At 29.5% G+C, this 288,358-nt stretch overlaps 7 protein-coding genes across 12 annotated transcripts; 3 read left to right on the top strand and 4 right to left on the bottom strand.

Moving 5' to 3' along the window:
• Nucleotides 1-49,011: 49,011 nt before the first annotated feature.
• LOC113552057 lies at nucleotides 49,012-59,530 on the top strand. The gene is made up of 2 exons (XM_026954726.1): nucleotides 49,012-49,118; nucleotides 57,138-59,530. The coding sequence occupies exons 1-2, from the start codon at nucleotides 49,037-49,039 to the stop codon at nucleotides 59,528-59,530; spliced, it is 2,475 nt and encodes an 824-aa protein (XP_026810527.1). The 5' UTR covers nucleotides 49,012-49,036.
• On the bottom strand, nucleotides 55,125-80,549 carry LOC113552047 (dynein heavy chain 7, axonemal-like). The gene is made up of 47 exons (XM_026954715.1): nucleotides 80,513-80,549; nucleotides 80,289-80,454; nucleotides 80,123-80,227; nucleotides 79,965-79,979; nucleotides 79,489-79,894; nucleotides 79,308-79,427; nucleotides 78,803-78,936; nucleotides 78,558-78,723; nucleotides 75,540-75,694; nucleotides 74,191-74,298; nucleotides 73,848-74,112; nucleotides 73,612-73,787; nucleotides 73,304-73,532; nucleotides 73,014-73,220; nucleotides 72,783-72,952; nucleotides 72,434-72,713; nucleotides 72,111-72,350; nucleotides 71,884-72,049; nucleotides 71,595-71,818; nucleotides 71,240-71,538; nucleotides 70,963-71,149; nucleotides 70,673-70,902; nucleotides 70,226-70,612; nucleotides 69,628-70,168; nucleotides 69,366-69,571; nucleotides 69,155-69,305; nucleotides 68,906-69,084; nucleotides 68,472-68,826; nucleotides 68,093-68,406; nucleotides 67,624-68,030; nucleotides 67,111-67,271; nucleotides 66,582-67,029; nucleotides 66,368-66,503; nucleotides 65,903-66,300; nucleotides 64,846-65,038; nucleotides 64,611-64,767; nucleotides 64,332-64,537; nucleotides 64,027-64,167; nucleotides 63,811-63,962; nucleotides 63,361-63,734; nucleotides 63,114-63,293; nucleotides 62,770-63,048; nucleotides 62,479-62,715; nucleotides 61,908-62,405; nucleotides 60,097-60,326; nucleotides 59,669-59,949; nucleotides 55,125-55,154 (listed from the first exon to the last, which is right to left on the bottom strand). Exons 1-46 carry the CDS (start codon nucleotides 80,547-80,549, stop codon nucleotides 59,691-59,693), a joined length of 10,674 nt encoding a protein of 3,557 aa, XP_026810516.1. The 3' UTR covers nucleotides 55,125-55,154; nucleotides 59,669-59,690.
• An 11,439-nt stretch (nucleotides 80,550-91,988) lies between these two features.
• On the bottom strand, nucleotides 91,989-97,848 carry LOC113547797 (coiled-coil domain-containing protein R3HCC1L). 2 transcript variants are annotated; one of them, XM_026948298.1, is made up of 7 exons: nucleotides 97,388-97,848; nucleotides 97,175-97,327; nucleotides 94,634-94,780; nucleotides 93,551-94,559; nucleotides 92,539-92,776; nucleotides 92,245-92,472; nucleotides 91,989-92,182 (listed from the first exon to the last, which is right to left on the bottom strand). In XM_026948298.1, coding segments are annotated over exons 2-7 (1,680 nt in total). In that variant the 5' UTR covers nucleotides 97,177-97,327; nucleotides 97,388-97,848; the 3' UTR covers nucleotides 91,989-92,126. The 2 variants fall into 2 exon arrangements, with proteins under 2 accessions (XP_026804099.1, XP_026804098.1); XM_026948297.1 differs by having other exon boundaries at nucleotides 97,430-97,848.
• A 2,410-nt stretch (nucleotides 97,849-100,258) lies between these two features.
• LOC113548833 (protein kish-A) lies at nucleotides 100,259-102,662 on the bottom strand. Its single transcript, XM_026949916.1, has 3 exons — nucleotides 102,505-102,662; nucleotides 102,308-102,417; nucleotides 100,259-100,437 (listed from the first exon to the last, which is right to left on the bottom strand). Exons 1-3 carry the CDS (start codon nucleotides 102,505-102,507, stop codon nucleotides 100,332-100,334), a joined length of 219 nt encoding a protein of 72 aa, XP_026805717.1. The 5' UTR covers nucleotides 102,508-102,662; the 3' UTR covers nucleotides 100,259-100,331.
• A 191-nt stretch (nucleotides 102,663-102,853) lies between these two features.
• On the top strand, nucleotides 102,854-115,230 carry LOC113548515 (synaptic vesicle glycoprotein 2B-like). 3 transcript variants are annotated; one of them, XM_026949439.1, is made up of 11 exons: nucleotides 102,854-102,993; nucleotides 108,223-108,294; nucleotides 110,184-110,345; nucleotides 110,408-110,570; nucleotides 110,643-110,761; nucleotides 111,037-111,272; nucleotides 111,373-111,521; nucleotides 111,625-111,887; nucleotides 112,852-113,011; nucleotides 113,086-113,213; nucleotides 114,988-115,230. In XM_026949439.1, the coding sequence occupies exons 1-11, from the start codon at nucleotides 102,981-102,983 to the stop codon at nucleotides 115,056-115,058; spliced, it is 1,536 nt and encodes a 511-aa protein (XP_026805240.1). In that variant the 5' UTR covers nucleotides 102,854-102,980; the 3' UTR covers nucleotides 115,059-115,230. The 3 variants fall into 3 exon arrangements, with proteins under 3 accessions (XP_026805240.1, XP_026805239.1, XP_026805241.1); XM_026949438.1 differs by lacking the exon at nucleotides 102,854-102,993 and adding an exon at nucleotides 108,098-108,119 and having other exon boundaries at nucleotides 114,988-115,229; XM_026949440.1 differs by lacking the exons at nucleotides 102,854-102,993; nucleotides 108,223-108,294 and adding an exon at nucleotides 109,352-109,489 and having other exon boundaries at nucleotides 114,988-115,229.
• Nucleotides 115,231-136,934: 21,704 nt separating this feature from the next.
• LOC113550512 (protein piccolo-like) lies at nucleotides 136,935-271,197 on the top strand. Of its 3 annotated transcripts, none has more exons than XM_026952390.1 (12): nucleotides 136,935-137,450; nucleotides 151,347-151,406; nucleotides 173,417-173,497; nucleotides 207,528-207,655; nucleotides 246,630-247,482; nucleotides 247,596-248,442; nucleotides 258,283-259,290; nucleotides 260,322-260,494; nucleotides 260,703-262,785; nucleotides 267,375-267,541; nucleotides 267,907-268,121; nucleotides 270,030-271,197. In XM_026952390.1, exons 5-12 carry the CDS (start codon nucleotides 246,647-246,649, stop codon nucleotides 270,674-270,676), a joined length of 5,976 nt encoding a protein of 1,991 aa, XP_026808191.1. In that variant the 5' UTR covers nucleotides 136,935-137,450; nucleotides 151,347-151,406; nucleotides 173,417-173,497; nucleotides 207,528-207,655; nucleotides 246,630-246,646; the 3' UTR covers nucleotides 270,677-271,197. The 3 variants fall into 3 exon arrangements, with proteins under 3 accessions (XP_026808191.1, XP_026808189.1, XP_026808190.1); XM_026952388.1 differs by having other exon boundaries at nucleotides 247,593-248,442; XM_026952389.1 differs by lacking the exons at nucleotides 136,935-137,450; nucleotides 151,347-151,406; nucleotides 173,417-173,497; nucleotides 207,528-207,655 and adding an exon at nucleotides 235,708-236,117 and having other exon boundaries at nucleotides 247,593-248,442.
• Nucleotides 271,198-273,851: 2,654 nt separating this feature from the next.
• LOC113551949 (remodeling and spacing factor 1) lies at nucleotides 273,852-284,331 on the bottom strand. Its single transcript, XM_026954556.1, has 18 exons — nucleotides 284,054-284,331; nucleotides 282,734-282,918; nucleotides 282,465-282,661; nucleotides 279,747-282,400; nucleotides 279,428-279,547; nucleotides 279,234-279,347; nucleotides 278,691-278,813; nucleotides 278,491-278,592; nucleotides 278,190-278,389; nucleotides 277,979-278,121; nucleotides 277,722-277,900; nucleotides 277,458-277,627; nucleotides 277,082-277,396; nucleotides 276,787-277,019; nucleotides 276,600-276,721; nucleotides 276,278-276,504; nucleotides 276,093-276,194; nucleotides 273,852-276,012 (listed from the first exon to the last, which is right to left on the bottom strand). Exons 1-18 carry the CDS (start codon nucleotides 284,208-284,210, stop codon nucleotides 274,927-274,929), a joined length of 6,429 nt encoding a protein of 2,142 aa, XP_026810357.1. The 5' UTR covers nucleotides 284,211-284,331; the 3' UTR covers nucleotides 273,852-274,926.
• Between the last annotated feature and the right edge of the window lie 4,027 nt (nucleotides 284,332-288,358).

The following is a 288,358-nucleotide window of genomic DNA, read 5'->3' as shown; positions in this document are numbered from 1 at the left end:
TCGCATGACAAAATCAGAGCAAGTTCCCGTTACATACGAATTATCGTCCCAGTAAAATTATCAACAATTAATTTGTAGGCCCACGTGTCATAACAGTAATTTTATTTAATACATCAATGCATGATATGTCCGATATAGAGTTTTTACATACATTTGAATAAGTCTACATCTATATTTTTAATCGACAATTTTTCTAATCATGCTTCAACACTACCACAGTAAAGGAAAGGATTTTCGCGTTATCTAACTCATTACAGTGAAACTCCTAAATAGGAGACCCTTTTAGTCACCAAATTGTTTTCCACCATTCGAAGATGTCTGTTGATCAGAAGAGTAAATTTTTTAAATTCATAAAAGGTAAATCTGTAAAATAAAAAATATGTGCTAGTTTAAATGAAATTATAATATAATTATTTTTATGTTTTAATAAAATTAATATTTTTAATATTTTAACAATATAAAAAATAAATGTTTACTTATTAATATAGATAAAGTATATAAAATATATAATTCAATTTAGTGTGAAAAATCGATTTTTGAACGAGTTTGTTGCTGCTATACTAGTGTAAACGCGTTTTTCTATCGTATTTTTGTCATTATTTTTAATATTAAAGATTAGTATACGACTTCGATCTTCGGATAGTTTGTTATTCAGAGGTTTTCCCATTGAAAATAGTGAAAATGTGCCAGTTTCCAAAAACACGTCTGTTATTAGGAGGTGTCCGTTAGTGAAAGTTTCACTGGAATAGTATTTAACTACACGTAATATTGCAGTTCAGTGAGTCTGGCTATTTTATCGAATTTCGTCGAATTTCAATAAAACATCACGGAGAGATTACAATTGTGGAGTTTAATAAGTATATTGATTATTGAAGACGTTCTTTAGAAACCACGAGTAGAAATTTAAAAGTAAAGATTAATTATTTTTTCTATACTCCTCATTCTTCATTTTCAAAAATTGTAATATCCTCTTTTATTGAGACTTAAAACCATAAAATTTTAGAATAAAATATGGTTATTTTACTTTTTGTTTTTATTAACTCTGTTGATATCAAAATTCTATTGACTAATTTGTAATTATTATTTTAACACTACAAATTCTCGACTTTTATGTAATTTTATTATTATTGTTATTATAATTTTGATAAATTTTGATAAAAATTATAGACACAGTATTAATTTCACAAATGATTAATATTGAGAATAATAATATCGTATATAAATACATAAACAATTATCTATTTACGTATAATATTGACACTTACATTGTACAATGCTATGAAGTTAACAGTCGTGTATTTTTATTTTATTTAATAAGAACAATATTAACAAACATTAGCAGTTTTTTATGTCCCATATTCTAAAATCTAAAGAATTAATACGGTAAAAAAATAAATCAATCCAATTTTATCAGAAATGATTTGCAGTTGTAAGAAATATAACAGACTGTGTACAGAAAAATATCTTTACTGTAGTGTGTTTCTGATAAATTATCCAGTTTAACTGCATGCCAACGTAAAATTTAATAGAATTACACATTATTAAAAGCTTAACAATATATTTTTGATCAACTACCAATATTACACATATAATTCAAATGAAAAATAATTAATTACTCGTTTCGTAAAATTTAACCTACAACAACGGTGTCTGTTCGAGTAGTCGATATATAAATAATACGTTTGTACCGTTCAGCAGTTCAGATATCACTAAATGATATTATTAATATTATCAAATAATATAATATCATAAAATGATTACATTGCGTGTACAGAATTTTTTAGATTTAAAAAATTTGATGATATTATTTGCGTTGATCTCAATACATTCACACGATTGACAATAAATAGGAAAATAAGGTTGATAAAATATTGTTGTCTTACAATTATTTTGCAATATTATAAGGAATTTAGAACTAGCATTCGTTTGATGGTTCATATCAATAAACCATAAAATTAATTTAGTGTCAAGATATAAAGTATAAAAATGTCATCATTGAGAATTTTAAAACTTGCATAATTCAATGATATTATTGATGTACAAATGTATGCTATATTTAAGAATTATGTTTACAACATAAGTAATAATTTATTAATATAATATATGAATACCGATGTATTTTAAATAAATATAAAAGAAAAACTTTAAAAGAGATTATATTACTTTTTAAAAAGAAATGATATTATAATTGTATTACAATTGATGTTATACCTATAATTCTACTCTATTTTTTTTTTTAAGATGTCAATACTTAATTCTCTTTCCGAGCATTTTAATAAATACTATTTTGAATAAATACTTACGTTATTTGTTTCATTTTCCAATTTCTAATAATTGTTTATTGATATTTTATTTATAGGACCAATTGTGGGTATAAAAAAATAAATTTCAAATAAAACACGTTGTTATACACTAGTATAGTCGGATTGCAATGCTTTTCTTTATACATTTTCATTATTAATTCAATCACTATTTTTTTCGCTCAGCATGCTCTTGTATTTTCAAAAATAAAAAAATACCATAAATCGGTATTGAACACTAATAATGGTTTCTTGTAACGAAGTTTCCATTTAAACTTAACTCGAAAAATGCAATATGAAAACTAGCTTTGTTTACATTTTGATCTCCGTTTGATTAGGCGGGGGCAGTCGCCACGCCAAACGGTCGTATATAAATTAAATATGTGACGTTATTAAACTATACATTAACGATGTAATGTATGTGTGACGGAAATGAAAACGAATTTCGATTAAAAAAAATAATAATAGTAACCGGTGTTTTAGAAATCTCGCAACGTGGATCAAGTTTTGTAAATATACTTTAGGGCACTTAGCTAAACAAATAAACTTTTACATGTTTGTCATATACTACGGTAAAAGTACACGACGTAGGTGCCGGTGATTATGCTCAAAGGTAATTTTGTTTGAATGTGGGACACAAGGTACGACGTTAACGACTTTTCTACGTGCTTTAGACGCACGCCGGAAATGGATAGGTACATTATATAATATATCGTCAGCCGAGCACCGAATAGTTGCGTTTCTCTTACGCTATTCTCAAACTCAAATGCACAATACAATATGATGTACAACTGTACAATGTTCACCGAAATGAGACAAAATATGGCGGAACAATATTTTATATAATACGACTCTAATGATACAGACTTGATGCTTTCGGCGGCGCGATTTATTTTTTATCTTTTTTTCCCGTGAACGGGGACATTGCACATACGACGGGATTCAATAATAGCTACAGAGCTAACGGGTAGGACACGTTTAAATGTGAGCACATTAACGTCTAATGTATATTAAACTTTTGTGCGCGTATATACAACTATAAACCTGTACATATTAAAAAAAAAAAAAAAACAAGAATAAATAATTAATGGATGTACCTTGGTTGGTCGCTTAGACATAAAAGTTCATAAAAAGAAAATGTGCGACGCGATGAAAAATATGAACTCAAATTATACAGAGTGTTTGGAGGTTTTCGAGTGGGGGACAAGAGAACCCCGTTACCGATCCCATCTACCACGAAAACACCCTCCCCCTCCACACTACTACCGTTGCAATCCCGCGGTCGCTGCGACGCGAAAAAAAATACTCATAATAATAATACTGGAAATATACACGATAATGCATTAAAGATCAATCCGCAGTATAGAATAATTGATAATAATATATAATATTATACAGTCCACTGCCCGCGCTCGCGAAACACTGGACTGTACAATAAATATTATGAGTATACAAACTAAACATATCTTAGAGCCTCAAACATTTATAAATATTTATCATATAACCGAACTATAAAATACCCGACACGAATATAATGTAATAGCTTCGCAACAGAGCCGCAATAGTCGTGCTACAGCGCAAGTCGCGTACATTGAAAAACGCGGAAGTTATGAAAAATAATCTGCACCAACGATGCGCATATCACCGATGCCTATAGGTTTGTATTTCAAATAGAAATCGTAACGAACCAAAAACGAGGTTAGGTTAGGTTAGGATGAATACAACCGTTTGGTTGAAGATAATTATAATACATACATATATATAGATATATATTATGCGTACGTATCCTTAGCGACATTCGCTCGTGCTGTTGCAGTGGACTCTTTATTTGACTTTTTTCGGTCTCGTCGTAGCAGCAATAAATGTGGCTCGTATTTACATCAAACGCGACGCGCGCATCGATCCGAATAAAAAGTGTCAACGCAAAGTACGATGTTGGAACTGGAACCTTCATATTTCGTGGACGTGTGAATGTCAATCACCGATATCAAATAGAACGTGAACGAAATTGATATTTCGAGTATATCAGTGCGATATTTGTTTTCTCTTTCAGACGCGCGCCACGTGGATAAAATGCATTCGTTTAAAATAGTTTTCTACGATTTTCGCGTAACCTTGGAGTAAATGTACACATTGCAAACATTTTAGAAGATAATTTACTCCAGAGTTTGACGTATCGTTTTCATAATATTTTATTTATATTTTTGACTTTACCTATAATAGATTTAAAAAAATAAAAATAAATATTAGTAAATTGATGTAAGACAATAATTAGATACACGTGAATGTAACACTCTTGACGATTTTATTCTTTGATTTTGTAATTATGACTCCAAAATATTAAAAAAAAAATTTGATTTTGCGTAAATTTGTTTTGACTATGTTGCACATGGACCATAAAAAAATAAACAGACATCAAACTTTTTTTAAGTTTATGAACGGTTTTAAATTCTGCAAATTTAATTCCTTTTTAAGATTATTTTTAAATTCTTATGTTCACTGGAAAATGCTCTTTTTTACAAGATTAAAATAAGTATTTCAACATATCTAACAATTACACAAAAAAATTCATAATATATTTACAATTCATAATAGTTATGTAGATTTATAACCGCTGAAAGACAAACAATTTCAATTTAAAACTATATACCTAACTTGTTAAATTTTGCATTATGGTATTATTTTATATGAATTAATTACTACATTCTCACAAAAAAAAAAAAATAATTTTTCTTAAAAACGTATTTAAATTTTACTCGACGTTTTGTTTATAGTTTTATAAAATTATGTCGTTTTAATCTTTATATCAGAAATATAAATAAAATAAAATAATTATTTAAGTAATGGTTAGTCATAATCAAATCAATTAAATTACATTATGAATAACAATATCTATTCATTACAATAATATCTCTTATTATTATTATTATTATTATTATTATTATCATATGCTCACCGTCGATATTTAAAATTTAGTTATGCAATCATACTTTTATTATTTAAATGAAAATTTTGGATTTTTACACGGACGCATTATGGTATAAATATATTATTATACTGGTTTTTCTCATACATCTATTTACGGATATCGCTAATGTATGAATTATTGGAATTTTTGTAAAATACAAACGGGAAAGTTGATTTATTTTTTTAAATATAATATCTGCAAGAGACAAACTTTTTGCGGATAAAGTGGATGCTTCCCATGTGTGATAATAAATTTAAAAAAAAACTTTTTTGATTTTAAACCTAAAAACACTTTTTTAATTGTAAAGCAACACGCCGATTATAGGATTACAACAACGAAGCTTATTTCAAGGTGCATATACACTCCGCGTCAAATGGCCAAGACTCGCCGGCAAGGAATAGTAAGACAAAATTAAACAATAAAAGTAATACATGTGAATGGTTGTCAAGAGCGCGTGGCTCAAGTCGCGTCGGTATCGAAGTCACGGCTACAGTGACAGCCGTAGAGTATATAAACATCGAACATTATACAGACGTCGGATTGCTTTGCGTCATTGTTTATATATAATATTATTATTTACACAAGCGGTTCAGATTAAACGGCAATATTTTGTGTTCTACTGGGGGGGGGGGGGGGAAAGAAAACGCTCAAAAGACGTTTTCGCCTAACCGTCTCGTTTCGGTAATACCGGTGAGTACTACCGTGAGGTATACATGTATCGTGAACCCGCGCACGCGGATATTATCATAACATCGTGTGTGCGTTTCGCGGCAGGTACAATGTCAACCTAACCTAACCCTATCACAACCTATCACATTGATTTCCGGCGACGATTGATTTCGAAACGGATACCAGAATGGTATATATATATATATATATATACACACACACAATATAACTATACGTACCGCGCGTACACATCTAATTCACAATACATTTAACACCGTCGACGAGAAACTTTCCGTCGTCTGCACCTCGGGACCAGCTTTGAATTTTGCTCTGCTCGGAAATTTAATAAATAACTTAAAATACACCGCCGCGGCGGTGTCGGTCGATAGCCGCAAATTGGATTCGCGAACGGATTGCGCGCCACACACACACACACACACACACACATATATACACCTTTATTTGCGTTAAACTTTAAAGGACCCTCCGCACACCGCACGTCATCCGCGCGTGTAGGCGGTGGGCAACTGCTATACGACTATACCACTCGACGACGACGACGTAATCGTTCTCCGGAGGACCATGGTCGCGTGCCCGTCCGTTTTACAATTGACCACAATGGTTTTCCGCGGCGGAAAACGTCGCTTTTTGTCGTCGTCGAGACGGGTCCGCCCGCGCGCGGCTCCGAGTCGCCGTAAGTCCTCGCAGGATTTTCCTTCCAGCCGCCGCCGTCGCCTCCTCGGACTATACGCGGGACAAGTCGTCGCGGGTAGAAGGTATATGTATATCATTGTATTGTATTGTACGGGTATTATTATTATTATTATTATTATGTGTACGTACACGGGTAATATAAATAATTATCATAAATCGCGAAGCGGACGGACTCGCGGTGTCGCCGGTGCCTGGTAATAATTAATTAATTGGCCGCGGGCCGCGAAACCGCCGAGCTCGGGACTGTACATCAAAGGACAGTCGGGGATTTAGCCGCGGCGGGGAAACGAGACGACGGCGGACGAGCGGCGGTCCTTTGTGCGTCGCGTCGTGAATTGGCACCTCCAAAAGTCGCCCCTACGGCCGACACTCCTCTGCAGGTGGCGGGTAAGTCGACCGCCGCGGAAAACGATTGTTACCGCTCGAGGAATGACCACTTACGACTGCTAAAACGTACGTAGTATAAAATAGGCGCGCTGCAGAAGACACCGCGCCGTGTGAATTAATTTGTTAATTACAGAGTAGCCCGAAGCCTCATCGGTCCGCGGCTTCGGGTCGGTTAATTTTTGACGTTTAAATCGTGCAAATAATCAAACGGATACGACGCATCAAGACGATAGGGCGTTTTTATGACACCGTTCAGCTGTCACGGTCGCGCAGTCGGTGTTTACAAAGTTATAAACCCGGTTCAACGCACATAATTGTTTTTTAATATCATTCTCAAACAATGCGTTGTGCAAAAAAGTGAATTCAGGTCGTACGAAATGATAAAAGAGGGATGACTAGGTGCGATCAGAAAAAGGAAGTATTAAAAGCGAATAAATTGTATTCTCTAAAACAGCATTGAAGAATTTCATTAAAAATTCGTATGTATGATAATTTAATATGATTCGCATTAAAAAATATCGCTATCTAGTTTCTTCTATGAAAAGCAAGTATTCTATCCGAGTAAAATTCCATCAAAAATGTCTCTTAATCTCATCATCTTAGTACGTTTATCAAACTAAATAAAGTACCTGGTATATCGTTATAAATATATTATGTTATATATAATTTAGAAACATAAGTAATGGACAAACTGCAATACAAAGTAATATAATTAATACGTTTTTAACATCATACCTACGTACTTCTTATTGCAATGTAATAGAACTTTGGATGAAAATTGATAATTTAATTTGTTAAGAAGACATATTAAGTTATTTCTGCAGTCATTCTCATCGATTTTATCACCCGATCAATCGGAAAACTAATAATGCTCATTTAATTTTTTGTTTTTCGTGTGTTTTATTATTGTATTTATTTATTTAATTTTCAGTAATTTAATTCAACGACATAATAAATGGTGCACGACGGAGTATAAAACCAATAGTGTGACAATATCCAAATCATGAAAAAAATATTATAATATCACTTCAAATACTAGTGATATACGTATCATAATATCATTCATATCTAATCATTTATAAATATGATACTATTTTCAGACCGAATACTCGCCGCCAAAAATGAATAGCTATTATACGTATAATACACGATACATGTTTGTTGTTTAGTATCCATAAAACCTGCATGGCGAAATTTGATTGTGTGGGGATTTGTAGCTATATTTTTACGTTGAGTTTTTGACTGACGGTGGTAGCTGATATCCACTACACCCTCACTAGCGTCTCCCGTCTACTCTGACACGACCGATCCACGCTCGAATTGTTGATTCGAATCTCAGCCCGAAATTCCTATCCGGGTGCCCGTCCTAAAGTTCGACGATATTCATCATTTTATTATTCCGTACCGATGGCGATGGCTCTTTATTCATTTTTTACATTATTCACTGTCCGAAGACGAGCAGCCACTACATCCGTAGGCGCCAAGGGAATTTCGTATACAACTACGTAAACGAACTCATTCCTCTCTTTCTCTCCTCATCGATCTCACGCCTGCCTACCGATGACAGCGGCTAGCCAGTGGGGGACGGTGTGTTTATCAAGGAATCGTTGATTTCTGCTTTCGCTACTATATATCATAATATAATTTCATATATAGTAAGACCAGGACGTGGATAATATTCACATTTTTCTATCATTGATAACACAAAGTAATTCTATGATCCAGTCACGGACTTGGGGGCTTCTCCTGTAAGTACACTATATAATACTATATAGCACACTGTACATTGGTGAATGATTCGACGGGATTTCGCAAATTAAATTCACTTTTGGTATTTCGAACCGCCTGCCCATCAAAATTAGCAGAACTCGTCCACCGAGAAAAAGTTTTACTGAACACGCACGCACACGCATGTATACTTACAATACCTTCCGTGCTGCCTGAGTCGAAAACAATTCAGTTTACAAGTCCATACTACTGATGCACATAATTTTTTCAACGGAAATAAGAGGATGAACCGACCGCCACAGATGTAATATGTATATAATTTACTAAAAATGCTCACCCCCGTTTTTCCCTTTAATAATGAATTAATTTAAATTTTTAAATTATTTCAAACGAGAACCAACTTGTTTTGTTGTACATTTTTAACCTACCTTTTTTTTTTTTAATGTTTATGTATCTAAATCAAAATTTAAACGACTTAAACAGTTAAACTTGAGTTATTAAAATTTATATACTTAGTATAATTAGTCTTTAAAACGGTTTTATAAAAACAAAAAATTAATTTAATTTAGGGACAAAGATTTATTGTATTTGGACATTATATTTACAAACTACAACATTTTGATAAATAATAATTACTATATTTTAAAATTTATATCTTCTTTATTTTCTAAACACATTATTGTATAGTGTATACCTATTTATTTTCATTATTGTTTCACATAGTTAAATAACTCAAAAGCTACTTTGAATTTATTTAAAAAGTTATTTGGTTAAAAATTTACAGGAATAAAAGTGATTTTCATTCGTAAAAAATAAATAATATGGTCCTTTATTTAACATGCAAATTAAAATTTAATTAATTTAATGATTAAAAAGAAAATCGAAGTGAAAAATTTTAATAGATCATCCTGTATAATTTATCAGGACACGTGTTTAAGTGAAATTCATTTCACAATCTAGCTTTGTATGTGTACTGAAATGTTTACATATTGTAAATTATAATATTGTTGAAACTACATTGAATTTCAAAAGACAGACTGACTAACCGTATATTATTTGTAAGCACAAAGTTCTCAAATGCGAGATTTGACTTGATCATAACAACATTTAATTCATATATTTTCAAGTCACGTTCTATGAAAATATTTACCACCATTTTTTTAATGAAGATTAATATCAGTGAAATTACAGGATTATAAACTAAACAAAACATCTGATTTTTAAGCTATCAATTATTTTTAAGTACATGCAAACCTTTTTGGAAAAAGTTTCAGAAGTTTTTAACAGCTTTTTGCTTTTAAATTGTATAGATGATTTTCTATTAACTGTTCAGTACAACTTTTTTTCCATTATAATAATATTTGAAAAAACTGTTTGTTAGATCGTTTAAGAGTTGAACGTTCTTGGAGTAAAAATTTATATTTTAAGGTACATATTATATTAACAAAATTGTCCTAAACCAAAAAATAAAAATATTTTCTGTATAAAATGTCATCTAAAGATAGATATTTTTTTTTATCCACCAATTAAAAATATACTGTAGATAAAAATTAATGTATTATTGTATTTGGTATTAACGAGTTAAATCCTATGTGTAATTAATTTTATTAGGGGTTTAGTAATACACCGAAACGATGTTCAGCATTATAAATTTTGAGATTTGTATACTGTTATTGGTTAAATTTAAACCATAAGGATTTAATTTGCGCAAACAAATAACAAATATTTTGGGGATAACTTGTAAAAATACTAAAAAATATAATGTAATATAATATATTTGTTCCGTTATATAAATGAATTACATATACTATGGTATTTATTATTGTTTATAAACTGATATAATATTATGTTGTATAAAATAAAGTTATGATAAATTGTATACTTCAGCAATGTACATTATAAGTCTTAAGCCACTAATTAATTGTAAAAAAAGAAAAATGTTGATTTTTGATTTAACACAATATTCCTAGGTAATACATTTGATCAATAAGTTAAAATATTTCTTTAATAATTTCACTAACTGTATTTATACATGATATATAAACTTACCAATTATAACTATTGGATATACACAAGGACAATTACCGCTTTTATTATTCAGGACAAACAATTTTAAAACATACAAAGGTTATATCTGCGTATTTTTATAACTTTAAAATCAATGCCTAAAAAATTTAGTAACCTTCAATGACGTAAAATTTGAATCCATCTGAAACAAAAGGCATTTTTGCTACACAGTAATTTGCACTTGAATTTTCGGTCTAATTGCGTATCACTAAACAAAAAAGTTAGGAAAATCTCTCTGCTATATAGTATAATATGTCGAGCGTACTTCCTTCTTGATGAGATCACTATAATGGATATGTTAAATTTAAAGTCAATGAAATGTAAAATAATTCTAAGTTTAGACGGTCTACCAACCTATTTCACAAACTATATTTACTATTAAATTTAAATTGCAATATTAAATTTATTTTTCTATTAATAATACAAGAGGTTAAACTAATTTTTGTCACAAATAAATCAAATATAATATCTCATGGTAATAACTATAATATCATTTCATAATATAACATTACTCTAGCCGTTATTCAATAATATACCTAACTAAATACATACGTACCTACTGAAGAATTTTGTGAGTAAATTCGTGGTACTGGGGTGCTGCAACTTGGTGACTTCCTCGCCCACGTATCCTGATTCTTCCCTCCTATCACATTAATTTTCTTAGTGTGTGTATTATATTAATTTTTTAAAAATTGTAATTTATCATATTTTAAATTTGAAAAAAAATGTTTAATATTATGTAAAGTAAATAAAAATATAGTGAATAGTGGAATAAATATGCGTTAAGTTTTAAATTTTATAATACATATTTTTAAATGCAGCCAAATTACTAATTTAAGTAATATTGAAATATTACGAGTTTTAGCGATGAATATTTTTTGGGTTACAACTAAATATCAAAAATCTTTTAAAGATAAACCGTTATTTTACGTACACAACGGTCAACCATGATCTAATACCATCAATATTTTAAATTCAATCACTTACAAAGATGTTCGTAACACTAAACATTTTTTTTAATTCTAATAAAACAAATTGAATCTTATATTCAACTTTCAAACCTTAGGTGTAAAAATTCAAAATGTTATAGACTTTTAGTTTTACAAAATAATTTACATATTTATTGTTATCTTGAAAATATTTGTAAAAAATTGAACTTTAAATGCCCATCTATATTTTAAAAATCTAAAATTCTGAAAGAAACGAACACACACTATTTATATTATTTATTTTATGTACATTTTTTTATATATGATTATTTATTATTTTTGCTTTATCTACTAAAATCTAAAATGACGCTAAACTGATTTTAAACTATTATAAATTAATTTATTAAAACTATTGATAATTATCAAACTAATATTCTCTTCACATGACTACAATCATTGTGTTTTTAAATAAAACATTTATAAAATGCTCCATTTATCCGTTGTTATTATCACTATTACTTATTTGATAAATTATAACCTTTTGTTTTTTCATCAATCAACTTAATAATGTTTTATTTAGTTGTCGAACGATATATTGTTTACCGAATATTCGAAATGTATATTTAAATAAATATTACTAATAATAATATTATTATTATTATTTTTATCGCCTATAATAACATTATTACATACCTATTCTTAATACAATTCATTAAATATATTATAATTTTTAACTAATTATTCTATAACTATAAAATTGTACTATTTATATTTAAATTGTATAAAATTACAATTAACGTCAAGCCCATTATGATGTTATTCGTTTTAAAATCAAATAGCTAAAAAAAAATATAAAATAACATAAACTGTTGTAAATTATTGCTATTAATTGAAATATGATTTTTATTTAATTTAATAATAAATAAAAATGTTCTTTGTTTTTTATATTATCAAAAATATAGAAAAGTATTAATGTTTCTAATTAAATAACTTTAATTGCATGAGTATCGTAAAATATATAAATATAACGATGTAGAAAACATATTATAATTTAAACAACTTGTATTACATTCAAAAGTTACTAAAACTCTTTTGAAAATATGACGGTAAACATTAATTTAACTGTCTAAAGTTTTAAAATTTTAAATATACATTTTTAATTAAAAAAAAAAACTGATTTATTTATAGCTAATATATTTTTTCTCATATTTGCATTATTTGTTTCTATATTATTATTTTTTTATCCCTAACACTAGGACTTTTACCCCTTTGGCTGTGTCTTTCGATCCTTAAATATCCCTGACCCTACCCTACTCAACAAGCTGGAATTTCATCTGTCTGTACTGAATTTCTTCACAAAGGCAAATTACATTGTCCTTGTAATCCTCTTTTTGATAAAGTTCACTGGCTATATTGTTTAATACAACATTTTATTAGATTATTATATTATTATACGCGTACTAGGTTTTTTATACATAAAAAAATCGTTTAAAATTCTGTTTATCATGTATACTATCAACTACTTTGAAATTTATTTCAGTTTATATCTTATCATTATTCGGTTCAGTTATCATTTATATTTTAATCTGTAAACAATAAAAACTGTTGTTGTTGATATGATTGAACAATATTATAAATATCACTTAACAGATAAAAAAAAACTATTGATTTTAAATCAATGTATATTTTTTTCAGTACCATTACTATTTACCATAATTAATTCTTTGAAAACGAAATAGTCATTCTATACATGGAACATTTTATCAATATTGGTCCTTTTAAAAAATCATTTTTTTTTTTTTTTAATTTTCACTTGAACACGTTTGATAATAATTATATTAGATATTCATAAATCATATATAAATAGCTCGACTATGATCGTTGAAGAAAATTTAAAATACAATATATAAAAAAGATATGTTAATAATTATTTTTTATGTGTGATATAATTTATAATTAAATTAAGACATTATATAGTCATATATAATTAAATATTTAACTCTATATTGCAATTGAATTATAACTCGACTCTTTGATGATTTTTTTATACCAACGTACTTAGATTACCGTTGGTACGGTATCTCATAAAATTTATTTATTGTTTTTTTGTTTTTTATACATTGCAATAGGTGTATTACCTCTGCACCCCAAGGTCAAAATGTTGACATTAAATTTGTTTGATATTATGTAACGATTTTTAACGACAACGAAAACTTGTGTTACCACTCTAGGGCCCTGAAAAATAGGTTTATATAAATTCATGTTTATGTAACTCCAACATCGCTTGAAACTAAAAGTTATAAAAATGTTTATTTTTTTATTATAACTTCTAACCTAATCCTCAAGAATGACAGTTGATAGGGGTCAAGCAACCGTTTTCAGTGAATCCATCTAAAAAAACAGCAATAGTGAAATCAAATATTTATCGAAAAATTAAACAGAATATAATATAACACATAATATTATGATCACATAACACTCTGAATAGTACAACATTTTCCTTTACCAGTTTTGAGACCGAACTAATCATCGCGCATGACTAATTTTGTTAAATCCACCATATAGTCGATATGGCGGCGAAAAAGTGCTGTTTACCAAGACTGAAGAACACTCGTTAAACAAGTTGCGCCGGAGCTATTAAATAATTATAAATTTAAAATGCACGACTAATTACGCCAAGGTGAACGAAATGGTACAAGTTCCCAACAACGATAAAATTGTGTCTGTATCATGTCCGGCTTAGTTTTTTTTTTTTTTTTTTAGTTATAATGGTTACAAAAAATTACGTGCCACTCGGTCGGTCCGCTGATTTTAGTAAACAGAAAATTGTATTTACTCATTTACTACCTAAATGTCCTAAATAAAAATTTTTTCAAACATTTTACCACATATATTATTAAAATTAAAAATTTGAAATTGTAATTATAATAAAGATACTAAACTTTTCTAATTAAATATAAAATCGTTCAGCAAAGAAGTGTGTACGCGCTCTTCGATACGTCAAATTTGTCACCGATCTTCAGCCGGTTGTTCGTCATCGCGCTCGGCCATCGTACCTCAATTTTGGAAATGCAGACACGTTCGTCATTGCGGTACAGGTAACGACATCGCCGCCACCTAAAAGTGTTCGACATCCGTTTTTTTTCTGCTACTCCGACGCTGTTTTCGATCGCCATTGATGCCATTTGTTTTGGCGCCTTTGGCCGGGCTCTCTTTCGTGCCCACGAAAGAAGTTCTGTTACAGTTAAATTCCATTCATCCGAGCTCAATACTCTACGCACCAGATAGTCCCGTTCAGCGTTGTACAACTCGTATACGCCAGCGATCGCCATCACTCACGCACGCGGTTCGCAGTTCCGAATTCCAGCACTGGAAGTTAAAAGCTTGGCCCAAACGTCGTATAATTATCACGGTTGCTCACCAGAGCGGTGTTTCCCTTTTAATTGTTACCTATTGCTACCTATATATATATTTTTATACTTATTATTTGATTGTTCTTTTTTTAATATAAATTTAAACCAAACTATATTATAGTAACTATTTGTTAGTCCTACCCATGAATATCCCGAAAACCGTTCGTTTGGCGGAAAACATTCTTACAAGACTATTGGTGAAATAAAGTTTAGTATGAAATTTGTATAATAATATAGGTACCTACCTAATTTATAATATTACAACTGCCTGGCGTAAGTAATTATTTGTGTAATAATGTTTTTTGATATTAAAATTGGTTTCATAATGATCACGCTTAATTTTCCAAAAGTTTAAAAAAAAGTTTGATTGTTTTTTATGAATTAAGTTTTTCTTTGAATTTGGTTATAGTTTCTACTCCGCATCATATTACCCACCAGTATCACATAAACGCTTGGTAATATAAAAACAAGCAAGCTGCGTTTATGATTAGAGTTTTGGAAGCATTTGGATAAGTTAATTTTAATTATTACGTACTTGAAAAATATGACGAAGGTTTCCGATTACTGCAAAAAATAATAAATAAATATATTTTAGATATTTGTTGAGAATTTCTTAGTAGCCTCTGAACTTAAATTCATCAAATCTTAATGCTTACTATTATATGTACTCGTATTATTTTATTACAGATATTGATAATAAACTATTATTTACATCTTATCTTACTACTATTACTTACATTTATATTTCCTATTCTCAACGTATACGCTATTAAACATATGGCTGAAATTATATTTGATTCGCAGTGCGTATTCAAGTATTAATATTACATAAATACTATGGGTGTGTAAAAGTTAATAAAATTAGAGTTTACAAATCATTGATAAAATTTATTATGAATAGTAGACTTCACTGATTTAGCATCAATATTAAACATTAAATTATAAAGAAAAGAAAATTACGTAAAAAGTACATATATTCAAACACATTTTAACACATATTTTAACATTAATTACTATACGAAAAATATATTTTTTTTTATAAACTCGAATCTTACCAAGTACCCATGAAATGTACCCATGAGTGTATTTTTGAATGTATTCTTCATTTCTTATTTGTACTAAACTAATTATATTTCATGAACAACTTAACTGGTATATTTACCAAATTATGAATTCATAAAGTAGATAGGAAGTGTAAATAGTGTATTACGTTAAATTTAATATTCATCGGTTAACGAACACTAGTTTATCGATGATAATAATAATAAATATTTCGACTCGTGTACATTTGGGATTGACTATTGACTTTGTTTATGTATTAACATACAGTACACATTTAAATAACAGTTTCTTCATAGATTGTGTTGTTTAATACATTTTTCGGAAAATAATTGATGTTCATGTGTGTTTATATTTTTATTTTCGTGATAAAATTATTTAAAAAAACGTAAAACTTAGTCTTATAATATATAACTTAAATATGCATAACCTACAAAATGTCTCGAAACGAATTAACTCATGTTGCTTTAATATAATATATTACCTGTTTTAATTACTTGATCACAACAATTTACGAGTATCTATTAATCAACTCCTAGGTACAGATTATACAATTAATAGAAATCAATTCAAATATACTAGTCGAGACGTTAGGACTAATCCTCTTTGTCTGCTTCATTTAGTATTTCTTAGAAATTTGACCAACCAGGATTTTCCTTTATGTGAAACAGTAAACAATTAACTCCCTGTAGGAGATGTGCTATGAATTATTTCCAGACAAGGACTATAAGCTCTACATAATCACAAGGCAAAATCCACTATCAAAATAAAATAATAATAGTTTGCTACTTGAATGAAAATATATCTAAATATGCGTGACTAATAAATGTATTACAAGTTGACCTGTATTTAATATTACTAGATCAGAAAATTATCCAAACATATTATATTTTAGTAAAAATTAATATTTAGATACATTCAACCAAATTAGATTACTTCATTCAAATATAAATGCAAATTTTGAATGTTACAATATTTGTTATAATGTTTAAGTATAACAATTGTTTATTATTTCATGAAAATGTATTTCTTCGTAAAAAAAAAGGTATTTATATTTCTATAAATAAAAGCAATAAAATATTTTACGTAAAAATGTATAACAATAATTCTAATATAAGGTACCATTTATTTTAATAATAATCTGGTTTATATGGCTAACCATAAATAACCATAAATATAATGGACTATGAAATTCAATCTGATATACGTATAACGATTGTGGCCATGACTCTGTTTACTTCTAAACCATAGTAGCTACTATGAAAAAAAAAAAAAATTAAAATATGCTTCTAGATATTTAATGAATAATAACATTTTATTTCGGTTTTTATCGAACCTATTTATAGTCTACAGATATATATAATAAGCTATTCAATTGCCATTTAGTTTTCACAATATTATATACATGCATATAACAACTAACCAAATGGTAACAGAAAAAACTTATAAAATATTAATATCACATCAAGACCTCGTCTTGATTATCATTCTGGTAAAAAGTGTATGTTAATGAGTTTTCAAGCTCAATGTACACAGCTTAGACATCTAAATGATAAATACAATAATGTCGCGAGAATCTATTAAAAATCTTATTATTTGTTGCGGTAATAAACTGTGATAAAAAAAATGAATTTTAAGTCAACGTGGAAATAATATAAACGGAAAAAAAATTAAAACCACAATAAACCTTTTAAATTTTAAATTTCCATATAATAAACATAAATCATTTATTGGCGGAATTCTTCAATCAACTCGCTTCAAACAAAAATATAAAAAAATTACGCAGCACGAGCTAATATTATGCTTTTGGGCTTAGTCTTAATTTATATAAATTTATAAAATTTATTGAAATAATATTATGTAGCTTCGTCATCAGATTTATACGTATTCTTTAATCTAAAAAAAAAAAAATATTATTCACCTCCAAACGGATTGTTCATTCGCCAAAATAATGTATCCTGCCAATATAGTTACCATACACTTGCCCAACCACATCACTGTAAATTCCATTAATTATTTCGTTTAAATTTACTTAAACCGACGTTGGTCTGACTACACGTAGTTGAACAAACATTTTCTTTGCACCACTTGACGGTACACGCGTGGATTACACGAACCCCTGTTGCTTTCAAAAACTTCCACTACAACCACCCACAGTCTTTTCTATTTCCTACGAGCACTTCTATAAAGTAAATCTTTTAACCACCAAATTCAAGAATGCCGTGCTTTACTTTTATATAACTATTTTTTTCCATTTCCGTGTTTGAATTTAGAGCAGAATATACGGACATTATTAAAGAAAAACAATTATTCGAGTATAATAAAAATAAAATTAACACAACGTGTACCAAAAATAAAATTTATTGTCCGAATATTACAAAAACAAAATTGTAGATTATTCGGATTTGCTGATTGGTTTATCAACTATGGTTGAATTTATTGCCGGATAGCGTAGTGAGATAAGTATATTTTCATTTCTATTTTCACAGACTTAGAACTGTTGAATTGGAGTAAAGTAAGTATGGTTAAAAATATACGTTACCTACTGTGTGTTTATTCTAAACTTTGAGTCAAACCCAACTATTTAAATATTATGAAACACTTAAACTAAATTTAAATAAATTCAAGGAAGTGTCTGCTATAAAGGTAGGTAAAACATGATATACAAGTAAGAATAACATAGAATAGTAAGTATTCACCGATGTTGTAGAATGTGTAGGTCTCAACAATAAAATAAATATTAGTATTCGTGTTACAGGTAATTTACCTTTTAGATTTATATGTAATAGCTTATGACAACAAATAACTATCACCACTGTTTATCTTGTAGTTTTCTCATACAAATCGACGTGTCACGTCACTTTATTTTTAGTCGGCTATTCGAGCGAAAAAAACGTGCGACAAGCGCAAAAACGATGTGACTTCTTGATTCGTATGAGAATTTTTCAAAACAATATTTATTCTTAAATTTAAGACAATACAATAAATATAATTTAAAACATAATTTGAATAAACCCAGATTTTGAAAAAAAAAAATCTCCATTGATTGGACAATCACAGCGAATACACGTATACTATAGTGACACTCATTCGTTTTAGAAACACCGTGTATATATTATATAGTGTATACTCATTGAATGTCAAAAATAGTGTTATAGAGTTTATTCTACGTAACTGAATATAACCATATAAGTACTCAGAATTTTAATAATATATGTTTTATATAGACATAATATATATCTTTATTTAATTTAATTTTTAAGGCATCAACTGCATAGTTAGTAACCGGCATTTTATTATTTACATTAGAAATGGGTTGAATTTTTATGATATATATACATATAATATATTATATAATTACACTGATCAATGATCAAAAACGAGGTATTTTTTATAATGTATTTTTATTTGACAATTTGATTTATGCTCGTTATTATTTTTAGTCTTTAATAACTAATTATTCATTATTGTATATTATATTCAAATTGTTCGGTATATCACTTGTATTAAATCGATAGATCGTCGACGAAAAGTCGATCACCTGCTACACGAACGCCTAATAATATGCGCGTTTCCTTTCTTGAATCTAAGTATTCGGTTTCTATGGGTTTTGAAATTTAATACAATTTTCGGGTGGATTTGGGTACAAAGCCTTGACCGTCGAAAAACCTTACTACTGTGACGTATTTAATGGCTCGACGTACGGATTATAAAGTCTAAAAATCTAACCGTCGAATGTGTGTAATAGTAATACATATACGCAATTCATAAATACGTAAAAATAGTATTAAGACGCAAAACGGTATTACGAGAGGTTAAGTCAGATATCTATAGATATATACATCGTGTACTGCATGGTTCGGATACGCATAGAATTAAAGACCGGGCCCAACCCATGTAATACAGGAGGGGCCCACGCTAACCACTGCATCACCTTTTCCGTATTAAACTTATACTTTACCGTTCACCAAACTCTGTGAATATTATATTACAATTCGACGTCGCAGAGTGGTGCACGTCAAAAGGCAAAATCTAATAATTCGTCACTTTACCTCTTCCCGGGCACGAAGCCGTTGATCGTACGCCACCGCGGTTCATGTTAAGCCGTCAGATGTGTTAAATATATACCTACGCATAATATAATATTATTATATGTTAGGTACGTGTGTTGCGCTGCCGCCGTGTATACCTGCACAGGTTTCCGGCTCTTGTCGGTGTTCGTTCCATATCACAAGACCGCCCGTAATCGAGGTCTGACCTAATTACTGAGAGTAGGTAATTATTATCGTAAAGCGCACGCCTATAGGACTTTAAGGCGGATTAATGGTGGCGGCCGACATGAATAAACACAAACCCGTGTACGGAGACGGCAACGATTACTATATTATTATAATTAAACACCGGATTTTTGAACGGCAATCGCCTGAAAAAAAAAAAACGTGCATAATTAAATTGTTAGTGAATTATGAATTACAAATAACAATCCTATTGGTGTGTAGGTAGATAGGTATTTTAAAATACATTTTCATTACTATTTATTATTTCATATTATAATATGAATATATTGTGATAATAATTGTATGAAGTTTGATAAACGAATAATTATCAAGCATATATTATAAGATGTAAGTATATTCTAATTTACATTAAATCGTGTACCAAAAAATTTACTATAATTTTACTAATAGTCCAATAATACTACATTTTTGAGTAGTGTTTCGTCCTTCGGTGTATAGATAGTTTTTTTTTTGCACCACGATTTATAAGTCACGTGATTGTCACATCTCGGCTATTATTTTATTGTTCCATATTACATCGATTTCCAAGTCTAACACGGCAATTATAGATTACCTATTACAAACCGCAAATGATATCAATAACACGTGTAGTAATACGAAAACATATATTTTGACGAAATAAAATTGAAAATGACGTCCATCCTGTTGTAAAAATCCTGAAACGTGTAGTTTTGTACAAAATGAAACTTTGATTAAATTAATCAATTTCGCTCGAGTTAGATTTATAACTTGTTTTTATAGGTTTTGGAACACGCGATAAAAAGTTGCGATCGCACGAGAATCATGTCTTTAATGGTTTAATTATTATTACACTGCATAAGGGTACGCGGTTTCGGTGCATATCGACCTTATAATATGAGTTGTGTAGGTGTATATGTTCGCGGAAAATCAGTTTTATGATGCCGCTGCGGTGCTAAAACAAATATTGCGATACGATTATTATAGCAGCGGGAAAAAGAGAAAAATCTGCAAATGATTACGCGTTGGCGGCAAAAACAGAAATAATACGTGCGATTTGCAGCTGCGTGTAGGAGAAACGAAATTCACATAAATGAGCGGCCGCCGAGCAGAGATGACGAAATTAATAACAAGTGCGGTAAAACGGATTGCGGGCAATAATTCGTCGACGGAATTGGCGATGACGTACAGCTAATGCCGCCGACAATGGAACGTTCGATCTTCGCAATAACAATTAATAGTGACGTACAGCACTCCGGATATCGGAACAAGTGAAGTACGCTGCTCGGTGACGGACCTATAAATATTTTTATATTGTCCTATGTTGGGCGGCGCCAAGTTAGTGGTGATGGTCCTATTTTTATTTTATACAAAAGTCATAAACTTTTACCTATAAAAATCACGTATTTCAAATTATTTTTATAAAATATTATATGTATTGAAAAAATACAATAAACCCGAACCTCCTAAATCCTCCTCCGTCTTCGTGCATAGTAATATTTTTAAGTGACGATTTGCAGTCGTTCAACGAATTTTCGGTCAAAGCGATGTCCGACTCGTATAAAATACGCGGTCAAAATATTTTGATCTCAAGCCTGGACAGGTTAGGTTTTTTTAATTCCTTCGAGTTAAAAGTGAAGTTTCTTATCTGGTTTTTAACTTTAGGTTGCGAGTCAAACTAGAAATGAACCGACTTTCTATTCCATCGTTAATCTATAGTAAACATTAAACTATATTCATACATTATCCAAACAAAATGTATTCGCTGTAAACGCCACCTCGTCGGGCGACGGACTCCTCCTTGAATTATGTGTACAACGTACATACAGTAGGTAACAATAATCGGCACAAAAATACTCTTAATTCCGATGGCTCGGTATGACCGCGCTCAAACGGCGTGCAAGTGACGGTAACAACGACTGCGAAATAATGATAACAATCGTTATCGCCGGAACGTATGATGTACGGCTCATGGCCGCGTCGAACGAAAGAATATACGCAGAGGCGGTCGCCGCTGCGTCCGTATCTCGTAAATCATCGTTTAGAGGCCTCCGACCGAGAAATTCATAGCAATAATAATAAAATAAATAGTACATAAGATTGGAGAAGCAGACGACGGCGACGGGAAAGATAATGTAATTACGTTGATGGATATTACCCGCGCTCGAGTGCCAGCGAAAAAGAAAAAAAAAAACACCCACCGGAGTCGTCGTTCGCCGGCGAGGAACAATGCCAAACAAAAATCGCGTTGGAAATTTTTTTTCCCGCTTTTGTTTTGTCTTTGACCATTAGCGCAATGATAAAACACACGGGCGAACACACGCTTATGCGCTTATTATTATCATCACTGACGCGACGGCGACATTCTTCCCGAACGGCGAACACAGTACATTATATGACTACGCCGTGCCACTACTACAACTATACGGGACGATATCATTATTGTTATTATTATTATTATAAACGCGTAGGGTAGTGGTGGATGATCATCATACACATATGAAAGTGTATACACGCACAAGAAGCTTTTTGAAATTTTCGAACCAGAAACAATATTCACACGTGCCCTACATATGAAAATAGGTGAACGTACCCCGCGGACGTGTAAGAACATCGCTCCGACAATAATGTACACGTGCTGTATGATAATAATAATTTCTAGAAAATAAAAAAAAAATAAATGAACATTGCGATCTATTTTACGGGGAGAAAAAAAAACAATGTAATAACTCGTCACGATGACTACGGACTTTTATAGGTAGGTATGAGAAAGTTAAAAAAAAAACCCACTCGACAGACATCCGGGTCCATCATCTGCGCATGCGCCGATAGCAAAATTAATCGACTCTGAAGCTGTTGAGACGGTTTTCAAGATGTCTGTTTCGTAATACGATGTTTCAACATCCCGATGCTAATAGACGCACACACGTCGCACACGTGTATATTATTATATAATTTGCAAACAAATATTTTTTGAAATTACTTGAACGTCAAAAAAATTGTGCGAAAAGCATAAAATCATGAGATAAAAATCTCATTTATTTCAATCGTATATATCAACACACACTATTATTGTTTTGGAACGCATATTTTATTTTAACATATACCTCATCGACAAACGCATTGTATTTCTCGAAAATCACTTGGAATTTAGTAATTCATATTGAAATGTTTTATAATATTTATATGAAAATTTCATACTTGTATATTATTATTAATATTGGTCTACTAACGCCGCAATCTACAGTTTAAATGTGATTAAACAATATGTATAACACGAGTATAAAATAAACACAAAAGGAGAATAACTTTACTAAAACAATGCAATATAATATAATTAAAAAGGTAAGATAAATTAATATAAAAGGAAACAAGTAAACTATAAATGAGTTATAATTAATTAAGATAAATTAAAATAACGGTAAAAAAATGTGATCCCAATATTTAAAAATGATTTTCCGCTCTAAGCATGCGATGTTATACGGTATTGCTATGAACATATAATTATTATTTCGTCATATGTAGTTACCTCGACATGGATTGAGACTATTTTCTAGGAAAATGTATACTCTATAACAGTGATGCCCAACCTTTTTGATCGGCCTGCCACTTTGGTAAAAAAATCATCTCCAAGCGGGTCACCTAATATAAAAGTACAAATAATCCCAATCTTAATCTAATAATATAATTTTGTTATAAATAATAAGTGTACAATATATATATATGACGTATATCATATATTTTATATTGACTATTGAAAAGATCGCGGATTGAGGTACTTGTATATTGTAGGTACATACAAATATCAGTATATCAAAAAATGAAAAATAAATGATTTATAAATTTGTGACGGGCCACACAGAATACCTTCGTGGGCCATATGTTGGGCACCACTGCTCTATAAAGGTAACTACTTAGATAGTCAGATCATCATTATTACTCATAGTAAACCACGAACAATTATTAGCTATTACATAGCATTGCCAACGTGTTGATTAAAAACTGTCGGTTAGTCTATGTAAAAGGTTTAAAATCGTTTTATTTCTACTAGACCGATATTTTTAAAAAAATTTAAAAACGACTGTTCATTTTACTTGAATACAACAAATCATAGCTATTTACATTATAATTAGAATATTGCATCTTACGATAAAAAATTTAAAAAATATTTACTCGATTATTATTACTTATTAGTTATTATTTATCGACCTTTACCTCGAAAAAATTGTCTTTCCAAAGCATCTAAAGTATAAGTAAAAACTATTATCACTTATACTATTTTTACGATACAAATTAATTAAAAATTTTCAAAAAAACCAACTGTAATTAGATGCATCAAAATGTATAGTGTATATATTTGTTTCGTTTAAATGTATATCTATTAAGAAAACTTGAGATTATAAACAAAAAATATATCACAATTTATATTTTCATTTGATAACTCAATGTAATTTATTTACTTTAATAATTGATAAAATATGACGCAAGTTATTTTCTTCCAATTCATTAAATTATGTTTAAACATCTCGTGTCCATAATTTTATATGTATATAAACTTCAAAAAAAAAAATAATAATAATAATAAACTTTTCAGCGCCTCATATTATAATATTGTTTTATTCATTTTACATTCCGTAAAATAAAGGTAAACATAATATATTTTTATAACTTTGCCATTCGTCATAGCTATAAGCCATAATTTGAGTAATAAAATGCATAGCAACTAAACAAAATATAATAATGATAAAAACGTATGTACATTTTACTAGTATTTGAAAATTGATTTTATTATTAACTTACATTATTTAAAAAATAAAAGTACGAATTACCTCATACAATAACCAACTCAAATGAGAGTTAAAACGAAAATAATTAAAGAAAAACTGTAAATTCAAAATATTATAAAATTGAGTGACCCATTGAATATGTTATTTAGTAATAATAGTAATTTCATAGGTATATTAAAAAAATATCAATTAAACGATGTTGAACCAACATGTGTGATTTCGATTTTAACAACATGTAACATATGCATATCATATGAAGGTACTTAACGTTCAAAAGAAACCATTTTAATTAATCATTTTTACTACCCTGTCCATGATTTCATCATGGAGAACCAAGAGAAAATATTATTTCGAATACTATATTTATACATTAAATCAAATAAATTAAAAAACAATTTACATTTATCTATGTGTTCTTATTTGTTTTTTTTTTTTTTTATTGATAACGCGATTTCGTCATTATAAAGCATATTAGTATAAAAAACTTATTATATCATTATGATGTTCTCTATATTATACATCAAATCTGTTTATAACGTTGTCAAGTGTAGGACTTGAATAGTTTTTGTTCTTTTAAATTATGACAAATGAGCACTAATAAAGAAGATAACCTTCTTTGAGAATAACTGTCACCCGATCAATGACCATAGCATTAAAAAAAAAATCGTTGAACTAAATCAAGTCGTTTGAATTTAGTACCTTACGCTTAAACTTTCTAAATTACTTTTAGAATATTTTTACCACGAAAGTATTTGCTTAATCAAATTTCTTTGCTTTTATTTCCAAGCAAATAAAATATTTATTGTGCTGGTACAAAAGTTGTACTATACTGCGAAATTATATTGGCAATATCGTAAATTATCTTACATCAATAGTATACATAACCGCAAAAATAATTAAAATTATTTAAAAGTAACTTCACTTGTATATAAGTAAATATAATAAGAAAGTATTTGAAGTTGTAAATTTATTCAAAAGAATTAGTTTTTAACGTTTAAGGTTGTTAATAAAAAAAAGGCAGGCAAGGGTGTACCGTTCTTCCGTACATTAGGTGTCAAGTAAATCATTATTATGGGTATGTTGAATTTGAATTCAATAATATAAAATCGTATACGAAAAACGATTCTGAGTAGACCGTCTCAACGTAAACCTACATATAACTAAGTGTATTTCGTAATCGTAATATTTGTTTTTAATATAAAGCTATTTAAGTAATTTATTTTACTTTTACTGTAGGTTGATATAATTTTTTTCTGAAAATATTTAATTTAATATAAATAAATAATAATATTATTTTTACCACGTTATATAAATTCATATAATTTAAAATGTTATAACATCTTTCTGTAAATAACGTAAAATAGTAAAAATAAACATTATTTTAAAATAAATCAATAATATCATTGCGTATGATGTATACTAAAATTCATAATAAAATAATATAGGAACATCTAATAATTTTAAGTTCCTATATATAATATTTTTAAATTATAATAAGATAATTAAAATCAATATTTATCGCTTTAATAAGTTATTTCATCTAAATATGAACTTAAAGTGACTAAAAAAAAATAATTACTTATATTTTTTTAGATTTTACTGTTTCAGTACAAATTACTTATAAGAAATCTTATATTCAATTTTCAAGAATTTTGACCAACCGAATAAGTTTTAATCGACTTAAAAAAAAATGAAAATTGCGTGTCTATAGATAACTCAAAATTAGTCAAACCATCATTGTAAAATTAATACATTAGATTCAAGACATAAAAATTATAAACAAAACATTAATACCAGGTTCCTACTAACTAACACTTGTACCTATAGACATAACATACTCGTAACTACATAACTATACATAATTCGAAAAAAAAATAATAATTATAAAACCAAACATAATACTGACCCTAACGTTTAATTATTCATCTAAGAATAGGCGTGAGATAATTATATAATATTTATGACAATTTACAATATATAATTTATAATATTATTAATTATTACTGGTCTAGATGTACAATGTTTCTTAATGCTGCGACGATGTGATCAAGTTGGATTTATAATGATCAGACGTTGATCATACTTGTAAAGACAAATTTAGTACTATCCAAACTATTGTGTTATAATGTTAATAGTTTACTATTGAAATGTATACGAGAATATTAAAATATAATAATGTAAGCCATTCAATGGCAATGTGCGACAGTGATGTAGCTAAATTATCTATCCAAAACGCCGTGTTACAATAAAAATATACATAATAGTTATTGAAGTTAACAGAACATAATATTATATAAATAACTGATAAAATAATAATTATTTATAAAACCTTTCTATCTATTTTCTTAAAGGATAATTTTAAAATATGGGAACATATTTGATTCTAATATCGGTGCGAAATAGGGCATAGTCGTATTGAAACTAGAAATCGCCCAACGAGTATATACGTATCAGGATGATCAATTAATTATTTATTTTAATTTCTCACGAAATAACGTTTAAATCTGCTCCACGAATCATAGAATTTATTTTTAGTTCATGAACAATTTAAATTCTGTCCGCATAAAAAAAGTCAAGCAAATTAACAATGTTATCTAAAAAAATATATAAATAAATCTATGAACACATTTCAATGTACATGATTAAATTTCCATCTGGGTCAGTTGTTTAATCTACACAATAAATACGTGATATTTTTTTTTTTGCGTAATTATAATCGTACACTGCATTCACGCACATACGTCCTATACATAAAAAAAAAAAAATTCAACCAATCGAATAATATTCACTCGTTTAAAAATAAAAGCTATCCGCAAGTTTTGTTTAAAATTGTTAATAAGTAATTAGCTCATAATTGTATACAAACGTAAACAAAATATTCGCACGTGTTTTATTTACACGGGTAAATATCAACCGTACACGGATAGACCACAAGTTATAAACAATAGAGAAAACGACTAATTTATCACACTTAGTGATACATTAAGTACAATTAATGGAATACAAAATTAATAATATGTTTCTAGTGATAAAGTAACCACCAAGACTACACGAAACAACTACGGTGAACTTAAAAACACATAAGTATAGTTTAAGTGCTAGTCCGTACAAACGAATTATTTATAACGGTCGAGGAAAAAAACGATTTACGTAAATAACTCATGTAAAATTATTCATTAGAAATCCAGTAACGCTTATATGTAACTACTTACAAAAAAAAAAATCATACAAAACACAGTGTACAGCCATCATGCGCGGAAAATAATTTTATAAATGATGAATATAACATATGATTATTGTGGTTCGGGGGGACTTCAATTTACAATTTAAATTTAAAAAAAATATATATCACAAGACAGGAAAAAAACAGACGACATTAACAACAGAATTGAAAGAATATTAAACAGACTGAAAATTTAATACGCGAAGTCAACTCAGAGATACGCGTATATATAGTATGACGTATAGTGCCGTATATATATATTATACATGTATTATAATATTAAAAAAAAAAAAATGTACACGAGAATTCCTTTGCACGATAATACCGCTTTTGCGTAGTGTTAATCACTTTAAATTCATACAATGCAGAATATACGAAGAAAGTCGAAATACACATTATTATATTGCCCCACATTCACAATAGTTTTCAACCAAAAAATGAAATCGTACAAAAACCTTATTATTTGTAACCTACATGAAATTATTTTATTTTTTAAATAAAAAGATGCTTTTATAGTTATTTTGTTGAACATAATTTTATTGAAATATATATTATATAATATGGTCCGTGTAAATATATTTAGAGCATTGCGACCATTATGTATAATTACGATAATATTTTATGTATACAGCCAACTACTGATTAATGAAAAAAACAAATTAAATTCTTAACTAAAATACTTGTTTTAAGTAGTCGTTAAGTGCTCACTGAATGGGCTCCAGCGATGTCAAGTTTATAATCGCACAGTTTTCAAAAAAACAATTCCAAATTAAATTATATTTTTTAGACAAAAAAAAAAAATCTTACGTTTTAATTTAAAACATGAATTAAATATTATTTCATTCAAAATAATCAATCGCATAATTCAATAAAATAATTATTTGATAAAAAATTTAATATGAGTAGAAATCGAAAATAGTCAAGTGTTGTGCATAATTAATTAAGCTAAGCACATAAAAAAAAAATGTAATACAAATATTTTCCTTGGACTAAACGTGTATAACTAATTTTATGTAAATATATAGGTACTTAGTACTTCCCTACATACAAATAATTTTGTGTATTATGTATTTGTTATTAATTTTTTTATTTATTGAAGTTTGATTGTATTTTAAATTGGCAGGAGCAATTTAACATGATATGGATAAAGCTTAAGTTAAACACACTTTTATCATTGTTTCAACTTGAATTGATATTACTAAATACATTCATTGGATATTGGAGCATGTGTGACCAGTACGAGTATACAATTGGTTTTTGTACGTTTTATGAAAGTTTTCTAGACCATCTGTTGTTCTATTCCTATACTTACTATTTTTTTCACAATCTATAAAAACCTTTATATAGGTATAATAATAAATACATTTATTATAATGAAATAGTTTTTAAATTAAAAAAAAATAAAATTTACTCATATAAATAATATGAAAAAAAAATACAATTTCTAAGTGATGTATACAACTTAAAGGTCTCTAGATAATTAGTGATTTTCGCTAATCTAGTAGTAAAATAAATAATTAGCTTAAAATTTAAATTATTATTTGATTACTCTCATTTCAAAAATAACACTAAAAACTGGTAACTCTTAAACAATAATGCTATACCTATAAAAAAAACTCGCTTTAAAGGATAAAATATTAAAGTACTCGTAATTTCTTAAAATTTAATGCATTAAAAAACAAATATAAATTTTTTTTAAAGTTTACCTTGGAATATTATAAAGTATTTATTATTCTATTTTAATGTATGAGTTGAGTTTTTTTAATTACTTTGGAAGAAAAATATTTTTTTTAAACAAGTTTTATTCTTCTTTTTGTAAATATCAAATTTTGTAGGGCATTTGTGATGATAATCCTTAGAAATATCATCTTATTGACATTTAAATGTAATTTAGTCAATTGTATTTTGACCTAAACTGTTTATGTAGTTGTGTAGTATTTTATATCTTGATTTTTTTAGATTGCTGTTTAATTATGTAACACTTAATATATTTAAAAATAATAAAAAAATAAAATATTTATTCAATCAATCAATAAATTAAATTCTACTCATTTTTTTCAGAATCGTGTTGTACGTGTCGGAGTATGTCTCGCGAAATAATAATTATACCATGGAAGATAAAGCCAATGGTTTTAATTAAAATTATTAATTCATTTAATATATTTTAGACGTTTTAGTTAATAATTCTACTCATAAACCGAAGGATGATTAGATAAACTATAATTTAAACGGAAAAACACAACCATTATTAATTTTCTAAAAATATAAAAACGGTATTTTATATTTTTATAAAACACTTGATTTTTGCATACATGATACAGCAGTAAACAACTTTAAAATTTAACTGAGCCTTTTATCAAAATTAATAATCATTATACACAATATTTCTTCTTTCTTTTTTAACCCCGTATAAAAGCATTCCATAATCCCTCGTATATTGTTATTAAATACGATAATTTATTCGTATTAATACTATAACGTTAAATACTAACAAATATGATATTATTATAAGGTTTATTTATTTTAATTAATTGTATTCACTATAGATAAAACGACAGTTGAAATCTGCTTGGGTTAAATTTTTTTCTTTGTTTTTTTTTTTCATTAACAAAATGTGTAGAAATCAAAAAATATCAGTAGGTAAATATTTGATAAAAATATCCCAGACAACATTGATTTTTTCCTCTACAATACGCTATTTTTAGCCGTACGCTGTTCAATATAAAATAATGCGTCACTCAGTAATCTTTAAAAAAAGAATAACGTTTATAATATTATATATATATATTCATTTTCGAAGAATCCACTCTGGATACAAATTTACATTTTTATATTGTTTCAATATTTGTAAGCGATAAAGTAACAATATTAAAAAAACTATTTAAATGTTTTATTGAATTTGCGGGATTTGCGTAATAATGTTTTAGATTCTTTTAACAGTTTCCCCGGTTAAGATTCTTAATCTGATAAAAGCATATAGATACCATAAAAATCAAAAATGGAAAAAATCTGTTTTTTTATATTTTGCGCGTCTCGCGTTACCCTCTATTCGACAGGATCGTCTTATCCATTACAACGCTTGTTGCATCTGTCGTTTTATAAGTATACATCAGTTTGTTAGGCGCATTCAGCTAATGGTTTTCAAACTGATGACATTGTAAGCGATTTGTTTTTATTCTAGAAACAAATCACTTACAGGTTATTAATTATTATAATAAAGAACATTTTCAGTATCGCTTTATACGTACACTTATAAAAAAAAAAATGTAATATATCATCCCTTTTGTTGAACGCGAAATAGTGTAGTGTTATGTTTCGCATTATGATTACCATAATGAAGTGTATTTGTATATAAAGTATTACCTAGTAAATCGTTGTAAATTAAAGGTTAATATAGAATTTTCTATAATTTATTATAATGAAAGTATACACGCCTTTGAGTTGTTTTCAGCCAAATGTGGAAAAAACACTACAGCGAACCTGTATAATATATTATATCGACTATCGTGTTGTGCACGACTGTAATAATATATTGACCATATGCTATGCATAGAAACAAACGTTGTAAAACATTAGAAGTATATTAGTTTATAATAATATTGTTTTGGACTAAAGGTATGTTGTTTATCAAGTATTATTTACTTTTAGGGAAATCTACTTGCTAAATGTATCTACGTCAATAAATCACGCGACAACAGGTACGGTGTTACTGGGTAGTCTTGACGAGAGAAATCATTCTTTAAACGCCCAAAACCGAATTTATTCATAATGAGTAAAGCAGTTGTCCGATGGAACCTTTGTTGTTTTTACCGACACGTTCAATTAGGTAATAGACTCTTATTGGGCACACCAAATATTGTGTTTATAATATGCGATAATTAAATAAATTAATCGATTCATTAGAAATATGAAACTATATTATAATAATAGGTACTACTGGTACTAGCTGTTTTACTTATACAGTAAATTCCCGTTACAACGAAAAATCCCGTTACGACGAAAGTTATAGAAGTCCCCTCCCGGAAAGCAAGGCTTATAAAGATCTTATTCAAATTTTCGTTACAACGGAATTTCCGTTATAACGAAAAAAAATTCGGTCCCCCGGAGTTCGTTGTAACTGTATATACTGACAGCATTCGCGCCGTAATCGTCACCATAGGCCATTTTAATTTATTGGAGACTGCAAGACCGATATTATGATATTATTTTTCAACTATAAGGAATGACAGTTTCAATTTCGATTTATAGTGAACCTAAATTATCAATATAGAACTAACGTTCGGATTATAAAAGAGTCGTTGATAAATATAATTATTCTGTCGATAAACATAACCAACGAATTAAATTCCTACCTGATCCGAAACATGTCTTCATTATGGAAAACTACCGCGAATTGGATTCGATTATATTTTTATTAGACTGAGCTCGTATTGAACACAAGCTAATTGATAATAATACGGTATACACGCAATGATAGTTGTACACAAACATACAGTTTTTATTATCGTGGACATTAAACACTGCAATAATTAGTGGTTTTGGGTTAAATTTAAATTAACGTCACGAAACAACAACATTTAAGATATCGGAATAAACACGTTTTGTAATTAAAATCGAAAAATTGTATGTAATAACATAATTATTTTGCATAACCTCTTTTAATTAAATTTAACTGGTATGCGTTCCTAAATTTAATTTCGATTTTTGTTTCCTCGCCAATTTGGGCACGAGTGTAGTTGAATGTTCCCGATATTAATAATAAATAAATAAAAATGTATACAAACAAAAACTACAATAATTGACATTTATGACGTAACAAACCCTGTATTATATGTTACGTTCACCACTACGCACACATAATAATACTGTATAAAAGTGTACTTTATTTTTATGGAACAATATAGTATTCTAAATCAGGTTTGTTAGATTAGTTTATATCTACTTTATTGTACTCCAAACACTCAGAAAATCATATTATTTTTGTTCAACATACAATAATAAATATATATATATATATATGTATGTGTGTATATATAACTATCGGTTTGATATAAAGCTCCGAATTGAGAACAAATTTGATTCATAATGTTTTGAAAACACGGTAAAAAATAATAAAACTTAAGGATTTATTTTGTTCAAAAAATGTCCATATATATATTATTTCTAATAACTATCTATCTTGTAGTTTTGAAAATAAAAATGCTCGATATTTTTAATGGTTGTATTTTATTTTAGTATTTTTGAAAAGCGTCCAGTCTTAACATTCATAGTATTTTAACTTACTTTAAGGCTTACACACATTTTTTTTGTTTTAGATTATATTTTCATAGTTTTTAAAATAATTTTGGTTTCGAATACTCCCCCAAGGTTTGAATACAATAACCATATATCTTACAAAACTTATATCTAAACAATATTAACTAACAATTTCGATAATAATTGTTGTATGAAATATAAAACGAGATCTGTATTACACTAAAACAAGCTGTAAGGTTAACTATGGTCGTAACGAAAAATGTATTGGATACTTTAAACTATTTCTATTATTGAAAACAAATATGTATCTCAATATTGTTTACTTGATTTTGTTTATAAAAATGTGAGAAAAAAAATTCAAAAATCGATTTTCTTATTTGTATTTTAATAAGTTGCAATTAAAAAAAACAAACCTATAACAAATAATAATTATCATCTACCAATTTGACCATATAAAATATAGATGGCTATGTTGTACAATTATGTGTACTTATCCATAAATAGATTATTGTTTTTAAAAATTATAACAATAAAATAAAATGATAACTTCTTTAGAGTAGTCATTTCAGAATATCTACTGGGCTTAACACAGATCTATGTCTGAGTTCTATAGTTCTGTGTAGTGACTAAATGACTAGTGACGTATATTGACGTCTTGGTTTCCGTGCCATCTAAGTCATAATTTATCAACATTTGAATGTTTTTTTTTTTTTCGTAACCATCATGATCAACAAATAACCGAAACAATTTATTTGATGTAGAACACTTATCAAACGTTTTGTATTCAAAATTGATTCGCGTTTTCAGCATATTTTACATTTCTTTTATTTCTTAGATATTTTTAAAAATATAAATGCTCTAAAAGTTTCATGCTATTGGATTTTCAATAAATTAAAAATTAAATAAATATGTTGCTTTTGAGGAACAAAATATTTTAAAGTGTCACGTCTAATCATTTCCAATTACGTTGTTTTGAAAAATTGGAAAAATAACTTATGATGTTTTTGGTAAATTATCAGAAACTACTATTTTACTTCGGTCTTATTAAAACCATTATTTAAATTGTATAAATGTCATTGTCAAATCAAAAATAACATTCAGTAAAAGTACTCTACCGTGCATTATGGCGAGCGTAAAAGTCCTCAATGCAGGAATCAATGTTTCAACCGTAGTTTGTACTTACTATCCTTTTTATTAGTTTAGTCCTGCGAAGCAAAGAATGTATTTTTATTTATTTACTAGTATTATTATTATTATTATTATTTTTTTTTTGAAAAAATTGTTATAAATATTTTCCTGTAACATAAATCTTACGGCTCATAAATACCTACACAAAATTGAACGCTAAACCTCCTTCGTTTATATTCCCTCGTTTTCACTAACACTCGTGTAGGATCCGACCCCATTAATCCTTAACATCCATATCGACCACTCTATCGCGTCTTCACTTCATGCTCCACACGACTAATATATTTTTCGTTAACCTTAAAGCAAACTACGTACTATTCCAAGATTTCTCATTCCGTTGAACTCGTTAAATGCTCTTATGGTTGGTAGATTAATAATACATTGCAGTCATACGAATAACCACTTTGATATTAAGATTTTCTAGTCTAAGGTTTGAATAATACACTTAACATACTTAACACACACGAGTTGTGTTATGAACATATATTCATATAATTATTCTAATATACTCCAATATTTCTATTATAAATACATATATTAAGTTTAATAACTAAACTCGCATATATATTATTTGATAGTTATACATTGTCTTATAATTTTATATTGTTTACATACAATTTTTCACAAAAAATATGTATTTATCATTTCATTAAACCCACCAGTATTTATCTCATGATTTAAAATTGTAGTAATATACCTAATCATATTTTTAATTTTATTAAGTGATGTAATAAAATTAGTTGTTATTAATTGCATCGTTTTATTTTAGGCTTACAAAACATGAGAAATAAATAAACTAAAAATGTAATAATATTAAACGTAAGTCGTAACGACTTCAGTTCGTATTTCTATACATATTTGTATAGAAAAATGTATTATATATGTAACGTATGGTAAAACTGATATGCAAATAATCAAATAAATTATTTGTGTTTTAAAAATAAATAAAAACCGGGTGATTAAACTTCAAAGAAAAAGTTTTTTGTTCGCCTTAAATAAAACGGTTTAAATAATTGACATATTACCAATACTAATTTATTAGTCATATTTCAAGTTAGTTTTGAAATAATAATATATGCTGTGTAGTGAAATGCAATTGAAACCCTAAATATAAATAAATTAAACAATTTTTATAGATTAAACGATTAAAAAACCACAATTGTAACCATAGATACTATTTGTACTGCTATAACTTATATACGTATATGCATTATATTAGTATAATAGTAGTCAGCTACGAGTACAATGGATGACAATCGAATGTAATCCTCTAAAAACCCACAATTATTACCATAGAAGCATTGTTGAATGACAGTTGAATTGTATTTACAGAAAAAAAAATGTAATCCCACGATACAGATAAAAAAAAAATTATATTATTGTTATTCAAAAGCTTGACTTTCGGCTTTATAATAGTTCCATATAATAGTTTTCAGTAGATATTATTTTTTTTTGCGATGTTAACCAAATTAGGTCATCAAAACAAAAACGACCAAACGAATATCCGTCGTCTTAAACAAATAACAATAATAATAATAACTCAAAGCGGAAAAAATCGGACAACACGAAAACGCTTAATCGTATTATTAATTATATACGTATAAATGTATGATACGATACCAATACCTTAACTATTAAATAAAATTGGAATTTGCGCGTTCACCTGTACATGAATCTGTCTCGCACGACACATATCGTAAAATATAATGTCATTATAAGAATACGACTCATCACGTTATTATTCGCCTTGGGGTCCAAGCGCATTATATTTTTTCCTCGCGCAAACGGCGGCCGATAGTATTGCTTTATAATTCGCCGTGGCCGGGCAAAGGGGTCGGCTAATTTGCCGATGAAGTCGTTACGTGCAGCAGCGTATTATATTATACGATAACTCGTTAAAATGGCATTTCGTGTGTCGAGGAGTCGGACAAAACGACTGTGCGATAACACGTAGTTTTTGTGCGTTACGTTATTGGGCGAGGGCGTAAGAGGGAAAAAAAACGCCTTTGATCGGCGGTAAACGCGCGTATACGTAACATTTCCCCTTTCTGTCGTCGGTACGCACGTTGTCCCGGCGTGCCATTGCCACTACAAGGGCACTGTAATAATAATAATAATAATAATAATAATAATAATAATAATAATTTACAAAGTCGTGTCGTTTTTCAATCAAGTACAGTCGCGGATTTACAATGACCGTAACACTATATTACTATATAGTCGTCGTCTCCGCGCTGTGAATAAAAAAAAAAAGTATAAAAATAGAAGTAATAAAAAACTATACAGAGATATTATATAATGTGCGTGTTATACTCGCGCGTTCGACCGAACCCCAAAGTAGACGATTCGCCCCCCCCCCCCAAAAAAAAAAAAAAGTATTACGTGTAAAATAAAATGTCCGTCCAATCAAACACTTCATCCTCGTCGTATGGCTTTCGCCCGCCTTCGCGTTCGCATATAATATTATCATACCTATATGGGGGGTACACACTTTTATCCTGCGCCACCGCTCGTGTTATGAAATTTCGACTTACATTTTTGGCAACACGACCCGCGATTCCTACGAGTCGTATTCGTTTGTATACACATAAACTGTGGTGTTTCGCAGTTGAACAAAATATACACCATATTATTATAAAACTCTTGACAGAATATCTGTACGTGCAATAATATATGTGCACGCGTGAAATCGACTCACGTAGGCAAATATTTATCGACTCGATTGTGAATGTGCATCGCGGAACTAACAGCACCCTTGAATGTCATTCGAATGGCATAATATTATTGTTATTACTATCGATACTATTACTCTTACTGTTATTACTATCGGATATACAATATTATTATTATCGTCGTTATATTTAGTCTTATTCGGACTAATTATGTACATAACTATAAATAATCGTCATGCTAACTTATTTTATTTCAGTCGAGTCGTGTACTAGTGTTACAACAGTCACTGTTTTATTTTTTAAACTAGGTAAATTGGTATTTTTTTTTCTAATTGCAAAGTTTTTGCTAAATCATGACATGAAATTAAATAAAAATAAAACCACAATCTTCAGAGTTGAAATGTGAACGTTTTTTTAACGATTTTACAAGAATTTCATTTTTCAGTGGTATTCACACTATTTGCACACATCTTGTTTATTTAAAAATAAAACTTATAGATAATACGAATTATCTATGTTAGTATTGTCGTACTATAACTCAAGGCAACGTATGTAATTTAAAATTTATTGATTCCTTATTTTATTTAAAAAAAAAATAAATACGCTCATTAACTATAGTATAAAAATAGCATTATAGCCATACCTAATAGTTTATAATTTCTTATCATCATAGCAATTATAATAATATCATATAATTTGCATTATTTTGCATTTTTTGTACATAAAAAATTGCACACTCTGAATTCGTGATAATAAATTAATAACTATACACTTTGTAAAATATGAACATGTACGGAAGTCAAGTCTCGAAGTCTCAATGCTAAAATATAAGTTAAATACTAAAATAATAATAATAATTTATTCAAATGAACAAAACCGGCAATTGCCCAATAATAGCACAGGCGATTAGATTGTATGATAAACAAATAGACGGTAAAAAACATTAAATTAATCGATATAAAATATATACCAAATAAAATTTATATATCAGATATTACGTCATAGTAGTATTTAAATATATTGTATGAATCATGCTCAAAGGAGAAAAGATGAAATCGGCATCTGTAGCAAGTTTGTTACACAGGGATATGACTCTTGGAATTGGAGAATTTTTTTGATAATTTATGCTTTGTGATGGTAAGTAGTACATGAAGTTGAACGATTATTATATAATCTGGAACGTTGAACGGGACGCATTTCAATAAATAAGGAGAGTCAGTTTTGCTGTTGATTAATTTATATATACAAGAAATATCTGATGGTTCACGTCTATAAGTCAGAGTGAGGAGGTTAAGAAGGGACCTTACTGGTGTAAAGTCATGCTAATCTATAATTATATTGAATTTAAAAACTATACACTCTAAAAATCGGTTTTGAACTCTTTCGATACAATCAATATTAGATTTAGTATTAGCTTCAAATAGTTGATCCATATTCCGGGATTGATTTAATTAACGCGCCATAGAGTAATTTAAAATATTTTTAAAATTGGCGTTTTACAAAGCCTAATACTCGCAAATTGTTTTTACCACACATTCAATATGTTCCTGGAAATTAAGATTATGGGTTATGATTATACCTAGGTCTCATATGAATAACTCCGAATTGAATTTATTATTGTTTTATGCAATAAGTAAATTGTATAATATGCTCATGGGACCTATGGAAACATATCGAATAGCACTTATTAGTATTTAAACTCGTGCCCCCCAGCCTGGCACCAATTAGATAAGATATTTAATTCTTCTTTAAAAGTTAAACAGTGGTTGATTGAAAAAATACAAGAGTAAACATTTAAATCGTCTGCAAAAGATAAAAAGCAACATTTTTTTAGAATAGATGATATACCGCTAATAAATAAGATAAATAGGAAAGGGGATAAATGTCCACCTTGAGGGGAGCTTGATGAAACTTGTATACACGTTGATGCGTAACCGAGAACTTTAATAAATTGATACCTGCTTATAAGGTATGAATTTGAAGTGCGGAATGACAGGGGTCAATGGAAACTAATGGATCTGTATAAAGAACAGTGTTGGTGAAATGGAGATTTGAGAGAATTAGATCTAAAATATTGCCAGACGAATTAACAATGTTATTAAACCAGGATACATTTAGTAGAGAAAAGCATTGAATAAAGGAGCTCCCTGAAGAGGATAAAAGGACATTGACACGTGAAACCGGTCTTATCACGTACCCATCTTAATGAAAATAAAATATTCTTTAAATAAACTGCAGTGTTTATTTATTATCCATTTCTAGTTTTTAATTTAAATAATCGTTTATTTTTATTTACAAATTCATAATTTTTACCCTACTCTAATTTTAGCATCACGATTGATTTCATTTTCTCTATCAGGAACTAGTAATATTCTATAAATACCTATTACCTATTGCTGTGTATTTTAAAAATGAGTAAAAAAAAAAATCTATTTCTCTAATATCCGAAGTGCCCTCGCTGGTTGGTTCTTCCCTCAAGATATTCAAGCTCGTAAACTAAATTAAATATAACCATCACTTATGCTTATTGTACTTTTTTTTTTTTGTACAGATTGTGTAATTTTCTAGATTAAAAATAAAAAAAAAAAAAAAATTTCTCTAATATCGATATCCCAATTCAAAGTATATAGTTAATATACTTAATGCAATAAATTAAGTTGAGTATTGTATGTTTTGTATGTGCTTGATGATTATTGATTATGTGTAGTATATTAAATTAAATTTAATATTAATTTAATTATTATGTATATTAAAATGTAATAAACACGTAGTACAATAGTAAAATACGAACATCGTATAATTCTAGTACGTATCAAATTTAATATTATGTTTATTAATATAACAATATTTATCGAAATACGATAAGTTTTTAAATGCACTGATTGTTAATAATTTTTAATTCTTCGATACCAATATTATTACCATTGTTTTGGGTAAGCCATCGTTAACTGTACCTATGGGTAATATGCTGCTATATGTAATGTATAAACATAAACAAGTATTTGAACACACACTCGTATAATATATACGATACTCCCAAACCATAATGAGTGTGCACACAACAATAATGTATTGCGTTTATACACATTATACATTGTGTGCATATATATATATTTTAAATGGAACAATTCTAATAATGGCAATAACTTAAATTCTGTTGCGTAACTTAGTACACTTTTTTTTAAATGATAACAGTATAAAGAATAATATTTCAGATTCAGAGTGAAGTGATGTATGTAATAGTTTTACAGTGAGTTTATTCGTGTCAAAAGACATTTTTTAGTCTAGAAAATAATGCTTCAATTTTACTATTGAGAATGGTTTTTGATAATATGATCACTAGATCATAAATTCTAACTATAGTGCTTTGGACGGTCAAAAATATACCTAAAACTTCCCAAAAGTTATTTATTTATTTTTTTTTAATTATCGGAGAAAAAATACAGAAAACGGTATGTGTACGCAAAACCAGTCGTCGACAAATATAACATACCTATATTATACTTTATACTTTGTGTGAAATCAATATTAGGGAACGTTATTCTCGTACAAAAATGTAAGCTTAATATCCTAATACCTACATTGATATAATAATGATGATTAATGATTATGGTAAAAATATGGTAACCAGTTGCCAGTCGATTGAATGATTCGATGGACATTGAAGAGATTTGCAAACGTGTAATACAAAGTATCCAAAATAAAAACTCGCGTTTGACTGCAAGAGAAAAAAATGACTGACGTTGAAAAATGCGACTCCGTCAACACATTAAACATGGGCTCGGGAAAAAAAAACGAGATCGTTGCAAAACGGACGATCGGGTTTTCCGTGTATATATACTCGTACAGTATACACGTACACCTACGTACTATACGCAACAAAACACGCCTCGCCACGTAATCAAAATAATATCGTTGTTCTCGTAATATTGTGTTACAGGCTGTCGGTTTATGTGTATAATAATCGCTAAAAAATGATTCAAAAGTCGAATCCGTCGAACACTCAAACGTATACGGTTTTGTAAATTCGTAGAGCTTAGTCAAGTGTACGGACAAAGACCGCGAAGAACGCAAGCTTGAACGCAGTGTTACAAGACACACGATCTGTAAACATAAACTAAGTCTTGGCCGCCGCCCTAAACTACGGTTAAAGATACTTGGTACCGTGTCTGCGATCGACTGAAATGTAGATTGTCGACGCCGTTCGTAAGCATTTCAAACAGGCGCTCGATTATACGTTTCACGTCAAGTGTAAATGTGTTACTGCGTCGAACGTGTACGCCCTACGAAATAAAGTACGCGCTATTGATGTGAGTTGCTCTCCTCGTGTATAGTTTGTCGGTTGTTTTACGCACAAACACAAAATAACACAAAGTTTTGGCTGTTGTTTGTTATGTAGTTAACTGTTTTAACAACGTGTAGCCCAGTGCACGAAGTCAATACGGATAACTCAAAACCCTGCAAGATAAATAACACAAAACATGCAGGTATATGCTAATAAATAATAAATATAAACAAGTATTTTATAAAGTCACACTCCGCGAACGATACGAACCGTGTCATATTTAAGGGCGGGGGGAGGGGGGGCGCGCCACTATATGAGCATCGGTCGACCGAGGGAACACATTTTTAAGGTCAGCGTCAGTAAGATATTCACATAACGTCAACTGCAACGTTATTTCTCATTGTGAGTAATACACTAATTATAGGTAATAATACTGGTACCTGCAGCGGCGCGTGAGTTGCAGGACTATATAATTATGGGGCGTTACCGAAGTCCTCGAAAGTTAACAGACCCGTAAGGGTATTCGATCTCATATCTCGCGACCACGCAAATAATATTTATACGTAAATTACATGCCGTTTTAAATAATTGAATACAATTTATAAATATAAAATTTTAAAGACGAATAGACGCTTACTAAACTTACTTGTTTAAAGGTATAAACCCGTATAACGCTCACGACTCCATACCGCAAAACTTTGATTTTTCAAGCACCGTGATAATTGTACATAATCTGTTGAACTCGATCTGAAGTGTCCTATTGTATTTTTTGACCGCCAAAGCGTCGAATAGCTTCTTTCACAAGATGCAAACCCCCTGTATTAGTTGTTATAATGAGGAATAATTAGAATTCACTTGCCCCATAAAATAACTTCATATTTCGATTACGGAAATAATTGACGTGGGTCCACGTCACCTGACTTATTGCTCCCGTAAACGCCGTTACCTACGTATTATTTCAATCGGTTATTTATTTTTAACGTAAATAGTTCGAATGGTATTAATTTAAATATAACTTTGACGGCCTCCGTGTACCCATAATAAATAGATCTGAAATCAACTACCCCCCCCCATACCGTATATTAATTATAATTTTTGGGTAATTCATATTTTCGCCTGTCCCGGTAAACACCCATTGACTTAAAATAACACAGGTACATGGTGTACATGATAATATAATACATATTATTAATTTATAAATACATAATGTAACAACATAATAAATGGTGAAAGTGTTTGTTTTCACGCAGAGTTTGAATTTAGCGTAATTTGCGAATGTTGATACGTGTATAAATTTTTATACACTAAATTACCATAAAATGACACTTAAACCATAAAACGTTACTTGATATTTTTTTTAAAGTGATGTATTTGTTACATTTTTTATGTTATGCAAATTTTGATTTTTTTTTTTCAAACTAATTTTTCCTGCGAATTGCAAACAAGTAAGATAAACTAAGTTTTACAAATATCAAAATATATTGGTCAGTGCACAACAATAAAAGCTTAAGTCAGCAATTTTTATCAACCTACAGCCAGGTAGAATAAGAAATCATATAAATTATCAGTAAACCGGGACATTTTTTTGTATTTTACGAGAACTTTTGATAAGATAGATAAAATAATCGAACCATATATTTTTAAACGGAACTGTGTAATTATTGGTCACCAAGCACGTCTCTTGGAATGAATTTTAAAGCTATAAATTCGGTAGGTAGATACACAATCGTGTTTACGATGGTAATTTCGTACAACAATAATATAACTTACACCGGATGCCCATTAATATTATTGTCCATCGCCTACTGAAACCGGTCGGAAAACAAAAAGTAATAATATAACCAACTTTTATTATTCGAAATGATAAATATGATAATTTATGTTTAATTATTATGCAGCGTAGAGAAAATTATGTCATTTTTATATTAATCGTTCAATGTAGAACGCTGTATTACAATCTCGTTTTAATAATAAAAAAAAATTATTATAACCCAACAGACTAATATTATTTCACCTTTTTTCGCAGAGGAAAGTTGTGTGTGTAGAACAAGTGGGTCGAGATGTAAAGGCGAAGATAATAAATTAATTTTTCGTTTCGTCTAACCCTCCCCCCCCCACACACACACACAGACTCTAAACAAATAATGGTTTTTAAATCCTCTCGCGAAATTGAATTAACGAACACTAAATTGCTTATAAAAATTGAGTTCACTATAAAATATGCCTCGCGAGAACACAGGTACGTTAAGGATTTGAATTGTGACAGCATCCGTGAAAAATACCAATGGTCAATAAAATATAAAATATAAGTAAGCGTATATTGTTACTCTATTGTGTAACAAACAGTAATAACTACGGTTTCCGACATTATTAATTTAAAAATAATAATAATAATATTAATAATTAGGTCGATATTGTATTTTTTGTTTAAAGAAAATAATATTCAAAATTAAATGTCGATCAAATGAAATAAAACGTACGAGTATTTTCATCATGTATAAAATAAAAAAAAAATTAAAACGACGTTTCAGTATTAATTTTTATTTCTCTCGGGACACACGCAAAGAATGTAATCAACTACACGTAATATGGAAAGAACAAACTCTAACGACGAAAATCGTATACTTGTAAAATATGCGTAACATATTAAATTACAAGGATAAACGAGATGAAAATTTAATTTAAACGCAATAACGATTCACAGTAGTCTGTTACACCGACAATCTAAAAAATATACATGTCTGAATATTTAATTTGTGTTAACGCGTGTAGTTGAAAACCAATGGACTGCCCTGTGATGGTGCTTAAAATTGGTTTGAATAAATTTCAAAAAACGGAGAACTTGAATTAAAAATAATCGCTATTGTATAGCCAGTATAGCATAATACTATACGTGTGCAAATTCCTCAACAGACGAGAAAATTGTATGTACACGGTCGCGCAAAGTTCGGTCGGCCCCGGGGTACCTATAATAATTTTGATAAAAACGTTACGTCCTCAAATCGAATTGATCAGCCTGATGACGCCATGACGGTACGTCTTCTCGAACGATAATTAAATTGGGAATTTACAACACTGTAGGAAGGGTGTCGTCTCGTAGTTCAATTGTCTTGACTTTATCTCGTGTACAACCAAACGGGTTCGTTAAATCGGTATCCACACTTCCCAGCAGGCGTAAGTATGCCTGCTACTACGCTATACATATTTATACGAAACAAATTAATGTAATCCAACGTTAAAATATTATATAATACAACGGTCTTGTATTCAAAACATATCAACGATCCTTAAACATTTTATGTCGTACCCACGTCAACCCGAGACTTGAGAACGACTTAAATGCGGCTAGTTTCTAGTGGGCTTGCTGAGAAAACAAAAAATTTGCGTGTAATATATATATATATATATATGTGTGTGTGTGTATATTTATTATTTATTATAATTGTTAATTAAACATACAGTTATAGTTCCACGTGACTAGTATATTATTATAATATATGTTTATGCGCTATTGCAATTATTATAATTAAGCAAACGGTAATTAATAGCGACCTCCATCGTCGTGCGACTAAACGGCAGCATACCTGCGCAGTACTACGCAGTGCGCGCATGCCGCGCGTGTCCTGCAGGATACTTGGCCCCTAAATATCATGTCGAATAACCAATATAGATTTAACTCGATTTGTTCATCTTATGCTTGCTCGACTTTACGCAAGACTCGTTCCTCCCACATATTTTAGGTTATACGATCCCTGTGCGGCTATAGAATTACTATGTAGTAATAATCTGCACGATATACCTATAAACGTATTATACGTGATTATTATTACGTACAGCACGAAAAACGATCGTTAACGAATCGGTGCCGTTCCGTTATTATATTATAATACAGCAGGTAGGTACTGTAGTGGATTAGTGGAGGTTTAGGACATCGTCACCGGCTACACCACGCGACACGAAATCGCTCTAAACGCACCGAAATCGTCTTTATAATAAGGTTAGGTAATGATACGATATCGTCCACGCCATGTGCGTGCGAGAGTGTAAATATATTTATTATAATAATAATAGGTGTACCTATTCGCCTTCTTCTCTATCCTACGCCTTCTTCGCCGTACCATCTCCGCCCAAATCCCCCGTATTATACATCCACGTGCTTACGATAAAGATATTGTACGCATTATATATCGATAATATTATCATCAAATTTTACTTAAATAATCACCGACACAGTTCGATTACGCAGATGGTGCGGGTCATCATCGTTTTCACCACAAAAATAAATATTAAATACGAAATCGCAATAGCAGCGTGTTTAGACATACTTTTCTCTGTTGCGTAACAAGTACACAGTGCACAAAAATTGTAATTTTGACACCGATCGCACAGAAACTAAACACATAATAGCTATCATAATTATTTTAGCTTCGTATTTCGTAACGAGCACGCGTTTCTGGCAAGAAATGTGTGAGACCACATATTGATTCATTAATAATAATAACACACAACTTGAATATTCCATTGTTTCCACTTGTAGTTTGTATTAACAGGTTAATAGTATTATAAACACACAAAACATACATATCAAATATTTAATGTCCGAGAAACGTTTCCGACAGCACACGAAACCACAATATTATAGAATCGAGTTCTCACGCGTTGACGGTTCATCGGTGGCGAGGAGAAAAAATGCCATATATGTTTCGAACGATTTGTAGATTTCAATTTCACGCAGTCATCGGCGCGCGATAGGAAACTCGATCGCGATGAATAAATGAATAACATTTTCTCGATAATCGCATGTTGGATAAGTCCCGTGGTTGCCGACATTCTGTATAAGATATTATGATATTATAAATTAGTTAATTCTAGAGCTATTATCATTATTTATTACGAGCTGAGTAGACTAATACAATTAGTGAATACGAAGGACATCGATAAAGTTTTCTTCAATTCTGATAGAGCGCGTTATAAAATGCATTAATTATTATTATTTAGTATTCAGCTATTCGATCATCTCCTTTCGTATTCCTAACGCATCGTAAACCGTATTATACAATATCGCCCATCTTACTTCACTTCCCACCACATTCGTTCACTTGAATGCAATTTTAAAAAAAACCATCAACCATCAAATTACAACGTTATAATAACATTACAAACAAATTTACATTTTAAAAACTCGATGGCTTTTTTATCGGAATATTATTAGATTTTGTAGAAATCAATAGCGTTTCGAAACCGTGATCAGTTTTCGTCGGTTGACGTTTAATCGATTTAATTGAAAACGGAAAAAATATCTACCAGTGGAAATATGAATAGATACTTGTAAATTGTTTTAATACCAAATATATTATACTACATATACGAATATACGAGACCGATAGGAAGTTGTCGAGTGTTCACCTCCATCCATGCGTTAAGCTGGCATAAATCCGACTATACGTAATATTCTATTAAGAGGACGTGATATCTGCGATGTCTGTATGGTAAAGGTGATTAAGTTAATGAACATATTGAACTTAGTTAAGTCGACGTTGAGATAAACCGCAGTTATAAATTCATAGTTAACAAACAATACATTAAACTCTAAACATATTTATTTAATACGAAGAAATCTTTGAAACTAAATTCGTACGAATTTTGGTTCTAGTTACATAGTTTGAATAAGTACAAAATATTTACAAAAAAAATTGTGAAAATACAACGAGGAGATGCTATTGAAACGTACGTATTTATGATACTGTTTCGTAATATTCACAGTAACTATAATAGATGTAATAATTTAGGTAATTAAACGTTTATGTCAGTTGATTTATTAAATAATACTTATTTTTTTATTTATATTTAAAATAATTGTACATGGGAATCGTGATCAAACAAAAAAAGCGTAATTAACCAAAGTTAAATATATATATTTATTATTTATATATTATTTAAACTCGATGTATTATTTAACTACTTTTCAAATTAACTAAACTTAGAAAATTAAAAAAAAAATTTCTAACTAGTTGATCTAACATTTTTTTTTTTTTTTAAATTAACTTTGTGGATAGACGGTTAATGTTCACTTTTTGGTTTATTATGGCACACCATATGTAGGTCACTGGGAAATGTAGCGAAATTCAACTGTTCAAAATCAAAATTGTGACATCTAGGCCAATATTTGAGTTTAATATTTGTTTTAAGCAACAATTATAATATGTTCTACTTAAATAATAACAGATTTTAACAGGAAAACGATTCAGACGCGCTCCTCAGTGCGGTATTTACCAACTAAACAGACCGAGAACCCATTCGGACATTTCGAAACCACACCGCTAATATTATACACAGTCGTCATAGTCGTTGTATGTATACACAAATATACGAACGATAAACGACAAAACGCGGCGAACGTAAGTGGAGCACACTCGGCGGTAATGACTATTGTTTTCCGCGATGGCAAAAACAAAAAAAAAAAAACAAAAAAACGGTAAACGTCCGTCGCCGCTCATCGTGCTGGCAATAAACGTTCATAGGTAATAGCAGTCCTGCAGTGTTGCGCGGTGGTGAGATTTAAAAATAAACAATTATTATTATTATTATTATATAAACGAAACCTAATGAATAGAGAAAAATAATGTTAACGAAAACAATAATATGCGTTCACGTGCACATACAATACGTCGTCGAATTAATCGCGTGCGAATTGCAAATGCGTCCAAATTTCATACCGTCCCCGCGGTCACGCGAACGCGAGTGCGTACGACATTCGATCGACCGATTGCGCGCGCGGGTGTGTGTGTAAAATAAAAAATAATAATAATAATGAAAACCCGACAGCAAAACAAAAAACTGCAAACGGAACGCAATTCCATATGAGAGAGAAAAAAAAAACGCTGACGTATACGTATACACGCGAGTTGCTTTCGCCGCGCCGCGTGCAAACGAGACGGCAGTTGCGACGCTCGTCCGGACAATTTTACTATCACCATAGTGTGCATACATTGCGTTATATTTTATTAATCGGCCGACACGCGGACGCGGTCCACACCACGATAATAATAACGATATCAATCGCGAGGTCCGGACGTTGCACTGTCGACCTTCCCGGATGATACCGACGACAATATGGCTGCTGTCGGCCGCCGCGATGATGCTGTCGTCGGAGACAGTCAACGCGGAACGACAACGGGAACATACGAACGAGGACGGCGGTGGCGACAACTCTTACGGTGAGTGCTCCGCGAACGGTTTCGATGGTGTTGTTGATCTTGACGTTCTCGTCTTGCCGGTATTTTTTGACAGCCGGTTTTTAATCAAAATATACTTGTTCCGGTATTGAAAACGAATTTTAGTGCAACAAGTATTCGGGTATAGGTACATGCATTCTGAATAATTTTTTACTGTCTGCATTCAATAGTTTTCCCGTAATATGTATTTTTTTTTTTTTATGACTAGATTTCCAGAATAATCTCAATAATCCACGCCTCGCCTCGAACACGGTTTATATTATCTTGATTTATATTCTGCAATGTTAATTCATTATTAGTGCATACGAATTATAATAAAGTGCTATAGATACAGAGCCTACATACTACGTCCAATTTAGTTGTTTTGTCTTAATAGTTATACTCGACTTTCACCTTCAATTCTTAGAAAATAGATAAATGAGAATACAATCTAAATAATTCATATATTATTATTTATTTTGATGAAGAAATGTGTGTTTGCAAATGAATATCATAATGTCACCAGTACATTTAGGTCGTGTAGGTATTTACTGTGTGTTTGGTTTCTTCTAGTATCTTATATTATTAATAAGTATTGAAAAAAACCATGGTTAGATATGTAGAAAGAATAAAAACACAAGTTCTTTTGTACAAGAGAACTCTTATTTGAGTTCGATTATAAGAAATCACAACAAAATGTATTAAATTATCAATGATTTTTTAATATTTTCTCTAAACTATAGGTAACCTTATAAGCATTAATTCACTAAGCATATTGAATTTAATAATACTTATTGAAAAAAATTATCGATATAACTGATCCCGCAGACTATACAGTGTAATACATACTATACATGTATAACATAAATACGAGTATAGGCATCAGTTATTCGCTGTTCAGTGTTCATGCTATCTAGAAATATATAACTGCTAAGTATATGAATATCTAGTTAAGAACTTCAAAATTAAATTTATGGATCGTTCATACTTTGTGATTCCGTTTCACAGGAAACATTAGTGAAAATATTCAAGACGTAATAACACAATTTTATAATCAATATTTTGTATTCTAGGAACAATTATATAGGGATAAAAACTGTTTAAATATTATTTTCTCGTTACGTTACTAGATTTTGAGTCTCTGTAAAGAGTACTTTTCTAAACTAACCTGAAAAATTAAAATTAAGTCTATATTTTAAGATATATGTACAACGCCACTATTATTCGATCGCAACACTTTTTCATTCACTTCGAATAATCAAAAATAATAGAAAGTACCTACCTGAAAATATTTTCCTATGTGTCATACATATTAAGTGGCTGTCACACACTCACACATAATGACGTCTATGCCTTGAAAATAACAACACGCAAAATGTTCATTCCAAAGTTCTAGTTCTAACTTTGCATTGTTAGCTTTAATAAGAACGCTATCTGAGTTCTTCTTTAATTGAGCTTATACAATATATTAATATTCAAAGCGAGTGTTCAGCATTTTTAAATGTTAATATTTCATGTAGGTAATTCACTTAAAAATTAAAATATTGTTAAATCCCTCAAAATGAATACAGATAAGTGATCATTTTCTTAAATATTAAATAATAATCAAACTTTTTAAAAACTTTTTTTTTTTTGTAACTGCAACGCGCGTAATATTATTAGGTACAAGGTATATGCTCCAAATGTCGCATTGCATTTCTCTGGCTGATAAAATCAATATAATACGGCGAATGAAATTGACAAAACAGTCAGAATAAGAAAAATATCAAAATTAACGAGTAAAAATCAAATTTGGTTTTAATTAAACACTTGAAATTTTCGGTGGTTTCAATAAACATATTTTTTGGTAGTCCCTGATTTAAAGGTACCTTTTACCTAATATTTAAATTAAAAAGCATACCTTCAATTGAAATGTTTCGCTATCTCTGAGCATATAAATTCGTATAGTTTAGTCATAACTTTGAATTGCATAAACATTTTTTCAATAATTTAAGTACCCAACTTAGTGTGATATTTCACGGCAAAAATAATAACCTAGTATAATAACAATTTATTTAAATTTTTCTAGAAATCTCGAGAGCAAAAAGGGAGTGTCAGCGGATGACTGATTGAGGTTCAGTGAGAAATTGCATAAATGTATTATAGGCGCCCAACGCGTTTATAATCCTGACTGAATGTTTAAGGTGGCTAATGGAGGATATAAACGATGAGATTGAATGTAAAATAGAAGATCGTACGCGAGCCGCGTTATGTCAGCGTGTGAATGGATTATGATACAGATGTTAGGTATGGTATGGGAAGTGGTAGTTTGTTTTTTGGGGTAAAGACTTAGAGTCTTTCCAACCTTCATATGTCATATAAAATAACAGCCTCAAGTGATAATCACGTACGCGATATATTGTACTATCGAATGAAAAAATATTAGAAATTGAAAATTTTAGTTCCGTGACCATTGCTGATAGTGTTTTTGTGTGCATCGAACTTTAGAAAAAAATGTATCAATTGCCTATAAATAGTTCAAATAGAACTAAAATATCAGTTATACTGTTCTAAGTATTTTTACTGCTGTATAAAGTTATCCTTAGGTAATCCAAAATCAATTGCTAAAAAAAAATTAAAACATTTAAGTATGTTTATTTTAATTCAATTTAATTAATAAACTATAATATTTACTATTTAATATTCAAAGAGGAAAGTGTCTTAGTTTTTATTATATTTTATAAATCGATTTTAAATAGTGTATGAAATATGAATACTATAAACTAATTACACTTTATACTATGGTAGAATTTTTCATCCAACATCTTAAAGTCTATTATAGTAATCTAATCTTAATGCATGACTTGCAATCTATAAATTAAGTTTTAACCTTAGAAAGTTATAAAATCATAAAAATGTATTGTTAATACACTATTATATTATTATTTATCAAACATAATTAATTCGACTGAAACTAAAAAAAAAATTCATATGATTCGAGCATTTAGAACATTCAACAAAATATAGTTATAAATGTTTTATATTAAACGCAAATTCTAAAATCCAATGGATTTTTTTTAGAAGTGATCTAAACAGGCATTAAATCAAAATTATAATTTCAGAGAAGTTCTTGATTTTAAACATGATTAATAAAAAATGTTTTTATTTATTTTTGAATAAATCAATAAAATGTTAGTGATCAATAATTAAAAATTATTTATTATAACAACTAATTGAACCCTGACATTTCCAATAAGTTAAAATTTGTTTTAATTCAAGGTACAAACTCGTCGCTTCGTTACACGATTAGTTTTACAAGTACAAAATTAAAATCATTATCCTCCTGTAAGTAAATTTAATGAACTCGCTATTCAAACTTAAGTTTTAATAGTATATCTCCAGTCAAACAACACTAACACATTGGTCTAAGTCCAAGTGATATTTTTATTTCAAAATATGAAATAATATTAAAATACACCGATTAATATGAACACTATATACTGTGTTTTATTTTAATATAGTTGAGTAAAAATCTTAAACCAATAATAATAATTTATATAGAAAATTAATACGAGAACTCTACTAATCTATTTATTTGAGAATTGTTTAATATGCATAAATTTATTTCGTCAAATTTTGGAGCCATTAATTTCATGATCATTTAAATTACAACACCAATTTAATGATCTTTCGTTTGTTAGTTCGTAACACCCATCCAGTTATCAGCGTTAATAATGTGTAAAATTAAAAACAAACACGCGCACTCCGTATTAACTAAATTACCTGCTTAAACATCATATAACTAATTAAAATTATAAATTTACAGGTAAAATCATTTTTAAAACAATTATTTAAAAACAAAATGTGTGACTCAATAGTATAACTGTTATGCACTGAAGGGCTTAAAATTAAACAAACCAATAAATTATTTCTCATCATTAAATCTGAATTAAGAGGAGTACAATTCAATTAAACCAACCCTTAAACTCGCTATAAATATAATCGATTTTATAATTGTTCGATGGCTAAAAATACGAGTACCGAAAATAATTTTGTATTTTAATTTCACAGAGGTCAATTATTTAATGTGAAGGAATAATTAGATACTAACGTTTATCTATTAGATTTGTATTCTTAATTAGACTATTAGACCGTATAATATTCATCAATTGAAACCATTTTGTAGATTTTCATATAATCGTTTCAATAAAAAAAAATAAAAATTTAACCTACAATATTTTAATTCTGTGTTTGTTAAAAGACCTTGTTAAATTTTATCTGATTATACAATTAAATATTTCGTACAAATAATATTAAGGAAAATAGTTTAAACAGGTCTATATTTTAACAAATCGAATTAAAATTGATAGACAATTTTATCAAAATTGATTAATTACACGTCATGTTGTTGATTTTCTTTGTTAATAACTTATTGTTTCTTTTATGAATTATGAATAGCGTAAACGTTAAACTATATTAATATTCCAAAACAAATATGATTATAATATACCCAACTTTCCTAAGACATCCATGATACAGTGTGGAACGAATGTTAGTCTGGATAATAATAACAGCACAAAGCACAATATTATAGCATTTTAAAATCATTATTAAACTATCAACTTTCGACCAATTTTCTAACATAAGTAATCCAAAACCACCTTACATGAGTAGGTACATCTTATAATCATGCCATGAATATATTATCAATAGTTTTAAGCTTATATATTCATAACATATTAATTATTAATAATGGACTATTCACAACATATTCTGAATCTATCTAATAATCATAAAATAATAATATAATACTATACCTACATAAAATATTCAAAAAAATTAACGATGAATAATCTACTCTATGTACTCCCATAAAATAATACAGGATTTTGTAAGTATTTCAAAATACTTATAATATTCTTGAACTATTAAAATCTAAGCATAAAAAAAATTTTATCATGCAAAAATCAAAATTAAAGCCTCAAATGAAACGTTAGTATTTTTAAATTTTATTTTTACCCATGTTATTTAATTGTATATTTAGAAACTAAATATCACAATATACATATTTTTCTTAAATAAATATAAATAATAAATAATAATAACTATTATAATTAAAATTATTTTACAATAACACAATAATAACTACGAACTTAATTAGAAAGTTATCAATGAAGTTAAACACTGAAATACATAACACGAAGTAATATTAAAGTGTATAATGATTTAATAATAATAAAATTATTTAAATGTGATTTATCGATATTAATAAAATCAATTTTTATTTAATATACTTACACCTTTTAATTTAATAGAATATTGATATTAATGACGTAAGTATGTCATTAAAAATGTAATCATTTTGTATTAATGAGATTTAACATAAATAATGATAAATTTGTATATCAAATAAATATAAACACAGCAGGTTTTTGTCAAGTGAATATATTAATATGTTGAGTGTTGACATTTCTTTATATTACGTTCGAAGAATGTTTGTATGACTAAAAAATGTTATAATGAAATAAGATTTAATAAAAAAAAATTGTAATAAGAGTTCATCTATTCATTTCAGCAATGTTTGCTTCCTCCACTTTGATACCTAATCAAAAAATATCAGATTTTTATTTCAAATGAAATAATTTTAATATCACAAAAAACATACTAAATCGAATTTAAAAATAAAAAATTATTTGCAATAAAAAAACGTCACTCAGTATTTCGTTAACTATTTATGTAAATATGGTATAAAAATAGTATTCTTTCTTTCTAGTATTTTATCTCTTTTTAATTTTTTTTTTCGACCTAAAAAAACATCGACACCAAAGTCCTCCTTTTTATTATGTGCATAAAAATGATAGTAAATAATATTACACTTACTCTAAATAGTCTAAATTATATGATTTATCCCACAAACTATTTAAAATATGATTTTTATATTTGTAAGATATGAAATACTGAATATTGCTGTGTATTAAACAATATCTGATGACTAGAATATTTTTAAAATATAATTTTTTTGCTTTGTATTTTATCTGTTTTTTCTTGTGAGAGAAAATTCTGCAAAAATAACAAAAATTCAAATTTAGTGTAATAAACTTAACCTGAAATATTATCATCTCGAGAAAGGACTATAATAGTATATTACACTCTTATTAGATATTTCATTAAAAAGAAAAAGAAATAGATGTTTGAAAAATCCATCTTGTAGGTATTATTCTGTTGAGAATAAGCTTTCGTTTTAATTTAAGACTTAAACCTGAATATTAATTCGTTTTAAATTAGTTTTTTTGGTAGCTAAAAAGCATCTAATTATTTTGTATAATAAATTATGTAGAGATACCTACTAGCAAGTGTTAACAACACTAAAATCATCAGACATTTTCCAATCATTTAACCAATACTTATCTACCTACCTTAAAGTATTATAAGTGTTTAACCGAAAATGTCCAGAAAAATAATTTTAATTTTTTTTAAATGTCAATTAATAAAAATTTAAAAAAATATATTATAATTTTTAAATGTACAACTACAAACTATTCAATTATAAAATATAAATTTTTCTTATATATTGACATACTGCTTTCAAAATATTTTTTACTTTTTAACTGAAGTAAATAGAAGCAAGAACATTTTTTAATGATTCTCATTCAAAAAACTGTTTAATACACAAAATTATATTAAAATAACAATATACCCCTATTTGTATGTCATGACTCATGGTTGCCTAATCGAAAAACAAAAAACTAAACTCCTTATTAAAATAAATTTATTTACTAAATTTTAACAAAGAATATTATGAATAACTTTTATTTCATATTGCTATTCATATAAACAATAATAGATTTTGTTTATTCTTTCCTAAAATTAAACAAAATATAGATTTTATTTTTCCAGAATTTATTTTATTTTTTAATGTTCTCATTTGATACATAATTTATTAATATACAAATACATGTGTTTGAATACTGTTGTCTTTAAAAATTCTGATTATATCCATATTTAAAAAAATAAAAATTTAACAATTCGCCAATGTCAAAGCTGAAACTTTATTCCCCATGGGAAATTTAAATGGAAACAGTTATGTCGTTAACTTGAGGCAAGCCCAGGTTCGATTAAGAGTAATGCACAACGAAGTTGATAATAAAAAAAACTTCTTGAATACATCATTTTATGGAGACTACGATCAACTTTATTAATAGGGTTAAAAATATGCTTAATTATATTTAATAATAATGAGTAGTTGAGCAAGGATCTTTACACCTGTCATCTGTAGGTACTTAGCCATAGACAATTTCATTAAAATGTAATTGTATACATCTTATATAAAATTACGTATGCAAAAAAAATAATAATAATTTATCACCTTTTGTCATTTTGTACCAAAAAAAAGTAAAACTTATTTAATTTACATTTTTTAATTGACGTGCATATAATAAAAAAAGAAGATAATTCTAATATCTTTAATGTTAGTGGAACATTTTTTATAAATATTTGAGTTTTTCTAATAACTTTTCATAGCAGTGTATATCAATAAAAACGAATGTAAATTAAGTTTTACAAAACCAATCATTTTTTTCAAAACATTATTGATTAAATAACGATATTGTTACATTTAGCACTCCAATTAATCAATCCATTCTTTAAAGTAAATTCAACCCGTGTATGGCGATTGTATAATTTCGAGTTTTTAAATTTCCGAATTTATGTTAAATTTTCATTAAATAAAAACCAACGCTAAAATATATATTTTTCATTATATTTTACAGTTGTAAATTATTTGAAAAAATTTTCGCAGAATTTAAACTGTGCAATAAAATGTTTATTGCATATTATTATTTTTTTCAAGTAAATTTTGATCAAAATTTCAATTTACCTTAGATATTAAATGAAAATACTTTAAGAAGTCTATATATGTATGCCATTGATATAATATCCGTTAACTGCCATATTATTAATATTGATAAAGTTATTCACGTTTATAGAAGTTTCAATAATAGTTATCAAAAATATTACTTAAATAAATTTAAATTTATTTTTCAGAATTTGAAGAAAAGATACTCCGGGCTTGGTTAGAAAAATATATTGAAAAATACAACAAAAATATTCAGCCATCCACTGGGTCAACAAACATACAGCGCATTGCAAAAAAGAGTCGGACGAGCACTTTTAAAATGCCTATGCTAGACCATGAACATATCACGGCCCTATCAATGTATCCGTTCCTCATCAACCCACTTTATCAACCATCCATTTACTCGAGTTATATTCCATTACTCTATGATGCAACAACTCATCTAATTCCCATTGGACAAGTACCATATCAAAAAGAAGAATACCACCATCGTTTTTTTGGACCTTTACATACCCAATTCCCAATCGGGTATACAAACGTACAAGGAATTATGAGCTCGACGCTAATAAATAATGACCATGAAGTTAAAGAAACGGTAAATGTGCTAAATTCCATTCCCCCGGGCAACCAAGAAGTGATCAAAAAATATGACAACGAATCACATACACAGGAACAAATATTAAACCAAAGTCAAGATTATATTGATCACACATCACCGCAAGGACTTAACCCAGAAGAACTGATAAAAAATTATCAAAAAAAAGTTGACAAAAACGAACAACAAAATTCAAAAAGCGATCGAAAACTACTTGACCAGACTATTGTAGATGATCTTCTAAGCACAGTAACTGCAGATCAGAATCAAATGAGTGAATCTTACGAAATTCAAGACCTACAACCGATGACTACTACTATTGAGTCTAATAACACATCCATGACATTAAATACAATTAACTTAACAGAAATATATCAAACTTCTACTATTTCATCGTTGAATATATCGAACAAAACAAGTAAATCAAAAATATATAGCAAGTCGGCCTCACAGCTTTCATTGAGTTCCGATCAACTAGTAAAGCATATTAATTTACCAAATCATTCCACAACACAAGAGTCGACATTATTGTCGAATACAAAACAACTAGAAACTACGGTTAAAACATTTTCATCAACTACTGATGACGAAAATCAGGAGATTACACTAACCTCTGAAGAAAGGAGCCGACAAAATAAACCACAAAAAGCTCATCATTATTCGAACCACCAACTCACGGCTGATATTTTAAAAGGGCCAACAATTAACATCGAAGAAATATCAACAGAAATGGCCATAACAAGACAAGACTCTAAACTTGTAAATAAATTTCCTACGCCTCCGTTGATAACTACGACTACTCTATTCTCAACTCCATTATGTGAAAATAACGATTGCAAAATAACTTCACCTACACATTATCACTCAATTCCCTTTAATGATAAAGAAAAAAATAATGCATCATCTGATCAGGAATTAAAAAAATATATTAATGGACAGGATAACATTATGAATTTAAATAGTTCGCCAAGACGTCCGTCAGCAATATCCATTTTTACTTCAAAAACTTCCACATTGTCATACCCAAAAACATATCCTGCTATCATATTAACATCATCACAGCCGCATCCCAAGTATTTTTCTTCGACTCAATCGCCATATGCAGAATATATTACTGATAAAAATAATAAAATTCAACCAACAAGTTTACGCTACACTTCATTATTACCCACAATCTTTCAACCACTAAATATTAATAATATTATCACAACTTCAGTATTAGAAGAAACTAAAACAGAACAAACCCCATCGATCACAATGAATTCCAATAAGTGTACAAATAGTATTACACAGAACTCAAATGCCCTTAGACACCATGACGATTCAACTAGACCTACTTCAACATCGAAAATTATTATTGCACCACGTGATTTTTTTAACACCGAGTCACTCATGAAGACTATCCAAAATAATTTAACGTCTGATATAAATATGTATTCAAATAGTTACCAAAGCCCAAAAATCCCAACCGCAACTAAAAAATCAAATACACACAAAGACGATAATATTAATAATTACTTATCGATCACAACAGAAGAAACAAAAAGAAGCTCATTTAAACCAACAGTGATGCCAATAAAACAATATAACTCTGCTCAAAAAAAAGTACCACTTATTACTGATTCCGATGATTCGAAGTTTAGAAAATCAACGTACAATCAAGAAACATTAAACTCTCCACGATCTACCGAAGATTCTGAACTCTGGTACAATCACATGTATCCCCAAAATCCACTTAAAAAAGAGCCTAATGAAGAACAAATTCATTTTCTATTAAAAAAAATTATAAAATTACTCAAACCTGAAATCGAAAAACAGACTCTGACTAAAGAAAGTGTAGCGAGACTTGTACCACCAAGACTTGGAGACCCAGAAAAGTTTGTATACATTATATATCCGTGGGTTATTGACGCGGCTAAAAATATGGAAAATGAAGAACGAACAAGAATTAATGCAAATTTAAATACAACTTCTGACAAGCTATAATGACAATTTTTTTGTAAAAATTATTTATTTTATATTTAAAAAAAAATATTATAATTATAAGTACTGTATTTTTAAGGCTGAAATTACAAATATTAAATTAATAAAATATGTAACAGAAATACAATGAATATTCATTACTTTTATTGCAAGAATGCCAATTTTAATCATTCAGTTGACATAGTAGTGCTACTCCACGGTATATCCAATGAGAGGGTTTTCGATTTGTATCAAGAAATATCGGTAAAACATAATTAGAAGAATGCCCCGTCGTGGACAAAATTCCCCTTCTTTCCGATGTCTTATACACCGGGCATGTATATCTATTTCCTTTGATCAACTCATCTTTCCTTGTAGGTATGAACCATACTAACGGTAACATATCCGTTAATACTTTTGGCAATTGTTCTTCCAGTACCATCCTACAAATTTCATTTAAATATTATCATACTGTATTATAATTTTAATGATATAATAATTAATAATATCTAAAACTACTTAATCTATCAATACGAATGTAATTCGATTGTCCTGCATCACGTAGCATATTTGATTTGATAAAAACGTACTTAGACATATCCCAACGAGCTCCATCTATAAAAAGACCGTAACAATACGCCCCGTCCGTTCTAAGTTCGTTGACTGTATCAGAGTGTTGTACTTGGAAATCAAAGGACAATTGATCTATAGGTATAGAATAACGTCGAGAAAAATTTTGCATCACCCCGGTAAGAAATGCTTGAGTAAAAAATAGTCCACTGAACCAGACTTTATCGGGTTTACCTTGGTCATACCAAATCTAAAATACATATATATAATTTTTTTTTTTTAGTGTTATCGACATAACAAAAAACAAATGTTTTATACTTCAATGTATCAAAGTATTGATAAATACATAATATATTTCGACAGCGTAGTAAAATGAATGATACGTAGCTTACATTTATTGTTTATTACAATATATATAAATATATTTTTATCTGTATAATGTATATATATAGATATATATATATAAATTTAATTCACGTATGAAAAACCTGTTTTTTGTTTCAAGCATACGAGAGGAACATAATGGGTAATAAAAGTATCCGGCAATACTATTTAACAAATAAAAGAAAATACTAAACTCTCATTGCCTACTTACGTGGCTACGTTTAACTTTAATCTAAAAACATTTTACTTATCCGTCAGTTACAATTTATATATTAGGTATATATTTATTTTAGAACAATACGCTAATCTGGAAAAGTTAATATCTTGTAAACGTCTAAGAGTTTGCCTTTTGTCTTTTCTTCTGTCATCAATGTTTATTTCAAAAGAATGTTTTCATTAAATTATTTAAAACACCAATAATTGTAATAATACTCATATTAATATAATAAAACTGCCAACAAGAAAATTGTATTAAAATGATTATTTTTATCTATTTTTAATTTTGTTATTTGTAGATATTATATTTAATATAGAGTCAAATAAATATAAATATTTATTAATCAAAACATGAGTTGTGTAAATTATAAAAAATGTGCACAAAATATTTATCTATTTTAATAAAAGGCAATGTTTGTTTGTGTTTTTAAATTTTGTATTACAAAGAGAAAAAAATCATGTTGGTTCACGAAAAACGAATATTGTTGGTTGCCATTGTTGATTAGATAAAATAAATTAGTTATTATAATTGTATATAATTTTAAACTTGTATTTTATTTTATAAAATCATCCAAATGAAAATGTTAAAAATTGATTTGGTAATTTACATACTTTTAACAGAATATAAGACGGGATAAATCCACTGAGATTATTTTAATTTGCATGTGCAATACCATGCAGAATCAACTAGTATACGTAATAATAACATACTTATTATTATGTATTTTATAATATTTGTTTATTTTATTATTTATATTTATTTTTGCACAGATGATTACAGTGAACTGTGTTTGTACATATTATTATAGAAATAATTTTTCTTTTCATTTTTAGTAATTAACAATTTGTTTTATTATCGGAGTTGTTACGTACTATATATTTGTATTTCACTAAAATAAAATATTTAATACGTAGTAAATTGATATTCAAACAAACAATATTTTAAGTAAGTTATTTAAAATTAATATTAATAAATATTATGAATATTTTAAATTAACATTTATCAAAACTAAAACACTTTTTTAATGTACTTTAAAATAATCCACGTGGACAGGAAACAAATGCTTGATATTAAAATAAAAGTAACTAAATTTTTATATTACCTATTTAGTGTTTTTTAGGAATAATCGAGGAAATTAATAACTATAATTTTAAAGTGATTATAATTTGTTTTAAACTATAATTATAATATTGTTATAATCAATTAGGATACACATATAACAAGGCTTACTTGTAAGAAATTAAGTCGTTCAATAAAATCAGTTATATATCCTCCCAAAGACTTAAGACTTGGATAAGAAAACTTCAACCAAAATACTGGGAATTTGCCCGCGGATAACGATAAGGCTATAGTTTCCAGTTCGGGCGTCATAACAATAGCGCCTTTGATAGCTTTTATCAGGTCTTGTAAGCTTTTACGAATCACAGACAATAGTACGTTAAAACGTTCCATTTCTTGAATAAGGACCACGTTCATAGATTCTGCGTACATAACAGGGTATTTTGTTGTTGCTGCTTCTACGTCAAAATTATTCGGGAGCTTTGTAAGTATATCGGATACGGTTGCTTCCAGTGCCTTTTCCGTTGTATCTGAATCATCTGTTCCACCGCTAGTCTCCATTATTGCTATGAATGATTTAAACAGTAGTGCTGTGGCCTGTAGATCACGGATGATTCCAGAGTTAATGTGCAACCCAAACACTTCTGGACTATGGTCAACTGATATTTCCTTTAGAAGAAATATTGAGTTTTTTTTTAATTATGACTCATATTTATCATCAAAAACGTTTTTATATGCATACTTCAATTTGTTTGATAAAATCATGGTAGTTGGAACGAAACGGGATGCCATACTTCTGATCAATATCACAAAATAAATAATATGGGTTTTCGACTACTTGCGAACAGCAAAATGTGTTCAAAATCGTATTCATTGTACGCCTGTCCCAATCGTCAGTTATTCTACCGCCGTAATTGCATTCTCCCGTTAAATATGTTATAGCATCAAATGGTATTTCGTCGAATTCATTAATATATATCTAAAAATAATTTAATTAGTAACTCGTAAGCTATATTTTTAAACAAGTATGTACTTGAAGTTGTTGTATGGAAATATGATAATCAGATTCATTAAATTCATAAGGTATATTCCATCCAATAGGACCAAATTTTTTTCGTTCTTGAACGATGGCATGGAAAAACGTAATTCCATACAATAGTTTAGTAAATATTCGTTCCTTACCAGGACATCCTTCAAAAAAGTTTTTATCTTTTACAGGGTACGACTGATAGCTCCGAAGCATATTAGCTTGTATTCCCGTGGGAGGCTCGTTAGTCATTTTAACACCATTTTGTAACACAGAAACAGGGAACTAAAATTAATTATTCTTAAAATATTATAATATAGGTACCATAAGCAATATTATTATTCAATTACGTTAACTGAAGGATAGCTAGTCAGCCACAATCTAAAGTCACTATTCACGTTCGAAATATCAAATGAATCGCAAATCACTTCCAACCGCCCCATCCATGAAGTAGCTAAATGACAGTTTTGTAAACATACCCAACCTCCAGTTTTTTGTGCGTTTCTTATCAGCGATTCTGCTATAGGACCCTTTAATTAATGTTAAAATATTTACAATAAATTTATTATATCATCAGTGTATTTATATTGTATTCACTTGTCCCTGGCCTAACGAAACGCTTTGTAGGCTTTCCATCTGACCCATTTTGTTAGCAAACTGCAACAAGCTCGCCATAGGATCTACTCCGGGTGATAAAATAAATATAAGTGGACTCAGACAAATTGAATCACCATATGATTTATTTATGTCAAATGGTGGTGGATAAATGAACTTTTGTCCTAATTCTACTTCAATAACTTTGGTTATAACAGGTATGACTTTATCAGGTCTAATTGCACGTACGACAAGAATTCGTTGAAAATCGGTTAATTTATCATACCAGGGATTAGGAAATTTTAAAATTCTCTGATCAGTTGAATCGTAGTATATTTTCCACTCGTCCACTTTGTTTATAAAATCATTTTTTATACCTGAAATAATTTGATATATAAAACACATTACTATATTAAATCAAAACCTTGTATTAAAATCTATGTTACGATGTACCGTGGTACGCATTTAGTTCATCCAAACGACATATTTCATTCCAACTTCTATCATTAAGCCAATTCGACGCAGGATTAGAAATATTGTTTTTGAAATCAATACCATCAGCCAGAAGAAACATAAGTTCTTGCTTGTCAATTCTTTTTTCGGCGCTATAACAATGGACATATAACGGTCATTAAAAATTACAAAAAACACAATACAATTATCACTCACAGCATTACGGTAGTACACATGATGAAAGAAAACAACATCTTATCCTTTTCAAATAACGACCGACATACATTAGTATATAAATTATAAGTAAACGTTTCTTTCAAAGCTTCTAGGCGTATCCGAATAATTTTTGATTTATTTCTAAATAAAAAATTTATAATTTATTCTTCAAAAATATTAATGAATCTTAAGGCTTAATCTTTGTATATATATTTAAGGTACATATATCTATGAAATTAATGTAATGTGTATGTGTGTGTACCTATTTAATATTATATAATATACTAAAATGTAAATTAACTCACGCTGTTTCAATTGTCATAATAAAAATATTTATAAACCAAGATAATGAATATTGATACATAGGATCAATATTTGGCAAATCGGTAATACAATAATAAAGTATAGAACAGTGTTCAGCAATTGGTTTATACTGTAAACGAAATTGATCAAGAACTGCAACAGTTTCCACTGAAGCCGCTTGTTTTCGGGTTATTTCTTTGGCTAATATCTAGATAATGTAATGCAAAACTATTATCATTACACCTAACAAATAATATAACTTTCATTTTATTAATGTTTACCTTGGAATTATCTAAAACGTCAACTGCGTTTTCATCTTCTAATATATTTCCAGGTGCCGAAAGAATTTGCAGAATATTGTTTTCGACATCCAACAAGGCTTTAATGTTTTCAGCACCCTCAACAATTAGTTGTTGTCTTTTCGACTCCAGATCCGGTCTAAAAATATATTTAACACAAGTTTTTACATTTTTAAATAAACATTTATTATACTATATTATTGTCGAGTATATTTACCGTTCTTTAGCGACAACGATTCCCAATAATTGGGCTTCAAGACCTTCTACAGTCAATGCAAAATTTATAACAGTAACTTTGTTAAATATTTCTGGTAAATAATGTGGATTTCTAAGCTTCGATGTGATATACAATCGGAATTTCGGATTGAACTCTATGACATTTTTTCCAAGTGCTATGTACATCGACTTGTCTGAAATATGAAAAATATTTAAATTATATGTAAATACATATCTGATTGATTGTCGACACGACCTCCATACTATGTTAAATATATTATTAACAATTCTAGAATTATTTAACATTTTATTCAAAATTATGATCCTTATTTTACGATCAAATATTAAAATTTCCTAAATACATCACATTATTATCTATCTCGTATTAATATTTGTTTGAATAAATCCGTTGCATATTGTTTACCATAATAGCCTATCCAAAACATTGCATGATATATATAAAAAATAATCAACTATTCTTAAAGATATCACATCAGTTCTGTGCATCACGACTGACGTCAGTGGAAACACGAGACCCGATTTTTCCCTTCCACCGATCGCTTTACACGAAGCAGTCACGATAATGATCATTTCCAAACTTGTAAGACTTGCATACACCGAATTATAGTCATCGTCGCTGATTTGTGGCTGTATTATGTATAGTATTATAAATACTACTATTTCGAATTTTCGAACACGCGTGTTTTATTGTTGGATCGAGTCACCTGGCATCAGACAGTTCATTAGTGGTTCATATAAAAATCTTTAATAACTGTTATTACCGATGTTACTAAAATAATGTATTAATGTCTAGCAACATTTAATAGCAACTAGAAAAACTATTTTTTATTTATTATCTATAAACTACAACTTTCTCTAGTCATATCTAATTTTGTAGTTTATATCCACGTGTTCCTTTGGAAAATACGTTATAACGTCGGAACTGTCTGATACAAGTTTCAACACCCAGTGATAAATAAGTAAGTTTTTGTTTGCAATTATTATTATAGTTTTTTTTTTTTTTTCGCAAAATATTATAAACTATTTTATATAATTACCTTGCTTATATGCCATCTTCAATAATATCGGGTCTAGAGGTAAATCTAAATCTTCTAGTACATTTTCGATTAATACTGGTTTCCCAACTTCAATACCAACCTCGATACTTTTCATATAATTTGGATCAGTTAACTTAATTATAATAAGGTCGTTATTTTTTTCCAACGTTTTAATCCATTTATGTGCCTGTCCTTGAGGGTCTATCAGTAACGACCATCTTTGTGAACCGTCCATAATAATGGCATTATCGATCGAAAATGAATCTAATGGTAAGCCATTAATAGTCCAATTTTGGATTTTAGTCGGTACGCCTAAGACTTCAATTAAACTATAACTATCTGAACTTGGAATTTTCAAATCGTTGCACAGTATTTTCCATTCATTGATTATTAAAGATCTATAAAAGAAAAAAGAAATAACTAGTTAATTAGACATTATAACTAGGTATTACTAATTAAAAAAACCTGAAATATGATGTAAATGGAGCCAAATAAGCGATTATTCCACAAGATATAAGAATATCTCCAGGTATGCAATCATAATTGGTCTGAAGTTCTTCCGCTCGTAAAGCCCAACGATGTTTCTCACCACCTAGACTTCCTAAACAATTTTTTATTAAGCTTATTAATATATAAATACACGTTTAATTGTAAACAATTTTTTGAGTTGCACACTGACCTATAAGTTTCTCTGCTTTAATTAACTTGCTTTCACATAAAGCAACTTCCGCTAGTAATTTCTCTTTATTCAACACAGTCTCTTGCAATCTATCTTTAAGAGAATCTAATCTTTCTTGCAACTGTTTCACTTCATTTCGTTTTTCTTCCAAAATCGCCATAGTTGCTTCATATTCAGCATTAGCTATTTCAAGTTTTTCTTTTTTCGGTGCAACAACTTTGATCACTTTATCATACATATCCAATGCGATAATCCATTTACACAAACCTTCTGCAGCACTAGACGCTTTAGCAACAATTGGTGGTTTAAAATTAGGATCCGGAAGATATGTTTTTCGTATAATAGCCATAATTTGAGAAGGTATATTATCTTTATCGTATTCCTTTAATCTTTGCAGAAAATTGATGTCACCCAAAATGCGTTTACTAGGACCCCAATAATCAAGTATCTGACAAACACATTTTTCTAAATTAACTAAAAGTATGTGTATATTTATGGTAAATGACAGAGAAATATAATTAAATATTACCTTTTGACCTGGTTTATTTGGATCGGGAATTTTATCTGGTGAAACGCCTTTCATCACACATACTGCTGCCATTACAGTCTTCACCATTTCAGGTGGATTTTTCATAGACTTAACTAATGTTATGTCAGTTGGTTTTAAAGTATTTAAAGCATCAATTGCATCTATAAACCATCATAAAATTCAAACATTTCAAACTAAATAAATGTTCAACTGTTGAAAATCAATTAATTTCAAAACGTAAAATCTTATTCTATATACATAGTTAGTTTCATTATTAAATTCAAACTTGAACAAATTTGAATTTAATAAATGATAGTAAAAATATAATACTAAAAATTGACTTTCATTAAAAGGTTGAGCGTGGTACCCAGTCTTTATACTATGAGCATACTTTTTATAATTTAAAATAAAATTAATATATATTTATTTATAATATTTATATTTTATTTATTTTAATCACTTACTCCATTTTATCACACTTATATTACAATTTAGTATTAAAACATAATATACCTTCTAAAACCGGTATAGCTAATGCAAGATCAGCTTCACATTCTGTTTTTAATTCATTAGCCGCTTCGGCTTGAACATTTGCTACTTTTTCGTCTTCTTGAACTCTAGTGGTTGCTTTTTCAACTTCAACTGTCTCCCGAGAAATCATAACCATCATTTCTTCTGTATCTTTTTGAGCTTGTTGAAGCTGAGGTTGAAGTTTAAACAAATCTTCTTTCATCTGGCTAACTTGCAAAGTGGCATATTCAAGTTCCTGTAAACCACCAACATATCGCATTTTTGCTTCCATAATTTCTTTTTGCTTACGATTAGTACAGTCCGTATACGCTTTGATTAAATCCAAATACGATGCTGATGTAACATAAGTACGACGCCGTGTTGCAGAATAGAACTCCAAAGACAATCTTCTGTAAAATAGTAATAAGTACCTTTTTAATTACAATAGTGGATAAAATGTACACATTTTTACCTAGCATCGACGTGAAAACGTTGACAAACGGTAACAGCAGAATTTTTAATTTTTTCAGCAAGATTCACATCTATTAAATACTTATATGCAACCATTTGTAATGCATCATCTGGCCAGTCATTGAACCAATCAATTGTACAACAACTAACCAAAGACGGATAAAGTCTGAGATAATTTCTCAAACTTGAGCCGATTGGACTAAAGCACAAGCATATATGCAAATTTTGTTTACAGCGGTTTATAAAATAATTAAAAACAACCAATGGTGCAATATCCAAATTTCTATTTCCTCCTTGAGCAGCTAATCTAACCATCTACAGCAAATTGTATAAATTAAAATTGAAAATTTTATTATGTCTCGGCGCAGTAATAGTTATACCTCTAATATACTTTGTTGTTCATCCAAAGTAAATAAATTTGGTAATTCTCCAGAATTTAATAAAACATCAATATCTTGCAAAAAATATTCTTCTTTAATTTGCCTTTCAGCAAACAAGAACACAGTTGGACGATTTTCACCACCAGATTCAATTAATATCGTTTTCAAATTATCCCTCCATTCAGTTAAACCATAGCTCTTAGTAATATCGGGTTGAAAAACATTAAAATTGCACATAGCTGCAGCTAAACGGGTCAAAGATTGTCGACCAGATCCACCTACTCCAACTAATAATGCACATCCACCGGGTATCGTTAAGATTCTACAAATCCTTGAAAGATGTTCACATGCGTATCTATGCAATTTATAAAAATAAAACATGTAGATATTTAATACAAGTATTTATAAAAAAAAATCAAATCAAATCAACTTACTTAAACAAAACTATATTCAATTTTGAATCGTGTGTCTTATCATATTCATCCATCACAATTTGAGCTTTTTCTTCAAAATTTGATAATGAAAAAGGTTCTTCATATTTTTTGTTTTCCGATACTTCAAAATCCATAATATTGGTAAATAAGAGATTCGACATATCTTGGCAAACAATTGGCTAATAATAAAAATTAAAATGAGTACCATTATTTTCGCAAGATACTTAATTTATATTTTCAATGACGTACAGATGAATCTGATAAATTATTAAATACTACATCAAACATTTCTTGGAAATTTGTATTAACACAAACACGAATTTTATTGAATAACCAACATCTATCATTATCGTCTATAAGGCGATCGTAGAATACTCTCATTACTTCATGAACCCACAGTCTATAAAAAAAAATTATAATTTATAATTTTTCTAAATATTTACATTTCAATAAAATTTACCTCACGAAAACTTTTCGATTACTAAAGCTTTCTTTGCGGAACAGAAGTATTCCATTTGTCACTTTTGAAATATCTCTTATATTAAATAAATAATGTGATTTAGCAGGAGTTGGAGCTAAATTATTAATAGCTGATCTGTATACATTAATTGTTGATTTTATTATACTATCGATAATCGGTACTACTTCTAATGTAAAACCTTTTTTCTAAAATAAAATGGAGATTTAATTTAAAAATAAATAAACTTTAATTAATAATTTACTTTTAATCCAATTTGAAGTAAAGTAGAGTATATATTTGTAATACTTTCATCGTCAAATGAATTAATAGCGAACAACCCGAAATGACGTAAAAACCTCATATTATACTCATCTTGTTTACTTCCACTAGTTGGCCCAATAGCAGACAACAAGAGAATATCTTTCAAATAAACTTTAGTAGTATCTTGTAAGTCATGCCAATACCCATGGTCAAAAAATTGTCTCAACAATTCAATAGGAGGTTGTGCTCCATATTTTTCTTTTACTGGCATATTCATATCATCAACAAATATAACACAAACCTTTCCGGATGGTGGTCCATATACACCACGTTTACGCTTTATGAGCTTAGATAATATAATTTCTTGTGTAAAATTAGCTGATGTCTGAGTTGTAAATGTAACAAAAGATGGAACGTATTTGTCCAACGATAATTTATTCATCATATAATTTTTTATGTAAAAACTTTTGCCAGTTCCCGAGGGACCAAAAAGTAATAATGGTTTACGATGAGAGATAAACATGTCAACTAAATGCATAAACCTAAAAATAGAAAAATATTTTAAATATAATATGAAGTATTTTTATTAAAAACATTACCTAGCAGTGTCCATTGTATGAACTAAAGTTTGTTCGATAATACTAATTTCTTCAATTTTATTATTTTTCACAACTTCTGACAAATTCTTCCAAAATCCTCGAGATGTGCAACTATATACATAGTCATATAACATTCCATCGTAGGGTATCGTAATATCTAATGAACTTAAAGCTTCTGGTGGTTCCAAACCAGGAATATCGCCCTTCCATAGTTCTTTAAAATAACGATCAAAAGCTGATCGTGAATTTGAATCTAGTGTTCCACCGAAACCCCAAATAGAAGCATAAACAAAAGATCCTTGTAAATAATTTGTAAAATGTTCGTTGAAACCTGGATTATCGGTATGTGAACTTTTTAACTGCATCTCCAATATATTTAAAACGTTTCTAAAAAGATACCGAGAAATAAGTAGATATCAAAACAAATTTAATTGAACATTAACTTACAAAACAATATTTATTTCTCCAGCATTAGTCAGTTGAACACAACTATGCCGTACAAAGCATAAACAAGGGGGAGTTATCCAGTCAAATAAACACATTATATCTATTCCATTTTGATTCAAGGACCAAAATTCTGGACAAGTTTTTATCCAACTTTCTATTAACGGTCTCCACCCCAAATCTATGGGGTCTAAATAAATCATGCCACAACGAGACACAGTAGCAGGAGAAGCCTTGAAATACGCATTTAATTTTACAAATATCATGAATAAGTGGACTCAAGTGAGCCTTACCTGAGTAAGGTCCATAACTTCAAATATCATAGACATATTATTTGGCATACAAATTACTTCACCAGAACTTAAACACAGTTTTTTGTTGTCATCTAGTACAGTGTTCAGATTTTCTACCCAAACAGCATCAATCGGACCATCAAATATCAACCATTTCCTGTCTGAAGTCTCCGACATTGAATATTTTCTATAAATCAAATATATATATATTATATGTTTGAACTTTGAACACCTAAAACATAAAAGTATACATACAAATTTAAAAACAAATACATACCTAAACTTGTTAGCTACAACGCCGTTAGACCATTCATGTAAAACATCATCAAAATATCCGTAAAGTTGATTAATAGTCAATGCTTTAGGATTTACTGTTTCGTATTCAACCTTTTCTTCTCCTTGGTCCAGTTTATTTTGTAAATTTAAAGTTTCTGCGAGTAAATTAAGTAATGAAGTCTTTCCTCCGAAGGGTTTACCTACCAACATAAAGCCGTGCCTAACAACCATCATTTCATAGGTTTGAATGAGTTTTTCCATAAAAGTGTCAATTGGTTGTAAATTCATTTTCTCACATACCTAAACAAATCATAACATACAATACTGCAATGACCCTAGTCTTAATATTTACATACTATTTTGGCAGTAGAAATCAAATTTTCATGATAAGTATTTGGTAATTTGACATCAGAAAATAAATCAGAAATTATACCATTGAATAAAGGTACGTCTTTTTCTAAAAATTTTGGCAAATTCACTTCCAAAATAGATTTAAGCAAAAGTTCTGAATCGTTATTTTCCGGATACTTCATCTTTAAATTTCCTACTGCAATAAGTACAGCTTTAATAGCTCGCATACCTAAAAATTATTAAGCACAATATGTAATTTACATTTCGTACAATATGATTTTTCTAAATCTATACCATAATCATAATGTGGCTGAAGTGATAGTTGTTCTGAGCACAATTTATATGTAGTAACAATTTTAATAGATAACTCTCTTGCATTCACAAATCCGTAGGAATATAATGAAATTTCTCCAATCATTGCGTAATCCGGTACCATCATAGCTACAGTTCTAAATAAAACCTGTAAATAAATAATACTAATTTTAATTTCTTATTTTGCTTACGTTTTCTTATTTACAAACCTTCAAATTGTCGGGAAGATCAAATCTCCCAGCATATCCTGGGTTCATAGTAATACAAACATAACACCTTGAGTTCAATTTGAGTTCAGTACCTTCAAAAAAAAATGTTTCAACGTTTGTTCTCACTGCTTGAACTATACCTAAAATCTGTTGCGCAACTACTGACAATACTTCAATGTCAATACGATTGAATTCTTCAAAACAAACCCAAGCTCCACATGAAGCTAACCCTTTGAAAAACTAAAAAATCAAGTTGCTACATAAATAAATTTGATTATTGTTAAGGAATGTAAAAAAACTTTCAAATATAACTATAGAAATACTTTTCTCATTGCCAGGTAATTTAAGCTCTCGGAGCAATTAAATACAACACATTTGAAAGCCAAAGCCCTTGCTAAATCTTTTGTGGTTTCTGTTTTACCAGTACCAGCTGGCCCCTCAGGAGCACCAAACAGGTGTAAATGATAAGCACTGATCAGGGTACGATAACACCTTTCTGTCAAAGGAGTAATAACAAGTCTAGACTTATTTCCTAAATATTCATATGCATAATTTATAGTTGCATTGGTAATGCGTGCCAAGGCATCAGCTTCCCAATAATATCTAAACAAAGTTATTGTTAAAACCATACAAATTTATAGACCTAAATAAAAGAAAATGATTAAATATCACCTTAACTGGCTAAGCCATTTAAAATCCATATTGTGACGGACGTTATTGTTGGCCAACTCATCGACAACATCTCTACAATGAACATCTAATGTTATTAAGGTACTTAAAGTTATTCTTCTTTGTTTGTTCGTTTTACCACGTACTAAATTTACAATATCATTTAATTGTTTCTATAACAATATTTAATGAAAATAAAATATCCTTTGATAAATACAAATTTCAAAAAATTACATTCAAAAATGTATGGTAATTTCGCATTTGCCCAAGTTTTTGTGCAATAAATATTTCGTGTACTTCAGCTGTCCAAAACATTTGACTGACACATACAACACATTGGCCTGGCCATTTTTGTACCCATGTTGTTCGTTCTATAGTCGGATATTCATTATAAGCGTTTTCAATTAAATTTCTTAGAGATATTACCATTTGTTTTTCTAACTATATTAAATAATAACAACAAATTAAATACCAAATATTGACCAATAAAGAAAATATTATATTTATGTTTAATAAAAAAATACCTGAAATAACCATTTTTCTACACTTCCCCTGGCTTCAACAGTTGAAATATATTGACTAAGTGCAATTTCTTCACCCTCGCTACTTAAAAATTTCAAAATATCTAAATTATCATTAAACTCAAGCTTAGAAATTCCTTCGAAACATTTTTTTAGATGAGGTTGAACTCTTTTGGGATCTCTTGTTTCTGATAAAACTTCTAACATTTCATTATTTGAAAGGAAGAAAAATCTGAATTCCAATTGAATATTATAATTATTAATTGAATAAACATAAAACATAATATTTTATAAATAAATTTTTGTTTTACCTGGGAAAAAATAAACGTTTCTTCTCCAAATAATTATTAACTCCTAAATTAATAAATTCAGCCATTTTGGTACATTTAATCAACGATTCTAGAACACCTTCTTGACCAACACAAGTAATAGCTAATGGATAAGAACTGATCATACTTAGTAATCCGTTTATAATCACATTAATCTCCTAAAAATTAAGTTTATATAAACTTAAATAGTGAACTCGATCACTAAATAAAAATATTACATTAAACAAAGATCCTTCTTCAGGCATTTGATCAACTATGTCCTTGGAACTAAATATTGGCATGAGGTATAACCACCGCATCTGTACTCTTGCCCACTCTTCAAGTGTCATATTCATTCGGTTAATCTTATCAAACCACTCTTTCACCTCACTTTCGATAGGCTTTACAAATGCCGAACCGCGAATCGATATGGTCCTAATGAAATGCTCATCGAGTAATGCTTGTATACTATCTAACCCAGACACTATATTTATTTTTGTATCCCTTTTAAAATAAAAAAAAAATCAATTGCTAAAATTATTTTAAAAATCCTTAGTGTTTTCTGATTTTAAGAAAACATACTTGTACGGACTGGTACATAATTCAATAGATTTCCAATCTTCTTGCATTTTTTCTAACGATCTTCTTAATTGCTCTTCTTTAGTAGCGCCAATACTAATGACTTCAAACCTATAGAAATTATTTAGAAACTACATGTACTAATAACTTATATAATATACTAAAATTCAGATTTATTATAATATTAACGTATTTGACAAATTGAATACTGACAACAAAGTATATTAAATTGTTGACGAAGTCCAGTTGTAAATTTTTTTTTACAAGTTTTCAAACTATCTTTGTTTTATTAGCTCTTTTAATTTTATTAGGTTTTTAAGATAAAACAAATACAGTTAATATACAACTCAAACAGGATCAACACAAAAGTCTATCGAATCCTTTGAATGGCAAACAATAACACAACTCTTAACGAGTTTTCGCATTGTTTGATGTTCACGAAGCGTTCAGAAAAATGATTTAATTATAGTATTTAATATATTTTTATATACGTGTAATTTAATTATTAATAAAGAATGAACAACTGAATAATTTTAATAACACTTATGTAAACTTCATAATATAAATTATAACAATAATTAACTTAACAGTACTTTACGAAAAATACTATTAAAATTGGTAGAGATATTTCATTTAAAATAACGATATGTACTTTGATTAAACTTATGCTATATAATAATGAACAGAAAACTTGATTGTATAGAATTTTTCAGTAAATATTAATCCTCGATTCAAAAGTAAAATTTAGTTAAATTCAAACATTTAACATCAGTAAAAGAAAAATTAAATTATTAGTAAATTATTTAGAAATTTGAAGAAAATTATTCGCCTCTTTTCTGAATGCTGAACCAAAGTCAGACTCGTCAAATCGACAAAGTTTACCATTCACCCATCTCAAATTATTCCATTAGTTATAAACACATCTGTCATTTTAATACACAGTTACGAGTAAAATATTTTAAGAAAAAAGAAAATATACACATATATAATATTCAAATATATATCAAACATAGTGAGCAGTTTATCTATCCTCGGAAAAAAAATTGAACAAACCGATTAAAAACATTTTTATTAGTTCATATAACTAGACAATAATATTATATAGAGTCTATATTATAGACTATTCAATTCAATGTATGTCTTAGAGCCGTATAAGAGGACAACATAACAATTATTGTTGTGCGTTAACCGTTTAAGTGCTGGGTTAATGGTTATGTTAATGTTTTTAACCAACTGGTTATCAAAAGAATATAACTTTCACACCACTAAATATTGTGTATAATAATAATATCTAATAACTGTTTGTATTTTTATAAATTAAACTTGATAATTAAATATTAATGTGTACTCACTGAGGTAGTAGTTGTTCTAAATTCAAATCAATGATTTTTGACAGTGTCGTGCCTGCATTTGGAGTCAAGTTAAATCCCGATATCTCAGACATTTCTATCCAATGTCTTTCAGTTAAAGCGGGATTGCACATAATTCCAATGATTGGCATATAATTCTAGAATAAATAAACACGCAAATGAGCAACATTTAAACAACAATTTATTTATTAACATCTATTTGTTATTTTCCGTGAAATATTAATAAATATAATACAAAAATCATTAAATACTATAATTCGATTTTTCCGTATACTCGACTTCAATATGAAACAAATAATGAACTGAATTTAAAGGTCCATCAATTTAATTAAGTTGTTTGCATCTCAAAAAAAAAAAATTGACTAAGAAGACATTAAGTTCGAATAATTCAATAGATAAACCTCCTGTTAATCGAATTTTACTATAGAATAAAATAAGTAAAATACAGACCATCAATATCTATTATTTCTATGAATACATACAGTAAACACACGTTTTAAGGAACAATACAAACGATACGTTTGTAAATTACGATTATTAAGAAACGACAAACATATTATTATGTTATGTATTTTTATTTTTATAACGGACTGTGGCAACAGTAAAATCTTAAATCGTAATTAATTTAATTAAATGTATTCAATAATATAAATTGCTTATTTTAATCTGCTTAATATTTAAACAATTTTTACTTCCTATACATTTTTTTAACGTAACTACATAAATACAGAAACAAATTGTATGCTTGCAAAGTAAAAATTTATTTTTATAGTTTCAACGAGTGAAATAATTATATTTATCCCCCAAAAGTGTATTTAAATAAATATCCCTTGTTAGTTGTTATGTACGATATTTTAGTTAGATCTCTAAATTAATACAATACCAAACGTAATTAAAGGAACTTTTACAAAATGAAATATTTTATTTTTTATTTTCAACAAATTCATTAGAGAAGTGCACACAAATGAGATAATTATCACAAAGTTATCAGTTTTTTCTTTTCCGATTTTGTTAAACTATGACTTCATAAGTAAGCAAAATCACGGTTTCTTTGATTTAGGTATACAAAAAACTTTTTTTCTTGAATTTCATTACTATCGTTTAATAAATAACAAAATATTAATTGAGAGTAATGTTTTCATGATGATTTTCTTTAAATAACAGGTAATTTGTTTTAAAATACATTGTTTGATATTATTTTTAATGTACTTACTACTTACATAAAATAAAAATACTTTTTTTAAACTTTCAAAAAAATAATTGACACAAATATGAACAATTCTCAGTTATTCAATAGAATAATCTAAAAATTATAAAAACAATAGTACGTAAACATAAATATATTTATATCATTTGAGTATTGCTTGTAGGGCTTTATTAATATTCGTTATTTTTTTTTTGTGGGGGAAACCTAAACCCACCGTCAAATACTTTTTTACTATTGTTCATTTAATATGAAAAATATTAGAATAAATTATTTACATATATAAACATCTATGATTTAAATTATTTATTCAAAACAAATTTATCATTAATATTATTATTTTTTAAACATTTTCATATTTATACACAACCAATTAATTATTAATAAATATTTTTTCCTATATTTTGATGTTATACCCTTATATATATATATATATACGTATACTTATTTTTTTTATTCATTTTACGTAAAGCTTAGATAGTCTAGAAATCTTTGACCAAATAAAATGTTAGCATAGATAACAAAAGCATTATATGCCCTTCCCTTTTTTTTTAGATTCTAATATATTGAATTAAACATATTTTTACAACCCATATCAAATTTTTTATAAAGTAAATTAACTAGTAAAATTCTTAATTCATTATAATTGACTAAATTAAACTCAACTAAGCTATTTTTACTAAAACAAATTATAATTATTTTACTTTATTTTGTTATAGCCGAAGTAGTTTAAAAGCATTTTCAGTTATGCCTCTCCGAATCCTATAACACTAATAATACCATATTAGAACATTACCCGATAAAAAAACATATAGGTATAAAATTATTTGTGAAATATTTTAGCAGAACTGATTATAATTTATAAAATTGTTCTACCGATATGCATAGGCGCTTTATTAAATAGGTAACATATACATCCCATCTCAAATGTTTATCAAAAATACTCTATAAAATAAAATTTTATATATCTTAAATTATTTATATATGTCACATGTGAATTAAATAATTGAATTCATTAATTCATTTAAAATAATATCCATGCTGTTTATAGTAAAAATCATTTAAAAAGTTTTATTAATATTAAGTGGTAATTTCTTAAAGGTATGACAGTAAACGTACAACTTTTTTTAATTCATTCAGAGCTTTAATATGAACGAATTCCCATGTTTTGTCGTGTATTAACCACACATGTGACGAATTTGATTGTCTATTTAAGTACTAACAAAATTTTTCCTATTCAATATGAAAAAATTGTTCCAATTACACTTCCCTTTGGTACACATCACTACACAATAAGAAAATACTTTTTTTTCACCTTTAATATACCATTAATATTAAGCAATTGTATTATATTCTCAATGTAACTACTAACTGGTAAACCACAGCAAACTTTTGTTAGTTATTCCAAAAGCTGGTAAAATTTTTATTAGACTAGCGTAGGTTACATTAGGTTTTATTACTTATGAACTTAGTTGCGTTATATGCCCGTCTTTTGAACTAAAACCTGATCTAAAACCAAATTGATTTTCTGAAAGTAAATTGATTCCCTCGGGAAGTCCTATATTAGTCTATTTTTAATAATTTTTTCTTACGGTTTTGCAAAATAACCCATCATCGATATTGGTCTATTGTTATTTATTTAGACTTTTATATTTGAGCCACGGATAGTATAACATTCAATTAAATGAAACCGATTATTTAATATCGTTTATACTCTTTGACCTATTGACCATTACATACATAAATACAAATCAAAACAGTAATATTCCAGATATGCTAATACACAGTATACGAACCCTAAACTCCACCATGCTATTTATTGTTTGTTCAGCTATCTTTAAAGGTGCTGGCCAAAGGTTCATGTCAGCATCATCAATTATACCTTCATACCTTTTACTGTAATTTTGTGATAACATTTCTTTACATTTAACTCTCAATAATTCTTGCATTTTAGATGCTTCACTAAAATTTTAGAAACAAGTCACTAATAAAAAATAATAAATATTGCATTCAGTGTATTTAATATTCTTAATTTGGTTACTTGTAAAATTCATTGACTGTTTTTTCTATTTCCGATAAACTGAGAGTATCAAAATCACCACGCATCCATACATTTTTCTTTAAAAACCAACGATAGGAAAATGTAATTAGATCAACAAATGGCCTCGTGAAATCCTAGAAAAAAAATATATTTTTTAAACACACAATATTGTGTCTTCAATAAACACAAATGACAAACAAAAAAATAAACATTGAATTACTAATCGACGAATTTATTAATTTTCGAATTTTAATACTTATAAAAATAAAATAATGTAAATTTAAAGAAAAATCATAATATCTGCTGGATATCAAAACATTACATTTCAAAAGTATTAATAATATTATTTCTATAGATTATATATATAATTACAATGTGAATATATTTACATTATTAATTAATTAATAGTAAATAATTGAAAGTAGTCATCTGACAAAAACAAATCATATATTTAACACTTAAATACTATATAATATTATAATTATATTTATATTTATTAGCATACCTTTATTTCATCAAGTTCCGGAAATGTGCTAATTGGTTTGTTAAATAACTCTTCTTCTCTGTTAATCCAAGCCACCGTATCGTCAAATTTTTCGATTTTTCTTCGCAACGTATTAACGAACTATAAAAATGTATATTAACAACAACACTTTTACCGTTGAAAAGAATGTGTTGGATATTACCAATTTATATTCATAGAGTTTGTTGACGTCATCGATACGATCCAAAAACGTAAGGCTTGGTGCAAACGCGTCCAAATCATAATTTAACACACTGATCACTTTAGCTAGAGTCTCTTCTGCATTAGATTTCCCAGCCTCGTATATAGTAGAATATTTAAAAAACACGGGTGATATATTTTGTATCCATTTTATAGCGGATGCGTGCGTTTCCCAAAATTCTTTAGGCAGCACCGCGTACTGAGATATGTTGCACGCAACTACCGTTAAATCTTTCACTGTATCGATCATCTCTTTCATAAACGTAGTACTAGCATAAAGCATGTAATCACCAAGTGCTAAAAACTCTTCAGAATTTTTCGGTTTAGATACGGTACGTGAAACCATTTCATGGAATTTATAGCATACCCTGAGGAAATTATTATTTATTATTACAGCTAAAAGTTTTGCAATAAACAGTAATCAAATCATAAACTTACCAAGCTAATGAAGGCCTAATACATGTATATATATATATATATATGTGTGTGTGTGTGTAAGTGTGTATTCACGTGTGATATGCAAGAGAACAAAACATTTATAGTTATTAACTAGTTATATCATGATAAATAAGAATAAATGAAAAAATAAACCTTACTTTTCGTCATTGCTAAGTTGCTTCATAACAGTGTGATCGATAATCTGATCCATATAGCTTTTGGCCAGATCGCATATGTGTTTCTTCATATCAATCTGATCAATACTATAACAATTAAAGATGATTAATTATTTCAAATAAATGATAATGGTGATGTTCCCTATACTTTCCGAGTTCAAAGTTCCAATCGTCTACTAATTCTGTAGCCCTATTCCTATAACTCTGAAACAAATCCAACTTTTCTAACAATTCGTCATACGAATGATACTCCTGTAGATATATAAATAGATTTTCGGGCTGTTTCTCATTAACAACGTCACGGAAATCATTATCTGTAAACGATGTTCCATATGAAAATAGATTGAATTTCGCTATCCGTCAAATTCCTACCCATTTTTTTTAAGTATGCCGTCAATTCTTTATACATAATATTGAGCTTGTCTGCCAAATAAGCTTTGCATTGTCCAAATATTGTTTTCCACGCCTAATAGAAATAAATTGAGAGGATACTGGTACACCAAACCGATACTCCAGAGATGGCAATTCACTGACTGCGGTATTTATCTAAATTAAATGCAATTATAATAATTAACCAACTCAATAACAAAAATATTTAATAAAATAAATATTATATACTCGTGTAAGTAGGTACACAAGTTTTTTTTTAAATTTAATAAGTTTATTATAAAATATGTTCTACATATTAACAAAATGAACTATCATGAACATTTTTTTTCATATTAAAGAGGTTAAAATTACTTTTGAATTATGGTAAAAATTAATTTGTTAAGTTAATATGTGAATACATATCAAAAGTATTAAATTTAGTTAAAATGTATAAAACAATTACTTCGAACCTACACTCGGTTTTTAATATAATTTAATATCACTTATAAATTATAATATACAGCCTTGTGTTATCTATCAAATTAAATTTTAAAACTATTATATTTGAATTGAAACCCATTGTGAGTGAAGTTATTTTATCAGTTTTTTTTTTTCAATCTCAAACAAGAAAACTATATTTTTTTTAATTATTTGATATACCTATATAATATACTAAAATTTATTGTTATAATTTTATAAATATTAAAATAAAATGCCAATAATAGTTTTATAAACAATAAACATTTTTATTAGTTAAAAAGATAGAAATCAAGTAAAAATCAAACTAATATTAATACAAATAATAATAACACTGCGTATTTACAGTATCTTTAGCTATTGCACATTGAAACTAAAACTTTATCGATTTTCAATCAAATAACAAGATAAAATACTTATATACTCGTACAAGCCCCAATCACTAAAGCTCCCTCCATGTATTCAATTATGCCTTACATAAAGACTTTAATATCCCTCTCATCTCTGACGTAGAAATAAACCTACACAACAGATGACGGAACTCCACACTCAAATCCAAGTAGTTAAAAGAATAATAACTGATTGTATTACCCCGTAGCCACTGTAGTGACGTCAATGTCAAAATCTCAAAATAAGTAGCAAAAGCTACATGTTTTGCAGTATGTGTGATTTCCCACCTGCTCGCTATCATATCTTCTATAATAACTATTACTTATTATTTTACTTATTGTTAATAAATCACAGCTTATAAAAGTTCAATATATATATATATATATATATATATATACAGTGAAACTTCCATTTTACAATATTTTCTGTTTAACGAAATATTTTTAAAAACTATGACCTTCATTGTTAATGAATACGTAATTCTATTTAATAAATTCCTCCATATCACGAATTTTTTTGTTGCTTATTCGACTTCGTTATATGGAAGTTTCACTGTATATATATATACGAATACGGAATAACTATATAGTTTACACTATAGAACATACAAATTATGCGCATGCTTAATTTTATTAAAGTAAAATTTTGAATTTTGAATACTTACTAAATTCAAAACCGAGCAATATTGATCACATATATCGCTAACACTTGGTGTGCTGATACATTTAGAACCAACAAAATGTAACTTAAAATTTAGTTTAGGCGCCGTTGACACATTTCCAAATACTTTTACTATGTGATCAATAGACTTTAAAATCATACGTTCCATCTATAAGTAAAATAAAATATAGTTAATTATTATTAGGAGTAACTGACAAAGTTTAATTTCAAAATAATCTTAATAATATGTTTCACAATAGAGACGATCATAATATTTTTTATCATTATAGTGCTTAACTTTCCTTGCTTTTCCTTTGTGGAAAAATTAACTCAACTATCAATATAAAAAATTAATCTTACGGTAAAGCATTTATTATTATTTATATAATAATTCTGACTTCTAAAAAAGAAGTAAAATCCGGCCATGTGAAAAACACTTATATGAATTTAAGAATTTAATTTCGTTTTTTGTAAGTTTTGAAATAGTCCCCTCCCCTAAAAAAACAACTCATTTATCCCCCAAGTTTTCTATAACAAATAAAATCGTATATACTGTATAATAATTTTTAACATGATTTTTTATTTTTATTTGTCAACCACTAAAATCCAACTAACTGCATGGACAGCTACTATTAACTAAACGTATTGAAGTTATCTGACCAATACGCAACACAATAGTTTTGTGTTCAGATTTTAAGCCAATCTCATGATGTTAGCTTTAATTTTAATGAAATGTTCTATTATCAAATTTAATTTAAAATATATGTATTTAAATGTTACGTTTTTACTATATAACCATTTTTATGTAAAATATAATATTGTACATGCAAATACTACAATAATAAGCTGTATTAATAATTATAAAAATATAATAAAAGAAAATAATTATTTGTATTTTCTAATTCACATAATATTATTTATAATATATATTATATTATAACGTGTACGGATTAATTTAATAATTACAATACTTAATTGCATAGCATACTTCTAAACTAATTATAGTCGTCACGCCCTTAAGAAACTGAGGAAGTGCTTTCAATGCCACGTCATCTATTGCTCCTCTTTTTGTCAAAATTAATATAACCTTTTTATACCAATCTTTAGCCAGGTACGTGTCTTGCTTTCGAAAGTCGTGTTCTAAAGTGGCCATTAGATCATCAAGGTCTCGAGAAAATTCGTCAAATCTGAAAATTATGTCAAAATTCGCAATATTTTCGTTATAGTGCGGAGTAATATTAATTACAATGGTACGAGTCAATTATTACTTATACAATTCTGCGTTAATCATCGTCTTAGGAACTTGGCGTTTCGACAAATACAGTATGCTGATCGTAGTCGGATGAGTGGTATGTAAACGTTTTATCAAAAGTTTTTTTCTTTTCAAAAATAACGGATAATTTTTAGTTTTACCTCCTAATCTGTAAAAGTAAAACATAATTTAAAATGTTATGTTAACGTTGAATTAATAAAATAAACTTACGCTGTAGTTAACGGCTTTTCCAACTTTTTTTCGGGTAACGGGGCATTAGAACTCGGAATAGGCTTCACGATTCCATCAACTTGCAACTTTTTCAGCACTTTAATGTATTCAGCCTTGACTTCGTCTATCAGTGATGCCGACACTTTGGTTCTTTTCAAACGCGCCGTCTTTGATTTCTAATAAAGTAATTAATTATTCGAAAACACATAAATAATTTATACCGTTATTATCTGTATTATTATTAAAAATGTATTATACTTCTATTATATTTTCTATCCACGATTCTTGTATCGGAGTGGGCTCTATGGCATTAGCGTATCCCTTTAGTTGCTTGCGGTAGTAGATCTGTGGCATTTTCACTTCATCTTTGCGATCGACCGCTATGGATTTCCCAGCCATCATTAAATCGATTTTTTGCGTTACCGCGCATTCGTTCCTGTAATCACAGTAAAAAAATTAAATATCACGCACTTGCATTATTTTTACTCTCGTCAAGTTAATGAATTACATATAATTTTTTATTATTGTCCTGCGATCACTGAGTGCTTTGCTCTTATTCAGTGTTTTTCCTTTGTTCAGATATTTACTGATGTCGGGCATTTTCGGCAATTTTGGAACAATTGGAACTGTATCGAGTAACTGCCTAATCTCTCTCTCTTGAACATTATCGACATAATCATTAGACTCGATTGGACATGTCCTACGAGGAAATATTGTAGAACGGCGATGAGCATCTGTAATATTTTTCTTTGGTTTTGTTTGCAGTTTTGAAGTAGGTGAATCGGGTGGCAACAAATATTCTTTACTCATTGTAATTTGCGACGAATAAAAATGCCGAACGAAAACAATCAAAATGTTCGATTACCATCTGTAGACAAATATGAATCCTGTATATTATAATATAACCAAATGTATCGTAATAATACTATGAGCGATCACTATCTACTGTCTAGTGTATATGGACTAAATTAAATATCATGAAATGACATTCTATCTTTAAGTTTGTCAAGCATAGGATTCATCAAACACGTTTTTAGTAAATAATGTGCGCATTTACTCATATAAAGCTTCGAAAAAAACATATAATATACAATATACATGTATTAATATTACAATATAAACATACCTATAATACACTATACGCATAACGCATTATCTTCACATTTTACGGTTCACATTTTAAAAATAACAATAATTGTTGTCATTGTTATAATTTATACATCTATGTTATTAAGATGTATAAATTCTATCTATATGTCATTATTTGTACAAACAATATTTAATAAAGACTTATCATTTTTTTCATTCCTTTTTTTATTAAAATCAAAGTCTTAACCACTTTGTAGTTGTTTTAATCACCCTGAAAAAGTATAAATATTAATTATTATTTCTGGAACAAATTTAACAAAATATAAAATAATTAAACATTATACGAGTATTCCAATTTATTACAAAAATAAACGAAAACCAAACATATTTTATTCAATAAAAAGTCCGGGGACCCTGGTAACATCATATTCCCCTTTGTGGGAAGTAGATAAAGTTAAATAAACCAAATCATTAAAAAATGTAATTTCAAATCTAAATATTCGGTTCAAACAATGGCATCGTTATTGAATACCGTGTGTAAGTACTGGCTAACCACTAAGCAATATCCGATTCTATATTAATTTAAAACGAATAAACAATATATATTCATAAAGCTAGACCGTTCGTTTTATTTGGATTATAAAAAATGTAATACGTCTTAGGACTTATCGATAGTAATACTACTATTTAGAGGGGAAAAAATTATGATAATAAATATAGTACATGCGCGTGTAAATCGTTGATAAGGGTTTATGTAAATCTTAAGAAGAAAATAATATGCAGATAATAGGTAGGTAGACATTATTTTGTGTTACTTAATCGTGTAAAAAATACTTACCGATTTTTATCGCTAATTAGTAAATAGAAGCTGATGGCGATTACACGTATTTTAATGTTTTAATACATACAAGTTAGACAATACACTGTCTTATAGCGACTACGAGAACAGTCGGTTTTTAATAGATCAAACAGTATAATAATATTATTATTATAACCAATCGTAACCAAGGGGTTAAATACTTATATAGTTACGGTGCCGTTTCTTCCCCTCGACAGCAATTTATTTTTCGTTAACGAGGCACAGAATATTACAATATATACAGAGCGAAACACCAAACATTGCCGCCCCCGTGTTTTCCATTAATAATGAATTTATTCAAATTCTGGTTTTTGTATTTTTAAATACACCCAACTAAAGACCATGTTGTCTGGTGTTTATTTTGAATAATTGCATTATTGAAGAAAATAAAGGGGCAAGCATGCTGGATGAATCACCCTGTATATGTCACGCGTACCCTCGGTTCTCGCTGATCTTGGCCAAAACAAAATATTAATTAATAATATTTTCTTTAAAACGCAATATTATAATAATGTACTACATCGCGGCCAGTATTTGCGCACGATGTAGGTATTTGGTAAGTTTACGGTCAAACTCGTAGTCGGCTAGTTTAAGTTTGCATTATTTATACCATGGGTTGCAGCGTGGGCGAAGTTGTTAGGTATCTAAATATAGTGTGTGTGTACTGACGGCGAACTATATTCTTGGAATACAGTGTTAATTATATAGATTGAAGTTATGGAACTGCGCTCGTGGTATTTTTTACAAGACGCCGATTACAAATCACCGACTGAACTGTAATTGAGAGAGCTGTGGTGAGACGATCGTCATATTTTAATTATTGTATATTTTAAATAATTTTTCACAACATATCGACGGGCAAGTACCATTTAAACTTATCAAAACACGACAAACCTCTCAGCTAGTTCTTATTATTTACTTTATCCGATCCTCTATATACATACGTATTTTTAAACATATCGATACCTATTTACAAAATTTTATTAATTACCAAAGTAATAATTATTATACATAAAAACCAATATTTGTTTATCATTACAGAGGAAAAAGTTTATTTAGGTAATATCAATATATTATTATATATACCTGTTTTTCGGGAACACAGTTTTTCATTTCTGAGAAGTACGACGATGAATCAATCATTAATTAATCATTTGATGCTATAGTAATTAATAATTATTAATCACTAATCGGGTACTTATGTTAGGTGTGTAAAAAATACTAATAATATTATTTAGTAACGTTTAAAGCCAGCGTACTGTAATTATATGCTGACATATCTTAATTGTATAGCAGTTTAAATACAATAAGTATAGCGGTCTCGAGTTATCGCACGCAGATAATGATTGATTTCAATAAATATTTTTCATCACCGATGAAAGGGACGATTTATACACTGCACGGTCGCATAGAAACTCACATATGTCTTATGACAATATGGAGCGCAAGACGTGTGACTTTTTCGTACGCTATCAGAGACGAGGAATGAGACCAATGAGAATCCCTACCAGCAAGGATAAGGCTAGATCTCTAAAAATTCAGAAGCTTTTGATGTGGCCGCCTGCGACTCTGAAAAGGATGACCATGTCATCTTTCTTTTTAGTGCTCGCGCACCAGTCCTATTAGAAACATCTTTCGAAACGGATCTTGCGAGCGACAACTGGGCCTCTTTTTCAACAAGCTAAGACAGTGTTGCTCATATTTGAATTCATGTGCTCAGACAGTTTTTTATTTGTGTCACCTTACTATATCACTGCATAACATATATTATAATATATACCTATATACTGCTACTGTGCTGCGAGTCAGGTAGGGTGCATGATAATGATATTACCTATATTACTATTATTGTAATTTAGACATATATTCAAGGCCGTACCTGGGGGGCATCAACCGAAACTTGTTCGTGTTATATTATGTGGTAGTAAAATAATCTATACATTAGAACACATTTTTTTAGCTTAAAACCCCTCCCGAAATTAATTTCCAGTTGCGGCCTTGTATATATTCTATGTACGGTGTATTCGATCATATTCTCAAATACACGACCTCAAGAGCCCTCTAACGATCAGAAGGAAGGTAATAGCGTAACTCTGAATTTTATATCTGATAGGTAATTTTATTCCCCAGCATTTTTAAGCTTAAAACTAGTATAGATAATAATCACCCAAACCTAGACAGACCGATTGCCAAAAAGCCTATTACATTTTACTATTACAACTATTACCGTTTTACCCAATAACTTTATTTTTAAATTTTATATTTCTTTTATTTCTATTTTTACGTTATTACAGTATCTATATTGATTTTTGTATGTTCTGGTAACTGAAACAATTTCTTAATTGATTTTGACAGCACAAGTGGAAATATATACCTGATTCGTTATTTTTTTTATATAATTTTCATTTTTCAAGGCATATTACTCGAGCACTATAGGAAATTAGGTTGTCACCACTTGAACTTTTTAAACTTCCATGTATAATCATAAGAAAAGATTGAGTTATAACACACAAAACCATATTACCTACCTATACATGTAGTATGTACTCATTCTTCGTCACATAAATGTTTTCAAACAGTTTGATATGAAAGTTAGTTATAGCTGCAAGTATAGTTGATCTTGGGCATTCTGAGTAAAATTTAATCTAAAAAAAAAACCATTTAATTTGAGCTTGTGAGTCCAATGACAAATAGCATCGATTAGATAGTGTTTATATTTGAAGAATTATTGATCAAATTTTTAATTTTGAAATGACAAATTTAGCAGCACTGTATATCTATAGTCGAATATACGTCATTGAAAAATACCGATTTTATTTTAATAGTTATTTTATTTCGACTAACTAATTGAATATCCATTACGCGATTAGTCCTACTTGCACCATTAAGTAATTGTACTCAAATATAAAAGTCGACTGTCGAGACATCATTCCAAATGACTTCTATAAAATAATTACTTACTAAAAAGTAAAAAGTAAAGATCAGATTTTGCGTAATATAATGCACGTTCATACATTTATAAGCAATTACATGCTGCAGTAAATGGGTTTGATTTTATTAGTAATAAGTAATAATAATCCTGTACGTAACTTTGTGACATGTGTGATGATCGGCGGTGCAGTGGTGGTAATGCTGAGTGCGCAAAGTCGAGGAATATGTTTGTAAAAGCCGTTTCTCAAGCTTAACATAGACTATATTATGAAATTTATGAACTAACATTTCATAATATGGACTGTTACTACATCGTCAATAATAGTAATTTTTAGTTTATGATTTTGGGATACGCAAACTTGAACACGTTTTGGTCAAGGCACAGTTTACTTATTTTGTGGGCTCGTTTGTCAACTAACAAAAATTAGTCAAATAAAAAGTACTTAACTAAATGTATATATGTATTTAAATCTAATATCACCGCAAAATATTACATACGTCAAATAAATTCTTTATAAGTTTTTTTTGTTTTGAGTAAAATTATCTATAATTATTTTATAGTAAAATTATCAATATTTTTTAAGCTACGAAGGGAATATGTAATTTAAATTGTGCTGTTATACAAAATGGAAAAATGTTATTAAAAATTAATAGTTTTATATTATTATCGTTTATTATTAGGTTTTTCCAATGTATTATATAAAATATTTTTATTAAAATTACTATGCATCTTAAACATATACCTATACATAGCCCGATATAGGTACCTACGTGTAAACATATGTTATGCATTAAAATAATATAAACATATAATAATGTAGGAGGTATTTAATTTAAATTTTAACATTCCAGATTGGTTTTAAACAAAGAAAAAAATACTTTTGTGTCGCCCCATACCCTCCTACCCATAAATCGAGTCCTGTGCGGATCGTATAGATGCATATTTTGTGTATAGTTCACCGCTTTTATCATTTCAAACCCAGTGGACTGTACAGGTACAGTTTCATAAATCTAAAACCCAGTCGCGTACCTAGTCTTATTGTTAGACATTCTTGAGGAATTCATTATAAATAATCATATAACTGCAATAATTTTTATTTTCAATCCGACCTAATATTATATTATTATCAGTTTTATTAACGTACAACTACAATCATTCTTTCATTAGTAAGCTAAAGTCAGCAGTATTACACTTGAGATATTGAGCAAGTTTACGGTCAACCTCGTCGGTTGGTTTTAGTTTGCATTATTTATACCGTGGGTGGTGCTTGTGTGGTGAGCAAAGTTGTACCCTAAAGCATATATACTGACTCAAACTATAAACCAAGTGTTAATTATATGGATTATGGATAGAAATGGTGAAATTCAGTGTATACTTACGATATTTCAAAGGACACCACCGATTACAAATTGAACTGTTTTTGTGAGGGCGCAGCAATTGAGGGATAAAAAATATTTTAAGAAGGATAAGAGATGTATAAACTTGAACCCAATCATTTTTTTTTTTTATTCCAAACATTCCTGTAGTTATGTTTAATGTTTTTTAAAGCAAAGTAAGCTAGTAGGTACCTAGTACCTACTAGGCTCGGATACGAGGGAGGCCATGGGAGCGATGCCCCCCCCCCACAAATCACGAAAAAAATCAATTTACTTAATTAATATGTCAAACGATGAAAAAAATTAAATTTTTTTATAGTTTAGGATCTTATATTTAGTTTTTATTTACATTAAATAATAATAAATACATTGTTTAGCGGATAGTTTTATTTATAATTCTGTAATTTCCAATTGTGCCAACTGACGACGTTACGGATGCCGAACGAAATATTAGAATTAGATCATTTGCAGGCTCATTAATATATGTGGCTCGCGTACACAGTCATGTCGGCCACCCCTATTATATATAAATGCCCCCTCCCCTAATAATTACTCTGGATTCGCGCCTGGTACCTACTAATATGTTAAAAAACAGTATAGGTATATAATAATAATAATAGTTCAGCAGACATCTCTATCAGAACGTTGCGCGTCGCAGGGAAATATTAGAAAGCCAATGGTGACCAACATTATATAAATATTATGCTTATTTTTAAAAATTAATATAAAAATATGCATTTGTGTTAATTTTAAAATTAATTACGTCGTATAATAACACCGTTGTAAATTATTCTAAAATACTAAATTGAATCAATCGACAAACACAAGCGTGCAGTTTTAAATTAAAATACATATTTAAGTTTTTATAAAACGATCCGGTTCGAATGAAATGATTCAAACATTACCTACCTACCTGTTTTTAGCCAGAGTGAAATTTGATCTGTAAATGTTAAATTTGTTTGTTTCGAAATACCTTTTGAATTTCGTACAGTGATGATGTGACCCCTTCTACATGTTATTGCTAACACATTTTAATGATTTGATAATTTAAATATTTTTCACAGCATAATAGATGAAATGTAACTATCCGCAGTAATGTCATTTAAATTCTTAAAATGAATTCATAGTTGTATATTAGATACCAACTACCAGGTACTTAAATTATATTAGTTTGTGTACAAATTTAATAAGAATCTACCTCCAATAGGTGTGATAAGACTTTATCAAAGATAATTGGTTGCATATTAAAAAACTGGACCAAACAATTTTCCAATGAGCCAATTTTTTCTATCGCAATTTTAATGTATACCTAATAAAATAGTATAGATAACTAAAATGTTGAAGATAAGCAATTAAGTTATACGTATTCTAAAACAACATCTTTTATATGTAATAAATAATAAATTAATAACTAATAGCATGTTTCAGCAAACTGCAATGATTATAGTTCCAAGAAATATAATACCTAATACAAATAAATTTATTAAATATCCAAATAGTAATAATTGGCCGTCACAATAAATTAACAGAATTATATAACCATTCAATTTTTTTCTGATAATTTAAACCAGTGTATTATTATTATATGTATTATTGGTTAATTTAGGATATTTGCTAATTTTCTACTAACTGTTGGAAAAAACTATGACTAAACAATATTTAACATTTTACATGGATTCTAATGTCTATAATTAAAATGAATGACAATAACTTAAAATATATTTTATAACCAAAATTTGGGTCATTTGTTTATATTTTTGGCTTGACATAAAATTTAGCAATACTATGAAAATTCATGTCATATTACTACAATTTCAAATGTGAAAGTGCTTGGTTTTTTATTGTTTATACTAGCTTTTTTCTGCTCTTGACTAATTAAATTAATGTTTATTTATCAAAATGTATCAATATAAATAAAACTATAAATGTAATCTTTATAAACTTACCATCCAAATCCAATAGGTATTAGGTATTAATCAGTTTTTTACTCAACAATGGCTATCAATCAGATGATAGTAAATTAGTAAGAGTACTGAACCTAAGTGATATATTATATAAATATAACTATAATTATTATTAGAAACAATATTATATTCAATAAATTATCATAGTAAAAAACAAATGTATAACAAAAATATATAGAATTTAATTTAAAAATTGTTTAAAACATAAAAAATGCTAAAATAATTTGTTAATGTTTTTTACAGATCCTGTCAATAAATAAATGTATGATACATATTTATGTATAATGTATATATAAAAAAAATCCCAAACTATAGTTTAATGAAATTATATAATGCTAAAAAAAATTGTAGTGGCTTCAAAAAATAATTGACTGTATTTTGTACACATCATGATTCATTATTCCATATATTGTGTTTTTGTTGAGCATCCCGAATCTTTTTCTCTTAAAAATCGAATAAACAATTCAATATATATTGTCAATAAAGGTTAATAAATTAAAATTACCTTTAGCATTTGCCAACAATGTACGTTCAGCATTTATAAGATCTGCTGATACATTCATTTTTAATCCTAAAGCACTACTCACTAGTCGTCTAGCCATTGCAGTACAGGTTTTAGGCCTAGTTGCTGGAAGAGGAACAACTGTAGCAGCTCTAAGCTTTGATTCTTTGATAGCATTCTTAAGAGGTCTAGTTTTCACTAGTGCTAATGGTGTGTTCAATGCTTGATCAGCTATTTAAATATTATAATTTATAAATACAAAAATATCAACCTTAAAATAAGTTCTTTGATATTTACCTAAATTTGGACTTTCAAATACTGCTAATGCATGTGTGTCATCCACCCAAATAATTTCAAAATGGTTTTTACGAAATGCAGCAAATTGATTCATTAGATCAATTGTTTTCAATTCAGAAGAAAAACCATACACTTCAATAACACACTCACCATCGCCTGAACGTTCTTCAACTGTTTGATAACTGCGATAATCCTCTTTTGCACATTGGACTTGAACTTTACCAATATTAGAAACTAACTAAAAATAAGAAAACAAATAAAAATATATATATATAAGTTTTTAAGTATAAAAATGAAAATAACAGTATAATTATTATTAATATTAATATTTAATTATGTATACAATTTTTTTTTTTTTAATTGTAAATAATAAATACATTTAAGAATTATTTCATAGATTTTACAAAATTTTAAATTCAAATAAATACATTTTAAAATTTCTATTTAAAAAAAAAAAGTAAGATCCTACCACAAAATAAATATTTAACTGGACTATTGTGGTTTTTAAAATATTTATCGGTGTACTGTTTTTTCAGCTTTAATAGTACCATAATTATTAGATAAATTTACAATAAAATTATTTTATAAGTAAATAAATGAATTCAGATACATAAAAATTTTTATTTTTAATTATTAAGTTCATAATTTCTTAAATAATAAGAAGTTTAAAAGCAGATTTTTTTAAATGATTATCACTGTGTTTATATAGATTAATTTAAAATCAAGATGTTGTAGAATTAGACTGGAAGTCTAATCCTTGTAGGATTTACTTGTTAAAAACATAAAATATTCGCATCAAACTTAAGACTATTCTATGAAAAAAAAATTTCTTAAACATTAATTATTTTTTAAATAATAAATATCTTACATTAAATGAATGTAATCATACATACGGTAAACTATGTATGATAATTATACTTAGTTTGACATTGAACATACAAATTGTGAAATTAAAAATATTTTTAAGCCAACTATAACTGATATAATGCCATAAAGTAATATAATAACTCACTTCTTTCATAAGCAATGGATGTATATAATCATCTTCTTTATCATACATATCTTCCCAGCTACATTCATCTACATCTAAAATTTTTTTCTTTTCTTTTTTCTTTTTTTTTTTCTTTTCACTTTGCTGGGCAGTCAATTTTTCATTTTCATTTTTAGAATAACTGCTATCTAAATCTGTTAAAGGACTACTTGTGAAACTATCATTTAAACAATAGTGAGGACAATTTGTATCATGTTCTTCTTCTAATGCTATTTCAGATACACCAGAAAAAACCACTTCACTTCCTTTATGCGTGTCGTGCGATTGGTTATTACTATAAGAAATATCTGAAATGTTATCATCAACTTTCAGATCTATTAGTTTTCTAGTTTTTTGAGATACCAATACATTATTAGCTGTTATCTTTTCATTAATATCTGATACTTGAAAGTCAGGTAAATCAACTGATTTAGAATTTTGAATACTTGTACAACTGACATTGTCACCTCTTGTTAAATCACGATTGTCAAACACAGTTTCTACAATATTAGACTCTATTTCATTATGGTCTAAATTGGGATTTTCAATATTAATTATTTTGTTTGTTACAGAAACATTTATATTATTTTCTTTAATATCTACTGAATCTGGAAGAATACTAGTAGATAAAGAATCTGAAAACTGAGATGACGTATCAAAATATGAAGTTTTAAATTCATTATTAACATCATTAATTAACATGTCATTTGATAAGTCTACAAATTTAAATGAATCTAAAGATGCTAATATAATATCATTATGTTGATTATGATTAGATAGTGATATTGAACTTTTCGTATCTTTTGAATGTAATATGTTGCTTGGATCATCTTGAATTCTTGAATTAGCATCAGGTTTATTTGATGCAGTTGAATCTGAATTACTATTTTCGCTGCTAGTTTTGGAGCCAGTAGTATTAGCTAATCCCCTAAGTGCTTTTGGTACATAAATAGGAATATCTGGCCTTTTACTTTGTTTGCGCTGATTAGATCTGCAATATGTATATAATTATTTATAATATGAATTAGATTTTACAACTAAAATAATTGATGAAATTGACATTACCTTGTACTTGGATCTAATTTTTTAGGCTTAAGTGACTGAAATAATCGTTCTTGGGCCTTCCTTTCATTAGGGGTTCTATATGCTCGATGTATACTAGAATTATTTTCATCATGCTTTTCAGCACCTTCCAGTTCTATTTCACAATACCTATTAACCAAATTTGTTACTAAATTTTAAAATATTTATTTAGCATAAAATATTATATTATTATTATACTACTTATTTTGCACTGCTAAGCAAAAATACTGTAAAATCTAATAAATTAGTTTTGAGAAAAATGCAGTTTTGTATTTTTTATTATATTATACTTTTATTATTTGTTAGTCTAGTTGATTTAGTATAAAACATATCTACCTTCATAATTTGTTTGACAAAGAATAAAATAAACTAACAGTTTACAAGTATTATTCGCTTATTATACAAATAAGTTATTTTTATGTTATTACTTTTATTTACAAAGGATAAACACCATAAATAAATTGTACGACATTATTGCTGGAAACATTATCTAACTCAACTAGACATAGAAGTGTTATATGAAAAAGCCGTATCTATAAAAATATTTACTGTGTTTATGCTTAGTAAGTATAAGAAACTATGTTCTTACTTAGTACTTCTATTTTTTATTTTTTTATTTTTTTTGTTACCTACAGCGTTTTCAAAAAAAGATAATTGAGTTTATAAACTATTCAATATAATTTCAGGGTATTTTTTCTATAAATATTGTATAAAATAGATAAATCTATCAGATGCCGTATCTAACTCATTTTTTAATTTTTTTTTAAGTTACGGCACTTTTTCTTAGCAGAACAGTATTATACATTAATAGTATTAACTCTTTTAGAAGTCTAAATAATAAATAGAAAAATATTTTAATACTATTAAATTCAGTATATACAAGCTAATTTACATTACCTACATAATTAATTTAATTTTAATTATAAATATTGTTTATACAATTATGTTTATTACAATTTAACTATAATATAATCAATATATAAGTAATGTAAGTAATGTAGTTATCATATTTAATAAAATTTAAATTATATTTTGAACAGGTATTTACAATCAATTAATTTCCATATGACAAAGACACAATAGTAATTTTAATTTATTAAGAAATAGTTTTAACTAATTAATTATTACAATATTAGGATGGATTTTTAACTATTTTTTGAACATACGCCTCTACTTTTCTGATCTTAAATTTAAATATTATAAAACAATTTGTTTAATATACCTAATCACATTAATAGAAAATATTAAATACCAAAGCACTTTTTTTAATTAAAAAATTTGCCCTAAACAATCAAAAACATATCTCATTTGTTAATAATTATATCTATTTAAATCCATTTTTTTAAAACATTGTGTCTAGATGCTTAATTACTACATGAATAAATGAATAAAGAACATCTTCATTTGTATATTATGTTACTTTGTACTATAGACATATACTTAATTGACCTCATTTTAATCTATCCTGTGTTATGCTTTTTTCAATGTTTATTCTTAAAATATTAATAGTTTGTTATAAATGTATTTTAATGTTTAATAATCTAAATTTGCTGAAAGTTGGTCGAACATTTTCTTCTTAGTTTAATATTACAAAATTATTTGGAGGAGTGCAAAAACATCTTGATTTCAGAATTCAAGTTTCACTTGACCAAAATATCCACAAAAATAAAAATGTATTCTAAACTTTAAAATATTATTTAATAAAATCAAATTACTCTCAAGATGGAATTTTTAAAAAGTGTAACAATAAACAACTATAATCCACATTATAAGTATGTGTACCTATTAATTATTAAATTATATTTTATACATAAAAATCATTATCTAGAAATTTGAAGTATAGCTGTCCAATATTCATATATGTTAGTTACTATTAAAGGCTATAGATTGAAAATAGCACGTATTGATAAAAACCATGTTTAAAATGTTATTTATAAATCTACCAAATCAGTGTTGATTAACTTACAAGCCAAATCAGAAATGATTGAGTAAAGAGTTAAAAAATGTCTAATTATAAAACTCCAAATTGTTGGTACTGGACAGCTGTTACTTTATCAACCAACCAGTGGCGAATCCAGAGGGGGGCGATTGGGGCAATCGCCCCCCCCCAACCCCCGTTCACTCAAAAAAAATAGTTTAAGTCCCTGATTTTAGTTTTTGACGTAATTATACTTCAAGGGTAACAAAATTATAATGATATATTTTTTTATTACTATTATCTACTATAAAAAATATTTTTTTTGTTCTGTACGAGACTATGGAAAGTAACATATGAATGTACCTAAATAAATATTTTATCAAAATTAATGTGTGGCTTTTAAAAATTGTCCTCCCCCTGTTATCTTGGTCTGGATCCGCCCCTGCAACCAACAATGATTAAACATCTAGACACTGAGTTTTTAAAATCTTTACTGAATTAAATACAAAAAATGTCATTCTGTAAAAACCGACAGTATACATAACACATGAATAAACAAGTGACAAATATTTTATCAAGATATAGAATTTAAATTTTTAACTTACATTGGTTTAAGAGAAGAATGATAGACAACCAAGCGTCTTCCGTAGCTACTACCAATTGATATGGTGTTCAATTCATTAAAAAATGTTTGCACTAGAGTATGCACTAAAAACCGATTACGTGCGCTCACTGGAGGAAAAATAAGTACCACGTTTCTAAAACACAAACAAACAAACAACCAAAAAATAAAATATAAAATTATTACTGAAGTTTACCAATCAAGTTTCCAAGGCAAATGGATTTATGAAGTTACCAACATTTTGTTTTTTAAAATGAAGGTGTTCATATAACGTTTAACATCGGCCAAGGCTGTCTCCAAAAACGAACATTCACCTACTCGCAGGTTCAATATATCTAATGACTCCATAAGTACAAAAAACACATTGACGGCGGAATTCGAAATCGTGTTTGGTACATTTATAAAAAAAAATTCACTAAAACGTAAAAACTAAAAACAAACGTTGAATGCGCCTTTGACGGATTTGAGGATATTTACGATTTACTCGATTTAGTATTTAATGAAAAAATGATAATTACATGCTGAAGTCGAACGATGTAAAAACATAATAGATATAATACATATATGTGCGATACGAGAGAGTGCTTGTGCTTTCGCGATATAACACAAAATCGTGCGGAAAATAGAAATATTATCGTTGATTATGGCATTATCCAAACAAAAACCTCAACTTTTAAAGCCTTGATAAGGGAGTTATCAAACATATGGTTGGCTGACAACCTTTCACGCGACCTTAGCGTTACCCATGACAATACAATATATATATTATAAATTCATGCCATATTGCCGTTACCGATGAACAACACCACTACAACAGAACAGTTATGAGTTATACAATTGTTAATTGTTACAGTAATATAGTTAATAATGTATAAGTAATAACTAATAGCATCGATTAATTACAAATACTGATCTATAAATGAATTTGATGTACACTATGCAGTATTAATAGTAGTGCCATGTATCAATGTATCATTGCGTATATATTGTACATAATTATTTTTATATTATAAAACACCACGGTTAAAAATATACTTGGACCTAACAACTGGGTTATTCGATTACGTCAAGGAATCCAAATTTCACGTTAAGGGGTAATGCATCGATGTAGTTTGAAGTGGCCAGTGGAAGGGAAGGACAGTTGACCTGACATTTTATACTTTTTATAGTGTAGATCTTAGATAGTGAAATCACAGAATAAATATTGTACATGATCTAAGATATAGGTAAAGTCGGTAAAGATATCATTTTGGCCCCTGTTTTAACTTTTAAGATATAATTTATTAAATCTTATTTTCATAATTTTTTTGTGTACGTTTTTTGTTAACTACTCATTTTATATTTGTTATTAAAATATTTTTATTTTAGTACTCAACTTGAAATATTTACATTTAACTCATTTAAGCATTTAACACAATAACACCAATGTCATGGTTCTATAAAATTTCTACGACTAATTGCTACATAATGTTTACATGTATAGATTTATTATTGATAAATTATTTCAGGAGTAGAAAAGTGTCACATTTCCCCACACAATATTACTCCAAGTCCAAGATGTCAATGCCGTAAATCCATAATGTTTGATATGCAACATAATATCAGAAATACCTAGCAATATTTCGTATTAATATTATTTATAGTTTAAATCAGTGGCACCCACAGGTTTTCCGTGAACCAGTGCGGCAGTGCAATTATAATATTATAGGACTCCCAAATTTATTTTTTGATACTCAATTCAAAATGGTTTTCTAAATGCTACAGTGTATTAGCTATAATGCATAACATATATTGTATATAACTTATCTATACTAATTTTGCTTACTTCGAGGTCCAAAGGTTGAATCACAATGTAGATAAAATGTAGTGTTATTTAGTTATATCTATATGAATTGGACAACGGTGAGAGTATAAAAGTCAAGAAAATAGATATATATTTTGTTGTAACAATTTTGTTCATTTACTACTACAGTGGTATTTTTCATCACTGCTATGTTAAATATTAAATTTTCAACTGGAAAAATAATAGATAGAAATTGAAAAATTTACTTGTTTATAAAGTTTCAAATATTTGACTTTGCTTAAGAGGATTTACATTAACCTTTTAGTTTACCATCAATCGGTAATACTAGCTACTTGATAAGTATTTTTTAACTAGATACATGTTTACTTTAAGTTTCCAACATTTAACTGCCATCATGATATTGTAGGAGTTAAGTCAGTTGAAATAGGTACTTTTTCATTGAAGAATCTTTAAAATTGATAAAGATTAAAGGGCATTTTTCAATATTAACAAGAAATTAATAACAACTGATTGAATGAACAGATACTTTTAATATATTCTAGGTATAGAAAAATGAAAATTAAAGTACACAGTTTAAAAGTTATACATATGTGTATTATTTACCTGATAAAAACTTAGATAACTTAAATTGAATACGGCTAGTAGAGTAGAACACTAACAGCTATTTACTATTGTAAGCTATTTTTATAGTTCAATTGAAAATTGTTGTTGGATACCTATACAAAATACACATTATTATTATCAGTTAACAAACAATGATTGCTATACCTATTAAAATAATTGGTAGAATATATTTTTTATGGCAATGAAGCCATAAAGCCATAAAGGTACGTTATGAATAAATTCAATTGGATTAAATTCGACCAATTTGATTTATACTTAATACATATAATTGATTAAAAATTAAATTGGATTAAATTCGACCAATTTGATTTATACTTAATACATATAATTGATTAAAAATTCAAATGTAAGTACTGTAAATAAATCAATAATTACTCAACCTATTTAATTTAATTTTTATTTATTTATTTATTTATTTATTTATTTATTGTACTTAAGAAAATGTAGACATTTTTTTTTTTTCATTAAATAACAAAATAACTTTAAGGTAAAATATTTAAAACGTATTATTTTATTATTGTAATACTTTAACTGAATACATTATTAAAAACATCTAAAAAATGTATTTAATATTTTTTATTAAAAACAAATTTATTAAGAACAATGTAGATATAGGTTCTAATTAAAAATCATTTTAACAGAAAAAAATATACAAAATATCTTAGAATAATAAACTTATTATTTGTTTATATTTTAATTAAAAATATTATTATTATGTCCAAAATAAAATACTGAAAGCCATTGCAATACAACAAAATGATACATATGGACTTTTCCGTTCTCCAATTCTTGCCAATTTCCAAAATGTTCCTAATGGCCTAAAAAATAACAATGTAAACATTAATATTATTATAAAGACATGTATACATAAAACTATAAAAGTATGTATCCATTACATGTAAATCTTAAACTAAATTGTGTACTTAAACCTTTTAATAGCATCATATCCAATATGTATTTTTATCTAAATTTTGGGTGGCCATTTATTCCAGATTTTCTAGTGTTTTTAACTAGAATAACTCATGTTTCAATAAAATATTTTGGGATTTGGTGTTGTTACCATGTTTGACTATTAACCTAATAAATAGTTATGTCCCAGAATTTTTCTTGAGTACAATAGATTTTAATATTTTTCATTTTTTATTAATGTTTATTGATAATTTTCAATTAATAGTTAAGTAATTACACACAAAATATGCATATTAAACAATTAACACATAAAAAAATGGTAAAATAAAATAATGATAAGTTCATAAATGTACATATAATTTCAAAGTTAAATACAGCAAACATTTTTACCAGCCCATTTGCTTACATAAATATGTGATCATTTAGTTATATCTATGCCTACTGAATTGATAAAATTGTATTTATCTTTTAAAAAAAATGTAAATAAAATTTTCAATTTCACATGGATTTGAGCAGATGGCCCCAATCTGTTCTATATGGCCAGCAACATCACATTAGTTATAAACTATAATTTGGTCAAGTAAGACATTTTTCCCAGATTTTATAAAATTTAATCTGGCCCCCCTAATCTAAACAGAATAATGAAGTAAATATCATACCTAACAAATATTGGTGGGTTAAACTCATTATAAGTGAAAGTTATCAGATATAAGAAAATTATATTAAAATTAATAAACCGTAACAATAGAACAATAGAACAACAGTTTTAGATTAAAACTATACATAAAAAAAATAAAGCAACTATGTCAAAATCAACTATACTGGCCTACTGTTTTTTAATAAAAAATTTACAATTTATGACATGATCTATTAGCAGGGCCAGCGCTACCTTTTGCGAGGCTCTAGGCAAAACTTATTTAACCAATAACCATAGTCACCTATAACCTTTAGGACATTTGTGTAATTAAAAGCGCGAGGCCCTGGACAAATGCCTCGCTTTGCCTCCCCATAACGCCGGCCCTGTCTATTAGAATCAATAATATAGTGTGATATCATAATATAATATTATTACAAATCCTTTTATTTTCAAAATCAATAAAAAAAATACATTTTTATACCACGTTATTAAAAATGTAGAGATACCATGTTTTTGAGAAGTAATGGATCAACATATAAATATGTAATACGAGTATAACTAGTATGAGGTACTTGGCTTATCTAAAATTTCAAATTGACTATTTAGTAACCGACAGAACACACTTGTATAAATTGTACAAGTTATTCATCATATAAAAATGACTACTAAACAAATATTTTCACAGACTTACAATATCACTTATTTATTTTTAGAAAAATAGGTCAAATTATTAAGAATATTATATAACACTTTTGAATGGTATTCTCAATTGTATTCTAAGCATAAGTAAAGTAAAAACATATTATTTATTTATATTCTTTCTTTAAAATTAAACTAGTTCCAGGGTGCATGAACAATCAAAAAACATTTAATGAATCAATAGTGAGCTAATGGTCCCTTAAACACGATAAAATGATAAATATGTGAATTTCTAGTGCCTACGTATTCAAATACAAATTATTTGCCATATTTTGTTAATCAAAAAATATTATTTTATATTTATTGAAAATATTTTAATAGATTTTGTTTACATAACTACTAAATTTTTAAATTTTTAAAACTATTCAATGTATTACAATAATGAACAAATGATTAAAATAAAATGTATTAAAATTTAAATTAATAATATTTATTTATCTTACCCAACTTTATTCCTGTCAATAATACTTGGTAATAACTGCCTTAAATAAGTACATGTACAAATAGACAATAATAAAATTGTCAATAGACTTTGTAAATTGAATATCGCCAGCTAAAATCAAAACATTGATGGTTAATGAATAATGGTTATACCAAATAAAATTAATTAATTAAATAATATATTGCAAATATTTTTTACCATGTTTACAGCTTTAAATTATTTTTTATCTCAAAATCAATGCGAAAACTATTATTCAAGCTCAATTTAAATTTAATTTTTAAAACTGAACGTCGGAGTCATCACTTATCACTTATCATTCGTCAACAATACAATTTAGTTGCATGGATTAATGATACATAACATTGATAAGAAAACTATACACAATCACGATTTGAGATAGTATTATCACAAAATAAATGAATTTCATCTATTCTGTACTTTAACTGTGATTGCACCTATATGCTATATTATGTAAGTATGTTATTAAAAAAATAAAAAATGTTATCTTATACATAATATTTTTAATTTATTTTTAAGTTCAAAAGTGATTTAAGTTAAAAAAATTTAAATTATTATAAAACCGTATAATGTGTTATATTTACAATACAAAAATAAAAGCGCCAACAATAGACAACTTATTCAACTTGAAAACCAATTAACCAAACATATCTGCAATGAATTACTTAGGTAATTTAAATCATTACATAGGTCATAGAGTAGACACAATGATTAAATTCGATAAACAATGTATTTTGCTTGCATGTGAAATGCGCATTATATATAAGGTTCAATTTCAACCTTTTTTTAACAATACATTATAAAAGTTTTAAGAATGATTTTAAAATTAACAATAATCGGGAAGGCACGATGTTTTATTTTTTAATTTTAAAAGCACACCACTGTGCCTTACCCTATCAAATTGCTTAATCAAATTGATTTTTTTCTTAGGCCAAGGCACCGGGTTTTAAAAATGTCCGGTAAAATATGCTTTCGTATAATTATATTTCCACACATCTATCTATTTATATATATATATTTATTATTATTATTACATAAGAATCTAACCTGATTTTGGAAACGAAGGAAACCGGTTTTGAACGTCTCTAACCTTATCGCTTCCTCTAAAAATAATAATAATTATATATATATATATATATTTGTTTGCTTATTTATTATTGTTATTATTATTATTAATTAATTATTTGTTTTCACTTGCATTTTTCCATTCAAAATATATACTATTCATTGAACAAATAATTTATTGTTACATTTTTTTCTACCTTACCTCTATTCTGTAATAAAAAGAATACAATTTACCACTCCAGTGGTTGTGTTCAAAATGGAGGATATATAATTTTCAGAAATTAGCAATAACAATAACTACTATATGTGATTATATTATATTATTTGTATAGCCAAAATATAGTCATATGTTTTTAAATTAAATTATAAAAAAATAATTTCTTCCGGAGGAAGTTCGGGCAGCTAGTCTGATATACTCGTAATATTTAAGTTTAAATTTGGGATTTAATTTAAAACACCGTCAAACACAACACAAATGACAAATCTTTATAACGCGGTATTTCCGGTATTCATGTACCTACCTACCTATTATACAAGAATTTTTGCACATTTTGTTTTTAAACAATAACTTTACAATACATTTTCTATCTTTTCCCATCCCGATTGTACGGACATTTTACATCCCATCAAAGTTCAAGTACATAAGACTATTCTCGTTCATTATCGTTTCCAAGCGCCAAAATGTTGACAACTGTTCATCTTAACTATATTAATTTCGCTATTTAATATCATAATTCATAATACATATTACCACGATATGGGTCTGGCTATGTATAATCCAACCATGCTTCGTTTCCAGTAGGTATATACAACCCGTTCTCGTTTGGTTTATTTTCACCACCACACAATACATTTCTATACTAATAATTCTGATGGTAGGAAAAAAAGTCTCGGGAAAAAAAAGTACAAATTAAAATATTTTAAATAAAACTTATATAATATCTCTTTATGATATGTTATAATATAAACTTCTATAATCATCACTCTGTATAGTATATAATATGTTAGTTTGGTGTAAAAAACCAAAAATAAAATCTACTATTCACAAATTCACTTAATATTACACATTTATAGACTTTTAAGTTATAGTTTATAGTGTTTATACTTAATATACGTTAAGTTTCTGTGGAAATCCGTAGATAAACTGATGATAAAGTTAATAAAAACGATATTTTTTGGTTTTTAGTTTTTACCTACAAGATTGCAGTAGACACACATATATACATATATATATATATATATATAGATTATAGACGGTTAGAGTGTGATATATGCCGTAAAATACGGTGATCTCTTGAATAGTATAATTATATTAATATTGTATAGTGCAGTGGGTCAGTCTCAGTATACAAGTGTGTGATAGACGAAGACAGCACAGATTTTATTTTTTTTTTTTTTTATTAGACATTTTAATATCTAATAAAGGAAACATGAAAATTGCGTAATATGAAAGTTTTTTTTACACAAATATTATTATTTCTTAATTATTAGTATTATTTTAACTGTACTAGTTTTGAGGAAAATAAAAAAAGAACTAGAAGATTTTTTAAAAGCTATAGCTCAAAATATTAAGTTAAAGCTTAAAGTTTTATTTAAAATATTTTAATTTGTACTTCCCCCCCCCCGAGACTTTTTTCTGTTTCCCATAATTAGTAGTTTTTATCTTTTAGGTTTGTTACATTATACATTATTTGTGAGTTGTTTATCTTTCTTCCGGAAAGTTTATTAACTATTAGTCTATGACCTGGTCAGATACTGAGGTACATCATTATAGACATTAGTTAATCCATCCAAATAAGTCAAAGAAGATAATATGACTTATTCCGTATTGTAATTACTATTGTCGACAGTATATTGTGTAAGTACTGTTTGACCGATGTCAGCAATATCAAATTTCACTTTGATTCGACTATTTAATTGCAAATGTTGTTGGTACTATGAACCCGTGAACAAATTATTTTGTGAACCTGAATCTAGTAAACGCGACATACTAAATATTGCTATTTAATTTCTTATCTAATAATTTAATAACTGCGAATGATAACAGGCAACAGCACTCGTTTACCATTAATCGTTAGATTTTCACCTTTAAACATATTGATACGATTATTTAATTTATAAGTTAATTGACTTAATTGTTTTTTCTCTTCAATCATTGCTGTAATAGTGATATATCATGTAAACATAAAGTATGTGCTTCAATGCTTGAATTAAAACCTTTCTATTATTATACCTTCTACAAATATACAATCAAATTACATTCCCGAGTGACACCATATGTTTGGTGGCAGTTTAATTATGATTCATGTGTTGTATATACATATTTGTATTATCCGAATCAACTCATCGTCGCCACTTAAAGACATATTATTATCTATTGAGTTTGAGTAGGTATCGTCGATCACGTTATTTTTATGCATCAGTACTCCAAAATGTCATAAAATTATAGCAATTCACAATACAAGTCTAAAATTGTTGGCGTAGCTAGTAGAGGAGTAACAAATTTATTTTAACCTACCACACTATTTATACTCGTTCTGGCCGTTCTAATCAACATTTTGGGCGTCATGCGTTTGGGCGAATTTTAAAATTTGCAATGTGTTTGGCCTGTTTGGGCAATTTAGCATAATGCGTTAGGGCGAGTGATTTTAAAACATTGTAATGTATTTAGGGCTAGGCTACGTTTTTTTAATACCCTTGGATGCTGTATTTTATCAATCCATTTTTCCTCTCATTTTAATAGACTTAGGACTTGGTGTCTTGAATTTCCTTACGTATTATCTTATTTAGTCTTGCATGTAAGTCTTCGGCTTTCTTTTTGATGGCTGTTATAAACTTCTAACATACTGAACACCTTAATTACACCTAAATTAAGTAGTTGGTTCGTGATCATGTATATTATTATTTTAAAATTATAGTATTTAATCGATGGTAGAATTCAATATTCACTAAAGCACTTTCAGTACATTTTCTGTTAGTATATCTAAAACGAAGAGCCGTTTTTCAAGTGGTTAAATTCACTAAAAATATAATTTTCAATTAAAATGCATCATTTATTTCGTTTTGTATTAAAAATATATTCAATTTTAATATCCATATTCCAATATTTAACATTATCTCACAAGCACTATAATACAAGTTCACGTTTCCAATGTTCAAGCAAACTAATATTTGAAAATACTACTATAGTTGCCCGACCTGCATATAAGACTGTGCCATATTTAGGTTGATATAAAATTCCCAATAAAATTTATATAAAATTTGTTTTTATCTTAATCTTTACAATTTTATCTTTTATAATATTGTCTTGCTTAAACTCGACCAAACACATTACTTTTATTATGCGGGTAAAAAAACAATTCGCCCAAACGCAAACCGCTCCAAAATTTGACAAATATTATCGCTCGTTTTGATTCTGACATATACATAATCGTTATTTTTATTATACATTAAAATATTAAATTAAATCTTCACCAACTGAAACGACATTGAAGTACCTTCGTCTTTTCAAACTCAACCACGCGATAAGTTATTTTCCCTACCTCTTTTTAATTTATCAACTTGATTGCAGTCTTTCCACTTTTCCAGACACCTTTAACTTTTTCTCGGTGAAATGCTTGATGTGACATCAATTTATTTTAAAATTTTCAACGTAATTTAAAGACCATAGCACTTGCCACTTATTATCAAATATGCTTTTAATTGACGGGACCTTAATTTTTTAACACGACAGAAATACGGATGATTCAATTTTTATTTTACAGTTACTTACACTTACGAGTATTGCACAGATATTTCTTTCAGTTCGGATATTTTTTCCTGGGATATTTTGAACTATATATATTTTTCTTGAATATTATAGATCCAGATATTTATGCTGGTGACCGTAGAGATAGATGACATAAATAATTTATAAAAAAAGAGCATGGTCAAACTATTTGGTAACCACTGTTCACTAATCACTACTGTAATATAAAGAGGGTTGGAAGTTGGTGATCTGCTGTCTCCATCCAACACATATATTATTGAATATAAACGTGTCTTATTCACTAATTGTCATATTTCTAACGTACAGAATGTTAGAATACCGATCAATGATCAATCAAGTTATACGATCAGAATTTTGAAAACAGATTTAAATTCATCGTAAAGTCTTCTTTAGTACAACTTTAATTACTACATTTTTAATATTTTCCTTTTAATAAATAGATCTAAGCACAGTATAATATCGTATATTATAACCTCAAATCATTACATAAATTGACTAGTATAATAATAAAATAGGTTATTATAGGTAGGTACGACATATATTATAATATAAACATAATTATTACTTATTTTTTACAATTACACAAATACATTATAACTTATAAGCAATATTATTATTGAATTAAATTATTTAGATTTATAAAATATCGTAATATCGAACATGTGATGTACTGATGTTTTATCTGTAATGTCCTCCGCCGTCCCCGGAGGTATACAATATCGTGGACGGCGCTCGTTAAAAAAAAATGATAAAATATTTCTCTATAACCACACCACGTTCCTCCCACTTAATGAACTAATAACAACATCATATTACGTCCGAACTCCGAGGTCCGAACACTAAAAGAAAATAATGATTTCAACGCTTTTATGACAGCCACTATTTTTTTTACATTAATATTTTTATTTATTTATTTTTACACATGTGCTTGTATTTTAAATGGAAAAAGATAATTCGAAAGGTAACCTACGAATTTGTAAATGCTACAACATATTTTTGTTATTTTGTTCTTGAATATATTTTAAAGTTATGTACTTAAATTGTTTGGTCTTTTTGTTTTTCAGAAGTCATTGAGTCCACGACCACGAGTCTTCTCAATGAACCGGTTCATCTGGACAAGGCAATAGAAATGGTCGGTAAGTCGGTTTAAATTAATAAAAATGTTTAAATTTGTAATAATTACTTATATGAATTGAACCATTTATATATTATTTTTATTCACATACGCGATAATGTCATAAGTGTGGTGCCGGTATATATTTATATATATTATATAGGTTTTGGTCGAGAGTACATCTATTCTTACTGATAAGTACCTACTATAGTTTATAAGTATATAGCTACTTATTATGCATGTTATCTCGAATACTCAACACATTTTTATAACATCGTAGTCCTATTTTTTTTTCACAAATATTTATTACATATTATTTTATGTTAAATGTATCACGTTCGTCGATCACACACAGTCATATCTCGTATGGAAAAGTAGAATTATTTTGTACAACATCGCACAAAAGTCGGCAAATTAAATAGAATAAATATTCTAAAATAGTTTAAAACCTTTAGAGAATAGGAACTAAGTACTAAGTTACCATCAGTTTCCAAATATTTTCCAAAATTAATACGAACCACGATTATTATTCAATATTAGTATATTTGTATTTACAATGAAGGATATAAATAAATATATATAAATGAAAAATAATATTATACTTTTACTTTTTAAATATGTTATTGCATAATATACCTACTTCAGGATATCACCGGTTGCCGGTGATACTACTACTAATAATAAATATTTAGATATATTCTAACAACTAGCGTCAATTACCCAACTACCGCGGCAGTAGATGTGCTTATATGAGTAGCATAATAGTATCGCCAGTAACGCCTACACAAATTAAAAAGATCATTACACTTAAAATAACCAATATGAATTTGTGTGGGCATGTGTTCATGTGTATGTACGTGTTTTGAAATGTTGAAAGTTGATTTTCTATATCATCATGGTAGTTTAGTGTAGTCCGAATAACAGTATAGTACCTAATATTATACGCAATATAGATTATTAGCTTAGATATATGTATATTTAGTACACGAAACGTTGGTATGTTATTATGTACGTTGTGTTTAAGAATATTATAATTAATATTATGATATTATTTTCTTATTGCTTTCAAATTTCGACTACTTACATATACTTATTTCTATTGAAATATAAGTAAATATTTTAATTAATAAAAGTCATGCTTATATTATGTACCTATATCAGCTATCACTTACTATGATGATGACGAGGGAAGTTCAAACAAAAATAATAAAATATAGGTAAATTTTATAGCTGAATTATATTTGTCACTTTATAGCTATTTTATAGATATATCAAAAATAGAAAATAACATAAAATAATTAATTTGATATTATGGATAGATAGTAAAATTAATTGATGATGTTGTGAAATTTTGTTGCCGAAATTAATCATTACGCTATTACGCGTATAAATTACAAATTCGTTACTATTAATATTAATTGTTAAAAAAAAATAACAAAATGCATCTAATATTATTTATTAATAATACAGTATTATTAAGAAATATTTTTAATTTTTAGTTTTTAAGCAGAGTGAAAATTTATTAATTTCACAATAATTATGGGTGTTTTTATTTCTATTTTTATTAACGTTTGGGAGCAGAAAAAATGCTTGAATCTTTAAATTTGATGATGTTAGTCTTTAGTAAAAAATTATATCCAGTTATTTTTAGTTGAATTTTTCTTTTATTGGTTATGGTTAAACGAAGAAAATTCCTAGCATTTTTAAAAAAAAATTGGGAAAAACTATATTATCTTTAATTTATTCGAATTATTAGAATGCTGAAAATATTTTTTTCTACCTTTGTACCAGAAATTATGTATTTAAAAATGTATTAGAATTTAAAAATGTGTTAAGATATTTTGATGATAAAATATTAAAATATATTATAAAAATAAAAATAAATTTAATAACACCTTTTTACACCATCAGGTTTTGGATATTTTCATTATTATGTACTATTCATTTGTGGATCACTTTACATAGCAGTTGCCTTTAGCGTAACGTCAATATCATTTATTATACCATCAGCTCAATGTGATTTTCATATGACTTCTTCTCATAAAGGCTTTCTAAATGGAGCAATGATGATAGGTAAATATTTAATTTAAAATTAAACTGTTTTATTCAATTATATTGTTTTTTTTTTATTTTAGGAATGTTAATAGGATCCTTTATTTGGGGTTATGTGGCAGACTCTAAAGGCCGAAGATTTACTTTGATAATTTGTATGTTAATGGATGGTCTTTTTAACATATTATCTAGCGTGTCGCAGATATATTCAATATTTTTAATCTGTAGACTTTTAAGTGGATTTGGGTACACCAAATAGATTTTTATTCAATTTTAACACATTTATTTATATTATAAATTATTAAATGATTGTTACAGAGTATCCGGTTCAACAACGCTCTTTTCATATCTTGTAGAATTTCTGAATATCAAACACCGAAAAATTTTTTTATCTTGGATGGAAATGTTCTGGACAAGTGGCATAATATTACTTCCGTGTAAGAATTTATTATATTTTGTAATTTATATCATTGTTATCTTGTAATATACAACGGCCATTAGTAGTAGATATTGAAACAGGAAGTTGTAATTGCAAGTTACTTTGAATAAGTATTACATTTACTATATAATTACCTATAATTACCATATTGATGATCTATGTTTAATTATCTGAATTACCTGATCGGTAATTAGTTATTAACTAAATAATCTAATTAATAAAACTATTCAAATAATATTGTAAGTATTTATTTATTTTTATTTTTAATTTCAGGTATAGCATGGATAATTATACCACAGACATTTAGAATTGAAAACGAATACATTTTGTTCAAATCGTGGAATTTGTTTGTAATTATGAGTTCACTTCCAAGTATAACATTAGCATTTTTATTAATAAAAATGCCGGAAAGTCCTAAGTTTTTACTTGCTCAGGGTAAACATAAAGAAACAATTAATTGCTTGAAATTTGTTCACAGATGGAATAGTAACTCGGGTGATAAATTTCCTGTAAGCTTAAATTTCAATATTTCTTAGGTGTAAAATTTAACTTTTTAACAAATATTCATTATACATATTATTATTTATATTTTATTTGTATGATTTTTAGGTGTCCTCGATAATAATGCCAAGTTCTAATAACAAATCAAATAATGGTTTCTTTGATGGACTTTATAAGAGTACAATAGATTTGTTCACATCAAAATTCAAAATTATAGCTATAGTTACATGCATAATACACTTTTGCGCTACTACCAGGTAACAATAATTGGAACATATAATATGTAAATGGGTAATTATAAAATTTTAATAAAAAATCATGTGTTCAGGGTTTGCTAACTCTATGCTATATTATGTGCAGTTACTATATGCTAATACTATGGTTCCCAGAATTGATGAATAGATTTCGTTGGTATGAAACATATTCAAATTTCCAAAATAAAACATCCATGTGCGAAATTGTATCCATGTACAAAGTTGGACCAGAAGTTAATGGTTTAAAGTGTGATGATCACATTGACCAATCAGTCTACATGAACATAATGATCATTGGTATTGCTTGCATACCTACGAGCCTCGTTGTTCCACTATTTATCAATAAACTTGGACTCAGATTTTTTACAGGTTATTGAAAATGTTTACCTATTCATATTAAATATACAATTTAAGTGTGTTAATGGTATTTAATTTTCGCCGAAAACATTGCATATTGCATTTATTATATTATTCATATTAAGTAATATTTAATAATAATATAGGTAATATTAATAATAAATATAATTTATACCTACCTACCATATTATTATATTATTTTTATTAACTTTTAAATTAATAACACTTAAACGTAAATCAGTTTAAATTCATGAATTTATGGTATAATTAGGTAATATCTTAAAATTAATTTACAAATTTTGAAATATCATTAGATAAAGTAATAAATTCAAAATATAGGTAGGTACAATATTACAATAAGATACCTAAAAATTTTCAGTCCGGTCCCTCTGCGTATAATTAAAAGTAGTCAGTCTATGGTCTGATACTCTGATCTAAACATTCTAAACATAGGGTTTGACCATTAGCACAATTTGAGGGGGCTTGGGGGATAAACCCCCCTTCCTCTCAAAAAAATAGTTTGTTTACATCCCCTTCCATCTTTATATATCTCAGGGAGCATACACATTACACACAGTACATACATTCAAATTATAATAGCCCCTCCCCCCAAAATTTAAAATATAAATTGCGCCTATAATGGGTTTGACACAACTGCTTTCTATAATTTAATAACCAATTGGTTAAGAGATAGTAATACGTTTCATAACAATACATTTTTGGTTTTCAAAACACTGTTGATAATATGTATTTTGTTTTAAATTCTAATTGCATCTGTTCTATATTTTAAATTCTGCGAGAAGCGTAGAAACGTAGAATACTAGAATATATTGGTTTTACAATTGTTTTTTTCCAATGATCAATTGTTTTAAAAGTTTCAAATAATACTATCAATTGAAACTTGCGACTAAATTGTAAATGGCATAATGTCAATATATTATCAATAAATAAACATTTTAATTTTATTTTTATCTAGTTGTAAGCTTCTTTGGATCCAGTATTTCTGCAGCATGGTTATATTTTATTACTTCTTCAATGGAGAATATGGTGTTATCTTCAATATTTGAAGCATTTTCTAGTATTGGTATTAGCTTAACATATTGCATCACTGTTGAATTATTTCCAACAGAATACAGGTAAAATATACTTAAAATAATTTATAATTTATTCTAGTAGTATGTATTCTTAATTGTATTTTGTCATTTTTAAGGGGCATGGCTGCGTCTATAGGAACTATGTTTGGTAAAATAGGTGCACTTTTGGGCAATATTCTTATTGGAATTTTTATTGATGCCCATTGTATAGTTCCAATATTTGTTTCAAGCTCATTTTTAATAAGTGAGTACAAATATGTTATAGTAGTCAATAATTTGAGTTAAGTAGATATTCATTATCTTATTACATTAATAAAAATAAATACTATACACATATTAACACTCTTTGCATTCACTGTAGTAAGAAATAAGAACAATACATTATAATATTATATTTACCTTTAAACTGATGTACACCGTAATCTACACTTTAAATGAATCGATTGCAAATAAGTCACGAGTTAATTACTAAAAAATGTAATGTTGGATACCTACCTAATTGATAAAAATTGTATAATATAAATAATTTAAAAAAAAAATTATTTAAGAATGAATGTTTATTAAAATATTCCATTAACCAATTATACATCATTATTGTGTAAAAATTATTTAATGTGCGCTTTTTATTGACTTTCAAAATATAGCAAACAAAAAATTATTTTATCAAGGATTATATAGGTTTCTAATATTACCTTATAACAGTAATAAATTTATGGACACCCTTTAGGAGAGCATTATAGGGCATCCCCTCTTGAAAAAATAATTTTAACTTATAATTTAATACATATTTCCATTATATTATTGTCTATAACGACTTACGAAATGATAAAATATACAGTTATAAATTATCGATACTATTTACCGAATAATACATTTGATTATATTTTTTTTTCTATTTATTTCTAGTACTTATTAAAATTAATTTTAATTATAACTGTAATATATCAATACAAATTTTAATTATTTTAATAAAAGCATTATAATTAAATTAATTTATATTTATATGTTAGAATAACATTAAACCTTTATTTAGCTTAAATTTGAGATGTTTTTCCCTCCCGCCCTTAAAATGTTACCCATGGGCGCCCGCCGCCTATGATTACATTATAAACATCTAATATATTATTACATTTTAATAGTACCTGTATTACAATATGAAACTATACAGTTTAACACAGTTTTTGTTTATTTTTCTATAGTTCGCTATTTCAAAATTACAATCCAAAATAAATTGAGTATTTTAAAAAGAGCTAAATAAGATACTGATTTTTTTATATCCTTCATTTTATTTGAATTTATTAGTAAAATTTCTATATAATTTTCCAGCAGTAGTTCATTATAGTTTGTTATAGATAATGTCATCCAAACATTATGTTTGTTGTCGCTATTTTATGTTATAATTATTTAATATTAGTATTTGATATAATTTATGATAATAAAAGAATATATTATTTCTTAATTTCTTATAATAATCTACCTATTACACTATATGGTTTAAAATCAAAAATATCTGAGTAATGAATATGTTGTAAGTTGGACTTAAAATTTATTTTTATTACTAGATTGTATTATTAACTTGAGGTATTAGCGTGTAGTATACATTTGATAATTTTTTTCTTAATTTACATTTAATTACGCCAAAATATCTATCACAATCTAAAAATGAATATCCTTGATCATATTTTTCGGTAAAATTAAATTAAAATTAAATTTTTAATGACTAAAGACGTTTTTACACTCAATGCTTAGTAATACCATTTATAATCAATGGTAATACATAACTAGTATAATATGTTTTTACTAATATCTCAATTTCATAAAATATGTAACACATGATTTTTCTGCAATCATCAATGCTGAAACATTAAATAAATTTAATATTTAAACTTTTAAACATTTAAATTATGACTTAGTGAGTCATTAGAATAAATAATGTTATTATAGATATATCTTTTATAGTTTTAGTTAATAGTTATGTAGGTGTACCTAACTACTTTTATATAATATTTACTGTTTAGTTTCAGCTCTCTTAGTAATTACATTACCAAAAACCGGAAGAACCAACATAATAACTGATGCAGTGCTTTAGAAATAGTTGTATCCTTAGATAGCGCTTAGTATAGAACTTATATATATATATAAATAAAAATTAATATCTGTAAACATTAAACATCAATATTTAATTTTAGATTCTAAGTATATCGATTAATATAGTTTATTTTTGTATTTTTTAAATATAAAATCTGTACAATAATACAGTACGTTACATACAGTACAATACGTTGTAATAATACAACGAGTTGTAAAGTTTTATTTATTATATTAACATAATATTATATTATAATAAATTACCTAAAGATATTTTTAATCAATATAAAATATTAAAATGCGTATTTTTCTGCAAAGAAAAATATGTATTTTCATACCAATTAGTTTATAACAAATTTCATTGAATGTACATTTTTTGTGATTTTTTGTGGTGGTGGGCGTGGCTATTTGGGTATATATAATTAAGAGATTTATTTCTATTTTTTTTTTTTTTTTATCAATATGAATTTAAGTATCCTAATAGAAAATTATTTATTATTAGTTATTGCCTATGTTAGTAAAGTATAAAAATGTTCAATTTTTTTTAGTTACAAAGCACTATGCAGTATGCACTATGAAGCATTGTAGGCTGCGGCAAAGAGTTGCTAATGTTCTTGTACAAGTTTTAATTTTATCATGGTGGGGAAGAGATATTTTTTCATCCCTAAATCATTTTAACAATCCTACTTCTACAAATTCTACATAAAAAATATTACAATACTCACTATCTTATAGGTATATCAAAATTAAAATGTTAGTGTCTTAGGAATATAATATTATTCCAAAATTAAAATTTTGTTTACTCATTTTTTTAATAAAAAATTTGATAGATCACATGACAAACGAGCACACAAATTCGACTCCTGTAATCTAAAACGTTACAATATCTTACATATTTGTTTACTTAGTTTTTCATCACATCATGTATTGTTATTTCGAAATAACATGATCTCGTTCTGCGTCCGTGCAAGTACGCTCATAGTGATATATTGGAACAATAGATCGCGCCGTTGTTATATAATATTATGTACCATATCCAATATCCACGACCACGACTAGTCAAATTCTCGACAAAATTGTTTTTCAAATAGCACTAACCAAGGAAAGCTTTAGGCAGTCGGTATAACCGTCAAAGTCCAATCCCTATATTAAAGTGTCCAATAAACGTACGTCCCATTTAAAACGGGACTGATCTTTTTTTGAGCATCATGACATCTTCTCTAGTCACGACAAACTTCGAACGGCATTACAAAATGTTATCTTCGTTGTGCTATACGTGTTTTACTCGATATTTAATATGTGCGTAAAAAAAAAAAATCATGTTCAAGAATAATAATCAATATTTTTACTGTTTTGAGTTATTATATTGAAACCAAAATTAATTGCTATAGCATATAAACAAAAACAACAGTTTTTGTGCTGTAACGACCAACAACCGTGGAGTGACAACGATAAGTTGTCAGTGATAAACTGATAAATATAATATCATATATGAGCCATATACCTATGACGTAAATTTTACTACCTATGTAATAGGTATTATAAACCCTTACGATAAATTATTCACTCATATATGTATAACATGTGAAAATTATCATCAAAGTATCATTAAAAATGTAAAAATCACAACATTCACAAAAACCAAGGTCGGCGCTATACGGGGGCAACAGTGGGAAAGTGCCCCTCCCCAAATTTGATTTTTCTCCACCATTGCCCCCCCTATAATTTATTGTTAAAAATAAGTAAATAAATAAAGACATTTTAAATCATTATTAATATATAAAATAGTATTAATTAATTTAAATAGGTTTTACTTTTTTAGTTACACTATTTTAAGTTTGACTGTTATATTCAAATTAAATATGGTTTTTTAGCGCATTTACTATCTAGAAATAAAAATACTCAATTCAGTTAATAGTAACTGCACACTTTCTAAAATCTCATGCATTAAAAAATAAAAAGTTATGTATTGTTACATACAAATAAAAGAAAACGGAAGAAATTTGAAGTTTTACTATAGTAGTTAGTAGGTAGGTACATTTTTTGATTATTTATTTAGAAATATAAGATATTACACCCAAAACATTTTTAGCAATACTTTCCTGAAAATATGGAATAAACAAATTAATGGGTGATCGTGATACATAAATGCTTCACCAGAAAAAAAATTGGTCCGGTATCACCCCTCCCCCCCTCAATAAAAAATATTTGGCACTGCCACTGATAATAATTTGTAGAGGTTTTTTTCTAAAGTTGAGCCAAAATCGTTTGTCCTAGCCTAACCCTTCCCAATCCTTTTTCCTGAAACATCACTGCCTACCTATATATGCGATATTGCGATAGTTACTCCCGAACCAGACCAATAATTATATAATATTTATGTGGAAACTAAAAAATTACCGTGCGTCCGTGATGTTCGACACGTAATATGTGTAATAAAATTATAATGGTAACTGGTAAGTATAAGATTTGTTAATTAGTTATTTAGAAACTTGTGTACGGAGTATAATCTTTCATTATAAATGTATGAGTTATCAACATATTATAAATATCATCAGACTGTATATAGTTATTCTATTAATACGAATATATTAAAAAGATTAAAACTGTTGAGTAATTTAATTAGGTATATTATATGCATACAAGAAGATACAAAATATAAATATTGTGCGTAAATAGTACATTATAAAAAAGTACGTTTTTAAGTATAAATATAATGCACACTACACGCTTCACGCTTATTATCGAAAAACGGAAACTATATATGATACCTACATATTATATTATATTGTATCTATGTACGTTAAAATGTCCAATTAAAATTTTATAATTTTTTTACTTTACAATTTTACCTAATTAATTTTGATAATATTTTCTCATGTATTTGATACCTATATGTAGAATGTAGGTAGTTGATATGGTACCTCGGGTACGTATGTGCATGTATCATGTATGTGTACGTCGTACTATAATAATACAAAATAAATTATTTTATACATATTTATTGTTCTTGATAAAACATTATGTTATATTAAATAAGATTTGTAATTTTTTTTCTAAAAATATTATACTATTCTACGCTTTTTGCAATTTACTTCTATACACACACTATACACATAAAATAATAAGATTTAAGTATACCAATTATTCTTTTGTGTTGGAAATTATATTTATGTTCTTGTCATTGACTCTGTTTAAAAGAACAATATTTAAAGTATATGATTTATACCACATTAAAAGTACATAAAATAAAAACCGATATCTAAAACATCCTAATTTCTAATTTATTTAGTTAAATGTAAGTTTAATGAGCAACAGTATTACAGTTTGTGCATAACCGCTAGGTAACGATACGTATTCAGATTTTCTTCAACTGTGTTTGCTTTTATCGATTACGTATTTGCTTGGTAGCTGTTCTATTTATAAACGAAATTTCTCTGAACTCATGTATAGAATCAATAAATATACAGGTTTTCCCAAACCCCGTGCATGCAAGGGTCGTCTATACGAATCCCGTTGGTATGGCGGAGGGCGTGGACCAGTTGCGCCTAAATAAAACATAATTTGTATTTTAGGATAAATGTCCCAATTACGTTTCTTTAATTCTACGGTCAGTAAATCAATAGATAGCGGTTACCTTTTAATTTTACCTTTGGGCGTGTAAAAATGTTTTTGTCCCATATTATTATATCAATATTGAATTATCATACATTGTACATAAACTATGTATGTTTAAATAATTAATAATTGAAAACTTTTATTATATCAGGTATATTGATCAATTTATTATTGAATGACTATAGAAGTATAGATAAATGTTTTTAGTATTATTTAAAATATTGAAATAGAAAGTTTAAATATTTTACATTTTTAGAAAAACATGAATCCAAAATTTTGAAAAAATAAAAATTGAAAATAATCAATACTTTTGGAGATAATGAGTGTAGCTACTTCAATTATTACTTTATATAATACATATTTGTAAAATTAACGGTTAATTTTAAAATAAATAAATGTAGGTGGCGATAAATACAAACTCTTGGATTGGCATAAAAATAAAGCAGAAATAGGTTTATTTCTTAGAATTTGTTTTGGACTGCAATTTTTATCCACAGAAATGGTTACTGACGTACTTGCCTATGAATCAATCCGGTAGAATGTTTAGACTTTATAATGATTTCATATTAGAAAATTATAAATCTGAAAATGCTCAATTTCCTCCAAGTATGTGGGCACAATGTTCGTCCAGTCTCTAGTGTAATAGTGTATAACGAACAACGAACGCACGTGAAGCATTTCATTCCAAATTCAACTCATCTTTTTACTCAAACCATCCAATCATCCAAATATACATCAATTTATAAATGTTTTTAAATTATTTCAAATTAATACTTATGTTGTCAATGAATAGCATCAACACACACAAAAAATACTATAGCACAAAAAATTACCAAGATATTGACTATTTAAATAAAGAAAAAAATTTAGAGAAAAACTAATTCCGCTTTTGGCGCTCTTATATTTAAAAAGCATTTCACTCAAATTCCAGCCAATATTATTATAATTAAGTTATTAATACATTTTCTATATTGCAATAGTTTTCGTAACATTTTTAAATCTTATAAAATAAATTTTAGAACATTTTTTTTCAATTAATATGATTATAGTTATAGTTGATATAAAGTTATAGATGATTATATCAATTCATATTTATGATAATAAAAATGTTTAAACTAAGCTAAATCCTTTTTGAAACCTTTTTTTGTTGGGACGCAATTCGCCTACTGATAAATAATCTTGGACACAAGTAGTATGCACCGATAAATATATTGTATAATATACTGGCCTAATCGGTTCGTTGCACTACACAGTGCACAATATTATATTGTCTGTGATAATAATATGGGATAACACCATGATACTACTTATACATATGAAATTGTAATAGATTTTTGATTTTGTTATGTTTATAATAAGTGTTTATTATTGAATGTTTTTTTATTTTATTCGTGTACATAACCAAATTTGTACAAAATATAATAAATATTATTTGTAAATATTTTAAATTTAAATGACTAACGTCTGTCGACTATTATTTAGCGTAATATTGGTTTATATCAACCCTTGAAAATGACCGAGTGAAATTGGTTTATCGATCGATCTTTAATGTTATGAACCCAACGACTAATTAATAAAGGTCGTTTTAAGTTATTGGTAATTTGTATACTGGGAGTATACCAGTCATACGGGACAGAGAATTTCTAATGTTTAGTCGAGATAATAAGTTGTCGCGATCACTTATCTGTAATTATTACTGTCTTCTATTGACGAAATTTGAGTTTTAAATTTGGGGGGAGGGCTATTATAATTTGTATGTATGCTCCCAGACATATTATATAAAGGTGGAAGGGGATAAGTGTATTCGATAATAAATAAACGAAAAAAATTATAAATATATATTCTTAACAATAAGAAGAATAAAATACTGAAAAATATTTCAACTATAATAAATAAATAAATCGAAAATACTGCTGGTTTTTAGTTGTCTCACTTATCATTTCAATGATGCGTTGTGCCAATATACATCGTGCATACATATTAATACATTATATTCATATAATTTATATAATTATTGTGTATATTTTTGTCTATATGTGTATTATTATTTATTAATTTATTATTTATAGTCGTACTTAATTTGATACTAATTATATAACTATAAAAAGTAGATCATAAATAGTCTATAAAAAGTTATGACTTATTGGTTGTTACTCCGGATGCAATCTCACCTCAAGGATGAGAGGGGAAATTTAAGGCTATTCCCTCTCACCACACCTGTTCGCTTACCTGCACAATACTATTATTATAGTTCGCTTACCGCTAGTCCGCCCTTATAATATTCACACAGTATATTGTATACAACTATCTACCCACAAACAGTTCACCAATATATTTATACCTTATAATTTAATTATAATATATATATATATATATATCTATATACATATGCGTATAGTGTACATACTTGCTTATATCAGTTATATTACGATTATATTACAAGTATATAAGTTAGGATAGAAGGACGGAAAAAATAAGATAATAATATAATATGTATTAATATATACCTAATTTAATAGTGTATGTATATATCTTGCCACAGTTTTGTAAGCCTTGTTAATTATTATTATTATCATTTTAATGGTAAAAAATAACAAAATAATTCAGTCGTAAAACGTTGTGATTGAAAATATTTTGATACACGAGAATGGTCGAAGTTTGAGAGTTGAAAGTGGAGCCCACTAGTGTAACGGTATTCCGGGGCTCAGTATCTTAAATCTGAGCTTGTATAGTTGTATATACCTGTGACGAGAGTGGACAATTAGTTTCGCTTAAATTATTTACGAAGTTTCGTGTGCGACTGTGTGAAGAGCTACCGTTGCCGCCACACCGTAATAATAGTAACAATATTACTGTAATAATAATAATAATAATATAATACTATATACGTCACGAGAGGCATACAACTCGGAGTACTGCTGTTATTAAATCGGCCGTCACCGCCCCCGCCCTGACCCGTCACTCACGTCGCACAAAGTCTCTCGCATTTTATAAAGGATTTCGCCATTTCAGAGGCGCGGGGCATTATTAAACACCACCCCCGCAGCCGCCGTCGCCGTTCATCCTTCGCGCGCGTTTCGATTACACACAGACGCCGCTCCTCCTGTAGGCGGTTTTACGCGCGTGTTTCGCCTGGCAGTTACAGAACCCCGTCTTCACACACCTCGTGGTCACGTACTCGCACATCTCCGACGCGGCGCGGACGGACGCGAAATAAAAATAAAAAGCGTCCGTGTACACGTACACACACACACACACACACACACACATACATTTTGGTATATTATATTATGATGTGTGTAAAACAGGATAAACCGGAGGACTAAAAACAAAATCAAACTCTTACCAAACTCTGTAGGTTTATATAACACCCACGTGAAAACCGTCAGATTCCGGACGTACACGTGAGCCGTGCGCGGACGACTTAATATAATACGTACATCCCTTGCATATTGGCTTATAATAATAACATTAATGTTATGTGTATTAGGTATATTCGATCGGGACGCTTTTATGAATAAAATACCTATACATAAAATATGATTTGTTTAGATAAACTAAAGTGTACCTCCATAAACAAATTATAATTAATGACACCGAAGTGTTATATCGTTTCATATATAACATTATATACCGTATACATTATATTGTATATGCAATATATATATTACCTATCAATATACGAGTGTTATCTTATTATTTAGAATAATTAATTTAAATTGTCGTTAGCGTTAGATAGTTATGTACTGTGTACACATTATCATGGGCGTTACTAGAGTCCAAACTCTGGGATAGCAAACAAAAATTTACATCGCATTTATTTTTAGAAAGTGAAAAATTATTTTTTTGCCGATGTAAACTAATAACAAGTATAACATATACACTATAATCGTTCGAATTAGACTAATCATAAAATATAAATATTTTGGACATTGGACACAATCGCAATCATAGATAGTCTTAAGTCTATGTTTGTACACACTTGAATAGTAAACATCCAATATATTTTTTAAGTTTAAGACTTTTTTTGAGGTAGCAAAACGATACCCTTGCTAGTTGCTACCCCAAAAAAATTCTGGGGTAGCAAGGAAACCCCTCGATACCCCTTAGTGACGCCTATGCACATGATATTTGTGATGAAAGAATAAAATGTATGTCAAAATTCACTATTTGACATTTCACGATCGTACTCTCGAACAAAGATTTAAGTTTGAATTACATATAATATGAATAACATTTGGTAATATTTTATTGTCATAAAAGTTGTGTTATTAACGACCAAAAGTTAAGACATCAAGATATCAATATTCAGTTATTGTGGGCTTGTGATGGCTGAGACTCAGTAGCGTACCCAAGGAGTAATTTCGGGTTCAGACCCCCCCCCCTCCAATTGAAATTTCAACTTTACATTTTTTTACGCGATTTAAATGTAATCTAATAAAACTTAAAATACAATAATATTAATATTATAAACGTATTTCGATTATTTGTTATCGTATTTATTATATTAAACATAATTAATATTAAACTTTTTGTTGAGGCCTTTGACCCGAGGACTGTTTAACTTTTAAGATAACCACGGACTACAAGTTATAGTTCATGATAATAACTATCTTTTTGTGAAAGTACCTATGTCATGATAGTGATTAGTGGCGGTAAATATTATAACCAACAGGCCCGTTCGAAGTCGCTTGAACTACAAACATCTATAAATATATATTAGGTATTTTTATAAACTTTAATTACGTAAAAAATAAAAATTGATTTCAAATTATGATATCTATCTATTGTAGTAAACCCATATATGTGTGTGCTGTATATTTAACTGTATAACTAGGGCTAGGATTTCTATGCATTTGCATGTTTTTTCCTTAAGTCCAAATTGATTGATAGTTAGTTATGTCCATGATTTGGCTTATTCTTGATTAAATAGTACAATTTTTTTTTGCAAATTTTGAACATAATGCATATAATTGTATATATATATATATATAAAAATTGTTGATAATCTTGTTAATTTTAAATGGTATTTATTTAACGAACGTCTATAATTATTGGTTTATACTTGTCGAATTATCGTAAATATACTACCTATCTAAACTAAAATGGACTTAATACAAAAGAAGAATAAGGATTCAAAACATTTCTAAAAATGTGTAACATTCTAAACGGTGAATATAAAACGTAAAAATATGTTATTATTACTTTAAATCAGGGATAAATCACGTCATTTAAGTATGTTCTAACAACATTGTAAATGTGGAAAGGAGTTTCAGCCAATATAAATCTTTGATTTAATCGCCGGTCGTTCACATTTGAAAATTTAAAAAAACATAATTTAATAATAGCATGTAATAATATTAATTAATATTTAAAAAAAATTGTTTTGGCATATTATTGCATATTTTACAATTTTTTACTCCATTGAAATCCTAACTCTAGTTATAACTTATTATTTATGTTATATTTTATAGTAATCTGATGGTTATGAATTTAACTATGATCATGGGTGCCTATAATTAAAAATTTAAAGAGGAGCCAACATTTTTTTTCAAATTATGAACTATATAATATATTCTCAAAAAGGTAACACTTATTAAATTTTATGTTTATGTATTTTTTCAGAGGTGGGGGGGCAAGTGCACAGTCTTGCCCTCCCCATCGATCGCCCATTACTATGATTATATTTAGAGAACAAATAATTAAGTAAAAATAATAGATCCCACCCCCTTAAACAATTTCTAGTTACGCCACTGGGCTGAGTTGTTGTACATTAAAGCTTTTATTAATTATATTGTCTACAGTACTATTATTTTATTATTGAAACCCTATACAATTCACTGTAAAAACGGAACAACTACCGACAAGGATAAAATTATAGTCTGACACCGTATAGTCCGTACTCCGTGTACATCGAAATCGAAGTAGATAAAAATCACACCGTGATAATGTTTGCTATATATAGGTCCAAACGAAATCCTTGGATGAGAAAGGAGACATTGTAACAGTAATATAGGCAAAAATACGTACAAACTATTTAAAGAGTTACGCACATTTTAAGAACCTGTAGACAAATCACATATGATTCACTTTTACCTTGCTTCGTTGACGAAATTCCGAACGTGTAAAATTCAATAACATAATACAACGTGAACGTATTTAACAGTATGTTAAAGAAATTAAGGAATATCAAATAGTATATACCTATATTATTAAATCATCTGGAGACATCAGAATTTGTGATGACTTTAAAATAATTACTTTAACCAGGATAAATAAAGTATTAGGGAATGTTTTATAATTACTGAGAACAAGAGGTGAAATCTGAGATAAAAAAATAAAATAGTACTAGAAGAGATTAAACAACATAATTTAGAAACAACCATAATAAAAACTTTACTTATAAAATCAGATATGAGAATTATAAATAACAAATATAATTGAAAAAAGAAAATGGAGGTTAGTAGTGAGTCTATAGTGAACACGCTTAAAAATAAATAGGAAACATACTATTATAAATTAAGTTTATAATTATTATAATTTTTTATTAATTCTTAATTTGTTTCTCAAAAGTAATTAATATTTATTTAATATCATATAAATATTTAAAAAAATGTTTTACTTAAATTACTAAAAGGAGGAAATTGTTATACATTATTGTGTTATGAATGTCCAAGACAATATATCAAGACGTCAAAACTCATCAAGAGTTTTGGTACAAAATTAAATAAAAAGATACATCAGAGTTCTTACTACAACAGTATAATGTTATGATTACATTATTGTAGCTTCTACAAGTCGTAATTAAGATAGAGCAGTTGCCAGTTAGTGGTTAAAACAATAATAATAGGCTAATATACCTAATATTATAAGCTTATTACAATATTTTCACAATAAATGTTTAAAAGATTGTTTAGTTTAATCAATAATAGTAGGTATGAAACAATAATATGGAAGAAATTCAAATATATTTGACTAAAATACCATCTGATTAAAAAGATAAATAATAATAATTTTATTAAGGTTTAAGTGATACTCAAATTTTTTATCGATCTTGATTTATTTTAAAATATAAATATAAATATGTAAAATATAATATGTATCTAAACTGTTTATAAAATTATACTTTTCTTCACCTTGAATCTTATTATTATTATTATTATTATTTAAAATATAAATATTTACAAACTATGGGAACAATTATTTGAATATTTTTACACATATATATATATATATACGTAGCTTATTCGAATGTATTATCGAACAAAACATTATAAATTTATACTAAGTCATATTTTGTACGATTATACATAAAGTTTATAGTTAGTTTTTGTTTTTACTTTAAAAATTTCGGTGTGGGAGATGAACCCCTACCCCCTCCCCTGTACATGGGCTTGATATTAATATTAATTTCTTACTACATATCAATCTATAATAATTTATAAGTTATAAGTTTATAACATAATATTATATTCATGTCTATGGCGTGTATAAATATTTTATGGAATTATAAATGATTGTATTTAAAGTTGTCGGAGCTGATGCGTCTTTATACTTTTTAGTTCAAAATTCGACTCTCGAGGAAAACTGTCATACCTCGTTTTTCTTGAACAAATAATCAGATTCTGATAATTTTTTTATTTTGAAAGATTTTTTTAAAATTGTTTGTTTTTTGTTTTAATTGTGTTATTACAAGTTTGATAAAATTGTATATTATATATAATATATATAATATACAATTTTTATTTTAAATACATATATATATATATATTATATATATATATATATGTATTTGAACTATTTTTTTACGAGTAATGTTATTTAATAGTATTGATTTTTGTATGTATAGTGACAATAGTATTTTAAAGATAAAAAAAATATACTTTATAGGTACCAATGTACCATTGGATTTTGATTTAAAAAACTCTATTTTTATAGTATTATTTAATATTAATTCGAAAATTGAGTCCAATACAACGAAATCAATATTTTTCTGTTTTAAATTAACAATAAGTTAAAAAAATCTGACTACCTAATATTCTATTATTTCTATTCTATATATCTTGCATAGGTAAAACGATCGTTTTACAAATAAATTTGTTTTTGATTGTTGAAATATGGATTGTCAGATTGGTTTTATTAAATTTTTCAAAATTGTTAATGGTATAACCTTGTTTTAAAATTATATTTTTCAGTAATTTATAACAAATAAAAATACAAATATTTGTACATTGTACATTTGCAAATTTGAACAAAACAACCGTTTGATGAAAGAAAAAAAAGAAAAATTATTACTGAACGCACAGTGTATAGACTTATAAAGATTCGGCGATATCTTTAAATTATAATATATTTTAATATTTACAGTCTTTGATTGTTATTTGGACATATTAAGTTGAATATGCATTTTAATTTGTTTTGTATAGAGTATTTAATCTATTATTGTTGCTATTATTATTATATTATAGCCACCTAGACGGCTAGACCTAAGTAACACAAGTATATTATTTATAAAGATTGTAGAATATGTATAATTACACTGTACGTAATATAATATTATTTGATATGTCATATTAATATATTATGTACAATGATAAGCAATCGGCAGAGAGCACTACACTTTGACAAATTATAAGAGTACATGAACACCGGATATAGGCGGTACATTGTTTTTTTGATATTTAGCCTAGTTAATAGTTTCTTTAGTTAATTATAGCTCTAAAATAATACATAATTGTACATGCAATACATGCATCGAAGCATACAAAATATTTGTATTAAAACAATTTTACTGAATTATTGAAATTCATATTTTATATTTATTTGATAAATGTAATAAGTCTCTAAGCAATAAGCATATTTATAAATATTATACCCACAGCGTATTATTCATATGAGTACATAAACGCATTTATATATTAATTTACCTAAATGTTCATGCTTGTATATATTTATGCTGTAAAATGTTTATCATTTATTCATTTATACAAATATATATACTATATTATATAATAAATAAATGCCTGTGTCAATTTTATTATGTGACACATAATATGATTTTATTGAAAAAATAAGTGCTGTCCTATACTCATACATAGAACCTATTTCTGTATTATAAACGTGCCATAAACACAGTTTATGTGGTGAAATTGAAACCGTATTTTTCGTTTAAGTTTATTAAATTTCAAAGCATAACACAACAACAATAACAAAATTACTTTGTTATTGGGTAAATATGGTTAACACCTATTAAGGTGTCAACGTCGAATAAAAGAATAACTATTCCACATTTTTTACTTTTACATTTATTGTGTCAAATGTCAAGTTAGAGTACCTATATTAGTATACATAATTTATATATTTAATATGATGGAATATCATAAGTTACTGATAAAAATAAATACAATAATTGGAGTGATTTATGAGTATTAATAGTAATAATAGTACATTATGTTAACATTTATTTTAATTTGGTATTAAGGTTATAGTTACTAAAAATATTCATATTTATTCTTCAACTTTCATCATCAGACTTAAGCACAGGTAACTTTATTTTTATCAAAGGCCGAAAAAAAGTATAACATTTATTTTTTAAGATAACATATATGTAGGTAGGTTGTTAATAATATTTTATTTTGGTACACGGACGAATATATTCAACAAACTTAATAGTAACAACTAACAACATCGTCTGTGGTCTGTTGACTATTGTAAGAGTTTTTTTAAATTTTTTTCTAAAAACTATGTATTTCTCGCTTAAAAATTTAAATATCTAAAAATCATATCCAGTAAACCACAAGCAATATTGTCATAACACTCATAGCATTCAAAGCCTCAAAAGTACTTCATATAGTATATTAGTCTTGATAATAGAGTAATAGTTCGATTCACAGTAATAATTGCATGACGTATAGCATGTTAAATACAATTTGTATTTTTGCACCATTTCACTAGTATCTATAACTATTGTTTTTTTGTTCTGGTATGTGAACAATTTATTGCAGCTTCATCACATATAGGTAGGTACATGGTATACTTGCCCAATCCACCAAATATAAAATCATTTAAGTTATGCAAAAGCAATCAAAGATTAGTGGGCCAATAAAAAGTATAATATCCGCAATTCGACAATTATTTAATTATAATTCTTATGACGAATTATGAAAATGGGGTTGGTGAGAAAAAAGACGAATCGCAATTCTGAAAGTGAGTTTTCAAATTTTTTCAAATAATAACGTAACTTTTGATATGCATTACTAAATTTTAGAGCAACATGGGTAGACTATGGACATGTAAAGTTGGCCCATCCAAACATTCTTATTTTTTCTGTTACTTATAAACTAACAAATTCTCGTATTTAACTTTCAAATATTTACTAAGATTTTGAGTCCCTATACTATAAATGGGTAGACACACTTCGTGTAAATTAAATCTGACACATCACAAAATTAAAACAAAATAATCATCACCATTGTGTAACATTTTTTGATACTTGGAAATTTCAATTTTTCAATTTATTATTAACATTCAAATTTTAAATATCGTGTTTATTTATGTTATTAATTTGATTTCTTCGAAAAAACTTTTACTTCACCCTCGCGTACTCATAACATACACAGTTTTTATTTACAATTACATTAATTTAATGTATATAAAAATACAAATTTTTATTTATGTATTTGATAAAAGGCTTCAACCTATTATATTAATATTTTATATTATATATATTATAAATATTAATAAATAATAATAAATAAATCGTCTGATATAACATTCAAAATAATAATATGCAATAAACATTTGATCAAGTACAGCTGTACAAATAGACAATATAATCTACATTTAATATGGATTTTTTTTTTTTTTTTGTTGAGTTTATTGAACTTTTCGGAATAAAGCTTTTGTTAATAATTGTTTGTATAAGACAGCAGACAGAGAGAAATAAATAATTATGCAATACCATTACGTAATTATTAACCATATTATATTGTTTTATATTATACTGATTCGGGATGTTATACAGTGTTTGGTACTTTGATTAAGTATATCTAAAATAACTAATAGCTATAATGCAGATTTCGATAATACAAAAAAAACAAATGAAACTGTGTTATATTTCCATGTAATTGTTATCATGTGTATTTTCAAGTAGCAATTTTGACATCATATAGTAAAACATCATCTCGTGCGACCGACGTATAATTCAGTTGTCATTTTGATCAAATTTAAATTTATAGTATATAATAGATAATTAATCTATCTTGCAAGTCAGTTGTAAACTTTGGCTTTTTTTCTCAAAGAATTCAAAACATATGGTTTTTTTTACCCAAACTAATGATTATATTAAAAACCGTTTAAAATTACTGAAACTAAATTCCTAATATCCATAAATTATTTTGAAAATTACAGTTTTACGATACATCATTCGATTTTATCGTCAGTTAATAGGCCAATTAACGAACCCTCACTTTTTCGAATTCTAGGTTATTATTGAAATGGATATTATAGAGGTAAATACATATTGTAGCCAAATATTAAAGTTATAACCTCGATGATTAGTTTCTGTCTAAATTAAAATTGAATTTTTTTTTTTATTATTTTAACCCGCGCTGATAGTGTCAATTTCTGTTCAATTCCACGACGTAAATATTAATATTTTCAAACAATTTATTATTTAACAGTTTCATTAGTATAACCCACTATAAAACTATACTTAAGTATTATTTACAATTTTGATTTATTTAAACGCTAATTTATAATTCTATTCTATTATTATTATTTCTTAATAATACTTAGTTTTTATTTGAATAATTATTACACGACATTGTAATTAATTATTAAAAATACTGATATAGATAACAATAATTGTGTTTAGGTTTAGGACACTGTTTATAACAAATCGAGTTACAAATGTTTAACTATTTTATTATAAGTCATAAATACCTATTAACAGTGTGTATATCAGTTTATAAGCTTATGCAAACATAAAATTTAACTTTTCTAGTTTATAGAAAATGCTTTACTTTAGTGACTTCTGAAAAATATCATCATTGAGTGAATCAGCACGAATCGCCTTATTAACCAATGAATTATATGATATAATTATTATTAATAAATTATCTACAAATTATAAATATAAGGTAACTGTATAAACATAATAAAAATGTATTAAATAGGTATAATCACGATATTATATATTATGTATATATTATTATAAATATAAATCATTGATAATAAATATAGGTACTATATTAGTATAAGTATAGGTAATGATATATTAAGAAAGCATCTATACTCACAAATCACAATTTAAAATTACTTATTGTAATGTTATCGTATAAATATTGTTATTTTAAATTTACAAATAATAAATATATACTTATTAGGCACTTATGTCTTATTACATTTTATACAAACACAACATTTTTATCTAATTATTAAATGTTTTAATCTGTCTGTAAGATACTTCACATGGCCAAATGCGGACACTTTTTTAGTAGACTAAATTCACAGTGTTTTTGCATTATTAAGTTAGGTTAGTGTTATAATAATATTATATAGTAATAATATATAGTAATACATAATATTTATCATATACAGCTATGTATGTCAATTATATAGATATTATTAGAAAAATACTATAACATAAGCATTGATAGTATTTATACAATTAAACTGGTAATAATAATTATAACAACTATTTTAATCTACAATAATTAATTTAATTCGATATTAAAATTTAATATTTCTATTTCTAATAATTTTTATATTAGGTTATGTATTATATTCGATATAGGTAAATATATTTGAAATTGTAATCTAAAGTTTTCATCCCATTCCAATGCTATTATATATTAAATTATATAATAATTTATACATATTATTAATTAAATTTGTATAAAAATAAATATAATTAAAGTTAAATAAGTATATATTTAATTATAATTATCGTACAATACTGGCCACAGTTAGGGTACTGTATTATTGCATTAGTATAATTCATATGGTGTACAATATACATATGAATAAAAAAGCTTTTCGACTCGTTATTTTTACATACATTTTAAATACAGTGATATATAATAAAAATGAATTCGTTTTTTCCAAAAATAAATTTTTCTTAAATAAATCAATGATTGTCTTAAGATAATAAAACAAGTACTTATTGTACTTCTCATATTTTACTATAGTAACATAACGTAAGTATACAGTTGAATTTGAAGTTGAATAATTTAAATAATTTAATACATTTGTAGATTCAGGATTTGGTGGTTGTTAGGTACTTCAGCTAGTACATATCATTAGAAGGCATGTCCATTTACTTTGTACGGAGGAATGTTTTTATTTCTAAAATTTGGTAATGTAGTAAAGCCATGTAATAACTTATTATAAATGGACCATTGTGATAAATGTTTATTTCTTGCACACTTGTGTAAAATAAATAATGCGGATTTCAAAGAACATTTTTCTTCCTGTTATGTTAAAGGTTCTAGAAGTTGAAAACGGTTCTGGAATGCTTGTACCGGTTCTAGAAAGAATAACGCAGCTACTACAGAACCGGCTTTCTAGAATTGGTCCCAGCTTTTTGAGTAATGGCATTTTAGAATAATCTATAAAAATGAATGTATGTAAAGCTTAAAATGTAATAACTTATATAATAATATGATAACAAAAATAATGAAACAAATCTGTAAGTACTGGATATAGAAAAATTGGATCGATTCTTAAATGTTGGGAGCAGTTATTAATTGAATTTAATTTCAACTTTACAAAATATTTGTGGAATTACGCTAACTTTTTTTAATTACGGTATAATAACAATTTATTAGAAATCGTAAATTTAATTTTCAATTCTTAGGAATGAATATTAAAAATGTTATGCATTTTTAACTACAAAATAATTTGCAAATGGTCAAGTTTTAATCATTCTGTTGTAAGTTTTACTATTAGTCATAGTGTATCTTAATTTTATTTGTCCGCCAATTCAGATTTTGCCAGATAGATATGGCTAAGAGTTATGAGATTATCATTGTTTTAGTATAAATATTGCGTTGATATTTGAAAATATTTTTTACTATTATTGTTGTAACTTATTATACTTAATATATTTTGTAATGGATTATAAAATTTAATTTTAAGTAAATAATAAAAAAAAAAACTTACTTTAAAAACCCAATTATTTTTTATTTGTTTAACATATAATTGAAATTTAAAAAATAAAAAACTACAGTACGACATGCAGTCTGCCTCCATTCTAGATTCTGATTTTGTAAAGATGTTTTATAGATGCTTTTTTACCTATAATGACACATTTTTGAATAGTAGAAGCATAATAATGCATTTCAATAATAATATATCTATTATCTATAATAGAAATTGTCAAATTGAGTATAAATATTGTATTATACATCGAGAAAATTCCTTATTGATACTTGTTTATTTTTCTATATATCTTACTTAACAAGAAATATTAATAAATAATTTTTCCTTAGCAAACGATCAAATTAGTTATTTAAAATAAAAAAACTCAATATTCTAAAGATGTACAGCTTTTTTAGCCATTGCTCACACTTAAGACATGCCTGTCGGGTTGAATATCAGCGACAAATCTAATTTGAAAATAATAATGATAACCCACCGGAAAATCGGTTTGTCGTGTGTACTTATTGTCGTCGCATAGCGTTCGAGGTAGGAGAGAGGTCGACAACCGGCGGTCGCAGCCCGTTTTTTGTTTGTCCCGACGCAAAAATAATATTATTATTTTTAGATACAACCCAGTGGCGTTAATACGTATATGTATATATGTGCCGTGTATCATATATAAAAGACACACATGAACACCGTTGCTACTAATGCGTCAACCAAAATGGTCACATCGTTGTCATATTTTTCTTTTGTCCCTGCAGTGTCCCACACACGAACGATATGCATCACGATTCACAAACATCCTTTTTTGTATTTAACATCGGATTCAGTAATAATAGTTGATCTAAAACAGTGTATACTGTATACTGTATAGTATTTACCTAAATGTACATGATAGACTTGATAGAGTATTTACTATACATCAAGTCTTAGATCAACGTTGATGTGATTTAAACGTGGTGTAGCTGTGTAGATATTTTTAAATTATTTGCAGTACACCTTTATTACGGCGATGGGATTTTTGACTGAGATTCATCAGTCTAACATCCCAAAAAACGAAATTTTTAACTCAACTTAGTTGAAAATTATTATATAATTACTAATAACTTGTAACCAAATATTCAAAATTTGTCTAACCATCGAAATTATGGTTATCATTTGTGGAGACTTTCAAAAATTGTAAAAGTTTTTACGTTTATCGTGAATTTTCCTACATACAATGATATTTCCAAAATATGTAAATTATTTTTTAGATATTACGTACTTATAGTTTTATACTATGCATAGTTTATGAAATTATTCACTTTATTTTTATGGTTACGGTAAGGTAATATATTGACTCAAAATGTATTACAAGAATTTTTTTTTATATATTTATTCTTTAAAATAAGACATTTCTAACCTATGTAAGCTATCTACATCTACAGTTATTTACAGAATCGGTAATTTTTGGCAATTTTAACATGAATACATGATAATAATTATAATTACAATATATTATAACAATAGTAATAAGAAGGTTGGTTATACATTATAAATGTATAGTATATAATAGTATAAAGATGAAGAATACAATTAGACAGGATGACTATAAAAAATAATAATATACTGTATAAATGATATTAACTGATAAGATTGTGTGGAAGACCGTGTTTTAGACGTCTTTGAGAAGGTGGACGTATGTGTAAATTTAATTGTAGTGAGCTTGATGATTTATGGAGTGAACTTTGATAGTTTGTAGTATTATATAATATGGAATAAATGTACCTATATTATTATAATAATTAAACATAATAAATGAAAGTTTAAATCAACCTATCGTAATACAATAACAGTAAAATTAATAAATTTAATAAAAATATAAAAACACATATCAATATATCATGAAATTTACTTAGTAGGTATATATACTTACAAAAATGTTGGTAAATTAATAGATTTTAAAGATTTTTTTCCATCATAATTGTATAATAATAATTATAAATATATATTTATCAGCACGATTCAAACTTTTAATAAAAAAAGCCCACTATATTCCGAATATTCGTACATTATAGGATTATGATTTATAATAAATAATAATATAAGATATTAAACTGATAAATCTTTTTTTATACTACCGATAAACTATGCATCTTCATCTTCATGATTGCATAATTATTATAAATTAAGTCATATATTCGTTTATATATTATAATATAAAGCCTTAGATCGAGTTTCCTGAATCTTGATGAGGCATAATACGCTTATGACTTACGAGTAGTATGCAAACAACGAATTTATATATACGTGGAATATCCTATGCTTATTCCGGATTCCTAATAAAATTACTCGTCGACGGCAGTAATCATGATAAGACGGACGCCCGATGGACTTGTTACGGAAAAACGTGCGCAAACATTCATACCGTGCATGTACATGTTACATACATACATCCCTGTCTTCTTAGTCTTTGAGAAGACACCACACCCGAATGTATTACTTTCGTCTTACAAACGTACAACATACAACAGATTTACATTACAATAATTTATTTACTCTGTTATTTTTAAAATTAGAATGAATGAATGGACGACCTAACAGTTATAGAATTTAAAACCAAGATTATTATCTTTGGTATCTGAGAGGTTTTTATAAATATTTTGATTTTATGGCAAGTTATGATAATTTTAAAATTTACAACAAATTACAGTTTTAAAATGATTTTAACAAAATATCAATAACAGCCTCTGACATGTCTTAGATAATAATCTAATACCCTAAAATCTTATACGTAATATAAGTCAATTCATTTAAATTTTAAAAATAATAGAGTAAAATGGATTATTGTGAACGTAAAAATATTTGTTATGTTAAAATAACACAATTACATAAGTGAGCGACAAGTATATCTACATAGCTTGATATACGCTAGTGATGGCATTAAGTATCGATGAATAATGGCATAATTTAAATAAATAATTAATATAATATATATTATATATTATATTAATGACATTAATAATTAATTTTCATGGGGAAAAGAAGGGTTTAAATTATATTAGTAGAAAACTATTAACTTAATATTAATTGCAAAACAAAAAACCTTAAACTCTATTAAAAACATAATAATTATTTATTTATAATATTATAGTTCGATTACTATTAAATTATAAATATTGCAAAATATTAGTAAAATAAGACTCGAGGGAGATCTATCCCGCTCGTCCACTCTTAATTACGTCCCTGTCGATGCTTCGTGAGAAATAACCTCATGTATACGAGAACGTGTGGTTCATTGAAACTATATAATATACATGTAACTAAGTAAATGACAAAATTGTCTCAATATAATATAGATAATTAGTTACCTAGTATAATTTATTAATTTATATTGTATTTGTATACCTAATAATATGATGTAGATATATCGGAATCAGGTCCATAGTTGCAATCTATAGTATATTAGATGATATTTTGACATGAGACGCTAAAGTTATTTTTGATATTGAATCTTTTTTTGGAATACAATTTTTTACGAAAACATCCCTTTTGCAAGTATAAATAATAACTAAACAAAAATCAACTATTGGCTCGGAAATTAATATTTATTTTATATGCCAGGTGGCAGCCAGTTTATGCAACTTACAGTCATTATTAGAGATCTCTTTAAGGTTTAAATACTGAAAAATGAATTGAAACCTTTTGATTTTCATCACAAAAATCTATACAACTGCGTGATTTATACGTGATTTTTTTTCTGGTGTGCGTTTCAAAAAATGTGATTCGTATAAATTCTCGCGCAACTTATTATTATATAGTATTGTTCTCATCATCGCAATATAATATTACTCGTATGATATTATATTAAGTATATGCACAAGTGTAATAATAACGCTGGCGCCCGTGTGTGTGCGTACCGCGTAAGCGACGCGCACACTGACTATCGGCGGCTTCCGCAATCGTTTCATTGTTGTTCGCTTTCTTTTCGTACGTCGACCACACCACCGCGACCGCCGCGCCCGTCGTCACGTCCGTCCCGCAACCGCCGCGCCCGTCGGGCCCCTTCCCACACCGCTACCACCGACGATCCGGTGCGCCCGATCAGTCGCCACCGTCAGTCGAGTGGAGTGAATCGCATAGTGCGGACCGACGTCGTCGTTCGCATGCCACGTACACACACATACACACACATACACACTCACACACACACATGCGTGCGCGCGCACCACGCACTGTCGTCCGCGAAAATCCAACGCCCGCCGCCGCGATAGTGAATCAGTGAAACGCTTCACGGGTCAGTGTTTCAAGTTTTTTTCGTTAAAAAGTTTTTCGCGCGCGATCGTGTCGTGCTAGTAGCCGTCGGAAAAAATTTTCAATTTTAAAATAGTAATTGCCGCGCTCGCGAATTCGCCCGCCGCCGTTATCTTGTCCGCGCGCACCCCGTGTGTCAGTGTGTGAAATAATCTCGGTTGTGCTCGTGGTTTCTCCTTTCGACCGCGACCCAGGTATAAAATATTAATCACGTTCTCCTTTGCTCTTTTCAAAAGTGTCCGGTACCGGGTAAAATCCGGTGTGTTTCATCGTGTTTTCGTGTGTAATTCGTCTTCGTCCCGGCTGATGCCCCGGCGACTCGACTTCAATTCTGCCGGTAAGTCTCAATTGTTTCAACGACCCCTTTTATCTTTTACCTATCCACTTCATTATTATCTTTTTTTTTTTTAATTTTATAATTCCGTTATTGTTAATGTATGTAGGCAAGAGTTATACTTGAGGTTATGCTTGATACAGTACAATACTGTTATCGCGCAGGAGTTTTATATTTGTATTTATCGAGTTTTTACGTGACAACGTTTTTTTTTTTTGTCGTTTTTATTTTCGCGCCGCCTTTCGAACAAGTAGACCGTACCCGTCAAAAAATGAATACACCTTGTCTGCTGTTGTCGTGAAGGAGCTCATATTATAAATTCGTCACCGTTTTCGTCCGGAGAGAACTAATGTTACTTTTACCGTTTTCTGCGGTGATTACGAAGCGTCTAGTTCGACATTCATTTCTGAATTTTTCGTTGTTAGATTATTTCTTTCAAAACCTGTGATTATTCGATCATTGATCAACCCCGAGGAAATACTAGATCATATTAAAATAATTCTAAAATAGGTTTTTCATTTGAATCACTTGATTTAGTACAATATAGAAAATGTATTGCAGTCATAAATATTATACATTCGGTCAGAAACAGAAAACACATCTCCTCGTCGTAGTAAAAAATACTATCAGATTTTGATAGATTTTTATTGTATTGTGTATTATTGATAGTTTTTTGAATGGTTATATGACTGGGTAGTGTATGCAGTTTGATCCTGTACAGTTTTACTTGGCCTGTTCGATCTTTGCCCATCCAATCTTAATCAATTGGATAATAGGCAATAGCTAATTATAAATCCTTTCGTTACTTCCGTGCGCTGTTAATACAAGTGATAAAAATATTACTGTAGGTGGTAGGAGCTGTGGTATTATAAATTTACAAACTATAATAGAAGCTTTTATGTTAATATTATTTTTATTCAACACTATTTTACGATATTGCTTATTTTCAATACATATTCTGATATTCATTGTAATATGATGTGTAAATATGTTGTAAGTAAAATCAAATAAGCAAAACATCTGTAGTGTGTAGTACTTACCAAATAAATGTTTTAACGTTTTAAGTTATTAATATGTTTGTTTTTATTTTTTAATATGATACGACCTAAAATTTTGAATTGTAATTAAAGGTTATGTATACTTTGTATCGAAATAAAATAATCAATATATTATGATTTAAAACAGTTTAGGTAGAATATAAATATTAGATTCAATACATTACTCCTGTATAACTATTATAAGTATGATCACTAATTAGTAAATGTTGTATATTTGACATTTTTCTACATTGTCTATAATTGTTGGTATAGCATTTATGTAATAATTTGTATATTCTTCTGCTTTGATGAATGATTGTGGATACTAGATTAAGTAATTAAGTTCAAATATTTGTGAATATAATGTTGTGTTAATAAAAAAAGATTCATCAGGAATTCTACTCGAATTAAAAAAATTATAAAACAATAACCTTGTTTTTAACAATCTAAGAAAAATTATAGAAAAATTCTGCCATACTCATATGCATATACATTATTTGAACTCAAATTTTGTGTAATACAATAAACTTTATTTGGTTAAGGTAATAATATAATAACATCACTGTTTTTTTTTAATATAAAAATATGTGTGTTAGTGAGTGTAAATTCTGTCGTGCCCATTTAACTCTTAAGATAATAAATAGTTAATGTTTTTCCCCTAAAATGATAAATTTTATTTGTCACTGATTAATAGTTTATAATCTATAATACTACATTTATCTTTTAATTTGACCTAGGTCCGCAATAAATAATAATACTAGAAAATATATTTTTAAATTTGAATTAGACATGATTGGTAAATATCTAAATAATTTGTCACTCGATAATAATATAAATGTTAAATCATAAAGATGAGTTATATACTATATCAACTATAATCTACTAGAACATTTAGAAAATATTTGATTATTCGTAAAAAAAAAAAAGTAAGAACCGTATTTTAGATTACTAAATAAAAATTCTTAAAATATTTATTCTTCTAATTTTATTTACCTAATGTTATTTTATTATAAATTATTATTACTCAGATTCTCATTAAAATTTGAATTTCTAGTATTATTTATTTTGAATTAGTTTTAAGATGGAGAAAAAGCTAAATAAATATAATTTCATGTACCGTAAAAAAGTGAATTCAATACACACCTGTTGCCCAGCTTTTTTTCTTGGACTCATACCGGCGTCATAAATAATAACTCGTTAATTTTTACGTATATAAATTGCAATAATTATTCGCTAACAAATAATTAAATTTTACTTTGATTAGATATTTTATTGAGAACTCGTTTTTCACTTATTTAAAACTAATTCTTTATAAAATTGTTCATATACCTATAATTAATTTCTAAAGTTTAGATTTGGACCTAAGTATAAAAGGTAAACTTCTAAGACTATAAATTTAACTATCAATATTTTTATCCTTATAGACACCTAATAGAATATAAATATTATAGATGTTGATAAATATATTATTCTATCAAACATTTTATTTGTTTCGTTTAAATAACTGTATTATTGTATTATTAAGATTTATGATTATACGTTTATGCTAACTTAAATATTAAATTATTTAAATAATTAAATGGCACAATTATTTTCATAATTATTACCTATAACAAACATTTCCTCACTTGAACCCATCAAACTATAAACACAGGAGTTGCTATTGTTGAACAGTTTCCACACTCACGCCCATCAAGTCATTTGTACCTACCTATCACTATTTAAATTGTTAAAATATTTACATAGGTAATATGTATTGTATAGTGTATAGATTGGAAATAAAGCATTATTATTTAATACATAAATAACAACATAATAATTTAGAAATATGTTCAAAATACATGCTTATTATTTTTAACCAATTATATTATTTTGTTGATTATTCGTAGTTTTTCAATTTAGATTATAATTAATATTTGTTTCATATTAAATGTGTGATCATTATGATATTATTGTCTTATTTTCAGCTTATTTATAAAGTAGGCTTACAATATATTATACTCCCCAATGGTTAATACATAATATGGTTTATCTATAAACTTCTTTCTCTGCGGAGGTTGTGTCGTAACGTTGGGATTTCTTGGGAGGAGCGTGGCTGTCGATGTTGATGGATAATACGACAGTCTTTGTAATAATGCAGCAATTTCGTAGCTTTATTTAATAGAGCATCATTGATAGGTTCACTGTTAAAAACATAATATTATTAGATATTATTTTAAAGGGTGCGGTATAGTCTGGTATAATAATAATTTTGAGTTTTTTTTTTGGAGATAGTTTATCTATTACAATAATTTCTGTGCGATTTGTATTGTGCAAATAACACACAGGTGTAAACAAATCTCCGTCTTCTCTGGTGTAGGGTGTGTCAAATTTATGAAAAAAAGAGTAAATAGAGTGTAAAAAATTTTTTTTGATTTTGGAAAATATATGTATCTATGCGTGTCTAATTTAGTAAAAGAAAACCCAACGCGAGAATGGAGAATCGTTAAAAAAAAACTATTTTCTCTCATTCGTATAATACGGGTCAATGGCCGCCACCCTCTTTGTACGCACCGTTCTCGTCATCACATAATATACAATTACATTATCCTTCACATATTTCATGTATGAAATATTAATATAAACGGGGTTATAAAGCATAAACAGTAATAATGCAATATAAGTAATTTCATTTTTTCTTTAGTTTTTAATCATTATCTTTATTTTAAATCAGTTTAAATAATATTTCATATAATCTAAATAAAATAGGTGATCGTTTTTATTTATATAAATATTGTAAAAAAACGGATAGTCGAAGGTTTAAGGTATAAAAACGTTATATTATATAGGTTATACATAAGTACATAACTTAGCAGTTCAAAGGGACAGGTAGGCAACTATTGTAATTTGTAGGCAACAGCTGCTAAAATCTCAAATGTCGGTAGTTGAGGTAAAGTGTAAGTGTAGATTCTATACAAACTTTATTACTACCATAAGTTTCCAATTCGTATACACATATCATATTATTATGTGTTTATGATATTTTATTATAATGTTATAAATGTGGTATAAAAAGTAGTATAGAATGAAAACACAGTATATATATAGTAATAGAATAAATAATTGCTTACTTATAAATACAAATAACTTTCTAGGCATCACTAATAAAAATAACTTATTTTATTAAATATTGTATATATTAAAGTAAATATCATAATTCATAATAAAACCATACAAACCGAGATACATAGAATTTATAATATTGTTGATTAATCATTAATAATATTATCGTATGCCTTTTTTATCCTCAAGATCCCAGTTTCCAATCATGAATATTCTCTCATCTGTAACATCCTTCAGATCCAAACTCTCTCCTTCCAGTGTATTGCAGCTGACCAGTAATTCATTGTTTTTCTCTTGCATGGGTCTCTGGATGCTCCTAATATTCTTGAAAGAATAAGTTTTAGAGTTCCTTCCTACTCTACTCGCAACTTATCTTTTCTATCCCAAGCCATTCCACATCATATGATCATAATCACTCATTACATCGCATGCTCAGAACCATATCTTCTAAATAATTTTATTTGTCTATTTGTTATAATTGTATTTAATTCTATCTCATAGACTAGTAATATACATTGCACTCTACTATGTTTACTTTATTGCTTTTCTCTTTTTACTGTTGTTTTATGCGTTATTACGCTACACTATATTATGTTTATAATCTATTTTTTTTGTTTCTACTATTGTTATAATTTCTAATATGTCACTATCATTATAAAAGCCGATTAACGTTTATATTATAAATAAATATAACTGATGTACTAAACACAACTCTTAACTATGTATAATCGATGATATTGTGAATACAATTTTTCTGGCAGATATCGTACGGCACAGCTAGCTACCGAATACCAACATATTTTTACTCAAATTTTGTATTATAATTTCAAAAAAACTCGTTCTCGAGAGTTAAACGAGCAAAGAGTTTTATTAGAATCGTGATTTCGTTGTATTTTTCCTTCTTGTACGAAATCGTTATTTGTCCGTAAACTGTTTATCGTGTTTACAAATCCGACTGTACCCCATTAAACTTCGTGTAAACTTTGCTATTGTGTACAAGTTCATTCGTGAACATTTTAATTGTTAATGTAAAATTCACTTCTTTCGATTTTCAATACTTAAAAATAATAGTAATAATGATAATAAAAAAATTCTTCGGTCTCGCATAACGATATAGAGGAGCGTATAAAATAATACTATATTATTATAGTTTTCCCGTTCGTTAAATTTAGTGATGTTACGGAAAAGAGGGAACGCTGCGTGGAAACTTGATCGTCCACCATGTCGGGTCGTATTTTTTCGTTCCGTTTTCCGCCAGCACACCGCCCAAACACGTGACAGCTAGCTACGTCACATCGGCTGGGGCGGTGGCGTTGGTTCGGTGCCGGTAGAGTATTATATTATTATATTCCTCTCCGACCGCGTCGTGCTTTGGTGCGACACGTCCATTGTCTTCCTCTCACGCTGCGAAACACGGATGGTGCATGCGTATAAGCGGCCAAGCAAGTTTACCCTAGATATATTTTACTTTTACAAAAGAATATATGTACATTAATTTATAATAGGTATATAAATGTACAAAAAGGTTACAATGTGTCGATGTCCGAACTTTTTTCTGACGGTTCGAAATTGCATTTTAGTTGTTATTGTTATGGCCCATAATATTATGCTGCAATAGTGAAATCAGCGATGTGAATGCTTTCGAATAATCACGGATAACATGGTGAGTACATTAATAAATAAATGGGTCAATTCGAATTTAATTTGAATCCTGTGGAGTTAACCTTTCGATTAAACATACGATACACCAATCGAGTGTCGGAAATACTTAACCTAAACATATCCAAAAACCTCAATATTATTCTTGGACTAAATTCCGCTGTTTATTTCCTGATCAATATTAGAAAAAAAATTAAATGGTGATTGAAACGTTATAGTTCAAATAAAATCATTATGCTATAAATTATGTACAATATTATGCTTCAACTGAGTTAAGTCAGCACTGAGAATAGGGAATTATGACTGTGAACATAATAATACGTCGAAAAATGCATTTTATCATTGCTCTTCGTTTAACAAATTTCTAACGTATTTTTGATATAAGTCCTCAAAATTTTAAACCTTATTAATGACATGATGCACATGAATGAGAAAAAAACCATATTAATACATTATAAATAAAAGGCATTAAGGTAATAAGCGGCGTTTCACGTGGACGCGAATAGTACGCCCGCTGTTTGTGTTTCAGTTTATATCGGCTCGTAACATATATATAAGTGCATACCACTACGGCAAGAAAAACACATGCCGTACGATACTCGTTCATAAAAAATAATAGGTCTTAGCATTGTATGTTTTATAACTAAATATATTCAATAGGTATCAATCTTCCAATTAGCAATTATTATGTGAGATATATGAAAAGATTAAACATTATCATCTAAAACGTTATTTAAACATTATTCTTTAAATAGATACAATATATGAGTATTTTATTATATTTTATTATCTAATGTATGATCGTTCCATTATTATAATACAATATTTTATAAACGTCTGTTTAAATTATTCGGTTTTAAGTCACTGTAAATTAGAAACATCAATTTTTTGTCGACACCGTATATTTGTATTATTACGCTCATAAAAATAATATGTATATTATTATGATTGTAGGTATACCATATTTATTATTATTACCTACCATGTTTAATTTTAAACGTAATAAAGTCTACTATCGGTCACTGGCCACGATATTTTGGCGATGATATCGGTACCCCGATGTTCAACAATAATACATTTTGATGTGTTGAAAAATACAAACGAGTTGAAGAATTATTGATAAATGGTAACGTATGTACTATATGTATACAGGGTGATTTGTGAAACATATTCATCCCAATTGTCTCTTTAATAATGAATTAATTCAAATTCTGATTTTTAAAATTTTTAAATTTAACTTAGTACCATATTTTAATTATTTGGAACCTATACTACATAAGAAGAGTTCTGTGGCGATAAAGTCGATACAGACTTCTATTTTTCTTATAAGGACCTCCTTTCTCTACTGTAAATTATTAAATGGAAAATTTTTTTTAAAATATTGATATACCTAATTCAAAATTTGAACAAGTAGTTGCTTATACGTATATACACGTATATAATAATAATAATAGTTCTTAAAAATGGTTTTACAAAAATATTAATTAGATGTAATATTGAATCTAGTATTTGTTATTATGGATACTAGATCCAATGATATGATAATACATTTATATTAATTTATAAAACTTTCAATTCACTAAAGTTCATCATTATGAATCTTTGTATACAAAGTTAAATAATTCGAAAACTACTCGTTCGAATTTTGATTTTGATAAGTACGTTAAAATTTTCAGAATAGTTAGGTATATATTTGCTAAATAATTTACAATAGTAAATAGAGGGCTATTTGAAGTTCTCCATAGAACACTCCTTATAAGTAGCTCAAACAATCTCAAGAATTTGAAAATAATGTGGTCTTGAGGTAATAAATAAGGTGTTTAAAAATTTCAACAATTATATTTTATGTAACTACATTATTGAAGAAAAAAATGTAAGTGCATGCTTAGTGAATCACCCTGTATATAGTATGTTATATACTAATATGTGTGTATAGTCAATATGACGTGTAGACGATGATTATCGTTCACGACTAATGTCCAAGGACGAGCGACGCGGCAGGGCGGTATCATAGTCTGTGGCCTACATGGACTCTGCCGCGACCGCATTGAAATAAGACATCCGTTTCAGCGGCGTATGTGCGCGACGCCAACTGCAACGATCGACCATCGTCGACTGCAACATCATATTAGCTATGCAGTGTTAAGTGTTAGGCGAAAATTATAATTAATCGAGAATAAATTAAAGTACATAAATCAAGTTGAAATATTCGTAAACGAATATCTCGCTCCAACACGCGTATGTTGGAAGAATTTTTATTTCTTATAACAAAATTATATTAATTTCACTCATTTGTCCACGCTGTATAGTGTATACTACGTATTTACACCTACATAGAATAATTATAAGTATATTTTATATAATATTATTATTATTTAAGATTTTAAACTCATTTTCGATCAATTTATACGATTGGTTGAACTCGCTAAATATTAATATGCTTGTGGTGATTCCATCTCTAATGCCCATGTGGACTATTATTGAGTATAGAACTAATAATATAAACCATAATACGATATAAAATATTTGTATTAAATAAGTTTTGATACCGACCTGTCACGTCACAATAATAATAACAAATATGTAGTATATTTTATAGGTGATAAAAATGTATTTTTTTTTATTAAATACCCACATAAATTAAAAATATATATTAATTATGTATTTTAAAAATATAGGAATAATGAAATATGTACTAATAATACAAAATCTTAAAATTAAATGTCGAAATTATTGATGGAAACAAAATTTGTTTTCATGTATGCAATTCGAATACTAAAACCGCAATCAATGTTTCTTTTTTTAACGCTAATTATAAAAAATGCTATTAAAACCCGAAAGCCCAAACATACACTACGTAAACTTTTAAAGAATATTAAAAATTGATATTGGTACTATTTGAATATTTGATAGTACCATATCGAGTCAAGAGTGTTAAAACTTAAAATGTATTACCAAATCAACGGGTTTTTTTTAAAATACATTTTACAACGATACGATTTCGTAAATATTTTTAGCATATAAACACGAGACTGTAGAAAATTCACTAATATAATTAATTATTATATTTTTAATTGCAGATGCAGCTCATGTACAAGTACTTAATTAGGTAGTGTTTAATAGCAAGTTAAAAAATGTAGTTTGATTAATTATATTATTATAAAATAAATTACTCAGTTTTTAGGTTTTTAACAACAAACATATTATTTAAAAATATATTATTAAACTAATTAGAGAATACCTAAACCTAAGTAATAAGTTTATTTTTCCTTACACGCTTACACTATGGGTTATAGAATCCATAATTATTTTACTCTCTTCAGATCATCTATTATATGGACTACATTTTATAAGTACATTCAGGTATTCAGCCACATGTTCACTATTCACATAATCATATATTATGTAGGTTTTATGATTGATTAACCATATAACTACAAGGTGTAGACTATGTCACGTTCTATTTTTAATCAAAAATAACTATATTAGCCATGTATTATATTGTTGTTACATTATAAGGTCTTGTAATACAATTAGATATGATTAAATATTTAAATTACAATTTAATCAATAATAACTCAACTTGCAAACCAATTTGATAATATACTTATATGTGTGATTTTTGGCAATTATATACTTATCGTGAAAACTAGTAATTACGTTTTAGCCTTATCATAACTAAAAATTGTTTTTTTGTTAAACAGAAGTTTATCTGTTCGAACACGGTACATCTTATTGATATAATATGCAATATCGTCATATTTTGCTTGTTGATATAATAATGTTTATTATTTTGTGTTTTTAAATTATTTTATGAACGAAATATTTTCTTGCCTTTTTATATTGTGTTACCGGTAAGGTGTGTAGCAGAATAATATGCTATTTACCAATTTACCACTAGAAAGACGCCGTTTCATCCACTCTTGATTTTTGTTCTATAATTATAAAATGTGTCGATTAAAAATATATTCTGTTAACACGATGCGCTACAGCAGCTTAGAGAGTATATACGAACTGAAATCCAAAAATTCGTTAAATTATCTATATTTTGATGTGCAATATTTTGTTCTATTTTTAAAATAAAATAAAAATCATTCCCCAATAAAAGAAAGCCTACAGACTTCGACTAACGTTACGCATCATTGGACGGTAACAGTGAGTGTTGTGAAACATTTTTAATTGCCGATCGACTCGACGTGCTATATTATTTCGTTGCGATTTTCTCTTCGGCTAACAACGGTGGAAAAACTCTTGAGGCCGCTTCGTACTGAAAATTTATTTCGCAACCCAATTTCGAGATGTATTTAATTTCTGTAGAATTAATTTGCACTCATGCATTCTGTGTACCAACTGTACCTTATTGATGAAAAAAAAGCCTCGAAATAAATAAGTAATTTTTTGTCTTGCTGATGCTCTGTGTATATTATTCAGTTTTTACTAAAAAATTGGTGCAGTTATACCACATTATTGTAATGTAATATGTATAATTTTTAATTTCAACTTAAGACTTTAATTTTAAAAATGTTTTAAACTTAAAAAACTATAATTTATACTAGTGAAGTCCCAAAAAATAATTCTATTATTTTTTTTCTTAATTTTAGTTAATATATTTACGTAATAATATGATATATTATATGGGTAATTATATTAATTAAAACTGTATTTTAAATAATTATCGAAAAATATGAATGTTAAATAATATATAAATTAAGAAACCGTTGAAAATTGTATAATTTTATGTGATAATCTCTTAAGAAGAACGTAAGTTAAATAGGCCCTTTTTCAACCAAAAATCCATTTTTACTATTGATTGATTATTTTGATTTTGAAAGAGCTTATGATAAATAAATAATGGTTTTTTTGTGCAGACATCCTGTAGACAGAGGAATCTACAGTAAATAGTATCATTTGAGCGTTTCACATTAATATCGATTTCTCATATTATTATTTATTTGAGATACTACTATAATGTCTCTATAATGAAAAATAAATCATTATAATATTACCTGTATAAAAAAAAATAAAAGCATTATTTAAATATAATTAAATGTCTGTATGCGTAATATGACTTATTAAGAATTTTTGGATTTATAAATGTAATTTTAGTACCTATATGCTTTCTACCTTTATGTTTCAAATGTTCCGATACAGTATAGTATTAGAATTATACTTTATTACACATTTATGTACATTAGTATTCCTAATTTTTCCTTAAAATATTTAATGATCGATTTTAAATTTAAATATATTATGTTATATTGAAATTATACCTACCTATTTATAACAAACAGATGTTTTAATAATAAAAGTTGTGGAAATTTGATCTCAACACGTGTTACGTGTACCTACTGTATATTACCCAAAAGAAATAAATTGTATTATTGTGAGCTAAGCAAAAATAATAATGATTAAAAACTTTTTGTAAATAAATTTAAAACGTTATTTTTTTCGAGAAATTAAAATACTTAAAAAAATTCTCGTCATAATCGACTGCTTATAATTACAAATACTTTTCAATATGACAATACTAATCAAATTAAAAATTATAACCTTTTTACAAATATTATTATTTATTAGTGGTTTCTAGAAATTCTTAACTAAGTCTGAATGAATATTATAATTCAATGGCTATTTTCATTAATAAATGAAAGTTCTAGTTTGTTATTCGTTGTCGGAAAATAAATATATTATGTATATACAATAAATAATATATACATGTATAATTGCACCGTATTATACATAGTGATGTATACACTTTACACTATACAATACAACGTTATATATTAATTCAAATAAAACTAAACAAGATATAGAGAAAACAACAGTTTTTCTCTCCTTTTTTTTCATTAACTTTGAGATTGGTATACGTTTAACTATGATGGTGCCATAAAGTTTTTATTATAATTACCAAAGTTTTTATTATGAGCGTATATTAAATTTAATTAAAACGGCCGTACGAAAAATAAAACAAATTCCGTCAATTATAAATATTTCTATATAAAAAACGTATTACCTATATTATATGTAAATAAAAATTAAGGTGCGTGTTTTAAACGTATTTACAATATAGTGATGATGATGGTGTAGAATATCTGAATATACATATACTTAGCCGTTTGCTTGTACACAAGGGTGGTTTTTAAATAAAATTGGTGTCTATCATAAAAAAAAAATTGATAATTAATTTTTTCCTAATTAATACTGATAATTAACCAGATGTAACTGTAAAGAAAATTGATGTGATTCCTAAATTAATAGTCACGCTGTTTACAGGTATATATTAAATAATGTTATCACAGATTATATTATCTTAAATTTAAGTTAAATTCACGGTTTTATTTATTAATTATTTATATTACTATAAATTTGAAAATTATAATTTGTTCGCCTCCAAAAAAAAGGAGAATTGAGTTTAAAGATTGGCCACAATGACTAAAAAAAATGATATTAATTTGTTGTTTACTATAATTATAATGAATATTTGTCATAGAATTTAATTTTTTTGCTGAAACATTAATATTTTTTTATTACAGAACAGAAATTTTTTAAATAAAGGAATTTATTTTAGACTTGTTTTTAAAGTTACCATCTTTTGAATTTTAAGGACTAATTTTAGTCTTGCTATCAGGACTTCAGAACCCCCCTCCCCATCCCTTAAAAAAATCCTAGATTCACTACTGCTTGTACATTTTTAATAATATGTATTATAATAATATACGATTGTTCATGGTATTGGTTATGTCACTTGTCATCAGCGTATACCTATTTTGTTTCGTTTTCTGGAACATAGGTTTGCGAAATATTATGGCTAACGTTTTCCGTGTTTTGATCACATTTACAGTCTTATGCGGCATTGCCGTTTCTTCTAGCCATGACCTCGTGAAATTTCGCCGGACGTACCCGATTATTGTTATTCGCACTGTTTCAACAACATAGACTGACAATGCGAACTAAAAGTTTGAATTATAATAATTTTTGCTACGATGTTTGTTTTACGTATTTAAAGTAAAACTATGAGAAAAACAATTATTAATAATGATTCATATTATATAATGTAAAAAAAAAAACATAAAACAACGACCAATATTTATGTACAAATTAAAAACGTTTACTTATATAATAATTATTATATTTCTATTACTTATTATTATTATAAAATCGCCTACTAGTGCGCGCACAAATATATACACATACAGAACAGCCATTATTAACGTACCGCAGTCACCGCATCATCGCTACCCACCTCTCATTGTACCAATTTCCTACACGTTATCGTCGTTGTCTATAACCGCGTGTATACATTTCAAACGAAAAAAATTATGAATAATTTGACGTATCATATTCTAGCGAAAACCCGTACGTAACGTTTGTTGTTTGTTTTTACGACGGTTAAAAGTTTTTTTTACCTCGTTAATTTTTGTTATTTTTTACCTCAATAAAATGTCTGATCCGTCTATATTTTTGTCTCAACTTTGCGGGAATTTTTTTTTTAAATATTTGCAATCTATACTAAAAGTAGCATAATAAAAAAATTAGATAAAATAAACAAATGAATAATTTTTTAAATATACATGAAAATATGAGAGGCAATCCATTAGCTGCACATTTGAAGGGAATTAAAATAAAAATGTATATAATGTATATGTTTATTGCCATTCTCGAACAGCAACACTCAATTGCGATCGTATTCAGTTAAAAATGAACTGTATTTTGACATTTTATTCTCTTAAACTATTAAATTATAAAACTATATAAAATTAAACATTACTTACATATCACTTAGCACTATAACTGAAAGAAAATATTATAATTAATAATATTATCATTTGGTACATTTAGATTAGGTATACAAAATAAAAAATAATTCTTCATGTAATTCAAACTTTTTAAACGTAATGACATGAATTTTATGCATATGATTAATAAATAATATTAATTAACATATTGAATTGTAATATATTCCACCAAGAATATTATTTCAAGAAGTTTTTGTGCTTGATAACCTAACAAAGTTGACCTTATAAAAATAGTGCATTAACAAAATCCATATATTAATTGGATGGCTTAACTATATGATAAAATTAAAATTTTTGTTTTTCAGGATTGATCTTCGTAAATAGACAACAAGTGGATTTTTGAAGAATTCTTCTACAATAAAGTGGTATGTACTTATACGAATTACATTTTATAACAGTATAAAAGATTAGTGCAATATAAAATATGTTGTCATTCGGTTCTATCGTTGTGTATGTAACCTTTTCTGTAAATAACATTGTATTATGGGTTACGACTTTTGGTAAACAATTAATAGTTTACCTTACCATGTAAAATAAACAAATTAAAAATACGTTTTAATATTCATTATTAAACAACCTTTATATCCCCTTGCGTTGAACGAATAAGTTCTTCGACAAAAAAGTAACAAAGTGACTAAGGACTTAGCCAAAAAAAAACAACATTCGATGCTCAGTTTTATAATATTCTTACCGTTCTTGGTATTATATAGGTATTATGTAGCTTAAATTTTTCGCAAAAGATAATAAAAAGAAAATAATAAACTATGAGTAAGTTAAAATTTTAAAACGATCAACAATTATATATATCTACTTAACATTAACCATATACAGACATTGTATAATTATAGTATCTTTTATATAATAATTTACAAAATAAAAGATATTTACGGAAATTCTATAATAATTTTAAAAAAAATGTATTATATTATGTTTTAAAATATCATCTTACTTTAAATCGATTTATTATATAATATATAATTAATTATTTATTGGTTATGCTGTTTTAGCTCATGTGCCTCATTTTATTATTATTTGATATACCAATGTAAACGATGCATGTGATATACAGTTTATAAACATTTTGTTTAGCTTTGAAATCTAAATAGATAATATCAACAATATCAATAAGTAAATGTGTAAATAGGTTTTTAGAGAGATTATTTGATAATTATAAATTGAAATTAAACTCTAGCAAGGAACATATTGACTTCTGCAAGTAATAAGTAACCTTGTAGCTCGTTATTCGTTTGTAGTTTAAACGTAACCAAACTAAATTAAACGTGCGATACGTTTTCAATGTATACACTACACATATAACTTAGGTATAGTCGTTATAGGCATGTAAACGTATATATTATACGAGTATGTAGTTTAGTCTTCGAGTGCAACTTTGTTAGGTTGTGGGCCAGAAAATGTGCTATGTACATTTTATAACCTAACCCCTTAATCTGCCCCCTTACTTAGACAACATTTAATTGTGCCATTGTTATGTTTCGTATAATAACATTACGTATGTTGTAATAGCTATAATAAAAATTTAAACTTGCGTTTTACTCATAATCCGGCAATTTAAATAAAATAACTATTTTATTTTTTAATTTAAACAACCAACAAATTTGGAATACGTTGTTTAAAGTATAATATGCATTTATATAATAGTTTCCATATTCCACGTACGCCAATAACATGTCGAATAGAAATTCTACATTACGATCATTAAATTATGATTGTCGTTGGATTTTATAAGTTTTTCCACGCGTGTACTTTTATTGCTTTGAAACAATTATAGGAAAAAAGTGTAGGCGTATATAGGTAAATAGGGTGATAAAATGTATTGGCGGGGAAGGTTTACTGCAATTACTGTATCTCCCATAATATATTTTAATGTGCAAATTCGTTCGTGGGGCTGTGCCCTCCGCCAATATATTTGATCAACCTACGCTTATACTTGTTTCATTTAAGAAATTGTCTCTTGTTGAGTGTTTAGAAATTAGAATATTGAAATAGGTACTATAGAAGAGCCATATTTAAATTCAAATAAATTCAGGAAAATTTGTATTTTAATGTTTTTGAAATTATACCTTGTTTAATCAACAAAAAAGTTGTCCATATCGGTGGCTAAGCCCCTTAAAAATTCTAAGAAAACGAACAGGTTTTTGCTGAAATCTTTAATTCCAAATGAAAGATAAAACTTCGTAGTTATTACACTCATTACGTGTTTGTGTTTAGTGTTTCGTATTTAAACGTCGCGCAGTTAGGTAAGTATAGCCACTGGCCTCTCTCTCTGTTGGTGGTGTATTCACGTCGGACGGATACACACACGCACGCGTGAACATCATTGTTAATGTACACTATTTATTATTATTCTTTTTTTTTTTTTTGGCAACCTCGCCTGATGCACTTTTATTGGTTTTGGTCCAATATAAAGAGCAGCAGAGGTAACAAAAAAAAAATCACATACGCCACGAATCGCATTCTCATCTCGTGTTATAAGACGGTCTGAGCTTTAAACGCAAAAACATCGTATTTTAGATTAATATTTTTTTTATACATACACATTATATTATATTATTATTTACCAATACAAACGGCACTAAAGAGAAAATAGTATAGATCTCGTGTGATATATATTTACGAGGCCGTGATACATAATATACGGTAGTTTATTAATCAGTTTCTATTTATTTTAATGTCAGAAATAGGTACATAGGTGCTAACAAATATTTTTTGTTTGCACATTGGCAATTGTATGAGCGAATAGAAAAGTTCAAGATCGCTCATCTGCTTCCGCCTTCGATATATTTATTTTATTATCGTTATTAAATAACAATAATAATATTATAAATATTATAATAATATACAATTATGTCATATGATTAAAAATATACCATCTAGTATTCAAAGCTTCATAAAATGTAAAAAAAATTGTAAATATTATACAACTTTTACGCAATTTGATAGTTTTCTTAACGTGCATTAGGTTTGAACTTATGCGAACAGCGTTCGTCCAAATACCTACTAACCAAGTACTTAGAAAAATAATTAATATACAATTATAATGATTAATAAATGATGTGGTATATGCGATCATCATTTTGATATTTTATTAATTTTATTGAATAATGCTAATGATTTGATATATATACCTAATATCTAGTATGTTTAAATATTTATATTTTGATTTATTTATTTCGTACAGATTATAACAATTTACAATGTCTATATAGCCAATAAACTAATTGTAAATTCTATTTTTTTCCTTATAAAAAATACTGTATTCCATAAGGTTATATAAGTACAGACAATCTATAATGATTATTGATTACTAATTTATGCTTTTGATATAATATGCTGTACAAATTCGCCGCTAAAAAAAGTTTAATCGTTCAGAAGTACTTTATTTTTTTTTAAAAAAGCATGTTTTTGTTTGGACATTTTTGTGTTTTTATTATTAAATTTATCAAATAAATACACGAATTTTTTATTATAATAGTCATGAATTCAATGTACATCAATTTAATTAGAGCTGTTGTTTTTATGTGGATCAGTTAAATTTGTTTGAATATACAATTATACATTTTCTTTCTAATCTTTCTTCGTACTAGTTATGTGTGATTATGAAAACATTAAATTTTTATATTGAAATGAATCATAGGTTTTTAAGTATAATAATTAATAAATATAATACCGGATCATATGATAATTTATATTTTTCTTAAAATAGTGTAAACAATATACTTTATACATGATTGTATTATATATGTATTATGCTCTTGACGTTAATTCTTCAACATTGTTTTTATATATGCAATAGTATATTGCATGTAGTAGAAACCATCATAAATATTTTATATAAAGTATAAATGAGTTATTTCTCGAACCAATAACGTCAAATTAAAACATAAAAAAATGAGTTACCATAAGATGTATTTCAAATTTCAATCAGTCTTATCTTCTTTAAAAACAATTTTTATAACAATTAAATAGTTTATGAAAAACTGGTTGCTTATTATAAGACTAAAAAAATTACTCGTGTAATCAAGTGATGAATGAAAGGGTTTTATTTGTTTTGGAAATATTTATTTAGTTGCACCAATTACAATAATACCGTATTCGGTATTTAATAAAAATATAAAACTAAAAATAGTATATCCTAATATAGTTCATATAATTTATTTATGTTTTACTACTATTTCAGGTAGAACTGTTACTTGCATCATAATAATCTTAATATTTTCATAATACTAAAATGAAAACAATTTTTAATAGTAAAATAATTTTAAAAAAATTAATAGAAGTTTTAAAAATTTAAATTTTAAGTGTTTGTAAAATATAAATTAAAATATATGTAAATAATTTAAAACAGTATAATTACTAATAAGTAATATTAATAAATATGTTATGTTTGATTGTTGTGATAGTTTTACATTATAACACTTTTCTTCTAATGTCACTGTGTAAATGAAAAAAAAAACGCTTTGAATATGCTTTCGTTTAAAAGTTTTTGTCTTTTCTCTGATTTCCATTGCACCATCCTACCTATTTTGCATCTTATCTTTTAAGTAAACTGTTAATATTTTATATCTTTACAGTTAACTCAAACTGTGAGGTAGTAAAAACAGCAACGCATATCTAAGTATTCGTATATTAATAATTAATAAACAAATCTGGGACTTTTAAACGCGGAACACCCAACTACGTATATGGTGGTCAGTAAAAACAGAAGTAAAATATACACACATGTTTATAATAATTTATAACCTATATGAACCATATAAGTTAAAACTAGGAAATCATTTTTATCCCGTAATAATATTATGATTAATGAAATAGTCGTTTTAATCAAATTATTTCCGTGTATTAAAACGTCCCTAAGTAAATCCAACCGTTCTTGTGACGTGTCAAAATTAAAAATAACTGTTTATAACTTAACTGTTTTTTTTTTTTTAAACGACTGACTTCCTGATATCCTTATTAGCCCCTGACCAGATGCATATACACATAGCGGTTGCGGTTCGTGAAATATTCCCGTTAGAGATTCGTCGACACGTAACTATATACAATTTGTTACAAATAACGTTGTTGAGTCGTTATTCCCAGCATTTTTGTATTTTATTATTCACGCCTGTTCATTTTTCGTAGACTTCTTAAAAATTAAGTTCTTGAAATAAGTATTTGAATTATTATATCTATACACGTGAAATTCGAGTTTTTAGTATTATGATTTGAGATTTTTTATTATACAATTTTTTATTGACAAATTAAAACTACCAAAACAAAAATCATTCGATTTTAAAATAATTTAATTGTGTGCATTTAATATTTTAATATTATATCAAAACAGAATATTATTATCTGATCTAAATAGTTATAACAACAAATTAGTGTCGTTGTGAATCGATAAGTAAATATTGCAACAACTTAAATTTATCATGCATTCACGTGTTGTTGTGGTGTTTATCAACATGTCTGTGGAACGAAATCTTTGCGCATAATCCGCGAATAATTATTTCCATTTGATTGTTTTAACTCGCACTGCAGTAATTTTATTATAAATATTCAAATATGTTATATGGACCCATTGGACCCGGTTCGAATAAATAGCGTACATCAATTCTGATATACCACATAATATTATAATATATTGTGGTATTTTTATATGTTAATAATCAAAATGTATGTAAGTTATAGTATTTAAAACTCGCGAAAATTCGAGTCCGGATAGTTTAAATGTGCATAGATATTGATAGAATCACTGGTTTGAAAATAATACGTTATATCATTCATTATACATATTACATACTAACATACTACTGATACTATTCGGTCTATACGTATAATATACTATTATAAAATTACTAATTAGTATATTTCATTATTTCGTTTATAATTTTTCGATCTTTTATTTTTCGTTCACCGCAATGAATTATAGAACGATGGTGCACCGGTGCAGATATCCCCCGGTGCAACAGCCTTTTGCGGAATGTGCGCGTGTTGGTGTCTCAGTATAATCGGACAGTCAGTTTGCTCAGGCAGTGGCGACGGCGGCGATCGATAACGTCGCCTTGAGCGCTATCTGTACGCGCACCGTGTGGTCGGTAAAAGCGAATAATAGGTAATAATTCTTAATTACAATATTCACATACACGTTTTTATTACGTTTATTAATATTATTTTCGTGTATGTTCGTGGTATCAAAATGTAGGTTTATAATATTTTTATCTCGTATTTACTACGCGTATTGGGTGTACTGGTCGCCGCTATTGCACTGTAATACAGGCACACGGCCGTCGACCGACGGACGACGGCCGCCGCCTCGATTCAACTTCGACTATAACGAAAGAATTTGGGTCAGTGTCAATGCAAACTTATTGCTCAACCGTGGTAGCAAACACGTCACTGTCATGATTACCGTTGGTATCACTTTCGTGTAACGCATCAACGCCGCGTTGTCGCGGTATGCGATCATCTCGTTCGATTTATCATTATTATGATCAGTAAACTAAATGCGAAAATAAAAATATAATATGTATTCGATCACTTATAGCCTCTAGGACGGTTGAAACTTCAAAAACTTTCAGGCGAATAATGTTTACCTTGATATTTTATATAGTGTAGCTATATATACGTACATAAATTATTTCCTAATAACAATATTAACAAAATTGTACTCATTAAGTTAAAATTAAAAGCTCTCGTGTATAATTTTATATTATTTTTGCGTGTATGATATTCAATTATTTCAATTATTATTTTATAGAACTTTTATCGACTCAATCGAACAATCGGATGATACCGATTTGGAGGTCACTAATAGACTACGCTGTTATTGACCTAGTTTGCATAATATGTGATACCAGACGGCAGACAGTGTTTATTGTCTAAAACAGCATATGCCATATTCTATTATGTTTCACGTAGGTATCAAAATAAATATAATATATAGATATACCGGGAAAGGTGTGGTTCATGAACATTACTAATGACGTTCGTACAACATTTAGGAGATAATTTACATATTAAATTGTGTTTAGCTGTCTAGAGTAAAATTCCCAAAGTTTCAGTGTAAAAATATCAACGAGTAAATACAATATTTGTCGTTTTTTTTTATTTTAAATAGCCGAAAATATTTGATTCAAAACGTTTTCTGTCTGTTTAATTTGTCCTTTATGATTTTATGTGCATCTATAATAAATCGGAGAAAATACTGTTTGATATGCAATAACAATGCTAATACCTAAATATACACAATTTTACACAATAAATCATAATATTATGATTATATTACTACTTTATTTATGAGCATACGTTTTCCAATTAAGTCAAATTTTAACAGTTCATCCCAACCTTACATTACTGCGATAAAATACAATGGTCAACTAGGTACCTGTTTGTTGCTGTATTCCTGTCTATTATTTCACCACCCCTTCTCCTATATACACAAATAGACGACGTCTCTTGAAACTTTGACCTTTATTCAGTGTCAATACCAATAATACCATTGTCCATTGAATATAATTTTTTCTAACAGATATATATTATTATATAGAATATATATAAACATATATATATATTATAATTACATTATGCTATAACGCCTATAACTATCCAAATTCAAAGCCATGATTCATTTGATAATATACTCTCCGTATTTTCTTTTTCTATATACATCATTCAAATTTTGTGCAAATATACTTTTAGGCACGTTTATAGAGTAAAATAATTCGTACACGTCTGCAGCATAAATTAACGACAGATGGCATTAATATTTCAACTACTATCTAATACAAATACCGAATACATATACGACCACTGAACACAACAATTTTGACGTTTCAGAGATAACTACAATTTCGAGATAAACCATAAGTCAATCATTACATGATTAATACTGTTAATAGCTAAATCTGGTGGTTTTGATGATATAATGGAGCCGGGCGGATATAATGTATATTATGCGTTAACAATAATCTTTGCCAAAAACACGTGTTTTCGAGAATCTTATATGGTTACACATAAATACACAATATACATCACATTAAACATTATAGAGACTACCCCGTACATCAGTACATGCCACATGTGACAGTAACGTTTGGGTGGCTTAAAGATGAGAAAAAATTAAAAATTAAATAGATTTTTTAAAAACTAATCTTTGGCTAGACAGACACGCATGAATACGAAAAAACGTCAATTATATTTCAACGCCATTGACTGGTGAAAGGGTGAAAGAATAGTTATGATGTTTTAACTTTTTACGCCCTAGTCTATTAGACTTCTTATAGCTATATATACCGTTTACCTATGTTACATCGTATTTAATTTTTAAAATTGTTTTACCTCAAGTCAATAAAATAATGTATTATTTAATTTTATTATTTCTTTATGATATTTTGAAATATCTAATAAATTATAATATATTTATGTGCGTATTGGTCGAATAAATGATATTTATGTTATCATATTATACCATTCGTACTGTACAAAATTTAAATTTTCACCAAGATTCTTTAAATGTGGTAAATAATGTTTAGTAGTTCGTTGTATTTTTATTTATTCTTTTTTTATCGAACTCGCGTACGTCACGTCGACTTCTACGAATTCCGAAACGCGTGCACGAATCCGTGAGGGTTACATATACATTATAGTAATAGCGAAGCAGTGAGCTATGGAATTCTTGGTTCTGTTTGCTACGCAAGCCGTATCGAAAGAAAAAAATAATAATAAAAGAAAAATACAGTCGTTATATCATACATTTTATTCTTTTATGCATCGCGAGTAAACATAAATTATAATTGCTATTGTCTCGTTTGTATATGATAAAAAAATGATTTCGTCGTTTTTCTCGCTATAGCATATATCCTTTTCTAACTCTCCACCTTGCCCAACTGCCAACCGTTCTCATCCGCCAAATCTTTTGATATGTTATAATAAAAATAACGTATTTCAATGAAATCTGCCGTCGCTGCAGTGTAGCCGAATTGATGTGTATTTCGCGGTAATTTATATATTATATTATAATGTATTGTTTACAATCTATATTATGTATAATTAGCGATTTTGATCCTAATATTTGATAAGTTGTGTTTATATAATTTGTTTCTAAGTTTCCAGTAGGCCTCTAAGTGTATGATTTAGGTGACACTTTGGGTTGTTTGGTGTAGACTTTAGGTATAAAGTTGGGCGATTAGACTATTATGATAATGATACATTCATTTTGTTATGGAGTCTGAAAACAAGGTGGATTTACGGTGTGAGGGGGTCACAGGTGGGTCGCCCTTTTAGCATGTGTTAATGTGTAAATATGTTGTAACTCATCATAGTATCTAAAACATTTATTATAATTAAAAATTATTTCATATCATATACCCATCACCTATGTATAAAATGTAAAGCTCATAAAATTACTCCTCGTGTGCCTATACGAATTATATATATATAATATATATATTTATATTGTATCAACTTAAAAATAGAGAGATTTATGTGAATACGCAAAATATTTTCGACCCTTCCTTTTTGGACTTGTCAAGAATTTCCACTTTCTGAAGTAGAATGGGGGAGACGATGTTTTTTTTTACAGTTTTCGCTTTTAAGTCTTCGCGTAACAAGTCTAATGTATATTTAGTACGCAATAACGAACGCGAACTGTAGCGATGGTATTCCCCTCCGAAACAATTTTTCGCAGATCATAATGATATCATACTACTTACTACTGTATTATAATGGTGATGATAATAATAATAATAATAATAATAATAATAATAATAATATATATAACTCGCGACCGCCGGGCGCGTCTTTCCCCGCCGCTGCCGCAGGTGCGTCAGGGATTTCAGACTCGATACAAAAATATAACAACGCAGACAGGTGTTGTCCCGGCAGACCGTCGACGCGACGGCGGCAACGACCCCACCCTATTCATGCTCATATTGTATATATTTTACATATATATATTATAAGCCTTCAGTTATTGCTTATTGTATACATACAGACGCACTCACACACACTCCAGCGGAATGCGACGTCGGTTTTTTTCCGGGAGGGTGATTCCCGATATTCACGACGCATTTTATGTATAGGTACTACGTCGTATTCTTCCGTGATTTTTTGTTCGAGTGATCGCGCGTTCGTGTTTGCGATAAATAAATCGGCGAAAGTGTACGGCGACAGTTAAAAAAATCCAATAGCATAATGACTTAATAAAATGGCGTGTGAAATCAGAGATTTGTAGGTCAATGTCTGTATAAATAGTAACTCGGCCGCCGAGAATAGACCGTCGTTTTAAATATAATATATTTTCGACGTGAATGTACGAAAGCGCGTGTCTAGTCGTCTCGAGTATTTATGGACAATATATTTATATTAATAAATAATAATAATATATACTATAATAATGTAACAACATAAATATTATACATATACATATGCATATAAGCAATACGACGAAGGTTTAATAAAAAAAAAATTTAAGGTCAGTCATGATGAATAATATCACGCGGGGCTTATGCTAGTATAGCGAGGGTATTTTATTTACGAACGCATTTCACGTAATAATTATTCGGAACAACGATTATTAAAATGAATAAATCATGTTATATTTATCATACCGCGAATATAAACGCGTATAATTATAATGTATACATATATCACATGCTTCGCTCTGCTTACATATCAAATTGTGATTAATAATTGTATGTGATTGTGATATAATAAAATAATATATTGTCTCGTCAGTCGTATGCTACTTTCGTTATTATTACGCTGTTTTTTGTTGAATACGTGTTTACTTGCAAATCGATTTATCGTATTTTTTTTTTATTCCTGAGTTACACCGCATTATAGAATTGTGTGGCTTACATTATGATATCAGTGACGGTCAAACGATATTTCGTATTAGTTTGAGGGGCGGCGAAGAGGTTGATTTTTTATCATCATAGGCACGATACATTAGTACTTAGTAGAATACAAATATCCGTGAAAAAAAATAAAACTATCATGAGAAACAAGATTAGATATGAAATTATCGAGAGCTTAGATTATGTGATCTATAAGATCGAGAGTTTATTGTTTTCATTGAATTATAAGAAATAAACATTTTTATATTAAAAAATATTAATTTTGTGTTGATGATTTAACTTATCACATTGTATATTATATATTATGTATAATAAATATTACTACTGACGTTATAATTGTTTTTTTATATAATACGTAAATAATATAGTATAATATTATATTATTGTCATTTTTTTTCTTTTCTCAACCATTTGGCCAACCCTTGCATGATTCGATAATAAAACACATAATATTATATTATAGCTGCAGAAGTATGCCGTTTGACAACCTTCACTATATAAACCGCTGCTACCGCTACTGTACAACACTACGACCACGGACCGCGGTCGTGTGTGTGTCGATGACGCGCGATACTCGCCAAAACAAAATATCATTTTTGTGGCGGTTCAGTTGTACGTTACCTACGCGAAATATTATAATAATGTGGGCTTAAAGATTTTCTGTATGCTCATTTTCCCTCAGCTGTTACGTATATGTTTGTTGACGTGACGCATTTATATTTAAAACTCGGTCTCTAAATCCGTCCGCCGAGGTATCTATTTTGGCTTCGCTATCGATCCGCGCGTAATAACGGACGAGGGTGGACTGCCGTCGCCACCGATTGGGCACTGACGAGTGGAGAGAGGAGCCGCACACGATAAAATACGCGCTATTCGCACGCCGCAGACGATGACGTCACCAAGCGGCTGCGGCGACGTTCCGAAACGCAATTTCGAGAAAATGTTCATCCCACCCGCGGGTACACGTTTTCCTCCTACGCCACCGACTAATCGCCACCAAATCGTTTTTTTTCCCGCACGAAATCTCGTCGATATTTGCAAAGGCAGACAATAATAATATACTGCTGATTCATTGACGGCGTAACGACTAGTGTCTAGTGTATTATAATCTATATTATTTAGTGTTGCAATACTCGTATTATCATTTTTTCATGTCCTTTTGTCGTCTACTGTCTTAGTAGGTGTTAATTATCATTATACGTATTACGTGCTATCGCATAATACGCGTAAATTAACATTATTATCATCAGGCGCTGTGCCGTAATAATAATAATATAATACGCGTATTATAATATTATATAGGTACCTCAGCGAATGTGAGTTACATCGACGATCGGCTGCTTGCAGTCGTTATAGCAAACCCATAGTAATGCGTTACACAAGCCGATCGTGTTTACTTACAGTCTACCCCGTTAACGATTCGCACAGAACAAGATGAATGCGTCGCATAAAAGGCGAGTACTGTACATGTAATATGGTTTCTTTAGCATTCGTGTACCAGGTCAATGTAAAATAGTAATCTACCGTAAAATTCAAGTATTCATACAATTTTCATTAACGTTATTAAAAATAAATTAAATCGTCGAAAAAAAAGACATAACGACAATTTCAGTAGTAGTGCTATATTCATATTATACGAAAGTAATGTGTCGGTAGCCGTCGAGAATTATTTATAAAATTTGATAGATAACTGACTGAAATAAAAATTAAATGGTTGATTACCTGTCCTGATAAACAAAAAATGGTGTTTCATTTAGGTAATTATTATTTAGGTATTTATAATGTGTTCTATTTAAGGTTATCAGAAATATTTTCATCGACGTCACATGTTTGAACTTTCAATGTTACAACACACTTATACTTATTTAATTGTAATTTTCAATTTTATTTTCCTTCAGTGCCGATGGTATTCGTATAAAAATAGCTAAGAAGACTTTTTTAATGGTTTTTTTTTTTAATTAATGTTATTGCGATGACTAGTGAAACGTTTTACCATGGGATCCGGAAACCGAGGATGTAATGTAATTTGAATAACAATACTGCGATGTTTTTTGCTTGTCAACAATGAGGATCAAATATGTTTTAAATATTTTAATATTGATAGTGTGAGTCCGCCAATGCCCAACAACAAGTAATTTACTTACAAGTATTTCTGACTTGAAAATGTTTTGTGAAAAACTTCTTCGACTTTGAAACACGTTAATAATGAACCTTTTAATATAATACGTATGTACATTGAACTTGTTTCTAGACGTTTGGGCGTGTTGATATGTGTCAAAGTAAATATTGCTCGTCGTCGACGTATAATATAATATACTATTGACAAAACGTCATCGAGTGAAATACGAATATAATATATACATCAAAGAACCATAAACACGTGTTTTGTGATATAAATTTAAATTCGAATATGTTTCGCAAATAATATTACGATTTGACGTACCAATACGACAACGACCTAGTATGATTTAATCGGAATGATTCGTAGACCTAACTCCTAACAGCTCCTATAACCACAGTGATTTATCGATTGCGGTGAATTCTACGACCACATATTTTCGTACACCATAATTTCGTGGCAAATAAATTTTAACACGGGATGTGGTACAGCAACAACAAAAAGTGATTGCGGTAATGGTGACTTACACAAACATCTCGGTTCTTGGCGCAACAATTATCAAATGACAAAGTTCTTCTATTCGCGAAGCGTTGAAATGAAATATACTACGCGAGTTCAAAGGTTTTTTTTGTTCGTATTTATACTCGTAACTATATATTACATTATTATATAGACATTTATTTACTGTATATACTATACATATAGTGTACTTGTATTCGAATACGATATACGTATATATAGTATTTATATATGTATATAATGTAACGTGTAGTGTACTAATGTGTATACTCATACTTTATAGTCAACAGAACACGTACGTTACCCCAGAACTCATTATTTTCTCTCTAAACTTTGAATCGCGGACCGGGGATTTATTATTATTTTCATTTTCAAAGGCAGTACCTTTTATACATTCTTAACGTGGTTATTGTGCGTAATACAGTCGGCGCGCGCATGTCTGTGTGTATACGGTTGAACATTCATAATATATTATTCATTATAATATATAAGTAGTAAGTACCTATATATTATAACTGTATATATTATTATTTCGTTTAACGACAGTGTGCACACGTTGCAGTGATTCAGTCCGTAACGACCCCCAGCAAATAATACCCACGATACGTCATCGTAGATCTATTATAAACATAGTTATGATTATATATCAATACATAATATACACGGATTATTACGAGTATCTTTAAAGTTTATTATCCGTTGTATGTTAAAGTGTTAAACTATAACCAAAATACGGTTAAAAACCACATGCAAAAGTAATCGTAAGAATTTACGCGTGTCTTTCATACGTCGATAATTCCCAATATTCAAGTATTATCATGAAAGATATTCCATTAATATGTATCTTATAAATTATAATTTATATAATAACATACATTTTACCTTATATTTACAATACATGCGTAAATAAAACGACGACTGTAGGTATATTTTTCCACGTACCTGCGCCAAATATGCCGACTATATTATATTATGATACCACATCTAGTTTTATTTAATATAAAACGATTGCGATTCGAAAAATGTAAACACTTTCAAAATAACGTGCACGTATAGTCCGTATAGATATTGCGTGTAATATATGACGACGAGGGTTACTTAGAACCGCGTTCCGCGGTAGTTATAATACGAAGGTTTTCTGCTCATCGAAGTTCCCGGGCGTATACCTACGCTTTCCACGGCGCGTTTATACAAATTCGCTCCCGGCAAGAATTCCCTTTTTCCAACTTCTCTCTCTCTCTCTCATCCCTATCGCTCGATTTCATTTTATTTGTTGTCCGTTTCTTTCCATACTGATTATTATTTTTTCACTTGTTGCGAACGGTTGACAAGACACTCTCCGAGCATCTGCGTTGAGCGCTAGTCAAAAGTCTTATTTGTTCATCCAGGTATATACTATAATATATACTGCACTTCCTATATAATACACCCCACAAAAACAGTCGTCACTACCACCCTGTCGTACATTATGATACACAGTTGATGCTCGCGTGGTGCACCGGCTATAGAATGTATACACTATACATCATATATATTACAGGTGTGTCGCACACGCGTCACAGTGTGCACGCACCGGAAACAAGGGTTTATAACGAATAACGATATATATTATAGTAGTGTTTGCCGCGAAGGCGCACGACCCGTAACATCCTATACAATATATGATAATATAATATATATAATGTAATGTGTGTTGTGTGTGATCCTAATTTATATGCCTACAGCCTTCGTAGTATTGATGTATTGAGCAAGTGCAAAGTTTTCGTTGAGTTTCGAAAAGAAAATTATAACATCTCCTCCGCCACCCATTTATGGCAATAACGAAAACTGCAGCCTTCGTCGACGAGTTTTTTATTACTGGTGCAGTCGCCGCGTGCATGATGCACATTATATTTTTATACAAATTATAATAATATTATATAATGTAATACATATAGCAAACGGCTAGAACGTGTTTTTTTGCGTTAAAAACTTTATCGTGTGTGTGCATCGACAAATACGACATTGCCATTGTGTGCCGTTCGCGCGCGCGGTCGAAACTTCCGCGTAACTGCGACGGTAATACGGTATTATTATAATAAGTAATAACAATAACGACAACCCCGTTTGGTGTGTAATATATTATTGTTGTCGTCGTACACCACCAGCTACACACGTATATGCGACGTACGTTTATATATATATATATATATATATAATAGTTTTATTAATATTAACAATATTGTGTCGCCTGCTCTAGTCGTGCTCGCGTTTACGGCCTCTATATACGGTAATAACAATAATTATTAAACGACGGCGATGGCCGAGGTGGTCGTATCACCGCCGCCCGTCGAAACGTCGTCATTAACGCCGCCGCCGCCGACGTCGCGCGCGTTATATAGTTTTCAGTTTTTACGAGCGCGCGCGCGACGTCTACAACACCGTGCACCGTAACCGCCACCCTCTTCGCCATCACAACCGGGGTGTAGCCCGCCACCCATCCGCCCTTCAGACTACTCCCGCTTACACGCGCAAGCACACCCACACACAAACACACGATGATATACGTTACACACACACACACACACACACACATATATATAAATAATATACCCGACACGAAAGGGGTCTTGGCGATTTTTACCCCGCGCCCCCGCGCCGATCGTAAACGACGGCAATCAGGGCGGAGAGGGGAGATGGTCATATTATATAAAGCGCGCAGACGGTGCGGTGGGGCGGCCATTGTGCCCACCCGTGCACCGGCGATGACTGGGGGTTTCCCCTCGTGTACGTGCTCGTGTGTCGGTGTGCGTGTATGTGCGGCGCGCACATCGATCGGCGAGGAGGGTATATATAAACGCGCGCGTGGTGTCGGCGAAGCGGTGTGGCGTTAGCCCCGGGAACGCGTTCCGGAAACGATTCCCCTCTCGTGTTTTTGATATACATAACGTATATATATATATATATATGCTTATAATACATTGTATACACCTATATACATATAATACATTGTGTATATATATATATATATAAATATACGTGCAACCATCCCGACTACTCTCGCCGCCACTGTGGCGGGGGGCAGCACCTCCCTGAAATTAGAATCGAAACGCCGCCGCCACTTCCAATCCTGTCGTTAAACCGTGATGTGTATACTTAGGACGCCGGGAAATGGATTTGTGTGTGTGTGTTTTGAGCAACGCGTAGAAGACTCAAACTTGTGTCACCGGGCGTGATTCCGTATAGTAGGCGAACAAGACCATTGTCAGCACTGCATGTGCTTTTTAGTACCTTTTTCGCGTACCATTTTACACCCATAACGATACGTTATGGCACGAGAAGAGAGCAGGTTAGTGATATATGGTTGATGTGTAGGTGTAACGTGTATACAGAAAAAGGAGACGATGAGATTCGCGCAAACTAGGTCATCGCATTATACGCTGCGTGCAGATAGAAGTCGTGGTTTATACAATATATATACGTATACTAACTTCGTATCTGCTGGTGACCCAAAAACAAAAAAACGTAGTCGCGCTATTCGCGTTTACATATTATTATAATGTATTTAATATATTTAAATATTACATCTCTTGTATATACATACATGCTGCAAACAATAATGTCATGAACATTCAAACTGCCCGTGTCGCGTGCGTCCTTTTTACGTTAAAACAACACGATATGAACACTCGTTGGTCGCATGTGTGGTGCATCAGTGCTTTCCCTTCTCCGCGGCCGCCCAGTTTTGCGAAACGACACGAGAGTTTCAACGTTTCCGCTGCCACCCGCGCACCGGATTAACCGCGAACGCGATCAGCAACAATAAAAACGTCTCGGTGGTACGCGTTACATTATAATACGATATCATCGTCTGTTATCTGGGTCAGCCGTTTTCGATTCGTTGGCGTGTGCGAGCTTCACTGATATTATTATCTTTTGCGTTATATATATTATATATGTACGTATACGCCGTATACGGTACGACGCCAATCGCCTGAAATATTATTATCGTGTGCGCGACTACTTCGTATATATTCCATCCCCTCGTGCGTTGTAACAACATAATAATAATAATAATAATAATAATATGTATTTTGTATAATATTATTTCGTGTCGCGTTCAGACGAAGCCGGGGCGAGGTAAAAGCGGAAAAGCGCACAGACTAGGCAAATGCAAAATTACATAGCGAATCAACGCCGCGAACGTATACCGTTACGGATAATACCACGCGGCAGACAAGAGTAATGCGAACCATGTCCATGAATAATGTTTTACAACGCGATGTATAATTCATTAATTATACGCGTCGGAAAACAAACACTAATTATTATGCTTAAATACACTTTTATAATTGTGTTTATACGAGTATATATGTATAATAATATATTACGTGATAATATTATACATTGTGACAATAATATTATGACGTTGTACGCCGCGTATGTGCCGCGGTGGTGCTATGTGCATTTTTTTCCAGTGACACACAAAGGCTCGTTCGGGTTCAGGACAAGCAGTTTTGAAATTTGTTTGGAACACGTGTGTTCGGGTACACGGTCCGATATTATACCCGCACGCACACGTGACACATTGACAATATTATTTAACGACAGTAACAGCGCGCGGTTTAAACATAATAATATACAATATAGGTATGTATTACGACTTACCACTTATAATTTACATAGTTACATATTATGTATACTCAGCAATTGTGTACATACAACTATGAGCGTATAAAATAATCCGTAAATAACGATACTAAAAAAAAATTCGTCATGTCTCGAGCAAGGTTGTTGTTTCGTTTGGAAACGTGCCGCCGGTCTCCTCCGCGCGCGCGCCCGTGACAGAGTCGATATCGGACTACACACGACACTACGCCAGTACGCAAGAGTCGCACTGGGGTCCGATTGGTACGTTGTTGAAAAAAAACCAGCATATCCGAGAAGCACATTTCGCCAATTTTTTCAAATTTCAAATCTGTTGAAATATTTTCAAATTTTTTTTTATCGGATGATTTAAGTTTAACTCATCGTAAATTTAATATTGCATCGGGAGATGGTAGTTTTTCTTTTTACCAATGCTTTGCAAGCATATAAATTATCATTAATTTATACATAATTTATTATTTGCTAATACGATTTTTAAACTGAAAACCATTTATCTGGATATCGATCTTTAACGAATCTGTACGAGGTATTTCGTTATTTCGTCTACGTAATTTTGACATTTCATATTTTACCCTGAATAACTTAAATTAACTATAAATATTCTCTGTTTTTTTTGTTTATATATATATTATATTGTTTCTATAACAACAAATAACAATGACTTATTGTATATGGACTATGGACAATGGCCATTAGTAAACTCATTACTCATTCGTCTTACAAATAAATTAATTCATAATAATTTACCATCTATAACTGCAAACGCTATTTTAATCAAATTTTATTTATAACTTGTACCTAAATTATTTTTAATTTTCTATATTTATTAATATAAAGATAAAAACATAATTAGGATATTTAGGATCTCATGACCAAGTAATTTGAAAACAAGGTCAGTTATTGGTGAAAAAATATTGCCATTTCATGATTTTAGGAAATAATATCATACTATGTGGTTTGTAGGTAGGTAATACTCTGCGCGTATGCTGCGTAATCGCCCCTTGAAATGCCATCATCGCTGCTGACCTCAACTGCCCACTCACGCTCGTATTTATATAACACTAAACGGCTACTGAAGATTAACGGCTTAATTGATCAATAAGCAATTTATATTACATAGATACCATTTTCCGCCTCGACTATTGTATACGTCATCTGCACCGTAGCGAATGCGCACACCTATATAATAATAATAATAAATAATATTAATGTGTGTGAGCCGTGCGGGCTATACGTGTGTAATCGATACACGTGGTTTTCGCGCCAACCATTTTCACTGACGAGCATTTGATGGTTAAGCCCCGAGTGTCGAATTACCGGCGTTTTCGCTGATCCATACGAGATTTTCCGATAATATTTAATATATACTTAAAGTAGGTATTTCTCCTCGTCGAAGTCAATCGATCTGTTTAGTGATAATATTAGGATGTATAATATAGAATAGATGATATGTATTAATAAGAAAATATTACTAATTCGGAAATCGCAATGTAAAATTTGATCTTTATAGCACCACTTAACCCAAACTTTACCGCCAATACACATATCCGCTGCCATGCGATCGAGCTTATATTCTTAAACAAAATCTAGTTCCGTTCTATTGGTTATTTATGGTGGCTGTGGGAGGATAAAATAGCATCTTTTATGTACAATAAAGTACAATAATTTTTCGATAGTGGTTTTATTATTCACCCTACAAAATTCCTTAACACATAATAATAATATATTTACAGGGTTTTTGCCGACAACCTTAAAATATAACCCAAACATAATCCAAAAAAATGCGTAAAAACACACTAATAAGTGCAAAATAAGTTATAGTATCTAATTTTAGGACCTAATTTTTCAATTTGTCTATACCAAATTGACCAAAGTTATAGATCGCGTTGCGTTTACACTAACGATTCTAATTGAGGCGTATGATTCAAACAACTTATATAATGATTATAATATACTTATAGTTATAATACACTTATAAAAATGATAAATTTAATAGGAATAGCCAGTATATATATTTACAATTATATAAAATGATTACCTATACAGCCATCATATAATTTGTTACAATTTATAATGTATATACATAGATAATTCTACTGATCTCAATTAATATTGTAATTTTGTTTTTATAAAACAGAAAAATCTAAAGTATGTATGTATTAACAAGCTTAAAATTTAAATTGAGAGTTAATAATAAAAACAATTTGCTAGTTAAGATATTCTACTGGTAAAAAATATACAAAGAGAGAGAAAAAACTAACAGTTAATTAAACTTTGTCTATTTTGCACTAATTGGGCTATCTATGAAAAATCATGAAATTTGGATACCACCGTAAAATGTATAGTATTTATAGTTGAGTATGAGTATTGAGTATTATGTGTAAACCCGTAGAATGTATGTCATGCGTGTTATAATATATGTGATAAGTATAAAACAAACATAACTAACAAATAGAGCGGGCGCATGTTATTCGCAATGTTCGCAGTACCAGCTACCCACAGCTGCAGGCGAACCAGGCGCACTGCTGTGACAAGCGTGTACGGTTTAAAAGACCTTCAATAGATCGATCGTCGTCTGTTGTTATGTTCTTTCGCAGCCGTCAAGGAAAAATGAAAAAAAAAATGCATCGTCTTCAAACAACCTCCTGCAGTACACGATACGCAAAAACGAATTGATTTTCCGCTACCGTCGAGTTTGCATATTATTATTATATAATATAATAATATATATAGAACACTTGCTAACGCTATACATACAAGTATAAATAATGTACACTGCAGCTGCACCGTTGTAGTTTTACAATAATTGTACAGGTTTTACTCGAACACTACCTACTACTTGGTATCATATTAACTGTGCGCGCGCGCTATATCGTCGTTTATTCGTTCGAATTGATTACTATATCCTGAGTTTGACTGCGGTCAGAGTTTTATGAAAAGTTTGACGATTGTCATGTGAAAATGGCATTATAATATTTATATTGCAAGTATGTTGTACTAAAAATACACATTTTACACGCGTTGTTATATTCACACGAGGCTGGAATGAAATTCACAGCGCTCCTACGAATATACAATACACATCGTGTTTGTAATATTATGCATAAGCATAATATACGCATACATAGGAATTAAAGTATATATATTTATTCTATTGTGGAAAAATCGGATAGTTTCCGTCTTCTTAGGTATTAGAAGTAAATTAATTTAATTTCGCTCTACAGTTTACATGTACCTATTTCGGGGCTTCAGCTTTCGCACGTCACTGCAATCCTGCATGTGCCACTCTGCCACTACAAATTCAGGTTAGATACTGATCGCGTTTCTTTCGTTTATTGCACTAGACAAACATACGTATATCATCAAGTTCCATAGTTATAAATTGTAATAATATTAATAATATACGAACCTTTTTATCTGGACGGACATCACTACAGTAATAATATGCGTCTGCTTGACACATAAATGACAAATTGTTTCGCCAATGTCAAACCTGTGAAAAAACGACTACCGGTCGTTTCTATTTAAATCCGTCTAAAAGAAAGTTTTTTTTTTAAGAACTGAAATTATGCAAAAATATAAACTGATTGTTCATTTTTCACAGTCGTCCTACGAAAATCGAATACATCATGTCCACGTGATTTCGTATTAATAGTTGTTTAATAACAGATTTATATTTATGTTCGGTTGTGTTATAAAAATGTGAAATCGCCGTCAGTACCAGTGTTTGATATTTATCACATCGCCGCGTGTGTGTTTTATAATAACAAAATGTTTTCGATCTCATGGTGACAATAATAATTGTGATAGAACAGTAATTTGATTCCAGCCTTGACCCTAATTATTTCTGCTAGGTAATAGAGAAAAAACGTATTCATGCAAAAATAACGTTTTTTTATTAATCAGTTGTTCCGCGACAGTATAATTTCCAGTTTTTGACCAACTGATAAAATCTCAATTAACCAATAATTAATTATTAGTTCAATAACTTATTGTATACACTATACGGTATTTGTAATTTTAAACATTTGTTTATATTTACTAATAATTTACTACGATAATATAAGAACTAAATAATGTTTTTTTTTTTATTAAATAAAATAATACTAATAATATTTAAGAATATAATATGTAATTTATAATCAATGGTATAACGTATAAGTATAAAATTATTAATTTATATTTATGTATTACATTATGTATAATCGCAGAAATCTATTTTGTTTTTTAGGTTATGTAAAGTGGTTTCATAGAACCTATAGAATTTTCATCTGCAGCGGATACTCCAGTGTCGTACATCGGTACATTGAAGGTAAGAATTTTAAACATGTACTTCTTTCGCATAAAAACAATTAAAAAAATACGATTTTTTAATTCAATCGTTTTCAAAATTCGAAGAATATTATCGTAGTAGATTGCATTTGTTTTAGCTTTAGATCATATACTATATAATGTACTGTATATGATCTAAGGTTTTAGCAATACGCATATAAATCGTCATTTGGTTTTATTTCCATGATGCTTATATAAGTAATACTTATAAATTATAATATACATGACCTTACAACTAGTTGTAGCTACGTTAACTCAGTCGCACGACGATGACGGATAAAAGCGTAAAAAAAATATGAACGTCTTATTAAGTATTATCTTTGAGTGTGCTCGCCGATTGTATCGTAATATAATGTCTGATAAGCATTATTGGCGGTTTCTATTGCACCGACCGCACATTCTATCGTAGTTTGTTTTCCGTGAAACATTCGCAGTATCTTCGTAGTTACATTTACAAAATAAATTATAATATTTTATAATAGGGTATTCCTATTAATTTTTCGGTTTGCTTTTTTTTTTTTTAGTTTCCAACTATACGTTTATCGTTGAGTATAGTTTTTGGTCACTGGTAGAATACCTATATAGCTATCTATACTGGCAACAGCAATACTAATAATGTCGTAGTTCCTATTCCGTATTTGCAAACTGTAGAATGTAGACAATATTTTATGCGTAATATCGCGCATATATAATATTATATAAGTATGTACAGACTTCTATAATATACTACATCATGCTTCAATTATTCTGTATTCGACACATTCAGAGTTCCTAATCTTATTTAGTGAAGATATCTGTGAATATTAATAATATTATATTCACAACGTAGTGTAATGTATAATATTAATAATAATACAATTTATAAAATATATCGAGGAAATAAACCGATATGTCCGAGTACATAATAATAGCAGTGTACACATAGTATACGCTCGGCCGCCGTTTTTCGTATATTAATTCGTATTAGTTTGATGTATTTATTGGTTTCGTAATACTACGACAACAACAACGACGGCGATGGCGACGTCTCTAGCCAAGGTTAATACAAAACCTCGATCTTGTGTAAATCATTCTTTCACCTCGCACGTGACGCGAGCGTATACGGTCGTCGTCGCGCAGTCGCCCGTAAAGATGACCACGATTGCTCGTTTCCCATCCACTCACCGCTAACCACACCGCGCACTGTTCTTCGCCGTTCGATTCGCACACCGTGTTCGTAATGCGCGTATGCCTACTACCGTATGACGACAGGAAGAATATAATAATTATTATTATTTGGTGTATATAAAATAACTGGCACTTTTTATTTTTATAATATTTAGCGATGTTCCCAGTGTTTTGAAAGCAGGTACAGAACATCTATATCAAGCCGCTAAGTGTCTGATCATGATGGATATTTTATATTTTACCAATCAATAGAGGGAAGACGAGATGTTGACGGCAGGAAATAAACTTAAAATTAAATTTTCTCTTAAACCCTATAATATAAAATGTATACATATCGACGAATCTGTTTAAAAAGGAATCTTGAATCTTTAAATGAGTCGACAAATTATGCTCTTTACAAAAAAGCCAAATGATTAGTTCTATTATTCCTGCCATAGCCTACTCGGAGATTCAAACTTTATACCATCAGTTGAGTCTGAAAGACCGACAGGGTAATTCCTGACAGGAGTTTTTTTTTTTTAAATTGTTAATCACTTGAGATATCTATACAAAAAACTTAAAGATCATAATAATATATTAATACGTATTTAGTAGTTCCTATAGAAACAACACTGAATTAATATTTTATATCTTCCTAGTAAAATCGAGATATTATTTAAATTCGTACGTGAAACGTGAACTCAGTGCAAAATAAAATAATAGCATGTACAATAATAGTAATAATAATAATGTAATAAATAAATAACGTATAACCGTCGCCATTTTACATTTAATGATTGTTGTTACGACGCTGTAAAAATTCGCAATTCATACTGACGCGCGATATAAATATAATAATTATTATTTAGTAGTCAGTATATACTGTATAGTATATGCGTGTACAATTGGATCGGATTGCATATTACTATTTATATTGTAGACGACCACTTCCTAAAAACAATTCTCTTTCGTTTCAAATCGATTACAAGTTACAACTACAAAAAATAAGTGAAACACTCACAAAAGTAAACGCAGTCTGTTGAAGATCGCGCGTGGATGTCGTTATTCGCATGAAAATGAAAAGTTCGACGGTGTCACGATGATTAAGTTGAGCGTGTCGTAATATTCCTCAAAGGTACATTTTTGAACGTTATACTTCATTAGATAATCTATGTGGAAAAATCTGTACTTCAATATACCGATATTTGTTATAGTACGGTAAATCTTGAAATTGGGTGTTCTTAATTGACCAAAACTTGTCACGTCCTAAACTTTTCGATTGGAGTTTTATCAAATACGCTTAACATTACATACCTACTTAAAACGTGTAATATTGTTATTCGAAAATACATAAATACATAATAAAATGTTCCATTTTGTATAATTTCCACATAATCTGTAATTACTCCGTTATAATATTATAAGTTATGAATGTTATGAGTTTATGTCGTTTATGACCATAATATATGCATTAATCGATGCGATATTAAAATTTATTATTAATACTTCAATATTTCATCCGCTAGACTATATATTTTATAATTAATGGCTGTTCGTCGGATGCACCATGATATTGATGAATCATTTTCACAATAATTGTTATTACTTATTACTTATTCGTATAGAATTTTAACCGCCGTGAGGTGTACGGCGGTATGACGATGCTAAGGTATTTAAGTATTTTTTGAAAGCGACATAACCGAATAGTTTTCCGTCGTGGACTCGCGATACTAATAATACCATATTAATATTATTATTATTATTTACTGCAAGCGTAGGTAGATATAATATAATAAAAATAATAATAACGATCGCGGCCGGCGAATGGAAGAAGAATATATACGTCGCGCGGTCGTGTAAAAGTTGTTTTCTGCCCATTCTGCGAAAGTGAAACTGCATAATATTATTATTATTTATTATATACATTACTATAACGACCGACCGACCTACCCGAGCGCGAATATACGTAGTTCGCCCAAAACGTTTGGGAGCGTTATAAAATATTCTCAAAACGAAACTAGATAGGATTTTTTGAGGAACATAATTTTTGGACAACAAATTGTGGACCGTGGTCTATATCTATAGCCAGGTTTTACGCGAACAGTGTTCTAAGCGAAATCACATAAACAATATCGTTGAACTCGCTTTGGTTGTCGTCGATTTATCGGAATCATGTCATTCCTGTTCCAACAAGTGCTATCGCCGTGCATTTAATAACATTAATAACAATATAGTATAGTATATTGTTAGTTACCACTTAAAATGTATTTTTTTTTACTATTCAATTAATTTCGTCAACATACTAAATACGTTTACAATGTTTTAATATTATAAACTTAAATATATGGACTGTGATCATTCTATAGTTATAATTTATGCTGAATGGAACATTATATATTGAATAATAAAAGAGAGAAATTTGCTTACAAGTTGTTCGGCTGGTCAGCTTAATCTTCTAGAAAGATGTATTTAAGGTAACCGTGATTTTAGCATATAGGTTTAGAGTTTCTTACAGCAGATATAATAACAATTTTAGTACACATTACACGAATACATCCTTGTACTTAATATTCTATTACAGTTCACTATGTACTGTTCTCCTATTGACAAGTGCAGTAATTATCAAATTGTTAAAAATGAGATTAGAATGCAGTATTATAATTTATTACGTATTTTATTTATTATTTAGGTAAAAATCAGCAAATTTGAAATTTATACCTGCAAATATAAAAATAAAAAGTTGAATTTGCTCTATTATATTCAGTTGTTTTTATACAAAATAATAACAATAATATAGTATAGCCGTATAGGTATAGTACTAATTTATCTTTTAGAATATTTATGAGTACATACATTTTGCATAAATAGGAAATAACGTTAAGTTAAGATTTAAAATATAATTTTCCATAATAAGATCAAATTTTCATATTTTTTTAAGTATGTCCTCAGAAACTTAGCGTGAACAACGTTATTTTCACAATTTTTTCATGTGCCGACTGCCAAATAATTTCGTTTAGTTATTCTAACTAAGAATCTGACATTAATTTAACGTCTTTGTAATATATTGTCGTTGTGGTTTGGACTATAATGTTTACGACTAAGTTTCTATTAATGTGTAACTTCATATAGAGCAACACTGTACACAATTCATTACATTTACACAGGCATTGACTGCGTTGTACGATTACGTCAATATTGACAGTTGAGTTTCATTATTTCTTCGTGAAAATCAGTCTGAAGATACAAAATAATATACACATTTTACTAATAAATTACGATAAATTCATTTTTTCCTTACTCGTTAGTCTGCTTCTAAGCTAAATGAAACAGATAAATTGAATATACTCGTAAATCGATTTGAATTTGTTTTACGCAGATATTTATTATTTGCTAATATTTTATAGAATACATATTGTATGTTTATTATTAATAAATGCAAGTCTTTTGAAAAATTCCTAGAATATGATAAGGAAAATAAATTAACAACGTTACTATAATAATACTCTCCTTAAGTTTGTTTCCATTTACTTTTACTTGTTTATTGTACAGCACTTACAGTATAGTTTTCATTTATCTATTGCTAAAATCCTTTTGCATTATGTTGCATATCTGTTGATGGTCAAAATACAATTACCGTCCCGAATTAGTTATGTCTCCGTGGAAAAACTATTTGTAGACACCTATATCGATCATCACAACTACTATCAACCGTTGAGCATATTTTTGATAAAAACTATTATAACTATTTTCGGTTATCGACTTGATTATCACAATACTGCTTGCTAACTTAACCTTGCTTTGTGCTTATCATAATACAAAACAATTTAGAAACCTTAGATAATGACAATATTATCAGGTATAATGGCAAAAATCATGATAACCTTTTATATTGCTATATAGCTAGTAACTATAGAATAATCGTATTGGTGTGAAAAAATAAAATAACTAACTGTATTATTTTAAAGTCTTAAAGGATACACCATATATAGATAGGCAAAATTCAAATTCTTCAATAACGTTCAAAATAGTTTTACGCGATTACGCCGTTGTCATGCGATCGATATAATAATATTGTTATATTTACTAAAGAAATAATAGTAATAATACTATAAAAGCTAACAGTGTGCACATGGAACACGAGAAAATATTCTCAACTCGTGATGGAACTTCTGAACTTTGCTATGATAAGAATCACGAGAATTACTATCCTATAAATAAAAGTTGCGTAGAAAAGTTTCTTGTAGTTATAACAATATAATTCCATTGAATTATGTATTTTAACACTCGGTAAATAAACACATACAAAGGAAATGTATTATTTAATATTAAAATATTTATGTTCATGGGTTTGACCGTCTACAACCACAGTCCACAGTGTATTGTGCTGCTCGAGGTACAATTCTTGTATACAAATAGTCGTTAAATCTCGTCTATTACAATAATATAATTAATTAAAACGAATATTAATTCGTTTTGTTATTAAAAAATAATTTAAACAGTTTTATGTAATTGCATATATTCGTCTAGTGAACGTGATTGTTTTCAGAACCGTAAAGTATATATTATAATATTAACGAAATACTTGGCCGCTGAACGGCGAACATCCATAATATCATTATTACGTACCTCATAAACTATAATACACTCGGGATTTCGGGAACATCGCAATTAAAATTTTCCTACACTCGTATAATAATAAAATTGTGATGTCCAGTGCATGTGCATCTATATGGTTACCTACATCCACTACATACAAATAATAATCTAATCGGCAAACAGTATTATTCCGATAACGCCTCCATTTCTGTATTGTAATATAATATAATATACTATCATCGTCTATCATCGTGTCCATATAATGATTGCCTAGGGCCCTAAGATTTCGCGCCGATGTGGATTCACATTATATTATAACATATGTATACTAAACACGATATCCCGTAAGTCATCAAGTTTTTGTGAAAAATAGTGTAACTTTGCCAACGATAGTTTCGGAACGAATCGATTCACCGTTATTATACGGTTTATTTAAAAAAAAAATGTTCAACGAAAGAACGAGTTGATTGAAATGACTAAATAACGCAAGTTTTTTATTATTATGAACATCATTATATTATGTTATATTAAATCGAAAGATCGGGGTTGCGTGGTGTCGACCGAAGACCCGACAGAGTAGATGATGGGGCGGAGGAATATTCTCGTATCCACAACGGTGATAAAAAAGAACGCCTCCGCGTAAGGAAAAAATATATGTTTTCTTCACAACTCATTCGATTACAGTTTACATCCAGACACATTTTTACATCCAGCTTTAATAGATAACATATATTACATTCTTTATATAAATTATACACTATATAATTGGGTAACATAAAATATACAATTTCGACACTTTTCGGGCTACGTTCAAATTATTATATATTATTAAAATAATATCGGGAGTATACTCGTTATCAACAAGAACTCAAAGATACAGTTATTAACATCTTCTAATACACCATCAAGTACTAGTTAAAGTAATATAGTACTAAATTAATAACTAATAAAGTAATATAAGTCTATAGAGTTGTAAACGAATTGTGTCTTCATAGTTTATATAGCTATAAACCTTTTACATAAATATTCAAACCCCCTATATATTGGCCCTATCAGAAAAATTTAAAAGTACATTTTTTATAGAAACCCTTCGATGGATAACTATTATCATAATTAACCTCCTCTATCATTCCCTTCAACTAGTACTAATGAGTGCTACGTCAATACTTCTTAATTAGTGGTGATAATGATTATTATTATTTATATATTTTATATAATATTAATATAAATTTATATCTACTTTCACACGTGTATGCCGCCTAAACATTTATTGAACATTTTCGTTTTTCCATAAATACGTATGATTTATAATATTAGGTGGTATGATCAAACAAATCAATACATATTTATCATAACTAAAAATACGTAGGTAAAAGAAAGTATGTAATTTTTTTAAAAATTATTGCAGTATAGTATACATACATATCATAAGTTCGTATCGTGTATTATTAGATCGCAAAGTATGATTTACTACTTAGAAGATACGTGTTTATATAGATTTGGGTTGGTATAAAGGTATATAATATCTTGGCCAGACCCGCGTATAATAATATACATAATATTATAGTGTATAATAATTATTATGATATTACGTTATATTGTATAGTAATAACAATAATATTAAAGTCGCGTAATGCATTTTGTGCGTTCGTATAAAATGGCACGGCGGCAGCCGAGTCGTTACGATCCGTATCCCCTCCCGTTCGCTCTTTACACGTGGCGGCAGCAGCAGCGGTAGTGGTTTCTATATCACCCGGCAATAGAACGCCGCCGCCGAACACCACCACCACTCGTCCGCTACAACCACCACCATTACATCCTCCACCACCTGCACCTCCTACTCCCGTAGGGACGAATATCGAATGCCGTCGCCGCTGCTCGTCGAGTTTTTACATTTTTTTTCTCTCCTCTCGTAAAGAAACACTTTCTCCGAATTATGCGCCGCGTACTGCACCGGTCGTTACACTGTCATGGCGGTGATGCGGGGTGGAGGGTGCTGCTTTCACCCGAAAAACCCACTGTACACGACCAGCCGCCGCCGTTCTCTTTGGTGCGAGCGAGACTCGCGTCTACTCTGTTACTGCTCTCCACCACCCGACCGACCGTCGTTCTCTTTTTATACTCTCCTTATAAATTTACGGCGTACGTGTGTTAACAGGCGAATAAATTACAAAATGTACCTGCGTCGTCGTCGTGGAGAAAAAATAAAGTTTCCCATTATAATTACACCGTCGACGCGCGTACGCGAAAAACACGGGAATAATTTCCGCTCTGGAATATTATCGCAAGTTGCATTTATTTATTTTTACCTGCTGGATTTCTCTTTCAACGTTGTTTCCCATAATATCGTTTTCGCTCGTACTCAAACGACACGCGGATTCGCTCCGAAACGATGACGTGGAACGTTTTTTCTCTGTTCCCGGCGTGTAGTACACGATCAACGGTGATCGGGTTCGATTTTTTTTGTTGTGACGAGACGCGTCTGTCTCCGGTCAAACGGTGCACTCGAATCGTATGCGTACACACACGCGTACCACAGATGCGGCTTGGCGGTGTCGTGGTTCATTGAACAACAACTGTACCGCCGTTAGTATTATATCGATATAACAATATAAAATATAACATTCGGTCGCATGCACGCATATACAACTGGGCTGGATTATCGTTCCGCAGAGGTATTTAATATAATTGTGTCCTCGCAATTATTCCCAATAGTGTAACTACGGAGGTTGAATTTTCATTTAATCACTCTCAGGCCCTCAAGTCCCACGTCTTTATAATTTAAAATATTATATTATGTATTTTAACTTTAAAAGAATTATTATCAGTTAACATCATATAATGCTTAGTATTTTCAGTAAAAATAACAAAAAAACTAGCATTAATTATAAGTCTAACCATTCGAATAGTGATACTGTTGATGATTGTTGTCTAGGATCATGTTCATCAACGTTTTAAGTATTTCACGTTTGTTTGAACTTGATACTTGAACATCAAAGTCTTGTCAATGTAAATTTAAGTACCTCTGAAATTTCAAATTTAATATTAGGTTATATTGAAAATGAAACACAACACATCAGCATTCTATTTTAGCTATATTAATTAAAGCTACTTTATATTGATGATGGGTAAAAATGTTTAGACTCGTCCCCCACACATTCGCCAATGCCTAATTCTAAAGATATCCCAATTACTAAAAGTGGGATATTAATAAGTGATATATAAGTTTAAGAAGTGTTAATAGGGATAATTTTTAGAATCATCTAATATTTATGTTAATTTGACTTAATATTAAAGTATAAGTATTATTATAGGATCGCGAGAATGTTGGAATCTAAAAGGATGTAATATAATAATATAATAATTTTACGTTTAAATTTCTTTTCACCTCTCATGATAACATTCATTATATCGACTGATATAATTCGTATACCCTTGATTTGGGTTCTTAAATTCGTTTTATTTGAAGCGTGCGTCGTGTACTTATATTGTATTATTCTTTGCAGATAACGGACATCAATAGTTAATCTGGCAGAATCCTTTAAAATGTAAATAATAATTATATTATATTGTTTATTATAATTTGCCATGACACATTTTTTCTTCCCGTGGTGCGCTGTAACCGAAGGTCTGAGAGTTTCACTTTCACCGCACAGTTTTTCGCGAAAAATAAATCTGAAACGAGTTGCTGCATACACATTCCACACCAATTATATTCGAACACAATTTAAAACAATATCGTTTCGCGGGTTACCACGACATGATTTTTCTACTTCGAACGTAGACAGCTATTCTTTATTTCTACTACTATCGTTTTGAAAATCGATACGTACGGTTAACGTATTATATATGTATATAGGCCTGTGCAGCTGGTGCTGCTGCAGGTACTGCATAGTGCACTGTGCACTGTACGTCTGTACATATTATATAATATATATAGTGTGAATAGTTTGATAATAATATTGATACAGTTGTTGTAAACCATGTTATCTGTTATCGAACGACTATATTATAATAATATAGGTACATGTTCTATGATGTAATAAATACCGTAACATTATTATGGCCGTGATTTCAAGTATTCAAGTAAATTATTATTATTATTAAAAGACGAATAATTATGTCGTCCGTCGTATCTTACGCTCTCGAAATGTATTCAACAAAATTATATTAATTCTTCTATTTTATATTTCGTGGTTGAAATATAAACAAGGTTATTGCATTTCCGTTATGTTATTAATATTATTCATTTAATAAATAACATATGTACTAGATTATACTTATTTTATCAACATTTTAAATGCAGTTAAAATGGTGAAATTTTAACATTTTTAACGTCACTACGTCAAGGTAGTTAGCGAATAGCTAGAATTACCAGCATAATATAAATATTAAATCTTTAGATTGCAGTTCGATATTTCAGCCCAAAAACTTTTCTGTTTTTTATACGTCAATCGTCTCACTGTTTTTTGGGGAACTCGAGTACTTATGTATATAAATATAAATATATAATAATATTATCCATGGTAATATGTGAATTGACGACGAAAATAATAAAATGATCTGTTACTTCCTTACCGCCGTCGTTATTATATTATTAGTTATCCCTTTTTATAAATGCCAACAATAAATAGTTTTGCCGCAAATATTCGTGTTACGCCGTGATTACAATTTGAGTTTTTTAAACAGAAGTCTATTTATTTTTCTAATTATGCTTTTATCCTGTTCATTTTTTACAAAATGCAATTTATTCGACGCTTTTTATTTAAAATGTCGACCATTATATTTACTGTTTCCAAGAAATATATTATAAAAGAGCAAAAAGACTTATCGTGACGTTTAATATTTATTATTATTTACTTTGACGACAATTTTTCGCCGTGAATTATGAATTATTGTTCACATCTATACAACGGAAACCCTCGAACCGAACAAACTACAGTCTGCAGTTTTAAGTATGCTCTGCAGAACTATCGTATCCTGTAACACTATATTTACTATACATAAATATATATAATATATACATATAGGTTAATATTTACAGAAAAACTATTATGCTAATATCGTGTCAATATCGTCGAAATCGACGTTTCTTTATAATTATTTTAGACGAGGTATTTGTATAATAATTTCATTTTCTATACTTTTAAATTTGAATAATAATATATTACTGTCGAAAATGTATAATAATATTTTACTTTAATATATACGACATGTGTTGTAGATTTTCATTATCGGAACGGTTATAGCACTATTATAAAGCCCAAGTCTCAAATCGATTACCACGTGTGTATATTAAATTTTAAGGTTTGAACCTAGCACAAACTTTTCTTGCAGTCTATCCAGGAATCTATAAATATAATATACATATGTCTTATACGGTGTATTCGTGTATGGTGTATATACCGAGTATTTTAATATGGTTCTTTTTGAAGGTATATTTCAGTTGCTATATGGATGGTATGCGAGATATCATAGATATACGACAGGAATCGCCAACCAGTCGATCGCGATCTACTGGTCGATCTTTCTAGGAATACATGCCGATCGTTATAAAAATTAATTTTACCATTATCGGTCGATCGCGTAATAAATGATCGGATAATATTAATTGTTATATTATATTCTAGGAATTCACCATTATCGGTATATAAAATGGCTTGAAGATCTTGCATTTTTAGTAGATATTACTGAATAAATTAATTTCCTAAATTTAGAGTTACAAGGAAAAGAAAAACAAATTATTAATATGATATCAGATGTTCAAGCTTTTTCTAGTAAATTAGCATATTGGGAAAATAAAATGAAAAATAATGATGTCCAGAATTTCCCTACGCTTCAAGAAACAATAATTATTCTGATAATATTTGTGATCCTACAAACCACATAAATATAATTCAACATTTACTTTCCGAATTTAAAATAAAATTCTTTGACTAAAATACTTGAGTCAGTTGTGCAGTTTATATCAAATCCATTTTCTGGGATTTTGAGACACAGTTTTGGAAACACGCAAGTACTCAAAAATACCCAAATCTACGAAACATTGCCCTTAGTAAAATTTTATTTTTTGGTTCAACTTGGTTATGCGAGTCAACACTTTCGAGTATGAAATACTAAATGAACAAACATCGGTCAAAAATTACAAACAGTAATTTGGATTCAAGTATACGAGCAGCTATTTCTAATTATATATCAGAATTTTCAAAACTTGCAGAAGAAAACCAATGCCAGTTATCACATTAATAAATTTAATTTTTTTTTGTTTACTTTTTCTCGTATATTATTATTATTTGAAAAAACACCATTTTTTTTTTGCTCATCAAATAAATCTTCCTAGGTCGATCACTAGAGTCTTAAAATTTCAAAAGTAGCTCACTTGTTTGAAAAGGTTGGCGACCCCTGATATACGACATTATATAATATAGATATGTGCGTCGAAAGGGTTTTTTTATACGATCAGTAGTTTTTTGTGAACTTGCAGGCTGTAATAATTTACAAACGATGCAATATGCGATTCGAAATATAGTTTTTCTTTTTTCATAGATACGTAGCGTGGGGGGCCTGACGTACTTACGAGTTAGTTACGAGATAGTTTTTCCGCGAATACGAAATAATACATGTATATGTATATACAGTATATTATATACGTGATGGTGGCGATGGCATATAGAAGGGGTAGTTGGTGGAGGGGTCAGAGAAAGTAAATAAAAAACGACGCCCACTTTTACGAAAATCGATGCGTCCAACCTTTGCCGGACTTCCGGTTATAACGTCATGCGTAACCCACATATACACGGACAGTCAGTGCAGAATTTGGCAAAAACTTTTATGTAGCGGTGAGCAGGGTTCAGTTGTCAGTGGTGTCGAAAATCCCCCCCTCCCAATAAAAAAACCGAATCGCTTGACAATTGTGTAGTATATTATGTATATATTATTACTATACATACACGATAGTCGGCGAACAGTTTGCCGTAGCGTTGTTGTTGTTATTATTCTTGAGGCCGGTGACCCAATTCTGTCGTGTTCAGATAAAGAAAAACACCGCACGCGTGACGGTTTGTCGTAACTGAATTTTTTTATCCATTACTTGGACGTGAAATGAACTTGTTTCTTTTATCATTATACGCCACCACGACCTTGTGCGCGCTAATCAATCACAATGCTCCAAATCATAAAATTTGTATAGTACTATAGTAAGTACAAAACTAATAAGTATGTTATAGTAAATCGTTTTTATTACGAAAATAATAAAAATACATGAGTACATGACACATGTATAATTTAACCGAACGACGGACAGAGAAAGAAAAAAACCGTGTGCTGCAGAATATCGCGTAGTAAATTTCTAAAAGGCTGTCGTTCAAAATCAGTATTTATTAAAAAAAAAATAAGAAAATATTTCTCGAGGACAATTTTTTTCACACGTCCGCGCCAATGCAATTATTTAGTACGGAACGATATATCATCCTAAATTGTTATTATTTATCATAATAACGCAAACCAGTCAATGGGAGGGTGTAGAGAACATATATATGCTGTGAACATTGTAATATCATAACAATATTGTATTAACGTTGTTAGTGTTTTACGTCAATTGGCACGGTACGGTATTTTTGCCATTGTTGTCATTAATATATATATATATATATCTAAAGGTCGGCAATTTCACGAAATTACGTTTGTTCTCCGCCCTGCTCTGTTTAACCGTTTATACCGTCGTCCGTATGCCGTATTGCCAATGCATTGCGATGTTTTTAATCTTCTCAATGTCGTCATAGGTAGCTACGAGCTAAACAAGACGTCTAAAAGTCCAACACGTACGAAACGTTTGTTCGAATAAACAGTTTTACGATTTATTTATAATTCGCGGGCACGAAAACTAATTTTAGATTTAGCTCGTATTCAAACAGCAAGTTTCGTGTTCGTAAAACTGTTGTACCGTTGTGGTATAACTCTTAATTTTAATTTAATGCACGCGTATGTGTAACTATAGCATTACACACTCTTTCTATTATTATTATCATTATTATTATTATGGACTACCTACGTGACATCATATAGATACGCATGGATATGTGTAATGTGTACTATTTTTCTCGTTCAATAAAGCTCAAAATATAATCGCTTATCATAGTTATTGTAATAATAATAATCGTAAAACAACAAAAGTGAATTCGTGAACATAATTTTGTTATTTTGTCGGGAAAATTGACATTTTTAATTTATACCTGTGATAATATTGTTATAACAAATAATAATAATATACTACAGTGTAGTAACTACACTGGTGCTTTGCAATCGATCTGATATTTGAAAACGGTTTCATTTATTATTTATTATGATTATGTCGATTATGAGCTCACATATCAACTACAACAGAATAATATTATACTAAAATATTAAATAAATAAATACCCTATTCTGGTTAGAATCGGATTTATACATCACAGATTATAAAGAAATGGATGGGCTCATCTATTATAATATTAGGTAATGTGTGTCAGAAAAGAGAACTAGCTCTATTTATTAATGGTTATTAACCCGTCTAAATCGTAGAAGGTAGGTATAGCTGTGGTTAATGAATTATGGTTATCAGTTATCACTAGCAATTTTTGCTAGACCCTTAATAACCACTATCCAGTAGCGGTTTTTAGTGGGGAATAACAGTCGCCTGTACCGTCCCAACTTGGGTTTTTTGCTATTTTTTATGTTCATATTATTTTCACGATATATGTTCAAACTTTTTTTTTTAAATAACAATGGAATGATTTTGAATAATATACGTCATTTATGATAGAGGACGATCAACAAATTGTATTTTTTATTTGATATATGTAATTATGGTGTGGGGACCCAATAAATTAAAAATCCCTCACTTGGTGTTTTATCAAAACCGCCACTATCACTGTTAACTACTGTGGTGTTCTCTTCGGACACGCATTCAGGGTCTAAGCCCTTGCCTTTTGGGTATATAGTATAGGCAGTGCATGTTTGTGATATACCTTTATTGGCAATATTATATTTTGTTTATACTACAATATATAAAATTAATAAAATTTATTATTTACTCTATTCTGGTTATAAACGGAGATATACATGTGTTTTGTTATTTGTTTGTGCACATTTTTTTATACACCGTCAACCGCGTACAACGTTAGCGCGAAAGTCTTAAAATTCCAAACGTAAATTCTTTCCGTAAACACCGCAGACCACCTATATAATACAGAGCGCATTACACGCGTTATTCCTCCGGTTGTTTATTAGTGCGGAACAGGTTTGATAAACATAACAATATTTTTATACCTTCAAAGGGGCTAACACGTGCGTAAACATCGACGTACATATTTGTTTTTTTTTTTTTTTTTAATTATTGCGAACGAGTTATAATATTATGCTCTCTGATTGTACGGAAACGCGGCACTGCAATCAAACTATATAGTTCAATAATAATTCAAATAATAACGAAGAGCGATAATAATAAATCTTAACCTCCAATACATGTTTAAATAATAATAATGATAATAATAATTGTGATAATTAATAATTATTATCATTATATTGTATATTGCACTTCGTATTGCGCATTTTTCATAAACGACAACCATATTATATTATATATTTATACGATTACAAATTAATATTATAGCAATATTATCGTGGAAATGGTAGTATGATTGCGAAATCATTGTGCGGTGACGTCATGTGTGTGTGCATATTTATACATAGAACAAGATTATTATCATTATACTTTTAGATATTATTATATGCATTCGTTGAGAGTAGGTACCTTCGGCGCTGTTGTACAAAATACTTCGCAGTCAACGTATGCGGAGTTTGTGTTTCTATTTCAAATTTTCTACGTAAATTGTTAATGTCATTATTAAAAGTTTAAGACACGTGCGCATTTAATATATATTTTACACTTTTTCGACCGAGAAATAAAAATTAATATTAAAATAATTTTGTTTTGATGACTATAAAAAATACCCATCTATGAAAACCGCAGGCCATGTGTATTGTGTTCTTAGTCCTTGGAACGATCGTTTAAAAAATTGAATTCGTTCTCTTTTACTACTATTGAAGCATTAATTTCGATATTTTCGTTACAGTTTCAGTATAGATATAAAATACTTCATAACACAACCCACTAATGAGTAATATATAGTCTATTGCATCCATGGATATAGTTATAAGAAAATGGTTCAGATTTTTTTTTTAAATATGTGTGCAGACTCCATTTGATGCTAAATTCTCATATTATAGGGTGGGGATTTTATAACACTTAAAATTATATATGTGCTATGATATTACCCTATATATACCTATATATTTTATATATATTATATGTGCTACAAATAAAAATAACAATTAATATTAATTAATAATTATTTATCAATTACAAATGATGAGGTAGTTACTTAAATTTTTACTCGGTTACGTATAGCTAATAATTTTACACAAAAAAGATGATTTAACTTTTTATATTTTTAAAAGTTATATAAAAGTTTTAAGCGACAAAGAATAACCACAAAATCTTCAATTAAAAGGTGAAAATACAATTAATACGCGATTAGGTTACATGAGTTTACTACATTAATACAGACAATACAGTATGTACCTAACACTTTTAATACTCGTTCGACGATAATCTTAATTGTATATCAATATAAGAAATACCTACAATCGAAATTATGAACGGCGCTGCTAGTTGCGTGTTACGTCAGCGAGTTCGCGTTTCGCGTATCGATCTTATTTACTTAATATATAAATTTACTTTAATTCGATTGACGTTTTTCTAGTATATCTTCTCGTAAACGTGGTATTACAAAATGTATGCAAAAACTCAGTAAATATTCGAAATACAAAAATGTGTTAGTCAATCATCTTCATAAATTATACTCAGTTAGAACTTAGTGCTTCTTTCAAAACTTGTTTTAAGAACTCTAATTATTTTTACTTTCTTTAAGTCTCAGTTGTAAATAATCATATTATATACGTATTACTGTTGTGTTTATAACTTAAGCGCTTCATAAATGAACGAATCAAAACTCGGATGTATTATACAATAGTGTAATGTGCTTGACTGCAGTTCGTTCAACGTTGAAAATATAATATTATATTTTATATTATTTTAAATCCATAGACGCGTTGAGATCGTCTCTTCTCTCGCACGCGTCTCATTGCTGCAGTTAGTGAGGGTATAGGACGTAATGAAATTAAGTAATATTACAATTTTTCAACAACTACGATCTACGACGTTATTTACGAGTGCGCATAAAAGCTTGTAGTAAACAAATTTTTAACGTTGCCGCTGCATTCCAACATTTTCCACGTCGTATATTCGTCTCAATGTTTTAACCGCCAAAGTGTGACCAAGTCAGTAATATTATTTTCGTCCCGCTCCGAGAATATACACGAATATTTTATTGTATTTATACCGTCGTCGCCGTCGCTTATACCGTAGACCGGTTTCGAAGAGACCGTGGTGTGTTCAACGACCTCTAAACGAAAAAAAAAAGTCTGAGGAAAAAAAATGTTTTCAACGCACGTCGTATCTCCTTCACATGGGACCGGTTCACGGTGGTGTGGCTAGGCAGGCGGCGACTACGGTGACGACGACCCATTTTTATTGGCTTTACGTACGCGTCTTTTATACGTATATGGTTTTTTTTTTCATCCCATTCCCTTCTCGCATATCGTATCCTTTGTTTCCGCTCTACCTCTCTTTTTACATCGACTACACGTGTGTGCGTGTTTTTGTGCGCACATGCATTAGGAAGGACCCAAAGAATTCCACTATACAAGGAAAAATAAAATAATAGTAATAACAAGAAAACGAAATACGAAACAAAACGTTTCGTACGATGTCGTTGTTACGTATTATTTTCCAGGGCGAGGACGAAATCAAATCTCGTCATACAGCAAGTTTTAATTTCAATATCTCCTCTCCCCTCAATACCAAGTCGTAAATGACGGACTGCATTGTGTTTATTGCTAAAAAAACGAAAGTTTTCCACTAAAAAAAAAAAAAAAATCCAAAACCCTAAACCCTAAACCAAACGTAACACCATCAATGTGCGCGCTCGTGTGTATGTATTACACAGAAAACGCGCGCGCCAAAGGATCGATAACAGCCGGGCGGATGTGTGGGTGTGTGCGTGTATATTGTGCACGGTTCAAGCGCGCCGAACTCCGTTTCTCTCGTCGCTCGCGCCATACACACACACATATACATATTATACACGAACGAGCACGTCGACACCGCCGCCGCCTCGCTTCATCGACCCTACGCCACCAACGCCATCGAAACCCTTCCGACTGCTGTGGGGTGGAATGAGTGTGGGAGACTGAAGATTCACGCTCCCCGCGCGCGTACTTAGCGGTGCGGCCGATCATTGTCGAGAAGACGAGAAACAATGATTTCCGATACGATATAATCGGCCTGGCGTCGGCAGCATAAAGTGTATATCTCAAAAAAGGTCGGTCTAGGTATGAGTTTTCAAATACCTCGAACTTTAAAATCTTGGACAGTACTACTTTTGAAAAAAATATACATTCCCATTCGAACATCTCGAATAGTTGGAATAGTTTGAACACAATTGAAATGTACTAGTAAGACAACAGATTAATTAAATTTTTTTTTGTCAAGTTTAAGTTGCACTATCTACTACAATTACATTTTTAAAATTTGTAATGGTTAAATTAAAAAAATAAAATCTATAGTTATGGTGCACTACAATGAATGATATATTGTATATTCGACCGCGTGTTCGTGATGTTCGAACGTTTTGATTTTGCGTATAGAACCGAACGACAGGTTAGCAACGTACGACGTGCGATATAATACACGACGGAAATTTTTGTACCTACATACGTCAGTGAAGAAAGATGGAAAAATTGACCAGAATTTTATAGTCTCTATAGGTATATGTATAGTATATACAATCGTATCTGTATCAATCGTTTGATTGATCAATCTAATTTGGTTTTATTAAGAATTAAACATTTTTTTTCTGACTCGGTATTATATAATAAATTTATAAAACTACCGTACTTCCACAAAAAAAAAAAAAAAATAATGTTAGTTTAGCTCTTTTGTCTCACTGACTATCACCAGTGTGTCAATATTATTTTAGGGCTCGGTAGACTACACAGTGGTCATACATATATATATATATGCTTATTTAAAACTCTTGATATACCTATATACACAATTGACTAGAATTTTGAACGCGTGTGTCTGCAATAGTGCGGCAATGAAAAATTATTTTTCAATGTTAACATAATATATTGTTTTTTTTTCTTTTACAACATAAAACACGAACAGTAAATAGTAATATAATGATGTATGTGTTTCTGAATTATCAGTGTTCTGATTTACGATTTACCTGCAGGAAATAAAGATACTAACTATTAAAAGCCATCAATAAAAAAAAGTATTTTATAGAAGCTCAAAAATCGTTTACCTTATATTTTATTATTTATTATACAAGAACGAACGAGTGAAAACGAGTGTGTACGGGTAATAGTCAATATGGTATAACAATAAAATAACGTTGTTATATCAATTCTTTTCACCGTATTTTGTTCGTGACGTAGCGTACACAGATAAAATGTTCGCAAAAAATTACGTTTATAGTTAAAAAAAAACACCATAACCATCGAATAACGACGAGGCGTGACGCTCGATAACACATACGCACGGCTGCATAGGAAATTTATTAATTTTTTTCCACTCGAGATCCCGTAAGAGGATAGTCTGGGTAGTAGTCAACGATCGAAAAATAATATATATTACAATTCACCCTCATCTTCCTTATCACTTGCCCTCCCATGCACGACACCAACAATTATGAGTAGGTAGTCTATCGATGTCTGTGCGTACAACGAAATGCACAATTTTTCGGAGGACGAAATAAGTACGACGTTCGCTATTTAGCAGTAAGTTCTATACCTCATGCCTCCCCTCAACCTTAAATTGGCTTTATTATTGCAATTTTTACGGAACCAGCTCGGCGATACTGTGTATATATTATATTGGTCGGAACTCACATATTTTTATTATATTTGCATTATATTAACGTGATCATTACCATACGTTACGTTATAGGACTACGTCATAAAATGTGTTCGCACACACGTGTCATATAATCTTATGTCCCTTTATGATTTTAATTTATAATGTGTGTTTATATAGTCGGTATATGTACCTAATGTTCAACTGCAAGAAAGTTTTCTGACGTTCTTTTTTTTTCGTATTTCACGCCTGCTATCTAAACTACTTTTAGACAAACGCCGATGCGCCCAAAGTCGTTATATTACGCCTCGATCTACGACAAGTTTACCGTCGTTTTCAGACATTGTCTCGTTTCAATCAACTATATTTTACTATTATGTTTTTTGCGCTGCACGGACTTGTTTTAATTGCATAATAACGAAAAACTTTATGTGTACCTACCATATGGCTATATTGGCTATATAATAATATATTCAGATATTCTTCGTCACGAGTCACCGCATTTGGCGAATTTCAAGGAATTATAATCGCATTAGTGTGAGGTATTTTATACATAGTTTTTAAGCGTATCTTGTATAATATATAGGTTACTTTATTATTTAAATTTGTTTTTATCGTTTCGTCGACAATATTTTCGTTATTTTGTTTTCAGACAATGCAGTTCAATGTGTCTATACAAACGATTAATTGTGCATTAAGTTGATAATCGTGTGTTATAAATGTAAATTACAAGAGTTCATAATATTTACAACAAAAAATGCTAAAAAATTGAAATACCTAATGTGAAAATGAAAATCGTTTTTCCACGTAACTGTGTCCATTAGGTCGTGAGTTCAATCATCATTGGTAGTTTATGAGGTCTTATCTTGATACATATCAATATTATGCCATTTAAGGCTTTATTTTTATTTTCATCGTGAGCGAGTATAATGATGTTTCCGTCGCGCGCGTTGTCGATGCCCGGTGATAAAGACGTCGTCATCGTATGTCGTGTAACCATTTATATTATTACTATTATTATACTTTAATCAATGCAATCATTGTCAATGTCGTGTATATTGTTATTTACCAATAAGCAATAGCGAACGAGAAAAAATTAAATAGTGAATATGACATTAGTTTTGTTGTGTTATGCGATGATCTAGTAGTAAGTATAATAACTATGAAATTATGCGGTGTGCGCACCTGCCGTCTAGTTAGTTAGTATTCGGTTCACGAAACATCGTGTCGCCGTCGTGTACATATTATTATAAATGTTATATCGTATGTTACCTATGCACTCCAAACACAATCCGTTTTAAATTGTAGATGACCGTACTGGAAACGAGTTTGACGATCGGCGATTATATGCGAGTTCATTTGAATATAACATGCGTATTATACACATCTAGATTTTTAATATTGTAATAATGCCCGTTGTAATGTATAATATTATAATGTTATTGAGAGACGCGCTTGATCGGAAATATGTGTGTAAGGTTGGCACGTTGTTGCAATAATACTACATGGGCACACGGCTATACACATATATTATAATATATCGTAGTAATTCGGTCGAGTGTAAAAATTAATAATTCAATATAACACACATTAACCTTACCTAACGGACTGGCGGACCAACAACTAATGTGTTAATATACAGAGTTATCATTTTGTTATCGCTTTTCAAAACCGCGTATGTTCGAATCACCGTTGTATTCACTATTTCTGCAATTATTGTTATTATATTATAACATATTTATATCATTTGTAATTTACTCATCATTTATCAATTAATCGACTTTAAAATTCAACGAAAAATTAATACAATATACTTACGCGTTCTTATTTTGGGTATCAACACTATTATAGTATTATCCCCTGCTTTTGATAGTATAGATAGACAGTATAGTGCAATTTTAAAAGCCGTTCAAAAATAGTCAAAAACTCGTTTTAAGACTGCTTCATTCCCCAAAATGTTGACTAATATACTTACAGAAAAAGTGTGCAGTAAGAAAATGAATGAAATAAATTAAAATTTGAACTTGAAATAATAAGTAATGTTCGCGTATTCGTCAGTGTTGAACGTTGAAATCACATGGGGTTCTGAAATAATAGTCAAAACTAGGAGTTCGGCAAAAAATCAAAAAAAAAAAAATCTGCAATTTCCTGGTCTCTCTCTGGTAATACTGTTTTTACCGGAAAATTGAGAAATATATTTTATTTGACAATAGTAGTAAAAATTTTAATGAATGTTGCATACATAATAATACATAATAGCTACATTTTATAATACATAAAATCTATATGTGATTATATTATATATTTATATGCAATCACATTACACTCATTACAAACTTTATTCAGTATATTTTGTTAGGCGATTTTTATTATTTGTTTTTTTACGTATACCGTATACCTACATAATATAATAAAATATTTCATAGTAATCGCTTTCGTTTGCATTATTTGTAAAACAACGGATTAGATTTATTTTATTCTCGTTGTTATAATATTATTATTAGTATTATATTCATTATTATATATCACGAGCAACCTGACCGTCTTGAATACGCGCATCGACATTGTCTTACGGTTATTATTATTTTATTATTTGTTTTGTTGTTTATCTTAATTAGCCGTATTCGATGGATTATGCATTTAATTAAATTAAAACTTAACACCTCTTGTCATTGTATCATATTTATGTCTATATTATAATTAATCACAGTTTACATATAAATGCGACGGTTATAATTTTATAAAGAACATTCGTGTTGTGTATGTATTTGCATTCAATTGTTAATAATTCTATATTTATCTTGTAATTTCTTTCGCTCACTATCCCAATTCCAAAAATGTATATCTCGAGCCATTCCATTTTTTTTATAATATATTTTATTTTTTGTTAATATTGTCCATATCATGCATACAAACATATGTTTTTTGGCCCAAGCTGAAATAAAATAAAATACATTTTATATAATTTTCGTCACTAACAATTGAATCGCATTTTAGTGTAATGACTAATGTTATTATATGTTCTTGAACCCGTCAATTTGACGACGATTGATCGTATTACCTATAAATGTTTGTACATATATATCTAAAAACCTCGTGTTACGTTCAAGGCTTGCGATTGTTTTTGTGAAAAAAGGTTCACTTTTTACGGCAAATATTATACGCGAACATTGTGCACGCGCGGGCTCTTCTGTGTACTCTTGCGATGTACTTTTGTGTAATATATACGTATATGCATGGTGCTGGATGAGAAAACAAACAATAATTATAAAAAGGCAAAAAATGTGCATAAATACGCTAACTATTATATATTATAGCCTTTTATGTGTTTGGCAATGGCCAACCCTCTCAACCGTCACTGGATTGGACAAAGTCTGTTGTGGTCTTTGTCATTTAGAGGATAATTGAAAACGCAGTGGACAAATAAAATATCTCCACTATATTCCTTCGACGTACTGATACTATTGAATTTTTTTTATTTTATATCAAATAACCAAATCTACCTATATGGTTATAAGTTTTAAAGTGATATTTGTGTGGTATCAGTTATATAATATAAAAATATTCATATATGTGTGTGTGTGTAATATTGTATTATGTTTATGTATACCTATATAATATACAATATACGTATATATATATATATATATATATATATATATATATATATATATATATATTGCACTTTGTATAACTATATTTTATTGTACGTTTATTATGTGATATGTCGTGTTTTGACTTATATTTATAATTAATTTCAGCATATCAATATTATTCACTACCGTATTTAATTAATTCGCATTTATCGAAAATAATAAAACAAAAAAGGCTATTTTTGTATTCAACAATATTATTATACCACTTAAACAGTTATACCGGTATTCTTTGGTATCCTAATTCAATAATTAATTTATCATAAGTAGGCGGTTATAATAGTTATATAACAGAAAAAATAAAGTAGTATAATCCATGCAAATACGAGTACAGACGAACATTTGCATAATCATTGTATATAATTCTACACTTTTACTGTTTACATTGTAAACAAGATGTATCATATAATAAATACTTAATGAATTAGTCTAAAATAATTTTGGATTCTCGCCCGATTTCTAACTTAATATGAAATGTTCCATAAAACGAAGTATTATTATTTCTGTGAACAGTAAGCATATTGCATATTATATATATATTTCATATTTGTACACTATTATAATGATAATATCATCCATTGGCATTAATGTGTTATATATCACGTTATGAAACAATCATTGCTCATTAGTTTCTGGTCATTGCACTTACAATCTTTTATAGATAACGTCGACTCGTATACACTATACATTATTTTTTTTATCGTGGTCCCCTAAATGTCTTTAGACATGTCATGACGGAAAAAAATAATGTTTCCACGTTTCTCAACAAAACAAATAACTATATATTAATAGTCTATTACGTATAATTATAATTATATTATAGTTTATAAAGTCTAATATAATAACTCATATACGACATACAAAGCGTATAACCTATAGTCGTATAATCGATCGTAAAACATTTTATCAGTAAATCCATTGTTTCTATAACGTCTATCAGTAGACAATTCCAAAATTGTTGCTTAACTTTAATAGACCCGTATAAGAACTTGAGGGATGTTTTTTTTAAATTTACTTTATCAAAAACATCCATGCTCACATTGTGATCTGTATTTTGTAATATCGACGTTTTTTCTCAGCGGTATGTGGATAATATATTAATATTATAGTAATAAAAATTAAAAACTTTATATATTACGCGGGTATAAAATTTGTAAGCAAATAAACAATTATCGTATAGTGTGATTAATGTCGTGTGCAAATGTGCAATGCATTTTCGTGACGTCGGTTGCGCGGTAAATATATCGAACGCGTCGACCGTCGCAGTCGACAGTATAATTTAATAATAATATTATTCAGCTCACGAACAAGGTCTACTCTCATCCAGAGCACTGGATTGAGACCCAAGATGACGGCGATCGGTGATCTTTTGATATTTCGTTTTAATGTAGTTTCCGGGCCACCACCAATCACTCGCACATTATTTGCAGCACCATAGCTTTTTTTGATCATCAACTAACGGATTTACATTTATTTATTCTTCTCCCTCTCTTAACATAGAGTGATTATAGTGAAACCTTCTTGATAGTACACATCCGCGGAAGACAAAATCCGTCCGCTATTTAAAATAGATACAATAGGTATCTTCATAATGTGGTTTGTTATTATATTATTGTTTATTTAACTTTGTATATAATAAATAATAGGCCCATATTACGTTTACTATACTAGGTGATACACCAAGTATGCTCACCCTTATTTTTTCATTCAATAATGAATTTATTAAAATTTTGATTTTTGGAATTTTTAAATATAAATATAATTTTTAAGACCATATTTTCAAGTTTTCGAGATTTTTTGTACTACTAATGAAGTATGACTGCCTTGTGACGATATAATAACTTCAGTTTTTTAAATGAGAATCTTCTTTACTGTAAATTATTTAGTACCTAGATAATTATTTTGAAAATCACTAAAGTAATACTTAATTCAAAATGTTAACAAGAAGTTTTTCAATCATTAAAATGTTTTTATTCTAAGAAAATAGTACTTAAAAATTATTCTACAAAAATATAAAATATGATATTTATATTGTAATATCAATTAATCTAGTGTTTATTTAGTTTATTATGCTTAAACCAGTTTTACAAATTATAAATGTTGATAGATTAATATTGATACCTAACTAAAATTTTAAATTCACTATAGACTTTGAATAACTAAATTATTAAAGAAAAAAGGGTGTGATGCATGTTTGTCGCTTGATGAATCAATCTTTTTATTATTGGACCGAGAGAAAAATCAATGTTTGCATACGGGCGTAGCAGCATTCACAGAGTTGGTGGTGTATCTATTGCTGTTGAAGATAGATCACGGAAATAATATCGCGTTCATCGTGGATATTCGTTCGGAAATCGTATTACAGTATAATATACCAATATATTCAATATTGTACATTGAATATTCGTAGTTATGGTTAAATATTGTGTACATGCGCTTGTGTATGGTTGTTATTGCTCATCGGGTAAGGTCGTCATTGCGTACTTTTAACTTTTTCCTTACGCTGCAAAAAACTGTCCGTCCACGGTGTGTACAGGCTTTACAGGCATACAGCTATATTATGATAGCAGTCGCGCGTTTACTATATTTCGCGAACGGAGCGAAAACAGTGCGCGCGTTGCAAGGTCGGTTATTCAAATATATTATACGTGCATTGCATTGTGTTTAATAATGTGCACACACATTACACGTATATTATATATTATGTACGCGTGTGTATTCTAATAATGCAGACGCAGAGACGAAGAGAGAGAGAGAGAAACCTTGAGAACTCGCGGTCGGTGCGTATAATTTATACACGTATATAGATATAATAACAATATTATAATATATTATATACCGCTGCGACCTTATTTTCTCTCAGTCACGATAGCGCGCGGCAGTGAGCAGAGCGCGTACCTAGTATAATAATAATATTATAAATCGTCGTCGTCGAATAACCACCCTACCCTCGAGCACCACACCACCGCGACGGCGAAATTGTTATATATATAATATTATATTATACAGGGCGGCCGAAAAGCGTATTTCGAACGCCCTCGGGATCTGATGGGTTTGTATGTGTGTGTGTGTGTGTGTGTAGTAGTAGTGAACGTCGGGTCGGGGGTGGTCGATAATCCGGCACGGTGAACGAGACGATGTATTTTGTATATACATATCGGTATAATACTAATACATCGTATATGTATATATATAGTATATTATTATTATTATAATGCCGACGAACCGAATTAAAATAATATTCCGCCGATTATATTATTATTATTACTGTTTGGCATTTTATTACACTTACCGCCAACCGCTACTTCTACCACGCCGCCGCACACCGTTATAATAGGCACTATTATTTCGCCAGACTTGGCGGTTTTTATCGCGCGCAGTCATATACATTATATGATCGTATACAGTATACTCGTATATTATAGGTATACATAGTTATTACTTATTATACAATATTTTATATTACGAGAACAATGTCGATTTATTACTATTTGCATAAGAGGTTGTCTCGTAAGGTTTTATTTTTCCCGGTCCATCGTCAATTTTTAATGGAAAACTTCGAGTCACCTGCAGAGGTTCTCCAGGAAGCGTTTCTCTGGTCCACAAATATTTTTATCGGAAACGGTATTGTACATCGAAAGATAGTTAAAAATAATTGTAACGATTTGTATTGCGAATTGGTTTATCTTGGTATAGCTCGTTATAATAGTAATACAAAATAAAAATATAGCTCTCGACAGCTATATTTTTTATTATATTCCGATGTAATATATAAATGTGCATAATTAGGTTTACCAGCTTAACAGCACAATCCTTTAAAAGCATTAAATTTATTATTATATATGATTGTATACTCGTATATATGTTTTTATTCCATCGAAAGGTTATATTATTTTATAATAATATTAAAATATTCGATAAAAACCGTATTTATAATTCTAGCACAAAAACTTTTTGTCTCATAATGCACCTACCTAATACCAATTATCACTTCGTACATTAATACGTTGAATCATATACGAGTATATATTATTCTGTACCGTGCTAACTATATCATTGATGCCGTGGTAAATCTGTATAAATCTGTTTAATAGAATGTCACTTTTTTTTATTCAGTCGGATAATTTGTAGTTAACGTACCTATTATATGGGAATTTATCGTTCTTAATTTTTGTCCTTAATAGAAAATATATCTTTACAATAGATTTTACCTCAGAAAAATATTATATTTTCTTGCAGAATTCTATAATTTCCTCTCAAGACTATTTAAATGCGTCATTCATTATTTGAACTTAAATAGTCAAAGTTTTTCATCTGATTTTGAATAAATAATAATTACATTTTGGGACACCACATACAAAAAACTAATATTAATTAGTTAAAGATTATACTTAATCGGTATATATCTAATCAATTTCTATAAAAACACGAAAACCAATAGTTCAGTCCAAAAGCCTAGAATATGTTATGTATACACAATATAATATAGTTCTAATATCTATTAATTGAAATATTATTCAAAATTTTGCTCAATACTTGATTGATGGTCGACGTGACAGGCTTATTGAAAGTCGCACTCAGCTACCATTGTACAGTTACGCCTTTATGATCGTGCTATATAAAAAGTGGTCGAGTTTGTGTAAAATGTGTCTTAGCAATACGTGAAGATATATTTAGACATGATATGTGTGTACTTCATATATATTATTATAATCTTTAACAGAGGGGAACAATTATTATTATTATATTCGTTCGGGCCAGTGACCTTTTTTACTAACGACAAAAATACGTAAATTGTTTGATGCGTTCTCTGTGCGTGCCATCCGAGCGTGAATCGATAATAATAATATATATTATCTACCTATAGGTAATATACTAATATGTATCATGTGATATTATTTATATTAAATTGAATACATCATTGAATTTACCGGTGTTTCAATTGCAATATCAACTTGTCATTGAAAACATTGTCGCAGATATAAATACTATAATATTAAATTATATGTATTTATTTATAAATTATTATTTCAAAATACATACTTACGTATGATGGATAACTAATTTTTATAATTTGTTATAGTTACGATCTGTTTTAAAATATTGTCAAAAGAGTATGTAATAGTACATAAATATATAGCTATTACATGGTTTAGTCATCGTCGTCGATTTATTACTAAAATAGAAAACTAATTTAGTTGTAACCCCGCGTTTTCAATAAAATATTTGCATGTATCATATTTGCTAGTTTGCTACCCAGGAGTAAAGTTTGGAGCGGAAATGTCAAATAACGACTTCCTGTGGTAAACATAGTAAATACTACTACGGTGTATTTATATACTTTTAAGTTTAAGTTGATTACGCCATAATATTATCCAAAAAGTAAATTCCAAATGAATTTTCATAAAACAAAACGCACCAATTTCGCTAATTCACGTTCCTCAATTCTATTGATTTTTTTTTTTATCTTTTTAAAACATCATGGGTTCCATATAAACAAAAGTCTCATCTGAATCATTATATAAAAATTGTTTTCTCTTTCAATCTTTACCTGTAGTTTCATCGATTCGATGCTACGAATATAATCCACACTATAAAGTAATAATTACCATTTTATGAGTAGTATACCTAATATTTTAATTTTGAAACTCTGCAAAACCATTTATTTACTAACTTATATTTTAAATTTTTTTAAATTTTATATTTTTAAAGACTCCTTGTAACAGAATATAGTTACATATGTCTAAACGTAAAAATAAAATTCATCCGTTTTTGTTGTGTATTTAAAATTTAAAAAAATGTAGCAATCGAAGGCAAATAATGACAACTTTGCAATTTTTCGGACGTTTATTTTTTATCGTTGTGATGCGTGTTGACGACGCGCTGTGTAGACAATATTTTCCTTTCAAGAATAATAATTTTATTATATATTATGTCCAAAACGCCGCGTGCACACATCTCACGCGGCGACGGTGTATAGTATTTTACACGTTACATAAATATAATTCAATAAAATACGACGACGTAGTGTAATATTATCTATAATCTGTTTATGTTTTGTTTTATTTTTCATAACAATATTCTATATTCGTTCTACGGACAATGATATGATAACCTTTGCCCTTTGGGTTATTAGTAAAATATCGTGTTTTGTTTCTTGAGATAATATAATATAATATTATTATAGTGATCTGTCTTATGGCTTTTTATATCTCAAGTAATTCTTATGTATGTCATATATTTTATTGTAAATTGTAATTAACCTTGTTATGATAAAAAAGCTGTTCGGGAGTTTATTTGGCCGCCGAAGCTGTTAGTTCTATTACACCATTATGTATTTGTATTGCAATAATCATCAAATTTTAGAGTAATGATATTATTTGGTATTTTGTATATAAATAGTGGGATTATACTATTTTCCTCCAAAATTGAGATTCGATTTTATTTTCCTCCAAAAATTGTTTGAACTATATAATATAATCATGTTTATATTTTCCTTTAAATGTTAAATTTATTTTACATAAAAAACATTAATCAATATTCGCTCTGAAAACAATTGTTAAATTATTATATAAATATAATATACTTGCTTGTTGCTAAAAATTATGATAATTCAATAAGTAACTATTTATTTCCTAGGAAATGCTATAATATGTTTCATATAGGTATAAAATTTGCTTTCACCTTAACAATTTTAATGTATTATACATTTATTTGTTTTGAATTTAAATCTGTTTTAAAACTGCAGGCTCAATAAAAAGAGATAATTTTTCGGGAAGCAGCAGGTTTAGATAGTATCACAACTGGACCACAGGGATTTTAAAAATTTAATTTCGAAATGAAATGTGAGACTAATACATGTGCCTTTTGTGCTAGTAATACGTAACTCAAAATACCATTGTAGTGTGCCATGTGAAAACTACTTAAACAATAATTAATTTAATAGTAAAAACTTTGTTTGTAGTTTTTAGCATTATGACTATAGTGAGCACCAGTTATTGATCCTAATGCCGATCTCGTAGGTATTAGGTATTATCATTTATAAATTTATTGATTTATTTATTGAAAATATGTCATATAGCCAAAAGTTGCTAGAAATATATTTAATATTAACTTCTACATAAAACAGCCAGTTTCATTATTGATACTGCCTATAATTAATATTATTAATTATATAATCATTATTACTGATAACATTATAAATTATTAGGATTGGTTGGTATCGAAAAACCGTGTGCGAAGAAAATATACACATCAGTGCATATGGATCGTAATAATAATCATATCGAATATTGCAGTTAGTCAGTTAATCATTACGTATAATAACTTTTGTTAAAATATGACTTTACGAGAGTGCAATATTTTAATATATACAAGTATACAATATACCTATATAATACCCATATAATATACTGTACTATCGTTGTAAAAAATACGTGTTGGATTAAAAAAAGCAGATGATTCCAGCCGACGTGGAGGTATAATATAATATTATATATTATACATATTATTCTCATTATTTATATATATATATAATATATACAAATAATAGGTGCTATCAATGTGTTGTGGACGTTGCACGCCGCTTCCGACCGATCGGGGAAAAAAAAAATAAAATCGTGCAATGCCCTCGTCGCCAGCCGCCTCCGCCCACAGATGGTAATGAACCACTCGACGTAAACAACTGCAGCACGTCTGTATAATATTATAATATGTGTATATGATATTGTATAATGGAAATAATATTATAACCCGCGTCCGCCCTACTTGTGCAGTAGAAACATAGAAACGTCGGGAAAACGCGTTAATAACAAAAAGATAACTGCATGGCGCGTAATACACGTAAATATATTTATATAAGTCTATATTTATATATGCTCTATATGTACACTCTACGAATTCGTCACTGTTATTATTGTTATACACGAACGTGTGTATATTCTGCGAGTAAGCTGTACATATAATTATGTAAAATATATGGGAGAAAAAACTGTAGTATTCTTTTTTCATGCGTTTTTGCAAAATACTAAATATAATATTTATATTATTATTGAGTTTCACGTATGTGCGATTCCAATCGATTTGAATTACGTTTCGAATAGGTCTGGTACATACGTCATGTACCTATAGAAAAACCAATTTATAAAAAAAAATTCTCAATCATTTTCTATCGTGTGCATGAGGAAAGGATATTATATTATACTATATTGTATTCGTATATATCGCGGAGAAATTCTGTTCGTTTTTGGTGAAACGTTTGGTAGAATATAATAATATAATAATATACGTTCTGGCGTTGGCAGCAGCGGCGGCGGCAACGACGGTAGTGGCGGCGACGGCGGCGGGTCGATAGTTAATGCGTCTCCCCCTCGTCGTCGCAGGTCCCTTATATTATTTTGGACGTGTTTCCTATCGGTCGGGTACAAATATTTGTGCTACGCCGGTTAGGCATGTGTTGACCTCGTCGATAACCAGTGTGTAGGATCATGTTGATAGTGCGTGTGTTTATAATGCATATATATATAAACTTATAATATCACGTATATAAAGTCGGTGTGTACGTGCATATAAAATATAATAATGTTTTGAATGACAAAAAAGTACTTGATAGATAACATACTCATTCGATCCAGACGACGATGACGAGACCGTATCCAAAATTCCGCCTAATTACGAGTAAAAGTCGTTTTCCCGTGATCCTGTGGGAACGTTTTTTTAAAATTTTTATAAATATTATATTCTCCGAAACAATGTATTTATAACGTTTTAGAAAACGATTTAATCTGTATGTAGTATCTAGACACGTGAATTTTGAATTTTAAACTATACGCAGACAACTGAACAATGTGGATGAATGACTGCGCGAGTGTCAGAATGTAGCTGTTTAGGGTTAAACGGACGAAACTGTGTTCTGTTTAACGATTAGTATACAGCATAACACATACGTCATGATACAAGACTCTTGTACTATACTGGTGGTCGCCGTCGTTCGTTGTAATTGCGACTATAAGTCTAGACATGCAGTAAACGGGCAACGGCATACACGTAAACAATATTCTAAGTAATGTCCTATCCTATATATGTATATACGATAAGTATTCCGAAATTTTTTTTTGCTTAATACTTGGAGTTAAATTATAATATACATTTTTTATTTTCTAAAATATATTTGTAATTATATCGACATATAACTGAAAATCTTACGACAAATAAAAATACATACACCAGGCTAATGTGCCTATTATAAAGAGAACAATTATATTAATATAATAACGTATCGTGGTTGTTTAGTCGTATTTTAGTCGCCTGGGTGAAAAATTTTTGATTATTTAGAGTCCATAAAATTAGATACTGAATTCTACGTGATATATACGAAAGTAGTATAGAAAAAACAATATTTTAACAAGGTGCATAGGTACTCAAAGCTGTTGAAAGTTTAAATGATGCTGTTGTGCATCATTATTCATTACTGAATTGCGTGGTTAACATAATATTCTTAGTTTTTTTTAATTATGTTTATATATATATATATATATAAATAGTATAATACATTATAAAAATATTTGTTATAGAATGTTAAATTTCGATTTGTTTAATCAAATAAATACTACCAATTTTTGCAATTATTGTGAACGTTTTATCGGAACAAAACGTGAGTTCACAATACACATATTGTAGTCGTAAATAATAATAATTCTTTTTATATTATTCTGAACGTATAACGTAATATACCAGTTAAAATATTCGAAATCGAATAAATGTTCGATTTTCTGATTCTTCTGCTTTGATTTTTGTGACATTTAATACATCTTCATAATATGATATGACTGTAGAGACTAGGGAGTACAGAAAGTCGTTGCCGCTGTGCTAAAAAACAAATACATATATATTATTATCATCATTATTATTTTTAGCAACTAGTGCAGCAACTACTATAATAGAAAGAAAAGAAGTATCTTGCGATCTCATTTTCTTTTCTTTTCTTTTTTTTTACGCACACCAGTCACGCGAATATGTCTTTTGTGTCCGACTATGCCCAAGGACATAACTTCAAAGATGTAATATAGTTGAAAGTAGACTCTTCAAAAATGTACACGCATGTCTATTTCCTTTTGGAATTTTTTCCAACAGCCCCGTATAAGTTGATTTACCTATAATATCATACGAGTATATCTCTGTATCTCATTTCCTTCTCTATGTATGTAATATATCTTCGTATAAATGATGCATTTTATAATATATTACACAATATGTCAATATATATATATTATGCTCGACCCGCGGAATAACGCGCACAGTACACTATTCGTCGGCGAGACAGACAGATAACTGGGTCACAAGTGTAATAAGTAATAACTAATAGTGTTACTTGTGGTTGTTTTTTCAACGATCATTACAATGTTTTTTTTTCATTCTTCCTTCCTTTTATATTCTTATCATCGTTATTCGTTATGTCAAAAAGGAAAACTCTAATCTTGTCGTTTAGCTCCGGTAACCCCGCAGAAAAACATTTTTCAAACTATATAATAATATAATATTTAATAAATAATAATAATAATAATGGTAATAATGATACAGCATTTTTATTGTTTCAGTTGATCCGAGAAGACAAATAATATATTAAGTGGATATCTTTTATTATTTTTAAAAATGGCCACGAACATGGACGAACATTTTAGAGTGCATTTTTCAATATCCACGCGATCCATTTCCATTGCGTTCAGTAAGTACTGAGTATAATATAATATAATAATAATATGTGCTTGCATGTTGGTAAGCCAACGATGAACTTAGCATAATAATTCCAAGAGGCAAGCAATGATGACATGAATATAATATATTAGTTTGATGTTTAGGGGTAATATGCTCTTAGTCTTCTCGTGTTAATATAATAAGCCACGGTCTGAAACGTACTATACCTGCGTGGTGGAATATACAATAATATACAATTAAAAACACAACAACAAAGGTTTTTATAAAACCATATAAGATGTTTAATTGTGAGTAATTCATGATCGGATGATTGAATAATACTTTATTAGATCACAGTTTACAAATTTAATAATAAATTCGTATGTTATTTTAATTACTCAATAAAATATAAAATATCTACATATATAATATATATATGTGTGTGTGTGTTTTATTAGTATACATATATGTGTACTAAGTTATTTGGGACTGTATATTCTATCACTACTCTAATAAAGTGATAGTCTATAATGTATAAAATATTAAATATGTTATAAAAATATGTGTTAATAATGTTTATATGTATCGTGAAGATTGAGTGATGTGTATTGTATAGTTTTGTACTATACTGTGGTAGTATACAAAAAAAACCTTGACGATTATTTTTATTTCACAATTGAAGTATCAAATCAACGTTAACGAGTCTCTCCAGTGTAGATAATAGGTACACGATCATATTCAAAATTTAATATTCCTAATTAGTTAATTATTGTAACTCCTTGATGGTTGGATAAATTCGATTTAGGTACGTTAAAATTGCAATAAATACAATATATTATACGCCACCACAACGGACACTATAATTGCATTAATTGAAATTAAACCATATTTTCTGGGATTAATAATTAATTATTTCGTACTCCGTAAATCGAAAATAATATTACACTGTTTCGCATTTGCAACATGAATACATGGGACATGCGATACATATTAAGTATTATTCAGCGTCCCATTTAAATATAATCAATCAGATATATACAAAAGTAATGGTTTATTGGTTTATGCATTTTTTGGATCACACATTTTTCGACGTCTAAAGAGACGAGTCACATATTTTTAACTTTTTAATTTCTCTTAAATTTTTTTGTTATTCACATTGCGAGTAAAAAAATAACATAGGCCCGAATATTTAAATATTATAGGAAATGACATACGCTTACAAGCATGTAATGCGATAACCGGTTTCCCGAACTACATTTCAATCGAAATATCTCTATGCACCACTGCTTAAATTGTTACTCAGTACTTTTGAAAAATTCCTATATAAAGTATGTACCAACACATGACTATTATGTTTAATACTGTACAGATATTATGTGAACCGCGTGTGCATTCACATACACATTGTACGATGTGTGTGCAGCATGGTGTGTTTGTGTGCTAATGATGAATTTTTGTTTTGTCACACAAGTATTATAGTATGTTTTCTTTGTTTTTTTTTTCCTATTTAATAATTGGATAATCATTATACGTTACTATTATACCTACACGTCTCGACAATGAATAGGACTTGCGCTTTATGATGACGCGTCGCATCAATAAATACATAACAATATTCTATTATATTATGTGGATTCGCGTCCGCGTCGTATAGGTATGTTTATTATCAAAATTTGTTTTAGCTGTCATCGTCCAAAGACGAAATTTATTTTTTTCATTATTTTTTCACCGTTGAACTTATATAATATTCTAATTATAAACATGTGTATAAATATGTGTGCTTTATGCCTTTTTATAGTCATTAAAAAACCGCAACCGTTCAATTATAATTTATTACACCTACTAGGCAAAACACACCGCACGTTCAATGTACGAGTAATATATTATAATATGTATATATATATATATAACGCCTTATCCACGTGTATCTTTTATAGATACAATAATAGTATTGTGTGTGTCGGTACGAGACATGCGTACGCCGTAGTGCTAAAAATATGTAAACTAGAAATGCGTTTCAATTTTTTTGTACGTGCAATTATCATAAATAGTTTGCATTGTGCCAGATGGCAGATACAATGCGTACCGACACTTCCCGGTCGGAGAACTGTATACAGAGAAAAACTACTTTTCTCACAAAAATCTTCTCAGATACCCACTGAACACTGTGGCGTGTGGGAGATAAAATATAACATATTATTTATTTATCATCACACGACAAGGGATCACTCTTGTTATAATATAATGTCCTGTGTGTGGTATATGTGCTGTGTGTGTGGGTATGTGGGATTTAAATCGTTGCGTTGCTGTCTAATGTCTATACAGTTGGCGGTAAAAGAGAAACGACTAAAGGGGTTTCATATAATATATAAAACATATACACTACGTCTGTTTGCGCATGTGCAATGTGCATGTGCATAATATATTATAATGCCGTTTTCGCGGTCCACTGCAGGCTCTCTGTTTCACACAGACTATTTTCGACGCATTATCGGACTTAGGGTCCATAACCTCTTCTTTCATATCGCCGTTCGCTTTTTACATCGTATTATCTACTATAAAAATAAATAAATAAAAAATGAAAAATACGCATCGTTACGACACGATCGAGTCGCGTACAACGGTAGTTTATTTTATTGTTATTTTTACTGTTATTCTCGGTACGTTTTTTTTTTTCAGTAATATTATGTGAAATAATTTCAAATATTTCGCAAATGTATTCTGCACTTGGTGACGCCGCGCCGCAAAGGTGACAAATTTCCATAACTCATAACTCATACTATATATTTCAAGCCATTTAAATAATAATTAGTGGTTACAATTTGATCAATTTTGAAAATTACTATTTTTAAATTTTTTTTTCTTGTGTTGTTTTTTTGTCAATGGTACAATGTGACACAATATAATATAATGTTGTTTTTAGTCTTAACTTTGAAAATTACTACTCACAATATAATATTGTATTGATGTAATATTACACGCATTATACTCGTATTATATTTTAAAATATATATAACATTTTATTCAATATACACTTCTTACTGACTACTGTATTAAATACTTTAGTTGTATAAATACCAAGTATATATCTCAATACTCAATATATATTTTGCTTTTAAATTTTAACAAAATTACAGGTCGTGTATACTGTGTACGCGAATTGACGTATTGTAATAAAGTATTTAACTATTTAAGTATAGCTATTAAAAAGAAAATCATAAATTTTCCTCTTTGAAATATTTATTATTGTAATTTAATAAAATAACCAAGTATGTACATTAATTAGTTCTATCAGTTAATAATTTTAAATTTAAAAAAAACACGAAACTTTTTTCGTGAATATCGATAGTCGTGTTAAAGTTTCAGTTTTATTAAAGGTCATATCAAATATTATTTTATTAAATAGGTACTATATTATTATACAGTGAAACCTCCCTTAATGGACACCTATAAATAACGGGCAAAATTAATACAGTGGTTCTCAATCTTTTTAGGACTTCCACCCAAACATTCCTCTAAAATTCTATCGTAAGGTCCTAAAAATCAAAATTTCTTTATCGCATTTATTACTTTATGTTATAAAGTTTGTAGGTTTATAATGAATATAATTTTACAAATGTATTTTTAATAATAAGGTGTATACAAAGTGTATGCTGGTTTCCTGCTATGGTTGATAACACTACCTTTAAATGTATGTAAATTATGTTTATACAGTATAAAATAACATATAAATATCTTAGAATCTATATAATTAAAAAAATTCTCACAACCCACTAAAAATTGATTTGCGACTGTTTGAGAAACGCTATATTAATGAAAACCTGCAATTGTCCCTTCCAACATTTTAGTGGATTATATATGTTTACACGTTCTAAATTTTACCGAATTATTATTTCTGTATTAGCCATCAAATTCTTTGTATTAATTTTATTGCGTAACTATAACTATAACTATAACACCTGCGTAGAATTTTTTATATACATGCATATTATTATAATTGAATATTTTATAAGTATACAAAGTTCTCTAAATTAAAAAAAAAAAAACTAAAATACCGTTTAAGTTTCGTATCATTCATTTGTTGTGTTTAAATTATATTATACTATCTTAACGATATAAATTTATTATTTTTATGTGTTTTCATAAAAAACATATATATTATTCTATATTCTATGAAGGTAATTATTTAAAATAACAAGAAAAAACTATCTCCCGTAAACCTATATCGTTGATTGTTCCATATATTGTATATATAATTTATAGTTTATTCAGCAAGTTTAGCGTTTGCCATTATGTACTTCAACTAAGGCAGTGATAAAGAATTTAATATAATAAAAATAAATTTGATTTATTCATCATCTTGTATACATTTCATTTTTTTCAACCATTGGAGTAAAATAATAAATAAAATATAAAAATTGGTGACTGTTTCCATTCAAATTATATTTAAATGCAGACTTTTCCCTGAAAAATTATCGTTATGTATCTTTATACGTCGTGTGCAATGCTTCAAAAATATGTTTACATCTTTACGAGTATATTTTAGAGTTAAATGACCTGCATGAAAAACGAAAGGATGCGGCAGCGTAGAGAGGGTAATTACCTGTCGATTTGCATAGTTTTTATTTGAATATGTAATTAGGTGCAGTCATTGTTGATTACTATAACGATTACTAACGTTACTAAAATGTCATGGCGCTATAACTGTTATTACAGCTGTTACTGAATAATATTATATTATACATTTATAAAATTAAAACTATAGTTACTATTATAAATTTATTAAAAATAAAACTTAAACATGTAATTATTTAAATATCTTGCCTTTATGAAGTTACCGTGTGATTTTTTTCAGTAGGTATACAAAGCAACTCTATTACGCAAATTCTCGCTCTGTTTTTAATGTTTCTTATGTATACTTACCCGTGATTACGAATTAATAAAAATAAAATATGCGCCAGTAGTAAAATTATTTTATAATTAAATGATGACTATCGGAACGGGGACTAAAATATGATTTTTTTAAATAAACCGATTATAATGTTACAACATAAAATATAATATAGTTCGTGTATATGGAGAAAAAATACCAACCATATTATGAGGAAACTCTCGGTCGTGAATGGTCGCTGTTTAAATTTTAAAAACTCCCAGGGGATTCCAAACTCTAATCGTCGGGACATGTATTATACGGACCCCGCCGGGCGCCGCACATGCGTTTGAGTATAGTAACTATTTACGCAGACCGACATAATTTGTTGGACGGGTTTCACTGTTTGTAAAATGTAATACGTACGTATTATACAATGACGATAATAATAATAATAATATAATAGTGGTACGATAACAAACAGCGCATGTGTATCTATATGGACAGGGTATAATGCGTGGGTATATAATAATATTATATTATACAGAGTGTAACAGAAATAACTGACAAATGTAATTCACCAACTATATGATTACGTTTGTTTTTTTTAAATCTTAAATATCATATCTTTATATGTAATATAATATATGATTAATTGATTAACAATAGTTGTAAAAATTAAGTTTTGACTAGAATAACAATATTTTTACATATGACAGAGTTGGTCAATTGTCAAATATTTATGTTACACTCTATGTATAATACATTAATACACCGTCATGCCGTTAAGGCCCCGATCCATAGCCTATAACAGTTGTTTAATTATTTATTTCAGTTTTAATATTTTTGTGTATAGATTCCGAGATCCGGAATTATATAAGTGAATCTATATGAGTAGAAATATAGTTTTTCATGTGGAATCCTTGACATCTTATATAAGAAACTGTTTAATTGAAAACAGCAAATTCGCGCACGGTGCAATTTATGTATTGACGGTTTACATTTTTATTGTTATTGTATACTTATAATTATAATATTATATTATATAGTGTGAGCATATCGTCGAGGTCAAATCTACTGTGTCCTCGTATATAATAATATAATATATTATTTTCGCTAGGTTTCTAGGCATAGTATAAGCATATATTAAAAACTGTTGTATAATACACAAAAATGTGCTACCCTTATCGTCAACTAATTTAATGAATTAAAATAAACAACATAAAATTATCCATCCCTAAATTTCTAATGGACCATTTGTGTCAAAAAAAAAAATAACCTGTGTATGCTAATAAAGCTCATCTGCGCCAAAATAAAAAGATATGTTTTTATTGATGACCCTTTTGCGCAAAATATATTTAAGTCTATTCAATTATAGGATAATGACTGAAGAGTATAAATCAAGTTTAAAGATATTTAAATATTTATTTATTTTTATTGAATTTATACAGCCATCAAAATGATAACACGTTACAGTAAAAAAGTACTATAGTTAATTTTAGTTTATAAAAATTAACAGAAAGTTATACATTTGGTTAAACCATTTTCAATTCAATATTAAAGTTTCCATTTGTTTTATCAAATATTCATGAAGAAATTTTTTACGATCCTTAATGTCATAATTATGTCTATTTTTAGTAGACGATAACTACATTAAAGAAAATTTGACTCAAAAGGGATGTCGATAAAAAAGTTTTATTTTGGCACAGAAAGCTACACTCAATATAGATTAGTTTTTTTGACGCAAATTGGTATTGCACATTAATATTTTATAATATTTTATTGAACTTTACCCCCAAAAAAGCAAAATGTTATATCGCCACTTTGGGTACCTAATACCTATACAATTGTTTTAGATTTTATTTTCTTCGTCTAAAGCCACTATCTGTAATGAATTTTGATTGTCTGAAGGAACACGGAAAACGTGATTTTTATGATTATTATTATTTATTCTTTAGCTCGTTATATTAAAACAGCGTTAGAAACATAAAAGATTTTACGACAATATCGCCAATGTTTTGGTGTTGTTATTTAGCCAACTTATTTATTATATTCCGGGAAGAAATCGTCGTATTGGAAAATACATTTTTATTAAAGGAGAAACAACGACAGAAAAGACTCCTCTTGTACACTATACTATGATTCATAAAATAATAATATAAGTAATAATACCTAAATCGAGAGGAAAACTGCAACGGAGTGTAAATCCGAAATAATTCATCTCTTCGACAGCGACGTAAACTGCTCCGCAGAGTGAAAATTTCGCGAACGTTACCCGTTTTGTAGGCGCTATTACACTATTACCAGCATATGCCATATTTAGTGCGCGGACCACGAGTTAAACCGGTTACTGGTTAGCTGTTGTAGCCGCCGCCACCGAAGAATACCCGTAAACCCGTTACGATAACTCGGCCGTGACCACAATATAATATTATATATTATTTCGTATAGACTGTCAATATCACACAATCGTGTACTCCTATGTACTTCTTGTCGGTGTGCGTTTTAACTGAAACACATATTTATTCGATTATTTATCTGCTAATTAGCATACATAGTCCTAGATCCGCCTAAGATACATTTGGAAAAATGATCTTAAATATTGAATATAACTGTAATTTCATATTTTCTGATTTTTTTTGGATTTTGAGTTCTTATGAATTATTGTTTTAATTTGGTACGTATATGAATTTAAATATTAGATTTAATGAAATTATTTCTTGTAGAAATTATAAGAAAAAAGAAAGTATGTTATGACATAATATTGTATAGAAAATAGAACTGCACTGCTTTTTTAAACCGAATACAGTTCAACCATTACCTTCTTAAAACCTAGTGCAATTGAACTAAAATGAGTGCAATTTGACCTTATCCAAATCCCAATATTAAAATACGTATATTATATGAGTACATGTATAATGTATATGTTTTTATAATTATTATTATGTACTATATAGTGTATAGTCCAATAGTTTTTTTTTTATAAGGAGTAACGACAACAATCGTTGAAACGAGATTACGTGTTTATAAATACGTATAAATAATAATAACACGATAAACCTGAAAATCGTTTGACAGACCTTATCGAATACATACCATTAAATTATAGCATTTTTTTTTTATCTGAAATTGTTAAGGTTATGATACCTATGATAAATTAGTGTATTAAATTATTATTCATTATAATATAAATATATAATATTATGTAAACATAATATTATATCGCGTATTCGTATTCAGACTAAATTGTTTTATCGGTCAATATCTTAACATTATTATCTAGTTTCAAACTTTTCTCAAGTTTGAATTAAAAGAACAAATCAATTTAATAACACCATAATTTGACTATTCGTGTAAACCAATGTTAATTACAAGCTTAGACTGTGTGAGTATTTATATTTTATTAATTTATCTTATTTAATTAGAAGACCATTGAGTTTGTCAAAGGTACGTTATATTTTAATGGACTTTGTTTTACTTTTAATGTTATCTCCTAATATTCTAATTTCTAAATGATTGTGATCAGAATATCAGATCAGTATATTAACTAGATATAGATATAATTTTTTACCATCATATCAAACATTTTATTAGATTTTCTAATGGGTATAATAAACATAACCTAATTTATTCAAATAATCATTTTTAATAATCTATTAAGCGTATCTATATTGATTGTATAAGCCTCGCTTCCATGTCACAACGTAGTATAACAGGAAAATCGCCATTATTGATAGTAAAATACATATCTCCTCTATATTGATAATTCAAATCAAAGCTAAGAAAACTTTCATTACTCACATTCAAGTGATAAATTTTAGTTGAAACATTTATAGTGAAGTTCAACGCTGATTTTTCTGTGATCTTATCTACATTTAGCTTTTGATCCTCCTCATAAACATAAAATACATTTTTTATGAAATATTATTGTAATATACCATTATAGAGATGCTGTGATGATGGCTTCCATTTTTTATGTAGAATCCATTAAAGTTAAATTAATAAATAAACAAATAATCATTTTTATATTATGTTCCTAGATTTTGTTCCTGTGAGATATTTAATTTGAGACATACCTCAATGCCTTAACTATATTCAGTGTAAATACTGTAAGCATCGTGTTAAAAAAAACTAGTCTAGACGTTATATTACTTTAGCCATATATGTATAATGTAGTCGCACCGATTTTATTTGATAAAACGAAGTTGAAAAAATATTGAATGAAATATCTCTCCTGAGAGGTTTTGTTTATTATTATGATGTAAACTGATGTTATATAATAATGTACTGCACACTATTCATAGAACGAAATCTATATTGACACACAGGAACAGTTATTCGATCGTAGTTAATAGTTATATATAGAATTCTTCGTGTTTTCTATTTACTCTTGAAGTCATTATTGTCCTCAAATAATATATAAATTATATTACATATAAATATATAAGCAAACAAGTATACTATATTTACATACATATAACAAGAATTTTAAATATCGTACTTTTACTATATTTTCGTATATATTTTACTCTTAGTGTAAAACAACGGCGACATAAAATTATCATATTATATCATAGGTATATATTTTATACATGGTAATTATTATATTTTTTTAACACGATAATATAATAGTTATTATATCGTATCAAGACGCATCTGTATACATAACTACATAAGTATTAAAGTACATAGACCGATGTCGATTTCCCGTAAGTTTTTTGTTACCTACGTCGTTCAAACGTCAATGGTAAAAATAAAATGGCTATCGAGAAGGCCGCGTTTATACTCGGTAGACGGTAGGTATATTATTGGTACCTATCTACAGCATATTTGGCGAATTGTCAAGAATGTCTGTTCGACATTCAGTTTTTGGATGTCTATACTCGTATATGTAAAAAAAAACTCGCCGGACGTTTTCTATATAGGAAAACAAGACTACAGCCATCACACTATATTAATATACCGCGCGCATTTGTTTTCTGCAAATAACTATAATGTAAAAGGATTATACTAAAAGTTTTAACAACATAAATAAAGATTTGCTTTTATTGCCGTGCTATAATATTTAATAAGTTACAATGGGCATTCGTATTAGAAAAAATTACCTCGTGTTTCAATTATCGCGACGAGATACGAAAATTCGAAAACAGCAGTATTATCTCCAATTAGACACTGCTGCAATAATTAACACTCCAATAATAGAGTTTGAAATACGCATGCTATCAGTGGTGTATTTTGGGTATTTTTTGGGGGGGATGTCCTGATTCCTGGCAATACTTTATCTCCACAAGTATTAACATAGTTTATCAAAAATTCATACCTGATTATAAAACATCTTAATACCTTATATGTGATAATTGTTTTGTAAAAAAATCTTAGGGTTGCTACTTAAATTTTTATTAAAATAAAATTATGACAGGAATAAAGTATAATCAATTTTACTGAATAAAATAAAACAAATCACTTAAATTTACTGAGTATTTTTTCGTAAAAGTTTAATTTATTTTGTATACTCGTATATTATTGTAAATATATTAAAAGAAAAATAAACACTTATATTTCAAAGCTTCAATTTTACAACATTAAAGGTAAACGTCTTTTTTTTATTGCCAATTCGTTCAATACTTGCTTACTTTCAATGCGATCCTTCCGATTGATTGATAACATGGCTAATCCATTTAGCCTTTTCTAAATAAAACAATTATTAATTTATTTATTTAATTTTATAATTATGATTTAGACTTAGTTAAAAAAAAATATAAACTTACTTGGCCCATATTATTACGTAAGTAAGTCTTTATCTTTTTAAGTGATGAAAAGGATCTTTCGTTCTGCACACAATGTTACTTGTTCGATGTTCGCAATGTCAGCTGTTTCATCGGCAAGTATTGAAAAACATTGAGCAGAGTTCACTCTATTTACAATTCGTTTTAATAAAATTTTGTTACACGATTCGATGATTTCGTTTTAAATCGTCGCACTAGTGTATTTTAAATGTCCATTACTTTCTAAAAATAATTTAAGCTGTTCATCACCGCGAGCCATATACCGTAAAATTTCCTTCATTGTTTTCATATTCGTCATCAATTTAGTCGATCATTAATTTTCTGGAATCTCTGTGACCTCTAATTCCTATATTCTGCCTGCCGCATAAAATTATTGCTTCGATTATCGGAGTTAAAAGTTCGCGATTTTTTATTATTTGATTCTTTCTACTAGAGTCTAGTTTTACTGATATGTCTCCATTAATATTTTTTTGTACTTTAAGAAAATGTTCAGAATCGGATAAACAGGTTTTGTGATAATTTGTTTCACTATGGTTTTGAAATCCTTCCAGTGCTTTTCTCCAGTTATCAAATTTAGTCACTACAAAAGAATTTGGCTTTTTTGAATTTTATCCAACACCAGACTAACGAATGCTACACAAAATTTACAAAAAGCACCGCATTCTTTTTCGGAATAATATAGTCATGGATACTTCAAAAGCCACGAATATTGTAACTTTAAATTGACTTGCTTGTTATTTTTCATATACATTTTTATTGGAAATTTGTAATTGATATCGGGCACCCATAGATTATTCATAATATCAGAAATTTCATTTTATGATTGTGTACGGTTTATATAAAATCCTATATTATATACATTCGTAACACTAGTAGAATTAGGTATAGTTTTTGAGACGAGAGATATAGTGGTCGAATCATCTGTATTTTTTATTAAGGAAATTATAGAAAAATGTGCTCACTTTTTGGAGGGGGGTGATAATGAACGTGACATATCTTCTAATTTAGACGTAATACATGAGGAAATGTCTTGCTTAAAATTTGGTTGACTACTACAGTTAGATATTTTCATTACTCCTTAAAAACTTAAAAACTAGAAAAATAAATTACCATAATGTTGTACTCACGTAAATTTTACGTATTTTTACATCAACAGTCAGCCAACAGTTCACAGTAGAAAATAAAATCGTTGTACTTCGAGTATACTGTACACAGTGCACTTTATATCATTCACCTTTACTATAGTAGTCAGTAGATAATAATAATTTTTATATTCGAAGAAAGATAATAAGGCGATAGTCAATAATACGGGTCGCCTGACATCATCAAACGATAATACAATTTTAAAAATAACGTAGGTCACCGTTTACTGGAAGTTAAAATAATATGTTGCTAATGGCTAATACCTATTATATCTGGTATTAGATTAAATATATATTATTTAATTTTCAAAAAGCAGTTTAAAAATATTTTGCAAAACTTCAGTAATGAATAGCACTAGAAAAAAAATTGGGGGGTTAATCCCTAGGACACCCCCCCCCCTAAATACGCCACTGAATGCTATAAAACTACTTAATATAACATCAAGAACAGCGTAAATTAATACTAACTTTTTTTCTCATTAAACAACTGCGGGAGTATATTATATATGTTTTTGAAATAATATGTATTTTGTTTTAAAATATTTCAATATATTAAGTTTGGTACCCTTTTACTGTAATATACACAATAAAACGCATAAATGTAACTATTTTGTTTTCGAAGTATCCACATAGTAAGATTGTACACCACGAAGTACACTAAGTACAGTGTTGCATTATAATATTGTATGATAACATCGTAACATAACATTCATATTTATTATTATATTATACATAGTTATATATTTACGATGTTGTTCGTATCGTTACCTATATATACCTAGATATCTATACCTATATATATATATTGTGCCGCAGCGGTGAATATGATTGTATATTATGTATGTATGCTTTATTGGTGTTACACCGAAAATGTTTTATACTCACGATGTGTGTGTGTGGGTCATGCCTACATAAATAATACTGTCTCAAGTAGTAAATGAAGTGTGTTGTTTTATTTTTATAATTATGGTCTGCGGCAATTAATCGGTGATTGTGCAAATATTTTTTTTCTTTCGAAACGATTAAAACACAATTAGAACACATTCTTCTCTTCTTCCAGGCCTATTTTTATTATTTTATTCACGTAATAACGTATGTGTACCTAGCTAAAAATGTGTAAGTACTTCTGGCCTCTGGCTCTGGGTAATTGGTAAATAATATAATAGATACGCAATGTAATATGTATGATTCGCGGTTACACTCGTACAGTTATACCTATAGCAGTCGTACGCAATCATTTGACAACGCATAATGTCGTATTTTATCCAACCAATGATTTGCGTTTTACATAAATCGTACCATGTCGTAATTATCACTTTTTAGTTTTTTTATTATTAAAACGCATTTTTGACTAATATTTTTTTTTTGTGGTTTTGTACTAATATTATTGTAAATTTAGGCTTTCAAAGTTTAGTCGTATTCCATTATTCAAATGGACCGTGATCCACATTTTTCTTTTATTTTTATCGTTTTGAAAGATAAGTCATTCATGCACGTAATATTCACGTACGGCCCAGATCGTATACACTTACTTGCTCTATCCCATGTATATATCACAACAAAATCTTAATTCTTTTTCATGACTATATTATATTTTTATTCTTATTATAGCTACGTACTTACAGTATTATATATATATATATATATATAGTGTAGTTTACGATTCCGATCGAGTGTTGGACTGAAAACTCAAAAATCACGTTTCATTTACTGATGTTTTTCAATCGGCTGGTATAATCAGCTGTAATATATAAAATGCAACGTGGTATTATTTTTATTTGTCGTAGTTTATTACGTATTTAAATATTTTATTTAATAAGTATTCTATAATTTAAACGTTTTATTTTCTCTAAATGTATTATTAATATATGTGTATATTCCATGTTATATAATGTATGAAATAGGATATAATTTGAATATTATCCCGTTATTGATTTTATTCAAATAAATGTTACAATAAAAATAAAATAAAAAGAATAATTTGTGTATACGCCGTTAGTGTAACATTTTATCACGATAAATTTATTATTTAAATAATACACAAAGTTCATTCGTTTTAGATGATAATAATAATGAATATATAATTACAGAAACATGCACGAAAAACGGTTCTATTATTTTTACATAAAAACTGACTGTTGTGTTTTTCTATTTTGAAATGCAACCGTTTAATTATATACTATTTAAATAAATAAATTAAAATGCACACATTTCTAACTTTTTTTTTGTTATTAATATTTGTTAGGATCTCATTATTGAATATATAATTATGTTTATCGGGATAATAGTTATTAATTATTATAGTTGTTACAAAATTTCTGATAGTAGTAGATGAGTAATTAAATTCCACAATCTTATAGGAAAGATTAAATCGTATACGATACACGACGTATAAGTGCTGTTATTGTTAATAGTATAAATATATTAAACCGAATAATAAATTTAAAGAAAAGTACATTTCCATTTATTTTAATATTAATTGATTTTTTTTAATGCGAATGTATTTTTTATATAGTTGAGTTAATTTATAAGCAACTCCTAATTTTTCAATGAACCCAACACAAAATGTGTTGTCCGAAGTTCGAAATTTGCAGTGCAGATTTTAGAAGTATGTTTATAATAATAAATATATATATATAAACAAATTAGATGGAATAAAGTTATTCGTTAACTATAAAATATCATTTATAAAAGGTCTTCCTGTAAGAAAATCCGAGGAAGAAGAAATCAAATTTCAATTATTCTTAAGTTAATTATAAGAATATATTTTCTGTTTTTAAATTTGAAAATAAAGTAAATGTTGTATTAATCGTATTATAGAATTTGATAAAAAAAAATTAATGTACAAAACATTTGTTGGTCGTAATTTTATAAAAAAAAAAATAATAATAAAATAGGGGTTGTATATATTAGTGTAATAATATTATTATCTTTATATAATGTTCGTATTGTTGTATGTACAAATGCAACCGTATACGTTCGAACTATATAGCTATACACAAAATTGCAACAACACACTGTCTACTGCCCTGTCTGCCCTTTTGTAAAATACGTCATTTTAGGTCGGACACATTACCCATCATTATCTACACATTACATCATATAACATTTATTATATATATCCCGAGATTCTCGGTCTCGGACGAGCGCGCCTCGTAGCAATAATAAAACCCACAATAATATTTTCTGAAACTGACAAGTACACATCGCATGACATTGACCGTCGAAAGAGGTAAATAATCAACAGACGAAAACGTACCATGACGACACGCGACGGTGTTGTAGTCGTCTTATGCTTCGCGTATGGAGTGTAGTATATTATATTATATTTTATATCGTAGTTGTGGGGTAAAATTGTTGTCGAAAAAAAACCGATTTTACGAGGGTTAGTGAAGAAGAAGTAAACGTGACAAAATGCTATGTATTAATGCATGTATACATAAACGCGTAGTCGGCTATTGTCCACAATCGAATGTTTTCGACCTTTTCGTGCTCAATCGTTGCCACCCGTGGTCGAATGTTCTGCTGCAGACAATGCACTTGGATAACACACGTAGGTACGTATTTAATATATGTATTATTCTTTATTGCGGTCTTCCCTCTCGGATCTCGACGACAACAATGGCGCACCATCATATTATTGTATTATTCACTGACCGTATGACGTACACACTAACACTGTAGTCGATAACAACCTAGACCTATATATTATTAATATTATATTTTATCCTATATATAAAAAGCGAATTGTCAGGAAAACGTCTATTATTGAAGACAGATATCTCCTATAATTATTTTTTACAATACAAAATATCAAGTACTTTTGATATTGCAACCCCGTTGTTAACTTTGTAATCAATTATTTTACTTCCCTACCCCCCCCCCAAAAAAAAAAAATATTAAACTATTAAATACCGTAGAATGTCACTGCAAACACACTACACACGCGATATATATACGTATACTGGATATACAATTATATTAAACGTAGAATTTTCTATAACAGTGTATACATGCATATTTCATATATATATATTATACAATGTATTATGTAATATTTTAATATACTATATAAAAGTACTGCACTATTGCAGTGTTTGATGTTTATATGACGCAGAACAAACGACCCTAACGTTTATTTAATTTATTAAAATTCGACATAAACAAATTTTGTATATGATAATACTGTTATTATAATTTTATACTTTTATTTACAGATGTCGAACGAAAACACTGACACAATACACGCTGATCGTAAACATGGTATAATATATTATGCTTATTTGTCGTGTACCACATAATATACACATATACCTCTTTGCGTGCGTGGTTTGCGTTCATCGCGATTGGTGTATAATAATCGGATATTCGGATATTACTGCTTTTAATAATATTCGTTTCGAATAATGATTTTGAACGGCCAGTCGAGTTTTCTTTCATAAAACAAAATGCGTTATTTACATATTTGTTGGCTGTTCAACTTTTATATATTCGTTGCTGAATATAGTCGAGTATTATAATATATGTTGAAGTAACATGAATATATAATATGAACGGGTACATTTTCTACGTCGGAAATGGGTTAGGTTTTGTTCGAGGGCGTGATTCAAGCTGGGTATTATCCGAAACCCGCGTAGGTACACGTATGCGAATTTGTCAAAAATATCGATTAAAATAAACAACGTCTAAAACTCTGTACAATGATAATATAATATCAATATGTAATATTAATAATACATAATATATATATTGTGATATAATAGGTAGAGTTTGTAGGTCGAGTTGATATAAAAGGTAGGGTTTTATCTCTTGTTGAAAATACGTTCAAGACTGAGTAGATTGGATATTTTTTTAATAGGTGTTTTGGCAGTGTACACAATACACATACTTATATTATAATTTATAATTAACAAAACCATGCTCCCACCTCCCTCCATTTTAGTACTTTGGTGCTGGATTTATTAAAATTCTGTGTTTTGATTTTTTTCAGTGTGTAAAACATGTTTTGAAGTATTTCGATTTTGTACCATTTAAACAGTATTTTATTATGATCCAAACTTCTATTTTTTGAATGAGAATCATTATTTTCTACTGTACATAGCTTACTAAATGACTTTTAAAAATTCTAGCAGCACCTAAATATAAATTTTAATAAGTATAGTTTCTGAGTTATTAGCTTTAAGTAAGTACGAAAGATTATGACGTGGTCCTTTAATATACTAAGTAAAAGATAGGTTATACGGAAGTCGTGATGATGATTTGAAACTATAGTAATGAACTAATAACCAATAATACAATTATTAATTTGCCTATCAATATTTTATAATTCTTTAAAACTGTTTTGATCATAATATTATACATTTCATACTATATTTTAAATTATGTTAATTCTATAATACTATTATAATAATATTATTAAGGACTATTCTTTGGTATATAATGTATAAAGTTTAAAAATAACTCAAAAATATTTAGAAGCTTTCAAAAAAATCATCTGATTAACAATTTACAGTAAATTATATTAGTTATTGTTTGATAAAAATTCCTTCACAAAACATTATATTTTAATCCACATAATACTTCTTAAATGGTAAAAATCTAAGCATTCGGATATACGGTCTTTATAAGTAAGTATTATATTAAATACTTAAAAGTCTAAAAATCAGTTTTCAAATAAATTTGTATTATTTAAAAATAAAATGGGGCATGTTTGGCGAATCTTTCTTTATAATATATTATATATACGAGTATATATTGTTCTATTGATTTTTATAATATACGTAGGTTTTTGTGCGTCGTGCGTGTATCGTGTACCTCCTTACATATAATATGCTATATACACGTGCGACGTGCGTACGTGACCCGAACGCCTGCAGAACGCGTATGTAAAATATTATTGCTGCAATCTTCGCGTGGCGACTATAGTTTCGGGTTTGCAAAAAAAAAAAAAAAATAGAGCCAAATAAAAACTAGGTCAATTATTATTGCGAGGATGTAGCGTGTGCGCGGATGACTATAACTCGGCGGTATAAATTATTCACAGCTGCAGCAGATACTAAAAAACAAATGGTTTGTTGACTTTTATTATCAACTCCACACACATTGCTTAAAAATTATATATTTTTATTTTCGTATTATTTTTTGAAACCCGCGGAGTCTCCATGCATTCGTGTTTGCATTGAGTTTGTATATTATTATGTCTGCTACTGAGTAGGTACTACTTGGGTAGGTGGTAAATACGATTTTTGTCGCTATTACATAATATTGTACCCTACTCTGTAGTCTGTACGATAGTATAGTCAGTATAGAAGACGGTTACGATAAAACGACAACTGCAATGCAAAACTAATAGAACATTTTATGGAGAGAACAAATTACAGGACGAATTTTTTTTTAAAGATTATTTCTTGCATATTAGTTATATATTTTAATTATGTAACGCCGTAACGGCATTTAGTTTGATAAAAAAACTCGTCGTAAACTCGTGAATTCATATACATCATATACGTTGAGTGTAGACACTAACGAACATTATAATAGGGTACCTGGGTGCTTGTATACCCTTTAACTCCCATTTAATTTATTATATATGATGAGTAATGAGTAATGAGTAATGAATAATGACTAATAATTCCAACTGCATGCAATTTTGTTTTCAAAAGTTTATAAATGAAGAAATTATGTTTTCTTCGAATTAGTGACTCAAACATTTTCAGAATCAACTAAAGTATCCCGGTACCACTGAGCGTTTTGTTCTTAATTTAATAAGAATTTTTTTATTTTATTAAAATATATATCTAAGAAAAAACATTTTAATACTATGTACTTCCAGGGTTGGGTTATAATGAGTCTATAAACTGCATGCATCCACTTACTGCTCATATAAGTATTATAGCAAAGTATAAAATAATATATAACGCAACAAAAAACCTTTCAAAAAAAAGAAAACATAGTTTAACCACTTACCACAAAAAATGAATTAAAACTTCTTTTTATACGTACACAGATGTATTATGTCGTCATTTGTTTGAAAATTTTACTTATGTCTTATATGACTATTATAAGTATAACTATTATAACTATACAAGTACCTAAAGAAAAGGTAAATTATACTGTCTATTTTTTTCCGTCAATGCATTGACATGTTTGTGTACACTACGACTATATTAAATTATAAACGATTTTGAAAGGACAGCTAACTAGTTTTGTTATCTTAGAATTTTACATGCTTTTACTATGCTATATTTCTATATTATTTTAAGTGTCTTAATTGTAATATAGGTAACTAAAAAGTATAAATTATTATTGGCAATGTGATGGCCTCATTATAGTTGCAAGCATTAATATTGCAGCAATAAAAACGTAGTTTATAATAATATTACCCTATGTGATACACTTAATTACGATTTAATGTACCTTTTTGTTATAGGAATAAAGGCTTCAACTACTATATAGGTCACTGGCCAATACATTTACAATAAATAGATATCGTATTCTAACTATTTAACTTGACTAATTAGGGTGTGTGATGACTTATAACATTAACACTGATAGGTATATTATATATATGTGTGTTTTTATACTATAACTAATATTCATGATAAACTTCTTATAGTATTCTATTATAACATGTATATTTATAATACCTATCGGCTATCAATAAATGATAAGTGTCCAACAATTTGAACAATTATCTATTGAAATTTCATGAATCATTTTCTTATCAGTAGTTATGAAAATTCATAGTGTTCGAAACGACTAAAGATAATTTTGACATTTTTTCTTTGTTTTTGTGTACTCGTTAACCATTAAAATATATTATCGATACAAACCAATGTAATTATTGTTCTGACTTTTTTTTTTGATGTATTGACTTTTGGTTTGTCATCAAACAATGTCTAAAAAGCAAAGTACATACTTCTATGGATAATATAAATAATATAAAAATAACGATAATGATTACTGATATATGGATCATAGACTATTACTTATAATTATATGCTTATGACGTATAATAGATTGTCGAGTTAATTTTTTTCGTATACATAAAAATATCTATATATACTTTATAAATAATGAATAAACTTATTGAATAGTATATCGCACCTAATAGATAAATAATTAACTTTATGTACACAAACGATTCGGCATTGTTGTTGTAGTGATGTTATTAACACAATAAAATGTTTTTTTACGTACCAATTGAATAACATTTAGTATCGACTATTATTTATGTGTAAAATATATTTTATAGCGGCCGTATATACGTGTTTAATAATATATAATATTATATGATACGATTATTTAAATGGATAGCTTTCAACAATATTATTCGATCGTTCGAACAATAACCTGGTGCGCGCCAACTTTTCCTATATTATCATTCAGCGCGTCATGAGGATTTTTGATTTTGTCAAATAAAATTGTTATAATTTTCATTGCAACTGCGCAATATCAGTAGTAAGAATTGTGGCGTAGACGCGTAGTGGTACATCGTACGTATAACATTTTATTCACGCGGTACATTATTGTATTAAACATATTTATACACAGAATATACGTGTTTACGATTCGATAAATACATTTTCGCTTGTTCGAGCGGACGAAATGATGGAACTCGCTAAAACTAAACAACAGCTGTAGCAGCTGTGTCGACCATTCGACTGTGATATTATTATTTTGTATCAAATCGCGTCCTTCGCGTGTGTTGACCACGTGCTACACGATACGATACGATACGATACGAAATCCCATCGGTATAATATAATAATATGAGATAGGCCAGAGTGCGTCTTTCTTTACAGTTTACGTTATGATATTTTATTATTAAATAGTATCTGTAGTTGTCCAGGAAAACGATCGATTTTAATACATTGTGTTTTTTGTCGATTTATCAACGCTTTCCAAGTATGAACAATTGTCATTCTCCTCTGAATATCAATAATTCGATCATAAACCCGACTTTTTACTTAACGAAGACACCAATACGAAATCGCTGTTATCCAATTGACTATATAGAGTACCGCTTGACAGTCGCGAAACGCCTATAGTTTGCATAGGAGATATTATTAAATCCAATGTGTAATAATTAATAATAACAAAAGTGTAATGCGTATAAGTATAATATACTATATATATATAATTAACCGTTGACGTTTGATTTTAAAAGTATATGGTTTAATAGTAACCAGTTATAAGATATAAATTAATAACTGTAATATTATATATACCATCCTTGGTATGGGAATGTGGCATTTGACTCTTTTAAGTTTTAGTATCACATATGTATATTTACATATTATAAGTAATACACTAATGAATAAATGTGAGGTCTATTATTCAATGATGAGAGTTATGATTTAAAAAAAAATGATACTATTTCAACATTTCCCTTAGAATTATTGTTGTCAGCCTTGTTAATTATTCGAATATTTATTTTTGTATTTGAATATTATTTTAAATACTTTTCGAAAAATATATTCAACTACGTTTTCGAATATTTAGTTTTGTAGTTTTTTTATTCATTAAAAAAACCATAATTTTTACCAAACTAGAAAATTTTTTTAAATATATGACAAAACACATCTCTAATTAATTTGTTGTTGTTGTTGATGTTGCATATAATTTTGTATTTTAATTGAAAATCGAATTACAATAATTCAATATTATATTTATTATATTGACGGACGAATACTATGTAAAACTGTTAGTTTCCAATCATTTTTAAATTAATTAAATTAAATTAATTAGCGGGGCAAAAAAAGTTTATTCTAAAATACGTATTTCTAGCAAGTACAAAATAAAGGTATTCTTCAATAGACAGCGGTTGCTGATAATGTCTGCGCACTATCTCCACTAACTCCGATAATGTTGACGTGTTCCGTTTTTGCCGTATGTTATAACTTAAAAGTATTATGTTATTATTTATTATTGTTGTTATTGTTGCTGTTGTTGGCCGCGCGTGATGTATAGAACGAATGCGCGCGCGCTTAAAATAACGCCGCATGAGGCGCCCGCGGTCACCGCCGTCGCGAAGAACAACGATTGCGGATGGGCAACACGCGGGGGCGGGAAAACGATGCGGCCAAGTTCACACGGCCGTCGCCTCGTGTCGTGCCCACTCGAATATTATTATTATGCGAGAAAACGCGCTACACCGTTCGCGTATTTTATTTAGATATAACGTGTTATAGGTACCTCTCTCTATTCGGTATTATAATGTAATATAACTATGATAAGATATTACAATATTATAATATTATATATAATAAGTTATACGAGTACATATGTTATATGTTATGTAAGTATGCGTATTTCACCGTGTATTGTATAAAACTATATTTAATACCTATAAGTATGCGTCCATGTGTAATACTGCTTACCTAACCTAACATAACCTATAGATTTTTATGGTCATCTTTAGCAATTATTGACTTGCAGCACCCGAAAGAATGCTTAAAGGAGCCATCATATAATAGTATTATTTTTTGCTTATAATATATTTTATGAAAAATCATTTTTTTTTAAAATAATATCGTATAAGATTACTTTGTGTTATAAATAATTTCACGGCACCCTTGATCCAAGTTTGGGGCACCTTTCCACCTTGGTTGAGAATCTCTGGCTTATATAGTCGTATAATACATTTTATAATAATATGCGTAAACCGTATCACGTAGTTTTTTTTGTGTATTATAATATTATATACGACTGTAAATTATAAATTTATAATGTATAAATCTTGTGTGTACGTATAATGTGATTTTTTACGTACGACATTTATATTTTCCGATCTGTTTTTTGCAGTGTTTTCAAAATAAGTTAACAGTGTTGCGTGATATTAATTATAATATATTTTACTTTACCGATAACCTGGTAGCAATACTCGGAACAAGCAATGAAACAAGATTAATTCGATACCAGTATAATACCAATCGTATATTATATAGGAGGCCGAAGGATTATTAGTATACATTTTGTAAAGTAATCAAGAATATACTAACCTATGTATTATGGTGAGACTACATGATAATACAAAACAAATGTGAGATAACACACGCGTTTTATAAAATAAAATATAAAAACAAATTTTTGTTAAAAAATCAAATATTTTTCGTTTGCCAGTTCTGAATTCTGAAGTAAACGTATTAGAATATAATATCTTCCTGAAAAACGTCGTGGTATAATATATCGAATACCGAAATAGCATTTATTATTCATACGAGCGCTCAAACAATATATATATACATATATATGCAAACGAGTGGTTGAGCGGTGCCGTGAAAAATTCGCGGGGTGTACCCTTCTCGCGACGTTACCCTCCTCACGACACGGCCACCGACTACACCCTCTCTTAAACACTACCATCTCCTCATCATACGTACACGTGTTCAACCGGGAACGCTCACTATATGTCTACCCCTCGCACACGTGTAACACACACACACACACACACACATTATTATTATTATAAAAGCATGAGGCCTTGAGGGGTAAATATATAATACATCCAACACGAGTCGAGGCTAGTGGGCGCGGGCAGCAGAGCTGCCCAACTCTTCTTCGAGTTGTCGGAAATTATTTTTCCGTCTGCCGTATGTATATAATATAATATATAGGTGTTCACTGAACGTGGCGTGTGCGCATAACTATGTATGTAGTATATATATATGTATGTATACAGTCGCTCAGTATAAAATAATAAATCGTCTCGACGTTTGTATCTTTGGCTGTGTACAATAATAATAATAATAACAATATATATTCCATTGTTTTCATCGCGTAGTTTATGAATATTTTGTTATGTACATATTGGATTCGCGAGAATTTGTTCGATTTTTACTAGTCGTGGTGATGGTGTATCATTTTCCGACATCGTCACCTCTACTAAATCAAAATAATTCTCTGTACAAGCTATTAACCGCAAGTTTGTTTTGTCGTATGTGTGATATGTGTGCACATGTGCGCACGTTTTGAAAAGAAAAAACACGTAGACGTTGCTATGGTTTTGGCGAACTGTCAAAAAAAAAAAAAACGTGCCTAAAATTAGTCGGTCCCCAAGACGCGGGGGCTTACGTATATGTTGCTGTCGCTATCGCCGCCTGATAATATTTTAATAATTTAATATGAACTTCTTTAATTGCACTGGACCGTCACTGCCGCAACATCGATTAAACGTAACCGACTTTGAAGTTTCGTAAAAAAACTAAAAAGTTATGCAACGTATACGTCACTAAATTATATTTTATTAAAATTCGTGATAATACATACATGTTTTGCGATTAGGAAGTATTCAGGTTCCTTGCAGGAAATAGACTGAGACCGTTATTTCTTCCATATACTGCTGTAAACTGCAACCATCGGTCGTCGACGTTTTTATAATATTAGAATATACACACATCAATACGTCATAATATAGCTAAAAATTCATATAATTTTTTAAGCATGTATTTTTAGTATTATTTTGAAGTCGAAGAATCTATTCATACTTATAAAAGTTTTAGCTATAAGTCTATCAATATTTCGGTATTTCGTATCACTAAAACATCTGAAACTACTAAACTATGCGCTGAATTTTACTATAGTTTTACATAATTATGCTGTTGCATAAAAAGATTGATTCATTTAATACATCAATAAATCATAACCGTTAGCGCACTAGTCACTATTGATTCATTAAATGTTTATAGTGATGCAACCTAGCATTAATATTGTACCTTGTTTTTTTTTTAATTAAAAAATGTATTTACAGTCTATACATTATGTAAGTGTATAATAAGTAAGTTTGATAATATTTAATATTGTAGCATGGCAGAATAAAAATTAACGTTAATGAGCAGACATTGCTCAGTGTTAACAGACTATATTGTACCTATAGCTTTAAGTATTTAAAAAGAAACTATATCATAGTTTTCTTCAACATAGTTATTTTTAAGAATTATACCTATTTAAAAAATATAATTACGCTTTCAACACTTATTAGGTTAGGTTAGTAAATGCTCAATTGTATTTATATTGAATATATATACACTATACACTATACAGTATATATTACATATATTAAATTATATTTGTGAAATCGTATTTTTTTTTTTGTACATCGTTTGAAATAATCATCATCATTATCGTTAAAACGAGTGTTACGCTTAATAATAATGTATATACTTATAATAAATTAACAAAAGTCAATGAAACATACGTCGATACGAATATATATACGTCTTTATGACCATGTTAATCTATATTTTAACAATAAATATGTATTATGTATATATAATACATAACTATTATAACTATTTAAGTAATTATTGAATTCGAAACTTTTAACCACTATATTATAATAATAATTAATATTAATAATATATATTAATATCTGTTTATATTATGCACGACCAACGGTGTAAGTATTCTTCTAATTAATCTATAATAATAATTGTAACATAACATTATGGAGTAAATCTAAAATAATAGTTTAGACAATTAAACTTGTGAGTTTTGGGGTAACCGTGTGTCATTTTTTGTTAGTTTTATACGTTAAAAGACGACCAAACGTATTTTCGTACTGACGACGCGTCTTCGCAATCGACAATCGTGCGTTTAACTATATTATGATGTAAGTATCTCAAGTTGTGTTTGAAGTGATATTTGTTTAGCGTTTAAAAATAATAACTCGTATGTGTATATAGAACAATTATTATTGTGCGAAAATTATTCAATTAAAACCACAAACGTACCTATCAAAAGATGTACACTTAATTAGAGGGGTTATTATTTGTTTAGCTTTTATTGCGTTATATATATATATATATACGTACTCAATTAAACATAAGTTTTAATGCAATTTATATGTTCTTGTATGTTCTTGTGACTGTCAAAAATGTATTTTGATATATTTTCTCATTGACTTCTTAATAATATTATATTATTGAAATCTTTAACCAAGTGTTCATTATATACATCTGTCTTGTATTTACGTCCACTGTAACTGCAGTAATTAATATTTTGTTTAATTTAATACGGCGGAATACAAAATATTTATTATTCCACCAAAATATATAATAGAATACGAATGTATTTTTATTTTTTATTATCATATTATATCGTTATGAATAATATTAATTTAATATGCGTGCTATTTCCATACGTCAGTATAAAGATAATAGTATGTATTATAATATTGTACAGCGTATTTCTGTGGATTACAATGCGTTTGTACTGTACAATAATATAACATCACGTATATTATAATAGTTCATGTGTATAGTATGTATACACGTTTCGGTCAGAAAAAAAAATAAAAAAATGCATTTATATACCTATATATGCGTGATGTGTTTACACCTCAACCGGTTATAATCAATTTGAATATATTTTGGAGGTGAGCCTCCTATAAAATATATATGATGATGGTTATCGCGTAAAATCCAGTTCGGAGCAATCAATCGAAAACTGAGTGGAATAAATTCGATTAATTAAATGATGCGTCATCGTTCTTGTGCTAGGTCAGGACGCTATAGTTGCAGTCAGATGATCGCGCAGTACATTTTGAAAACCAATGAACGAAATCTCGCATTGAATGGTAGTCACTATATAGTCAAAACAAAATAATACCGTATATAGATAATTTGATTTATTAGTGTTGGGCAAACTAGGAAACGAACATAATTTTTTTTAATACACAATAATGATACCTTGATATTATTTTTAATATTTTTACTAATTATAGTTAATAGATTTTTGGCATCAAGTTTGAGATTTATTATTTTTATCCTGTGAAACTCATATTGTTTTTCGTGTAAGTAAGTACCTATTTTTGTGACTTATTGATGGCCAACTTTTTCAGCATGTCAGTGTTGGCTCTATGTAAACTAACTCTAGTGAATGGTGGTTTTTATAAAAGATGCTGTAGATTTTAAATATAATTTTTTTATGTATTTTATAATAAAATCCTCGCTTAACTTTTTAGTCAATTTCATTGGTTACATTTGTTGGGGCTACTCTAACTACAGTATTCTGTCATGTTTGTAATAGCGTTAGTGTTAAAAAAATGCAACTTCTCCCCACATACTATTATTCCGTATGTAATGAATGATTCTTTGTAGCATATAGATTATTACTTTCATAAGTTTTGATCTTTTGAGACTATAATAGTAGGTATTATTACGCTATAGCTTTATAACACAAACCTTTTTTTGTATTTTATTTGAAATGGCATTAACCTGTTCACCCCACTTCATAAGAAATATTATAATAACACGCCCTGTGTACACGTCGTTATTTCGGAGAAATACTTAGTTTTTATAATAAATAGGTAACCTTTGCTCAGCTGGTGACTTTTCTGAATATTAAATTATTTCCAATGTCCATTTACGGTTTTCCAAATCGTACGAAATGTCTAATACATTATCCAAGTATACGCAAATGTTATATACTTAATATTTACAAAATATTATTATTAAATTCAAATTGAAAACGTAACAAGTATAAATATAGTCGATTGTACATCGAGAGTGTCCTGCGGTGTATCATCGTGTGTTCGACGTCGTAACAAAACCGTCTCGTCCGAGCTATCTGATCGTACGTGAAAAGCGCGCCGTAGCGTTCGAGATCGCTATTGCTCATGAGATATTATTATTGTGCGATGCCGGAAAGCAAAAGTCCATCGGAGCGATATATCCGTCGGGGGGTAACTTCTACGAAATCGAAAACAATACGCGCGCGCGCGTGGTCGACGACGACGACGATCGAATAAGACGGATAATAATAATAATTATCATTATCGCTATCGGCACGCAAACATCGATCGTCGGGCGGTGGCAGTCAGTCGTGGTTCGGCCCGTGCGCGTTTTCGCGGCAAGCAATATCACAAAACCGGTTTCGCTGAAAACGAACACCGCGGCGGCGGCGGCGGGGTCAAAACCAGTAAAAACCGAAGGTCGACGTGACGGCGATACTATACCTGTGCACAACACACACACACACTTATATATTTATTATATATGTATATAATATTATAATTTACAATATACACGTACGGTGCGGCGTGCAAGAGCTATGTGGGCCATGGCCTAGTTCTCGTCCGGTCGTCGTCGCCGTCGTCGCCGCGTATACCGCGTATACCGTACGTCCGCCACCACCGCCACCACCGCCTTTTTACGTAGAGAGAACGTGCGCGCGGGCGCGAGTGTTTTCGTGCGATGCATGCGTAATGCGCGTGCGCGCACGCGCTTGTCGTCGGCGGTTACACCGTATACACTACGCTACCACAGTTCTACTGCGACGGCCGAGCGTTACACTTCTCGTGTTTACGTCAGTGTTGCCGCGCCGCGTCAGTTCATCGTTTCGTCGTCGTCGTCGTCGTCGTTTCGTGTTTGCCGAGGTGTTTTTGGTGCGTTCGGTTTGATTATTTATTTTTCTTCGCCTCGCATGCAGTTCGTTTAATATTTTCACGGAACGCGTGACCGTAGTGTGTGTGTTTTCCATTTCATTTTCACATCCTTTCTCGCCGTTCACAGCCGTCGTCTGGTCGGTCGATCGGCCGCCGGAACGAAACAATGTGCGCGTATCGCGAACGCCGAAAACGGACGTCGCTACTGTTACTGCAAGCACGGTCGGTCGAAAATCGCTTTATTGCCGGTCGCCTACGCCGTCGTCGCCGCCGCCTTCCGATGGAAGTCTCCGAGACCTTTTTCAAAGGTACACGACAATTTTTTTTATTTTCATTTTTTACCACTGTCCGAGAGATCAACTATTTCTTCTCTCGCCGTATGTACGTTACGCGTCGTCGTGTAGCGAGAGAGAGCGCGAGAAAGTGAGTGATATTCTACGTTTGCCGTTCGATTGCGTGAAATTCCGCGACGGTTAGTCGCCGTCGTATATTATATTTTTCAAATTACGAGATTTTGTCGTAAATCGTTGTTCGAATATGAGCGTGTGCTATAAATCGTATTTATAAAAAAAACTACGCTTGCGTTCTATCAAATCAAGGATCGTTTATTATTATTGTGTATACAACCGCCTTACACACATATTATATATTACGCATTATTATGTATTATGTACTCGAAATTCGAAAAGTGTTTGTATTGTATTAAAAACTCCGTTAATAATTCATACAGCTAGTAATTACCCGTTATCCGACTACAAACGACAGTGTTTTTATAATATTATAAAATAATAATATAATATAATATGTAGTACATTATGTGTGGCTGTGTGGGCCTCATATATACGCGCGACAGGTGCGACGGTTTTGCGTGTATATGCAATATTATGTGTGTTATACCCAAATAGAAATAATAATAAAAAATTAATGTTTTCTATGTTGACGGCCGTGTATATTACAAACAACGTGGTCTTTGGTCGTAGGAAATCGGTCCGACGCAGTTTTCTGGGCGAGCACGGGACACGTCCTTTGCCGTAGCGACCTTGGATCCGGTAGTACACCTCGTCGTGCGCGTTGAGGATAAGACTCGTTAATCGTTATTATAATAATAATATTATCGTTGTGAAATCGGTCCGGCGTCGAGCGTCATACACTAACATAGTGCGGTTGGCTTGTCGGTCGTCATTTGAAAACAGGCCAAAATACGATACGGTTATAATGTTATTACATCGGTCTGGCTGGTCTGTGTCGACGACGACAAATGCCGCGTGTTTCGATCGATTTTTGCAATCGACGCAATAATTATTATTCCGCATGTACGTACTGTAAAATACAATATAATGATGTAGGTATTATATCTATCTGTGGGAGAATTGACGGTTGCAAATCCTCTATAGACACGTGCCCGTTAATATGTGCAATAATGATTGTAGCCGCGATCAGCGATGGATTATGGATTATAGAAAGGGTAGTGTGTAGACAAAAAATATGCGCGTATAAATATTTATTAATACTAATAGTTGTATTAACATAATATATAAAATATTATAGATAAGAATAGTGTATTAATTAATAGTATTTAATAAGACTAGTGGATATTATGTTATACATTAAATAATCAACGAGAAAATAATCATTGCAAATTTGAAATCTAAAAATAGCTAATTCAGCCCCTGTATTATTTCTTATTCTAGATCGATTCTAGTAGTTTTTAGTCAAGTGTATAATACGATAAGTCGAAATTTTAAAATGTTGTAATGACCTAACTGATTGTTCATGATTATTCGACATTTATCGTGATGTGATCCACACTTTTTAAATACAATTTTTCACATCTTATGTTTTTGCAATGTTTTTAGTTAAATCTAATCGCAACTTAAGTTCGTAATTCGAAAACGCAATTTTGATTGTTTAAAAACAATCGTGTGTGGTGAGTGCATCTAAATTGGGTAACAGCAACACTGCAGCGTTTTAATAACGGTTAGGTACCTATATTTTAAATCCGATTAAAACATTGTACGCTTTTACACCACGTAAGAATATTATTACTATCCACACATACCAATTCGATTTCAAACCCCCTGCGTCAGTAGACCTAAGTTTAAATAAATAATGTAATTTATAGGTAACCTATATGCGTGTAGAAAAATATATTTGATGAGTGATTATATTATTTTATGCATATACATAAAATAAAATAATCAACACATCACAAAGTATGTAAAGCCATGTGCATGTTAATAACAGCGTTATACCACTCAAAGAGTACATTTTTGTATTTTGCATACTGTATAACTTATAATATAGCTGTGTTTGCAGTGTGTAGTTTGTATGTATTTATAATCATATAAATATACAATAATTATATTTAATTAATAACGTATGATTATTCGATTAATTATAGCTTTATGTTTATTATATTAAATATTTAAATGGAACGTTTTATTAATTTCAAATGTACTGTAAGTTATATATATATATATATGATGTATATAATATAATGTTTAAATTATAATACTATCATATATGCGATTAATAACATAATATAATATTGTTGCACTGGTTGCACGAAAAAAAGGGAAAAAAAATTATGTCGAGTTCGTCACGTAATCTTTTCGATTTATCGACGGGTTTGCCCATTAATATTTATATGGTTTACGATAGTGCCTCGTGCAGTATAATATACAATATGTACAATGTACATATTATTATACCTATATATTATACGACCCAGGCCCACGTTTCGCATGCAGCCTCGATCATCATCTTTCCGACCGGATTTCGATCGCATCGTTGTCATCGTCTACTCCCTCCTATATTCGATATCTACTCAGCACCCTATTTACTATTATACTGCAGTCGGTGCTATAAACAATGTTGGTTCTCATCAACATTATCAAATTGATGTCAGTACTCACAGTACTGTATGCAAAAAACTGAGAACAATTAAAAATAAACATCAAATTATAAAGAATCGTAATTTACAGCACATAGATATGATACCTTTACAGTTATTAATGTATATATATATCTACGGATGAACGACAACTTCCGGTAAATGTATTTACTACACGTTAATCCGGTACCCGTTTGCGGAAAACGGTTTTTCTGGTACTTGGTTTAGGTTACGAATTTCAAAATCGTAGTTACGAATGGTTACGACTCGGTTACTAATGTATGGTACCAATTTAAAAGAAAATATTTTAGGTTGTGGTGCTGGTGTAATGTACCTCTATTCAATTATGATAAATATTATACAATATTATTTAATTTTAATTCTGATTGTTCGACTAATTTTACCTGAATATATTGATTATCAAAGGCACGTTTACTTACTCTTAGTACGACATGTAATATAATATACTGTCCATACAATATAAGTATTTGTGATGTATACTGTTATTACTTATTATATATTTGTATGTATTAGTGTATTACCAATAGTCGTCACTACATCGCCGTGGGATATCGTTATTATAGAGCTATCAATAACTTTATCATTCGAACTTATATTTTGGCTAAGACGACGACGATAGAAAATTATCATAATAAAATAAGATTTCATAGACCTATCTATACAGTATACATTGGAAACGTACGATGCAGCACACCCAGTTAGATAATATATATAGCTAACTTAAAATTCGAGGAATTCCGTTTACGCTATTCTAGATATTCTGATTTTTCATTGCTTCGGAAAGTCTGACATAATCTTGGTTGATAGTTTTGTTTGTTTTGTTTAGAGACATTTTTCTGCTCCATATAATTATTTTAATATTAGAATACGCAATAATAAAGAAAGTTTCAATATTGTGTGTACGTTAGTGTTAAACAATAAAGAATAGATGATAACTGCCGATGTCATCTGAATTATTTTCATTATACAGCAACCATACGCTGAAACTAAAAAACTTAGTGAACAAACGACAACTCTGTAAGATAAACGAAAACAAATTAAGTATTTGATGAGGTGTTCGGTGCGGGACTCGAAAGATAATAATGATTGCAAGATCATTCAAAGCAACTCCGTGTTAAATGGCCACAGTTTGTTCATAAATTACGTGCCTTTGAAATAATAGCACTTTTAAAACATTTTTTTTTTTACATAAATTATCAGCGGCGAGCCGGTGAAAAGGTGCTCCGTAGTATTATAACACTTATATGTTATAACTAATAAACTTTTAACTTATAATACGTATATTTACAATATATTTGTCGCGATGACGATTAATTGACATTGTATAATAATATAATCTATATTATTATACTTTTTTAAGATATTTATTGAGAAAACTATTAGAGGATTGAAAAAAACCTGGAAGATTTCTGGTTTGAGAAAATCTCGACCCTCTTGATTATTGTTTCAGTTGTCACGAAATGATCAGCATTAAGTCACAATTATCTTAAGTACAACGGTTTACCTGATTGGTATTATACGGCTGGTGTGATGAACGAATTATTACTCAACCCACCCCCCCCCCCCACACACACACACACACACTATATGGGGCCGCATTTTGTGTCTCGTGAGTTTTCGCAATATAAAATATCTAGTTATTGCGTAGTGTTCAAAATATTATAAATAACATGATGCCAGTTCTACTAAATTTGTATAATGCATGAAGCTGTGTACACAGAAAAACGACATGGAAATATTAACGTTATTATTATTGCTTGTAAAGAGTTGTATAATAATAATTAATAATTTATCGTTGTACCTAAACACGTCGTGGTAGCGACTAGCGATGGTATAATTATGTAATAACAATCAACAATAAACCAAATGAAACCAATATTTACGAAGCAAAGTGCTTCTAGTGTTGTATACTTAATATATATCGCGTATTGAAATCCGCAATTGTATATGTATACAATAAAAATCTATGGGAGAAAAAAAGTTTCCTGTTGATTTTTCCCCATATGACGTATGTATATTATAATAATAATAACAAAAAATAATAATACTAATAAATAAATGACGAACGATAATCGAAATACGATCGATCGTTTTTTCTCTGCTGCCGCTGCCGACTGCACCACTATAATAGAAATGATTTTTTTTCAAATCGCGCACATTCGACGCCGCCGGAAGTCGTTTGAAACGCCGAACGAAGAAGTGGGTCGCTGCCATAATGTGTAGTAAATACGTTTACCGGAAGTTGTCGTTCATCCGTGTGTATATATATATATATATATATATATATATAAACTTTTATACTTGTACCTTCATAATACGATTAGTGATTATATATTATGACGTATCGTTTAATTTGCCGTGTATACACGTGAGTTCGTATAGACGACACCACTGATCGACATGCGACATAATAATTAATATAAAAACATTTAAAACAGTGTACAAGTACAACATATAGTATTATTTATATATTGTTGATTACATGTTTATTGGAAGGAAACTCAAAAAAGAAAAAGGAGTCCTAGATAGATAGAGTCCTATAGATCTTTTTATTGGTTTTCAATACTATTCACGACTATAAAAAAGTAAAAATCGTAAGAAAAAAATACGGTATCTGTTTTATTTTATTAATTCTTAAACCTACTACCTATAAAAATTATTATTGTCAATTAACAGCTGACCTAATTAAAACCTTCCCGTTATGTCTACATTGCGTACAAACGTATTATGCATTTTACTTGAAGTTGAAACCACTTACAGAATTTTTTTATTTATCATCATGCACATGCACATTGAACTACTGCAATTATTGCATTAATGCGATATTGATGAAAGTTCGGTTGTCGTTCGGAAATTAATTAAAAGTAGACTTAATTTATTTTTATGGTCCATATGAACTATACATATATAAAAGTTAACTACGTCAAAATAGTTAGACTTTGACAATATAATTAATAAGTGATAATTTACATCATTCATGTTTTATCAGATAAAAAATAAGAACTTAATATTTATTGTATATAAAAAAATTTACAATATGAATTACGAAATTGTATGTATTTATTTTTGAAATATTAAAATAGTTTAAACAATTAAAGTATTTTTAACTTGAAAGAAATAATTTTAGTAATATAATATTATAATTTTTCGTGTTGGAAAAGTGCAAGCGTTGAATATTATGATGGTTGGTTGGAAGGAAGGTTTAAAGTAAACTATAAACTAACATTAAACATAATATAGCTTCATTTTTCATAATAATGTAGCCACGAATGTCTAAATTCCTAAATGAGATACACTGGCAGTGGTGTGGTCGTTCGCAATATTCCAATTTTCGACGGTAAATATTGTAAAAACCTCGTTATCGGGGTCTATTCACTCTCCGCGTTTCTCTCTCCAAAAACCGGCGTTACAACGATAATTTATATGCAAACTGGCGGAAAAAAATATTGACGTTTCATTTTTTTTCACGCTATCGGAGCGTACCGAAATTGCAGCAAAAAAACAACGTCAACGCTCCGTTATACATTGTTCCTCTACCTCTTGTCTCTTCACGTCTACGAACGTAATAATCGCACGAGTGTTGCCGTAATATGTGTGCGAGTATGTAAAAAACCGATTTGTTCGAATGGTATAAATATAATATAACGAAAAAAATATGTCTAATAGTATAGGAGGAGGGGGAAGAAACTAAAAAATAACACAGTTTTGCCTATCATGCGAATTACCATAAACACGCCGAATCGTCGTTGTCGTTATGACAGACTCGCCGAGCGATTATTTTTCATATTATAATATGAAGTACCTATAAAATGTAGTACAATATTCATCTGTTTTTACGCTCGTCTTTGTATAATGTTATTAGTCACCGAGCTACGATATTATTAATATTCTTATATGTACTTATATATAAATTATTAAATTGTTGTTTATTATTCACTTTATACAACTTTATTGATATCGATTTTTTTCTCCTACATACCTATATCCTATAATATACTCGTGTAGTTGTGTCTCGTACTCTCTCGCGTTAATCTTTCTTTGTATGCGCTCACAGGGGTGTTTGTTAAATATACGATTGTGTTTTCTATTCAACCAGTCAGTGAAGTATGGTTTTTATATGGAATACGGTTATCGAGAGAGGAGAGAAAAATCGGAATTTTCTTAAAAACGACAACGGGCCGCAATCGGAGACGTATAAATTGTGTTTTATATTATAAACTCACAGTTTATATTTTGTTTATATATATATATACACATATAATATATTAGTGTGTATGTGTATGTGTGTGTGTATTTGACGTTTGTTCACGTAACCGAATCCCGTAATATTTGAATAGTTCGATCTATATAGACGATGAGGGAGAAAAAATGCAGTATTGGTCGTCCTCGTGCCGATGGCAGTGAATATTACAAGGACACGGCGTTACATCATACGAGCATACCTATAATTATAACCACGTTGCACGTAATTTTTTTTATATAAAGTACAATTTATTTTTCTTGTTTTCTTAATATTATTATGTATAATAATAATATACTATAAAGTACCATAATAATATTTATTCTCTTGTATTATAGACTTTATCTCTTGTCATCTTATCACAAACAATTTTGCGTTTAGACGGTATTATGTATTAAATAGTTTAAATTATTATTATAATTATATTTAATCCAACCTAATCCAAATGCATTAATAATAATTCATAATTAAAGTTATGAAATATTGTTAATGATTTTATACGTTTTGTATTTCAGAATACGACATTATAAACGCAAATCGTTGTAATATGTAGAATGTAGACATATTTTTTATATAGATAGATCTCTGAATACGTGATAAATTACCGACTTGGTTAATTTAAATAATATTTTGTTTATAAGTTACGCGAAAGTTTGTTAAAATTGTTTTTTAAATTTTTTTTTTAAATGATATATTTGTTTCACAATCAGTATTTTATCGTCAGAAGAAAAATCTATATTGTGTTGCACATGATAAATTAAATAACCATGAATTTATCCCATCTCCGTAAAATGTTAACTACTCAGATTTCTAATAAAGTCTTTTGGGTGATTTTGACCAAGTATAAAATATTATGTCTATATTTATGTCTAATCATAATTTATATTTTATATTCTGTGTTCTGTTATCAATAGCAACCTTATATAAACCAAAAAATATTTGTTTTTCGTGAAACAATAAATCCCTATAAAATCCTTTCTTCGTACATTTGGTGGACGGTGTTACGAAGGTATTATGAAAATGTCAAGTCTTTTGCTATCTTAGTTTCAACGTCAGTCGATCTGAAATTTGTTCGTATATTATATTATAATATCATTTGATCTATTTCGACATAAGGATACAAGTGATACAACTATTTTTTCTTGTTTTCATTAGTTGTTTATCTATAATAATTTATTTACTGCAGCAAGTTTTTAATAATTGATTAAAAATAATTTTGTATTGATACAAAAACTTGAATAATATAATAATATTATATATAATAAATCTAAAAGCAGTAAAAGCGTTTATATGTTTTAAACTTTTAAGCTATAACATATACGTTTGGCTTAAAATACTTAAAAAAAAGAGTTATACTATGCCTAAACTCAAATTTTACTGATGGAGGTGGGTGGGTACCTCGAAATATATATTTTCGACACCTTTGTGAAAAATCTACTGTGCGCCACTAATATAGTCAATTGCCCATAACTGTTAATAAAAATTCTCAAAATGTACAATACAAATTTTTTTTGGAGTATGCACTATATGTAGATGTATTATTTGTTCGATACTTATTAATGTCCATTTGATATCTTCAATGAGTGGAAGTACATTTACTTGAAAATTTCAATATCAAGATTGGTCTATAAACCGTAATTTATAAAGTATAAATTTAAAATAACATTCCATATTTTAAAAACAATAGGTTAAACTACATTGATATCCATAGTGTAGTGTTATCAAAAGATAATTACATAATTTTGTAACATCTCATACGTCTAACATGTGCCTATGTACATTTTTCGATTATAATATTTTGAATTCCTATTTCCTAAATATAACATCAAATACACATTTTAATGAATTAAATTTTGTGAATTAGTTGAAATCCTTGCATTTCTATTCCAAACGATTATTTTTTATATGACAGTTCAAACAAAACGATTATATATTTACTCAACTGCGAAATTCGTGCTGCAGTGTGATCGTATATTTAATATTTCAACATATTCAGAATAATGGAAATAGCTGATATTTGTAATTAACTAACTTAATGTAATAATTTTTTTTTCTTTTAAATATTACATTTTTTTTTTTTAATTAAAATTAAAAAATAATCATTTACTATATAAATTATTAAAAAACAGATGAAATTAATATTATTGAATAATTTGTTCAATAAAATAATACAATAATTTCAAATAATTTGGTGGTTAATTAATAATCAGCTATTGTCAGCTATTTTGCAGTTAAAGGTTGCATTATTTATTAAATGTATATTGGATAATGGATAATAAAATACATTTACCAGCGTTGAATAAGAGTTTTTACTCGTATTTGTATAATATAAATTATTAACCTTACCACTATCAGTTAAATATCTCGACGTGATCGTTTGAACGAGTCCGATATGATGCTCTGATACAGCTATAGAGCGCTGGAATCGAACATAAAAGATTTGCTCGTCCATTGTTGTTCGTTTGACGCGTTGACCTAGAGCCACATTTTTTCCCCTCTCCCATTATCTTTTGTTGCTTAGAATAATAATTTATAATAAATATATATATAATATATAGGTAGTAATATGAGAGTATGGTATAATATATATATTTCTACACTAGCTCGCGATACGGGTTCCATTGTACAGCGCACGTATTATGTATTTTTATGTTCTATAAATACGTCGCGTGCATGCAATAGGCTGCAGGTAGGTGTAACTTGTAGTATACCTTCGTACGAAACATCCTACGCTCGATGCCGTCGTTGTGTAGTTTGCAAACAATCCGCATATTACTAACCCTTAAGCGTTTTTTTTTTTTACAGTTCTTGGATAGGGCTAATCCACAGCATTTATTTTCTTTATTTATGTCGAATACACATGTTTTAAAATTTAAATGTAATGTGGAAAATAAGTTATTCTAAAATTCGTGAAGTTTTCATATATTTACGATGCAATATATTATATGATACTATAATTCTAAAATAATTACAACTGAATAAAAATGACATAACAATTCACAACAGTATAAACATAAAATTATTCCTTAACGATTTATCAATAATACGTTGGTGAGCATATTATTACGTACAATGCACTTGGCCGTGTTCAAAGAAATAGCGTAATAAGTCAGGTCATCGCGCTGCCAATAATAATACATGTTCAAAATTTTTCAAAATCACCAAATTTCGGATAATATTTATTTTTAAAACATTAATATGCATTATGGAATCTTGTAAAAAATATATATTTAACCCATCGTTGTCTTTTATCAATTAAATTATTTTTTCATATTATATTGCATTATTATGCACCTAATTTATTTTACTAGGTATACTACATTAATTTTTTTAATAAGGTAACTATAAAAAAATACATCTAGTATATCACATTAAATAATAACTAATTATATTACAATTTAAATAATATAATAAAAGTTTATTATTTAAAAAATAAAAATTATAAAATGTATAATATTACAAAAATGTATTTAGTTGATACGGGGCTTTTTTTTCTGACTACCACATTATATGAACCGTCTATAACGCAAATAATTCCACATATACACTATGTAAAAACAATATGCGCACAATATATTCAATATTATTAGTTATTACAATTCTTTTTCGATTTCGGTGATATATTATCATGTCATTATTAACAGACGTCGTATGTCTCTGTTACAGGCTGAAGTAATAATATTATGGACTCGGGATTTAGCAACATGCTGGAAAACACTAGGAAATACTTTCAAGGTATCCCCACGGATGCAGCCTCCACCGCAGCAGCAGCTGCAGCAGCAGCGGCCGCCCAATTGCACTTCCCACCGCCGTTGCCTCCGTCGCACCACCTGCACCACAATGGTGGTGGCGGTGGCAGGTCATCGATGAACTCGTCGTCGTCGTCATCGTCGTCCTCGTCGGAACCGTCGTCGGCGGCGGCCACCGACCGGTTCGCAGGCTACCACCCACACTTGCGGTACAACTTTCAGCCGTACTCGACGCCGGGCCACTATCCGCGCACCGCCGTTGACCCCAAGCCTGCGGCATTCCAACACCACCACTTTCAGCCACCGTCGTCGCTTCAATATCACCAACAGCAACAGCTCCATCAGCTGCCGCCCTCTACGTCGTCGTCTTCACCGCCGTCGCCGTACAAGTCGCCGTACACGTTACAACCACTGCCGCCACCGCCACTGACTGTCAAACAACAACAGCAGCCGCCTCCGTCGCAGTTTAAGCCGATGTCGATCGCTCGATCATCGCCACCGGCCGCGGCCTCGGGCAAACAGTATTCGCCGCCCAAACCGCCGCAGTCGCCGTACGCGGTAGTGCCCAAACCGACGTCAGGCGCGCCGCAGCCCCAGTCGCCGTTCACCGCACCCAAAGAACAGCAGCCGTCGGTGCCCGAGACGCCGCCGCCTTCGCCGCATTCTTCACACTACTACAACAGGACGTCGCACAGTGGCCTGCAACAACAGGCCATCGACAGGGATTACTTGCGGTTCAAACCCATACAGACGCCGCCGCCGCCGCCCAAGTAAGTGTTTACATTTAAAAATAGACCGTGTACAGTAAGTCTTACACGCGTTAAATATATGCATTATCCGTATTGGAATATGGTTTTTGATGAATACGTGTTTTTTTCAGCAGGTTCCAACCGTTGGAGAGGCCAAAGTCCGAAGTACCCGTGACCAGCGGGACGGGACTGCAATCCTCGCACTTGGCCATCAGGTACGACCCGAAACTCGAACAGCCCCGCAGCGGTGTCAGAGCGGTGCCCATAGCTCAGGCCAAGCAACCGTCGTCATCGTCGTCGTCTTCGTCAACAGCGGCGGCGACCGTAGCGGCAGCGCAACACGACGTTAATCGAGTGATCGTGCAGAAACCCGAACCATTGCGATATCATCAGCAGCAACAGCAACTTAGCAACAACCTCCCTCAAAGATCGTCGTCGTCGTCAGACGACCATCATCATCGTCATCACAAACGTCCGGCCTCGGTGCAGCCGTCGTACTTGGATTCCAGACCGTTCCAGATAAAGTACGACGGCGGCGGCAACGGCAACAACAACAGCAACGGCAGCAGTAGCAACGGCAGCAGCGGCAGCGGCCAGTCTTCGTCCACGTCGTCATATCACAGGCCATTCGCCGTAACACCGCAATCACTGCCTCCATCGTCGTCGCAGGCTTCCCCCGCCATTATCGTATCCAGCATGGACCACCGCTGGGCTGCGTTCGACGGCAGGGCGCCACCCGCGTTCTTGCAACAGTCGTCGTCGTCCTCGGCAGCGGCGGTCATCAACGGTTACCACCACCACCACCGGCCACCACCGATGCCGCCGTCAACTTCGTCGTCGCTTCCGGCAACCGTGGTCACCCAGCACCATCAACACCATTCGTTGTCCAGACAACAGCAACAGTCCCAACACTATCCGCTCAACTTGCACAAGCTCACGCAGCCCGCTCGACCGGCCACTGCTGCCGGCCAACTGCAACAGGTTAGTGGTGTAACGCACGCACATACGATATAATTTTAACATAATATACCATAATAATGTGTACAGATTCAAATTCACGTGTTTTTCGTAATGTTTATTGTTAATTATGCGTATACTTGAAAAGAAATAAACATCGAGTTGATCTTAAAAATAGTATTCAAAATCGCAATACAATATAGTTCGTTATGAATTTTATTTTAAATGTTTATAAAAAGTTTCAGCAATGAAAACACAAAAAACGTTGTTAGAATCATAATGTTGACGATTGCACTTTGCCACTTTGGTCTTGGACATTTATTTCAAAACATGCAATACCATATATGCAATATTCAAAAGTTCTACATCCTATACAATGCTGCTAAACGGAAATTACGTCTCATTTAATCTTTAATCTATATACCTTTATTAACCACGGTGGTCAGTGGTTAACAATGTCGGTCGTTATGTTAGGTTTTGGAGTCATTTTACGTGTTTTTAGTCCACGCCTAAATCACTGGCTGCGTGCCTACGTGTCTGTATGCGTATAAGCGGCTGCTGTGAAATATCGAAAAATGCGCGTGCGCATACGCGGCGGCAATGCTGTCGACGACTGTGCGCAAACGGGTGTAATTGGAAACCAAAACAATTATTATTAATTGAATGTTTTCGCACAACGAACGCGAACAATTTCCGTCGACCAAATAATCGTTTTTCCGCGTAGAACCCTCGTCCCTCGCCTGTCGCCGCCGCCTTTTGTTTTTAGACGAAAAAACGTATCATATTGGTCGACGCCCCTCCACGTGTTTTTTTTTATGAATTTTTTTTCCTACATCGTGACACGACGACCTGCCCAATTATGTTCAAAGGTCGTTAACACATATTTTGTGTTCAATTTTATGTAATTTTACGGTTAATTGATATTGATTTCATCATTATTAATAATAATATCGAATATCGGTATATCGAATGACGTGACGATTGTATTTCTTTCGATTAGGTTATTTTAATAATTTATTATTACGATTAATTTATCCACATGTCGGAACATGCAGAACTATACTAAGATAGGGGTTCTATCGTTATTATTTAAATTTTTTATTACTTCAATAAATATTATATTATTTATTATGTTTGTATAATATATTATTATAAACACGTGTTTACTAATTTATTTGTATACGATTGTCAAGTACATTGATAATCGATATTTTCTCGTCAAAATATATAACTACGCTATAATTTCTAATATTTAAAACGGTTTTTCCGAAGTTTACCTACCTTCATAATTCGTTATTAATTTTGTTAGAAATAGCTGGGTAATTGTTATGCCTACGTTTTACCTTTTACGTTAATGAGATGGGGAGGTGGCAGTACTGGTCAGACCCGGCTTAAGGAAAAAACGAATCTTTATTTAGATCACTGAGACCACCTGTCGTTTGTTATCGTTGTTGTCGTTGTTGGTGTAGTTTGTTTATCGTTTTATATTTCGGTCCGAACTTCATTTCTGTGATTTTATTTCCCATTCTTGATGTAATCGTTTACCGTGTTCAACGTGTTTTCTTCGATCCGTATCCGCTAACTGCCTGCACATGCGTCGCGACCCACACTGAACACATGCACGTATCGTCTATTCGTCTGTAAGTACATTCGTAAATATACATAACAATAATTAACTATGATGAATAATGATGCACGTTTGCCCCATTTAATGATTCATCGTGACTTTTAAACTTGGTTTTTATTATAAAATCACCATTAACGGCATTTACACTGAGTCAATAATTATACATTTTGCCAACGCGTATCCCATTGCGTGTGTCAAAACATCATTTTAGATTCAATTATTTACCTTGATTTAATTATATTAATGTTATAGAAACATCGGTTGTACTTTTTGTGTATATAGAATATAGTTAAATTGATGTCATAGCATACCTCCTTAGAATTTCAGAAATCGGAAGTATTCTCAATGGCTTTATGATCATTTTCTAAAATTAGAGTAAATAACGCAATTTTCTAAATAACTTTAGATATTTTTTAGTACAATCAAAGTAAGAACAAGAGAGGAGAAACATGACATTTTTTTTCACATTTTTTTCTAAATCATAATTTTTATTAGATATTAAATTTTACTTATGATTATATTTGTATTTAAAATAATTCTTATATCTTAGTTTAAAGTGTTTAAACGATTAGAATTGTATTTTTATTTTTGGAATTATTTGCATTGAACCACGAACCAACCAAATTGGGAACCATAGAATTTTTGTGGGATAATTTTTATTATCGGGACAACATAAATATTAAAATATAATATGCATTAGGGTCTGCTTCAAGTCGCTAGTTCGAACATAAAACAAATGAGTAATATAAGTTTTCAATCTGTCCGTAATCCTGAAAAAATTCTTATATAATTGTCATAAAATTCTGTCGATTTTCTTGGCGGGCGCGTGTAGTTCTTGTTTCTCTGTTTACTATTGTTGTAGTTTTTGTATATTATACATATATTATAGGTATACATTATATTTAAGTCTAAATAGAATATGGATAAACGGGCGTCGTATAATACTGTATAGTATTATATAGTAGGCACACGTGACCTCGGTCGTTGATTATTTATTCGTCGTGAAGTCAAAGTCAATGTTGTCGTTGGCCCCTTCTTCGTTTTCTCTCCCACCCCATATGCACCATTCACATCTCGGCCGGTCGAACCAATGCTTTCGTTTTGACCGGAATATTTCTGTTTTCCTTTCGTACGACGGTTTGCATTTTGTACGTTCGTTTGCCCGCGTCAATTAATGATAATACGTATATTACTTAATTCATGCGCAGAGTCCCTGGACTCAAAATTATTAAATGATTTGTTACTTATATGTTTACAATTTTAGTTGGACCGTTAATCGTTATAATTTTTTGTGGTTCGATCGTTCTGTAGATGGAAGAATAGACAAACCATTCAAATCGTGCACTTAAACATTAATCTTGTTCGAACGTTTTGGTTTGATGGGGAGCGAAAATTAAAATCGTAATCGGACCTACGACGCTGTTGGATAATAATTATTTTCTCAACAATTTGGCACAAAAATATAACACTGAACTAAGTCACTATCATTCCCTAGATATTCAAAGAATATCTTTAAAAATTGAAATTTCTTTTTTTATCAGTTGTCGCGCGTTTGGAAAATAAGAAACAGTCCTATGAAACTATACTTATACTCTTTTTGATGGAATGACGCCCACGATGGTATACTCATTTATTACGCATTCGTTCAAGTTCTGTGCCGCTACGCCGATCGCCATCTATGCCAATGTTATTATTATTCCGTTCACATTTTGCCACCGCTACTCAATGGTTACCCGTCGTCGTCGTTGTTTGTTGCGTGGTGTGTATAATATACAGAGTGATACACCAAGTACGCCCATCCCTTTTTTTCTTTAACACTGGAATTATTTAAAATTTGAATTTTGGGATTTTTAATTGAAATTTAAAAATATTTTTTTCGAATATCTAAGATTTTCTATACCACTTGAAATATTTTTTTAAATGGAAACCCTTTTATTTCTGTGATTAGTTAAACATATATATTTATTTTATAATTTCAATTTATCTAAATATAACGTGAAAATTATTAAAGTGTATATTATAATAAGAACAAATAGTTAGTACTTAACATTTTTTTACTAAAATATAACTTTGATGTATAGTATTGTAGTTTATTATTATTTTTTTTTTTAATAGTATTTAATTTTATTATTTTTATATGTTATAAATATTGATAAATTAATATTATTTACTAAAATTTTCAAATTACCACTTAGCCTCTTATTTTCCAAATCCATTATTATACTATACAAAGTTACATCAATCAAAAACTATTATTATAGTAAATTGGATTTTTGATACGTTAACGATAATTTAAAAAAAAAATAAAATTATTTTGTGTCTCTACAGGACATTGCTAAAATAATATGAAAAATCTCAAGATTTTTGGAAAACTACAGCATTATTGAAAAGAGAAAAAAGGGTGAGCGCGCTTGGTGCATCACTCTGTATATACGATATTAACTATAAAATACGATGCGCGCACGCCTGGTGAAATTTATTATTTTCACGTAACTCTATTAACCGATTCTCGTCGTTGTGTGTCCGCTATTTCTTCTGTCCGGTCGTTGAGAAGACGACACGCGACGCTGGTCTGCGACATCCGGTTTTCCGATAATAATACATCGGTATATCGTATACGAAAATATCAAATTCCAACGGATGCGAATCGGGGCCAATATACGCGGATACGTGATTTTTTTTATACCTACTCGTATTATGAAACAAACCGCAGTGTGTTGCGTGCGCCGACGTGTTTTCTCTCTGTTTTTCCACGTGTCTTTTCCAGAGCCTTTGCGAATTTTACACGGCTATTATATATCATCACATGGTTTTCATTTATTATTTATTTATTTATTTTTACCGTATTCGTCAATTCTTACTTATGATTTGTGATATTGAATGGCTGGCATGATGATGACATTGAGATTCGTCGATAATAATGGACGATCGATCGAGTGTGTAATAAAAAGTTTATTGACCGAATCTAGATTACGTAAAATATTTAAATAATTTTGATTTTTTCCGAGATATAATAAGTTATTAGTTAATACTTATTACGTGTTTACGCATATCTCACACATCTGTCGTGATTATTTGAGAGCACGTTTTATATTACATATCGCGATTATAAAATTGCTTGTTTTATCAAAATGAATAGCACCAACAATATACGTATGACTGTCGTATATATTAATAGATGTTATTAGCCATTAATATGTCTTTTAAATAAATCCTCATGACCGGTAAAATTATTAATAATATTATTATTACCGCCACTGCTGAAAAAAAACTATCAATACAACTACCGTGGCATTTCCACTGCAGATCAAATGGATAATATTGTGCATATTGTTTTTCTTTAATTAATAATAGGTCTCATCAAAAATGATTGTAAATTAGAAACTAGGTACAACACTTTCGTTTTGTTTGCCGCACATGGTAAGTAATTTCCCCATTTGTTCTCCCTTAGTAAAACATTTTCACACAGATGATAATCTTTTGCCTGGTATTACTTTTTAATCGTTAATATTTATTTTTACGGCGTTTTTTTCTAGTGATACCGTGGCCGGTGGGAGATTTTTATTCCTCAAACACTATGTACACATTTCCCACTTTCCCAAAGTGTTTGAGATTAGAAAATATTTATTACATTGTAGTTCAGTACTATGATTTGGTGCTGAATAGGGGAGGGTTTCTATTTGTAATCAGACGTTATAAAATAATATCGAAGAACAAAAGACTTCATTAAACCCACGCGCTTCTGTTTTTAATGGACGGATGAAAAATGTTTCTTGCACATAATTTACGTATTTTGTGACGGCGATCGTAGTTAGGAAACTCACACAACAATGCTGTTAATACACTCGGACGAAAAAAGTAAAGTAGGTGAATCGAAAATGACATTGGTAAGCCGATTCTCCTATTACTTTGTTTCGTAAATTTTTCCAACAACGTTTCAAATTATATCGCGATGGCGTTCCTAGGAAGAAAATTAACGGTCTTCCAGGTCTAGTTGTACGCATATTTATATTACGCTAAATAAGTATATGTGCAGTTCATGTATGTGTGCTCGTAGTAGGATTTTTTTGTAGTAAATATAATATTATTCGTATTCTTGGCTCTTAGAAATGGTGTTCAATAAAATAACGATTACCATTCATGTAACGACACTCCGCCCATCGTGTAGTTGTTATCGTTGCCACCGTACACGCGTCTTCTTCTTATTATTATGTGTGTGCATCGGAAACGTTCGTTGTAAAAATGAATATCTCTTATTCTCGCCAAGGATATTATAATTCGGACATATTCAATAATGTGCCACTTCCGTTGTGTTTGCTTGATAATTTTTTTTCGTATGCATATTATAATAATCATATTATTATATGGACTTATGATATTCCGTTTAGTTCCCCATCGTATAAAGTCGTAAAAATACTTATAATAGTAATAATAACTAATATTAAATGTTAACATTTTAATTATTTGTTTTACGTCATATTAATTACCTATTTAATATATTATACGTTTTATTATGTAATATAATTATTATTATTTATTCTGATCAGTGCTCGTTAAATTATTATTCTTGTGTATAAACAATAGCTAATAATGCCACTACAGTTTGGGTGTATAACAATATTATATACCCTTTTAAGGCTGGTTGAGGGTTACTCTACAGTCTACAGAATAATTCATATTCGGTGTTTATTCTTCGAAATATTAATACTATCACTGTGTTCAGAATTGACTCGTAACGACATATAATGTGTTAACGCTGTTAAATACACAGTTTACATGGAACGCGGTGATAGTGGAATATTATGTATAGTACATAGGTACCGTCAATGATAGATTGGTTTTATCGATTATTGATATGTTACAAAGCCTGGGCAGGCAGGTCCCGGGTTTTAAATAAAAAAAATGATTCCTGCGTTCTAGTTCAGGTGTTGTATTATGCTTGTATTACCGGGTCTGACGAAAATATTTTATAAATATTAATTTTTAAATAATACCCGTGACTAATTATCCCATATTTTTTCTTTCTATATTATTTTAGCATTTTTGTATTAGATTTCTACGCGATTGGGTTATTTGCAAATAGGTAACTAAATAAGTAATAACTACGTGATAATATATATATATATACACTGTAGCGTCTATTCTTTATGCACGTTTAATATAACCAGCGTGGGTCACTTTTTTCTCCAAAATAAAGTAATATAGTGGTACGTGAAAATGTTTAAAATTATTAGGTGATACTTGGATATAAAAAAGGTGTTGGGATTTTGCAACCGCTGGTGTATATTTATTTATTTTGACATCAAAAAAAATTATTGGGCCTCATTGAGTAAAATCGTATACCTATACGGTACATATACAATTGCAAAATAACGATTATCGTCATGTTTAAAAATTAAACCTATACAATTCCATGTCGTGTTACTAACGAAAACAGCATATTATTATTTTATAATATAGACATTATATCTATGGATTTTTGTTTTAAAAAGTATTTGTTTTTTAATACTACTACATTTTTACGTATTTATGTATTCACCAACGCAGAAAGTGTAAAATCGTTTGAAATTCAAGAAAAATATTTTCTTTTATGGTTTATTTACAGTGTATATTTTTTACTGTGAAAAACGGTATATGTTTTTTTTTTCTTTTTAAATTAAGGCTATTAGAGTATTTTGATACTTTATCCTATCTTCGGGTGTACCATTATTTGTACTATCATTTGTTTCATGTTTGCTCACTCGGGCTTGGACCAAGGACCGATTGACGACTGTTTTAAGTGAACAAGGTCAATCGCGCGCGGAAACAATGAATGAGCTAGTAGATAATATTAATCGACGTCGTAATTTTAGATTAGGTCGAAGTTTATCTATCGAGTTTTTACTCTTGCACGTCTCACCTTGGATGAGACGAGAAAAATTCTATCCCCGCCACGTGCTATACGTAGACGGCAGACCGCACAATCATGGCATAGGCTTGGATCATTTGACTGGGCGCCGCCACCGCCACTACGATCATTGTTAAAATACAAAAATACGTGCCATAAATTTTTTGTCCCTAAATCGATGAGAAACTACTCGGTAAACGATAATTATATTACTTGTTTATTCATGATACCTATTGTAAATTTAATATTTTGTGTGATAGCATCTAAGGTGGCGTTGGTTGATCAAAAACACTCCGTGTGGTTATTAAGGTTATTTATATAATATTATACCGCCTGAATATCGATGAAATATTATAATATTCTATTATGTAAATGATGTTATACATTTATAATTATAACGTCTATGTTCAAACGTCAATGACTTCCTTTCCGTTCAGTTTCTCGATGGTTTTCAAAGGTTGTGTAATAATAATAATAATAATAATCAATTACTAGCGTATATTCCCGATGCGGTAAAATTAACACGCTCATACACGTATGAAACATTATTTTTTACACTTCAAATTATAAATTATTGTATATTATAATAATATTAATATACCCTTTTAGATTGTGTCTGACAGTTATGAAATCGTTACATAACCCCGTACATTTCCCCAGCCCATCCCACTATTACGAATTAACTAGGTTTATTAATATTATTATTCGTATAGTTTGTTGGATCCACATTACAGTTAACCGAGTCTAGTTTATTATCTTTTATTTCAATAGTATACACATACACATATTATGTTTATTTAAATTGGTTTAGTTTGGTTTTAAACTAGTCGAATTAATAATAAACAATAAAATATATAACCTTTATAGAGTTGAGATATGCTATTATTATTTTACCTATTCTTATAGAAACGCTATATTGTACAACTAGGTGATCGGAGTCGAAATCCATTTTGTATAAATATTTTATGAACAAAAGGAAGTGTTAAAGACACTGATTACAAAGTTTGAAAATATAGTTATTTTTGCGGCATAACTGCTATGATGTGTGGCCCAATCCTAATGGTACAATATATATAATACATTAGGTATTTTTTTTGTCTTACTATCACCTAGGTAGCTATAAAAAAATAACGTACTTAATCATTTCATGTTGTCAATTTTTTTAATCTATTTCTGTAAAATTTTTTAGAAATATCTTATCGTCCTCTGTGTTCAGTATTGGTAGTTGGTTTTTCATTTTGCATTCTTCATTTTTACTAAAATATGATGTCGACAATTTACTATGTATTTTTACGACCTGTACTCCATAGGTTTTAAAAGTTAAATTCTCCCTCGAGACAAAACCTCTGTTATATTAACATATAATGTATGTACATACCTACAAATAAAGTTTGATATTTATTTCAATACTAATACGTATACATAGTTGGGGGTGGTGTCACATTGAATTTGTTTGCTCTTTAACGCTACTGTGATATAAATTCTAAAATGTACATGCAATAAAACTTATCGGTATATTACGGTTAAAATCAATCAACCAACCAACGCGCAAAGTTATATGAAATTGTGCCAAGGATGTTTGAGTAGTCGTTATACAGTTTTTATTTAACGTCAAAACTTCGTATTTCTTATCGGCTTACCATACTAATCTTTTCTTGAACTTTGATTTTATATGAAATTATTCATCTGCAGTCATTGTAATAAATTATAATACACTTGTAAGACCTATATATATATTTATTATATATATCTTTTTAGTAATTATTTGAATTAACACAATGTAATATATAATCATTTGAAAATAATTTACTTTTTTACCTTTTACTACTAGGACCAGCCCTTCATAAGCAATTACATTCATGGTATTTCATGATACATAATTAATGTTATAATAACACATTCATATTCTGTGAATGCGAAAAATATAGTTCTTGCCATGCTAATCAGGAAAGATAATGTGGTTTAAATAATTTGTTGTAAAGCTATGAAACACAATGTAGTACATATATATTTATATACTTTACGAAAAGTCTTTTAACAATTACAAAATATATAAAAATAATTATATAAAACATAGTAATTTGAAATAGATAAAACGGAAAAAAAAAGAGTGAGCTATAATAAACAAATAAATACTTGCACTTTTTTTATTGCTAAAAAAAATGTATTCTACTATTGTGGGACAATCGCACGGAAAATATACATTTATTGTTTTTATTAAGTATTGCTCCTAATTCCTAATTGTTATGTAGTATTTAATAGTATAAGAAAACGATGGAATATGATTTTTGTCACATTTTTTATCAAAAGATATTCCATTATAATATTTCCTCTTCTTTTTTTTTCGCAGCCGGTGAAATTGGCCCAAGAAAACAATGGTACGAGCGCACCGACCAAACTGCGATTCGAAACCACGAAACGTGAGTCTCCGCTGGATCTGTCTGTGAAGACCGTGTGTCGATCTGCCGACTCAACCGACGATCGGTTAAATCCGTTCGGGCACGACATACCCAAAGTGAATTTCAAACCGGACTTCAACAGGTCTTTACCGGGGACAGCTGCGGCGCCACCCCCGCAGACTGGAGTCGTCGTCATCGGAGGCCAACAGCACAACAACGCCGCCGCCACCGCTACGGCCTATAACCATCACCACCATCAATTTGCTGCTCAGATGTCTCTTTCGCTTCCGCCACCGACGCCGCTACCACCGCCGCCGTCTCAGACCGTGGTCGTAGTGCAATCTTCGCCGCAGCAACCGTTACCGTCGGTGGCGGCCGCCCCAACGACTCCACTGCCGCCGGTAGTGCGCCCACACCACCACCCTCACGCCAACAACACGGTGCCACCGTTATCGTCGGCGGACGAAGCTTGGCGGGCGGCCATAGACAGGCAGATTGAACAGAAATTTAACTCGTACACTTCGTCCAAAAAACATCACCCACATCCGCTACACCAGTATCCTCAGCTTCTGCAGCATCAGCAACTGCACCATCCGATCCCGTCGAATGCGATGGAACTACATCAGCAGCAGCAACAGCAGCCTCCGCCGTCGCAGCAGCAGCAGCAGCAACAGCAAGGTCCTGCTCAGGCCGACAAGCGCGTGTTGGAGATACTCAAGCAAAATATCGAGGCGCGCGACCAGAGTAGCCGGCCGCAGATTGCCGAGGCGCCTTCTACGCCGGCCATGGTATTTTCGACGCCCATCCGGAAGGAACCATTGACCACGCCCCTTAAGAAAACCGACTATTACATGGCCGAGCGCACGGCTGTCACGCCGTTCCCGAAGAAGATCGACTACTACATGGACAGGGCGTATTGCAACGCTCCGAGGATTCGGACCAAAGCCGAGAGGAAACAGGTACGCCGTCGTCAATTATATTTGGTATAGTCTTAATGTTAGTCCCGTCCATTTATTTATTAAAAACTTGTAGCCTATAGTTAACATAATAATAAAAAACACGCGGTGTTCTATCATGAAGGTCCCCGAGATCTTACACAAAGATTTGATAAATAAATCATTTAAAATAACGTGTAATTCATATAAATTAATTTAAATCAGGCACACGATGCGTATAAAAAGATATAAAAATTTTATAATTTTATTTTATTACAAAAAAAAGGTGTCATTCGAGTTCTATTTTATTTGATTAAATAAATTTAGCACACTTTTAATTATAATTTTATCCTAGGTAAAACCTAGTTTTATTATTATTTATTTTTTTGTCTTTCGTTATAATAATTGATATAGAAAATATCCTTAAGCAAATAGTTCTAAATCATACTAGATACTAAAATTGTATTTTGCGGTATGCGTCTTAACGTTTTATCATAATGGAATAGCGTTTTTATTTAATTAATAATCGCCTTATCGACAACTAGAGTATAATTAAAATTGACATATCGAAAAATCTGGTAATCTTACTTTCCATTTATTGCGAGATTAAAATAAAAAGTAATTTATAATTTTAGTTTCGAGAATCCGTCGTTATATTCGGGATAACAAAAATGTTGAGATATCAACATTCATTATGACTGTTTCTATCTAGAATAGTTAATACGTAATAACGTACTACTACTAATAATAATAATAATACAGTTATACAAACGTTGATAAATTGATAATAATTAATAAATCATTTTTGGTTAGAATCTTATCGTCCAGGCATTCATTAGTTATAACTAAGTGCTCAATTGTGACAAAATAAAACATTTTAAAAATTAAATTTTACTTCTTGACAGATTAATATTGCTGTCAACAATTTTTATTCTAAACTTTCATATTTTCTGTTTTATTTATTTTTGCTACGACTGAAAATTGCAATGTACTTGATGGTTACAAATTAAAAAATAGTATTTTATGTGGTGTTTTTTTCTATTTTTTGTGTATAGATATCTGCCGAAGGGTCGTCCAGTGGCACGAGAATGAGCAGCCCAATGGCTGCTGCCACAGCTATATCACCTCACCCATTTTTGCCATCAAATAACAGCGTACCTCAAACAAAACAAGAACCGACTCCGCTCACACAAACTGAAGCGGTTATAGATCTCAAGCTTGAAATCAAGTAAGTTTCCTATTTAATATATATTTACATTTTTTGTCATGTCTATAATGTATTGTTTGATTTGTGACGTCGTCGAATATGTTTCGAGTATCTACTACAGAGTACCAATGTTTATAATGTACAAGTGCCTGATTACTGAGATGTTATACACAATTATTACTAATCACTAGTTACATTATATTTACTAACCTTAAAATTGTTGTTATAGACGAGAACCGTCGCCCGCAAAAGAACCCGATCTGAACTTGTTAAATAAAGAAGAAACTGAGAAAGATGAGGACGACGAAGACTTCTGGACAAACACATGCAATTCATTTGTAGTGCAGTTGGCTGAAACTCAGGAAAAGAAAAAAGTTAAAACGCCAGTTAAAAGGAAATCGCCAAAAGAATTGCAGCCACAACCACCTAAAAGAAAGTACACAAAACGAATAAAAATCGAACCTATTGCTGAAATCGATAAAGACAATAAATTATCAGATGTTCAAAATGAGTCAAAATCAATCGAAGAAGTGAAGTCGGAAAAGTCATCTCTCTTAGAAAATGTCGTTTGCGAAGAAAAAACACAGAAAGACGCCGAACCTTCGGATACGGACAAAGAAAATAAAACTAAACTAGAAGACACAGAAAAGACTGTGGATGATATTAAAGACAAAGAAGACAACGAGAAAAAATCAGCTAAAGGAGGAAAACCCAGAAGAAATAAACGAATCATTATTAAGCCATTGAAAGTCAAGAAAATAAAGAAAGAACATAAGAAAGAGCTAAAAATAAAAGAACTGAAAAAAGAGGAAAAGAAGGAACTGAAAAAGGCAGAAAAGAAAGACAAAGACACTGTTAAGAAAGAGCAACTGCCAAAATTGGAAAAGAAAGAGCAGGCGGTATTGGCAAAAGAAGAGAAGAAAGGACTGAAAAAAGAAGAAAAACGCGATCTCAAGAAAGATCAACAACAATCGGATCACGGCAACAAAAAAGATCTCAACAACAAGAAAGAAAGTAAAAAATCCGAAGCTAACCGGAAAAAAGTTGTGGTGGAAAAAGAAAACCTGACAAAAAATATCGAAAACACGTCGAGGAGATCTGCCGCCACCGCAGCCATCGAAGTAGCAGGCAAGCTTAATCCCAGACAGTCGTTGAGGCGAAAGAACTCTTTAAAAGATTACACGTTCGCTTTTGATGAGTTATTAGACGATGCGTTTGCGCATTTCGAAACTGTCAAAATCCCAGTGAAGAGGAGACGGAAGTGCGCGTCACCGTCGCCAACCCCTGCTCCAACAGTAGTCGCCGCTACGGTTGGTCCAACACAGTTGATCGCCGTCGTCAAGAAAACCAAAGAAAAGGATAACGAAACGATTCGGATGCGGTTGCGGTCTCGGAACAGACCGCTGTTGGCCAAGCAGGAACCACAACAGGCTTTATCCAAGAAGAAAGCTAACGTGAAAAACAAAATCATTCCAAAAAGGCGGCGTAAAAAGTCGCTTGGCGAGAAGTCTGCTCATACCGTCGTCGCAACCACGGAAGACTGGAAGGACGAGTTGTACAAGTTCAAGCGGTCCTTGCGCCTACCATCCAAACTCATATCGGTAGTGTCACCGCCGACCGCCGGAGCCGTAGCTGCTGACCAGGTGTCGTTGACCTCAATCATGAACATTCCGCCGCCGCCAAAGCTGGGTAAGGAACCTAAAGTGGCCAAGTTGGCGGCGTGCCAATCGTCACAGGCAGGAGGACCCGGCGGAGTAATTGGCAAGAACAAGCCAAAACGGTTGGGTGGCCACATGTTCGGGCGCCGGGATGTCATGTTCAAGGGACGGCGTATGATGAAGCGTGAGAAGATCGTGTCCGCGGAGAAGTTAATGCAGCGGAACTTGCGAAAGAGACGGCAGCGTAAAGACGAGGTAATGAAAAAGGGGTGTGCCGGCGAAGAGGCCACCGAGTCTCATTTTGACGACGAAGACGAAGAGGAGGTGCGTGCCGGAGATGAAGATGACGAAGAAGATGACGCTGGTGGTGCAGCTGGGGCTAGTGGTGTAAAACCGCCGGCGCGCATGCTGTTTAAACGGAAGTTAATGCGCAAAAAGTTTCGGTCGGGGTTCGACTACATCAAAAAGAAGAAAAAGAAGGAACCGTTGTCGGACAAAAAACCCGCTATGGTGGTGACCACTGCCGCTTCCGCCTCCATTCCGCCTAGCGCGCCGCGTTATGTGTCGGAAATCCACGCCGAAATCAAAGGGTGGATAGTCAACAAGGGACATGGCGAAACAGTACTCCACCGGGCCGCCAGACTAGGGGTCGACGTAAGTTATTTAAAATTGTTATTGTTATAGACCGTGCCAATGAAAGGGGGGGAATGAGCGTTTGCGCCAGGACGCTTCATCTTGGTTAAATTATAGGACGTCCGCACATTAATAATATAATTATTAATTATAATTGATATAAAATTATTTTAATTTTTTCAACATATTGGATGAGACGTAATTGTCAAAAATTAAATGTTTAACATATGTTTCTCCAGCTACCTAATGCGAATCTTTAAAATTAATTCGATTTTACAAATTATGTAACATTATTGTATATACCCACTTAAACTTTATTTTTTAATTTCACACATTTCCTTTAGCCATACGATTTGGATTACAAATAGAATAAGTGGTGAAAACATCACCACAGCACATCGTTTATTTACGAAAAATCGTTCAGCGAGTTTTTGTGCCCTGCTTTCGTGTACTTATTTCTCCTATCTCCCTACCATAAAATGTGTTCGCATCATTGTTAAGACGTTAACGTTCGGCTAGGCACAGAAGGAAGTGATTATTTATAGCATTCCGCGTTTAAATTAGTTTTCGAATGTTTGTGTGTTATTTTCGTTTTGCGCGCCGGGCTTACTGGAAGGGTCGATTTCAAATTGTACTGCGCATCGATCGCACGGGAAACGCGTCGCCGATGGTGACCTGCCGAATATATCAGGAAAATATGAATAATAATATGATGCACGAATATAAATACAATGGGGTTGTTATAGTGTGTGTATTCGTTCGTAAAATATAACACAAACGATGATGATATTATTATAACAACAACAACAATAATAATATGCACTCGGTCGGAACGCCACCGTTGTATATTGGTTGAGTTTCATCGTTATTATTGTTATGTATATTCACATAAGTACATATTGTATTATTGTACGTGATTTATGTCCGATTTGCGAGTTCGCAGGATCGGTTGGGTGGAAGGGGGAGAGAATCGAAACGAATCGATCACGTCGTCGACCACAACAACGATGATTTATCGGCCAATAATTCCTCGTCCCGTCCGGTGCAGCTTAATATGCTCGCGTGATTTTCTTTTCGTTTTTCTATAGTGGCCGGGCAGTATACCGCGAGTGTATAATAATATTTATTACACGGCTGCGGTATACCGTTCAAAATATCGTATAATATATAAGTAGTAGTGCACTATATTTTCGGTAACGTTTTTGCGTTCCATCACTGATTATTGTTGTCACAGTTGTGTAGGTACTTGTGAATAGTGAAAACGCGAACCGTTTGTTCGTGCGGTTTTTATACTGCAATATTAGAAAGTGGTAACGCCGATATAAACAAAATCTGTACCTACCTAGTACCTATGTTATTTTTCTGTGTATGGTTGTGGTGTACAAAATGTCTAAAACTGTAGTTTTCTGTTACTACGCACTAAATTACTTGTATTAAAATTGTTGAGTTACATCGAGTAGCCGAGGACTTGCAGGTCGCCTCAATTTGGCCGGTTAGACCAATTAACAACTGATAAATCTTTATCTTAAAATACTCTAATATTTAATACACCTTTAATATTACACATCAAAGTTAAAAATATTTTAACTGTCAATATCGTCCTTAAAATATCAAATGAATCGCCATATCAATTCTTACAATTTGTATAAATGTTGATGTTACCTTTATATATATATATTAACGTATGACTTTTTGATATAAAGTAAAATACTATAAACCAATTATTAACAAATAATTCATTCATTTGCACTACGCACACGTGGTCCGCGCCTGTACTTATATATTTCTTTATATTCTTGAAAATAAAATAAATTATTTCATTTTCACGCGAGAGTTTTGTTTTTCGTTTTTATAAATAATTTATTCTCTTACTGAAAAAAATAGCGGTTAACCACTCTGAAAGTAGTCTAATATTGTTTTCGGACTTATTATTAGTCAGTTTGTCAGACATATTATAGTGGTCTACACCAGAATAAATATAATACGATGTATGTTGGCGAATCAACAATTTTTCGATATACTGCTATTGCTTGTATCAACGCGGTACTACACGACCAATATTATAATATACCTATATAATATTGTATAACTTGCCGACCTCTATTTTTCGATAACATTGTTTAGAACTTGATGCGCTTAATTAAATTGTATTATATTTCTACTATAGTACCGTACACTACGCAAGTTATTCGCATTATTTACATCGCGTGTAAACATAAAAAAAAGTGAGAGAAAAACCGAAGCCGAACGACACTCGACGTAACAGTCTCCAAGGCAAGCGCATATTATATATATATATTATATGTATGTATATAATGCATTAGTAGGAGGAGGAGATACCGTTATTATATGCGATCGTAACGCTTTCCTCTCCTCGCCACCAACAGCTCTTCGCGTTCGCTAATATAATAATGTAATTTATTATTTACTCGTATACCACGCGCTGCGGAATAGTTGCGACGCAATATATCTCTCGTAAATAATATATACAGGGTGATTCACTGGGAATGCTACCCCATTTTTCCTTTATTAATGTATTTATTCAAATTCTAATTTTTGGAATTACTTTTACTTTATATATTTTTAAACATATTTCGATTTTTTTGATTATTTTTGTTACTCAAAAGGAGCATTGCAATTTGAAAATTACCCTTTTCCCCAGAAATTGTGAAACAGGCGAATTTTTATATAAAAATTCCGCATTTATGTTAATCTATTAACATTTTAAAATTTATAAAAATTATAAGTGTATAATAAATCTAGATTAAATGTTATATGTACCTACCTATACCTATTTTATATTTTTGTAAAACTGTAGAAAAATCATTATCAGTAGTACTTTATCTATTTTGATAACTTAAGAATATCTGATTAAAATTTTATTTTAGATACATCGAAATTTGAAAAAAAAAATTGATTCTCATTTGAATAAGAAATAATTTTGAAATGGTATAGAAAAGTATTTTAAAATACGAGCATATGGCTCATAATTTAGGATTCGAATAAATTTATATATAGTGAGCATACTTGGTGAATCGCTCTGTATATTTGAATGCTTGTATTTTTACTCCATTGTAATTATAATTATATGATTTTTTTTATCAAAATTAGTTTAAAAAAAAATAAAAATTGTCGAGAACCCCCCCACACACACGTCGAACAAAGTTCGATAGTTCCACTGATGACGTGTGCATTCACGACCTCGCGATGGTGCAAACCTCTCTCCGACCCCCGCCGACAAACTCGTCCAGAAACGATTTTCGCGCGACACGCTATTATGATGACACGATTATAATAATATTATACATGACGATGTACACGCGCACCTCGCTCGCGTCTGCCCTTGGGACAAGCGCACCACACTACTTTTCCGATATAATATTATTATATTATTATGTAGTATATTATATTATAATATACGTGTTTCACGGCGATCGTCGATGGCGGTGGTGCGCTACGGAGTGCTCATGATAAATTCGACGAAAACTGTCGTTCCAGTGGCGGTATGAATGTATGATTATAAATTATAATTTACCGTCATTATACTGTGTTACGCATGAAGTCGACCCAGTGGAATTGTTTTTAAAATCTAAATTTTGTTCCTACATGTTCTCATCCATCGTTACTTATTACCATGCATATTAAATAATGTCATAGTATAGAACTATAGAGCCCGTCGCTTCGCAGATGATTTATGAATTTCTTTTCTCATATTCCATTTTGTAACAGTAATCGAGATGGTACTTTTTTCGTTTTTATAAAACACATCATAAATATTCGAACGTAATATGTAATTTGAAAATTGACTATTTCAATGTTCAATATACAAAGTTCACTGTTAAATTGTATCACACGAATCACTTAAACTTTGACTGTACTATCGCCAGCATTAGATTAAGGTAGGCAAAAGGTAAAACAAAGCAGCCATAATGTTTACTTACGATACCTCGAACCTTTGGCCCTGCGATTCAACTGCTCAACTATAACAACTATGTAGCACCCTGCGTATATAAAAGTGTCGTGTTTATGCATTATTATTATTATTTTTCAAGACGCGTGCCGTGTTATTATTACGCTCTCGAGCACTCGACAAACCGATCGATCGCGCGGCCTTCATATAATATAATGCATTATATTATGTATATTGACGCCCCACTAGTCACTTGTAGCTGTATACGCGCAATATATATACTCCAATTTAATATATTACGACGTGTGTACAATGTACGTAAAATACATCGCGGATCGCAATTATTGTAGTTATTATTATTATTATTATTAATTATTAAGATCAAGAATAACGTTAGGTATAGATATAAAAAATAGTAAAAAAAACTTTGATCGTGTGCGTGCATGTGGCGTGTCTAGAAAGTTTAGAAACTTGTTATATATACGAACGAATCGTGCAACATACAATATAATACATATATATATATATATATATATACTCATGTAAGGAACATTTACTAACTTTCTAGACACTACAATAAGGGCTTATAATATATATATATATACTTTAGATTATTATATTAATCGACCGATTGTGTTAGGATTCGATTGTCGGCGTACTTTATGACAATGTGTCTTATATTTTTGTGTTCTGTTTAAAGGACGTCGTGGGTTATTGCATGGAAAAACTTGAGTACGCTCCATCGGTGGCTGACAACGCGGGCTACACGCCGTTACACGAAGCGTGTTCACAGGGCCATTATCACATCGCCAAGTTGTTGCTTCTGTTCGGGGCAGATGTCAGCGCCAGCGCTCAAGGAGGCATACGGTCAGTACCTATAATATGATATGTATATTATAGAGTGTATTTTGTTATCAACGCTTTAATATAACGCTGTGATGTGTGTATATATACATATATATTCATTAATTATACTTAATTAAAAATTTTATTATGTTTTTTCAATGACTTGTTAAAAAGCCAAATTTTTAAACCACACTTGAATTTGTCTCTACGATATTTTTTATTATTTAATCGTTATATAATATTCTATTACCTATGCATATTATGAAACTGATGATTGCGTCGTATGTACATAAGATAGTACTCTCTTTTACCTTTCTGTTCAGTGTTAGGGTTAATACTCGAATTGTGTCATTTATTTCTAAAGTGAATTTATCATTTTTTTTCAGGCCTCTACACGAAGCTGTAGAAAATGGAGACGTGCACCTGGTGCGTTTGTTACTCAGTTATGGAGCCGATCCACATTTGGCTACGTACTCGGGACAGTCACCACTGTCTTTAGCCACGGACAAACAGACCAGAATGCTACTGGAACATCATGTCAACGACGTCCAAGGTTATGGTAGCGCGTCCGTGTGGAATTTTGATGACTCTACACTGACCCGTAAGTATTATATAGTATATAACCTGACCTAACCATAGTTGGTGTATATATACCACCTCTACCTATTGCATAGCTATGGCCCATATTTCGTACAAATATAAACAGTTATTATATCTCATTGAGTTTTTACGTTTAAATTTGAAATAGCCATTTCATACATCACATAATTATATATTACAATACACAAATGTGTAGATTTGGTTCTAAATGTAATAGTATCTAGGTATAATATAGTGACGTACTGACGTAGACTTGAACGTGATATCATATGACATGTACCAATATCTGTTGTGTTTATGTCACGCGTATAGAATATTATAGCAATTAGCAACAAGTTCTCAAAACTTTGTTGTAACGTTTTATCTCAAAAAATACTTTCTAACACAATCCACTTGCCAAAGACATTTAGACATGTGTTACTAACTTTCTGTATGTGTATGGAACATATTTTCATAATGCGCGTCTAAAACAGGAAAAGGGACCTGAATGTTACGTGAAGCAGTCATTTAAATTTCTTCATGTACATAAAGATTGTATCTCCATTTAAAATGTTGCACCATATACTTCTTTAAATATTAAATATTTGAAATTCAATTTCTTTAATATTCTTGGCTTTTGTCTTTTAATTAGAAGGTTTTCTCCGAGCGTTGCGCGTCATAGGTAAACTACAGTCGATAAAAAAAAAATAAACTAAATAAAATGATGTGTTTGAACAATAATTTCAAATATTTATATTGAAAAATATTGTAGGTCTTTTATACTATTTTAGTATAACAATATTTATTCTGAATTTCATATTCTGAAGCATCGTTTTCTAGAAAATTTGATTTCTAAATATTGAACAGAGAGACATTATATTACTTAATATTTATAAACTTTTTATAATCTATATAATATAAATGAGTGGTGGGGAGAAAGCATTATGTTTGCTCCACTTCTCTGTTCATCTAGCTTGTGATGATTTCAATATGCCATGTTTATTATTTACACAGTTAATACATCAACGTTTTCAGAAAAATAAACTACTTCCGATATATTATGAAATTAAATTAAATAGTAGCCTTTTTAAAAAAAAAACAAAAACTAGTAATATGATAAAGAAAAATTATGTACTATAAACAGTTTTATGTTTTATTTGAGTTTTTTTTAATGAAGTGCTCTACCAACTACTTTGAATCATATAAAGGCAATCGAGTTTTTTCATCTAAAATATAAAAGTTGTTTGAGATTTATTTTACTAAGGTATTATCATATAGTGTCTCGCGTTATAAAAATCTCCGTGTATATATCTGTGTTCTGACTATTGGTAGAACCTTATTGGGACGCGGAAAGAAAATCTTACGTACTCTGTTACATAAGGTATTTTCCTGTAGATTTACTTCAAGGCTTTTACTTTTTATTTTTAAAATGATGCCGAACCCGTATGTTTTGTCTCCGTCTTACAAAGTGTACAATACTCGTATAGGAAATTTACGTTCAACAAAACCAATTTAGTGTTTTCAATATTAGAGTTTAATTAACATATAATAAACTTCAAAGATACACATATTATTAAAGTATAAGAGCACTGATGTAATAATTTTAAACGAGTTACACATATGTAAAATATTATACGTTATAACCCAACTCGAGCTTTCTTAAAGAGAGATTATTTCATTTGTCTGTATGTGTTTACATCAATTATGTTGTCACGATGTAAAATAAAAACAATATAACGAATTTAAAATACTAATTTTAGTAACTGATTTTAAAATTAAAATATCTACAAATATACCTACGTATAGGTGCCCCGTGGATAATATCCATACAAGTCCACACTTACGTTACCCAACCTAAAATCGCGCAGTTAAATAATTAGCATATTTCTCTAATCCGATACCTGTTGCCCATGTGGCGTGCATTTTACAGGTGAACCAGAGGACGTAGATCGACTGCTATGGTGTCTGCCGCCGGCCCCGTCACCGGCGCCGACCGATGACGGTCCGTCGTTCGAGTTCGAGTTCGCCGACCAATCGCTGCCGGACGTTTACAAACTGCCGTCCGACGAGAGTGCTGAAGATCGGACGGACGACGACGATTGGGTGCTGTTCGCGGACGTTTCGACGGCGCTGTCCGTGAAGACGGCCGACGCGCTCGTCAAACTGTTGGACGACGAAAACGCCGTGACGGCCGTTCCGGCGGACCGGTTCAAAGAGCGCGCGGTGCTCCGGAAATCGTTGGGCCGACAACCAGTCGCGGTGCCGTCCGCCACCGCAGCCGGCAAATCTGGCGCCGCCGAACGTCCGCCCAAAGACGACAACGACTCTTTGGCCGCGAAGCAAGCCTCTTCCTCCTCTGCGTCGTCCACATCGGCGGCCTCCACGGTCGTGTCCACTTCCTCCACAGCCACCACAATCTCCACCGCGGCCGCCACTACGAATACTACTACTACCGCAAATACTACCTCCGCCGTATCCTCCTCCACATCGACATCCGGTGGCGAACAAATACTCTTCGTCCGTTACGACCGCAAACTCAAACAGCTGTTGGGCGTGGACGTGTACACAGTGAGTTGACGTCGTCGTCAGAATTACCATCATCATAATCATCATCATCATCATCATCAATAGGCGGCCGTGCGCGCGCACACACACACAGGACGAGTTACCGTGTTATGTTGTTGTTTTTATTATTATTTTTTTTTCTACTACTAAGTTTAGGAATTGCCATTTGACATATTTTTCGATTTTATGTTTAAGCAACATTTCTTTTTGTACTTAAATAAGTTACCCAACTGTTTTTTTTTATTTCTTATGACGCATTTTGAACAAGTTGAAAAAGATTGACAATTTATGTTTTGGTTGGTCAGTTTTTTAAAATTGGACGCATCAACCAAACCAGCAGACGTGTTTAGTATTATTTAAAAAAAAAAATATAATTTTGTTATTTTAAATGATTTTGGTATACCTCTTTGTTAATGTTCACATTAAGTTTTAATTAATGTTTATTATTATTATTATTATTATTATTATTATTATTATATTGTATAAAAATATAACATTTACTTTTTTTTTTAACAGCTGTTTTGTTTGGTATTTTTTTCCATGTGCTAATATATATATATTACGTGCAATTTTATTATACAATTATTTTATTATTATTACTATGATTATTATTTTATTATATCTTTTTTTTAGCAATTTAAATGAATTTAAAACGCGACATATTCGCTTGTAATTATTACAATTCTTAGCTCATTTTGTTTCTATAATGTATACAATTTAATATAATATATATATATATATTTATCGTATTAAACATTCTTTTTTTGGTGTATTGTGATGTTTAGATAGGTGTTCTATACTTTATTTTGGCGTGTTTAATTATCTACAAAACAAAATTATGCCTAAAATAGTTAAATTTAATATATATACCTACATAAAATGTTTGTGCGTGTGTTTATACACAATATTATAAATATTCAATTTTGTATGTAATTTAAAAAAAAAAACAAAATCTCTATGTATAATTGTCTAAATCATATATTCATGTTTATAGTAATAATTAAGTAATTTTAATTATATATAAATTAATTATAAAACAGCAGTTGTACATAGTTTATAAATACAATTTTTTTTCTGTTTCTAATAGTTGTATTTCTGTACTTATCTTTTCACTATTGCCATATGGACTTTGTGTGTTATCCTAGTCGATCGACGAGTGTATTAGGTAAACCAAACTACTGTCTTTCTATGAACATTTAACCCTTTTTTGGCTTTTTCATTCATTTGGACTCATTTAGGACTGATAATTTGATTTTTAAATTCTCAATATTATGGTACGTATCACATCCACGCGTAATGTTTATTAATGATTTATGTATAATATTTCTATGACAAAATAGAAAAGTTCTAGGAAAACTTACCTATTTAATTGTGTTTGAACTTGACTGATAAATTGTTTAACATTTTTCGATTTAATTGATTTAGATTGTAAATGAACAAATTATGCTATGATGTGAAATTATGGAAAATTCATAAAATACAATTATAGTTTAATTTTGTTTTTCACTTCTTCGGTGTTCATTACAAATAAGTACGATGATCCGTTTCATAAAATCACATGAAAATTGAATACTGGTAATTAATGTATGTAATGTTATTGCTCATTACAATTGACTATGACATCATCACTAGACATCTATCGACAATAAAACAAATCAGAACATACTACACAAATAATACATATTATAATAATTATTAATATATTCAATATTCGTATTATACAATTATAAAAACACTGCGGCAATTTAAAGGAAAATGTGACTTGAAAAACTTTTAAATTTAAAATACGTAAACAAAAAGTAAGAGGTTTAAAGGTGATATGATATGGTATTATGATGTGAAAACTGTGCTTGATTTCTGTGAAGAGCACACAGATGCTTGATAACTAAACAACAGTCAACGGATGATCCTACTCACTGCAGTTGAATATTTACTTAAAAATATAAAATAAATAATAAATATTTGATTGAGTTTATTTTAGCTATTCAAAATCAATTCTGATACATGATACATCAACTATACATTTTTGCTTACGTTTATTACTATTTTTAGTCCTAAATGTTATTTTTTCTGAACTCTGTTGTGTTCTGAATAGACAACATAAAAAGAATAAAGACTAATTTATTTAGAATTAAACTATTTTTAGTATATCTTTTATTGAACTTTGATAAGACCTATGTAAGGTATTTTCTTTTCCACTAGAATCCAATTTATTATCTTCTTCTAAAAATATTAAATAACACAGCGTTATACGTAACCATTAATATTTTATCTTTTGATTTAAATTAAAAAGACATTTGCATGAATTGAAAATTATGTAGGACCTATCAATTTACCTTGAGGTAAACCATACTTATTATATTAATATGGATCACTTATAGACTATAGCACCATTAATTCTAATCTTTTGGGATCTATTGAAAACATTTGATTTGAACCAATACCAAAATGTGCTATAAGTTATATGATCATTGATCAGTTATTGCTTTTAATCTCTATAAAACTTAGTCGTAAGATTATGACTGATTTTGTTTTTACGAAAATACCTTTTTCGGAAAGAACATTTGTTTTATAATTCTTGTATATATAAACAGGGTGTCTACAGGGCCCTGCAAAGTCTTCAATTCCTTGAACTTAATGGCCGAGTTTTGACATACAAGTACTGGACGAGGTCTAAAATCTCTTCCCACAACCTAATTGCCAATTCTTCTGGATCATTTACTTTCCAAATTGATACATTCTTGAAGTCTTGGAAATTATTTATTTCCACAGACATTTACAACAATTGGATATTATATTTTAAAGTGATGTTCTTGTTGCTCTTCAATCGAAACTGTCTTTAAATTATTCTTTCAATTTATATTAAATTATGTTTGCGATTGTGTTAGCCGACAGTTAGAAGATAATGGCATACATACACACTGCACTTTACAGATTACGTTACGTTATAATCAGTTCAAAGTTCAAGCCTGAAGATGAACATGTTCATATGGTAATAAATAATACTAACAACAATTTGAAATAAATTATATATATATATATCTATATACCTCCTACTTACAAATAAAATATTTATGGTCTAAAAGTATAACTCACAAATCTTAATAAATAATTATATGATTTTATACAACACTAAAACTTATAAATTATTTCTTTGTTCATTCAAAACAAATGTAAAATTAAACATTTTATGTTAATGTGTGATATAATATATCAATTAAATAAAAATCTATAATATATTAAAATTATGAAAGTAAAATTGTACAGTTTTCGTACAAATAACATTCAGCTTATTGACAAATATAAAAAATCAATCAGAATATTTTCACTACAAGTTAAATAAACGTTAATAGTTATTTTAAAATGTATATTTGTACATTAAATATTACACACGAGTTCTTTTCTGCGATATTTTTAAACCGTGGGTTATCAATGGTGGGGCTATTCAAATATTAAATAAATAAAATTAACATTTACTATTAGGCTAGAAATTACATAAATAAATTTAGTTTTTAAATATTCGAACGATAGCATAGTCATAAATTGTGTTTTGGTAATTTAAGTAAATAAATAATGTTCAAAAAAAAACAAATATAATATTATTAAATATTTAACTTAAACGAAATTGGTATAAAATAAATTGTTCGTTATGATATACTCTCAGATCTTTATTTTTAACATAATTGGCTCTTATCAGTTATACATTCATATTATGGCCTCGTTTAATAAGTAAGGTAATAATTTGTTTCTCAATTAAAATTAAAAATATAAGATAAAATTAGAATAAGTAAGAAAAAAATAGAAAGAGCCAGCCTAGTTGACAGTCTATAGTGAATATTCTTTGGGTTACTTCTTGATACGTGATTTAACGATGAGGAATAATGACTGATTTTGATTGTGATGAAGTTATTAAAAAAATTAGTAGATAGTAGTAATTTAATGTCTTTGTACGCGTGGTTGGCTTACCCTACTACCGACGACTGACAACCTTCGCGCACAACCACATTAATATTGCCTTGAGAGTTATTTATTTTGACTCGAAAGGAAAATTCTACGTTACGGTAAAATAAAATCGAAATCATGAATGAATTGCAAACGAATGATAAAAACAACATATAAGCAGCCATGTTTACAAAACTACAACGGATACGATAAGTTGTCGGCGGGATAGAGGGAAACAAACAGAAAAATAGGGTGGTGGCGAAAATAATTACAATAATAATAATAATAATAATAATGGTGGCGGAGACAGGACGAGATCATCATGTGTCAAAATCGTCTTCTTGTTGACTGGAAAAATATGAAACAAGCCCGCCGAATTCGCTGTCCCCGCCGGTCGCGGCCGACTGTTGCGGCGGCGGCTGTTGGTGTGCCGCGCCGGGCAGCAGAGCGTGTTCGTGCAGCGGCGGCGGAGCTACGACCACGTTTCGGAACGGTATCAATGGTGGCGGAGGCGGAAGCGATGCACCGGCCGCAGCGTAATCGATCGGATACGGCGAGTAACTGGTCGACGACGGCTGTGGCTGTGGCGGTGGCGGCGTCGACGTTGGCGCCTGGTATATCTGTTGCACCTGGGGCTGCGGCGGCGGCAGGTAGGCGGCCGGACCGGTCATCTTATTGACCGCGGTCCGGTACGGGACGGGCACGGCGGAAAAACCCACGTCGCCGGCGGTTCGCGGCACCATGGTCTTGAACACCCCCGCGGCCCCGGGCACGGTCACGGGCGGTCTGACGAACGCGGGTGACGGCGGGACGACGGTGGACACCGTCACTTTGGTGGCGTCCGGTGCGTAAGGGTAACCGGCACCTCCCCCGTAATCCACCAGAGGGTTGGGCGACGGACACTTTTTCGGCTGGTGCTGCGGCCGTTTACGCTTGTCCGGAGATCCGTGTGCCGGGTCCACGGCGGACGGCGGCTCTTGTTTGTCTAGTCGCTGGACAACGGCCGGTGGCAACAGTCGCGGGTGCGGGTTGTGATGTGGTTCGGCGACCGGAAGATCGGATGACAATGATGACGCCGGTTCCCTAATCACAGATTGTACAACTGCAGGCGGCGGCGGAGGTTTCGCGACGGTTGGATGTACCACGTTACTCGGAGCCGGGCCTGATGAGGCTATCGCCGGTTTTGTGTCAACTTCTTCCTCTTCGTCCTCGTCCTCTTCTTCCTCGTCTACAGCTTCATCTTCACCAACGTCATCGTCGTCCTTCTCCTCTTCATTACTGGCCACCGCATCGTCTTCTTCCACTTCCAAGGTATGGTCTTCGTTCTCGACTTCTAATTCTTCGTCGTTCAATACGTATTCGTCTTCTTCATCACTTGCTACTTTACGCTTTTTCGTTTGGACTTCCTAAAGAAAAGTTGTTCCACTATAGTATTATCCACTATTGTTTACCAATAATTATATTATACATTATAATATAATTTTACCTCTTCAGAATCGTCGGATTCAGCGTAAGTTATCTGTCGTCCTCTTGTCCTTCTTTTGGGTTGGCCGTCGAAGTCTGAATCCGAATTCATACCAAACTTGATCTAAGTACAAAAAAAATTCTAGAAAACCTTCCAAAAACAAATTGCACATTTATTATCATTTATTTAATATAATATGTACCGACCGTCGATTTTTTAAATTTTCGAGCACCATTATTTTCACTGCGTTTTCTTTTAGACCCTTTGGCGGCTGGTTTGGACGATAATGACGAAGAAGAGTAGGCATTAGTACGTTTTTTTTTTCTTTTGCCCCATGTTAAGTCCTCTTCTTCGCTATTCGATGAATCTGACCAAGGTCTCGATCTTTTTTTTTTTGAACGTTGATCGCTTTCTTCACTCGAATCGTCATTGACTATATTAACAAAGTTAAAACATGGTTATAATGTATAATATTAATCACTCAACAGTACTTTATAATAATGACTTGTTTAATATTTTATTGCTTACTAAAATCGGGGTCAACTACATTTTTGCGGTTCCGCACAGACCGTCTAGTTGGTTGTGGTCGTCTTTTGACAGAATCGTCACTATATTCGCTCAAATCTTCCTCGTAATCATCGTCCCCATCTCTAAAATTAACAAACATCTTTTCCTTTATAAACAGATATTAATTAAATTTTAATATTGGACATACGAAGGTCCTTTGAAGTCTTCGTCTGAACCATCGTCTGAACTGATATCAAGGTTTGTAAGCTTTTTTGATTTTTTTCGCCCCCTCAAATGCAACAGAGCAGGTGCTATTGGTGAATCCTCTCTATCCTTATCGTTTTCATCGTTATCAGAGTCATTGTTTTCATCATTATCATTTTTGTCAGTTTTTAATTCAGCAGATTTTTTTGCTGCAGATTCATCAACACCAGTCTCCTCCTAAAAATATTAAAATAATAAGTATTATAGAAAACTTTTATTTTAATTAAACAAATTCTTACCAAAATTGCTTCATTGATCATATCATCATAATCATTAAAACGGTAACTGACATTAGCTTGTCGCCTAGCTCTTAAAGTATACAACGGTTCTGAATCATAATCTTCTGATTCTGATTCTTCTTCATCATCTTCAGAAGACTGATGTACTACAGGCGATTTATCGGATTTAACTTCTTCTGTTTTTGATGATATAACATTTTGAAGACTTATCCCAACATATGCCAACCGTTTACGTCTCAATTCTTCATTTTCTCGTTTTTTAGATTCCCCATCATATTTTTTTAAAGTTTCTTTTAATGCATTCAATAGAGCTTGCTATAAAACAATTAGATGTTGAAAAGTAGTAAAAGTAGTTAGGGAATATAAATATACTAACATGACGACATGGTGGACAATACCAGTCACCATCAGGAATCACCATAAGTGGAGGGCGGAGACAAGATGCATGCCATCCTTGATTACATGTATCACATAACAAAATCCATTCAGGTTGATCACTTTTGTTACATTTTTGACACATATCGTCTTTTAATGGTTCTCCTTCATCTGTTCAAAATTAAAAAAATATATATATCATTCAGTTTAGTTTTATAAGAAACAGTCTGCATATTAATTTATAATATATAATATTCATTAAAACCTTTTTTATGAGCAGTTCGCGCTCTTTTTTCAGGCAAATACTCTTCATCTTCGTCATTAATATCTGATTCAGGAGAAAACTCATGATCTGAAATGTTAGGCTCAATTCCAGGTCTAGGAATTTCTTCCTCTTCTTCATGATCATAATCTTCAAATAATTCTATATTGTTTTCCGAAGAACTGCAAATATTGTTAACAATTTTATAAACAACAAAAATGTTGATCCAATAATTTAATATAAAAATAATATTCACATACCTGGATTCAGAATCAACATTCCAAGGATTCACCATATTGATTTTCTTCAAAGAATCAGATTTTCCTTTCCTTCTTTTCTTTTTGAATTTTTTAGATATAGGATCTTCTTCGTCTTCGTCATCAGATTCTTCTGCATTTTCCAACTAAATGAGATAAATACATTTTTAGTATAAAATATAAAGTTGGTATACACTTATATAAATTAATATACTTTTTTGGAAGATGTTGACCCTTTCTTTCCACCTTTATCTTTTTTCTTTGGACTCTTTAATGGTATATCAATATCATCATATTGTGTAGCAGGAATAAATTGTTCTTTTATCTTTATTTCAGCAATACGCCTTGATCTACGCACATTGTCATCACCAGCTGGTTCTGGAAACACTGTCACTTCTTCTGATATGGTGACAACTATTGAGATACAAATTTATATTTTAATACAATTCCAAAATTGAATGATTGTTATAATAAACTATAGATTATTTTGATGTGAAAAAAAAAATAAAACATACCTTTCTTTTGACGAGGTTTGTATGGTCGTTTTACTTTTTCTTCTGTAATACTACTATTTTCTTGCTTGACTGTAGTAACTTTTTTAGCCCTTCCTCTTTTTCCTAGTATAAAAAAATTACAATAGCAGTTTTAATAAAAAAATAAAATTAACCTAATGTAACTATAGAATGAAAGAAAATTTATCTTAAAAAATATTTACCCTTTTTCCGCCCAGGTCTCCCTTTCTTTTTTGGTATTTCTTCGGCTACTTCCTCTTCATCACTTTTATTATCTTCTTCAAAAGTTTGATCTACAGCTATGCTATAATCAAACTCTTCTTTAGCTGAAATGATAAAAAGCAAAATACTCATTATATTCATGTAATAAAAATAATATTTATTAATTATTAAGTAATAGATAGTCATTCAAAACAATAAAAAAATAAGTCAGAGAACTGAAATCAGGCTGTAACTAGAGCATTTATACACAATAGTGATGAATTATTAATGCTATAAATTTGAAAGAAAGGATAAATTATTGCATTCAAAAATTAGTTTTAGACAGACATTTCGTAGTTTCCAGCAATTTATCTTTATAGTTAAAACTGCTGAAAAACAAACTATTAAAGAACTAGTTACACTTGATTTATAATTAATAATAACTCTCCTTGGAACTTTTTAATTGTTTAAAGAAAAATAAAAATAATAATAATATATTCAAAACCTAAAAATTGTAATAATTATAAAACTAAATCAATACTTACGACTTTTATTAAATGTTTCTTGGTTAGTTTCATCAGAATTTTCACATGTACTCTCTTGAACAGGAGAAATAACAAGTTGCTCATCAGAAGATTTTATTATATTTTCCTCATCATCTTAAATAATTTTAAATATGCATTATTTCATCATTAATTGTTAGATTGTGATAATTAATTTTATTTCTATATTTAACTACCTTCAGAGTCAATTTCTATTTTGAGATTTTGATTTATTACATCTTTATCAAAATTAGTTTCTTTTTCTTTGTTTTCTAAATTCTTATCATTTTTTATTGATTTGTTGATGACATTTTTATCTAATAAAAGACATTTCAGTAAAAATATAGTAAAGTAACAAATAGAAAATGGTAAATTAAAAATTTTGATTTAAATTTTACACACATAAATATAAATAATTTCTATTAAAAAAATATAAATAACTAAATATTTATATATATATAATTTTTATAAAATAGACACATGCAAATTTTAATATGCATATAATTTTTATCTTACCACTGAGTGAATTATCAACGGCACTTTCTTCTTTAAACTCCATTAGGGATTCTGTTTTTAATGTACTATTTTGTACAGATAAATCATGCACAAGGTTGTCGTCTTTGTTACATGAAACTTTTTTCAAATCTTCTAAATTTAATTTTTCTTTATTATAAACATAAGTATCAGTATCATTTACAATTTTAAATAATTTTTGTTTTTCTTTTAAATCTTTGTTTTGTATAGTTTCATCACAATTCACATTTAAATCGCCCCGTTTTATTTCATCAGTTTTATATTGTTCTGTAGACATTGTTGATAATTCATAATCCTTATCACTTTTTGTTTCTTTAGTCAATACATCAAGGACTTCTTCCTTTTGATTTTCTGGTACACTTGAAATTATGGGTGAAATATTTTTTTCATTTTCTATCATTTTATCTTCTTTTAATACAGTTAAATCTTTCAAAACATCCTTACTCTTTAAATGTAATTCTTTTATTTTGACCTCAGATTTCACTGAATCAATTTTGTCTATTTCTGAATCAACATTAGATGATTCAGTGTTAGGACATTCCAACATTTCTTTAACATTGTCCGATTTTTGTAATATATTATTTAAACTATGTTTACTATTAAAATTGTTTGGGCTATCTATATTTACAACAAATGGTTTTTTTTCTTGAAAAACATTTTTTTCTTTTGTTAAATGATCTAGTTGTTTAATTTCAGTATTAATATAATTAATTGGTTGTTCATTTGCTTTAACACTATCGCTAACAACAGTCATATTAGTATCAATAATATTACTTATGTTATGTAATGTTTTCTTAGATTTATTAGTATTTTGATTATTGTCAACTTGTTTAGAGATTTGAGGACATTGATCGACATTGTCTGCTAAGGTTTGATCATGTGCTTTACTACTACTAGCAATTGAATTTATTATTGAGTTATCACTTTCAGTGTGTTTATTAAGATCACTATTAGAATAAGTAGAACTAGTTTCTAAATCATCAGTAATTTGAGTATGTTCAATATGTTCAGATACTTGTTTATCTGGTTCATTTTCTTCAACTAAATTATCATTAGGTTTTTCATCATCAATAATGGATTTATTTTCCAATATTTGATCGTCTGATATAGTACTCTGGTCAGCTAAATTTGATACTGATGTATCTAATATGCATGCTTTTTGCTCAACTACATAAGAACTTGGTTGGTCATTAATGTCATCATATTGGCCAATTGTGTTTGCAAATGATTCATTTGCTTTGATTGTTTCACATCTATTATCTAGTATTTTTTCTTCATCACTTTGACTGCTTTTACTTGTTGTTAATTGTTCATTTAATTGTATTTTATTATCGAGTGTATTTGTTTTAATAGGTTCACTTACTATTAGTTGTTGATCTATTTCCTTTTTTTTATTTTCTTCTAAGTGTTGATCAATATTGCACTTTGTGTTTTCTTCGAATTTCACACTCTGATTTTTTTGTTCTTCTACTTTTGTACTTGTGAAAATATCAGAATTGGTAAGGTCTGGAAGTAGATCATTAGTTTGATCAACTTCAATTTTGTTGCATTCAGTCTTGTGATCTGCATCATATGTATTTATTTTGCTACTGATTTGTGGTTGATTATCTTTATTGTGTGCAACAATTTCTGTCATACTGTTTATCTGAGACTCTTGAGGTTTAATATAACTATCAAATGATGTTGAACCATAAACACTTGTTGTATTATGTTTAATACTAGTTTCAGATTTTGTAAAAACTTCATTAGCTTTACGTTCTGTGATCTGAACTTCTTCTTCGTGGACTTTAATATTAAAAACTGATTGTTTTGAAACATTTTTACATGAAAATTCATTTAAATTTAAAGATTTAATGCCATGTGATGTAGTAGTATCAACTTCATCCAATTTTTCACTTTTATTTATTTCTTCATCATTCTTTTTATTTGTACATAATTCCTCATCAGTTTTCATATTTTTATTAAGTTCTTCAACTGATATTTTATTTTTTTTCGATTCTTCGATATCTTTGTTTGATTGGGCAACTTTTAATTTACTGTCATCAATACAAGAATCTTCTCCATTAGAAACATTATTAAAACATGGTACAGAATCATCACCAAAAAAAAAACCAGTTTTAGGAACAGAAACAATTTCTTCTTTGACTTCTTTAGATGAACTACAAATAGCTTCTATACTCCATAATTTTGGTTTTTTTACATCTTCAATTTTTGATGTATCATTTTGAGTATTTGTTTCATCAGGATTACCAGTATCACATTCCTGCCCAGAACCTTCACCTTTCACAATCATCACAGATTCTTCAATTTCTTCTCCAACGATAGGAATATTACATTTATTAGGTAAATCATCATCTTCATTTAATTTTCTTTTGAAATTAATTGGTTTATCAAGAGGATTTTCTTGTGAATCTAATTCATTTTTTTCTAATTCAACATTAGTTGATTCTGTAGTACTATATTCTTTTTTGTTATTTTCAATAATAAGAGAGGGTTTCTCAGGATTCAGACTTGAGGGTAATTCATTTTCACCTTCTGAACCAGTTTCTATACTATTACTATCTTCAATATCGTCGAGAGTATTATCTTTTGCTCCAGATAATTCATTTATAAGATTAACTAAAGTGCTTCGATCTCTGAAAATATATAGAATACATAATTTGAAAAAATATATAAATAAAAAATTAATAAAAAATTTACTTTGCTACGATTTCCCAAGTATCTTCATCAATATCTTCTCTGTAAACTCGAAGATTACATGCTCGATCAAACTGCACCCAATATGCTACACCTGATCTATCCCAACCTAGCGGTTGAGAATGAAGTGTAGAACTTTCTAATTTATTTATTTCGGACTTAAATTTAACATTACTGTCAAATTGTGCTTCAAAAAGAGTCTTGTGAAAAAATAAAAATTATATTAAAAGATTAAAAGATTAAACACTACATTAAAATATTAAATATATTACTTTTAAAATCCTTAATTTTAGTTTTACGGAAATTCCTTTGTATCCGTAGTTTTCTAATTCCCAAAATTCTGGTATAGAATATTCTTGACAAAATTTTAAAACTGCTCTTTCCCATTTATCTGCATTTACACTTTTTTTGACCCTGCGCAATAACTTTATATGCAAATCAACTAATGCATCTGGAACTAAAAACATAATTTTCTGTTAAGTAATTTTCTTTTAAAAGGGGAAATTCAAATGTATTATCTAAATCAAATTAGTTGAGTACTTATCACCAATAATACAAATGGCAACTAAGTTTAAAGGAAATAATTTTTATTTGAGCTATAAATTCTAATAACTCAGGTTATTTACATAATATCTTTGATTGAATACTTTTTTTTAAACTTATAAATCTGTACATTTTACCTTTAAGAAAAAAAAATATACCAAATTACACTGTATTTAAATAAAAACCCACTCAATCTAATTCTCTTAATAACCAATTTATTAGAACAATTTTAATTATATCAAATATCAAGTACCCAAAATAATTTATAATTAATAAATTAATTTTAAAATTAAAACTGATAACAAATTTCCTTATCATACTAATCAACTTATGATTTTGTGTATATTTTCATGTTATGTAAAACTATAAACATTAGAAAATTTTATTAAAATTTCTTCAAACACTAAATAATTATTCCGATTATTGTTAATAGATACTCATAAAACATTAGCCAATATTAATAAATTGTTTGAATAAACATACAAATTACTTAAAAATCAATAATATACCAGATTTTATCAACTTAAAGTTCAATTTTTTAATGTAAATATCAATATTTATACATAATATATTTGTATGTACATAATATATATTTATATATGATATACCTAGTTAATAGACATTTTATAAATAACACAAATGTCAATGTTATTAAAAACCACTATTGATTTATGAAGTGTTTAAGATGAATTTATTAAAAAACTACATTTTTTGTTGTTCACATTAATTTTGTTTAATTCAATGGAAAAAGTAATAGGTATATTAGCAAACATTGAATTTTATACATAATACGTATAGTTAACGAGTTAATAAACAATCGGTGTGTATATAATGTGTTTGTCTGTTGGATAACATTGACATAATATAAGCGTTTAATTAAATTAATAGAATTAACCAATTATGTATCTGATCGAGTAGTTCGGTGTATGCACCGAAAGCTAGTGTAAATCTACTGTATATATTGAGAAATGTCTGTACTTGTGTATATATTATGTAACGTCGTTTAACAGTATGCACAAGATAGTTAGTGACAAAGATTATCACGTTACCTTCAGTAGTGTTTTCTAACATTTCTTGTAGCTCTTGGAACGTAGGAATAGTAACACCACAACTGTCTCCGAACCGTTCGCAGAAAGCAAATATAACCGCAAAGTTAGGATCCGATGCGCACACGTCCTGTGCCTCAGCCACTGGTGAAGCGGTCATTTTAGGATTCGGCAATCCAACGAATGACGAAGTTACATTGTTTGGTACTCTGAATAAGGAATTTGAATTTTCGCGAACCAAAATCAAAACATAAATAAAAAACAAAACAAAATACCTATCACAAATACGTCCGCCACCATTTTGATATCCCACTTTTTGAACCGGAAAAAAACAGTGCTGCCATTGATACAACTACTAGTTTCACGCAAGATACTTCACGCTTTTTTTACTGCTTGTTAAATAATCAAATAATAATAATAATATTATTATTTATTATTGTTTGTTGCATAATATTGATATTATGATTGATATAGTGTAATATTTAGTTATGCTAACACATTTCAATTGTCCACAATTAGTGTATCACTGTACCGAGTGCACTAGTGCAGTACTGCAACTTGCACATAGTGGCGTACCTGAAGCTCTGCCGAGGGAGGGGCAACTTTAAATAATTTCGAAATAAAACAAAAAAATCGTAAACACTAAACAGATTACAGACACGTCAGATCTCGGACACCTGACACAGTCACTATCGCTGATGAAGTGACGAATAACGATTTACGATACGACCCGTCCAGTTGTCCTCATTTCTCACGATTACATCAGAGAATTATTGAATTATTCCTGTCTCTTAGACACCATAATTTATGTGACTGGCCATATTGTAAAGTTACTTTTTTTTACAAATAAGTAAATGACCAATTATTCGTTTTGATAGATTGTGGGTATGTACACCCCTTTGATATTTTTTTGAAAATAGCGTTTTAGATTTCAAATTAATATTTAATATATTATTTCATAAATCGGTATTATTAAAATGCAAAACATACGCTTGGTCTATAGATATATATACATATAGTATAGTATATACTATATATATTATATAAAGTTAGCGTTTGAATGTTTTGACGAGTGTGAATGAATATCAAATAGGAAACAATAATAAATAATAATTAATAATCAAGTCTCAGATGCACAAAGTGTATTCTGATAAAATAAACATGAAATATTCTAAATGTATACATATTACACAACGTGATTAGCTGGTATACCGTATTACCGTTTGGCGTATAGACGTATGGTGTATACATTATATTTTATGTACAAGTTCTACAATGACTACAACTATCAAAATCTAAATATATAATGTATATATTATAATTTATTATTTATAAGTACTAAAATACTTATTCAATTTTTAATAGCTATTAGCTATTCTTGCTAATATTTATTTTATGCTAATTATTGGAACCGTCTTAAATAGGTTATGCGAGTCCCCGGAGCCCAACAACTTATGGGGGGGGGGCTTTGAATACTAAAATTATAATAATATGATATATATTTATATACATACTTTTTTAGCGCATAATGTATTATTAGCTATTAAATATTATAGTTTTATCAATAATAACAAAAAAGTAAATTTTTATATGAATCTCTGTTAGGTAATATATATAGTTAGTTTATCATACTAAAACAAATTTTTTTATATTAATTAAAACGTTAACATATCGTAAAATGGGGTGGATTTCGACAATTTTTGAGTTTTATCCAACTTAGAACTTAATTTAAAAATCAGTATTTATACTGCTATTAATGAAAACACTTATTTAGAATTTTTGTTACCTTGTTTATCATTATAAGTAATATTCAAAAATATAACTTATTAATACTTTTTTTATTATATTTTTTTATATGACTGTTGCAATTAACCTTAGAATGGGGTGAATTGAAACACTAAATAATTTTGTTTTTTTAAAAATAGTGAATTTTTCGAATACATTGGTATAATTTTCAATTTTTTCTGATTATTTTAGACAAAGTAATAATTAAAAAGTATCTCAAGTATTATATAAACATAAAAATATCATAAACAAATTTTCAGTCTTTGAAATCACTTTATTATTTAATAAATTATAACAGAGTACATATGTACTTACCTCCTAATCAGAACAGGGGCGTATACATGGTGGAACGTGGGGGTCAGATCTCCCCCCATTGGATTTTTATTATTTTTTTGTTTTTATTTCGATTTTTTCTAGGTTGGGCCACAAAAAATTAAAAATGAGTACATAAAATGTCTAAGGTTAGGCCAGTTTCAAGTAGGACCATGTCTCTAAAGTTGCCCGTCCCTGGCGTCGCCACTGGTCATGTAACACACGCAAGCACGCCCTTGGTTGACCGACACGCAACCGTCTTCGGTGCGGAATAGGATTCGGGCGGCGGCAGTGGACTTCACTATGTTCGGACCTCCGTCGTCGTCGTCGATATGGTCATCACTAGTCACGTTTTTCGAGTTGTCCACACCGTCGTAGCCGCGGCTAGCCGGCAGCATCGTCTTTCAGGCGTTGCGTGACGCGACGGCGAGCCGCAGGCTTTTTTTCGATGACATTCGACCGACGGTTCCGGCTGAAGAACCCGTCGGACAACCGGGACTACCATGGCTTTCGGCGTGTATCTGATCAGCACGTATTTATTTCGAGGGAGAATACCCCCCCCCCCGGGATAGAAGGTCTGAAATAAACACTGTATGGCCGGTCGACGAGCCCGTCATATTTAGATCAACTGTAGTTGGAGTTACCTCAAATCAGGGTCGGACTGGCTTAAAGAGGCCTAGGTACCACGTGATTAATTAAGAATGCAAAAAAGAATAAACATTTTTAATTTGAAATGTGGAAAAACTGTGAGGGATAATACGTTTGGGGGCTTATCGTACTATACCATAGGCCAGTCCGACCCTGCGGCTCAAATGCAATAAGTCGTCGGCTAAGCTGCTGCGGTCCAACGACGGATCGTCTTGTCCGACGGTAACCTCGGCCGTCGACACTGTTTCCCGGTAAATCCACCACTCGCCTATCGTCACGATCAATATTGATAGGTTCAACCAAAACATTTTTGATAACCTGCGGTCAAATACTCAAATATCATTTTATTCGATAAAAAAACCATCTATTTCGATAATCAACATCCGTAATAATTAAAACGGTTGTTTATTTTTAATAATATATAATAGCTGTGAAAATTCACCGCCACCTTGCTGTACTGTTAATAGCACCACAGAATATAGTAAGATAGTGTCTTTAATCATGGTTAATAGTTACACCAAAGCTGTGCAATGTTATTTCTCAGAAAGGGGGGAGGGTGAAAGATGAGGCGGCTGCAGTCCTACATGAAATTTCAAAATGCTTTTAGTGTTCTAAAAACGTATCAAAGTGCGGTTTCCCTGCAACGTCTAGCATCAAATACCGGTCTGGACATAGGTAAGCGTCTAGACGCGGTGTCATGACGCCGTGCTGTTCCACTCTTTGACGCTGCAGGGAAACCGTACCTTTACCTATGAAAAACGTAAGCGTCCAGTAGAGGCGTTTATTTTTTTTTACCTACACACTTTCTGTATTATTCACTTAGTGCCATAATGGTGGTTGCCCCCAAAACGACTTAACCACTTAACATGGTTGTAAATTCTCAATATGCTTTAATAAACATACTTATTTAAAAAATGGCATAGTGGCATTAATAAAATTTTAATATAATTAATTAATAGTTAACATTTTAATTGTAATTGTAAAAGACTAAACGCAATATTATTGTTTGATAGTTTCCATAATTTTTTGTTGATCTTGTATAAATTCTATAAGACACGCATTTCCCCCAAGCAACATACTGGTACTAATAGCCCTGTTTATTGTATGTCTATGTATCCACACATCATAGGATTATAAAAAAAATTTCATTTACTTATAAATAATTTTTTTCGTAGTCTTTGAAAATGTAAATTATTATTAAATTGAATTGGTATTCATTAAAAAAAAATTGATCTTTGTTAAATCTATTTAGTTTTAATTCAAAATATATTGATCTTAAAATCTTGAAAATATTTGAACTAATTTTAAGTAATAACACTGCTTTCCTATTTATGATGTGTTAAGATACATAGATCTTGACTTACTAGATAATAACAATAAAATATTAAATTTCATATATGATTATTTCTGCAAAATTTTGTTAACCTTGCCAAATTATTAATAGTAATACAAATAAATTATAAAATGTCTTTGGAATAATGGCTATACAAGTATACAACAAAGAGACTTCCCTAATTTTATTAAAATGTATTCAACATAATGTTATGTGTTTTGAAAATTTTG

This window comes from Rhopalosiphum maidis, chromosome 4, assembly GCF_003676215.2.
Source record: "Rhopalosiphum maidis isolate BTI-1 chromosome 4, ASM367621v3, whole genome shotgun sequence".
Lineage (NCBI taxonomy): Eukaryota > Metazoa > Arthropoda > Insecta > Hemiptera > Aphididae > Rhopalosiphum > Rhopalosiphum maidis.
Note: the sequence above shows the minus strand (reverse complement) of the source record. Positions and strands in the feature narration are given on the sequence as shown.

Bases quoted from the DNA above. Each gene is read 5' to 3' on its own strand.
- LOC113552057 (XM_026954726.1), top strand. From the start codon at position 49,037: ATGATGCTGTCGTCGGAGACAGTCAACGCGGAACGACAACGGGAACAT. The intron at 49,119-57,137 runs GTGAGTGCTCCG...TTTATTTTTCAG, and splicing joins CGGTGGCGACAACTCTTACG to AATTTGAAGAAAAGATACTC.
- LOC113552047 (XM_026954715.1), bottom strand. From the start codon at position 80,549: ATGTATAAAGAATTGACGGCATACTTAAAAAAAATGG. The intron at 78,724-78,802 runs GTAACCAAATTA...CTAAAATTTTAG, and splicing joins ACAGTCAATGAATTTTACAA to TGAAGCATCTAAAATGCAAG. The intron at 63,735-63,810 runs GTACATCGTAAC...AAATTATTTCAG, and splicing joins TGAACTAAATGCGTACCACG to GTATAAAAAATGATTTTATA.
- LOC113547797 (XM_026948297.1), bottom strand. From the start codon at position 97,539: ATGGAGTCATTAGATATATTGAACCTGCGAGTAGGTGAATGTTCGTTT. The intron at 94,560-94,633 runs GTAATGTCAATT...TACATATTGCAG, and splicing joins AAATTAGATCCAAGTACAAG to ATCTAATCAGCGCAAACAAA. The intron at 92,183-92,244 runs GTAATTTTAATT...TCGATTTTTAAG, and splicing joins ATTGTTGGCAAATGCTAAAG to AGAAAAAGATTCGGGATGCT.
- LOC113548833 (XM_026949916.1), bottom strand. The intron at 100,438-102,307 runs GTAAGATAAATA...GTTATTTTTTAG, and splicing joins ATTGACAGGAATAAAGTTGG to GCCATTAGGAACATTTTGGA.
- LOC113548515 (XM_026949438.1), top strand. From the start codon at position 108,098: ATGGAAAAAGATAATTCGAAAG. The intron at 108,120-108,222 runs GTAACCTACGAA...TTTGTTTTTCAG, and splicing joins GGAAAAAGATAATTCGAAAG to AAGTCATTGAGTCCACGACC. The intron at 113,012-113,085 runs GTAAAATATACT...GTCATTTTTAAG, and splicing joins TTATTTCCAACAGAATACAG to GGGCATGGCTGCGTCTATAG.
- LOC113550512 (XM_026952388.1), top strand. From the start codon at position 246,647: ATGGACTCGGGATTTAGCAACATGCTGGAAAACACTAGGAAATACTTT. The intron at 259,291-260,321 runs GTACGCCGTCGT...TTTTGTGTATAG, and splicing joins CCAAAGCCGAGAGGAAACAG to ATATCTGCCGAAGGGTCGTC. The intron at 260,495-260,702 runs GTAAGTTTCCTA...TTGTTGTTATAG, and splicing joins GATCTCAAGCTTGAAATCAA to ACGAGAACCGTCGCCCGCAA.
- LOC113551949 (XM_026954556.1), bottom strand. From the start codon at position 284,210: ATGACCGCTTCACCAGTGGCTGAGGCACAGGACGTGTGCGCATCGGAT. The intron at 277,628-277,721 runs GTTTTAATGAAT...AATTTTGAACAG, and splicing joins GCGAACTGCTCATAAAAAAG to ATGAAGGAGAACCATTAAAA. The intron at 277,020-277,081 runs GTAAGAATTTGT...TAATATTTTTAG, and splicing joins TGATCAATGAAGCAATTTTG to GAGGAGACTGGTGTTGATGA.